At 40.2% G+C, this 288,358-nt stretch overlaps 7 protein-coding genes and 2 long non-coding RNA genes across 19 annotated transcripts; 5 read left to right on the top strand and 4 right to left on the bottom strand.

Annotated features, from left to right (window-relative positions):
* Positions 1-5,976: 5,976 nt before the first annotated feature.
* cxcl12b (chemokine (C-X-C motif) ligand 12b (stromal cell-derived factor 1)) lies at positions 5,977-18,481 on the bottom strand. Its single transcript, XM_008409253.3, has 4 exons — positions 17,932-18,481; positions 15,711-15,828; positions 10,495-10,578; positions 5,977-9,110 (listed from the first exon to the last, which is right to left on the bottom strand). Exons 1-4 carry the CDS (start codon positions 17,996-17,998, stop codon positions 9,071-9,073), a joined length of 309 nt encoding a protein of 102 aa, XP_008407475.1. The 5' UTR covers positions 17,999-18,481; the 3' UTR covers positions 5,977-9,070.
* Positions 18,482-52,225: 33,744 nt separating this feature from the next.
* Positions 52,226-60,378, top strand: LOC145551104 (uncharacterized). Its single transcript, XM_081605195.1, has 2 exons — positions 52,226-55,404; positions 55,584-60,378. The coding sequence occupies exon 1, from the start codon at positions 52,870-52,872 to the stop codon at positions 54,454-54,456; it is 1,587 nt and encodes a 528-aa protein (XP_081461321.1). The 5' UTR covers positions 52,226-52,869; the 3' UTR covers positions 54,457-55,404; positions 55,584-60,378.
* Positions 60,379-84,531: 24,153 nt separating this feature from the next.
* Positions 84,532-87,470, top strand: LOC103464924 (uncharacterized). The gene is made up of 3 exons (XM_008409376.3): positions 84,532-84,947; positions 85,028-85,124; positions 86,802-87,470. The coding sequence occupies exons 1-3, from the start codon at positions 84,551-84,553 to the stop codon at positions 87,151-87,153; spliced, it is 846 nt and encodes a 281-aa protein (XP_008407598.2). The 5' UTR covers positions 84,532-84,550; the 3' UTR covers positions 87,154-87,470.
* Positions 87,471-88,343: 873 nt separating this feature from the next.
* Positions 88,344-100,286, bottom strand: xpnpep1 (X-prolyl aminopeptidase (aminopeptidase P) 1, soluble). 2 transcript variants are annotated; one of them, XM_081605189.1, is made up of 21 exons: positions 99,762-100,286; positions 98,696-98,809; positions 98,422-98,546; positions 97,700-97,763; positions 97,197-97,301; positions 96,976-97,068; positions 95,086-95,229; positions 94,788-94,883; positions 94,374-94,455; positions 93,557-93,767; positions 92,694-92,783; positions 92,517-92,567; positions 92,233-92,291; positions 91,500-91,577; positions 91,339-91,410; positions 91,184-91,244; positions 91,015-91,084; positions 90,266-90,439; positions 89,640-89,716; positions 89,435-89,533; positions 88,344-88,710 (listed from the first exon to the last, which is right to left on the bottom strand). In XM_081605189.1, exons 2-21 carry the CDS (start codon positions 98,712-98,714, stop codon positions 88,591-88,593), a joined length of 1,890 nt encoding a protein of 629 aa, XP_081461315.1. In that variant the 5' UTR covers positions 98,715-98,809; positions 99,762-100,286; the 3' UTR covers positions 88,344-88,590. The 2 variants fall into 2 exon arrangements, with proteins under 2 accessions (XP_081461315.1, XP_008407806.2); XM_008409584.3 differs by lacking the exon at positions 98,696-98,809.
* A 123-nt stretch (positions 100,287-100,409) lies between these two features.
* Positions 100,410-115,177, bottom strand: LOC103465098 (uncharacterized). 3 transcript variants are annotated; one of them, XM_081605181.1, is made up of 12 exons: positions 115,048-115,177; positions 113,790-113,851; positions 112,328-112,639; positions 109,150-111,235; positions 108,544-108,643; positions 106,240-106,317; positions 105,608-105,712; positions 105,031-105,163; positions 104,203-104,317; positions 103,530-103,648; positions 101,464-101,544; positions 100,410-100,591 (listed from the first exon to the last, which is right to left on the bottom strand). In XM_081605181.1, exons 3-12 carry the CDS (start codon positions 112,365-112,367, stop codon positions 100,497-100,499), a joined length of 2,952 nt encoding a protein of 983 aa, XP_081461307.1. In that variant the 5' UTR covers positions 112,368-112,639; positions 113,790-113,851; positions 115,048-115,177; the 3' UTR covers positions 100,410-100,496. The 3 variants fall into 3 exon arrangements, with proteins under 3 accessions (XP_081461307.1, XP_081461309.1, XP_081461308.1); XM_081605183.1 differs by having other exon boundaries at positions 109,150-111,211; XM_081605182.1 differs by lacking the exon at positions 113,790-113,851 and having other exon boundaries at positions 115,048-115,155.
* On the top strand, positions 106,258-108,530 carry LOC145551103 (uncharacterized). Of its 2 annotated transcripts, XR_014086913.1 has the most exons (4): positions 106,258-106,339; positions 106,484-106,562; positions 107,108-107,207; positions 107,308-108,530. It is a non-coding gene; the product is annotated as an uncharacterized LOC145551103 (long non-coding RNA). The 2 variants fall into 2 exon arrangements; XR_014086912.1 differs by having other exon boundaries at positions 107,108-108,530.
* A 1,990-nt stretch (positions 115,178-117,167) lies between the features above and the next one.
* LOC103465164 (uncharacterized) lies at positions 117,168-129,025 on the bottom strand. The gene is made up of 10 exons (XM_081605187.1): positions 128,833-129,025; positions 124,884-126,954; positions 124,246-124,345; positions 123,312-123,389; positions 122,788-122,892; positions 121,666-121,798; positions 121,395-121,509; positions 119,415-119,539; positions 117,985-118,065; positions 117,168-117,618 (listed from the first exon to the last, which is right to left on the bottom strand). The coding sequence occupies exons 1-10, from the start codon at positions 128,870-128,872 to the stop codon at positions 117,524-117,526; spliced, it is 2,943 nt and encodes a 980-aa protein (XP_081461313.1). The 5' UTR covers positions 128,873-129,025; the 3' UTR covers positions 117,168-117,523.
* Positions 129,026-147,064: 18,039 nt separating this feature from the next.
* add3a (adducin 3 (gamma) a) lies at positions 147,065-268,450 on the top strand. Of its 7 annotated transcripts, XM_017305459.2 has the most exons (18): positions 147,065-147,272; positions 170,518-170,554; positions 170,683-170,726; positions 226,019-226,271; positions 241,586-241,724; positions 242,341-242,492; positions 243,334-243,414; positions 250,327-250,476; positions 250,571-250,714; positions 251,021-251,119; positions 252,390-252,566; positions 254,181-254,432; positions 254,546-254,650; positions 256,034-256,120; positions 257,227-257,250; positions 257,685-257,802; positions 261,768-261,860; positions 263,426-268,450. In XM_017305459.2, the coding sequence occupies exons 4-18, from the start codon at positions 226,077-226,079 to the stop codon at positions 263,665-263,667; spliced, it is 2,058 nt and encodes a 685-aa protein (XP_017160948.1). In that variant the 5' UTR covers positions 147,065-147,272; positions 170,518-170,554; positions 170,683-170,726; positions 226,019-226,076; the 3' UTR covers positions 263,668-268,450. The 7 variants fall into 7 exon arrangements, with proteins under 7 accessions (XP_017160948.1, XP_017160947.1, XP_008408153.1 ...); XM_017305457.2 differs by lacking the exons at positions 147,065-147,272; positions 170,518-170,554; positions 170,683-170,726 and adding exons at positions 217,248-217,377; positions 217,522-217,612; XM_017305458.2 differs by lacking the exons at positions 147,065-147,272; positions 170,518-170,554; positions 170,683-170,726 and adding an exon at positions 184,002-184,185.
* Positions 147,326-147,863, top strand: LOC145552417 (uncharacterized). Its single transcript, XR_014088527.1, has 2 exons — positions 147,326-147,692; positions 147,832-147,863. It is a non-coding gene; the product is annotated as an uncharacterized LOC145552417 (long non-coding RNA).
* Positions 268,451-288,358: the final 19,908 nt, after the last annotated feature.

The raw sequence follows: 288,358 nt of genomic DNA, 5'->3' as shown, positions 1-288,358 counted from the left end.
TGCACCAAGTCTTTAGCACAGATTTGTGCCTAAGTAAGATGAGAGTAGGAAAATATTAAACCAAACATAAAAAAATATGTTTTAATTGTCACCTCACAGTTTATATCATCTTTTAGATTACATCTGAAATGCTCAGTTTGTAACGATATGGTTTCAATATCAACTTCTTGCAGGACTCGCCTCTCTCACAAAAGGAGCGGAGAAGTGGGCTCTCCTCTGAGTAGGTGGTGCTGGTCTGCTGAATGCCTGCAGACGTCTGTGATAACCAGGCAACAGAGACACAGGCTGCCCGGTCCTGCATCACAGTGGAATGACTCCTTGCAAACCTTTTTTGTTCAGGATGTCTTACAAAATGGATCATGGACAAAAAAAAGCATTGACTTTTTTCTTTTCAGAGCTCGTATTTGCAAACAAGCGATGATATCCGTCTTTCTGGTCTCTTTTCTTCTGCTGTTCTGCTTTGTCCCCTGAGTCAGACATAAAGGATGTCTGCAAATGAAAACTACAATCAACATGTTTGTCTGTGTCTATCGTTTTTTTTCTTCTTCTAATGTTATGTTGCAAGAACACTGAAAGCCTCAGTGATCGATTTAACAACATTCCTAAGGGAGCAGGAGCTAATTTCTGTCAATTTGATGCTGAATTATTGAGGGTTGTGTGGAGTTTGTGTGACATTAGAAAGTGTGAATTGCCTCATCCTTCTTATGCTTTTCACCTATTCAAAGCCACTTTCAGTTAAATGGAGCCTTTGTTTCAGTGTGGTTTCTAAAGTCCATTAGAGGTTTTGGGTATCAATTGTTTTTATGTATGAAGAGAAGAAATCAGTTAAGAACCTTGGTAAAATTTCTATTTAATAATCCAGTTAATGGAATTGATTGCCTTTAAAAAAAAAAGGTTCCTTAGGTAAATGTGCATTTCATAAACATTTATGCAAATTTAAGAATCAGAATGAAAACACTTCACACTGCAGCACTTTACTGCAAAACAATAGATTCTATGTGAAAACCTTTTGTTGCCCCTCACCAAAATTACTAAAATTTTTTTTACAAAGAAATGTAAATATATTTGACTGAATTTCTTGTCACTACAAGATGATTTTATTTAGTTAAGATTCCATTGATAGAACTAATTACCTGGACACAAACACTATAAAAATAAAGCCTGAGCAAAGTGAGGCTTTATTTATTAAATTGACTGAGAAGAATGAAGATGCTAAGCTAAATACCGGAGAAGGGTATTAATGTTTTCTCTTTTTTTTCCAACAGGCTGACTTTAGATTTTTTTTCTAAGCTATTGAACAGTAAATATTAGTGATGCACTGATTGAAAATTTGAGCAAATATTGATATCTGATATAAAATCTGATACAGTGGCATTACTTATCAATATTTAGTGATATTATATGTATTTCCCTACACTTCTGACACTGTGTGAAAGCGACCGCACCGCCTACATTGTTCCCCTGCTTCAGTTTAACACCCATAATCCTCTGCTGCATCACTAGCACTGTCAGGGCCGACCCTCGTCTCTCTCCCTCCTGAAACACAAACAGAAACGACGTCGAGATGAACTGATCGGACAGATCCCGATATGTTAAAAAATGACCAATATCGATACTGACATATCGTGCATCGCTAGTATTTATTTACATAGTTATTTATTTCCAGATATTTTTTTTCATCCACCTGCAGTTTGTTCTTTCTAACCACACAGAGAAGGCACACTTTAAATATGTAAAGAAAAAGCTTTTTTACGAAACAGAGTATGATCAAAGTGTTTCAGGAATGGGGAAAAAAAAAAATCTAAATATGATTGCAAACCTCCTGGGTGACCCTCAGCTTAATAACATGGGAAAATAAGATGGATGTGCTCACCTTCGCATGCCTTCACTGTAGAATTTGTCTGTATTTGTAGACGGTTAATTGCTCGGCTATGTTTATGCAGGTTTGTTCTGTTAGGAATCAAAAACACACATACTTTCATTTCCCTTGGCTGTCCACTAAGACAAAAGACAGACACACATCAACACACCCACACACCTCCGTGTGGACCAGCAGCCAGCATGTTTCCCATTAAGCAGGCCTGGTATTAGGTTGTTCAAAGATGAGAGCCTTAAATCACAGGATTACACACAACCTCAAGGATCAAATCAGCTGGGCAATTGGCTGTCCTGCGTGGTTATGTTCTCTGTTTGAGGCGAGTTTAGCCGAAGGCTGCCGTTTCCTCTCTTATTTTCAGGATGTGTTTATTGAATGACATGTGTACGACTTGGCCAAAAGTTGAATATAAAACTCTGTATTAGCATGTAAAAATGATGTTTGGAAAGGTTGATGCTTAAAAATTTGTTCATTTCAAAATGAGGTTTTGGAATGAATACGTGTGCATTTCATAAACGTTTATGAAATGCACACGTATTTCATACGTGAAACTAAAACAAAGGTGGATATTTTACTTTAGTAAAAATGATAAATAATTCTGTAGTAACTTTTTTAGCAACAGAAAATTTTTTCACATCAAACATTTTTGTTTTACAATATAGGAAAAATGACAATTAGGTCATCTACTTCAAGTAGGACATAATTCAAACTTTTTAAAAACATTTGTTGTTTATCGGTGATGTTGAAATTTGGTCCCCGATTGGACCGGACTGTCCGGTGTGATGACACCCAAAGTCTCTGAAAGGCGAATCAAGGCAAAAAATAAAATATCCCTTCCTCTGGAAACAAACAGGAGTACGCCTGATTTGGAAAACGAAACCATAATAAGTATTACAACAAACAAAAAAAAGATCTGGCGAACGAAAACCTGTGGCTGTAACCTAGCAAGCAACGCTGAACTAGTTCATGTTGAGAGCAGGCAGAAGACGAAATGAAACCAGAGAACAGACAGAGGGGCGGGGGAAAGAAACCAAGAAGAAAGCAGAGATGACCATCTTTTTTTGTGGATATATTTTGTGGATATATCACACACATATCCACAAAATATAAAATATTGTAGAGAAGAGGAAGAAACATCAGCTGAAGCGTAGCAAAATCTCCTGACACAAAACTCCACTCCGTATATCATCCAGCAGAATACAATAAAACGATTGTTGTGTTTAGATGTAATGGCGTGAGCGTGCAGTAATGAAAACTACTGCTGGAGAAAAACTTTGAATGATATTGTTTTTTTTATTTTATTTCGGTCTGCATCGCAGAAAATCGCAGACTTGGGGGATGTCATTTGATCATATTTAGGAGGGGGGAAATGTAACCTGAAGGAATAAAAACCCACGGGGAACATCTATCTTACAGTAACACTGTAATAACTCTGAATTCAGGCAGCTTTCTGCATGGAATAAAACCACAAACACAGAGTCGGGGGAAGAAGAAAAAACAGCACATGGATATGTCCTTTTTCTTTTTTTTTTTCATGCAGCTTTCTTATATTTTTGGCTTTTGTCACCTGCAGGTGTAAATGAGTTGGGCGCGGTGCGGCTAGCAGGAGTTTATTTGGATTTAAAGTGACAGAGGCCCTAAAAGAGCTCAACATAGTCAGAACAGAAGAGACGAAAATCTCATATAAGATTGATTTTGTGCAAAAGATCTAATGAACATGTCTTGTACAGCCCACAGATCCATCCCAACTTATCCTTCGAAACGTGAATCAAAACTGTTCCCATTAGCTTGTTTGAAGCAAATTAGATGAACATGGGATGAAAGCTACATCACCCAGGGCTGAAGGAGGGAGAGACAAGAGGCCAAATTAACCTCTTAAAAGGAAAACCAAAGAAGTGATGCAACCCCCCCCCCAAAAAAAACCCAGAGTGGTTTCCTGGAGTACAGCTGTGACGTATAATAAATGTGTCATGTGTTACAGATTCCTCTCCAGTTTTCTGTGAGGTCCTCTTTCCACTGCACCATTTCTCTCGACATTTCCTTTGCTGCTTTGTCTGTTGGTATGTCTCCTCATCAACCTTTGCCTTTATTGTTTTTGGTTGGACAGCGTACATCTCATTCAGACTCTAATAAGCCCTCTGGAAATATTTTACATGTCCCAACTGGCCCCTAATACTTAATTTAGCTTTATTGAAACATATTTCATTTTCCTACCCTAGGCCTTATTGTGTTTGGTTTGACTTTCTTTCTTTATTTTTTTTTATAGGTTATAAAAACGCTTCATTCCTTAGCTTAGAGTGATGTGTCCCTGAAACTACATTTTAATAAACACTTCGTACCCTTGTCGGCCACCTCTGGGGCTCAGCTGAGTAAGCATGGCGCAGAAATCCCATAATCATTTCTGAACCCCAAAGGCCCAAAACATGCAACTCTGACCCCGTAAGGCACTTACTTGGTCCACGTCCAAATCGTGTCTCTGGTTCCTCGTACGCATCCGCACGCAGGTCAGAGGAGGAAGCGGTGCCGTGAAATGAATCCGCTCCATTTGGTTCCCCATTATTGGAAGTGACGGCGTCATAAAGCCACTCGGGTTCTCTGGAGCTGCGGACGAACGTACACCAGCCGAAACCTCAGGTGTTAAAATTTCAGGCTGGGTTTACGTCTGTCTTTTACTCCTTGACTCTTTAACGGAAAAGCGATTGTTAAACAAGTTTCGTTTCTGTGGCGGATAATGAAAACTGACAGTAGCTCATGAATTATTCACTCAGCCTTCAGGAGGCGAAGGCTGAGTGGCTTCAAAAGCCAAAACCTTTTGAAATTTTGGCTGGCTTTATTTTTTTTTATTTTATTTTTTTTAAATTAGGGCTTGCTTTTGTGTTGCAGGAAGCTTGGCCTCAAGAGTTTTTATTTTCCTTTGTTGTACGGTTTGTCGTTGAGTTTGTCCCGCTGCCTGACTTTTGTTATTATCAAAGTGAGTAATGCCAAGTGACAGCTCCTGATTGTAAGAGAAGGAATCCAGAACAGTTCAGAACCGCATCAAGCTGCTCTCAGGGCACATTTTTTAAAAATATATACTGTATATACTTTTCAATTGACAAAAAAATCAATGCTAGCATGTTAGCTCTCATCACATTATGTACAACAGGGGAGACTGGGGCAAGTTGAGCCAAAGGGTAAGTTGAGCCAATTCTTGTTGCTAGGAAACAGCAAAAAAAAAAAAAAAAAAAAAAAAAAGAAAATGTGACCAAACAGTCAGTGAAGACAGGAAGTGCATGGATATGGTTGTTAGACTTTTATTTCTTAAAAAAACGATTTTCACTCTTAAAAGCGAATTTCATAGGAATTGTATTTAGACCCCAACAGGTATTTTTACATTTATTTTATATATCCATTATGTCATGAATGAGCTGCAACATGCGATCATAAACCAAGGGTAAAAGTCAAACTGGAAGCTGTAAGTAGTAGTGCCATGAGACAAATCTTTTTGTTATGTTTACACTCGTTCTGAAAATATATGCAAAATATATAAGTTAGAGACCAAATTGTAGTGATCCTAAATATGAAGTCTCCCCTTTTATAACTTGTTCAATGTAATTCAAATCATGTAACCCAAACAGATAAATAAAATCGGTTAATGTTTTTTTCACCAGGACATTTTTACAGGCCTGGTCTGGACACCCTGTGAACATTTCTGAGGGCGTCACGGTTTGTAGCCATTAACAAACGTTATTGTTAGTTATTTGACTTCTAGTGGAAGTAGTTACACTTGATTTCATTTAGGGGTGTCAAATTAAAAGGGGGAGAATAAAAAAATGTGCCAATTTTTTTGCATTTTTGTTTAAAAATATCTGGAAAGCCTGTTCGTCTTTTTCTTCCGGATCAGAGTCACAACAGGCCGGTTAAACACAGTGATATTACAGGCTGTCATGCAGAAAAATTTTATTAAACAATTATGAACGGTTTTAAAAAGCTGCATGATTTCTTCAACAAATTACCAAAAAAGAAGAAGTGAATCTACTTAAGTCACAAAAACTAACCTTTAAATAGGCAAGAAATTCAAACCGAAGTTGTCTGGGATGGATGAAACACAGGTAGTGCACTTATTATTTTTTTTTAAATCTTATTATGCTTTATTGAAAAATGGGCGTAGATATAAAAATAAAAACAACAAAAATAAAAAAATACAACCTCTTGGCTTACAAGCTGTGGAAAACAGGAAGTAATCTTCTAAACCATTACAAAGGAATAAGTCAGAAGCTGCCAGGAGAAAAACATTTTCACATTGTCGTGGGCTCCGAAGTAAAACTCATTTTGATTCATTTAAAAATACAACAGTAGAGAACAAGAGTTAAGTTGAGTGTCAACTTAAAAGACATTATAAAAACATTAAAGGTAAAAGAAAGAGAAAAAACAGAGTTTAAAATGGCTTTTTGTCGATCTGATTACATTTTCTTACAGAGACATTTTGCTGAAACTCATTATCACCGTGTTTGATTTCCGTAAATTCATAGTTTCAGTGCTGGCAACCCAGCATAATCTAGTGATTGAACATGAGAAAATGTCAGAAGTTACAAAATGTTATTTTTCTTTACCAGTTTCAATGGTTGGAGTAGTTTGGTAATGAACAACAAATAATAATAAAAAACCTTATTGAAACACTTTGTTTTCTGAGCAATGTGTTCATATAATTTACTTTAACCACACAGGATTATTGGGTGTTCAGTTCTGAGAGATTAATTACAAGATTATTGCACCGTTTGCTCCCAACTGGAAAGAAAAACCACAGATAGCAACCGAAGAAAACAAACCAGCGCAAAATGAAACACATGAGCATAAAAACGATGATCACAACCACCTGGTTCTGAATTAACAGATTTGAGTAAGACTGAGGAAAGGCTTTTGGGTGCTGGCAGATTGAAAGCACATGCCGGTCGCTCTGATCTAAGCTGAGCTTTGGTTCTGTCTCGGCTCATTGGCTGCTGAAACATCGACTGAAGTAAAACGATAAAAAAGAAAAAATAATAAAATTGTTCAGTTGGTTTGACCTGAGCTCGGGAAAAGCTATGCGCTCAAAGGCAATTTCAAAAGCTTTCTTTAAAGAAAAATATGTCAGCTGTAGCAGCTCTGACATGTTAGTATCTCATTTTGGCTGGTAAAGAAACACCAAGAGAGACAAAAACAAAAAATACATTTAGCAGTCAAACAGTGATGGTTTTGTATTTCTTTGCATACAGAATTACATGCTTTTTTATTTGTGGTAAAGAAGTTTAATACTGAAAAATCCACCTTCATTTAGTAGCTCTTACCTACTTATGATAAAAAAAACAATTAGTAAGATTCCACATATAAAAAGAATAAAAATACACTAAAGGACACATCTGATAATAAAGTGGCTCAAATATATATATGTAAAAAAAAAGAAAAGTGGACAAACAAAAACTTCCCTTTCGCCAACCCTAACATTCCCTCTGTGACATTCATGACCCCACTAATTTTGACAATTTATTAGCTTTTTATTCCTAAAAAAAAGGAATGGTGTTGGTATAAAACACTAAACTTGTGATCGTAGAGCACCCACACACTCCAAAACGTGCAAAAAGCCTTAAAAGAAAATAGATTTTTTTAAATTGTACTGCAACAACAACATCCCACAAACAGTTGTCAAAACACAAACGCAACCGAAGTCTTTTTATTACTTTTATCCGACTTTTTTCCGTTTTTCCTGAAACATCAGAGATTTTCATCATGACGTTTTACTGAACGTGACAGAGGTCAGATCAGCCACATTTCAAGGTCGAAAAGACTCGTGCCATTAACGTCAGGCAGCAAAATACAGCGACTTATTCAAATCCGCCTAATTGTTCAGCCAGAGCAATAAAAACGGTTGGATCTAGTTTATCCTGCCAACAATTAACCTTTATTCAACTGCTGCAAATTAGTCAGTGTGGGATTATGTTACAGCAACATGTAATTGATGCCTTTTAGGACTTTTTGCACATCTTCAGCAAAAGTGCCAATAGAGGTGGATGGGGCTCTCTCAACTCTTTTCACTAAACCCCCCCCTAAACCTAAGATCATAGAGGAATCCATGATTTTTGAGGTGGGCGTGTTTTCTGTTGCTAAATAGTTTTAACTAAAATACTTTCTTTCCCTTGCATGGCTTCAACTTCGTCTGGCAAAAGACCCGTTGTCAGTAAATGCTTAAGACTTTATCTTATCTCCCAGTTGTTAGTAGATGCTCCCTCTTACATAAAAAAAAGTGATACACAGTCGTATAAATGGCTCTGACTCCTCTTTGTGAACATACAGCAGCACCATGAGGCTGGTGTCAACACAGTGGAGGAGGATTCCTCGAAACGAAGCGAGGCTCCATCAAACATGGACGCCCAGCTCGCCTCTGACCATCAGCGGCCGCTAGAGTTCAGCCGTCGTGTCTGGAAAACCCATATTCTGTGTCGAAGGAGGAGGAGGAGAAGATGGGAGGCCAGAGGGGAAATTTATAGGACAAGGTGATGGAGAACATGCAGGTGATTTTTGTGACAGAAGAAGAAGAAGTGTGGGAGGAGATGGAAACCTGGGAATCTTTGTTGAGAACGTGGTGTATTTTAGTAGAAAAGGGAGACACGTTTGCCTCGCATGAGTTCCCTTTGGTGTTCGCAAATTAAAAGCACTTCTTCATTTCACCAAAGCGCAACTGATGCGTCGGTGCGTGAGCGTCCTCTTTGAGACGTTGTTAGTGTTGAAGAGGTTATGAAGTCACAAAGCTTTTGTGTGAGTTGGAAAACTTGAGGTTTCTCTTTACAGAGGTGTAAAAAAACTAAATAAAAACCCTGACTATTTACAGTCACAGAAGCAGAGTTAGTTCAATTCATCCACGTTCAGAGACTAAAAAAAACAACACACTTTCTGTTTGCATCCTGCTGCTTCATCACTGCATCTGGAGCTTGTGTGGATTTCAGAAGACGACTCCTCGCCCAGTTGGGTTTGGGGGCCGGGAGGAGAGACGGCGGTGTGGTCAGTGCAGGTTTGGAGGTGAAGTGCTGCTTCTGCAAGCGGTCCACAGAGGTGGGTGGACTGGTAGGTAGCGTACAGCGTGTTTGCATACATCCAAAGCAGTGTCAGGGAGGTACGGAGGTTTGACCTGGGGGGGTTCAGACTCGGAGGCGATGCGCTCCATGCCCCTTTCTCTGCAGCTTAGACTTTCTTGGTGTTGCGTCTCTTGGATTTTTTCACCCTGGGGAGATAAGCAGAGGAATGAAAAGGTTAGGGTTTGTTTTTTGTGATGCTATTGCAGCGTGTGGACAATCTGTTTTTAATTCAGCAGGATGTAAGAGCAGGAAAACATTCTCCCATTCAGACAGCCTGGATGGGAGAATGCTGCTTGTCTAGGAAAACTTGAACCATTGATGGAAATAGCAGAAGCTACAAACAACTTCTGGTTACCGTAGAAAAAAAATGTGGCTAGCTGGAATGACATTGCCATTCTGAAGTCAAATTTAACAAGTGACATTTTTGATTCTCTACATCTGAAGGAAGATACTAACCTCTGGGAACAAGAACTGCTATTTATTATAAGTTCACACATTGTAAAAACACAAAACCTCACAGAGTATTTTTGATCCAGTTTCTAGTGCAAATATCTTAGTACACTTGAAATAAGACAAAACTAACTTACGAGTAACTTTTCAGCAAAATACCAGAGCTTGTTTTAAGTCAATGAATGTCAAATATTGAATTTTTAAAAAGTACTAGTTCCATTAGCAGATTATTTTACTGAGAAAAAGACATTATTCCAATGTTCTAATTACTTATATATATATATATATATATATATATATATATATATATAGTCACCTTTTCATCAATTAAAATAAATTATTGTCTTAAAACAGGATCCTATATCTTGATAAACAGGTTCTTGTGAGTGAGTTTTGTCTTATTTCAGGTGAACTAACATATTCGCACTATAAACTAGACCAAAAATACTTGGTAAGGTTTTGTGATTTTGCAGTGTAGGAGTTGTAAATATGCTTTTTTTTTCCAATTAATTGTTTGAATTTAAATTATGACCTATGATCTATAAGAATTTCAAGTTATAATATAGTTTGAAGCTTTCATATTTGCCTTTGTTTGCTGGTTGGGAATTGCTTTGGAAAATGTTTATAATGTTTCAGAAAACAGAAATTTGACAGTAAATCAAGGTTTAGTTGTTTTTTTTTCCGCCAGGTGACGTCAGACATTTCAAAGATGCATTTCATGCGGCTCTGATAACGCGCAGTTGGCAAAGACATAAATGTGGAAATGTGCAGGACGAAGGTAAATACTGAACATCTGCTCTCAAGTTTACATCTTATGCGAACTTTGGATTAAATGTTTAGCAGGTTCGCGGAAACAAAGGCGCGCGAATCGCAGCGGAAGATTTAAGTCTGTTCATAAATGAGTGGAAATTATTTCTCCTATAGCCCGTCTGCTGCTCGTAAACAATTTCAGAGAGTAATTGTAAGCGGGAATGAGAAAAGTTTATTTCTTTCATCTAAACTTGTGTGAGCAGAGCCGCATATTTCTTGTTTTGTGAGGGATCATTCGTCAAAGGCAAAGATTTTTTTTTTTGTTCTTACTTGTTGATGGCGTTCTTCAGGTATCCTTGCAACCACTTGGTCTCAGGGTTGATGCAAACCTCCCTGTTGTTCTTCAGTTTAGCACTACGGAAGAAGAATAAAAAAAACCCATAAATTACATACCATTTGTCTGTGATTATTACCATTCGACATGCAGATGGACATTTACTTCTCCAGTTTCTCTGCTAACACGTGTGTTTACACAAAGAGATAGAGAGGAAGTTTCTGAGTCTCATCCAAGCATGCGTCTTATAAATCAGCTTCAAGGACGTCATGGAGGCATATTTATGCTGCAGGACATTTTTTTTTTCCCACCCCCTGCATCTCGGTGACGATGCGCAGCAGAGAGGTAGTGTCTACAAATGATTATTTTAATCAAAGTTTTGCAAAAAAAAAAAAAAGAAAAAAAAAAAATTGTTGCAGGTTTATTAATTCAAGACGCTCGCTTTATGTTTTCGAAAACCTTCAGTGAGATCTTGTTGAAGTGAAACAGATACGATGAGTAACAGCAACCCCTAATGATGTGCAAAGAGTCCTAAGATGAATTTATCTTGGCAATGATTCCATTAAACATTTTGCTCTCAAATGTTTAGTTTGAATAAACTAAAGAAAACTAAGGAATCCATAAATTAAAAAAAAAAAAAAAAAACCCTCGTACCACAACTGTTTTAACCCACCAGCAACCGGAATTAAATGCAACAGAAACATTTTGTTACTGATTATTTCTGCTGTTTCAAAGTTGCTCTCATAGTCTGGAAACTTTCCCGTTGTGTTAAAACCAATTTCTTTTGGTTATAGGTCATTTTTGTTGAGGCAAAACTATTTTAGGGTCTTCATAAATCTGGAAATTGCTGCAGAAATATGCTTCTTTGCTCATGTAAGAAGCATAAACATGCCCATATCTACTTTAAAACACCTGCAACTGTGACAAAGAAAGCCCTAATGAATAATAAAGTGACGTTGACTTTATTATCTTAAATTGCTTGTCAGCTGATTGATCATTTTTCAAACCTCCCCCGTCAGAAAGGGATTACTGGTTGTTCTAACATGTTGAAGGGGAAATACTAAATTAAACCTTATCAGTGTTTCATTCAAAGAACAAGGAAGCAGAACTTTCCTTATCAGCTGATTAAAAGCTAATCTATCCAGGGTTCAAGTTTAGCTGAATAAATTGAAGGGATTTTAATACTAAATTGCACGTGAAGTGCCATAAATATGCCTCGCATGGTTTTGGTCCAAAACCCCTCGTCTCTAAAAGAATCCCAGCACGTCCTGTTTAAACGAGACGGATTGCGTTATTACAGCAGGTTTCTGTGTGTTTGGGACCGAGGATGAAAAATCGCAGCTTTCTGTTTCCACTCATATCAGCGATGACACTGAACTCTCTTTGTAAAAATGTCTCTGCAAAGCGCATTAAACGTCCTCACAGATCTGGCATCTCTGGATCACCTTGGTTTCATTTAAAACTTCCTTCTGTTTTGGTTTGGTGTGAATTTCTTACATGAAATATTCGCTTCTTACTTGTAGATATTTTTTGCCGGCTTGAATCCATATTATTTTATCTAATAGGGGAAATATGTCTCGAGCACACATGCTCTTGAAATGTAATTAAAACAACAACTCGTTCAGTTCTGATCTTTAACGACTAAACGTTTATAGTGAAACAGACACTGTAACTCAAAACGTTGACTCATTTACTTGCATAATTTGCCATTAATAAACAATTCCTCCAGACATCAAAATGCTTCTCACACTTTTCTGTCTCGCATTTCTGTGGTGTGTTCAGGTTCTTTAGGAAAAAACCCCCCAAAAAACTAAAGTCTTCTTGTAATGTTAGATCTCAGTTTGCCTCCAAAGCCAATACTGGGATTTATAGTGGGAATCATTGCTGGCCAGGTTTAAAACGTTCCATCTCTTCCTCTTTAATCACATTTCCATGCTCTTTTGTCTGCTGCTTTCACCGCCGGCGGTCTGCGGAACGATTTAACTATGAACCCGAGTTTGCAAAAATACACAGAGATGCTTTTGTATTATCCGTTTAATCCCTTACTTCCTCCCGTAACGGAAGCATCAAAGCCGACCAGCAGTCAAACACAATCGGATCTCCGCCATGTTTCACTGTAAGCGAGTCGTTCCTTTGTGTCACCTTCACACCAACAGATTCTCTGGTTGTTGTTTTTTTTATTTAGTTTCCTCATCTCATCAAATATGATGTCGCAGAGAAGCTTTTTTTAATACACGTTTTCACTTCCAGTACTTCCAGTTTCCTCGTGATATTATTACTGCGTAAAAAATATCTGCTAATGAATTTTCGCTCTGAAAATCATTCATTTAGCTGCGTAGGAGGCATCTCTCCTGTAACCATTAAAGTTAATTTATGCAGATGAAAACAGAAAACTGTTTCGCAACACGATCGATGTGTAAAAGCTGTAGGAGCAAAATATCACGCTGCAGTCTTATTTCAGGAGCTTTACAGTTTTTCTTTTAAATCATTTTTCTCACCATAAACCAATGTAGAGACACTTTACACTTTTGTTGTTCCTTAAACTACGTTTATTCATCCTGATTTCTTGGTGTTCCTGGTCTGTCGGTGAAAAGACGGTAAAGGGATTAGCTTTCTTGTCCGGTTGAGTTTCAGATCTTACTGGACAGTCAGAGTTGGCGGGTCAGGCTGTAAGGTTTCACCTCCTCTTAAAACATGTGGCTGATATCACACCCCGGTGCCGAAAGGTCGTGTTTGCGAGCTAACAGCTCAGAGGTGCAGCGCCTCTCTGCCCTGCTCTCCTCCTCCCTCCGTCTCTCTGTCACACAACTGTAAATTCAACACATTCCTCAGACTACGACCCTCTTCCCCGCTCTTCCCAATCCCTTCCACCCATTTCGATGCTCCCACACACATTAGCAGGAGGAACGCATTGCCCCTTTGCCTACAGTGCCCTCCAGGAGGGTCGGTCGTACGAGCATCAACATCAAATCCCTCAAACCAACACGCGAAGCCGGGAGGCCGAGCGGCCCAGAAACCGGATCTCTGTTTGCTTTTCCTCAGGGGATGTCTCCTCTTCTCCCCCCTTCCCTTTCTGTTACATTTCATTAGGGCTTTCCAGATCGTCCATTCAGAAGCTCTCTATGGTTTGATGTGTCTCCCTTCGTCTTGTGAGGAAGACGCTCTGAGAGGCTGAACCTTAATTGACTTGGCTGGAATTTGTGGGCCGGAGCTCCAGCAGCAGCAGGTAGTAATTACTTCACAGCAAGTTAATATCAACAGCATGCTGAGGTCCGTGAGGATGATGGCACATGGGGGGACGCATGGGGGAGGACTTTCTGTTTTTTTGGAGGTGTAGTGTTTCCAGCTTTCCTACATCTGCTCCAGTAGAGACACCCTGGACGGTGGGTTTCTGGCCTGGCCAGAGAGCAGTTTGTCCTCTGTGACATTTTTTGCCATTTGGCCACCCCTTGTTTTTTTTGTTTTTTTACCCCTCTTCCCTCTTTTTTTGTCAGAAGCCCTGAAGCTTCTGATGTCCACTCTTCTCTAGCCAGGAAGTGATGAGACTTTCTAGTTAATACGTTCCAGACCGGTGACATTACATCAATCATCGTCGCTGAGGCAGTTTGAGGCGGGAAATGAATAACAAAAAAGAGAGGATAAGGGACACAAGGGGTCAGCAATAATACAAAGGTAATCTCTTTGACCCTTAATGATTGCTTCCTTTACAAACATAAATGGTCCCCTCGAGCTCGGCCCGTCGCGGCTTTCCTCTCTCTGAGTGGATTGTGTTGTTTTAATCTCTCTTCATACAGGAAGCGAGTCAAAGGATATCAACACCAGGCCTCACATTTACCCCACACGTCAACACACGTCGGTCAAAAATAGTGAAAATGTACAAAAACAGCTTCGTAAGTCCTTTTGTGTGACTTTAGCATTGGATTAAAAATTAAAGCCCAAGTTTGCTAGGGCGGACAGGAGGAGCAGCCTCATCATTTTCTGAAACTTTACAACAAACTGACCCAAGGTTCACTGAGCAGCCACAGGAAATGGTAAGATCACAAAGTGAAGCTGTGTAATAATGTTATGTTGGTGTTTGTAGAGAAGACATTTGTTCTAAGCACAGAACGTGTTTGTTTGCCTAAGTTAGCGCAGTGTTTTCCAACCCTGGTCCTCAAGGCACACTGACCTGCATGTTTTAGATGTTCCCCTGCTTCAACACACCCCATTCAGATGATTGCAATTCAGCAAAACCCTGTTAATCAGCCAACAATTGAAATCACGTGTGCTGAAGCAGGGGAACATCTAAAACATGCAGGTTAGTGTGCCTTGAGGACCAGGGTTGGGAAACACTGAGCTAGCGTAAGCGTTTTGACCAGCTAGCACAGAGTGCTGCTAGCTTTGTTCAGCATTAACACTTTCAGTTAATATTAATATTATAATTAATATTATTATTAACAGTGCTGTTAATAATAATATTAATATCAATTTTACAGAGTTGCACTACGGAACAAGTTTGCACATTTAAGCTAACATGAGTCGTTTACTTGCTAAGTAGTTAGGGCTAAGCTAATTATAGCTATGTCACATTTTGACTAAAAATGTGGATTTAAATTAGTCATGAAATTTAGCTGAGAAGTTATACTTTTTTCCATATTAAATTTTCTTACAATGCCTTGCGTCGCCTGCAGGAGGCTGATTGCACAGAAGTAAGGTTTCCATGATAAATATGACTGACGATAGCGTATATTGTTGCACAAGTTGGTCTTTAACGTTGCTTTCATGGAAAACTTTGACTTTCTTGAACTTTAGTGAAAATTATTGTTTTAAATAATATTTGAAATGTAGGAAATAATGCAAATCCATGAAACTCTTACATCCTACCAAGACACCTTGTATGGGCCAGAACTCAGACGTGTGCAAAGCTAGATGCATATTTTACACCTTTCTTGAGAACTCAGCGTAAAACTAAAGCATCAAAATCCTCTAGAATGATTTATTACTTAAATGCATAAGCTGCTTTAACCTCTCTTCGCATTAAAAAAATAAAATTTAAACTCCATCCAAAAATGCAGTCTGGGATTTGACTATACTTCCCCCAGATTACCTGATGCTTAAGTCATTAATACATAGAAATCTGTACAAATTAGTGAGAAGATCAGACAATTAGAAAGTGGGAAAGACATTTCTCAGAGATAAGCACTCCATAACTCTTAAAGAGTCATTTACTTACATGACTTGGAAGGGGCAGTTGGGGGTGTGGAGAAACTTGAGCTCCTTGATGGAGCGCTGAGAGACGGTGTTGAGCGTGGTGCGACACCAGCAGCGCTCCACCAGACTGATGGGCTTGGCTGCAAGCAGACAACACAAACCAAAAACTCATCACAAAGCTGCAAGCAGGCAACAATCAAGTCAATAAGCAAATCAGCAGCTGGCACCAAAATTAAACTGAAATAAAATCATTTATGTTTCAAATTCAAGCATTAATGCCCCTCTTTCTTCAGTGAACATGTTTAATCTACTGTAACAAATCTTCACAAAGTATGGAGGATTTCTGAGTTTAGCTGCTATTTTTTTTCCAGGACATGTTAATTAAAAAGAGATTAGCCCTTTATGGCCACTTCTTTTCTTTCTTTCACACAACCGCAGGTGCAGAATTTTAGCCTTTCATTGCAGCGGCATTTAGCCCGGCCACTCTAAAGGGAAAAGGGCCCTCGACCTTTTCCAATATTCTTCCCTCTGCATTTCTTTTTTGTTTTTTTCTCATAATAAGTCCTCTGGAGCAGAGACGGCATCAGCAGGCTGTGTGGAAACCAGCTCAAGCGCATTCTTAAAATGATTACAAATCAGCGCTGTGGATACCTGCTGAGCACCGAGGAAAACAGACATGCAACTGTTGCTGCACGTAGTTGCTCATTTGGCTATTTTTTGTAATTTAAAGAGCTTAAAAAGGTCTTTGAGAATACACAAAATATAACAGCCAGTTTACAACAGATAATTTCACATTTTAAAAATTTGCTGTGGGATTCAACTCACAGCCACTGATTTTATATATATTATATATTATATATATATATATAAACACCTAATGTCTTTCCACAAATGACTAAATCCTCAGTAATTTCAGCCTAATGATTCACACCCGTTCAGACTTCTTTCTCATGCAAACTAAGGGATTATTATGCAGCTTGCAGCACCGGGGCCACAAGCAAGGCCCACTGCTTTCCCCACTTCACTCTTTATCCCTAATTAGAAACTAATTATAAGAAAGCAAAGAGTAAAAGACAAATATATGCTCATACATAGACCCGAGGCTTTAATATGCTGGAGGGGGCTCTCGTTGGGGCTGAAACGACAAGCTGTAGCACAAAGTAGCAGCAGCAGCGGCGGGCGACTCGGCAGCCCAGAGGTTAACCCGTAGGAGATTAATGGGGGCTCAGCGCGAAGGCAGCGCTCAAGATTTAAGATTCTAGACTTTACTGTGGAAGTGAAGGCAGGAAATCAGATTTGAAATAGTGTTTCAACCAAAAATATTGGACATATTCAATGTTTTTCTGTATTTCAGTTAGTAGGACTTTGAATTTATAGTAATAATGTTATTTATCTTCTTCCATGTTCTTATATTTTATGTTTTGCACTTTTAAGCCCCTAATTTTGTCTTATGATTTAAAAAAAGAGATCTCACAGCACTTTGTGATTCTATCTTTAAATATAAATAAATTATTTCTTCATTAATTCATTCAATTTATAAAACAAAATTCTATAAACCTAAGCGTTAATATCATAGATATGAAATAATACTGGTTGACTTTATACAACTTGGTGCTACATAAACAAATAAAGTGAGTTAAATTATCACTACAAGCTCCATCAGACCATTTTATGCACACATCACCTTTAGTTTGAGGTAAAACTTTAAGAACCACTTGATCAATTTGCCTCAGTGCTAGAGAAAACAGTTCCTGAAAAAGCATGATTATAAAACAAAGTGGTCAAAATTGATTTACTAAAGAATGAAAACAGGCAGAAAAACTAATATTTAAAACACCTTCCATCATCATGTATCACTGCAACGCGATGCAATGTTGTGGAAATATTATGACAGAGTTCTTTTAGAATAACAGTCTGCCATCTAAGAACTCAAATTTCTTGAAATTTATACAGAGCTGCAGTAATATTCTGATCCAAGTGAAAAGTAATGAAACAAACGTGTAAAATCTGGAAAACATGTCAAATTAATGCAAGTACCCCGATGGTACATGCTTCACATTAAAATGGAAACTCATTTTTCTCATGCAGATTGAAACCAGAAAATGTGAAAGTTCCTCCATTAAATCCATATGTCCACCAAATCAACATACTGGATAAGCTTTCTTTACAAAAAAAATGTCTAAAGAATGACCAAACCAGCAAAGTGACCTGAAACCTCCCCAGAGTTGCCAGTCCAGACTCACCGTTTGCAGTGGGAACCTGCATGACCACGGCCAGCAGAGTCATCAGCGCCAGCAGCTTGACGTCCATGGCTTCAGGAATGGCTTCAGGAATGGCTTGCGCTCTCTTCCTCCTTTACAATCCAGCGCACGACTGTGTCCTCCAGCTCCGCTGCAGCTGCAGTTAAAGCTGCAGTGGGAGGGAGCAGAAACGGAGAGGGGGGAGTCCCACTTTCTCAGGAGAGCGAGGCGTGGGTCCCGGGAGAGGAGGTGAGAGCAGGAGAGGAGACTTCCCTGATTGCAAGCGTGTTGGCTGGGAGTCAGTGGACAGCTCTAGGGGCGGCGTTCTCTCTTTTCATGTAATGTTTCTTTTCCAGATTTCATCTTTTTGTATCTTTATTTGATCTCTTCCATCATCTGGTGGGTTTTCCTCTCCACCACACACATAGAAACGCCACACACCAAAACCAGTACACCGGCAGTTTGCCCACCAGTCAATGCCAGCCCCATTGAGAGCTGCAGAGCTCCCTACGGCTGGGCTAATAATGCTGCACGCTTCAGCTGAGTGTTGTGTTATTGTTTGCTAGGACACAGAACTCCCCCCCCCCCCTTTTCCTCTCTTCGTCTCGCTGACTCCTCGTCCTCTGGCCCGGTTCCTGTCCTCTGGCCCGGTTCCTGTCCTCTGGCCCGGTTCCTGTCCTAGACGCCTGGTTCATGTCCTTAATAGGCTCCACGGGACTTTCATTGTCTGCTCTGTGATTAAACTATTACGAATCTGTTTAGACCTCACATCTGGACCACAATTAGGAGGAAGGAAAAGTTGTGCCGAAAGAAAAAAAAAAAGAAGAAAAAAAAAGAGGAGCTGCAGATCTTAAAATTGACTTCTGTGATTCTCCATTTCTTGTGTGCAAAGCTAGCCAAAGAAAAATCAAGAAGAAGGTGAAGTTTGGAGGTTTCTGCAATCAAGGCCCGAATGGTGTGTTGTTATGTTTCATCAGATCTAAATGCATAGTTAAGTTTGAACTAAAAAGAGCAGAAAATCGATTGTTTCTTTCAGAACACAACTGTTTCTAATGTAAAAGCTTTGCTGTCTGCCGCAGTTTGTTTCCTTTTGTTTGTGTCCACCTCAAGGACTTTGTAACTATGACAACCTGTGTTTAAAATCACTTTCTTTAATCTTTTTTTAATCCATTTTACTGTGGTTTGGTGTTTTGCTTTGACCAGAGGTTATGATAATTCTTTTTATTTTTAAGTTTTGACTTAACCGTCTCGGGTGTCTTACCATAATCAATAGTGTGCAGTTGAATTATATGTGATATTTACGTTCGTACTGTACAGTTACAAAATGGAGGCTGACAGACAGCAGATTTGTTTACATTTTTTCTAAATCAGTTTTGGGACATTTTGATTTGATTCTCAATTGTTGTAAATGTGAATCACAACTCTTAAATATGTGTTATGTAAAGTGTTATTTATTAAATTTAAAGAAGATGATAATGTTCCTTTGTTTCAGCTGAATATGATTCATAAAAGTGGAGTGGCCAGCATTTTTCCAGGGGCCTCGTCCCCCCGCCAGCCACCTTTTAGGGATGCCACGGCTTAATGAGCATTAAAACACACACTTCTTTAAGTCCATATTAATATTAAAAATGTTTCAAAATTTGACCAAAAGATTTAACTTGACTTACTTTATTCATCACAAATGGTCAAAGTAGTGCTCTGCTTTTTTTTCTTCTTTTTTTTTTGTTTTATAAGATCCATAGATGTCCGTCTATATAGTTTTAAGCATTTTATTGAATGGAGTCTGTTCTCCTAAGTGAGCAGAAATGGACAGGATGCTGCAGAATGAGGGCTGTAAACAAAGCTTGAAGGGACAGATGTGAGTCCTCACGTCCTCTGCAGCTCTCCAGGATCTGATGGAGAGCCTCCAGCTTCACATCTTGATGAGCTGAACCCAAACAGAGCGGTGCGGGTGTGGCTTTGAGACGCCGGCATGCGGGTGCATGTGTCTGATTGTACGCGGGACTCCAAACAAGCATGTAATTATGCACGTTGTTGCCACTTTTTTTTGTTTTGATGCATCAGATGTTGAAGTGGAACTGGACTTCCTGGAGGAACTGAATCCTTGGATTTGGATCCCGCTGCACTCCGTCATGGACAATGAAACCTTACGCTGCGGAAAAAAACCTGCCCATCCATCCATAGAGCCTCTGCTGTGGTTTCCAGACCCCACAACGCAGCGGCGTGCTGAGAGAGCACTCGCATGCCTCAGGCCTGCCGACGGCCGTAAAGCTGCTGTTCACCGTCAGCCAGAGATGAAAGTGAGAGAAACTCATTGCACCTGAGAGGAATCCAGTTATTGCTTCTCTAAAGAAAAATATGCTTTTCTACAAATCAGTAGAGTGGCTACAGAAAATGCAGTTTCCAGTGGCAAAGGTCTCAGTCGAGTTTATTTGTTAAACACATTTCAGCGACAAGGCAGTTCAAAGTTCAAATAAAAGCAAAATACAGCCACCAATTATGAAACAAGCAATAAACTTTACATTTCATCAACAAATACGTTGCTCAATTTTACACTTGCTACTAACTCTGTGAACAATAAAGACAAGTTTAAAGTGAAGGTAAAGTTAGGTTATAAAATAATGATGGTTTGAACAGAGCAGTGTTCGAAACATCGCCTGTCAATGCAAACCACAACACCTGGTTTCTGTAGTTCCAAACATTTTAGATCATGAAATTTAGCATGAAATTTAGCAGGAAGCTTGCCATTAATGATTTCTCCCAGGTGACTTGTAATTTGTAGCTCAATGGTTTTATCTTGGGCAGAAAAAAATCTGAGGATTTTCTCAGAGGGGAGAGATTTAAAAAAAAGTATTAGTTTGGGAGTTTTAGCATAAGTTTGAGACTGCATGAAAAGCAAATCGTAGAGATACAAATATCTGTGGGACTGAGAGTGAAAAACAGCAAACTGCAGAATTATCTGCATTAAAAGACTTAAAGCTGGGATGGAGGACAAAATAAAGTCAGAATACAATCAAATTTCATTCAGAAATCCGACTAAGAATTACAGGCAAAACTTGATAATTCATGTTCAGAAATATTCTCTGTCCGTTTTTGTTTAACCTCAAAAACACAAACTTAGTCTTTCAAACTTAAAGATCACCGAAATGTTACAAAAATTCCAATTTTATTTCAATAAACCCATTAGTTTCTATTCATAAGAAATGGATAAAACTTCAAAGATTTTCATTTTCTGAGTCATAAACATGAACGTCAAAGGTTTTTCTAGCGCCAATGACGCTAATGGGAATATGCTTGAAACTTTTTCCCCGAGCAGCGGGACAGCACAGTTACGTTAGGTCAAAGGTCAGCATGTTCGCGTCTCTGCTTTGGGTTATGGGGTTTGATCTTCCAGGTCTTTGTTCTGGACCATTCCTGATAGACGAGCACGAGCAAACGGCTGACCCGACGAGGGATATGATGGAAAACAGACGAGCGCCGGGTCCAAACAGGCAGCGCCACACAATTAGAAGAAGGCGAGCGGATACGTAAAGGCCGTTAGGTTAGTTATTTTCTCACATAGCAGATGTGACAGCTGCTTGTAAGATCTGAGGATGCGGCCGTTTGGGAAGCAATGTGAGCAAGTGAGAACACAGAAACATTTAACTGCCCCGCTCTCTCGGTTTGCTGTCTCTCGTCGTTCCTCGTAAATTAACACGGTAAAAGGCTTTTTTTTTTCTTTTAGCAGGGAAAAATCATTGAACGCAGCTTCATGTTGTTTTGTGACAGAAACCAAAACCAAACTGGATTTTATCCTAGCATGAAAGCTGAAGAGTTTCTACTTTACGGTGGCGTGACCGCTTGTTAAACAAACCAACGCCACACAAGCACGTCATTAACGTCTCCTAAAACCTTTACTTGCTAAAGTGAAACCAAATAAACCACAGAGTAATCTGTCCAGTCATCTCCTGCCTGACAGCAGAGCTCTGCTTCCTTTTGCAAGATCTTTTTCAGAAGATTGCTCAGGGTTTATTGTGCTGGTTCAGGCGTTTGAGTCTGGTGATAGGTTTTATGGTGGCTGGCCAGATGAAAGGTTTTCCTTAGATAAACAGGAGTCTGTGATCACGGCCTGGGCTGAATGAGCGGTTCAAAGCGTAAACACACTTTAGCCAACACTGGGACAAACGTAAGCCTCGGTAATAGCTTCTGGATCATTAAAAGTGTTAAATAAAATCACTATTATGTAAAAATAACATTCTGTGGAGAAAATTTCACCTGGAGCTTAATTAAAAAACAAAATGTGTATATTTCCAAGAGGTACGCACTTCCTGCCTTTGTGTGTTTTGGTTTCATAAACATAAAATTGGGGTTTAAGATGTGTGATGGGGGTTGGGTGGGGGTTAAGTGGTGTTTTCGGGGGTCGCCTTTATCAGTTAACATGCTTGGTCTCAACATCTGGCTTCTCCGGTGGGACATCACACACATGCACACACACACACACACACACTGATTACGCAGAATGTCGTTTCTGTTAAATGATTAATTACTCAAGTATCCTTAAGAGTCTGAAGTAATCTTGTGTTGATTTATTATGGATCTGTTCAGAAGATTGTGCTCACATTTCTAAACAGTCTCTTCAGTGCCCACAACTGGGTAATTACTCAGAAATAAAAGAGAGAGCGGCTGTGTAACGTTATTTTGGTAGGAAACAAAGCCATTATGTTGCACTTTGTGGTTAAGCTTAGGTGGTGCAATGCTGCTGCTGTCCGATTTCACTTTTTAGTTTTGTTTCTGTGCTGAATTTATTGCTCACTTCAGCTTTCAAACAATTGTTGTTTGAATTGTGCTCAGGGTCTTTGCTAAAAGTCCTGCATTTCTAGCTTTTGAGCCTGTCTGTTGGTTAAGTTTATGGGCCATGATGAACATTAGGCAGCGTCCATTTGCTGGTACTTTTGATCATTTCATACCAACGTCTTACAAAGCTGTGGCTTTAAAACAGCAAAAGATTTCTGTCGCGATATTCCTACTTTTCAGCCTGTTTTAACAAGACACCAGAGAAAAATAAAAGCAAAAGCAGCAGCAAGTATTATAAGCAAGCAAATTTTCAGAGTGGTATGGGACATATCCTATAAACAGATGTAGAAGGATGAAGGTCATTTTGTCTGTTCAACTTTTCTTGGTCAATTCTGACATTCTGTAGTACTACAAAAGTTGTAATTGTCTATCGTATGGAAGTTGGGTTGTGACTATGATAAATAACTACTGACCAACAAGAGGTCACTCAAAGTTAATTTAGTGTCGGGAGTCAAAGCATGTCATATTTTGAGAATCCGCTGCCCCAAACTGGGATCTGGATATAACTTAATAGAATAGAAAATAACATAATTTCGACAATACATATGACATGACAGTTGATCTTAATTCAGAAACACACAAAAGTTAAGAAACAAAGCTGTCATGAGTTGGTGGTGAGGTAGACCCTGGTGGAAGTGAGAGAAATTATGATTTAATGATGAATAACACAATCCAGGCAGCACAGGTGTGCAGAGACATGGAGCTCAAATGCTGGTAGCACACTGGTGCAAGTTTTCTGGCAGCACAGGTGAGCAACAGCAATGACTCTCACCCCTGCAGCAAAGGCAAAGACGTGTGACACGATAAATGACAAAGACCCAACAGAGAAACACAGACACAGGTGGGATTAAATACACCAGGGAGTAATCAAAGGAAACAAGAGACAGCTGGAGACAATCAAGGGGTAGACAACACAGAGACCTAAATGAACACACAGACAAACCAAATCCTCACAAAAGCTAATATGTAATAAAGGTATGAAATGGTTTGATTAGGAAAAAAATGGCTGCCAAGCAGCTTGACAAAGGTGTGACCAACTAAACGAGCTACACTTAATCAGACCCTGGATTGGTCCATTTGTATTAGTTTTCATTTAGTCCTTTTAGGCTGTAGCAGGGTACTAAACCCAAAAACCAACAAAGATTAAAGACTCGGCAAAACAAAATGCATTGAGGACTCTTCACTGAATAAAGCTCTTGACAATTAATCCCCGTTTACATGTACAGCACATACAGTCAAAAAGCTACGCAGACCCACAGGGACAGACGCTGAAGACATTTCCATTTGAATGTGCTGCTGCTTTTAGGGCAGCAACGCAATGAATGCGTTTGAAGTCTTCGGCTCTCCTTGCCTGTCATCAATGGAGAATGGCCTCTCATTGACAAATCCAGTTTACTTTGGGCCGGTCTGAGGAGGGGAGAATCTGGCATGACACCAAATGCCACTCAATAGATGCTTCCACCAAACAAAGACAAAAAGTGGCCGCCCCTCCTCTCCTGCCACTCTATCCTTGTCGCCCGCTTGACGGGCACATTGAAATCTGCCTGGTCTTTCATTAATTTGTCAAGGGCGCAGTTTGCACGTGATCCCGTTGCCATAGTTTCTGCCTCTGTATAGGGAAGGACATGTGTTTACTGTATATATTAGAGGATGCCAGAGAGAGAGAGAGGGCAGACTTGAGTGCCTGTGTCTACCGGTGCTACATTTAAGTGTGTTTTTAGGAGCTGGCAGTGGTCGGCTCTTTCTCTCAGCGAAATGCAAAGAGCGGGGAGGCCGTGTAAAGGGATAGACATCACAATGTGAACTCTAATTGGGTGGGATGCACTATGAATACTCTGCAAGAATACGTGTGTGGTTGAGACATTTGAGCAAGGCTGTATCTGTTGCCAGATATTAAGGTTGCAGGTTTTTTTTCGTAAGATCAGGGAAACGTGAGTGATAAACTCATAAAGAGACGTAAATCTGTCTGATATTTTTGTATTGTTAACTTTATTTGTGGAAAACTGAGACAGGTGTTTGTGGTCTTTTTGGTAACCAATGGAGTTGAAATACAAACCACTACAAAGGTGCACGGTTTTCCAAATCTTTTTCCTTTTGTCTAATCTTGAACTCTGACCTTAACAGAGATAAATGAGGCATCCGGTGCTTTAGTTATCACTTGCAGTTTTATTAGGTCTTCCTGGTTGATCCTTCAATGCACTTTTGGAGAAGTTTTGAAAGTCCGGTCAGTTCTGGAAAGTTCATGATTGATCCATGTTTAATCAAACTGTGGATAATAGGAGATATGTGTCAATCACTTTGTTTCTGTTTCTTATTGTATTTGATCTGGAATTACTTTAGTCTGGGGCGTTGTGGGTTGCTTCAGAGAGCTCATAACCTACTTTATGGTGGCATTTATCAGGACTAGTGAAAATAGACCCAGTTTTCTCTCCATCTCTTTTTCGAGGTTTGAAACGCTGGCCTGTTAGCGTAGGCTTCTGTTGCCTTTGATTACTCATAAAAGACACTCGAAATTCCTTTTTGGATCAAAAACAGCCCGTCGAAAAAATATGGTACAACTGGACTGCAGCTCAATCAGGTATAGGGAAGAGGAAACGGTAGACGTCAGCGCGCATGCGCACATGCACTACCCATCGCCCTCATTCAACAATGAGGGCGATTACTTTCCCCAATAGAACCAGATTAGATTTTATTAAAACTGATTATCTTAATAAATGAGTTGAGAATTGCATGTTGTATTTTCTTGTCTGTGGCTTGTAATTCATTTTAATTTCATCTGAAACATTTGGGAAAGAAAAAGAAAGTACAATTCAAAAGGTTCTTCTGTATGGCATCAAATACCTCTTCACCTATTTTCAAGATTTTGCGTTGTGCCGTTTCATGTTGTAATGAAATAGGACAGACTAATCTGAAAAAAATGACTCTGAACAATAATCTTATCGTAGATGTTATTCATCTAGTCACTTTGCCACATTTCTGTACTGTAAATTATGAGTGAATGATAGAAAAATCACTTGAAGTTATCAGTCGCCAACCTTGTTACAAGATCTATAAAACAGCACCCAAAACAGGCATTTTTCTGCTCGTGAAATATTATAAAAATCTAATCTGAATCTCCGTTTTCTTGACATAATCGCTGTCACAGAAATGAAGAAAAGACATGTAAGAAAAAAAAAATCTTGGTGCCATATCTTTGAAAGCCTCCCCTCCTCATGATATCCCACGGTGACATGGGTCACTTTAACATGGACAAGTTAAATTTCCTCTAGTTTGTGTCAAAACAGGGCCGATGGAGTCCGTGGGGGCTTGGCAGAAAACGAGGAGAGCATCTGTAAACACCAAATCACACGGCCTGGAGTCAACATGCCTCTGTTGAATGTCAGAGAGTGGTTGTTTAAATTGAAGCTGAATTAACCCACTGATGTTCCTCCAGCTACTCTTGCTCTGCTCTTGATAGCAGCCGATCTAAAAGCAGTTTGTTTTGAGTTCACGCGTCGCTCCGCTCGAGACAAACCTCCGAGCTAAAAACCTGCACAGTCATGGATGCTGTCTTTGTGATGCAAATCCCCGATGGTCTCTGAAGGCTTAATGGGTTGAATGTCTGGCGCACAAGAAACAAATGTGTTGGCTCACACACACACACACGCACGCACGCACACACACACACACACACAACTCAATTTAAACACCACACACAGACACTAAGCAGAGCAGAGCTGCTGTGAGGAGGCCAGATCTGAGCCGGGCTGCGGTGAGGTCTCTGAACTGGGACTGGGTGGAGGTCACGACCCCGGCAGATTGGACAACCAGTGTTAATGTGAGACTTAAGCGCTTCTTTCAGCCGGGCCGGCCCTCACACTGCGGCAGGTGGGAGGCAGCCAGTGGTTTCCCCTTTTACAATTGTTAAAGCAACAACGGCTGACGGCGTTAATGCTTCTACAACCCACCAGGACTGATGCACTGGTGAGTGTTTGGTCCACTTTGCATGAAAATGTTTGATGTTGTTACCATGGTACCTATAGAGTTGCTAGAATAAGTCTCTAAATAACCTCATCGACACAATATTGTTGACAACCAAACACTTATTTGAGGTTAATATAATGCAGAGCCACTTTTTGTGATACTACTGCAGTAATAAACATGATGCATTAGCATTTTGTTTGTCACAAACAGTGACATTTTTCTGTCCCAATCAATGCTCTGTGCTGTGAGACACAAGTATCTTCACCCGAATCATACCGCATCATCGTCCCACAACTGAAGGAGCATCGTTTTCACAAGACTGTCATATAAAAACAGAGAGTCTTCAGTCAGAGGCTTCTTCAAAACCGCTGTATCATAGACCTCTACAGAAGGCCATCACCATCCACAACAACTCTGAAAAACCTTGAATGATTTGAGCTACAACAACATTTAGTTTCCCTTTGGGATCAATAAAGTTCACTGACAAAAGAGACCAGGTGACCCAACACAAAAAACTCAGTTAATTTGTTATAAGTACTCAAATTAAGTTTATCCAATTAAATAGATTATGTTCTCATATTAAACAAACAAATAAATGAAGACAAATTAGTTAAAAAATGTACTTATTTTTTTAAGTTGGATTTCTATTATTATTAGGGAATTTTTGAATTTAATTGATCTGAATTGAAATGTGCAACACAAATTGGTTTTATGAGCTGCAGGCACAATAGAAACATGCCGAATGGCGTATCAAACCAGTCTGTGCAGTAATTCTCATAAGAAATTTAATATATGGAAGCAAAATACACAAACTTAAAGGATGGTCTAAAGCCACTGCATTTCTGGGTTAAAACACCAGTGACTTTCTCTTCATGTGAAGCTGTTTGACGTCTCAGATTCCCATTTGGTCAAATTGCTCCTCTTTTCACCATCGACCTCTTCAGAGGGAGTTTTGTCACATTCCTTTGCCCTCTTCTAGTGTTACCAGCCATTTACTTCACCCATCTTTAGGTCACGACCAGCTCTTTGTTTTCAGAGCATTAGAGCCTGTTCCCACTGTCAGCACCCGACTGGATCTACGAGAAGTCAGCAGTCGCTCCGTATCCAGGAGCGAACGTGTGAGTCCAACCCGACCGGCTCTTCAAACAGAAGCAAACATCTACAGATGGACCCAACACTCAGGTCACACATGAAAGTATTTACTGGCATACCATCTCTTTAGCTGCTGCGTTTCCATGATTTAGTAGATGTTCATTTCTCAAACAGTATATTTCATTACATAAAATGTCATATTTTGGCAGCAGACTACAGACACAGCACGGCGTCGAGTGTTGAAAACGAGCTTAGCAACCTCCAAGAATCAGAGTTATGTTAGACGCATCACGCATTTTTCACTTCTGGTTCTTGTCCATAAAAAAAAAAGAAGAAAAAAAAAAGGACAATGAGTAATTAGGTAGAACCAAGCAAGATGTTGTGCTTTTTGGCAAAAGTCATGAAGGTTAGATTTCCCACTTAAACGCTCATTTTTAGTTGCTTGGCTAGAGTGTAAGACAGATTGCATTTTAATTATTGCTGCTTTTTTTTAAGAGAACAAAAGGACATAATTAGAGGAAAGAAAACATTTTTGAAAGTGAAATTTATGCTTTTGTCTTCTGCGACCTTTTCTGTACCTTCACTTTGTACTTTTGTGATTATATTCAAAAAAGAAGTGCTGCTTTTTCAGTGCATTGCAAACTTATCCATAACCCTAGGATTTATCCAGGTTGATAGTTAAATGATGCTTTTTTCTTTCTTGTTTTATAAGTATTGCAATTTACAAATACCACTCTGAAGGTGGGGTTAAATGTAAAAGAAAAAAAAAAAAGCACAGATGGCAACAACCCTAAACATATAGCTGTAGCTGCAACAGATTTAGACAAAAGAATATTCAAGGCAAACTCCTTAGGAAGGAAAGTACACAGTAAGAGGCAAGACAAGATGTTGTAAAAACAAAACAAAGAAAAAGTCTTTGAAATGAAGAAAACCATGTGCGAGCTTGCCTGTAAGATAGATCGCTTAAGCCATTCACTGTATTGTCTTCAAGTATTGCAAAAAAAGACAACATGAAAGAACGCAAACGTCTGCAGCCCTCTGGGTTTCTTGCGGAGAAGCGATATTGCAGCGATGAACTGTCCAGGAGATCAGCATGCAGAGACAGCGAGCAGATGCTGCCGCCTGAACGTCGCTCCGTCCTCCACTCTGCTCTCCGCTCCGCCGTTGATTTGCAGGAAAAAAGTTTCCAAAAGGATATTACTAATGTCATCACAAATTATTTCACTTCATTCATCATCCTTCTTGTACGTCCTGGATGGTTAACGTTCTCCACTTGCACCAACTTCTCGTATATTTTCCATCGCACGTGTCAGAAGAAATGTTAGTAGAAGTGGGTACTATTTTCTCTCAAGTCCCCTTCACACCAGGCCCGGGTCCAATGTAAATGCAGAACCTTTCTTGTCAAGAAGAAAGAGGAGAGAGGAGAGAGAGCATGCAGCAGCTCATGAAGGTTATAGTAGCAATTCTGGTGTGATGAACGTAAAGTATTTAATGAAAAACTGATTTTGCAAAGCTTTTGAATTTTGTGGGTTTTTTTGTATGTGTGTCCCTGCAGAGCATGAGGGTTGATTTGTGTTGTTTCAGTTTTAAAACATGAGGACTTCTTGATGTAAAACTCTGATATTTTTGTCTTTTTGAACTTTGGTTTTGGTGAGTAGAGAAAAACAAAATCTTCAAATATCTCATATCTTGAAACTTGCATCCTTCTCTGCCTCATCTATGACTTCAATATGAAATAAATGCTCCAAACTCAAACATCTGTCTGACAATATTCTCATGAAATGCTTTGTGAAATGGTGAGATTGTTTGTTAATAATTGTTTCAAATCTACACATGTAACAGAATATATCATCAATGAAAAGGCGGACCGTTAACCAGTGAATGTTTTGTACATGTAGATGGCGGAAAGAACATGTGAGAAAACCGGCTGAGTTAAAAGAAATAGAGGTTTTATGTCACGTATATAAAGATTTCTGACCTGCCGGCGTAAACATTTCATGTTAAATTTTCCAGTGCTGCAGCATTATCTAATGCGCAGACTATTTTTACATAAAGCGTTGGGTTTCTTGTGGAGGCTAAGAAGTCTTTCTGATGGTTGCGTGCGCTCAGCTGTGGCCCATTAAATGCCCTCATAGGTCCGTAACTCTCAGCATCACCAATTTATGACCTGCCTGTGAGAACATGACAGCACTTTCTACCTCCTCCTCCTCCTGCTGCTCTGCCCCCGTGGTGAGCGGGACAACTGGAGGCGAGTTTAACCGGCTCATTGAAGCCGCATTGAGAGGTTTTCCAGACGGAGGAGGCTAAATGTAATGCGACTAATCGAAGGCTTCTCAGCGCGGCGGCGCAGGCTGGCTGTCGATTTTTGACTTGATCGTTGCGCTACATAAAAGCAACTTTCTGAATCATAAGAGGTAGGGTCAAAGGTCACAAAGCCGACTGGGCCTCTGTCAGTAAAGTGCAAAAAATGTTTGAGCTTCTTCACGGATCCTCATGCTGAAGTTCAAAGAGTTTTATTAGAATTTGTTTTTTTTTTTTCTTTTAGAAATGTCAACAAAAGTCATTGCTTTTATGTAAACTGTGAGAAAATAACATGATTTTCTTTTTCTTTCCCACATACGTCAGATATGTAATGGACCAGGTGTCAACCCGTTTCACTTCGACGTCCCGAAATAAAAAGAAATTGGCTTCAGAAGTCGTCTAATCAGGAGCCAAAGTTCAAATTAAAACTTTAAATCAGGATAATTTTCTGATTTTCAGTGACAGTAAATTTTTCGAAAACACATAATTTTATTGTACTTTTAATTTCTTCACTACTTTTAGTTGTTCTGTCTTGTAAAACCTCCCCAAAAAATACAGTTGAGCCCATAAGTTTATGTACAGTGAATCAAAAAGCTCCTTTTTTTTCTCACTGTCTAAAGTTAAATCAGACCAAACTTGTCTTGCTTTAGGTTAGTTAGAATTACAATTATTTCTGTTTCATAAATACCACCATAATAAAAGAAAGAATATGTCAGAGATTTATTTAGTTAAGTCTTCAAAAACAGAAGTTTAAACACATTTCCTCAGTATTTGGTAGCATTACGTTCCATTCATAGTCTATTATTGTAAGGAAATGTGGTTCTGAATCAGAATGAAATTAAATAAAAATAAAGAATAGCACGACATCCTCAGAAAATATTATTTGATTAAATAAAGCGGCGTGTTAGATTTGAGCATTTTTGTAATTTTTTTTTACTTCAAAATGGATAAAACAATAAAAATACTAAGAGAAAATCTGCTACACTAAGATCCAGAAACTTCACCGGCCTTTATTAGTTAATAACTTGAAAAGAAAGAAGGGAAGAAGGAAAAGAGGAAAATGGCGCCGGTCCAGAAATCAAACTGTGTTCCTGCTTCTACCACCAGAGCCATGGGACTTTCTAACTTTATGAAATACGCCGTTCGCTTCCCAAAGAATCTGCGTTTATGTACTGATGACACCTGCGGAGGATCGATATTCATCCTTACTCTGACAGTCGGTGCAGAAGTTCCCACGCTAACGAGCCTGCTGATCGAACAGCAGGGTGTAATAACAGCGTGTAATAAATCTCTTTGTGCTTTTAGCCGACGTAGCTTCTTTTAAACTAAGTGAGAGCACTTGCATAACGCCGCGCGGAGCCTTTTACCGCCTGCCATGTCAGCAGAGAATCAAGTCATAAATCCAGCTGAACTGTCCAATTCTAATGTCCCAAAACCAATATATTTTTTAAAGTATGCATCATTCTGCATTCCTCCATCCCATTAGGTTCGGTTCTCTGGATTAAAAGGTTAAGCTCTGGAAAGTGTGAAATATAAACCCTCTTAAACAAAAGAGAGACTCAGAAATAACTCAAACGAATGCTAAGAGATTTCCCGTGAACGTTTGTTTGATGCCGTTTTCTGACTTTCTGCATTTGGAGAACTTCCAACATCTCAACATGTTGCAGCTTTAATGAGCAGAACTTTGAATTTTCCTCCAAACGTCTCCCTTTTCATGTGATTTTTGTCTGATCAAAACAGTGCTCTAGTTCTGGACGGAAAGAAGCGCATTGCGAGTCCAAGAAAAACTTATGTTCGGTTGATATTCCAGTGTAAATCCTTGGACTGAGTGGTGAACAGAAGGAACGAGTGTTGAAAGGAAAACAAATCTCTCTTGATAAAACCTCTTCAAACACCTACAGATAGATATGTGGCTCCTGTTCTCAGTGGCCTTGGAAAGTGATTCTGTAAAGTGTTTCTCTATTTCTATCTGTTATTTTCAGTGTTTTCTCTCACTATTGCAATCAAAATCAAAGCCTGAACTCTGGCAACATCAGCTGGCAAATAAAGGACCAGACACATTCACCTAAAGCACATATGTCAAACTCGAGGCCCGTGGGCCAAATCTGGCCCGTCATAGCTTTTTATGTGGCCCTCTGGATTCCAGAATATTATGTTATCAAATCATTGCACTTTTTATCTGTTTACTGCCAAATTATATCAATCAATCCCTCCAGTTTCTTCAGAATTATTGTGGAAATTCATGTAAAATCAGCAAAGCACACACTTTTTTTTCGCTAATACATAATTGGGAGTTTATTACAGATTATTCTCAAAAAATTGTCAAAAATTTGCTTAATTGTACCAAACAGTTTCCTGGGCTTTAATTGCTGTATCTTACATGATCTATACAACAAGTAATAAAAAGTCGCATTTACCATCATAAATAAGTGAAAAATGTCGCAGATATTTCCGAATTAGTACCACAAACACTTTGATGTTTATTGGAAAAAATCCCAAAAAGAATCACGAAATCCTGTAGGAAGCGGAAAGATGTTCAATAATATTATTTAATTTGAAGAATTCATTGATATTTTAACAGTTTGTGAACAGGTTTTATCAATACATTCTGGCACAACCGGCCCTTTAAGTGCCTTCATGATCTTGATCTGGCCCAAAACGAAAATGAGTTCGACGCCCCCTGACCTAAAGGTCGTTGCAGCTCCGCCACCCAGATTGATCTTTCCTTTCAAATCGATGTGTAGGGACTTAAATTACTCCTGGTCGATGAGCAGATGTTAACACTTTTAATGAAGGACCGAGCGTATCGATCTGCTGCTCGTGTGTGCGTGGCGTTTAAAGATCTCCTTCTCTTGTGCGTGTGTGACTGATGGGCGTGTGAATGTGAGCGGACAAGGCTCGAGTGGGAAAGACACAAACACATCACACAGTTAAACACATCCTCCTCACTCGCCTCCCTTTGTATAGGTAACCCCCGTCTTGAAAGATGCCGATAGTCTGGTCGAGGTGTAAGGTCTCAGCAAACTGTTTGAAGTGTGTTTAGGGTGTGTGTGTGTGTGTGTGTGTGTGTGTGTGTGTGTGTGAAGGCTGTCCAGCTTGGTTATTGTCTGCTGTGACACACACACACACACATTCAGGCGGTGACCTCCAGAGCCAGGCACCGGTCCATAGACGCTGCTGAATAGAGGAGCAGATGGTCCAGAGGTGAAAACTGGATCAACTGTGTGTGTGTTTGTGGATGTGCACTGTGTGTTTTAGTTCAGGCTTTTAAGGTTTTCCCTGATTGTGCCTCCTAATCTCTGCTGAACTAGTCTTGTTATCTTTGAATCGCTCCATTCACAAAAAAAGACACTTAAACCTGAATCCCTGCAGGCACTCCCCCAAACACACCCATGCACACGCACGCACACGCACACACACACACACGCACACGCACACACCCACACACGTCGGAGGTGATTGTGCCTGAGCGACTTGTGTCTCGCTGAATTCCCAACAGTGTAAGGTGACTACCTACCTTTATGTTTGCATAACTTGTCACTTTCGTGACATTCAATTGAAGAGATTGTCTAAACAAAGAGGCAGCTCACAGCTAATCATCAGAAATCTGCAGCGACGAAACCCTTTAGCCTAGAGGACTCTGGGCAGTACGCACATAAAGTTTCATCACAATATTCTGTGGTATTATTGTGATAACGATAAAAATGACAGTAACAACTACTTATTACTTATTTTCTTAGGTAACTGTATGACTCCATAAAAACCCCAATCATAGCCCCACAAAATCAAAAGTCACTTAAAGAAGTGTGATTGATTTGTATCATTGAACTGCACACAGTAACTGTATCTAATCATATTTTTACATTTATTGATATGTATTGATATTCACATTAAACAAACAGCGGCGAAAAAGCTAAAGCTAACAATCCCGACAATACAGACAGTTTATGTAGATTTTAAACAAACTGGAATTTTCGTGACAAATCAAAGCTCTTATCGTGATAAGAAATGTATCACGACAAATAAACGATACGATAAATCCCCACCCCCACTGCAGCCTCACGGTTTTATCGATTTGTTTCTTATAAATCACATGGATTAGCATAAAACGCTACTCAGACAGCAGGGCTGCATCTCCAAACCCTTTCAAACGTTTCCTCAGCGTCGCACGTCGACAAGGACATGCGGACCTTTTCCGTCTTGCATTCAGCAGCTTCTATAAACAGAACCACAAACCAAGTTTCCACTAGATTTGTGACTGATAAGCCCCAGGGTGCAGAGCTATGCTTAAGATGATAATGCGCCTAAAATAGTGACCAGCACTGACCTTGGAGCCGCCTATTGGTACAAATTTTCCATGGCTTTGGCAAACCTCAGGGGAAATTTGCGTTCCCAGTTAACATGATTAAGTCTTCTCTGAGTTTCTGGGAATAAAACCACTGAACACGACGTGAATGTCATTTGTGATTGAAGGAAAAAAGTTTAAAATAGAGCAGGACTCAAGGTTATATGTCTTAAATCAGAATAGTAGGGCGTCCTCACAGGGGTCACAGAGTGTAAAATGTCAAAATATGCAGAAATACAAAAACTTCTTGAGATCCTGAGGACAGAGGACTAACCCAGATCTTAAGATCAAGGATTTAACCTTAAGGACGCTTTGTGCTGCTTCCCAAACATTTGACATTTTCACCAGATTTTATTCAAACATTTCTTTGAGCAAGAAAGTTTAAGCAGGTTTCTAACATACATTTCATTGTAATCTAAATGAATGCCACAAAATATTGTGCTGAAATTACAAGTCTGTATCGCCCAATCTTATTTCTGTCCAAGGCAGAATATGAATGTGTCTAAAATGAGTTAATTGGTCTTTTTTCAGTCAACAGACTCAGAGTATGCAGGAACAAGTGGGGGAGGGGGAGAACTGCTTCACAGCCTTCTGGTTTCTTCAGCACTTTATGTCTTTGTGTAAAGATTTTAAGTGATATTTATAGTAGCATGGAAAATGTTGTATTTGATCCATGAAATTTTGTTCCACTTTAATTCATATAAACTGGAATTTTATTTTATGGAAGTAAAATAAAATAAAAGTGTTTTAAAAGAAGAAACATCACCAAAGACGTCAGTGGTAACAGATAAACTTTACAAGCTCTTACAGACATGTTGATGTCTGAAAACGTGGGACTCTGGCCCAGAATGAAAATCAGGTGATATTGAAGAAACTGATACAAAAAGATCAGATTTGCAAAAAATAAAATGATCACTGCCTGTTCAAAATATTTAGTTCATGAATCAAACTCACTGTGTGCTTGATGGTTAAACCTTTCATAGAGGGGAAACGGCAACTAATTTACTGCATTTCTGTAAGACTGACTTTTTTCTGTTTGTAGCCAACCAGAAGATTTGATGAGATTCTTGACTACTTATTGGGATTAAGAGCAAACCTGAGCAGAGAGGAGAGGTAACACCTGGTTTTGTTTTCACATCTTCAACTGAATCAACAGGATCGTCCATCTGTTGACACCTCAAATCACTTTAGTGGATCTGAGGTCACTGAAGTTTGACATGGAAGAAGAAGAACGAAGGACTTGCTTTGTTTGTGTTTGTATATAAGAGTATTTTTAATTTTGTTTTTGTCTCTAATATGAAAAAAATCATCTCTCGCTGTATGAAAATATACAGAGAATGAGGTGCATATACAACATTTGGCAAGGACACCAAGCAGGTTTAGGTCCATAATTGGAATATTTGGCAAAATTCAGGAGGACTGAAGAGTTCCCTCCTGAATAAACGCACCAGAAAACACTCGCCATGTTTCGACGTCGTCGCCGTGACTTCCTTTGACCTTGGGAAGCATCCGGAAGCGTCCGTCTTCACCTCTGAGACAGAGAGACGAGGAGCCGACGTGTGGGGTTTGCTTGTGTGCTGAAACGTGTGCCTACGTGCCGATTCCTGTGTACACAGCCTGCGTATCGGAGAATCTGGGAGACATTATCGCTGCCCAGCCATGCCCACAACCGGGAGGCACTTAACCGTGTAAGACAATCACCGCGGGGTTCACGAGGTCACCGCGTCAGCCGCAGCAAGCAGCAGGAGACAAAAAAAAGAAAAGGTGTCGAAGGTTAACACTGGAGCTGAAGACGGCACTTAGGCAGATGTAATGGAAAGAGAAAATAGCCGGATTACACGGTTCAGCTGAAGGCATGTTTGTACTGCGGGTGTCAAACTATTTCGGCTTCCTGGCGTTCTGCTTGTCTTTTTGTGTCCGTCACTTTTTACCCTCACAAAAAAAAAGACCTTCTGCTTTAAGAAAAAATATAAACATGAAAAATATTGTGAAAACCAAAAAAATGAGGAGTTTTAAAATACGATGCAACGACTTCCAAACCCATCGAACTGATGGGCAATTTGAAATGTTTGTAAGATTATAAAGCGAGGACTCCATCCTAAATTATTACAACTTGCATGTTGGGAAAAATAAAGCAATGGTGAAATGTTTTCCTGCTTCTTTTCTGAACGAGAATTCGCCTCTACGTGGGAAGATCCCGCATGGGGGAATAAAAAAAAATAAAAAATTCATTTTAAAAAGGCAGCGGGTTACCTGTCCGTGTCGCACGTAGGCAGCCGCGGCGCCATGGAGGCGAAGGAGGGTTCAGCCTTTCCTTCAAAAACAGAGAGAGAGGGCAGCACGTGTCACTCCAGAACCTGTTTATGTAGTTCAGTATCACTTCAGGCATCAGACACTTTTTCAAAACATCTGTGTGTTTACACAAACGCCGGCTAGACAGTTTATCTAATCTCTAAACCTCGTTAAAAACAGTGGAATACAAAATACTTGAATTTATGTAATTATCCTCAACCAGGAATAAACTGCACAAAAAAACTGTAAAAACAGAAGACATGAAGTAAGGAAAAGAGAAAACCACAATCCTTTTAAATCTCAGAGTACTTTTTTATTTCTATTGATTTATCTTGTTTCGTCATGTGACGCACTCTAAATATGAACTTTTAAGCGCAAACTGGAGAAAATAAAAGTGTTGATATCTCACACAACAGGAAAATATGACCGACTCCCCGATGTGAACAAGGAACGTCTAGTTTTGTTTACAGAAGGAGTAACAGAGCATGTAGGAGAAGATACGGGAAATGCTCCAGAAGAGTGCTTCTATTCTCAGAGGGTGATGAGTCAATTTATACAGAACTCTATACATATATCTAGAGGAAGAGGAAAATAAATCTTTACTACTGTTTTATGTTTATTTTAGCTCCAAATTATTCATATCTCTGGCAGATTTAGCTTTACCTACATATTTCTGTGAAGGGAGCTAAAAATTAGGGTGATGACAGGGAGGCCTTCCAATGTGAAACACATAAATCGTCAAAATCCCTTTTGGAAAAATGGATCCGTTACGACAAGCGGTTGATCACTGCAATGTCAGTAAAGGTTTTGTCATCGATCGGAAAGGATTGGAATAATTTTCTACATGCTCGTTCTTAAATTTTTTTTCTTCTTTAACACAGTTTTATTATCTTCTTCCTATCAGAAACAAGCAATTTAGTTAAACGAAAACAATTTTAAATCTAGTAAATTAGCATTTGGGCTTAGTTGTAAATAATTTACGGTGTCAATGATGTTAAATGAAGGCTGCCCCCCTCAAACTTCAACCAAAATGACAAAACAGGCTCTTACTGACGAAGATGTGTGGTGAAAATTGTGTCATTTTGCTGGCGGAGAAGCGTGAGCCTCTCAGCTCCAACCGCCTGAATATGGAGCCACATTAATGTTTGTGTTTGAGCAAGAGACGCTGAACGGTTACGAGCCAAACTAAGATGTAAAAGTCCGTGCTCTGCTGTGTCCTTTTCAACACGAGCAAATAAAGCAACACCAAAAGAAAAATGCGTCAAAAATGGAGACAAACCAGAGTCTGCAGACGCCCAGCTGCTGTAAGAATCGGCGGTTTGGGATCATCCGCCGTTAGTCGACTGAAGCGACGGCAGGGAACGAAAGGAAAAAACCCAAACAAGCAAAAACTTCTTCTATGTTTGATACGTCCAGATTTGACTGCTTGAAATAAGATCATCCAAATGTAAGTAAAAGTTGAAGGAAAACAAGAACGGCAGTCAATTTGTGGTCTGCCATGCAATTCTTTTTTTCAACATTTTACTGTTGATCTCATTCCAGCTTTTGAGTCGAACATTTTCTGAGGCCCAGTTTACACTAAGGAATATGAGAAAGGCCATCAGAAAAACTTCTAATATATACTGGTTTTTTTCCCTCTTTTACTTTTTAATGAATTATAATTTCCAGTCTAATTCCCCCCCACCCATGTATGTATAATATTATTCTAATAAGGATGAAAATTTACATAATATAATGACTCTTGTTGAAAGCAAACTAGCCATTAAATGATCAAATTGTTAAACAAAAGGACGACACTGCAAAAACACATAATCTTACAGTTGTATTTGGTCCCTAGTCTCTGGTGCAAATAATTAACTCACAAGTAGCTTGTCGTTAACATAAAGGAGCCTGGTTTAAGTCAATAGTTTCTTAATAATATTGATGAAAAAGTATTTTTCCCTCTGGCAGATTATTTCACTTATAACATGGAGAAAATGTTGTGAGCGAAATGATCCTCCAGAGGGATTAGTACTTTTTTGTTGTTAAAAAGTTGCTTGTAAGTTATTTCTTTCTTATTTCAAGACGTTCGAAACTCAACCAAAAACACTAGCGAGATTTTGAGCTTTTACAGTGTCGATAAAACACAGGCTTCCTGAATCCTCATTTAGCAGTGAAATTCGTTAAGGCTCACACCTTTACTCTTCAATCGCTCGCTGGAGCACGGGCGGTTCTTAAAATAAACTCAGTGAACCTCTGAACTCCCCGCCATTCGCTCTTTACATCCAATCCATGTTTTGACGACGCTTCGTTAACTCTTGACTCTTTCGAAAGGAATCCCCTCTGAGGGAAGATTTCTTTCCCCTCAAATCTGATAACCAGGTTTAACATCCTGGCAACAACCCTCGGCTTTTTTTGTTGTTTTATTTCAGGTTGAAACAATGTGAACAGGTTGCTGCCCGACTCTCTCCATCCACAGCCGGGCCGGCTGCAGACTGAGCTATGAAAAGTGAGGGAGCTCGGCAGGGCGCCGGGACTCGCTTTGCTGTTTGTTTACGCTCCGGTTTAACGAGCTTTGTGATTCATAAGCCGGCACTAACGGCCTTTATGGGACCAAATATTTATGTAAGCCAAGACTTCTTGTCTTAAGTGAGGAAACTCTCGCAGACGCACACATTCACTGGAAGAGAAGGGCTCTGTTTCTGCCCAGCAGCGATTTCTCACTGCAAGCGCGTGGCCCCGAAACACCTCAAAGCCAGACAGCTGAGATTAGCTGCTGATAAATTGGCTGAAATGCAACAAACCCCCCTGTGGGAAATGTGTGTTAAAAAAAGGTAGACGGGGGGGGATTTTTCAAATTTTTTTTCAAAGCAGAACCAAGGCAACAAAAGAGACAGTGTTGTAAACCCCTAAGAAGGATGAGCAGCGCTTGCGGACGGGGTCGACTGGGACCGGAGCAAAGAGTGATGGAGTTACGCACCGAGAGAGCGATGGCGCTTCTGTCTTCACTGGTGGCTTCGTAATTAGCTCAGGAAGTTCTGGTTTCCATTATGGTTCCTCGGGAACGCCGATGCACCGTGAGATGACGACATGCGCAGAGGGACCCCAGAACAAAACGGGCTGACCTCCACAGTGCCCTTTTTTATTCTAATTGTTAAATATGTAAAAAAAAAAAAAAAAAAAGGTTTAAGGGAAATAAATACCTAGAACATAAAGAAAAAGAAAAATTCTGATACAAATGATGTGGAAACGTATCGGCTCGGGTCGATTGGGAACCAAACTTGAAAGTTTCTCATTACAGTGTATAAATGAACCAAACTTGTTCTGAGGCTGAAATCTTTTCTATTCTGCTTAGCAACACAGAACAGGAACATTTAGTTTATATACTTTAGATCAACATTTAGCTTTTCCTAGTTTACTCTTTCCTTTCCTTTGGTTTGTTGTTTTGTTTATATTTTCTTTTAATTAATTTAAGCACTTTGGATTGCCTTCTTGCTGAAAATGCTATATACATAAAATGACCTTACAGTCTTAGTGTCATCAGGAGTGAAGGAAACTGCAAACACGGGTAACTATGCACAGTTTACTGCAAAAGGACGTCTTTAATTGATTAGCCAGTGACGGCTGGCAACCAAACAACATATGTTTTCCAACGCTCTAAAGCTGTTTTAATAGATTCAAAGTTCAAAAACGAAATAAAGAAATCGCATCGCACCTGGCATTGATTTAAAGCTCTCGGAGTCGGGATCCCTCTTTTTTAAATCCGTCGAGCTTGAAGCGCAGTCGGTACTAAAATATTCAGAGGGAAAACGCCGAGAGCCAAAATTGCTAACACACCAGTCCAACCCTCAAATAAAACTCGGTCGGTTTTCCTACTGGAGCAAGAAAGAGGCAACAACGGGAAGGAGAGGAGGATGATGAGGAGCGCACAGATATTTCGACATCCAGATTTGCCTCCTCCAGGCTTTGAACAGAGACTGTTTAGACGTTTGGACTCAGGCTTGTCAGGTTCGCATTAGACATGTGAGGGGCTTCTTCCTCCACTGCCTCACTGTGATGAGGATGAGACCCCTCGGCTTGATCCGAAACAGAGACAAAACACCAGATTTATCTTTGCTTTACAGCTGCGGCCTGTTTTTATTTGATTTGCTGCGCTTATTCTTTTAAATATTTACACTTTGGTGTTTGTTAGATATGAAGTTTAAGGTGGGATACATAAAGCAATTCAAGTCACGACGTCAGGAGTTTGTTGGACTGTCTCAGAGATTTGTTTGAGTTCTCCGTTTTCTTTGAATAAGACCTAAAAGATTAAAAAAGAAAAAAAAATTGCCACCAAGATGGATGTGTTTTCACGTAGAGAAATAAAGTTGATTTGGGAGATAAAGAAATACTGTTAACGGTGTCTTGAGTAAGCAAAAATAGAAACTTAATGATGCCATATGTGTCCCTTTTGGTGCCTTTCAAAGGGATTTTATTGGGATTTTTTTTTCTGAGACAGAGCAATATAAAGTGGTATATAACCAGAAATGTTTGTAAAAATTCAAATCTGAATCGTCGTGTGCATTTGTGTTCAGTTCTGTTTGATAAATCGCGTTAAATCGGAAAATGTTTGGCAAAAAAAAACATTTTCTGCCAACGGCTGTCCAACTAAACTGACTAGTAAAGAGAAAAGCCCATGGTTACTCTGGAGGAGCTGCAGAGATCTCCATAAATACTTTTTTAGCAGAAGACAGGAAAGAAAGCCAGTAGAAGTCCAGTTCTGGACAAACTCTTTGACAAAGACGGCTGCTTTTTCAGCACAAAGAAACATTTTGTAAAACAAACATCAGTGAGAAGCTATAAATGTTGATCAAGATGCGTGAATCCATTTGCAAAGCAGATTGTTACTTTGGTGTTTGAACCGTCTATCGGCTCACTTTGATGACATCAGTAACCAAAACACCAAGGAATCTTTCCGGCTGAAATAATATTTTAAAATGTAACAAGCTTCTACTTTTATTTACATTTCGTGTAAAGCAGCGTTACATTTAACACGTTAAACAAACAAAAAGCAGTGATCGACTTTACAGCAACACTGAGTCGCTATCATAAGAGCGTTGAAAGCTAAAGACGATCACAAACGACAGACGTGGCATCAATTGAACCGTATCAGACCAGCTGGGTTCCACTGTATGGTTTTTATTGTAAAACATTGATCTGCTGTCGTCGCTCGTGACTTAGATTTCATTCAAACCAACAGCAGAGTTGCTTCCTGGTGAGCTAACCTGACTCCAGCTCTGTGGTGATGTGGAATGTGTTGACTTGAGTTGCAGCGTCGCCTAATCTTCTCCAGGCCTGTCGTTTATAGTCTTCCAGAGCTCTTTATAATCCTTTAATAACCCCAGAGCGAAGGCCTCTTCATGGCTTTAATCATGATGGCCCGGGTCAATCCACTTAGCGCCGTCACCCCCCGTCACTTCCTTCCTTTTTCACCTAGAATCATCAACATCGGAAAATGGTCTTGAGAGACGTCTTGAGAGAGTGTATGTGAAAAATAACAACAAAAAACTCAACAGGCATCTTCTTCTTGTTTAAATTTCCTTTTCATCAAAAGAAAGAAAAAAAATAAAAAATAAAAAATTATATATATATATATTTATATATGTTGCGTAGTTGGTTCAGGTCCGGTTTGAGCATCGATTCAGAACCAGAAAACCTACAATTGTTGACGAGGCCAACATTAACATCAATCATGCAACGCATTAAAATCTCCCAGCCAGTACTTAGAAACCCACTGTGGTGTGGATTAGTATCTTTAATCTATTTTATGCAACAAGTCACATTTTCATCATGAGGACAATGCATCTGTATTAAATAGCAAGCAGCCAACAACAAAAGGAGGGAGAAGAGCTTTTTCAATGTACAAATTTACAGAAAACGTTCGGCTTCTGTTTCGTAGCCATTTTTCTTTGAACGTCATAACAGTGGATGATGAGGCGTTTCAGCTGCTCTCTACTCAGCTCCACCCTAAACTGAAGACAGTCTGGGGAAACAGCAAGACACATGACACAGGTAGAAAACCGCAGGAGTGTCTTTTACTGCAGACATCCAGTTAAAGGGTGAACAGCTCTTAATCTGGGTTACGAAGGAAGACACGAATAAGTAAGATGAACAAATTCACATGCATGGAATATAGCAAGGTTTCACAAGCTGTGGACACAAGAATAGGCTGTAATTTAAAAGAAAATTTAAAGTAGGGATTGGAGCTCACTGCTGTGCCTAACACTAAAACCAACCCCAACTCAGAGTTTATGAAAATAATAACGTCTCTCAAGACCATTTTCCTTCGCACACATTCATGCACATCACACTTAATACCAAATAGCAGTTCTCTTTGGGTCAGTACTTTTTCCATCCGCAGCCTCAGAACCCCAGAATATTCTTGTTGGGCCAGACTTACTGCCTCTCATACATTATGTCCAGATTTCCTTTTGTTCTTTGGACGAAAATACCTGTAAACTTCACCATCACTATTCGTGGGCAGTCTTTATGCCAGGCCACAGTTTGGTGATCAAAATGTGAGGCTTACAAAATGTTCTATTTATAACTCTACCCTTTCTATCCTCATTTTAACATTTAAAAATATTCATCACCGTGTTAAAATAATTAGGCATCTGATAATTAAACCAATTAGTTTCTAAAGAGCACCATATTTTTCTCTTTAAAGACGTCCAGACCTTTGGACTTTTTCCACGTTCGGCGAACGGAGCATATCTTCAAGGTGAGCGTGTTCACTCCTTCCGAAGTGAGCTCTCAGAAACACATTCAGCCAAAGAAAACTCCCCGAGCAATAAATCCCATCCCTTTAACGGAGGAGCTGCTCCCAGAGCAGCCGACGCCGAGCGTCCAGAAAGGAAAACCCAACGCCCAAAAGCAACAACCGACTCCAAACGTCTCAATCAGGCTGTCAATCTGTTTGTGTGTTGGGACTTTCATCACGTCTCCATGTCACAGGATTATTGGGGTTTGTTGGAGTCAAGGCTGTCCAAAAAGGTTTTTATTTTATTTTATTTTTTTACACTTCAACAGAGCAGGAGCTGAAATCCCGGCCATCACGAGTTTCTTTGGCTCCTTACCTGAAATCAACGACTCTGTTTCGCTGTCGGTTTTCCCTGGCGGTTCACGGTCATCGACATTTACGGGGGAAAACCACTTAAGTCCATCTGCATTTTGTTAAGTGAGTGTTTGCTAAATGAGTAAAGTCCAAAAAGAGACTGAAAAGGAAGGCCTGTAGGGAGACATTTTAATATCCGATGGATTATATAAAGTTGTGTTGTAATAACAGGACAGTATTAAACATTGTTTTAACTCAAGACTCAAATATTTTACGTCGAACGAGAACTTCGTTTTCCCCCAGAAGGACGTTGATCTAATTACTCGCAGAGACAAAAGCGTTGGCATCGAACGAAGCTTCTCCCTCTTCAGGACGTTAGTTTTGTAAAGTCTCCAGACAAACAACAGAGCTAAACCCCCCTCCCCTCACAGATTCCCCACTCGTGTCCACGTTTTCATTTAACCCAACCAGACAGACGTCATTCAAAACCAATCTCGTTCCAGTGATCGAGCCACAAAGGCTCATGAGGAGAGAAAAAAGAGAAGAAGAAGAAGAAGAAAAAAAATATCCAAGCAGAAGCAAAGATTTCACTTGTGGAGGCCACGGCCGGCCCTCGAGCGCCAGGCGATGAATGCACCTTCAGTGATGTTCGGGCTTCGCAGGAATGTCATTAATTACATCTTGAGCTTCAGCTGAAGCCTAAAGGCTGGTGAAGTTCAACTCTACCCGCTTTTTCTTTTCACTACCAGCCTGCTGTTTTCGCTCATCCAGAGTTTCCATGGCTCATTTGTTAAAACGCTTTCAGTTTGGAAAAATGCTTCAACGAGTGATTCTTTGGTTAATTGACATTCCTTTGCAGATGCTTTCTTGCAGCATAATAGAATCATTTTGGATTTGCTTCGAAATGCAATAATAATTTTATTAAGTGAGAGTTTTGCGAAGAAAATGTTTTAAAACGTCTAGGCATTACAAACAAACAAAAAAAACTATATATCATAATTTATAAAAGTTTACATGGAATCAAAAAAAGCAGATGTACGTTTTTGTCATTCCAAATGTTACATTTTTAGATTTTTGTCATTAGAAATACAAACAAAAAAAACGTTTTTTTCTACAGCTTTGAAAAAACGTAGAAGAGATTAATAAAACTCTCTGAAATCAATCAATATTAAAATGGTTCTCACCACTTTATCATTAAAACTATACGCCTATAAAAATCTAGTTTTATTGCTTTTTCCAATCAATCTGAATGACGGCATCAGCTGAGATACGCTGCAATCGATTAAGCGTTCTTCTACTATAAATTTTTTTTTGTTATAAACACAGAAGGTACTCATCCTCCTCCTTGTCCTTCTTGTTCTTTTTGTGTCTCTGCTCCGTCTTCTCAGAACCTGCAGACGGTTGCTTGTACTGAGTCAGGTTCTGGTTCTGCTGCAGGTTTCCTCCTGTTAACGGAGAGTTTTTCCCTCCACTGTCGCTACATGCTTGTTTGGTGTGAGGGATTGCTGCAAAGTCGACAACGCAACTTTTCCGTTCTCGCTGGAGGTCAAAGACCTGAAGCAATCTGCTGGGTTTCATTAGATATGAAACTCTTTGAACCAATTTGAATAATAATCTGAGTTCAATGCAAATGCTTAATAACTAGGATCAATTGGAAAATATGTGCGACTGTGTTAAAATGACTTGTTTTGTAAAACTGAGATGACATTTGTTGACGAAATTTAAACAAACTGAATTGAATGCAATGCTAAATAAACATGAGAAAAAAATACATTTTGTATGGAAGCTACAAACGTTTTAGTCATGTAAAAATGTCGGCATGCTGAAGTCATCTTATCGTCGAGAAGTAAATGAATCTCCATTTTTAGAAAGTTTTTAGTCATAACTAAGATTTAACTGTAAAAAAAAAAATGAATTATTGGTGTAAAGTTTGTTCCTGGAGTCCTATAAACACCCAGATAAACTGCATTTACTTTTCAGTCTTTCACACTTTCAAATAAATGTTTTACAGAGATTTAAAAACAGTCGACTCTCTGCTATTCCCAATAGAAACCCAACTGTAAAGTGTAAATATGCAAATTGCATTTCCAAATCTTTCCCAGACCTGAGCTTGGCTGGTATCTGCTGGAAACTGTCATGATGTGTTTTTGTTTTGTTTTTCTTTAGTTCTGGTTTGAAGGAACTGGTTCACGTAGCTCACGTAGCACATACTCCTCAAACTGGTTAGTACTTTTTCTCTCATTCTTTCACAGTTGTTTCTCTTCTCCGGTACCTTTATTTTTTTCTTCCCCTGCGTATCGCCTCATTCCATCGGCCCTCCGACACACAGCTCTGTCTTCTTCCATCAGTGACTCCATCTGAGTCGCCCTGATCTTTTGCACACACACTGATCCCTGCAGGTACGACGGGGGGAAAAGACAGACGCCAGATTTCGCTCCTATTAATTCTAATTTTGGGGTCCTGAACGTCGCGCAATTGCTGAGGGTTTGAAAGTTGGCCAGAAAACACAAACGAACAAATGAAATGTTTTATAATCACCGCCTGGCTCTCGATCACGTTAGCAGCCTTTGTGACATCTGATCTCAATTATCACTGCAGGAAACTTTTCATAAACATTTACAGTTTCTGTTCGCCAGCTCTCCTCTGTCTGTCTCACGTCGGCTCGTCCGTTTTCGACTTGCTTCCGTCGGCTTGTCGTTCCTCTCATCTTATCAACAAATCAGCATCGCCGATAAGTGTAACAAAGCAGCTCTGATTGGAGCAGATAGCTGACGGCGCTCCGTCTTCTGACCCCGGAAAGAACATCAAATGACTTTTAGACGAGAGTTATGGTTCTCTTACAGGGAGCAAAGGGTCAGGCTGTGGGGCACACACACGCACCCCCCCCGCGCACACACACACACACACACTCTAGTACTTAGAGAAAGTGGTATGAGGAAGTTGTTTACCACAGAGTTAGTGAAGGGATGGCTGGATTATGTTCTGACAGCTGAGGTGCTGCTGCATCGGAGGCAGCTGTGCTTCATCACTGCTTTTCCTATCAGCGCCGGTTTGTTTTCTGAAGAAATGCAGCTTTGTGAGCAAAGATCAAAAGTCATTCATTAAGAACCTGAACGTTTTCTATACAGTTCATTATTTTGAAGCATCGAGGTTCTGTTGTCAGAAAACAGATTTTTTTTCTCCAATTCTGCAAACTGAGTTTAGATAAAGTCAGCTGAATGTTTTTTTTTGTAAATTCATAGTGAATGTACTTCACTGAGATGGGATTGTTGCTGTTACCTCTCTGTGTGTGTTTTGGATCATTTGCTGATAAATGTAATAACTACGTTTGATTCCTCTGTCTAACTGGAGTTAACGTCGGTGAGAAAAGCTTGTTTATGATCTTCTGCTTTGAATCATTGTGAACATAATATAATAAAAACAGGAGAAAAAAAACTTTTTTTCTCTGCCCATTTTGCTTCATATACATTTGGTAAATATCTACATTTATGTTTCTCTATGTTCAGCTATATCTCGCTATCTAAAAACAGGAAAGCTCAAATTGTATGTACAATTTAACTGATGTTCCACTTTCTGTTGCATTTGCATTAATTGGGTTCTGATCTCTATTTTAGCCTAACAGCTTTTTCAAAATATGAGAGATTATGAAATCTGATTAGATTAAAAATAACTCTGAACAACAACATTAATTGGATTATTTATTGGACTTATAACTACATAAATGCCCGTCCTAATTTCACAGAGAAGAAAATAAAAGCCGAAGTACGAAAAACAGTGAGAGAATCAGTACCCAAGTTTTCATGTGAGTTGACTCTGAATTCCTTATTTTAAATGTAGAAACGGATTTAGTTGTTAGATAATAGTTGCTTATTTAGTTGTTTTCAGGAAAACTGTGTTTCAGTTTAAACCAGCTGCATCAAGGTTGAATGAGGAAACCAGTGCTGAAAAAATGGACCAAATGGGACATAAATTTTGACATTTTAACGTCATATTTGAAGGAATATGTCACCGAATTTAAGTTTTCTCCGCCCACTCATAACTCACGAGACACATTTTTATCCTCTAAAATAAGTCTTGCAGCTGCAACTTGTAATATACTAACTGTTAGTGATATTTATTTTAATATTTTACATTTTTTTTAAAAATGTAAAAAGAAAATGTAAATTCAGTCCAGAGATTAGACTTTTATATAATGCTTAAAACATTTTTCAAATAGATAATATTTAAGTCCTTTAAGAGTTGGACTCGGTGTGTGTTCATATTTCATAAATTCAGTCATTCCTGCATTTCCTAAATACACATTTAGAACATCATCATGGCTGCATACATTCTTAATGTCAACACACTCTGTGACATCTCTGCACATCCAGGACAATCCCATTCTCATTCATCAAAAAGAAGTAATATCATTTGCAATAAATAGTCCCACAGAGGGAGCAGTTGCTTATTTTTACAGCTGCAAGAACCTTGTTTAAACACTGAGTTACTGCTGTGCTAAAAGCTCCCCAGGACAGGGTGTTTTTATATTTAGAGAGAGGAGAATTAACTCGTCCTGTCATGCAAAGAAAACAAGTGAATTGACTTCCTATTTCAACACCAACCGGGGATCGCTCAATCTCCTCAGGCCTCACACAGACACGGCGGGACTGGAGTTGACGGTGTTAGTGGTTTATCCCGCCTCTCTGGAAGGTCCTGAGGCCCGTTAATGCTAACGACACCAGGAAGCTGTCAAAATAAAATATAACGCAAAAATAAAAGCTAAACGTCTGGATACCGCCTCAGGGTACGACTTGTCGACAAAACGGGAGGAACTTCGCGTATTTTTTTTAAAGAGAGGAGAAAAAATATTTTTGTTCCATTTTTGTTTTAGAACAACACGGCGCAAAGGATCTGACGTCATTCCTGTTTTCCAACGTTACTTAAAGGAGCCAGGACTGTGTAATAAATGACATTTTTGCTCTTCTTGCTTTTCTAAAGTCGTTTTTTTACTCTAGACTTCGTCTTAGCAGCCTGCCCATTTTCAGAAGAATGTTTTCCTGGCCTGTGATTCATGTCAGCATAATGATGACTGATAGACTATAAATCAGGGGCTGGACCAATGCTTTGACTAATCATAATAGCAAAGGGGAAATTTTTTTAAGGAGGTTTTTAGAGACTTTGTGACCAGCAACAAGTGTGTGTTCTCAAACTGAGCAAGCTAGGCTGCTAGCTAACATTAGCGTGTTTGTTCTCTGCTTTAACACGACTTGCGGGTGATTTGGTTCATATTTCGGTGCAGCTACAATAATGTCTGGAAGCAGTATTTACAAAAAACACAACATAAAAAACCATTGTTTTTTTTTTTTTATTGCAATATTTCACTGGAGTCATGAAATGAACTCAGGAATCCAGGAGACGTCCCTGCAAACCGTATAAGTCGAACTCCGGTGACCTCAGACATTCTGCCCGCCATGAGGATGACTGATGGTCAGCAGGCAGCTGGAGGAGAGATCCTGAAGCAAGACAGGAGGAGCACCGTTCCAGAGATCAGACTGAGGGCAGGGCAGAGTAAGGAGGCGCTTCTGTCTTTCATGGAGGAGAGAGACATGAGAGACAGACAGACGTAACTCTGGATGCGGGGGATGTTAAACACCCGGCAAGGCCGCCTGCAGGTCGAGGTGACAGGCCGATCCACCGGAAGATAGAAACAGATTGACGAGGTCACTCAGAAGTTTTGAAGACCAAACAGTGAAAAGAAATTATTTTTAAAAAAACTTAAATTGGGACAGTTTTCATAGAAGGCCAAACAGTAGCAAGCTGCTCCACATCCAGAGCACTTGATCAAATAACCACTGGTAAGTGTGAGCATCTCTAGAATCGGCTGTTTTGACAGTTTTCCGGCCTGCAGGGTTGCAGGAGATGAAGCCGAGAAGGAAAGAAGACGCTTTGTCTTTGACAGATTACAGGACCTTTCCAAACAATTTGGAATCCGTCGTCCTCTGAGATGAAGAATGATTCACGAGAGTTAAACATTCAGCACAGCTACTTATCTTCTGAAGGCATTCATCACAAAGTCAGGCCACGAAATGCTCAGGAGAAACGGCACCAAACCCAAAGAGGCACGGCTTCTGCAGGCCTCATCACCCGGCAAGAAACACGTCTTCGAATGACCGATGAGTTTTTATCCCAAATGTTCAGCTGCAAGATAAAAACAGTAATTAACAAGGGTCCAAAAACGTACCTGGGATTCCGCCACATGCAACAAGTTTCTCAATCTCTCGTGTTTTTCTTCTGTCTGGTTAAAATGACGAGCTTTAATATTTTATAATAATTTTGTGTTTGTGGAAAGTGAATTAGAGAATGATCTTAAAATCCAAGCTATAAACCTCTGTGAGTCAACACACGTTTCCTCTCTCTTAGCCGTAGCTCCACCGTCTGTCAACGACGCCATAACCATCGATGTAAACCTCCGTCAGTGACCCACACACACTGGTTTTATGGGCAACCCTGACCACATTTAGCCGACCCGTCTGAAAATGTCATCCCCAATTTGTGGGCCTGCAGGTAGGAAAACAGCATGACCGTGTACCGTGTTCGTTTGATGGACATTATGAGCCACCAGAGGTCAATCCTCATAAATGCTGACCACAGAAAGGCATAAAATACAAGGTGAGAGGATGTAGCATAACATGTTTCTATGTCGTAAGATGCTGGCGGTGAATGTGTGCAGAGAAAGACAAAAACAAGCAGGAATTTAAAGGAACTAGGAAAACAAATAAGTAAAAAAAAATCTCATCCCTACATGTAAACAACTCTAGTTTCAGTGTTTTCCAGGCATGTAAAGTTATTTTATAACACAATCAAGAAACTATCAGCAACATAGTGTAGATGTATAAATCAAATATGACTTAAGAGAAATCTGACTGCAATTTAAAGCTTTGAAATTGGGCCACTGTCTTTTTAAGAAGCTCCTGTTCTTTTCGACAGTCAGCCTTCAGTACTTCAGCAAAACGACGTTCCTCCATCGAGTGTTTCACAGAGTTTTTGCCATATGAAAAAGATACTCATGTGAAATGAAAGGACTTCTCAAACAGGCACAACAGGATCAAGGTGACACTCCAGGTACATTGTTAACATTATAACATGACAAAACGCTCAGAAAAGTCTATTTTACATAATATTGCCCCTTTAAAATTCAGATCAGAATTTAATAGCGGCGTAAAAAAAAAAGCTAAATTGACTTGAAATCCTGTAAAGTATATAAAGTGGAATTATTCAGGAAGCTAACTCACAAACCTAAAGAGCAATTTTGAGTTTATTGAGTTGCTCTGTAATCTTTGGATACAGAGAAACCGAGCATGGGATTTGTTTTTAAATAGGGAGTTTGGAGGTTTTCTGAAGCAGGGCCGTGTTTTTACAGGACATCCATAAACCTCTGATGATCTCCCAGGCTCAGAGGTCGCCTGTAAAGTCCCATTTAAGAGCATCCAGGAATGCTCTTCACTCCTGCTCTCCAGGTAAATAGACACCGTGGAGGCCGACATGTTTACGAGACCCCCCAGAACCTACTCCTTAAAAAAAAAAAAAAAAGTCATCCCAGAGGACAGAGAGGATTCCTCTCCTGTCGATTTGAACGGGGGAATTTCAGACATTGGTGAACCAGAACAAGTGGGATCAATGGTTGTCTAAGCCGATCCACTGAGCTGGAGAGAAGGACGAAGAGTGGGGGGCTGTGGACGGAGCCGGGAAGACAGAGGGACCGAGGCTCTGTGTGTGTTTAAGTCCACACTTGGCTGCACGACTTTGTCAGCTTGTCAAGGGAGCGGTGAAAACGTCCTGCCAGTCAGAGACAGTCTGGCGTTCCCATTGTGTCGTTTTAATAAACAAAAAAACATATTCATGTTATCGCAGAGACAAAGACGAAACTCCATCTCTGTTCAATTGAGCATCTTATAAGAGAAAATAACACAATCCGTCGGTTTTGGTTGGGTTTACCTCTTTACACTTATATGTTAAGTATAATTTGCATGATAAGTGGCTGATTTACAATTATATGTCAACCAAAATTTACATGATGATTATTATTAATTGAATTGAACATGATTGTATATAATTACAAAAGGTGAAGTGAAACATATTTAAGTGTGATTTATTTGGATAGAGGAAGTCTTTTATTTTGAAGAATGCTTAACAGGATCTGGTTCTGTCTTTTGTCACTGTCTTGCTTCTGTTGATTTTAGTTGCTAGGTAACGAACAGCTGTTGCCGTTATCAGCATGGGCCGTTTTCTCCTCAATAAAAACTGAACAGAAATGTTCAGTAAAAGACATCCGAGCCCTGTCTTGATTGAAGAAGCTTTCTCTCCGTAACATAGGGACTTATAATATATATATATATATATATATATATATATATATATATATATATATATAGTGAAGATTCCTGCACACCTCAACATCCCGGAATAGCACAGTCTGACCCAAACTCTTGCCCGAGTTGTTCTTGAAATCTGCCTTTGAAATACAATCATGAAGCCCTTTTATACCCAAGACTCCTGAATGACGCAAGACAAGAACTTCTAAGTTTTGGACCTCAATAAAATGATGTATAAGTGCAGGGCTGGATCCTGTTGTTTCTTATGTTTCGTAAAATAGTCACAGCATTAAATTGTCTGCGAAAATGTATACAAATAAATATAATAAGTCACAGACTGTTCCTAGCACTGTGCAATTATTAATACATTAATAATCCTAATAAATTTCCGTAATTGTAATTAAAAATTATAGTGGAAAAAGGCTTCAGAACATTTATACCACAGCAGGTATGGAAAACCACAAAAAAAAAATTAAATCATATACAAATCCTTTAATCTCTTCATGTAAAATAAAAATTATAATGTTTTATTTAAATATTTATGCCAGCTTGAGTCATGCAGAGCTGAGCTGATCATTTCCATAGCAACGATCAGAAGCAAGGCGTTGCACCAGAAGTCCAGTGAGCTCACTGATGAGGTCATAGGTGACATTATGTACATCACAGTAGATCAAAGAAGTTCTAATGCTTGAATGCTGGAATCTCTAAGCATCAGTCAGGATCCAGACATTTCTACATTTCTTGGAGTTTCACAATTGTGTAAAGCAACAATGTTCAGTTTTGCGACAGCGCTTGTTCCCCTGATATTCCCGGTTGGTTGGGGCATCGGATATGCCGTGACGACTGGGATGAAGAAAGTGTGCGATCGTTTTTTTCCAGGTAAGGATGGCAACGAAGAAAACGATCAGAATGAAGAGGACGATCTGTTTTGGAATGGATTTCCATCCAATTCCAAAGAACGAACCGACCCGGCTGGGGAGGTTTGTTCGCTGGATGTTGGGACCTCGGACTCCATCTCGTCCTCTGAACGAGACAGTACAGAGGACGATGGTACTGTCTCTGGACAAACCGACCCGGCTGGGGAGGTTTGTTCAGAAACGATGGTACAGCGTGAGGGTGAGACTGCAGTCGCAGAAAAATCTAACCCGGCTGGGGAAGATTGGTCTGCGGCTGATCTCGCAGCCAAAGCTGTGGCTGAAGTGACAGCCAAAGCTTTGGTTTCGCTGGTCCCGTCCTTACAGGATAGTAGTCCTCTGAAGGCCACTTTCTCAGGGTCCTTTGAAATACAACGTTTCCCGGACGGGGATCGTTGTATTTCAGAACACAACAGAGTTGCTTGTTTGTCCGAAAAACCAGCTCTAAATGTAAATGTCTCTGTTGCTGTCGAGGTTTCCTGTTCCCCTGACGTTAATGCAGTGGATGGCGTTGGCTCAGATCTGCCAGATGTAGGGACGACATCTGCAGGACCAGGACAAGAGGAGGAGAACTTCAAGTTCTCCAATGAGCTCCAGAACAGCTGGGTGAACGCTGCCTTCCAGAGCGTCCTAAACTTGAGCGTCACCAAGCGGTGTCTCGCTCAGGAAAGGGTTTTTCTGGAGGCATCGTCCATCCCCTGCTGTGGGAGTCTCCTCCTCTCAGCTGTCCGCCAGCCCGGCAAGCATTTTAGTCAGGAAGACCTTTCCCCAGTTCTGATGGAGCTGAGGGAGAAGAAGCTGCCATCAGGCGGGGGAAAGGATTTCGACACAAAAAGTTTGCTGGAGTCTGTGCTGGTCTGGCTGGATTCGTTTGGTGGCGACACAGATAGAGAGTTGTATGACAACGACTCCTGCTCTAACTGTGGAGCCACTTCCCTCAGGCTCCTGAACAACGGCGCCCTCATTTCACTTCCACCAGTATTATTTTCAACCAGTATTTCTATACTGCTTGAATACTGGTTGGATTTGGCGTGCAAACGCCGTTGTTCAGGCTGCGGGTCACCCTGGCAGAAGAAACACTGTCTGACCGATAACAAGGTCCTGGTGTTTTTTCTGCATAGGTTTACCAGGGAATACCGAACAAAAGCCACTCAGACCATCGATGTGCCTGCAGAATGTGGGACGGAGACGTACCACCTGTCCTCCGTCATCTGTGGGGATCCAAAGCAGACAGACATTTACTGTTACTTAATGAAGGGAGAACGAACCGTGAAGGCAGACAACGAGCATGTCTTCACTGCAGACAGCGACTGCAGTGAAGACATGCTCAACAACGGTTTCATTTACATTTACGAAAAGAAGTGATCAGACACCAGAGGTTAGTTTCTCCAGCCCCTCCTCTGGAAGAAGACAAAGGGCCCTTTGGAAAGGAGCTACAAATATTAACATCGGAAGAAGAAAAGAATCCTAGAAGATCTAATTAGTAATCATTTTGAGCTGGAGAAATCTGACTGGGACCAAACATGTGTCTGATTTAAATTTATGGGACAAAATGTAAAAAGATTTGACAGGTTTCTCTCCGGGCACTCCGGCTTCCTGCCACAGTCTGAAATCTCCACTGAAATGATCCAGTAGGCCAGGGGTCACCAACTCCAGTCCTCAAGGGCTACCTACCATCCTGCAACCTTTAGATTCACCTCTGCTCCAAAATGTCTGAATTTCCTCACCAGCATTCATTCATCTCTGCAATAGGCTGGAAATGAGCAGCTTATTTGATCCAGGTGTGTTTGAGCAGAGACACATGTAAAAGTTGCAGGACGATAGATAGATAGATAGATAGATAGATAATAGATGTACACACACATTTTAAATGTTGCCCCCCCAGAGGTAGTCCTGGCCCCCCCAACTTTAAAAGTCTAGCTCCGCCACTGCCCTGCAGCAGAGGAGGACTGCTGCGATATTAGAAGAGCCGTAATGGATTTGTTATCTCCATGATCCATGCGCAATGCCGTGTGGGTCGGACTGGCTGTGACAAATGGCTTTTAAACTTTCAACTCCGAGTCATTTAGTACGCTAATCTGCGCTCTGCTCGTTTATCAGTCTCTCACCAAGGGCCTACGGTGAGCGCAGGGCTCCTACACAAGTCCGTGACTCGAGTTTCCAGAGTTCACTTTTAAAATATCAGATCATTATTAGCGCGGATGTTTCTGCAGAGGACAGACTTATGGTACAGGATCCACAAATCCCAGAAAGGGAAGAAAGAAGGATGGACGGACGGATGGACGGATGGACGGAAGGACGGAAGGAAGGAAGGTAATGGGGCGTACCAGATCATCACCAAGGTGAAAAGTATCCCAAATAGAAAACTATTTGAAAATTCAATTGGGCAACATTAGTCACCACTGAAAATCGAAAAAGAAATATGGTCACTAGGACACGAGCAACTTTTACTGCCCCGTAAAACGAGTTATTTCCCTCTGCTGCGCTTACAGCTGCTGAAGACGGCAGGAAACCCGATACGGAGATTAAAACAATGTCTGCTGTTATTCAGAAGGAGGCTCCTTACAGCCACCGCATTCCTGCGTCACGGATAAAGATCGGAGGCGACTCTTCACAAAGCCATAATGCACATTATTAAAAAAAAAAAACTGCCTGTCTGAGCTGAATCTTTTTTTTGTCATGGTGGGCTTTAACCTTCTGACCCACATGCAAATCAACAAGTCCGAAATAAAGGTAAGGGTTTTATTTCCTTGTAATAACAGAGAAGTAGTTCTCCTAGATCCTTCCAGGAGCGATTGAGTGGTGCGGAGGGAGCAGCGGGCAGGCAGACTTGCAGGTGATCCACACGAGAGGAGACAACAATGGAACAGATCCCGTAGGTGAATCCAGAAACTGATCTAGAAACGGAAACACAAGGACTTTAAAACCACTGGAAAAATATCGAAGAGACAGATCAAAAACTAGTACTGTGGACTACAGGAGAGGGCTAGAGAGACTACTGGTGCACGTTAATCATCCAGCACTGAGTGAAGGTTCTGCTGCTCCTTTATCCCCACCACTGATGGGGCTGATGAGATCCACCTGTGTAGGCTGCCCAGGTTCCTCACCAAGATCTTCGCTGGAAAAGATGCATCACTCACACTCAACACACACACACACACACACACAGGAACCCTGACATTTTTCTTATTATCATTTTTTCATTTTGACATACATTAACATAACAGGTCAAATTCCAACACATTATTTACCCGCACAAATCAGCACATCAGAAAACAGTAAAACAAAACAACATGAGATAAATACACCACAAATTGATTCAAATCTTTCCACGAGTATAAAAAAAAAACAGTTACACAAACCACTGAGCAGCGGCAGGTCTGTCATTGCAGAAATTTCAGTACAGGATTCTCAAACATATTGACTCTTATCTTCATTTTAATGTCTTTTGTCTTTTCAGATGCAGATCAAATATGGGCACGGAGTCTTTTCTTCCAAAATCTCAAAATCAACCTTTTAGTAATCGCCACACCAAACAAAACAGCCATTTTCTCACTTTTAGTGGCTACAAGGCACTGGAGGCCCTGATAATGGCAATAAGTGGCTTTGGGTCCCATTGTTTACCAAAAACTACTGAAAAAAAGTGAAAGATTTTCTTTCAAAATGAGTGAAGCTGAACACTTGACCGGAGCGAGTGCGTCAAATTACCAACAGCAGCCTGACAACGATTACAAATTGGAGACACAAAGAAAGAGCTCAGCTTCTCCCTCGACAAACTGAATCCTAACCGTACGTCAAAGTACGAACAAGAGCTGCGAGGCAACTGATGAACTACCAAGATTTGCAAGAGGGAACAAATCTTTCCCTCATTTTGCCGACATCTACACTCCTGTTTTTGGGGAATAACAGATGAAAGGATAAAATTCCTCCGCTTGCTTCGAATCACAAATGTTATCTTCTCCTACAATCTGCTCTTGGTTCAGGCAGCCTGCATGTTTTTCTTACAGAAAGAAAGATGTTGGAGCAGATGAGATCAAAAAGCACTGTTTGGGTAAAATCATTGTGTAAAAGTTGCATAAAATCACATTTCGATTCATATCTTGTTTGAGTTTTTACCACCACTTGTCCCTGCACAGATTGTGCTTTTAACGTTTGTCCCATTTTGGATCCCAGGTTGCTGATCCACATCAGCAGTGGCATCAATTTTGAGATGTTGATTTAATGTGGACGTTAAATCAACAGAACCACTGAGATCTGAAGTTTAGTAGATTGCACAGCACAGATAGAGAACATTACATCTGTCCTGATTTCTTGGGGTAATCCCAGATTTCCTTTTACCTCTGAACTTTGACCCCTTCCCATGCGGAGCGGCCACCGTGGCTCCGCAGCGCCACGGACAGCTGAGTGTATTTGTTGTTTCTGTGGGGTCAGAGGCCGAGTGCAGCCCACTCGATTTAAAACTCTCCCCTGCGCTGCCAATCACGTCCCGAGCCAATGACGCCGTCCCGTTATTTCCCAACTGGCACTCAAATTATTTTCAGCTTAACGTGCTTTTGGGAGCAGTAAATGGAGCGAGTGCGCTACGGAGGATGAAGTAATGCTGCGGCGCGATCAAGAAAAGGCTCTCGTGGGAATCGTAGGAAGTAACAACGGAGTCTGAGAATAGTCACTGAGATCCTGCATTTCGATTTAGAAACTGTTCAGTCAGAATTTTCATAAATATTGTGTTTGTCACATTTCTTCCCTGTAAGCCGGCAGATTCGGTTTGTTCCTGTGTGTCGAACTGTTGGTGCCGTTTATGTATTTTATTTTATTTTTTTATTTTACTTGATAAACCTACAAAAAGCAGCATATAACTGTGAAGTGGAAAGAAAAGGCCAGAGATTTACTTTATAAAACTCTCTTTTGCAGCAATAAGACATACATATTGGTGCATGTTTTTGCCAGTTCTGGAATTAAAAATGTCTCTAATTTATGGTAAAATACCGTAAATTAGAGGCAGTACTTTCTACAGTATTTTACCATAAATTAGATGTTTTTTATTGTTTTTTTTAACGGTGGAAATGAAAGATTTTACCTTTTCACTGCAAAAAAAGAAAAAAACAACAACATTCCAGCTTGCTCAAATAAGCTGGAGAGTCTCTTTTAAGCAACAGTTTTCCTGTCTTACCAAAGATTCTCCATTGGATTTGGGTCTGGACTTCGACTGAGCCATCATAAAAGTGTTTTGCAGAGTTTAAATCGGGCCACGTTCACATAAGACACATTCTTATCAGCTTCTCTTGTTAATATTTTCCTTCCCTGGCCTGTTGACGGCCAGGTGTTGGTAGCTTTACAGTCGTGTCATACTCTTTCCATTTTTAGGACGGAGCTCTGTTAGACGTTCAAAACTCTGGAAATTGCTTCATAATCTAATATTCCTTTAGGCTTCCCCACAGCCTGTCTGCTGCGCTCCCTGCTCCTCTGTTTTGTTCACTGAAGTTTGTTTACCAATTAGGTGACTCATAAAGTCAATGTGTATCTCTGGATTTTATTAAGGGGCCCTAGAGTAACAGGGATTGAAATCAAGTTGATGTCATCGTAACTCTTGGATCTCTCTGACAAACTCCATTCAGCAACACCCAAATGTAAAAACTCGTGGATCTTTTCCATCACGTTTCAATATTTCGAGCTTTTTTTTTTTTTTTTATTAATCCATTGCAAAGATCCCCCCCCAAAGAAACAGATTTGTAGTTTGAGTTTGTAAATGTGACAACATAGGGAAAAGTTCAAGAGGTCTGAATACTTTGGTAAGGCTACGTCCACCACACTGAAGCAATAATAAGTCTTGGGGGGAAACTCACAGGAGGTCTGTCTAAAAAGGATCAGCCAACATGAATTAGGCTCTAACCTAAAACACAGTATTAAGTTTCATTATAGCCATAGAGGAGCGTTGCTCTCTGTCCAGCATGTACGTACGGGAACCTGCTTGTGAACCTGCACAACTTTATCACCGCTACTAAAAGACAAGTGTCCTAATAAAACTCTGAGGATGCAGCTTTGTATGCATTAATATTGTAGCTTATTGAGAAGGCCTGCAAGAATATAATCTAATTCAAATCTGAGCCAAGTTCTCTCTTGTGTCCAGGCCAAAAGCTACGGTCGTAACGACTCGAAAAACATTTCATGCTGACTTTATTCCACTGAAAACACTCCCTCGGAAAAACCCGCTCTGCTTGGATTTAATCAAACCGAACAACGACAGACTTAACGAGCTAGAAGTGAGAAGAAAAAAGTCATTGACAGATTTAGATAGACTGTGAACTGATACTGTAATTGGGTACTAAGTGATCAGAAGGCAACGATCTGATTTGTGATAAAGTGTTTGAGAAACAGCCGTCAACTGGACGACAGCGGCCTGAACGGCGTCCAGGTCCGAGCCGAACGCTCACACCCAAACGTCGGGGGGCTGCTGGGTGTGTGTGGCTGAAGCTAATGTGTAAAAAAAAGAAAAAAAAAGGTGAACATTTTTGGTGTGTGTGTAGGTGTGTGTATTAGTTACATAGAGCATGTCATATGGAAATAATTGTCCCAGCTTGGATAATTTTCACTCCAGCAGGCAACAGTTTTGTCTATCAAGATTTATAACTTCTGACAGATGTCAAATAGATGCTATTAAGCTTCTTTTTTTTCCTTAAGTTTCTCACAGTAAAAAAATAAAACAACATTTATTTCAATTTTAGAGAAAAGACTACAGTCATTGAAATGACCATGAAAGCTACTGTCAAACATTTGCTGATACTGTATCTTAAAAACATTCTGTGTGGGTTTCACGGGTCGGTTTCATTTGTGAACTGAGGTTCTGTGAAGCTGTTATGAGTAATAGTAATAGTTCCCTTGCCTGTTCTAAGAAATCACATCAGAGAAATGCTGCATTAATCCATCTTATCAGTGGATGTTGGTGAATCAGCTGATCGGATCATTTTCAAACAATTATGACAACTGGAAAGAATGGATACATGTCAAATTTGATGCTGCTGCACATTTGATGCAAAAATCTAAAGTTTTCTCTGCTTGACAGCAATGAAGTCCATAGTTTAAATAATAAAATCCTAGCAGTGTTTCTTTTGAGGTGCGTGATGAACATTGTTTTGATATTGCATCAGGACATGTTAGGTTACTTTTCTGCTTATCTTCTTTTATTTTATTTTTTCTTTATTTAAGAAAATTTATGTTTTATCTCCTGACCAGTGCATTCCCACATTTGTTTGAAAATCATACTATAAATTGCACCCAGTGGTCAAAAAGGTTTTTGTTAATTTAAAAAAAAAAAAAAAAGAGAGGTTGTGCTGCCTTTCTGCTGGAGCCACTCCAAGAAATCACCATGCTGTGGTGAGTGAATCTTCATTATCGCAGACAGAGAACCTGCATAGCAAAGCAAATCTTATTACAGGGTCCTTGTTATGACATTTGAAAAGCGTTTTGGTCAATTCTGATGCATTTTAGTGATATGTGTTGCATCTCTTTATTGCAAGATTAACACTATCTGAATGTTTTGGCATGTCCAGAAAAATTTACGGCGACCTGGTGTTAGCTGGAGATCAGATTATGCAGGCTACTGTAGGAGAGGCATAGAAAGGCGATGATCTAATATTTTCCTTTTATTTTTAGCCTAAAGCCACATATCTTCATAAACCCATGAAATGGAAAACTGACACACAGCAATTCGATAGAGGTATTACTGACTGCAGTAACTGAGACGATCATAAATTGTTCTGGACTCAAAACTGTGTCTCATGTTGAATAATAAATAAATCATTTTTGCGTGTTCAGATAATAAAGCTGAGTAACCATTTATTTTATTTTTTTTAAAAGATGACTTCCTGAACTGTGTTATCAGCACCGATTTAAGTTCACCAAATACACAAATACGTCTCTAAGCGAAACATAAACAGTTTTGGAGGCTGAAATGATCACATTTGTTTATAAAACTGCTAACAGAGTTTAGTCGTTATCACTTCCTCATCCTGGTGCACTTACAACGCTTCCTGCCCTTTGATTGAGCAGAAAAAGCTGATGAATGATCTGCGACATGGATCCACATTAAGCGTAAAGCAAGACAAGATCGTAATCTGTGCTTTAAATTTGCTGACGCAATGATGGTAAACTAAATAATCCATAGGATTAAATCTGACTTTTACATTCAGGTTTGTGTATTTTCTCTGTGCGGACTCTGCTGCGCCCCCAGCTGACTTCATGTGTTTATTCTGATTAATGATTTCTGCCTCGTTATTATTAGCTTTTACTCAGCCGCAGCTTTCAGTCGACGTTTTCTCATTAAGGTAGGAGGGTTTGTTTTACTCCAGGTGCAAGCGAGGGCCGTCTGCAGTTTCAGGTTGAACTGTATAACTTTCAGACGCAGCGCTGTGTTTTAATTGCTTCTTCCTACCAAACGTTATAATTGTGTTTGTCGTTTATCATTTAAGGTCATTCATTTAAACATTTTTCACTCCTCGGGCTTGGAAATGAACCAAGAACAAAACGTAGAAACACATGTTCGCTTTTATCGCCGTCATCAGAGTCACAGCTGATCCTGCAGGGAAGAGGTTCCCAAAGTGGGGGGCGGGGACCCGGGGGGGTGGGGGGTGGGGGGGTCGTGAGATACTGAGTGAGGACGGGGTCGCAAAAAGGATTTTCAAAATCATGAGGAAAAAAATTAAACAAATAAGTAAATACGTAATGAAATTTAAATGTGCCATTAAATAATGCACAGTATTTTTTATATATATAAAATATATATATAAATTGTTTTTTTTTATTAAAGAAATTCATTTTAAAATACATATGGCGTTTCATTTTCATCCTCCTGTTCTCCCTTGTTCTCTGTCTCTCACAGCTGCAGCTCGTCACTAATCAGCCACTGGTTCTCCATCCAGTAATTTAACTCCTCATTGTTTATCAGTCGCTGCTGGATTCTACTGTCGAACACCGTATGTCTCTACGGAGGAACATCAGGGCCGGTGTATCCCGTGCTTTAGTTCCTCGCCTTGCACCAAACATGCCACTTTCTGGTTCTGTCTTATTAGGAATCACAGAGAAGCAACACAATCTTCTAAAACCACACTTGGATCATTTGACCAGAGAGAGGACAAACAGTGTGTTATTTCCACCTGCAGAGAAAACCGTAGAGCCCACTGTGGAAACGCGGACGCAATTGGTACGAATGTGAGCTCGCAGGGCAACCCTGACACTTTATCAAGTTCCTGTCCTTCATGTCCACCGATGTTTTCGGGACTCTCCCTCTTTGCTACATCTACTATAGCGGTGACTGCTCAAAGGGACTGACAGATTGTGTGCATCTCAAAAAATCCCCCTGGTGTCGGGACATAAGCATTCGACATCCTTAAAACGTGAGCAGATTAATTTCAATCCACAGGGTCATTTTCTTAGCATCAGAATTCAATGTGTGGGATTATCCAGTACACTTGAGGGAAGTCTGCTTAATATCAGAAACAGATGTCAAGAGAGCATTACACGCTGTTTCACACACAACTCAGAATTACAACCAGGCAGATGGGAGGGAAAGTTTTAAAGATTAAAAAAAGACGGATCTCAGACGTCGCTTTACTTTAAAACTCTTTACAGAAACCAGTAGGATTGTAGCTGGACCAGTTGGGCATAAAGCAACTTCAGAATCTCTGTCCCCTAACTCAAAGATGGGCTGTAATAAGTTTTTTTGTAAACCGAATCCTCTTCTGCTTCTGGGTGGCAATCAACAAGACGGTCTGCAGAGAAGGAAGCTGCTCCAAACAATCATCTATCATGAGGGCAGACACACCGTGACACCGTATCCCATGTTAAACAGCAGGTCTCCGGGGTTATGTTGCGCTTTCAGAGGGATTGGTGTTTGTAAGGGCTACCTTAGCAAGTTGCCTTCCTGTTCCCACAAAGAGTTGCAGTGCAGTTTTACATTCTGCCAAAGAAAAAAAAAAAAAGAGCGTGATTACAATTTCTTTCGAAGAAGCTTTCTTCCAAACCTAAAGATGCTTATCAGCTCAGTCAAAGTAATGCTTCTGCACCACTGTGGTTTGCTTTGAGTGCTTTGTTTCATTACTGCAGTCATGCATGCAGAAAAGCTTTTTTGCACAAGGGTCTGAGTGCAAAGGTGTTGATTTTAAGTGAGCCGCTTTGTGTGAGTCTGACTGGATTTCATCGAGTCCGGTCGTATGTTTTAAATCCGTAACCAGTTTTCACGAGTTCAGTTTTCAGTAAATCGCGATGCAGGCAGAGAGCAAACGCCGGCTCTGGTCTGTCTGGGTCTAACCAACGCAGGAGAGAATCTGATGCTGGCAACAGGAGAATCCCGGTGGCTCGGCTCACGTCGCCACCAATTTCCAAACGTTCACGTCAGTTTTGTTTTCGTAAAGGTGACACAAACCTAAAAAACATACATTTATCTAAAGATGCAGAACGTGACACCAAAGACAGAAAAAGCAAAGCAAAAAAAAAGAAAAATGTTTCCTTCAGTCCTTTTTACAATCAATGCAGCCATTGTCTGGATTGTTTTGCCATGTCACTGATGTGGAGGCTGATAATGTAATTGGAAGCTGATCTACCCGCACACCCCGACCTTCAGTGGACGAGATGAGCTGATGCTCAGCTCGGATATAAACTGTTTACAAACCTCCCCTGTTTTATTTACATTTGTTCAGACTAAAGTAAACTAAGGTTATTTTGAATTTTAAAACTGTCTATTACCAGCACCTGCTGAATTACCGGTAAGTTTTCAATCAATGTTTATCTGAAAACTGCGACAGAATGTGATTACCCAGTTTTGGCTCAAAATTAAATTGAACTTCTTGTAAATATGCTTTTGTATTACAGTTGTTTTTTATATATATATTCCATATTTATCCACAGCTGTATATATATATATATATATATATATATATATGTATATATATATATATATTCATGAAAGTTTTCACCGTTCTTTTCTTTAACAAGCTAATGGTTCCATAGGTTGGATTTCTTGGAAAACAAATACATTTTTATGCGTTTTTTTTCCTTGCATCCACAAAAACTCAGCTTAATATCATTAAAACAGATTTTTTTAAATCAAGGTGGAGATTTGAAAAAACTCCACATTTTGTGTGTGTATACATAAAATGAAGGTTTAGGGTCCCACCGTATTACAGTTTGACACATAAGTGTCGATATAACTATTTGTTTTGACATGATTCCCAGTTGACATTGTCTTTATTAACTTTATTTTCTAACACACAATGTAAAAGTAGTTCAGCCTGTTTCTCTCTACTCAAATGAACCTACTGGCATCGCATTTAATTCCCAGCAGGAAGTCGTGGTTGATTGAAACAATCTGATTGGATGAGACAAGCTTTAGCTTTGTGCTACACTGCCCCCTATGGGTTTGGCATGTTTACAACAACATGCAAGGTACAATTTGTGTGGGTTCATGTCGATGAAAACTTTCCTGAAACTGATCCCTTGTGTACAATATTATGTATTTTTTAAAGGATGTGGAAAAGATATCAGTTCTCATGAAAATGTGTGGACAAACCCTGAGAGTGTTGCCTTTGTAAGAGCGATGCTCATTCAGCTTCCACACCATGACTGTGTTTTTTAATTTGTCTTCATCGTCAGCGGTAGAAAGGTGTAGAAACCTCACTTTAACCACCTGACCAGCAGTGCACAGCAATACATGGAGGATCAATGCATCTTTAGAAAACAATCATCTCTATGAGGCTTCCTCTGGCATGTCATTGAAAGCAATTTAAATCATAAAAATAGATCTTTATCATCTATGAAAACGTAACATTACGTCTGACACGCAGCGGTTTCTTTACAAATACAGGTTTTCTTAAGTTTTATCATTAATTAGTGATTAATTTAGTGGCAACACCGAAGTTATTTGTACTTTTGCGAACCATCTCAGTCGGTTTCCATCTCGCTGTCGTCTTGGCCTCTCGCTTGAACCCAGTGCAGAATCAGACGTACGGTAATACATCACGACCGTATTTTACGATATGAGTAATGAGTTGAACTGCTCTGATGCGAAACGCAGTTAAAGACCTGCTGGAGATCGATTTTATACTCTTGACAGATTTTTAAAAGGTTATTTCTTCTGCGACACATTAACTACACAGTTCAAGCTTAAAGGTACAAATGTAATTATTTCTTTGGAGACGTCGTGTTTGACCGGTTCTCGGTTGTGCTTTTAAATGAAAAAAGAAAAAAGAGCCTTTAGCTCACCGATCAAGCCTCCGGTGCCGTTCCCAATTATTCTGATAGGGAAATAATTAATGAGCCACTTGTCTTCCTGTGGGTAAAATACTATTTAGGCTAAAATGGACTCTTCAGAGTATCGGGTTGAGCTCTAATCGAGAAAGAAAATAATAAACTCTCAGCAGGTTCACAAATTGAGCCAGGGGAGACGAGGAGGTGTGTGGGGCGGGGGGCTGGGGGGGACTAACACAACCTGGGTCTCCACATTGACGAGCTGATGGCCGCATTGGTGAATGCTGAAAAAATGTTTGGAGTAACACTTTGCACCTCTGAGTCAAAGCGTGAACAGAAAGCCTGTTGAAGTCCTTGTTATTGCGAAGCGAGTGAGTGGGCTTTGAGTGGAGCGCTTGGGTCTGAGGGAGGTGGCGGGAGGAAGGCCTCCAGGGTTCGGGGGTCACCTCTGCTTTGTGTTCAGGCCGCCTGTGTCGACCACGACACATGCAGAAGAGACGACACTCACCGTGATGCAGCCATTTGTATAAACGCCAAGGTAAATTTAGAAAAAAAACACAAAAAAAACCCTCTCTTTAATGTCACATTGATTCATGTTCGATTTTCGTCAAAACGCGATGTTTGTTCGGTTTGGACGTGAACTCGCGATGGAATTCAGTTTATTCAACCCCAACTTTGACCTTGGCTTCTCCAAATAAATTGTGAAAGTGCAGTAAGTAATTATTTAGGTCTGTTGAAGCTCTAAACTCCTTGTTTCAGTTACGTTTGTAAAAAGAGTTTATCTGGCCAAGTCAAACCTCTGAAGCCGAAGTTGCGAATTTATGATCGACGAGCTGCAAAATAAATCTTTTTAATGAGCGGCGGTCAAATGTTCTGCCGCCCGTAAATTTTCACCAATTTTGTAAAACTCTGACCTGCTGATTTCAACGTGACCTGATTTATCGTTCCGAGGGATGACGGCAAAATACAGTTTTTGACTTTTATCTGAAATAAATTCAAATTAATATCAAAAATGTTAATAATAAAGCAAAATTAATGTCTCAAAAAACAGCTGCGTCGTTCTGCTTCTCTGAAAATCTGCAGATACGTAAAAATCCTCCAGGTAACGAGACAGATGTATTTACACAGATAAACATGTAAGTGTAAAAAAAAAAAACTGCTTGATGTTTTATTTTTGGCTTCCAGAATGATCTCAATCATGAAGCAGCAGCCTTCCACCTGAAGTGCTTCATCAGCCTCTTTTCTCTCATCAGTACTTTATTGGATCATGTACTAACTGCTCTGCTCCTTAACTAAAAGGCTCATTATGAATAACTTCTATATCTTTCAAAGTTTCTACATTTTTTTGGCCGTTTCACATGTTTTCATCACACCAGTTCATAATGTATTGGTTATTTCTCTTGTTCCAGTCGATACAAGTACAAAAATGATTTTACGCCTTTTTTGTTTGGACCATTTTTGAGTTAAAATGTGATGAGCTTTTTGTTTTTAAAAAGTCAACAGTGGAAATCTACATACATAACTGTTTAGTGTCTGTATTTGCCAAATATTTTATTTTTTCCTCCCCTGTCCTTGCTAGTGCAAATTTCAGACTGCGGCTTGCACTAAAACGTATCGTCTTGAACGCATATAAATTAAAACTGACCACACATTTACAGGCCTGACATCCTGCATGAGGTTTATGGACGTCATCTGTAGCAGAAACGGACACGGCCGGCATGCGGTGAGGCCTGTGTGTTGTTTCCGATGAGTTATGTCTGCTTTTTAGGGGTGAGTTTCTCCACCTGGGTGTCTGAAAGCGTCCACCACCTCCCCTGGCTCTCAAGAAGCCCGAGGAGAAAACCGTTTTTCCACGCCGGCCCTCGTCAAACAAAAGGACTTTTGTCCGACTTTCTGATTTCTCCTGTGAGCTGCGTTCAGATGTGTTTGGGTGGACGCAGGCTCGATTGTGTCTGGGATTCAGATTCTCCTGCATACTTTCACTGCGGGAGATGTAGCCTCACAATGTGAAATACGAGCAAAAGGTGTAAAAGGAGGCAGCGGGGTGGGGGTGGGGGGGATTGACTGGAGTGCAGAACGTGATGCTAAAAGTTAAGCGTTAAAACTGCTGTTTTTCCTGTTTGACATGTCAGGTCTGCTGAGTGAGGCGCCCTAACGACAGTTTCTCTGTGGATATCAATACCACATGACTCATGTTCTGCGGTTTTATTTGCTTATTCACTACATTTTAGCCTCTGTTGTGTTATACAGTACTGAGGTTTTTCATTTCTGGATGCAGGATCTTACTGTAGTTTTCATGATATTTTTTAGGTGGTGGTACAGCTGAGGCTCAAATTAGAACAAGGACACATGTAAAATGACTTAAAGTTAATGATATTAATATTAAAAACATAGTTTGTAAATTATATACCAATACTCCATGATGCTACGGACTTTATTTTAATTTTCTCCTGTGTTTTGTATTTTCTCAGTTCTGTATTTTCAGTATTTTTGCTCTGTCCTATAGGTGTTTTTAATTTATTTAAGGAAGACCTTGTGTGCCCATTTTAAATCTGATTCATTATTTTTATTATTACATCGTGAGTCCAGTCTTATTTCCTCAGATTCGCTCCCCACTCAGCTTCAATTAGTTCAGTTGTTTCTCCTGGTTTCCATCAAACTTCCCACAGATTTAGCCTCCCTGGATTTTATTCCGGTTCTTCTTCCATGTTCCAGGTTTTCTTGTTGTTTTTAATGTAATATCGTCATCTGTTTATCTCTGCCTCTGTCCTGTTTAACGTTTGGATGCTCAACGATCTTTAAATTTGAAACAAAACTCCTTACTGTTTTGTAAATAGGAAGCAGGATTTAAGAAATGATCCGACCAAAACGTTCTCTTTTTTTCATGAAAAAGTGAAGGCAGGAACTTGGATTTTAAACAGTTATCATGGATTCAATCTTAAGACGCCTTGAGGCGTCAAACTCTAAAAGCATGTTAGGATTTTTAGTGACATTTTGTAAAGCGAATATGATGTGAATGAACAGCAAATAGACTTTAACTTTCAAGCGAAAAGGTAAAACGCTTTCACTTCATCCAGTCTCCCCACCTATTCAGGTTTTTTTAGAAGCCGACAATAATAATAGTTTCGGAAATAGTTTCATTTTTATTTACCCAGGAAATTACAATACTTCATATTTAACCTTAACCCCGTCATCGTCAAGCAGACATCGGCTCTTGACGGCACTAGGAAAATAAAATGATAAAATGTACTGGGTTTTTTTCTAATTTCTACTGTTATCAAACTGTTTTTTGGTCATGATTTGAATTTGTAAAGCTTGTGGGTTTTTTTAATTTTTTTATTACCACTATTTAGTTTATTTCATCACAGCACCAATTCCTGCATTCCTGTTTTCATCATGAAACTTAACCTACTTTTTTGTCCTGTTTTTTATTTTTATTTCTACCAACCCCAACGAGGAGTCATCTAAGTGGTGAATGACATATTTTCAGACAATGTTTACAATAAAACAGTGCAAGCTGCAGACTAGGGAAAGATGAAACATTTGAAATGATTCCTGAAGTTTCCAACAGCTGCCCTCGACACACGTGATTCGGATCAGCTGTAATTTTACGTCAGGACACATGCAATCCATCATCACAGGTTGTGATTGGCGAGCGGGAGTCCTCAGAGGAACAGAAACTTAAAAGTCAGGATTTAGAGGGGATTACTGTGAGAGGCTTGTTATAGCTCCTGAATGATAACGCAGGTTTAAAGCAGTGATAATGTGGATCCTCGCTGCCTCGTCAAGCCGTCTGAAAAGTAAACGTAAGAGATAATAACTCATTGAGTTGTTGTAGAGAGATTAAACGGCTCAAGTTAAATATTCCTCCCCAACAGACGTGTTGTTTTCCCTCTGTGAGAAAGTCTCCACCGGCGTCCTGACTGTGTAATTGGTCGACGCGGTCCAGATGTCTCATTGGGACGACATGCACCTGGAAGGCTAATGTAACCGCGTTTTAACAAATCAACCATCAAGCCGAACACACAGATGTTTCCACGCTGGATGCTGCGTGAGGGGACTCGAACTTTGGCCACCAGCAACTTTAGATTGGATAAACATATAATATTAGGCTGAGAAAATGAATGCATTTATGAAAGGATATATTGAAAGGCTTCCCTGTGAAGATGGATGGATGGATGGATGGCAGCATCGTTGATCCTTGACAACACATCCTTGATATACAGCTCTGAGGAAAAAAATGGAGATATCTCTGAAAATGATCAGTTTCTCTGACTTTACTTTTCATAGGTTTATGTTTGAGTAAAATTAACTTTGTTCTTTTATTCTATGAACTACTGACAGCATGTCTCTGAAATTCCAATCAAAAATGTCGTATTTATTTGCATAAAATGAGAAATGGTCAAAATAAGGAAAAAGATGCAGTGATTTCAGACCTCAAAGGATGCAAAAAAAAAAAAAAAAAACAAGTTTGTATCCATTTAGAAACAACAAAACTAAAATTTGGTAGAATAACCATGACATTTTCTATGGGGTTCAGGGCAGTCGGCTCTTCATTTTTTCCAGAACTGTATGTAAAAGAACAAAAAAGAAGAAGCCATTAAAGTCCCATTTAAAATGGACCATTTCACCCATTTTTGTACAACATGAATTTAGCAAAACGCCTTCGACTTATGAATTATACAATACGGGAACCCTGACTTTTATGAGGCATTTGACTAAAGATGAGTGTCAAGCATGTAAAAATGAAGCCGATTTAATTGCTTAATGAATGTTTTCGCCGGCCTCGGTACAAAGCGCTTCGTCGGCGGCGGCTGAGCAGCGCCGGGCCTCCATCACAGACCCCCGGTCCAGCTGGCCTCGTGAGCGCGGCACCTCCGGCGTGTCCGACCTCAGGAGAGGAGAACCTTATACCTCCTTCCCTCTCTCCATGCTTGGACGAGAGCGCTCAGCGTACCATGAGGCACAAAGTATGTGATTTCACTGTTTGACTTGGCCGCTCACACCAAAACTGTCTGCTGCACAAGGAGCAGCCGGCCGGACTCTTGAGGGGAAAACTGTTTTTTTTTTTGTTTTTTTTTAATCACTTGTTTGAAGGATGTGTGTTTTTTGTATTAGAGGCATAAAGAGGACTTTTGTTTGCAGGTGTTTCTGTTGTGTTAGTTTATCTGCAGCCTGAGATTCTGCTTACACTCATCAGGCCGGATTGGATCATGGACAGTGTTTCAGTGCAGCTGGCGCTCAACGCGTGTGCAGAGTTTGGGTTATAAAACGTTATTTGATAGTGAAGCTGGAAGCTGTTTTTTTTTTCTTTTCATATTTATTTAACACATTTATGTGTTTAGCTTGTAATGCGGGATTTTAAACATTTGAAATTCACACACATGAGAGCCAAGCCTGTTATCTCTTAGTGTTTTCACCCTTTGGACTCATTTACGCTAAAACGTCTTCATCGCAGACAGCGGCTCGTCCTTTGCTGATGTTTCTGCAGATGAACCAAAAGATAAACTTTTTCTTTTTTTTTTTAATAGCCTCACACAACTGGAAAACCATTTGAATCCTTTAGGGTTTCCCTCCTTGAATGCCTAAATGTGACACTTAAGACTTTAATCCCTGCTCAGCTGAGGGATTCCTGCAGAAGCTCGCAAAGAATCTCTTAAAAGGTTTAGTTAGTTCACAAAAAGGTTGTGGATCATAATTACTGCACCACAAGGAGTTTATTTATTTCATGCTTGAATAGATTTTTTTTCTACCTGTTGTCACTTAAGTGAACAACGATGATAAAGCTGTTTATACTAATTAAATAAATATTTGTCATCGTTGTAGACGTACCAAAGTCCTGACGTAGGCCAGTCAGTTCTGAAGTTATAGTAAATTTGCCTTTTGTTTCACATATTGAATAGCTTCTGTTCTGCTAGCAATCTCCCATATATAGTCAATAAATTAGCACATTATGATAAAGTTAATGTAATGTAGAGAAGCACATTAATTACACACAGATTGGTGCTTTCTTCAAACCTTCATTGCTGTCATGATGATTTTCCACATCCATATAGAGGAAACTGACATTTCAGATCAGAATATTAAATCAGTTCATACAAACTGTGCAACACAGAAATGTGGGTTTGATGAATTTTCCTAAAAGTTAATTTCAAAAGATACTTCTAATTTGACAAAAAAATTCCCTATTGGAACTCATGTTAAATTTAATAAAATATTCATGTATGAAGGGAATCAGAAAAACAAATCCTTGCAACAAAAAAAAAATTAAATCACAATAAATTGCTTCAAAACCTGATTTGAGCAGCATCAGCGTTCAATTTTGTTGGCATTATTAAAGAATGTTTCCACTTTGCCATATATAAAGTAGCGCTGTAGATTTCCCTGCCCTTCTCCTGACTGATACATTCGTCCTTTCGATGTCTTATAACATCCCCACAAGCTGTGGATCCTTTAGCTAAAGGATCCAGATGGCCCAGAAATCCTAAACTTTATTTTAAGGTAAATAAGATTCACTTTAATCTATGTAAACAGAAGAAGACAAATTAGTTCAGAATGCAAAGAAATATTAAAACCACCTGGTTATGAGATGATTAATAGAATAAAAACAGTTTGCTGGGTTAAATACAGTTTACTGGAAGACATGCCGTGCTGGAGTCGCTGAAGGAGCATGTTGACATTTGTGTCTTATCTTTTTATAAAATCCTACACCACATTAGCCAGCATGTTCCTAATGTATTTAAAGCTTTAATTCATCATCTAAATGTTGTCGCTGACGTGTCCCGTATTTGTCTTTTTTGAAACAAGCAGTTAATGACGAGGTCCGAATAAAATGCCAGCCTCTTCCAAAACATTACAAACGATGAGACGTAACACGGCTGGCGCGTTCGCAGGATTCCTGCTTCTTTCCCGTGTCCGTCCTGTGAAAATAATCTCATGTGGAGAGCCGCATTCCTCTGACCGTGTCCACACAAGACCACTCTATTTTTGGGCCACGGCTCCTGCATCCCACACACGCATGATTCCCCTCGGAGTGTCTGGTGACATCTTTCCCAGACATCTTTTCCCTGGGTCGTCTTTATTTGTCATGTGGGCACTCTTGAAGCCAGCGTGTGGTTTCCAGTGAGAAATCTCGCCAAGGTTCGAAAAGGAAGGAAGGGGGGCGGGGGGGAAGAAAGGAAGAACAGATAGATGGCTGAAACATAAATCGCTGGAATGCAGCGTTTGACATCTATCAGCCAGTTTCCTTCGAGGATGAGAAATGCATAAGAGAGTGTGGACTAAATGTAAGCACGCGGAAAATCATCGTATACGTTGTAGTGTAGGTCTTGGCTCATTTGAAACGTCCACTGTAGATTCCAGTGCTTGAGTCATAATGAATCATGATAATTAACACCAGGCCCAGAGCGTCCGCTCCAGAGGATGAGAGCGGACAGAGTCCCAGAAAGCATTTCAAATAAATATATGTTAAAAAAATATAATTTTATAGAACAAAATGTCAAAAATATTGCTGATCTCACTGCCCTGTTATCTCGTCTTCTAAAAAATAGAAAATAAAGTAAACGTGTTGGTGGCATCTGCTTACTTTATGGTACAACAATAAAAAGCTGTAAAGATGGTTTCCACTCTCACTGGTCTCTTCTGTTTTGGATTTTTTTTTTTTTGTCACACTTGAATCTTTCAGATCATCAAACAAAATGTGAATACCAGACAAAAAAAAACCAACTCTGCAGTTTTCAAATGATGTTTTCATGTATTAATGGAAAAAGAACTTGACAATATTTGGAAAAGGTAAATAATATCCCAGAAAACTTAATTACTGATGTTATCAACCTTTGTTGCAACAACTCCCATTGAGTTAACTGGAAATCTTTTATTTGCAAGTTTGAATGAATTTGGATTTGGAAACTTTTTCATAAATTGGTTCAAAATATTCTATAGTTCTTCAACAGCCAGGACAACAGACCAAACACCTGTCTTCAGAAACACACCTGAAGACAGATGGACACCTGTGTAGATGTAACAAACAGGCAAATTAAATATACTAAAGGCATAAAATGTAAGTCGATGGAACATTTGAATCAGTCTTTCTGCTGATGATTTCTACTTTCTCTCCAGCGTTCACAAACATCTCTCCGTCTTGTAATCGCAATCGATAAATGTGGCAGGCTCCCATATCTGCCTAATCGATTATGTTAACATTTTTTATGTAAAGAATTAATCCAAAAAATTCATTACAAAGTTTAGCTTAGCACTTAAGGCTAAAATGACTAAACTGAAGGTCATCAAAATGTTAACATTTGCGTTTGCTTGTCCTGCTCTGCTTGGGGATTTCTGTGGGAGATAAATCTACGAAGCAGAGCGCCTTCAGAAAATCAAAACCAAGATCTTAGAAAAGCATTTATTTCAAAATTTTAAAAAGCACAGACATGCATTTGGCTCCAGGTTTTTAAAAATCCAGGTATTGGTCTATGTTCAGAGAAAAGTTTTCAGAGATTTTTCATTTAATATGGGGACTAAATGGGCTTCAGACATTGATGAATCTATATGTAAGAAATGAGACTGTAGACGTTTCCAAAACCTGGTGTTGCTGACTGATAGTTTATTAACTTGCATTAGCCTGCAGCCAGTTCTCATCACACAGCAGGAGGGTGTTTTCCAAAGCCATAATTTATTGGATGTATAGGAATAGTTTTCAGATGAGTAAGGTAACGCGAAGGAAAGAATAATCACTGCGTCGTGCAGAACACTGACTGATTCCTCAGAGTATTGTAGTTCAATCTGCAATATTCACACCCCGTCATTAATCAAGCAGCGGCAACCGCTAGAAAAAGAAATGGTTTTAATGATGAAAAAATATATATATTTTCTTCCCCCTTTACCATTAATTTAGTCTAACTGTGGGACTTGTGAGAGGTTACACAAGAGCTCTCCCGCTGGAGTGTCTGGAAGGAACTCAAAGATCTTGTTAGTTTCCTATTTAAGAGCAGCTGTTTGAAACACGAAAATGAAAAAGCTCTTTGCTTTGTCCCGATCGCAAACCGCTTTTATTTCCTTCACGCTATTACATGGCTGAGCAGTCTGGGGCCTTCGCTAAAAGACGAGCTGGTGGTCCTGCTCATAAATCTCTGCACCGTTTAAGAGGACAAGGGAATAGTTAGTCTTGGAGGTATTATATAAACAGAGCTTTTCTTTCCTCTTATCACAGATGTGCAGTGAGGCGCATGCAGGTCCAGGTCTGGATGTTTGGTTCGTCACAGAAAGATGGGATTCAAGAAGTCAGTGTCTTCTTTAGCCTGACCAAATATTTTTGAAATTTGTCAAGTGTGTAGTTTAGACGACTCAAAGATTGGTGTTCAGAGGAATAGCTGAATTTGATTTTTTTTTTTTTATGTAAAAGCTCAACAAAGCAATCAAAGGTTTGCAACATTGGGTTCCAATCACGGCCCCGGGGGTCTTGATGGGTTTCTTTAAATTGTGGCAGGAAGAGTGTTTGTCGCATATGTCTCTGTGTTGCCCTGTGATGGACCTGTCCAGGTTGGACGGTAGGTCTCCAGATCAATACCTGCTGGAGATGGGCATCGGCTGAAACTAAATAGCTGAAATCTGCAAATACTCGATATCTCCTCTTATGACTTCCTATTTCAACAGCTCCAATGCCAAGCATACCTTATTTTGCATAAATACATACAGTGAAAACGACCTAAGCTGCAGTTTAGCAGCTAAAATCAACAGTGTTCTTTATATCTGTTCTTGGCTTTCAGCCAATCAACAACCAGAAGCATGAATGGTGCCGCTGGATTGGATGCTTTTGCAAACGCCATCCAATAGCGTGTCAAGCAGCTTTGTACCTGAATTGGTTTTGGGTTCTCTGTCACAAACCTTCATGGCAGGCGGATCTGGTTAGACACAGAGCCAATCAGCTGGTAGGGAGGGGAACAACATCCAGATAACCAGGAAGTGAGAAACCACAAAGACATCTTCATGAGAAAGTGTTAATCGTAAATCTCCAGCGTTGCTTAAGAAGCTGGAATCTCCCTCCAGATGCCTTTGGTGTCCTCAGACCTCCAGAAGTCGAGGTTCCTGCCTGGTAATCTAACTTTTTATTCACAGCTCCAGCATCAAAAGCTGCTTACATAAAGACAGCAGGAGTTTGCTTTTTGGGGTGCGAGGCTTTCACCTTCAGAACAACGGTCCATGTCGACGTTATGCCTTAATCAACCGCCGCATGTCTCTCTGTGCTGCAGCTTCAACGACCTACCCTGATGCTGCCAGAACTGAGATTAAACCCTCTGATTCCTGAAAACTTCTCTTACCACTGAATCTCATCCGTCTGACGGTCTGGTGGTTACAGTAATCAGATTACTCATTTATTAAAGATTCCTCACGGATGTTTAGAACATTGCTGATGGAAAAGATGGCAATTAGACGAAGTCTGAAGAGCACACCTGAATGTGGGCTTCCTGTATTTGTGTTAATATTTTATCAACTGTAGTAGCTCAAAGGTCTGTGTTTCGTTCTGTATTTGGTTTAAACTGACTGTTTCAGTGTTTGGTTATGCATGTTTTTCCCTCCTCCCGTCCATCACTGAGATTCTGGGGAACGGTGTGAAGCTCTGTTTTCCAATAAAGTCAGCTTTTCTCTGTAAGTGGAGCCACGGCGAGACGGTGGGTTTGAGGCTGAATGGAGCTTTGTCGGGTCAAGTGGCGTTGACCTCTGTTGATTGCTGACGGCTTGCAGATCCCTGAGCAAACACTTTTATTCTGCATTTCAACAGAAAAGTGGCGGAGTTTCCCCACCAAACGCAGCACAGCCAAAGATTGATTCATACGCCAGGAAAGTTGAAAAAGAAAGACGAAAAAGAGAGAACGTGCTTCTACCACAAGCGGTTTATTCAGGTGTTGTTTTAATAGAAATTAAAGAAACCATCACACACACACGCGCAAACATTGATTTTGAGATATAGATGCTTACATTCAACATAAACTGAGCAGTGAGTTCAATTAAATAAAAAACAAATCTGATGTGCAATAACACCAGGTGATTAGAGCTACAAAAACATTTTCTCAGCTAAGACTGGCATTCACTTTAAAATAATATTACTCAAGTAGAAGGAGAAAAAAATATATAGGCTGCACTAAAACTGCAAAAAAAAAAATCCTGGTCAAACCATTGCTTTGGTTTATTTTAATTAATGCTTTAGATTAAGAGAAATCCATCTTTATTTCCTACTTTTAGATCTTTTTTTTTTTTACTTCTCAAGAAAACTAATCCCAAAGAACAACGCTGCCATCGCCGTGCTTCGCTTTGGACGCAGCGGCATTTCTATGACGCACGAGTTTCTGTGCCAAACATTTTCTGTAACTGTGGCTGAAAAGTTCAAGGCTGTTTTTTTATGGTTTTTTTTATCAGACATGAACGCCATCTCTCCCAAAGCCTTCAGGGAGATTTCAACCAGGCTGGGATGTTTTCTTGGGCTTCGGGTGGGAAGACGTGGAGAACGCTGGAGGTTGTAGTTATTTGCAGAACACAACCAATACTTGGGAGAAGCTGCTCCAACTCTTTTTATTAGACAAACGTATTTCCTTGGGTTTTAGTCTCTACTCTTTTATTTGTCTGATACCTGGCTCGGTTTTGGGTTGGGTTGTTTTCCTTTAGATTAATGCCTAATATTTTTCATTTTGGGTTTATGTGAGATTAATTTATATCCCGCTAGATCCCATTGTGCTCATTTACACTTTAAGTAGTTGTTGCTATGCTGTAGAGGATTCATCTTATCCTCATGCCATCCAATCACCTCCACAGCAGCTGAAAGCCATCCAGTTCTTTACCTCCTTGTCAGATTCTTCTTTTCTCTCCCTTCATGTCGTCTCCTGCATCCTCCTTTGGAATAGTTATTGTTCCAGTCTGATGCTCTCTAGTCATTTTTATATATATTTTTCCCTTGTTTTCATTAGTTCTTACTTCAATAGATCTTGGTTTTCGTTATCTTCTTGTTGTGGTGGATCTGCATTCGAGGATCTTACACACACAAAAAAAATCCCAATAAAATCCTGAACCCGACTCATAGGGAAGGTTAAAGTATTCCTGTAAAACTGCGCGCCCCTGTGAAAACCAGGGTTTTGCACAAGACATGAGCTACGTTAAATGTGGAATAAATAGGAAGGGATTCCTCGCGGCCTCGTTAGTCACGTCGCTGATGCCTGACATTCTTCGGCTCTGTTCGACTATTAAGGGAAGCCTGAACGCTGCGGCTCCTGATCCTGATCCTGATCCTGATCCTGATCCTGCTCCGTTCTTGTCTTTGGGCCGAGGGAATTTACTGATGTCTGAAGATGTGGACTGTAAACTTAATTGCCCCTAAAGGGATACATAAAGTTTTCTGATTGAAGAGGTGTTTTCACTTCACATAAACAGCAGCTGATGTTCATGGATGTGTGTGATTTTTAGTGGATTGATTTAGAAAAAAAAAAAAAAACAGCAGCAACAATTACCTCAATAAAAGGTAAGATAGACTGTCATCTTAAGGAAAAGAAGATTTTTTTTCTCCAGTTTCATCCTCCTCTATATATATATAGAGATATATTTAACGATAATGTCATAAACCCACATTTATTTCTATATTTCCCAAAGGAAACATTTTCTGTCTCAGACGCTGAGCAGAACAAGAAGAGGTCAGACACGACAACCAGCTGAGAACTTAAAGTGCACCAGCCATTTATCTCTTCCTGTATTTCTAATAAATCACTATTAATCTTAAAACAATCTTTGCTAATGCTATTTGGGTTGCTACCTCACCGGTGTGACACGGGCCTCTAACCTTTTCCAGTTCTGCTTTTCCAGCTCTGGACTCGTTTGACTCGATGGACTGGAGATGAAAAGCACGTCGTCTGATTCAGAGGTTGATGCTGCCGCCTCTGGATTATTGCTGTCTGTGCCTGCAAACGGTTAAAGATGAAAGATTGCTTTAGCAGAAATCTATGGAAGCACCTCATGTGCATATTTGATCTTTTTTGGTACAGCAGCCGTGGCATCGTGAGACTCTCCGTCAGCATCGAGGATCGTATAGTTCAAAATCTGAATGTCTGAAAACCTCTGTGTGCATTTTTGATTTTTGATTTGATTGCCGCAAAACGGAAATTAAATCACATCCTATATTTTTTACAGTTGCATCGATCATGTTTTTTTCCAATAATACTGGAATGATTTCATGAATTGATCACGTGAGGCTGCACTAGAGGTTAAAGACAAAAAAAAACCCAGAGGCAGCAATCAGTTTTTATCATGGCAGGTGATAAAAAGGTCATGGGAACTTTCCGTTTTTCTTTTTTCCCTTTGCCAAACTGAAGTGATGAAGTCGTTGTGTTACAAACAGCGTGATGAAAAGTTAAATGTACAGTTAATCAGGTAGAATATAAATGCCTCACAGGCTTAGCGGCATGTTATTTATCTCTCAGACTCTGCAGCTTTTCTTTTTCTTTTTTTTCTTTTTTATATTATTACTATCTCATGCACAGGAGCCTTGACCTGATTAACAGTGTGGGGGGAAATCCAGCTTACTCTGCCAGCAGCTGCTCTGGAAAAAGAGCATTATCATTATCTGAATGTGTGTAGAAATGTCTCTTAAATAGGTCCAAAAATATGTTTTACAGAAATAATAAAACATGACCCCTGGATTTTAAAGATGTCCAAACAGGAGAAATAAATATAAAGAAAAAAAAAAAACAGTCTGCGATCCAAACGCAGTCACTCACACAGAAAACTATTCTAATGCCTGGTTTTTACACAGTTCACTCACTCAGAGTAGCCATGCTGCTTCTGTGCTTTAATTATGTACGTTTTATTTATTTCATGCATGGAAATGAGGAACGATCTCTCCAAACGTTAACAGTTTTCACACAGTCAAGGCAAAGGATTATTGAAAAGTTGTCAAACGCCTAAACGTTTTTTGCTCCGACGGCTGCTTTTTTTCCTTTCCACTGTTATTTGGCTTTACTTCCCCTTGTTTCTCTCGCTCTTTTGAAAAATATTTCCCTGATATGAGCTAATCTTTTCAGACTCTCAAGCCACTTCAGTGTAGAAGCTAAACTGGAAATTCTCCCGCTGTGTTTGGAGGAACCTGAATTCCTTCCTTTTCCTGGACATCCATCAGCGTTTAGCAATCCCTTTTAGACGGCTCCAGCTCTTAGTAAAGAATGTGCGTGCTGCAGATGCAGCCCGCCGTCCCATTTACCGAGCGGTACTCGCTGCTGGCGATCAGAGAGTCGAGGCCTGGGTTTCCTCATGGATGCAGCAGGCTGCTGCTTCTCCGCCAACGACGCGTCGATCTGTGGCGAGGCTGAGCGAAGAGGATGAACTGCCCTGCTCACTAACTGTGACGGATGGGAGTTCAGTTTGGGGCTCGTTCGGGATCTGAGTGGTAGAAGCCCAAAAGGAATCAGAAAACACACAGTGCTCCTGTTAAGAAGTGCCTGTGTTTAGTTATTTCATTTGAGCGCACCATTAAGTTCTTATTTTGCGTAGAGTGCATCAAAAAGCATCCACGTCCCTCAACTTCTTTTCCCCCAATTTTGTCACCATAAATTTGAATGCGTTTAATTTTTTTATTTTTTTTTTTGTCATAGAGCAACAAAACATGTAGAGCAATGTGTAGAGATTTTGATGGTGGGTCCAAGTGATGCTTGGTTTTAAACATGACTGGATAAGCAGAATCGCCATGTTTGATGGTTAGACTTTCTCAACAGGACAGATTTGACGGTGATCAGCTCTGCTTCTAAAAATCAATCTAGAAAATGTTGATATATCACAATTTATTCATTTTTAGTGGGGGGGAGTTTATTCTTTCCTATGTTTTTTCCCTCCTTTTTTTTCCTTTTATGTGAAAAAATAAGGAAGGAATAACCCCCCCCTTTAAAAATTATTAAATTAACTGTGAGATATCAAAGTTTTCTAGATTAGTTTTTAGTATCTAAGTATTTTTTAATTTGATTGACATAGAAAAGCAGAGTGTCTTCAGTCAGAGGCTACTTCAAATGCATTGTAATACAGACTGCTACAGGAGATCCTTCTTGCCCACAGTCATCACCATCTTGAGTAGCTCTTCGAAGAATCCAGAACTAAAGAAAACTTAATATTTTAAAGGAATTAAATTTTTCCATTTTGTGTCGGACTTGATAACTTTAACAACTTAAAAGAGTAACTTTTCCTCTCACACCAGTAAAACCCGTGTAGAACAGCGTTTGTTACACCACTTTTGGCAAAAAGTGGTGTAACACTTTTCTTAAAAAGGTTTTGAAAAACTCTTTTATTATTATTTTAAATAACTATCTGTAATAATGCACATTTGTTATCATTTTTAAAGAACCATCAGTTTCTTTCTATTTTTAGGATTTTTTTTTATTTATTTAAATTAAGTAACATGTTTTTTTTTTTCTTTTTTGTAGGATGGAATATTATTTTTAAAAAATTAAAAAAATAAAAAAGATAAGAAAATCATCTCTAAAGACACATTACCAGTACTTTTAGTGTCATTCTGTGTGGAAATTCAATGCAAATTTTGTAGAAATATGCTGATAAATTGTTAAAAACTCATGTCTGTTACTTTATCTAATTTTTTAGAAAAAATATTAGCTCGTTCATTTACATTTTTTTTCCAAAGTAATTAATTAAGAGTCGTCGTTGAAGGTCAAACTTGTGGCCCCGTAGCCGCAGGTTGCGCCCCCTTGGCCCAGACGACGCTCCCAAAAAGCTCCCTACTTTCTAAACACCCCATGTTATAATTAAAGCTTATATTCCATAAATCCCATAGTTATTGCACACGCATAAACACACTTTGATCAGCTGTAGCTCCTTTTATTGTCTTCACAAGCGTCACACGGTCGCTCATCCGAATAATGACTGGAGTCAGAAACTGTCAGAGAGCAGTCAGCGGTTCTCTCCCAGACCTTTAACTAGCAACGGCAATAAATCAAGGCAGGACCTTCCCGCTGAACCACGTCAGAAGAAATGGATCGCAGCAGAACCCTAATTCCTCACCAGCCTCTGGATAAACACAGAGGAGGGGGGAGCGGGGGGCGGGGGGGCGGGGGAGTGGGGGGCATCAGAATGGACCGCAGGGTGAGAAGGGGTGAAGCTGAGCGATGAGGGACGGGGCAGGAATTCTCCCCGCTGGTCTTTAAAGAGTCCGCAGGGCTTTAAGGGGAGATTATTTTAGAGATGACTGATTGGTTTTTTACAAGTTAAAGCAGAAATGAAATTCGGGATTCCGCCGATGCGTGAACATAAAAGCGACCGGCTTTGTTGTTCTTCTGCAACGTTACGTTACAGCAAACCTGGGAGAGAGGAAGGGAGGCGATGTCAGACTTTTTTTCCAAAAAAATAAAAAAAATAAATAAATCTCACAGTGGGAACGTACAGAGAAGGGGGTGGAGAGGAAGAGGAGTGATGTTTAAATCTCACTCACTTCATCTCCATAAGCCCCTCCATAAAAGAAACGTCTCAAACTCGATTCTTAATGTGTGGTGGGGGGATTTTCATACACGGGAGGCGAGAAATGATGAGGCTCTGCACGAAGAGGAAGGTGCGCTGATAAGTGAGGTGCTGCTGGTGGATCGGCTGCTGTATTAACTGCTACATTAAACATTTACTCTCCACGTCCTGAAAACTGACATTACTTTCAAAATACTCCTTACTGCTGAGTCTGAATGCAACACAGTAAAAGTGGAAAAAGTCACGGGGTGGGGGGCGGAGGGGGGGGGGTGATGGCAGATGTGAGAGTTAAACTTCTTGTGACCTTTTAAAACTTTTTCCGCAATGTTTTATGTGTGAGTTTATTGTGTTTTAGTACGTTAGAGGTCTGGACAGGGCTAACGCTCCGATATGTGATCACTGACGGGAAACAAAATTGCTTCAGTGACCGTGAAGCGATGCAACGAGTCTTTTACATCTCTGCGGAGAGGTTTTGTCCCAATTATTTACTGAATTGCTTTGGAAATGGTTCACAAATTATAGGATTTTCAAGGATAAAAGCAGCGTCACATCATTCCAAACTGGATTTTTTTTTTTGTCTGTTCAAATTTTAATGAATTTCTGACAAACAAGCTCAGATTCCAGCCTCTTTATCTCCACAAAGTTTCATCTTCCACTCACTGACACAACTCTTGTGGAAAGACTCAACTGGCAAATGCTTCAGACGCAAGTAAAGTTCATTTGGATGGTCAGCGTCTGACACCTAGTGGAGGAAACTGTCTTGAAGGTGATCAGTCAGCTGCACCTGCAGTGGTTTCCAGACTGTGAGGTCCTGGAGTTTAGTGCCAAAGAAATGAGTTTTGCACAGATTAAAAAGACAACTCACTGAAATGACGAGGATGACATCAATTATGTCATGCACTATTCTTACGCATCAAAAATGGCGCCACAAAGGCGAGTTTGTTCCAAGTGCTTCACAGAAAAATGTACCAATTTTAAAAACACACCATAAAACACCGAGACTGGTACCAGACTGCTGGTACCGGTCTGATGTGACTAGCGTGTCAACGTATAGAAAACCTTCACACAGCCCACAAACAAATATGTAAAAAATATATTTTTTGTGAAAGTTACATAATGCAGCCGAAACACTGGAAGGACGTGTAACATCCATAGTCTGAATAGCTTCAAAATGTAACTATTTAATTATTTTTAATGTGTTTCATGAACATTGAAGCTGTTGTTCAGCTAACTGCAAGCTGTTAAACCAAATATAAATAGTTATTTAGTAAGTTCATAAAAGGGGCCGACAGCAACACGCAGTACATCCAACACACACTCCTCTGTTTCCACAAGATACTTTAATGAGCTGCAAAAATACAACATTTGAAATTCAAAGTGCTTGATGAAGGCCATCGTTGTTTGCAGAAAGCTACAGTGTGAACCATTTGTCAGTCTGCAGTCACTGAGCTGGTTCTCAGTGACTTCAAAGGGTCCCTGGGGTCAACCTAACACCATGCAGAGAGGATTTGAACCTTGTTGCTGCAACGCAGCAGCGCTGACAGCTGCAGCAATGAGCTGCTTGTCCATCACGCTTTCACGCTTCATACGGTCTAGAGGAAGTATATCTTACTCTGTGGTAATGTGAGTCGTTAGTGTTGCATAATAAAAGCCTGTGGTTCTTTACAGGAGTTTGGAAAAACCGAAATACTGTTTAAAATGTCAACTTTGGCTCCAACAGTGCCACCCAGTGGATAAGACACGTAAATACCTGCAGGAGATAAAAAAGTTCTCGTTCTGGATTGATCTGAGAACTTTAAAAATGTAAACATCTCAAGAATGTATGACTTACACATTTACAAATTAAAATCATTAGCACAACAAAGAAAAGTGGTAATTTTTTTTTAGCAAAGTACATTATAATTTCTGTTAACATAAAACATAAATGGCCTTTAAATTCTAGGAATCTGATACATAGTTGATTTTTTTCTGAAACAGTCTTGTCTTCATCGTTGTTTCCGAAATAATTATCGATCGGAGTAGTAATAGATAAAATGTTAGAAATGACAGAGGTTCTACTTTCTTCAAGCCTAAATTTTGATAACTTTTTCCTGTTTTCTTCTCTTGTATCTCTATCCTGTTTAAAGTGACTCGAGATGTTTTTTTGTAAGCACACAGACTTCATACCTAAGACGCTTTCCTGGTTCATTTTGTGTGGCAGCTTCTAAAACAACACAATAAAATCAGTTTAATTAGGCACTTTGGTATATTACATAATGTCTATCCTGGTTCATCGTGACCTGAAGCAGAAAGGGAAAAAAAAACATAATAAAAGGTTGTCTTTGTTCCCTTATTGCTCACTTGTTTTGGACTGTTGGAGCTATTGAGCTTTGTTTCCTGAGAGTTTGTAAAATCATGCTGTTAGTTTAAAATAATTCACTGAGCCGCTGTCTTTGAAAAAACACACAAGGACGAGGTAAACATCAAGAAGAGTAAAAAAAAGAAGTGGGAAATGCAGTTCAGTACCACGAGTTAGGGAGCAAAATCAGATACTCTGCATAGATATGAAAATAATATTTAAAAACTGGTTGATGGTAGAATAAATAAATACAACTTCATCACTGAGGTATAAAAATTTTAAGTTAACTTTGGCTTTGTGTCACTTTTCATGCATTACAACTCCGGGCGACTTGAACGCACAAGCCGCACAAACTTTGTGTTTACTGTTTACGGCATGACTTTTTTGTTTTGGTGGATGGAAGCTTGCAAACCCACTGGTTCTAGGTCACCACTCAAATCCCATTACAGTGTAACAAGCATGGCATCTCCCTCCCCTCGCTGTGCCCCCAGAAAGCTGTGCAGAATAATGAGCAGTAAACAGGCCGGGCCAGCGGACGGGCAGCAAAGAGAGTGTCCAACTGGAACTGACAAAAGATGGGAGGGTGTCGCCATGGCAGCGGCCGAACCGCTTGAGTCACATGGTCGGGGATCTCTCTTGAATCTGGCTAGGGGAGACTCGGAGGAGTCTTTCTTCCCAGCTTTGGACGCCGATGGCAGCAAAATGAGCCGAGCCCCGATGGCGGAGAGACTCCATCTGAACAGGACGATAGGTTTCGAATCGCAGGACGGGGAGGCGGACGCCCCCGTGTTTGGTGGGTAGAGCAAACGTAGAAATGATTTCAAACAGAGGAGTTTCTGTGAGATGTTAGTTTGTTTTTCTGTGGCACCCCAGAGGTCAGAGTGTTCAACATCGTCCTCATCGGCCTGGCCTCGCTCGTTCTCGCCGTCACCGGCCTGTACTGCGTCAGCATCTGCTACAGCCGCAGCAGGTCAGCAAAGTCTCCTTCACACCTTTAAGATGTTAGAGGTCGACGTTGGCATGACACGCTGATGTACCTGGAGCTCCGTCTCTCTGATTTAAACGCTTGACGCTCAATCTTTGGCGTTTTCTCGATACGCAGGGTGTTTGTTCTGTTAAACACGACACTCGTTTTAAGTTGTCTGACTGTAAGAATGAACTTTTATAATCAGGAGGAGAATTAACCGATTCATTAGATAGCTGAAAGTTGTAAGTGATTCTAAGATGGAAAGTTTGGCCTATGTTGAAAGCAAAAAAAGACAAAAAAAGTCTAATCTTTATCCAAATTTCATTTTTACAAAGGCAGGACAATTCCATTAACTTCTTCAGAAATTTTTAAAATGAGTTTAAGAAAATTTCATACACTGTACAGAACCTTATAAAATGTTTTTCTTTTTTGTCACCTATATGATTCAGATCATCAAATACATTTTATAGACAAAGATAACTTTACTAAAGGAAAAAAAAACAGAATCACTTTTTAAATGATGATTTTATTTATTAAGGGGAAGAATCTTTCCAAACCAGCCTGGTCCAATGTGGAAAAGTGATGGTCCATTAACCGTATTAACTGGCTGTGCCAACCCTTGGTGGCAATAAGTCATTTACGTTGCTGTGTGGAGGGATTTTGACGTGCTCTGTATAACAGAATTGGTTTTTATTCTGCCAAATTGGAAACAACCTGCTTCAGGTCATGAAACGGAGTCTGAATCGGATTTAAGTCCCTTAGGTGATGAGAAAATTTTCATTTTTGTTTTGCTGATCCATTGAGAAGTTGACCGATTACGATTGTTCTGCTACATGACTCACGTGAGGTAAACCACAAGTTTACAAACCGAAGACTTCAGAAATCACACGTCATGAAGAAGCAAAGCAGGCCTCAGCCCTTTCGCATGGTGTTCTCTTTCTAAATCGCAGCCGTGGTTTTATGATAGTCATCTTTCAAAACAGTTTCGCTTCTGTCTGGACGGTCCACAGAAGACTTCCCCACAGGCATCAATCAGCTATCTAATGTTTTTAACATGTCATGTCTGTCATGCTGTGGTTTTCTGTTTGAAACTCTCCTATGGATGCCATTTACCTCAAGTTGCTTTCTTATTGTTGACAAATGAACACTAACTTTAACTGTGGCAATGAGGCCTGCAGCAAATAGCAAACACCTGGTGGAGCTGCCCGTCTGCTGAGCTAGTGGAAGCTAATTCTCAGTGCAATGCTGGTGGAAATGTTGATAAAGGCTAAATGGAGAAATGTTGTTGTGGTGAGGAGTAGAAGGAAGAGTGTCGGCAAGAGCAGGAGCTTCTTAAAGAGACAGAGACTCAGTTTCAAGACGTTAAGCTGACTGTGCTACACTCAGTGCCTGGAAATAACACTGCCGCTTTAAGATTGTGAAGCGTTATGATGCCTCCTGAAATCTAATTCTTGCCCTCAGGCAGGTTCTATGTGACTGTGCATTACTTACAGGCAATTCATGGTTTAATAAAAGAGGAAATTACTTTTTTTTTTAAAAGTAAAGGTTAGCTTCCCCTCCAATAAAGGAATCCTCATTTAAAAACCATTGCTTGTATTTACTCGGTTCACCTTTTTCACAGTGAGTTTATGAATACGAAGGGATCTGTGCTGTAAATTTAAATGTGGAATTTTCCCTCAGGCAGTCAAAGAGAGCCCTTATATACGAGAGCGCCGTGACTCGCGGCGAGCCGGAAAATCCGGTGGCGGTCAAAGCTGTGAAGCGGTCGACCAGCTTCGTCAACCCTCTGGCGTTCTTCAGGAGACCGGAGGCTGCAAAGGACAACTCCAGGGTCTACTTCATCTACAGCAACCCTCTGCCGGTGGGACTGAACGAGGAAGAGGAGGAGGAACACAAAAAAGCCACCAGCACCACCAGCGGTAGACCGCAGCAGCAGACTTTGCCGACAATGCCGCCGTCGTTACGGGAGTACGCCAGCGACCCGAGCAGCGGATTCATCCTGGACCCTCCCATGTTTTACATGCAGCTGTAGAAGAAAAGTATTGGCTATGAAGTTAATCTCGTCTGTAGCTTTGTCGGCTGTCCAGTATCAGAACCTTGTAGGTTAAAGGATTCATCTTGCGTTTAATTAACGCAGAGTAAAAACGCAAGAGCCTGGGAAAAAGTTTTAACTTTATGGTAACCCGGACTCAAAATGGTAGTCATGGTCGTATAATTCTTATATTTAAAACGGGAAAAAAAAAATCCCACAACCTATCTCCATAAGGACAAATGCATTAACTTAGCTTTTTCTTTTAGAAAAGAACATTGAAATGGATAGTTGTGGTACAATAAACATGTTTTCCTATCGTTTCCTTTTAAGTCTAGTTTTTGCTTCGCAGCCCAGTGTTTTGCCATGTTAATTTGGACTGATTAAAAGTTAGTTATTTTAGATTAATTGATTTAAAATACCTTGTTATAGAGCCTAAATACAACTCATGTGTAAACACTAATAAAACAATTATTGTAACATTTATTATGTTGTTGTTATGAAAACAGTGACACCTTGGTTCTGTCAGTGACCAACATGATGCACAGAGTCTGGAGTTATTCATGTCAGGAGGAGGACTGGCTGTGACCCTTCATCAGGTTTAGCTTGATTGGTTATAAAAGCAAAGAAATAGATTAGATTTTTAATACAGAAGCATTTTATCACAATCATGGGAAAGTCTGCTGACTGCACAGCTGTCCAGCAGGCAGATACTGACACGCTCCACAGAAGAGTAAAACACAAGAAGCTCCAGGTACACAAAGTGCTGCATTTAAGCATTCGTGGAAAGTTGTGTGAAAGGAAAAATTGGGAGAGAAATTAGCCAAAGAAAGAAAAAAAAAGCCAAAGGTTCTCAAGAGCTCGGAGGGAGATTCAAAAGACATGAACGTTGCTGGAGTCATGAATTCAATAGTTAAACATATCCAGGACGTTAGCTTCTGAACTTAGCTGGACTAAGTGGTACAAAATCCTCATTTCAGATTAAAGGAGCTGTTGCATTTTATTTGGAAATCAAGGTCAAGTGGAGGAGGAGGGGAGAGGTGCAGAATCCAGGTGACGTTTCCAGTCAGGGATGGTTTAGGGAGCCATGCCATCGGTCGGCATTGCTCCACTGCGTTTCCTCAAATTTAGAAACTAAAACTAAGCTAATAAATTCAATACGAAACAACTTACAAACACCTTTGACGACAGAGTCGATTTTGCACATTGTACCTTTAATGGAAAGGATTGGCGAAATCTTCAAAAACATCACCGTCACATTTTCCGAGACATAAAATAGAAAAAGAATCTGAAGTGACTATTAACAGGTTTTAATAAAACTGGTGGCATTGTTTAAAAAAGGCAAGCAGAGCGTGGATCACAGACAAGAGGGGAGAAGAAGTGAAACGGTTATCGCAGAGCAGCCACTGAGCGGCCGGAGGCGGAGAGGACGTGGAGTCCTCAGACGACGGGCTGCGTCTCCCTGACGAGCCACTGCAGAGCCTCCATCCTGCCCTGCCGCTCCAGCTCTGCACCAACCACCTCCCTGCACCTCCGGTGGTACTCGTTCACCCAGTCCTTCTGCGGGGACACAAGGGTGGAGAAGCCATGAGGACATGTCACATGCCGGTGCACCGGCTGCGTTTCCATTGCTAAATGTGTGCAAAACTTTGTCTATGTCCCATTAATGCCGAAAAGACAAGTGTTTCCATTACGTAGGAAACGCGAAAAAATAAATAAATAAATAAAATAAAAAAAATCACACTGGAATAAGTTGTTCACGCTATAAGACATAAAAAAACATGGCAGAACATGATCTTCTGACTACTTCCTGTCGGTTCTACTTAGTGGTTTTTGCTGGTGGCAACATGCTGTTGTTCATGTGGCGCGAAAAAAGTGTTTCCTGTGCAGTTTTGTGAAATAAACTAATTTGGATGAGCTCAAGACATTTTATAGAAATACTAGAATATATTTTATTTTTTTCAAAATTTGTGCGTTTCGGTTAAGCAAATTTATTTTGGAAATGTCAAATCGTGGAGTTGTACGGTCGACGGAAACCGCAGATACCGACAGCAAAACATTTCTGAGGAAAACGGAAACGTGTTCGAAGCGTTTGCTTAATTTAATCGTGCATCACGAACATCACCGTAAATGACTGTTAAAATCAAGAGTTGGTTTTACAAGTTTAAATTTGCTGTGAATTTTTCTGCTTGGAGTCACATCAGATTACAGTAAACTCAATGTGTCTAATATATGACGCTGACAGTTTTCTAAAATCGACGTATTCGATGTACATTTCTCTCACCTCCTTCTGGGTGAGCAGCTCTGTGTTCATCATCTTCACTTGGACAGGAACCAAAGTCAGAGGCTCAAACGTCAAACTCCCCCTGTTCCTGTAGTTGTACTTGAACCCCAGATGGAAGAAAAACAGAAAAGAAGGCAGAAATTACACCACATGATGATTGGAGGTGGTGTTTTATTGATTTTTGAGATTATATTTATGTTTTCACTTTGGGTTTAGCGGGAACAACGAGGACCACGTTTTCAATACGAATCCCAAACGATCCGTCTTCATAGTATCCAGGCTCTAGAAAAACGACACATAAACAAGGGAAGGATAAGGTTGTGTTTGGAGAACGTCCAAAAATATCTCAAATATCAACTAATGCCGAGGTTGCTCAGATCAGGCGGTTAAGATGTGATGTAAAACCCACTGTTATTTAGATTTTTTTTAACAAGGGAGCATTCAAGAGCGGGTCGTCATCAACAAACTAAAAATATATATATAAAAATCTCCAAAAATATTACAGCTTAAATGTTAAACTCTGATTATGACAAGTTAAAGTAGAAATTATAGATAATAATCAGACTTTTTTTTCTCTTTTTTAAAAAATTAGTTTGATATTCAGTTTTCATTTTTTCCAAAACTTATCTAAGACTGAAAAATTATTAATAAAACCCCGAAATGCTAAACATTTCCAAGGACTCCGAATGTAGTAACTCAAAGCCTCGCAGTTGAAGGAATAAAACCAAAAGGAATAAAACCAAAAAAATTAGAAATGTGTCATTTCTGTCCGCCGCCTCTCTGAGTTTGGTGGCGTTAATCCCGCCTCCTCCCTCTCATCCCGTGTCGTACCATCGCTGACAATCATTCCGGCCTCCAGAGGTTCGTCGGCGAAGGTTTTGTAGCTGATGCCGCAGGGCCCCTCGTGGACGTTGAGGAAGCAGCCCACGCCGTGACCCGTTCCGTGAAGGTAATCCAGTCCCGACTCCCACAGGGCAGCTCGGGCAAACGAGTCCAGCAGGTGGCCTGGACACACGGACGCAGTTAGTCACGGAGAAAAAGCTATAGATTAAAGTATGTATTTCCTACATTTTTTTTTACAAACATATTGCCTTCGTGTGAACCCCTGGAAGTGGTTATGATGTTGTGGGCAGCTCTCTGGGTCTGACCTGCAGCTTCCAGCTCAGATTTAATTACAGAGCTGTTGTAATATTGTTAAAGTAGTTATCTTAAATCTGAGGATTTCTACTTTAAAATCCAAAGTACATGCAGCGCCTATAAAACATATTCACCTCTTTGGATGTTTTATCATTTTAGTGCTTTTATAGTGCAATTATAATCAACAAAATTTTACTTTTTTGACAAAAAAAAATTACAAAACAAAATTCAATATCAAAGTGAAAGTTGTACAAAATGAGGTCAAGTGAAGTAGGGAATTTCATCTTCATTGTGCAAAAGTCAACCTTCACCAGTCCTCAGTAATATGCCAGTTTACTGATGATTTGTAGTTAAAAAGAAGAAGAAAATACCAGATAGATTTCCAGAAAGTATCATAGTTCAAAATGAGTGACTTCAATCTCTCCTAGAGAAGCAGAGCTCACCTTTAGTCCCATTGGGGAAGATGGCAGCGCTGACAGCTATGTGTCCCTTCAGCACGTAAGTAAAGCATTCCTGAGGTGGAATAAAACACAAAGTTATCCACATTTACAACGGACTGGGTCATTAGAACCAATACGTTAAACCCATTTTGACAACAATAAGCCGGTTCACCTTCTCAAAGGCGGAAGGTGTCCCAAAGTGCACGGTGCGGGTGACGTCTGTGGTTCCATCGCTGGCAAACGCACAACACAAATTGTCTTGTTCGTTCATTTCAGTAGATATAAGCATGTCATAAAACTACTGATATGTAACAGCAACATATTTACATGTACTGAGCTCCAGAGTCGATCAGATAAACTTCATTCACAGTAAGAGTTCTGTTGGTTTCAGGAAGGGGTCTGCAAGAAGGGATTGTGGGCTAGTTGGGTCAAAGGTCAAAATTATTCCACCAATATGTTTTGCCTGTTTGTTTGGTCTCCTTACTGACCGGTAATGTATGATGGCTCCATTCGGACCCACGCTGGAGATGGTGGGGAAGCTGAGGCCAACAAAGTCTTTCTGCTGACTGGAAAGAAAAACAGAGAGAAATTCATTCACTGCACACACTGCTTTAAAATATCCAAGCTTTAGGAAGCTAAACCGCGCCGAAAAATCTAAATTACAAACCACTGTCAGTGAATTATGCTGAAATAAATATGCTTATTTAAAAACTACGTTTTATGAAAATACGTGTTTTTACACCTCCAGTGGACACGTTTTTTTGTTCAAAAGTCCAGTAGAGGGCGATATTGCTCATGATCGGTGAATTTAACAAGTCCTGACACAACATCTTTTAAAGGCAGAAATCAGGGTTCCTATTCATTTTTTAATATCAAACCTTCACACTTTTCCAGAAACAAATGTACCAAAGTAGTCAGTCCTCAACAGAACAATCTTAAATTCTGAATACAAATGTTTACTATGAATGTAAGGCAGATATTACTACAGCCTTAAGCTTTTGCTAGAAAACTATAGTAAAGAAAGAAGGAAAGAGAAGGATGAAGAAATGAAAGGAAGCATGGATATTTTAGACAGCAGGGCAGAATTCTCAAACATATATTTTTCTTTCCTTTTATAGCACTTATTCAGACCTGGAACATTTCAGGTTTCTGTGGAATTAAAGGCGACACAAAGTGAACTGAACTGACGTCACAAACTGGACACGGAAAACTGAAAATCACCTGCGGAGTTCCTCGGCCTTATCGGCTGCAGAGATCTCAGTCACGTTGCCGTTGGGGATCTAGGAAACAGCCGCCGAAGCGACGACAAGTGGAGTGAAAAAACAACACTGGCACACTTATAGGTTTGAGTGGAACTAAGTGACGTAAAGGCATCTACTTGAACAAAGTGTTCCCAGTATCAAAGAACCAAAAGACCCAATCTTGATCCAGGCTTAACCCTTGCCTGTGAGTCTCCAGTTATGTAAAACTTTTTACTGACAGATTGGTTTTGTGAAAAAGAATACCTCCTTTTCCAACCAAGCAAAGAGTTCACAAAGAGCAACAGCATCCTTGATCTGTTGAGAGAAATAACAAAAAAAAAAAAAAAACATCTGACTTTTTAAACAGAACTGAATTAAAGAGGAAATCAATGGCTCAAATTTTATGTAAATTACATTTTTTTAAGGTTCAAAATCTCTTACATGGGCCATTTTCATGCCTTTGATCTCGGTGGCGTTCTTTACGGCTTTGGAGAGGCAGAGCGGAGTGTAGGGAATCGGAGTCCTATGAGCCTAAATGACAAAAGACACATTATTAAGAGACAACACAAATCAGTCTTTTGTTTTGAATCATTTTTTTCCCTTTTTGTTTTATTTAATTTAATCGACAAGTAAAAAAAAAAAAAAGAAAATACACCTTCTATCAGTCCCAGTGTTTTAATATATACACCAACTGATGTTTATTTGTGAAATGAAAAAAGAAATAAATGCTTTGATACATACCTTAATGTAAATGAAGTAAAAATGTATTAAACATAGAACGAACGTTAGCTGAGAAATAAATCATACACAATTCATAAAAAAAAACCCAAGTATCTCAGGATTTAATTCTAATAATTACAATCCAAATTGTTCTAATTTAATGATTGCACAGAAAACTAAGCTCAAAAAACGTTTTTAAATTTTTTTTAAAGTTCAGAACAATTTTAGTGCATATTTTTTTTAAGTATGCTAGTTAAATTATCAGCAAATCAACAAGTGAGCCTTTTTTGTGCAGACTGCTAGAGAAATGAGTTAACTGTTGTACATCTAAAAATAACTTCAAAACTGATATCCTGGAGATGCATGTGGGATTTTTTCCCTATAACGTCTTTGAAACCTGCAACACAAATCGCCATGAACCTGAAACAGCTGCTATGAGGATGTAAACAAACAGCTTCCCCTACTTACTAAGAACCGAGTTCAACTTCACTTATTAAGAACTGAGTTCAACTTCACTTATTAAGAACTGAGTTCAACTTCCCTTTCTGATCGTGTCCTGAACAAAGCGTCCAGTCTTCTCTCACCTTTGGGACGACCTGCGTAAGAGCGCAGCTGGCCTTGTCACAGATCCACACTTTGTCTTTGGGGCCGAGCGCGGCACAGATCGCCTGGAGCTCGGTGTAGACAGACTCGTACGGGAAGGTCTGGACACTCAGCTCGGGCCGGCTGGGGGAGTCCAGCTGCAGGTGGTCCCGCACCACCGGGTCAGACAGCCGCTTCAGGTCCACGAAAAGCCTAAAAGCAAGGATGGATGTGAGGGGGAAGAATTCATTCATAAAGAAGATTCATAAAATACTGATGCACTGCTTTAATTTTAAAGATAGGTTCTACTTTATACATTTACATATACAGTATAATAATAATGCATAAATGCTAAGAAAATATCTAGTTACTTGTGCAAAAAGTGACTGGAAAAGTGTTTACCCCTTATGTATTTATTCTATTTCTGTGTTTCTGTCATATTCAAATGTTTTAATGCAATTACAAAACTGAGGCAGTTGAGGCCTGAAGTCTAAAAAGTCATAAAAAAGATTTTGAAACCCTTTCCAGACTCCTAGATATTAATTAGTTAAGAGTGGATATTAATATAATGTAATTTTTGACAGCTTTTTAGCTACTTTATTTCACTTCAGAGGATTTATTTAGGTGAAATAAAACCTCTTCTACATACTTCCTGGTTACGTCACACTGACATATCTACTTTAGCTATGTAGCCATAATAACTCATAATTGTTGTTTCTTCTGTTATAAAAATCAAGTTTTTACAACAATAGCACTTGTAGCGCAATTCAGTAGCTTTAGAGTTGATGCCAGTTCGCGGCTGCGACGTCATGCCGTTACCTTATGGAGTTCATTCCCACGATGGCGTACGCAAAAAACACTGGGTTGTAATTAATGTCTGCACCTCGCAGGTTGAAAATCCCTGAAAAATGAAACGCACCGAATCAAGTCAACAAAACCAGAAAATAAGCAAAATTAGGTAGCAATATTTACATTTTAACCCACCATCAGAGTATGCGTAAAGGAAAATGATTTGGTTTGTTCACGACTCTTGTTATCAAACTGCCATTGTCATTGATAATAATCTTGAATAACTGACTCAAACCCGATAAAGTCGGCATTTTAGTGGGCGACTGAAATCCTCAGATCAAAGAATCTCCAGCAAGAGACTATTTGAGACAAATGTGCATCACTAGGAGCTTCGACTGTGATTAACTATTTTAAAACTGATGCATTTCTGCCAACTTAACGTACATGCGATCTCATCCAGAGCTGTAGCCACAAACCAGCTGATCTTCCTCTCCGTCATCTTGCCTCGCAGCGTCGTGATTTTGTCCTGCCAGGAGATACCTGCAGGTAGGACAGCATCCTCAACCCAGAGTACCGAGTACTACCCAGACAGTAATCGCACATGGAATGTTTTAAAACAATAAAAACAACGAGGGAAGACTTTTTTTTTTCTTATTTGTAAAACTATTTTTGAGACTCAAACATAACCTCGTTCTACTATTGTAAACTAATCCTGCGTGGAGCAGCAGTGTCGATGCCTGACCGGTGTATTCCAGTCCCAGGGTGCGGAGCTGCGTGCTCGGCCTTTCTGGCCGGTCCGTCCAGACCACGTCGATCAGATTGTCCTGCACGGCCACCAGCGAGTGGCCAGCACTGGTCAGCGCGTTGGACATGTTCTTCCACTGGTCTGAAACACAACATCACAAGTTTTTGTGCACAAGTATTTCTTAGAAAAGATGCGCTTTTATCTTTTTTTAATATAATTTTTTATTTTTCTTTAAATGACTCGATATGGTTTAAGGTCACTGTCACACCGGACTAAAACGGCAGTATGACATCACATGACATTAGAAAAAAAAAGATAAAACAAACGTAGTTGGTTTCAGCAGGGACTCATAGGGCGCGCTCCCGATTACTCGTAGTGGAGTGAGGGAGTTCCTGATGACGGTTTTAAACATACACAAAGCATCAGTGGTGAAACCGTGCTTGATGATGATGATGCTGATGGTGAAAACACCAGTCCTTCCAGAATGTTGCAATGTTTTTTGTGTGATTGTTGCAGCATAAAATCACTGATTTTGCTGCACTTTTATCAAAAAGTTGTGAATTTTATTCAAGTTTTCTTTTTGCCAGAACATTGACTTAAACAAAAGTTGAAATTGCTGCACATAACTTTTCCTTTCCTCCTCTTTATCTCATCACGTTATAATCCCTCCTTACCTGAGAAGACCCTGCCTCATCGCTCCACTGCTGGCCTCTGGTCTAATGTCTCCTCCCTGACCATTTGCTCTTTCTACTGTGACAATAAAAATTTATTTTAAATATGTGTTGAAGTGCATAAGCACAGTTTCAGCAACTCCTAACAGCACATCTAAAAATGTTTTTCTTTGCAAAAACTCAAAACGAAACAAACAAAAAAAAAACGGCAAATGTTACAGTTTCGTGCCACTCATGCTTTTGTCTCGCAGAGATGTCATAAGACAGGAAGTTAAATTAGGATCCGGCGAAAGCGACTGGTCAAAATTCAGCCGAGCTGCAGTGATCAGAATAGAATGAAATAAAGAAAGCGTTAAGGGCACTGGTCATATTTGCGGAAAAGTTGTGATGATAGTTGAGAATCGCAAGTCTGCACAAAATTTCCGAATAATGAGGGGATTTGCGTAAATAGTTGCCATTGTAACTTCCTGGAAGGACTGGAAAACGTCTGCACAGAGGAGTCTGGTGCCGTCAGTGGTTCATTATTCATGGCGTGTGTCTTGCAAACACATCTCTGGCTACAATTCATCAGATATTTTTAGGGAAGAGTGCACATGCTAGGCGAGTTTGGAGCTGGAGAAAACAGCACACACCTCCAAATTGTGCATATGAGCCAGTTGGTCAGAGACCAAGGGAAGCTGTCGGTTTTTCAGGCTGCATTTGAAATGCAGAAAGCATCTATGATGCCGTCAAAGAGAAACCATGGTGTTGTGTTTACCACCGAGAAAAGAGGAGTGGAAGGAAGAAAAACACAAGCAGTGGCTCCCGCAGCTCGACCGAGAATTCAACACCTGGTTGTGATCGTCAGATGGTATTTTCCTAATTTTTATACTCTAAGATACAGAATTGATAAGGATGTGCAGATTAGAAAATTTGGGCCAATATCTACGGCTGCCACTATGGCAGAATTTTACATTTTTGTTCGAATACTCAATTAATCATCAGAATGATCAGCAGAGAATATGATTACTAAAATAAAAACTTAAAACAGTCGTACTTTACACTGAAATTAATTTGTACCAATTTGTCTCAACAAGCAACATTCGTCTTGGAGGCCGTAGGATTAACGACGGCCCCTGAGGTGGGTCTTAATTCAGCTTCATGCATCATCTTAAATGTCACTCTGAGGTGCTACAGGAAGCCTGACAGGCAAAGGGAATAAACCAACGTCTCATACCAGCAGCGATGATCCAAGGATCTACTCCCACTTTGGAGTTTTCTGGCAAGACGCTGATCAGCCAGTCCTCCTGTGACGGTGTCTCCTTCAGTCCTGGAAGTATGTAAAAGCAGCACGGTACAACTTGAATTTTACAGCTAACTTAGGTTTTAAAGATGCTTACAATGCTGTTATTTGTTATTATTAATTCGACCCTTCTTTTTAAGAATGAGGAGGCTCACCCATCTTCATCAAAGCCCAGTTGTTGTCCATCTGCTGGCTGGCCTGGAGGAAATATCGTCCGTCTGTCCACATGGCAGCGTGCTGCTCTGTGATAATGGCTGTTCCTGAATAATGAAGCAGAACGAAAGAGCTGCTTACCTTTGTGTTTTGTTACACACAGGATCACATTCGAACTGACCGGGTCTGAGGAGCCGTGTTACACAGTTTTAAACGGTAAAATCTCTGATTACAGTAGAAGATAACCAGTGAGCTCGTCTTCGCTCCATTACGAAAGATGCTTGCTTCTGAAGCGAGGCTTGTCTCAACAAAAAATTTTTTTAAACGGACCGGTTTTTACATAATCCAACAGTAAGATCGGGTGCTGGACTCAGTGAGACGAAGATGAGAACAGATATAAACCTGGAAGTCTTTCTGAACGTATGAAAAGATTAAAAGCAGGTGATTCTCAGCAGACGCTTGGAGCGACTGCTTGCTTCTTGCTCACATCTAAGCACAGCATTACCTGCAGAACCATTGAATCCACAGATGAATTCCCGTCTGCAGTCGCATGGTGCAATGTATTCACTCTGCAAGACAAAAGCAGGCTCAGATCAGCGTTTTACAGTCAGTGCCTACACGAGTGTGGTTGACAGCGAGAAGACCCTCCTCCTGACTCTGATTGGTTGCTTCTGATCCAACTGTGTATTTCTGAAGATGGCAATAGCACCACAGCAAGGAGGGAGAGGAGCTAAATGTTTTCACAGTGTCTGTCTTATGTTACACAATCACAACACATTGACAGATTTAACAGATGTGTAAAAAAAACAACAACATATTGTTACATACTGCAGCTTTTACGTTGGGAACCAAACCACAAAATAAACTATTTTTAAGCCAATGTGGGTCTACTCTTTTATTATGTCTGTGGGTTTTGTAAGCGGAGGTTTGATCCGAGCAGAGACACATTTTGAGTGCCAGGAGGAAAGGTTTGAGAAAGCACAGTGAATATTTAAAATTGTGAGTACAAACATTACAAGTTTTGAGAAGAAAGATGTAAAGTCCTGCTTTTGAAATAAAAATGTAAGCACAAACATTAAAAGTTTTGAATAAAAAATACAAAATGCTCTCGAATTAGGCACAGCAAAAATTCCCTCCATACATTTTAGCCTAATCTCTAGGTATACATAAAATTATACTTAAATTGGGAAGTATTGTGTAAATAACGTGCATGTTTTTTTCTCATACCTGATGTGCATCTCCAGATGGGACTATGTAAGCGTGGATCGGCTCTGAGAAATATTTGCAACTCCTCATCGCCTGCCGAAGAAGCCGCAGAAGCTCCCCAGTGATCTTTGGAGACATAGCTGTGTCTGCATTCAAGAAAACAAAATCACATATTTTCTGACTGAGCAATTAAAAAAACAAATACTTTCTTAAGAGGACGTTTTACAAGTTGAAAAGTGGTAAAGATAAAAAATGTCCATCCTTTCTTGGATCTTGCTAATTAGCTGCATTTTACCTGACTTTTGAGAAGCCATGTCGACTGCAGCACTCGGCCTGACTGACTCTGTGGAGCTCAAAGTCACAGACCACACCTGGATCTTTAATCTGCCATAATGTGCCAGTTCAGCAACTATGACGGCAGTCAGGGTTAAATATTACACAGACAAACTCGTACAAATTAAAGGTGCATCTCAATGACTCAGGATGTCATCAGAAAATGTACTTATTTCGGTCATTTAATTTATAAAGTGAAATGAATGGATTATAGAGATTGCTTAGACTCTCAGCATAATATACTACTGCTGTAAATTGTTTTGACAATACACCCCCCCCCCCCCAAAAAAAAAATTTTTTTTTTATTACATTAAATACTAATTAAAAGCTTCAATTTAATACAGGATTATTATGCAGACTGCCCATAACATCCTTCACAAAAGGCGATTGCTAAGGAAACAATCGCCTTTTTTGACAAAGCTTTTGGCAGTCGCCGAAGCGATATTCGTAATTATTGCACCTGTACGTTGTTTTCACCAAGTCCACGTTAACTTATGGGGGGCACTCCACGACGTCAGAAAATACCCACAAACAGACCAATCACGTCCAATGCTCCTCATCGATGAGCTCTCCTATTGGCTAAAAGCTCTGCATGAGAATGTTGTTTACAAGTTCACAAAATAAATAAGATGAATTCTCCCATTCCCTTCATAACTTAGCAGCTATTATTCATCATGTATAGTATAAATAAATAAGTAAATATGTTGTGGCGTAGAAATGTATGTGGAGGTTTTTTTTTTTTAATTTTTATTCCTGTGCAGGCAGGATCAACAGGCCGACGATATTAGTAACTCATTTATGAATTACGTGGTGGGTGTGGCGGTGTGTGGGAGTAGTAAAGAAGCGTTGGTTTCTCCCAGTAAAAGAGACCGATTTTGACCTGCTTTAAAGCGAGTAGCAGATCCCAGACCCATGTCTGGTTATAGCCGATCTGAAAACAGCCCGCAGTTCCCCCTGTGAGGAGAAGCTCGAACCGTCTGAAGCAAGGTTAGCTAAAGCACCGCTACGACGAAACACTGAATACACACCCGCTCTTCCGCCTCTCAAAGGTGGCTCCGGTGAGAAAAATCGAAGCGTATTTTTGTTTACCAGCTCGGACCTTGTGTCAATTTACTAAACAAGGAGGCTGCCATTTCGTCGCTGACGTCACTGGTCACATGACAGTAGCTTCAGCCAGTAGACGCAGAGGGATCCAGACTCGCCTCTTTCTCAGTGAAAAGTGTTTACTGTCTGTGTGGTTCAGGGTTGGCTATTTTTGGACGTTTAAGAGAACGTAAGAGAAAATTTTGAGGACTATCTTTTAAAATTCCTAAATCAGGGAATTGCGACAGGAATAAAAAAAAAAAAAAAAAAAAAAACTAAATTCACCTGAATTTTTCCAAATTTACATTCCGAGCAACAATTAGAAAGTTTAATTGCGGAGTCAAATTTTTTTTGAAAGTGATGTCTGCTATATATATAGAATTCTTATTACAACTCAAAGTACCATAGTAAGCTGACTGTGCTGTAGCAGTACGTGCCTGGAAAATTGACGTTTTAAAAACAAACACAGACACACCAAAAACTAGTTTATAAATATAACCCCAACTGGTTCCTCAGTAAATACCTGGAAGATCTTCATTTGCACTTAAAAGTTTATACCGATTCACATTATTTGCTCGATGACCACTATAATATCTGGCTGGTGGTATTTATTATTCAAAGTTTTACAACAGGAGGATCCATGTGTCTCCAGCGATGATTCGCGGTGGTACAACCTGGTTTTATAAAGAGGCCACAGATGGCAGCAGGAAGGCAGCAGCACACATCAGACACACAGAGAAGATTTTCAGCTGCATCAGCTGTCTTGCAGAAGCTTCTGAAGAAATCAGAGCAGAACATGCAGATTATTCAACACAGGAATGAAACGCCATAATCGTGGGGCTTTGAATCATAATTTATCTTAGACACTGATTCTGTTTTTTGTTTTTTTTTTAAATCAGATCATGTACAACCAGGGTTCCTAATGTACATTTCCATAACCACTTGCTTGTTTCAGTCTCATATTGTTTAGATATTAAGATTTAATATTTCTTCTGTTTGGTTAAAAATTCTGTAAATATATACTTTTTAATATTTCTGTGTGCTCCGAACACAATGACAACCACCACACTGGAGCTCAAAAGGAAAACAAATGACTTGAAACCCATTCAAGTAATGGTTAAAACCATAATTTGAAGAGTCAAGGATGTTGTTGCTTTTAATTATTTTTATTTTAAACATGAAAAACATTTACGTCTAGAATTAAAAACACTGAATGCATGATCTGTTGTTTTTATTTATTTATTTTAAGGACTGTATATCACTGCTAGGGTTATTCTTATTTTTTAAAAAGCTCTTAATTTTTTTATTTTCAGTTTTAATAGCAACACATTTTAAAGTCCTACCAACAGCAGTTACTTGGTAAATGTACAGTTTATGTGAGGAAGCTCCAACAGCTAAAGAAAGCTGCAAATGATTGTTTTTATGCCTTTATCTAGTCACATTGTCAGAGAAAATTGCAAAATCGTCACAGTGACCCTGTAATATGTCGGCAAGTTTATTAAAACTCATAACACAGTTCTTAGTGCGCCTCTTCAGTCTATTTGTCCACAAAAATCAAAGTGTCTGACTTGAAAAGGTGACTAATTACTCTTTAAATAAAGGTAAATACAAAAGCGGAACTCAAGCGGTATTAGTGAAGGTACTTACTTCCACATAAGATAGTTTCTCTGAATGGGCCCATCAGCTTACTGCTTCTGACAGCCGCAAGCCGTTCTGTGCTGACATTTCCTTTAAAGTACACAAAGTCATACAAAATGTTACTATTACTCTAATGGTAGTCATTGAGAAAGCGCATCAACATTTTGTTTTATTGCAACTTGATGAAAGCCCACCATTTAGCTCTACTGTTGATAGTGGTGGGGGGGTCTTATTGCAAGGGTAAACTTTTCACCTTGTGGGAGACGTGTGAGGGTATAATTAGCTGTCCTGTGCTGCACTGTGTAAACCCTCTGTATAGACGCCGCTCTGTTTCCCCCCCCCGGCGAAAGAGGAATGGGCTGAAAATGAGACGCACCAGACACTCAACTCCGGCGTCGGGTTTCTGAGCGGGTTTTGGAGGATTTCTAAAGATATTCAATACCAGTAATTGTTCATTGTCCTGATTTGGGGACTTACAAGCTTCCCAGTTTTAGCATGGTAGCTTTAAGCACCAATAGGTCCATACCAGTACCTTAAATTTGAAAGTGAATACATTATCCTGAAAGCTGTCATTTTCCTAGGTACAATTTACATCTATTGTTAGTGTTACAGTCAATTTCTTTTATCTACTTTTACTGCTCGTGTTGTTGTTTTCAGTTCAGACAGGTTCCAGAGGTAAAACCCTTTGTTTTTAACAGCGACTAATTGCTTGACGAAATACCGTCACAACAACTTGAATGCAACGAGTCGGAACATGTTGACGTCGTTACATCACTAAATCAATACTAACCTGCCACAAATATGAGCTGCAATGTTTGCCACAGATGTTCACAACATCATGCTGTAAACATCTGACATGCATTTCTGAAGATACAGTGATTTGCCTTAAGCATTAATATCCCTTGATCTAGCTCTGTAGAGGCGTGGCAAAAGGTGACCCTGACAGAAAGCCTCAGGTCTGCAGTCAACAAGCCAATTAGCAAGCAGAGCAAACATGTGGAAGACAATGCTCTGGTCAGGAGACACCAAAGGGATTTTGATGTGGAGGCAAACATTCCACATCACGTCACCCTGATTGTACCCTGTCAACTGTGAAACATGGTGTTGGCAGCATCATGCTCTATGGAGGCTTTTCTTTAGCTAGTCACACGAGAAGGTGGATGGAGCAAAACACGGCGTAATCCTGGAAGTTAACCTGTTGGCGGCTGCTAAAGACCTGAAACTGGGGCACGAAAAAACCAGTGGTACAACTGAATGAAAGACCAGACCTAAATATAGAACTGGAGCTATATTTAGGTCCGTACTCAAATATAGAAGGTCTGGGCTTTGACTGCTTGGAGATAAAAGTTTATGAATGGATGGTTGATAGGGGGAAACCACCTACAACAGGTGTATAACTAGAGGTCATGAGAAGTTCCTTTTGTTTCTCTCAGAAGAGCAGAAAACGGAAATACATTAGAATCTCATATGTCAGCCTGGCTGTTAGCCAGGTGCGTTTTCTCGCTTTTATAGCTGTGATGAGTCAATCATTTTGTGGTGCTGAATGTGATCGCTTTTAGTCTATTCAGTTCAATTATGACCTACCATAATTGAACTGACCTATATCTGTGATCTTACTCAAATGTGGCTCCACAAAGTATTAACTCAGAGCACTGAACACGAATGAATCTCACACTTTCTCGATTTGTATTCGTAAGTAGTTAAAAAGTTCCACTTTTTAACTACTTAAAAAGTGGAACTTTTTAAGTAGTTCCACTTTTTAAGTAGTTAAAAAGTGGATGTCTGCTATATATATAGAATTCTTATTACAACTCAAAGTACCATAGTAAGCTGACAAAGTACCATAGTAAGCTGATAGACCACCACATTGCTTTGTGGTGGTCTATCTTCTAAAAATCCAGTTAAATTTGCAGTTGTAACTTAACAAAATGTCAAAAAGTACAAGGGGTGTTAATACTTTTACAAGGTATGACATATTTATTCAATCTAAATGGAGAAAGGGAAATTATTTCTGGTATTTTGACTTCTTTCAATGACTTCTGTCAGGGTCATTGGTGTGTCATTTTCCTCCTTACCCGACACCATGTAGCTGACCGTTTGGCACTCTCCTGAAATGAGGGGAAAGCCGGGCAAGATGGTTATGCTCACCATTTCTTCAAGCAGAACATTTGCGACTCTCCTTCGGAAATCATATCTGGGTATAAACAGAAATAAATAACTTTTAGTATTGTGAGAACAAATAACCAAATTCAGACCAAAGAAAAATCTTTTCTGAACTGTTCAGTTCTTCTCAAAACTGAAGCAAAAACATAGCAAAGGTTTAACCCATAAATGTGTGTGACACCAATTATTTTTGTTTCCAGTTCACGACTTTCTGTTTGCAATAAAAACATTAATAAAGCTGCATATTGCACAACGTCTATCACTGCATACTTCCTGGCTTAACTTGGTTCTTGTCGGTCATTAGACATGACCAACAGCAAGACGTGCAAACGTGTGTGAAGAACAAGAACAAGAGATGCAAACTGAAAATCAAGGCAATAACAAAATCTTCCAAATTATGCAATTTAGGAATAAGGTACAAAACTTGTTAAATCATTGTTAAACTTATAGCTAACCTTAATATTTACAACCCCCCATATCTAGAATGTTCCAAATGAATTTAAATAGAGAGAATGAGTGTTTTTAGAAATAATCCTGTTTTCACCAGGTGAATCCTGAGAGAAATCAGGATAGTTTGTTACTCACCGGCTGAAGGAGCTCACTATGGGAAAGATCTGCTCTGCGAACTGGGATTCTGGCAGGATGTCAGCACACCCAATGATGCTGTTATCACTCTTCAACACAAAAGACCTGTAGACAACTTGGATCAAATATAGAATATCAAGTCAGACATTTTTTGGGATTCAACAAAAATGATTGAGATCTATTACACTATAAAGCAAAGCATTATGTTTAATAAAAGATTTCAAGTGAACATAACTCAATTGTCATTTGTGCAATTGAGTTATGTTCAACATAACACAAAAGCTGTGTTCCCCAACACAGCTTTTGTGTTGGGGAAAAACAAAAGCTCTGATGACATCATGTTTCTTTATGTATGTTAACAAACATAGTGCTGCTGTTGGTGATGTAGGCCATAAAAATAAATTTGCTGAAAGTAACAATTCAGAATATTGTTTGGTCAACTAGCTTATTTGCATATATCTTATAATGTCAAGATGTCTTTGAAATTCTGTTTATGTCAAACTAAAGAAAATGTATCAAGTGATGCTTTATTAAGTTATGCTCACTGAAATTGCACAAGTTAATGTAATTATCAAGTTGTTTGAGTGGTGTAAACTTAAAATGTACAGCTTGCACATAAAACATGAATTTCTGAAAGTGAATTTTTTTTGAGGCAACGAGTTTGCAACATTTTGTATGTAAAGTCCACTCACTGCTTTTGACAGAGTGGAAGATGACATGGTGAATGGCAGAAACGGATGGTTGTACGTGAAACTGTGAAACCACCTTTGATGCTTAAGCCGTTGACATTTCCCCACTTCTACAAACCCTCATTTGCAGTCGTCTCACCTGTGTGGTCTCCTGTCAGCTGGATGTTGCTGTCAGTGTAAAGTTCTCTCTTTCTCAGGCTGACTCTGCCATGCCTTACAGAAATTTCCCCCACCACACAGCTCAACTGGTTTTGTAGCGAACAGCTGGAGCTCTGGAAGAGGAAAAGAAATTACACACACACATTCACACGCAAACACGCAGACACACACACACACAAAAGAGTCAAACAATATGGGGTAGACAGTGAGTACCTGTTATTTGAGATTAATCACCATTTTATCAAGGCAGTAAAATAACTTCCAGAAGTAATTGTTTCCACAGTTTGCTGTAAGTAATTTTTCTATTTACATATCTTCTGCAGTGGTGTTTTTGTTCCATAATGATTTTAAATTCAGTGAAAAAAAAAAACTGTGTCCTTTTAACTGAAGTATTTATAACAAGTGAGCTAACAACATCCTAAGTATGTGGCCACTTTCTGGCATGCTCTTCTAGTTTGCTGCTATTTCTTTTATGCAAAAGTGTTCCTCAAATTACCCTCAGATTATCTCTGAATGTATTTATAATATTATGGCATGTCCCCAACAGCCCGCCTCACCTCTGTTTTCATGTTGAAGGGGTTGAAAGTGTGTCCCACGCTGGTGCACAGGCCGCTCCTGGTATCCACACGGTTGCTTGCGATAAACAGGGAGGCCTCAGGAATCTGTAAGCATATTTAAAATACAAACCATGTTTCCGCTGCATTTATTTGTCGCATTGATGGACATAAGTACAAATACACACATGAATAAGAATAGCAAACAGACACCTGGATTCTCCAATCAATATCAATAAACTTGTTCTCATGAACATGCTCTCTAATCCATTTTTCCTGTTTTCTCTTCCTGTTTTGTCCGCTCTGACGGTGGCTAATAGCATTTTGTTATTGAAGGATTTTTACATTTTTTCAGCTTCTGACACTAAAGATAACAGTGGAAGAGATTTCTGACGCTGACCAATTGATTACTCATACAAGTACTACGACAAGAAGGTAAAGTAACAACACAAACTAGCCATTTTCTTTACGTTATGTAAAATTTATAGCATGAATGTGCTTTTTTTATGTTTGAAATTTACTTTGATTTTTAAAGAGGATCTCAAGACTCCACACTTGTTCATTTGGGATCCTTGACCAGCGGTGGCTAACATTGTAATGTTTTGCATTATTTAACTCTATTACCCTTTACTTACACTTTGTCTTGCAGGTGACTTAAGGTCCACAAGCAGTGTGACATCACTTCTACTCCCATCAGGAAACACCTGCTGGCGCTTGAAGGGACAGAAAACGAAGGTGCCTGACATTAGTAGACATACATATTGTCAACTGAATAAAGTGATTCATACTGATGTGTGAATATCTGTTTTTTGCTGAGGCACTTCCCAAGTTATTTGGCCAGACCAGAATAATCTCATGTTGTCGTTTCCTCCTTGATAGCTCTGTGGAGGTTTAGGTGTAAAGCAAGACTCGGTGTGGAGCCTCTGGATGGCAGCCGACAGAAACAGCTGATATCAGGGTGAGCCTCAGAGTTTAGTGAACATACATTCACAGTTAACTAGCAGAAAGATGCTAAGCTAAGCTGAAACTTTTGCCTCTGCTTAGAGCAGGGGTGTCAAACTCCAGGCCTCGAGGGCCGGTGTCCTGCAACTTTTAGAAGTGCCTCTGCTGCACCACACCTGAATAGAATAATTAGGTCATTAGCAAGGCTCTGGAGAACTGAGGAGGTAATTAAGCCATTTGATTCAGGTGTTTTGTACCTGTGGCACATCTAAACACTGCAGGACAGCGGCCCTTCAGGACTGGAGTTTGACACCCCTGGCTTAGAGTTTAGATAAAGCCTAAAAAAATTCAATCTGGCCCAAGCCCACAGGTATTGTGTCCGAGTCTGGTTAGACCCGACTAATGATGTTAAGTGAGCAGTGTAACATCTCTTGTTTTTTTTTTTTTTTTATTTAACATGTTCCAGCTCCATTGCTGGAGCAGATCCAATGCAACATTTTATTGCTTGTTGTAACTGTTGTGAGAGTCAAGTGCAAATAATCTGGGATGTGTGATTGATAGGAGTGGAGCAGGGCGGAGCTGCATGCGCATTTATTGTGCAGTGTGCTGCGCTTGTTACAGACTAGTGAACGTCTACTCCTGACTTTCTTTCCTCAACAGGGTAAGCTGGCTACTCCTCTATTTAGACTATCATAATCAGAATAACACAGATTTATAGATCACATTCTCATTTGGTTTTCTCTGTACTGTACATATTGCAGATTTATCAAATGTGCCACAGAAAGCCAACACCACACGATGTGACCCGATCATCAATTCTGGTCCTGTCTGGACCAAATTTCGAGGTCAGGTTTGGGCTTGGGCCATAATTCTAAACTCTAGCCCTGCTTCTCCCATTTCCTGCCTGTGTAATGCCTCTTTCGCTTCAAGCACTCTTTTGTCATCTGTTAACATTTTCCCAATACTATTTACTGGCAATTTTGCTTCCTGTGAATCTAAATGCACTGTATGTTTTGGATGTGTCTCTGTTCCAGCACACCAGATTCGAAGGATTGTATGACCTCCTCTGTGGCCACCAAATGCTCCAGAAGCATCCCTTCAATTAAGTCAGGTGATTGGAAACAAGGAAACACCTAAAACAGTGGACAGGGGTGCCTGCAGGGTATTATCGGAGGGCATTAAAGATCTGGTGTTACTGTATCAACCTTCCAGACCCCTCAGGTCTTCTGGATTTGATTTGCTCTGCAAAAGGGTGCAGGCTGGAGTCCCCCCCATTGTTGAAAAGGTGTGCGGGTTTAGAGTCCCCCGCCCATTGTTTGAAAAGGGCACGGGTTGGAGTCCCCCTCCCCGCTGTTCTTTTTTTTTTTCTCTGCCGATTTGAAGGGCAGAACTTCGACTCAGCAGGAAATGTAATGTTTTTGATTGTTTATTCTGGGTTCAACTCTGTGTTTTTGTGTTTAATGATGTAAAGCACTTTGAAGTGCCTTGCAGCTGAAATGTTCTATACAAATAAAATTTGATTGATTGATTGATACAATACTATCACTGCACCTGACCCACAAAAGCACAACCACATCTCCAACGTGCGTAATGTGGGTGTCACACAAAACCAGCACAAACCTAAACCATAAAAACATAACATTTAATTTCCATTTGGGATTAATAAAGTCCTTTTGGATTTGAATTTGAACTGCTTAGCCCAGTGGTGCCCAAAGTCGGCCCTTCATCTTTTTTTCATTCAAGTTCCCTAGTTTAACACACCTGGATCAAATAATGGCTCATTAGAAGGCCTAAGACATGCAGAAGAGCTTGTTACTACCACCAGGAAGAGAACTAAAACATCCAGGATGCCGGCCCTCGAGAACCGACTTTAGGCACCACTGGCTTAGCCTGTGGTTCACAAACAAAGACAATACAGAATTGTGTGAAATCAGACTATTTTTGCATCCCGCAGCAGATAAGGAACAGATCAGATTAAGGTAATTATGTTTTTTTACCAGTGTGATCGTCCCAGTCACTGTTAGATCGAATGTAGCCTTGGCAAGTGTCAAATATCCATCTTTATTTGGGCCAGGTAAGATATTTGCACACATCATTCTGTAGAGAAAACACAGATGGCTTCATGAAATGGTCTTGAAATAACCAAGTCAAGTAGCTTCAATCCTGTTGGGTTATTTCTGTTATATTCTGGTAAGTAATCTTCTCTGAAAGACAAAACACCCATGATTAAAAGATCATGGCTTGAGAATTCACACAGGTACCCTCAATGGATTGGGATGATATGATACTGTGGCCAGATTAGGGTGCATCTTGGATTTCTCTTTCATCTGTAAAGGCATCAGTGTGTTTTTATTTTACACCTTCCTGACACTTTTTCTGGCCTTTTTTATTTCATTAAATGTTTTCAGGAGGATAGGTACTTTCTGTTCTTTGGAACTTTGAACCATTGATCTTTTGCACAAGGAATTTGTGGTTAGAGTGAAAATGCTACTATCCAGTTCTTTTTAAGAAGAAGGAACCTGTGGTAATACTATGCAAAACATTTCATAACTTGTACCTTTCTGTTTCCTTATTATCAAACTTGAATGCTTGTTGGTTCTTACCGTGAGCCATCGGTGTAGTGAACTGCAACAGATCTTCCCATGATGCTGTAAGGTCCAGTAAGCGGCATGTTCGGGTCCATGTAGACAGCTTTAATCATGTTCTGGCCAGTAAGCATCCCAAACTTCCCACTGATGTCCCCTATCTCATATTGGTCCACGGTGCCCACACCGGGTGAGGGAGAGCTAGCTATTTTCCAGGCCAATGGGTTAAAGTTGCCAAGGATGTCTGTATTTGAGCAAGGATCACTGCTGCCAACAATAATGGGCAAGATATGGACATGGTAGCCTCCAGCTAAGGACTGCAGGTTTTCTAAGGACACAGTGATTTCTGTAGGGCCTTGAGGAACAGCTTGTGAGAATTTCACCTGGCCTCTGGATGATACAGGGCCAAACCATGTCCCTAACCTGGCTGTAGGGACCTGGACTTCAGTAACATTGGCACAAGCGATCCTCAGGCCTCCCCTTTCTGCTTCATGGATGACCACAGAACGACCAGTAATGCCATTTATGTCTAACCAGGAAGTCACGTCAGTGAAAAAGTGTTTGGACTTCACGTTGCCTATGTCGGTGTCAAGATTAATGGTGGTGTATTTGTTGGCGAAGTCGCCGGCCTCACAACATCGGGGCCAGGATGGTTTGCAGTGAAGGGCGTAGCTCCTATCAGTTGTGTTGATCTTAAAAGGATTCCAGTGATCACCTGTTGTGATACACCTCCCTTCATCATCATCCCTATCTGAGCTAATGGGGAATTCATGAACCTGCCAGTTATGGTTTTGAGTTGTTATTGTCGTGGGATCTCCGTACGACAGATCCATAAAGATGGACACATCTGACAAAGGATTGTTCACCAACTGAGTAAAGATAATCTTTCCCACCACAGGGGTCTGAAATGTGGCACTGGCTACTGTCACTGCACCAGGATAGCCAATGCTGGCACACGCGTACGTGTCACTACTGACCAGGTGAATCACAACTGAGCGACCTACAATGCTGTTCTGTCCAAACAGAGGAAGGTTGAAGTCAGTGAATGTCATTTGATATGTACTTCTACCAGAAAGAGACATGTGTTTGCCACTCAGGTCACCTATCTCATACTTGTCATGAGTTGATCCAGGCCCTGGTGGAGAAGTTGTGTCAACAGCAAATGGATTCCAGTGTCCACCCACATTATCATTTGAACACTGGCCTGACCTGACTGAAGGGACAGGAAAACTGTGGACGTGGTAGGGGCCAACTAATTCCCTTAAGTTTTCCAGATTCAAGCTAAGCTCTGTCACATCAAACGGTGAAGCCTGACGGAAGTTGAAATGTCCCTTGATTCCTCTCATGTTCATGACAGCTCTCACTTCTTTCTCTGGCATGTTGTATACCTGAGCACACTTGTAACCGGACCCCACCTCAAGGAGAAGATACGAGTACACTCTAAAGCTACTAAAATCCAGACGGGATTTCTGAGGACTCATAGGGTTTCCGACTTTCACACTTCCCAGATTTGCTAAAAATATTGGATTTAAGCTTCGAAGCAGTATTTTACAATTAGCTGCTGTACTTGTGGATCCAAAGATGTTGATGCTGATTTGTGGGGCATTCACCTGACCAATATTCACGAGGTCAGAAAGAAGCCTAGGGTTGCCATTATTTACATTAGCACGTATGTAAATGTTACCAGCAACAGACTCTGTGAATCTCGCCTGGCGAGTCAGTTGTGTCTGACCTCGATTTACAACTGTGCATACTTTAATGCCGTCACATGTCTCCAAAGACACTGACAGGTCATCCAAGTTTGATTTTAGTTCAAAGAGGCGTGACACACTGATGGGAGAGGTGGAGGAAGGATCAGCAGTGAAGGTGAAGATGTTGACACCAATGTGTGCCTCAGAGCAGGGTTGAGCGAAGTGGCCGTACATGACGGGGAACACAGTGAGGGAAATGCTTACAGCACTGCAGGATCCTGCACCTGTTACCAGTAAGGTGGCTGTCTTCTTTTCAGAGTCAAACTGCACTCGGCCTGTGACTCCTCCCATGTTAAAAGATGCTAGATATGCAACACATGAAATGAAATCTGAAAAAGACAAGATAAGGAGACCTATTTTTAACTTTACAAGAAGACTCTTGCCACTATAAATAATCTACCATATCTAATTATATGAGTCTTACTTGCTTCATTTTTAACAGGCATTTCTTCAAGATATGTTTAGTCAGTTTTCTAATGAGCTATGGAATCCGCTGTTATTAATTAAACATATGGAATAATAAAGTTTTTAAATGTGCACCAAAGATATAAAGAATGAGACATGCTAATTGTAAATTATTAAGATCTGGTTAATTAAAAAATATACTGTATGTAGGTTACAAGAAAATTTTCTCTTGTACCCACAATTCTTTTTTAAATTTTATACATGTTTCTGATAAAAATGTCATGAAATAAGTAACTATTAAGATTAATATGATCCATAAAAAGATATTTGCCATGACAAATTTCTTCTGTTGTTATGTTTTTGACTCACTTACATGTTACATAACAGGAATTTTTGATTAAGTTTTATTAACATAAAGCTATTCAAACTAACCTAACTAACAGTCTTTGGAATGTATCAGTCATGTATGGCTTGCAAGGGACTTCAGGGAACCACAGTGAAAATAATTTTCCACAAGAGAGGACACCCTCCCTATATTATTTCAAACTGTCATTGAATCCTCCAAGCCCACAACAACGTCTGAAGCGAAGAATTTCATTTGCTTCAGCTGAAGGGGGCAGTATTATGCATTTTTCCAGGTGCATAGTATTGTTATAGCACAATCAAGTAACCATGTTATCTTCAGTTGTTGTAAAATTCTGTATATATGGATGGGACGGATTTAGAGGATTAGTTTCCCTGTAGTATAAAGTTGAGCTGCATTACCATAGCAACGAATTTTCATCCTGAAAAATGAGAGCCAACTGCACGGCTCTCAGAAAAACGTTAAACATTACAAAATACTCATTTACAGTTTTGAACCAAAAGTCTCCGGACACGTGCCGCCTAGTGATAAGCAACCAAAATAAACGTCTCTCAGTAAACAACAGTTGTGAAATTCATGCCAGACCTTTCTCTGCATAACCCACGATTTAAAACAGTCCTGGGTGTCTTAATTACTACTGTTACCTGCTTTCAAAAGACAAAAAAAAAAAACTCACCCAGTACAGCAAACAGCAAGGCCGCTCTGAAAAGGCACATTTCGGCAGACTAGGTAAGTTGAATCAAAACCTCTCTGCAGACATGTGAGCTGGGATGTTTTAGGAGAGCAGAATGGTGCAGAATGGAGCAGAATCTGTGCGTGTGTCTATAAAAGCAGATCAACTGTGGCTGTATTTAAGCACTGTGCAGCATCCTCTTCTGTGACAGTTTGTGATCGGCCTGCTTGTTTACAATGGCTCGTGAGGTGAGGGAGAGGAGGGAGGAAGAGACACCAGCAGTCTTGTATAGTTGGAGATGGCATACATCTGCTCCTGTAAAAATAGAGGTGGAAAAAAAACAGGGAACGACTTAAAGTTTCCCACCTGAGAGATTCGTATTTTCACGAAGGCTGAATCTTGCTTCTTCATTCTGTATTCATTTGACAATTAACTGGAATTTAAATTCTTATAGAACATTAAATGTGTTGCCGAAAAAAGTTTATTTGCACGGACAAAAATAAAAAAAGCCTTGGTGAAGATTTCTCTAAACGTTACATTCTCAGTTGTTTTTATTTGTATTTAGAAATTGTATGCAAAGTAAAAAAAAAGAAAACAATTAAAACTTGAGGTGTAGTTTTTAAAGCTCGGATTCTTCATCTTGCAGAAACAACCATTTATACGGAAGAAACAACCATTTATACGGACATAATTTATAGCAAATATAATAAAAGAACAAAATAGTTCAACACATATATTTGTTCAATTTCCAACTCTGCTTATCACCTATGGCAGTGTTTCTCAAACTTTTTCATGCGAGAACCACTTACTCCATTTAGCAAACACTAACGGACATCCTAATTTAAAACTGCCCCCGCAATAGCACAACATCTTAATACATTTAATCAGAAACAAAAATATACGTTTCTTAACTCATTATCTTTGTTCATCCTTAAGTGAAAGCTGGCCTGACCCATTACTCAGGGCGTTTTGAGTCATTAAAGGTTCTGAAAGTGTGAATTTTAAGCTTTCCAATAATGGAAAACACATAGAAATCCAAAAAAAAGCTCTTTCCTACAAGTGTTGTGTGCACTAATAAGGTCTCAGGGCTTTTTGAAATTTAGAAGCATTATAAAAGAAAAATAGATTTGAGTAGTTTTGGAAAAAGCCCATATATAGCCGAAAATTATTTTATTTTAGGTGTTAAGATGCAGTTAGTCAGCGTGGGGCGCAGCGTTGTTCACCGTCTCATCACGAGGCAATCTTTTGGTAAGCTAGCTGTAGCATTCAGCTTACGTCACTGCAAATAAACTACTGCTTATATGCGGCACTTTGTGACCACTGGGGGGGGGGGTGCCTGTGGACCACAAATGGTCCGGGGACCACAGTTTGAGAAAGACTGACCTATGGGCTCCAATGAAGGAAATACAAGGAGTAAACATTTATAAGAAAATGTTGCAAGTTGTACAGAGAGCTCTGTACTTACGGTGCCATACAAAAAACTTTTCCCCATTTTGTCATGTTTGTCACATATTTCACCAGGATGTTCTGTAACACAAAGAAGTGAAAACTGTGAAGTGGGCCAAACATTAGTAATGAATTTCAAACGTTTTTGAAACAAACAACCTGAAAAACTAAGTGTGATTCAGTAGCCTGGCTCAGTACTTTGTAGAGCCATCTTTCACTGCAGTTACAGTTGCCAGTCTTTTCATTGATGTCTTTATCAGCATTTAAACATCTACAGACTAAAATTTCACTTGAAACATAAATGTTTCAAGTGAAGTTAGACGTTCATCCATCAATGACGTAGTTTCAGGCAACAAACACTGTGTTATTGAGTAAGTAAAGAAATGTTTTCTGTCATATTTGAGATTGCTTATTGTGAATCAAATTAATTTAACCAAACACCACAGGGTGGCGATTGGACTACTCCTTATCCTCTGCACTTTGTAGAGTTATGGTAGATAAAAAAGAGAAAATATAAAATACATTCTTCTTCTTGACTACATTAAGATTGTATTAATGTATTCAATCGTACACATTTAACGTTGAGAGAAATTGCATCTTGTCTTTTGTTTTAAAACGTGACACCTTTTATGTGAAAGTCTGATATTTGGGCACCCTTTGATTTTACACTTTTCAAGGGAATAAAAATGTGAGCAGATGAGAAATACACACGGATGTACAGACACAAATAAAACCAGGAGAAATAGAGCAGAGAGAATTGTCTTTGGTCCAAAGTCTATTCTCTGAACAACGAAGCTGTTATTTTGGTGTTTTTGTTATGCTTTACATAAAAATGCTTCCATGTCACATAGGCTTCGGAATTTCGGCTCACTAATGCTTGCCAACCCATCTGTGCTTTATGGAAATACAAAAATTTCAGTTTCTAGATGTGTAAAACTGGAAAAGACATGTAAATGTTGTGAAGACCGCTTCAAAAGTGTGGTCCCGGACTATAGCGCAGGGCATTCTGGGTAAATACTGTGCTGTCCTCACAACACGTGACAATTTGTAACTATAGACAGTCACTGAAAACTAATAAAAGGTCTCCAAGGCAGGCTTGCTCTTCTTAACTGATCTTTTATAATTTAGTTTTGTAACTGAAATACAACAGAAAGGAAACATACATTACTAACTGATACACTCACCTGAATGCTACACTTAAAAATTGTGAACACTGCTCCACATTTTAACGACCACACAAAATACAACAAATGTTTTCCAAACACATAAATACTTACAGAGATGAAAGTTTTCCGAGGTTCAAAGCGTGTAAAGTGCATCCAGCATGTTCACGAGCTGTTTACTTTCCCCTAACTGCCTAAATTCTCGTTGACATAGTTACAGGGTTCTGCAATCACAATGTGACAAAGATTGTTTAGAACAAAGATGTTACACTCTGATCAAATTTCAAACCCAAGTTACTTTAACCACTCTTACCATGAATTTACTCATGCAATTTCTTAACTTATTAATGTAACAAAAGTGCTAGTCCAGCACTAGAGCCAGGGTGTCAGACTCATTTTAATTTTGTGCCACATCAAGATTACAAATGTCCTCAAAGGACATTAGTAATGAACTCCTACCACCATCACCACCGTCAGCATAAAGTTAATGTACAAATGAAGTTCAGCATGACCGAAGGGATTATTTGAATCAAACATTCTGAACTCTCCTGAGTCCAGCATTAGGAAGAACAACCCTACACAGTTCAAGGCATTTCGTTTGAAAAGGTTTTGTGTTGCTCTGGCTGTCATTTGATCCCACAGATAACAGTGAGACATTCTGCTCCATAAAAACTGCCTTGTGTGTGTGTGTGTGTGTGTGTGTGTGTGTGTGTGTGTGTGTGTGTGTGTGTGTGTGTGTGTGTGTGTGTGTGTGTGTGTGTGTGTGTGTGTGTGTGTGTGTGTGTCACTAAAGGTGTACCTCAAGGTTCATTCTTAGAACCTTGTTCACAATCTACATTTCTGATCTGTGTGCAAGCTTCTCAGATCCCTTGTACCATTTTCATGCAGATGATTCTGTCATTGTCACTCAAATCCCACAGGTATTTGAATGTCTGCTATCTGCTGTTGATGCAGAGCAGTCATCTCATGCAACTAAAACTGGTTTTAAATGGTATAAAATCCATGCTAATGCATTTTTCACATTCATCCATCTGATATCAGATGGTTTTTGCTATTGGGAAAACGCTTTGGTTATTCAGCAAACTAATTGTGAGGATCACTTGAAAGCTTTGATCATATGGACTAAGGTTACTTGTACTCCCACTTGTAAATAAGGTGATGTTGTAGTCATGTCAAATGTTACAGCAAATGTTAATTACAATAAAATAAATCCTTATACTGTATAAATAATGCGGTCTGGCAGCTATGTTGCTGCTACAAGAGAAATTTGACCAAACTGTTTTGTTGTAGGTGTTTTTCACTTCATAATTGTGAAGTGGTTTTAAAACAGTTTAAGTTTAGCTGGGAGTTGTTAAATGTTTCTAGAATGAACTGGTTAAATTTCTATTATATTTGATCAGAAATTAGTTAATAATTGTTATGAACTCTACAAACATCTTTTAGTTTACAAAATATTGACTCTTATTTCAATTATTTTGATGACTGTTCCTCCTTACTGTCAGGAAATGGGATTGTTGTTGTGTCTTTCCTAACACTTCCTGCAGGTATCCACCAGAGGGCGCCAAGGAGAACCAGCTACAGGGATCAAGACTCATCTCCAGCAGGTGTGCTTTCACCAAAGATTAGATGAGAACAAAACGCAGCTAATACACAACATTGCTTTATCAGACTTTACCAGAAATAACCAACGATCTTGCGAATTTTTAATTCTGATAGTTGTAGTTGAGCAAACATGAATGATGAAATTGGAGTTCAACCTTTTCATAGTAGAATCAGATAGCACTTATCAGACAATTATCTTTATATTATGGTGTAATTTATGGTCAAGAGAGGCGATTGGTCAAAGGGTTTAACGCGATGAGGAGTCATGGGATGCAGTGTGGTAGAAATGACTGGCTGAGGTAATTTGTGTGTTGTGTTTTGATTTGACTAAAGACTTAGTTTGGTTCAATTGAATCTGCATGAATGAGTAGAAATTGATTAGTATTGAAGCTTATAGATGAGGAGTTGGAAAAAATATCCATCATTAATGGGGTAAACATCTCAAAAATGAATTCACTTTTCGTCTTAAAGAAACTAAATTTCAAACAGTGCTGCTGCTGTTTTTCTGACCATTAGCTAATTAGGAAAATAAGCATTTTGATAAAAAAAAAAAAAAAAAAAAAAAACATTACTGCCTCATTTTTGTCACTCTTCAAATTATCCTCTTTCTTTGACAGGTAGGAAGATAGAAATACAATTCTGAAAAACTTTATTTCAAAACTTTAAGCATTGGCAACATCTTAAAACGTAGTTCACAGACAACGGTACCCCTTACCCAAATGAATAATACATGTGACATTCCTACAAAAGCAGGCGTGCCAACAACTAGTTTATAAATATTTATAGCCTCAACTGGTTCTTCCAAAAAAAAAAAAAAAAAAACCTTGAAGATCTTCATTTGCACGTAACGTTTATACAGATATGCACATTCTTTGCCCAGTCACCACTGCAACATTTGATGGGTGACATTTCAAATTCACAGTTTTACAAAAGCAGGACCCGCGTGTCTCCACTGACGACGACTTGAGGCGAAAACGGGACTCCGGTTTTATAAAGAGGCCGCAGATGGCAGCAGGAAGGCAGCAGCAAACATCAGGCACAGCGAGAAGATTTCTGGCAGCACCAGCTGGCCTGCAGAAGCTCCTGTAGAAATCATACAGAAAAATGCAGATTATTCAGGAGTGAGAATCACTTAGCGTGGCTCTGCAAATTTTTATTTGTATTTTTTTGAGATAATGATTCTATCTTTTTAAAACCAGATCGTGTACAAACAGGTTTCACAGTTTGCATTTCCATGATTCCACATTTTTCTCAGACCTGTATGGTTTAGATTAACGAGCAAACACTTTGACTAAAAAATCTGTAAATTCAGCAAGTTTATTACAACTATACAGTCCTTCATTTTTTTTTTTTTTTACCACAAAAATCGAAATAGCTGACATTAGAAGATGTCTAATTTCTCTTTTCAAATAAATGTGGAACCCACGTGGTACTATTGGAGGTACTTACTTGTACATGTGGTGCTTTCTTTAAACGGGCCCATCAGCTCACTGGTTTTGACAGAACTTAGAAAAGTTGCGCTGACATCCCCTTTAAAGTACACAGAATCAGACAAAATGTTATCGAGACATTTGTTGGAAATTTTCACTGTACTGATAAATTGAATTGAATTGGAATAAATTTAATTAATTAGCTGTCCTGTGCTGCACTGTGTAAACCCTCTGTATAGACGCCGCTCTGTTTCCCCCCCGGCGAAAGAGGAATGGGCTGAAAATGAGACGCACCAGACACTCAACTCCGGCGTCGGGTTTCTGAGCGGGTTTTGGAGGATTTCTAAAGATATTCAATGCCAGTAATTGTTCATTGTCCTGATTTGGGGACTTACAAGCTTCCCAGTTTTAGCATGGTAGCTTTAAGCACCAATAGGTCCATACGGTACCTTAAATTTGAAAGTAAATACATCATCCTGAAAGCTGCCATTTTCCCAGCTACAATTTACATCTATTGTTAGTGTTACAGTCATTTTCCTTCATCTACTTTTACTGCTCGTGTTGTTGTTTTCAGTTCAGACAGGTTCCAGAGGTAAAACCCTTTTTTGTTTTCAACAGCGACTAATTGCTTGACGAAATGCCATCACAACAACTTGAATACAACGAGTCGGAACATGTTGACGTCGTTACATCACCGAATCAATACTAACCTGCAGCAAATATGAGCTGTTTACCCACAGTTAGTAATAACCGGAACAACGTCAACATGTAAACATCCGAGATGCATTTTGACTGTATTAAACGTGCAGTCTCCACACACTACAATGTATCTGATTGGGATTTTTATCTGATCAACAAGTGCTGCATGTCTACAAAGTGGAAGAAAAATGATGGTGGTGGTTGTTTTCCGATATCTTGTCAAGTAAAAAGGATAAGGTTGTGTGTGAGAAATTTACAGCAACAATCGGAAAAGCAGCCAAAATATTCATAGCAAGTCTGGATTAGTTGCAGACATCTACAGCTTAAGTGTGTTGACAAAACAACTACAAGCTATGCACTCCACAAATCTGGCTCTCTGGAAGCGCAATCCTGACAGAAAGCCTCAAGTTTGAAATCAACAAGCCAATTAGCAGACATAGCAAACAAATGGATGTCACACTTTCTTTGCATTTGTAAAGTAGCTTAAAAGCTACCAATCTTCCTTCCACTTCAGTGTCCTGCATGACTTTGTGGTGGTTTATCATATAAAATCTCAGTTAAGTTTATAGTCGTAACATAAAATCTCAAACGGTTTCAAACGGTTTAAGGGGTGTTGATACTTTTGTAGGGGGAATTATTTCTGGCCTTTTGACTTATTTAAATAGCTTGTCTGATAATCATTGGTGCGTTGCAAGTACAACACAAAGAAGACGCTGCGTTTTTGGACACTAATGTCGTTTTCCTACTTACCCGACACCATAAAGTTGACAGTTTGGCACTGGCCGTTTTCTGTAATGTTTGTAGAGCCGGGCAAGATGGTTATCCTCGCCATTTCTGCCTGCAGAACATTTGCGACTCTCCTTCGGAAATCATACCTGGGTATAAATAGAAATGAATAACTTTTAGCCTTGTGAGTAGGCCTGTCACGATAACAAATTTTGCTGAGCGATTAATTGTCTAAAAAATTATTGCAATAAACAATAATATTGTTTTAATACCTTTTGACACTGATTTAATGGAAATGACTAATAATGCACGCTATTTCCTGCCATAAATAGATGTGTGTTCTCAAAAGAACACATAACACTGGAACTGATAAACTAAATAAACAAAACAACCAAAAATAAAATGGATTCGCAGTCTCCATTAACAAAAAACGTACTTGAATAAAAAGTAAACAAGATAAAGCCAAAGCGGAAATAAATACTGCATTCAACCAAAAGAGTGCAGATTATGAAGTCTGTATACTATATTGCCCTTCAGTAATCACTAGATTTAAATAGAGAAGATGGGCACATCCGACAACCTGATGCAATAGTTCACACTACACGATTTTTTGCCCCCATTTTCCCCTTTAAGATAATCTTAGATCGATGGCCAATCTAAGATTGTCGCTGGTGATTTCGTAACCGATCATCCTGCAGTGTGATTTAGATCGTCAGATCTAAATCAGGGGTTTTCCCCGACTGGGAGCTTAACGCTGAATGTGACAGGTAGCCAATCAGAAGATGGGGATTCTCCTCTGCGCTTTCTGAGGGGAAATTACGAAGGAGAATCCCAAACAGCTGACATGGACCCCAAGTCCAGCTGGACATTGGAGATGATTTGTGGAAACATTAATATTTATTTAACATTTCGTGCAAAGAATATAGAAATGACAAGGAGAGGAGTTGGAGCCAAATTGCTACCGCAGTTGATAAACCCGGTAACTTTTCAGCTGTTCTTCGTTAACGTGACATAAATAGGTTATAATGATGTTCATTCAGTCAGGACTTTACGCTGACTCTAGTCACATGCATCACAGGTAGATTCTAATAAAGCATTGATTAATCCCTGATATTAAAATTAGTTAACTGGACTTGTAGCCATTATTTTGGGCTACAAGTCCAAAATAATGGCTGTTAGAGGCTGACAGCCATTATTTTGGACTTGTAACCCAAAATAATGGCTGTGTGGCTGGACACCACACAGCACGATCTAACCGTAATACCTAGGATTTCTGTCGGCTAATGTGTTGTCTCTCAGGTTTTGAAAATGGGCCGACAACTCGTGTGCGCTGGACATTACACTAAGGAAACGAGGAAGGGAGGGTCAGTGGAGAGCACCGGAGTTGAACCTTTTTTCATTCAGTGTCATCAACAGAAAGAAAAAAGGCAGGAAGAGACGATAAAGCCGATAATTAAAATGAGCTCGATAGGTTTAATTTATCGTGCGATTAATTGATTTATCATTTATCGCGACAGGCCTACTTGTGAGAGCAAATAACCAAATTCAGACCAAAAACAATAATTTTCTGAACTGTTCACTTTTTCTCAAAACTGAACCAAAAACTCAACCAAACATAGCAAAAGTTTAACCCATAAATGTGTGTTTGTACTAACATGACAATGATCCCTTTTGTTTCCAGATTTCCACTTTTTGCTTGCAATAAAAACATTAAAGTTGCATATTGCACAACGTCTATCTCTGCATACTTCCTGATTTAACTCGGTTCTTGTTTGAAGGAAACCTAACTCAGTCTCTACAGCTGTAACAGAACAAGAGATTCAAACTGGAACTCAAGACAATAACAAAATTTTTCAAACAATGCAATTTAGGAGTAAGGCATAAAACTAGCTATATGTTAGATAATTTCTAAATGAATTTAAATAGACAGAATGAGTGTTTTTAGAGATAATCCTGTTTTCACCAGGTGAATCCTGAGAGAAATCAGAATAGTTTGTTACTCACCGGCTAAAGGCGCTCACATTGGGAAAGGTCTGCTCTGCGAACTGGGATTCTGGGAGGATGTCGGCACATGCAAGGATGCTGTTACCACTCTTCAACACAAAAGACCTGTAGACAACTTGGATCAAAAATAGAATATCAAGTCAGACATTTTACTAAACGCAACAAAATGAATAAAAGCTAGTGGAAGATGACATGGTGAATGGCAGAAAAGGATTGCTGTACATGACATGTACATGTCTGTTGTACAGACCCTCATTTGCAGTCGTCTCACCTGTGTGGTCTCCTGACAGCTGGATGTTACTGTCAGAGTAAACTTCTCTCCCAACCAGGCTGACATTGCCTTGTCTTTCAGAAAACTCCCCCACCACACAGCTCAGCTGGTTTTGGAGTGAACAGCTGGAGCTCTGGAAGAGGAATAGAAATTATAAAGTTGAATATCCAATTACCACGAAAAAAGAGCACAATGAGTACCTGTAGTCCGAGATTACAGGTACTCACCGTACCTGTCATCAGTACTATAAAAAATACTTTATATACTTTATTTCCACAAATTGCTGTAAGTAATTTTCCTCTTTACAAAAAAAAAAGTGTCATTTGAAGTGATTGAAGTATTTCTTATAAGATATGATAAAAACTGGAATGCTCTTAGTTTGCTGCTGTTTCTGTTGGGATTTGGGTTTTTTCTGTGTTCTGTTCCCTGAGGGTCTCTCTGGTGTCCTGTCTCTTCTCCTTGATTGTTTCCCAGGTGTGTCTTGTTCCCTGATTACCCTCCCTGTATTTAAGTCCACCTGTTGCCTTTGTCTCTTGTCGGGTCCTTGTCAATAGTCGTATGTCACAGTTGTACTGGGAAGTCCTGTGTTGGCGTAAGCTCTCATTTGTCAGTTCTTAGATCAGTTGCTGCCAGTGCTGAGCCTTGCTCTCTGCTCTGTCGTGCTGCCAGTTTTGTGGACTGTTCTGAGCTAAATTCTCATCATTAAAATCACTTTTTCATCTGCATCCTGGGTCTGCCTGCGTTCTACTCACCACCAACACCACACCTCATGACAGTTTCTTTAAGCAGGGGGTCATTTTAGGCTAAAGTGTTCCTCAAATTATCCTCAGATTGAATTTATTTACATCTGATGACGTGTCCCCATTCCCAATCATACCTGCCAATTCTCCCGTTTTGGCTGGGAAACTGCCGATATTTGTCCCCTTTTCCGCCGTGCTCGTGCTCCCGTATTATTATTTTCCCATAAATATCCCGTATTATGGCGCCCCCCGCTTTTACGTTGGTGCCTCTCCCCATCGGTGTCACGTTAGTTTCAGTTATTTTCAAAGTAGCACCGGACGGCAACATTTCCCATATATTCTCAAAGTCAAAACAGGTAATGCCCCCAACAGCCCGCCTCACCTGTGGTTTCATGTTGAAGGGGTTGAAAGTGTCACCCACGCTGGCGCACAGGCCGCTGGTGGCATTCACACGGTTGCTTGCGATAAACAGGGAGGCCTCAGGAATCTGTAAGCATATTTAAATTACAAACCATGTTTCCGCAGCATTTATTTGTCGCATTGATAGACATAAATACAAATACTCAAATTATTAGGAATAGCAAACAGACACTTAGATACTCCGATCAGTAGTATCAATAACTTGCACACTATTTGGTGTCTTATATTGTCGCCCCTGAAAATGCCTAAGAAAGTTTATGTTATCATAGGATTTTGACATTTTTTGTGCTTTTCTGAAACTTTCAGTCCCCGATATTAAAGATAGTGGTAGCAGAAATTTGTCACCTTGACTAGTTGATTATCTGGGTTATACAAGCAATACTAATCCATCTAAAAGAAGGTAAAGTGACAACACAAACGGCACCAACTACCGATTTTCATTCATATATGTAAGAACTGTGTTTAACTCTATTACCCTTTACTTACACTTTGACTTGCAGGTGACTTAAGGTCCACATGCAGTGTGACATCACTGCTACTCCCATCAGGAAACATCTGCTGGCGCTTGAAGGGACAGAAACCAAAAGTGTCTGACATTAGTAGACATACAGATTATTGCCAACTGAATAAAGTGACTTATACAGAGAAACTCATGTGATGTGTGGATATCCGTTTTCTTTTTAGTAATTGCTGAGGCACTTCCCAAGTTATTTGGCCAGACCAGAATAATCTCATGTTGTCGTTTCCTCCTTGATAGCTCTGTGGAGGTTTAGGTGTAAAGCAAGACTCAGTGTGGTGCCTCTGGATGGCAGCTGACAGAAACAGCTGATATCAGGGTGAGCCTCAGAGTTTAGTGAACATAAATTCAGTTATGCTAAGCTAAGCTGAAGCCATGCTTCCATGTTTCCTGTCTGTTTACTGCCTCTTTTCCGTCAGGACGCTCTTTGAGTGCCTGTTATCGTCTTTCCCTCATTATCAGCCTTCTAAATTTTGCACCTGATGAATTTGGATACCACTGAATCGTAGTATACCCTAAAATTCCTCTGTACATAGTACAGAGGAATGTATCTCTTTGTTTTCTTCACAGAAGAGGCAGGCTAATGCAATTTACATATTACTTACATAAGATAAAACATATGCTGTAGCTTGGGATTAGAAGGTGATAAATTCAAGTGTGTATGCGCACACTTTACTGCCACAGAACATCTCTTATACCTGTTTCGGGCCTAAAACCACGTGAGCCACAGCTTGCACATTTTTTCTTTTGTGGTGCAGAAAAAAAAACTAAATGCCCGTACAATACGGTTTTGGCTGTGGTTCTCAAACCAAAGACAATACAGAATTGTCTGAAATCAGACAATTTTGGCATCCCGCAGCAGACAAGGAGCAGATCAGATAAAGGTAATTATGCGTTTTTTACCAGTGTGATTGTCCCAGTCACTACTCCATTAAATGTAGCCTTGGCAAGTGTCCATTGTCCATTTGTATTTGTGTCTGATAAGACATCTGCACACACCATCCTGTAGAGAAAACATAAACATCTTCATGAGATGAGCTTGAAATAACCAAGCCCAGCAGGTTCAATCCTGTTGGACTTTTTGTGTTACAATATTTTGGTTAGTAGTCTTCTCTAAAAGAGAAACATACAGTATCTTAGTATTATAACACAAAACACCCATGACTAAAAGATCATGGCTTGAGAATTCACACAGGTACCCTCAATGGATTGGGATGATATGATGCTGTGGCCAGATTAGGGTGCATCTTGGATTTCTCTTTCATCTGTAAAGGCATCAGTGTGTTTTTATTTTACACCTTCCTGACACTTTTTCTTGCCTTTTTCATTTCATTAAATGTTTTCAGGAGGATAGGTACTTCTTGTTCTTTGGAACTTTGAACCATTGATCTTTTGCACAAGGAATTTGTAGTTAGAGTGAAAATGCTACTACCCAGTTCTTTTTAAGAAGAAGGAACCTGTGGTAATACTATGCAAAACATTTCATAACTTGTACCTTTCTGTTTCCTTATTATCAAACTTGAATGCTTGTTGGTTCTTACCGTGATCCATTGGTGTAGTGGACTACGACAGATCTTCCCATGATGTTGTAAGGTCCAGTAAGCGGCATGTTCGGGTCCATGTAGACAGCGTTAAAGTTATTCTGGCCAGTAAGCATCCCAAACTTCCCACTGATGTCCCCTATCTCATATTGGTCCACGGTGCCCACACCGGGTGAGGGAGAGCTAGATGTGTTCCAGGCCAGTGGGTTAAAGTGGCCAAGGATATTTGCATTTGAGCAAGGATCACTGCTGCCAACAATAATGGGCAAGATGTGGACATGGTAGCCTCCAGCTAAGGACTGCAGGTTTTCTAAGGACACAGTGATTCCTGTAGGGCCTTGAGGAACAGCTTGTGAGAATTTCACCTGGCCTCTGGATGATACACGGCCAAACCATGTCCCTAAACTAGCTGTAGGGACCCGGACCTCAGTAACATTTGCACAAGCGATCCTCGGGCCTCCCCTTTCTGCTTCATGGATGACCACAGAACGACCAGTAATGCCAGATATGTCTAACCAGGAAGTCACGTCAGTAAAAAAGTGTTTGGATTTCACGCCGCCTATGTTGGTGTCAAGATTAATGGTGGTATGCTTGTTGGCGAGGTCGCCGGCCTCACAACATAGGGGGCAGGATGGTTTGCAGTGAAGGGCGTAGCTGGTATCAGTTGTGTTAATCTTAAAAGGATTCCAGTGGCCTCCTGTTGTGATACACCTCCCTTTGTCATCATCCCTCTCTGAGCTAATGGGGAATACATGAACGTGCCAGTTATGGTTTTGAGTTGTTATTGTTGTGGGATCTCCGTACGACAGATCCATAAAGATGGACACATCTGACAAAGGATTGTTCACCAACTGAGTAAAGATAATCTTTCCCACCACAGGGGTCTGAAATGTGGCACTGGCTACTGTCACTGCACCAGGATAGCCAATGCTGGCACACGCGTACCTGTCACCACCGACCAGGTGAATCACAACTGAGCGACCTACAATGCTGTTCTGTCCAAAAAGAGGAAGGTTGAAGTCAGTGAATGTCATTTGAAATGTACTTCTACCAGAAAGAGACATATGTTTGCCACTCAGGTCACCTATCTCATACTTGTCATGAGTTGATCCAGGCCCTGCAGGGTATGGTGGAGAAGTTGTGTCAACAGCAAACGGATTCCAGTGTCCACCCACATTATCATTTGAGCACTGGCCTGACCTGACTGAAGGGACGGGGAAATTGTGGACGTGGTAGGGGCCAACTAATTCCCTTAAGTTTGTCAGATTCACGCTAAGCTGTGTCACGTCAAACGGTGAAGCCTGACGGAAGTTGAAATATCCACTGATTCCTCTCATGTTCATGACAGCTCTGACTTCTTTCTCTGGTATGTTGTATACCTGAGCACACTTGTAACTGGACCCCACCTTGAGAAGAAGATACGAGTACTCTGTAAAGCTACTAAAATCCAGACGGGATTTCTGAGGACTCGTAGGGTTTCCGACTTTCACACTTCCCAGATTTGTTAAAGATGCTTCATCTAATCTATCAAGCAGTATGTTACAATTAGCTGCTGTACTTGTGGATCCAAAGATGTTGATGCTGATTTCTGGGGCATTCACCTGACCAATAGTCACGAGGTCAGCAAGAAGCCTAGGGTTGCCATTATTTACATTAGCACGTATGTAAATGTTACCAGCAACAGACTCTGTGAATCTCGCCTGGCGAGTCAGTTGTGTCTGACCTCGACTTACAACTGTGCATACTTTAATGCCGTCACATGTCTCCAAAGACACTGACAGGTCATCCAAGTTTGATTTTTGTTCAAAGAGAAGTGACACATTGATGGGAGAGGCGGAGGAAGGATTGGCAGTGAAGGTGAAGACGTTGACACCAATGTTTGCCTCAGAGCAGGGTTGAGCGAAGTGGCCGTACATGACGGGAAACACAGTGAGGGAAATGTTTACTGCAGCGCAGGATCCTGCACCTGACACGTTTAAGGTGGCTGTCTGGTTGTCAGAGTCAAACTGCACTTGGCCTGTGACTCCTCCCATGTTTAAAGGTGCTAGAAATGTGGCACAGGAAATGAAATCTGAAAAAAACAAGATAAGGAGGAGACCTATTAACAACCATTATCTAACCCTTTGAGTCTTACCATTGCTTCATTTTTAAGAGGTACCTCTTCAATATGTGATTAGTCTGTTTTTTAATAGTTATGGGATCCATTGTTATTAATAAACAATGAATGAAATCCACTGGTTTCTTTTGTCGAACTGTTTTAACATGATTAAATATGTTCAAAATTCCCTAAAAGCTTTAACATTTCTGATAAGACCATTTCACGTTTTCAGTATCCATCTAGAGAGAACTTAGTTTCTTCATATGCCTTGCAACAAACTGAGGGTTGGATTTCAACCACTGTCTGCAATGTAATTTGTTTTTCTAAGACATACTGAAAGTTTGTAGATAAAACTGAAACTATGTGAATACAGTTCCTACATTCAACAGCACAATGTGAGCGTAGGCTTAAAACACTAACTTAAGAACATTTACTCTTTAGACGTATGTCAAGGGGAAAAAAACTCTTCACATAACTGACCAAATGGTAATACTCATTTAGCTAACTGTATCTTTTTGCTGAATTTAAATGAACCCATTTAAATTTAATGGAATCCATTTCAAGTGGGATTTATAACCAATAGCTGCAATGATCCAGCAGATATAGAAACAAAGCTTTTGGTTTCATCCTAATCTTATCTGAAGCTGTATGAAGTAAAACAGTGGGGTCCGATTTCAGACAGGGGAGGGTCAAGTTCTGTATGCATTAGAGGTTTTCCTGCTTCAACGCACCTGAATTCCCTCCAAAGCATTTCGTCAAGTTCTGCTGAGGCCTGATAAGGACCCATTCATTTAAATCAGGGGTGTGGAACCAGGGGAACATCCAAAATATTCAGAATATTGACTCTTCTGGATCAAAATTTCACTTGATAATTCACCATTACACACTGACTAAACCACACATTCGCTTCATTTAGGACGGCATGCTGAGAAAATATGCTTTCGCTGCAATGTCGATATAACATAGGCCACCGAAAAATTTTGTATGGGATGGAGAAATTATTTTTTTTTTAAATCAAGTATGAGTCAGGATGTTGTCTTTATTCTAAACCCAGTTTCATTTGCTGTTTACAAAAGCCCTGTTTTTTTTGTTTTTTTTTTAGTAAATAAAAGCAACACATGATTTAACATTAAAAAAAGTTTTTAATTCAGTATGATGTCATTGCCGGGAGTGAGGTATCATAGCCTCACTCCCGCCTCCACTCCCAAACATTCAAACACATCACTCAGGAAAAAAAGAAAAGAAAAAGTTATTAACTTGTGAAATCTAAGTTCCTATTTCCAGTGAAGATGATACCTCACTAATATTTTCTCTTATTGGTTTCGGAATGAAACACAGAGATGAAGTTGTTTGCAACATGACAGATGGGCTTCTTTGTTAATACTTCAGTTTCTCTTCTACATAACATGTAGAAGCCATATTTTAAACACTGTGTCCACAATGTAACCCAGATGGTTTTGTTTGTCATTTGAAATCTAGGTGAAGGATCCTTTTCATTGATGCGGAAGGAGTTATCAATTTAGAGAGTTTCCCTGTGGCATCAAGTTGAGCTGCGTTATCACAGCAGCGAGTTTTCATCCTGAAAACTGAGGGGATGATGCAACAAATGCACGGCTCTCAGAAAAAAGTTAAACATTACAAACTACTCATTCACAGTTTTGAACCAAAAGTCTCCGGACACGTGCCGCCGAGTGATAAGCAACCAAAAAGAAAAAAAAAAAAAACGTCTCTCAGTAAATAACAGTTGTGAAATCCTCTGCATAACCCATGATTTAAAACAGTTCGGAGTGACTTAATTACTGCTATGACTCGCTTTCAAAAGACAAAAAAAAGAAGAAGAAATTGACTCACCCAGTGCAGCAAACAGCAGGGCCGCTCTGAAAAGGCACATTTTGGCAGAGACGTTACAAGCCGAATCCAAACCTCTCTGCAGACATGTGAGCTGGGATGTTCAAGGAGAGCAAAATGATGCAGAATCTGAACGTGTGACTCTATAAAAGCAGATCAACTGTGGCTGTACTGTGCAGCCTCCCCTTTGCTTTTTTTTTTTATATCTGGGACAGCCTGTGATTGGCCTGCATGGTAAAAAGCCTCCTGAGGGGAGGGAGGAAGAGGAAACCGGCGGAGATGGCATACATCTGCTTTGGTTAAAAATAGAGGTGAAGGAGGAAAAAAAAACAGCTGAAGAGTTGAAGATTCCCCCCTGAGAGATTCATGCTTTAAAATGTAATAATAATAATAATAATAATAATAATAATAATAATAAAGGCTTTCAGTTTACTCAAGGTTTGTCTTAATGTTATGTTTTTTGTATTTTAAAAATATATGCAAAGTTAAAAGAAGAACAGAAAAGGAAGCTGGTTTCAAACTTGAGGTACAGTTTTGAATTTTGCGTGAGAAGCTGCCGAAAAATGAAATCCCACGTCTGCATTTGAGTATGGTCGAAAACATCGCGGTTTTAATTTCATGAGCATATATGAAATTAAAAGCGAAGCAGAGAAGATTCTTCAAACAACAATTTGTACCCATGCTAGCACTGAACGTTCGGAGGACGTCCGCTGAACGTCCGCTGACTGCGTTTGATCGACGTCCAAATGAAACGCCATTGGTCGACCGGAAGACTTTGAGTTGAACGTCTGCTGGACGTTCGTAAGGACGTTTTCCGGACTCAAAATTGACCACCATTAGACTTTCAGCGGACTTTCAGTTGAATGTCCGCTGACAACTTTTAGCGGACATTAGCATTTTATTGGAAAATAAAATGCTATATATGGTTCTTCTAGGCCAGCGGACATTCGCAGTAGGTCAAAATAAAATGCTATATATTCCAAGAAAAAAAGTTCGCAAGGTCTTCTAAAAAATGTATTTGTTTTACAAAGCCTCGTCCTCCTCATTGGGATGGTCATTTCCCATAGCTGCTGTGGTAGCGCCATAGTCTTTCCGATTCCTTGAGTGCTTCAGCCAGTCTCACCAGAGCCTGGATTTCTATGTCCTTCAGTGATTCTGATCCCTGGCTCTTTCGTATAGCTCCTAAAAAAGGCATACAAAATAATTTTTCAAAAACCGGGAAGTGTGCATTATCAAGAAATAATATGATCATAATGAGATTGGTGTGCAAGACAAAATAGGAAAAGCACTATCACCAAGTATCTACATTTCACACAGGATGTCTTGAAAACCAATCTGGATCTAATTTTGAGGATGAAAAGTACACAGACTTATACTCACTAAATATTACAGTCAGCAACTGCTTGTGAGCAGACAAACTTCTCTTCCCCTTTCACCCCAGGAAGCTGTACTGAGACTGTTCAAGATGATTTTAGGCAATATGTTGTAAACTGTAGCTCTCAAGTCTTTCCCTCCAATTACAGCCAAGGCATTTACCTTAAAAAGTAACACAAAGAACTTAAGTCAATATTTACACAGTATTGCACTTGACAGCAGATTTACTGTGAAGAGAGACTAATTTCTTTTCTAACAGCGCCTGATTCCAGCTATTTGTTCAGGGTTTCCAGCTCCTCTGGAGCAGAGGCCGGAAGGCTGACCTCATTCAGTGACTCCCAATCTTCAGCAGGAGAAGTGGGAGCCATTCTGGTGAGAATTGCTTGCAACAGTCTCCGGTTTTCCAAAATCCTCAGCTTCAGATCCTCGTAGGCTTTGGTGTTCTGGTAGTTGTCATTTGAAAAATAATATTTTTATACAGACAGACATATATATTCAGGAAAGTAACCATGTGTTGGTATTACGCAATTAAATGAGTAAACACCTATGACATACAGGACAGTTGATGCCTCATTTGCATATAATTTTGTCTCGTTCATGCTGTCATATTAAAATCCAAAAATGCCTTGCGTCTACAAATAAATAACTAAAATATGACTATACACACACTCAAAATGTGCTCACTTTATGTGTAACGTATTAATAATTTACCTGGTAGAGGAATTCCCAGTTGCTGGAGGAACTGGATGCATTGCGCGGGCCACAGGAGTGAAAGTGGTGGAGCTGGTGGCATCATTCGAGTTGGTGAAGGTGTAGGAGATATGATGGACTTTCAGCTGGAATTTGGTAGCACTGGAGGAGCTGGGCCCTGAGGGAGGCCTTTTCTTGATTTGAGTCTTTCCTCATCCTCATTCTCAGCATCAGAATAAACCAGAGTACGCCTGTGAAAAAGTAAAGAAAAATCATAAAGGTCAACATGATGTTTTTTCTATTAAAGCAAGTTGTGTGCCTTAATACTTGCCTACCTACATTTTTGAGTGGCTTATAATTCTGTAGATGATACAAATGTTTTCTAAAACAACATACATTGAAACAACACAAAGCAGCCCAATTCAAGGACTAAAAAAGGACTAAGAAAACTTACTTTCTTTTTCTTTTCCTCCTACCCTGCTGTGCTTCTGTTTCCGCACTAGTAAGCAGGTAAAATTAAGACAACACAAAAGACTGTTCAACGCATCCATTTGTTCAATTTATAACTCTGCTTACTGCCTGTGGGTCTCTTAGGCATAAAATACAAGGAGTAAACATTTCTAAGCAAACATTTTATGAGATCTGTACTAACAGTGCCATACAGAAGGCTTTCTGCTCCCTATTTTTTCATGATGTAGCACAAAGAAGTGCGAAAACATGAAGTGGCTCAAATATTGCCAATATTGGATGGTCGAAGTTTCTCATATTGTTTCATAACCATAGCGGTAAACCTTTTCAGATCTCCGTTGCTGACATGCCTGCTGTGATCTTTGTGATGTTGTTTATTCACCGATGCTCTCCTTCTGTGGAGGGCAGAGAATGTGTTCTACATGTACAATACAAGTCTAATTTCACCGTTTTAATATTTGCAGCTCTGCGGTTTAGGGGTTATAATGAAATTGAGAACAATGTGACTGAAAGAGGAAGTGACATCCATGTTGGTGTAGTAAGCCCAGGAGGAGACCCACAGTGTTGCGTGGATCAAAAGCATGTGAAATCGTCAGTGATTCCCTCTCCTCTTTGACTAAAATGTGCTGTTTTTGCACTCAAGCAGTCTTGAAGAAATAGGTTGAATTCATTTCAGATGAGTTAAGCATTAAAAATCAAAACTGCTGATATAATTTCAGATTCATCTAATGCTATTAAATGTTTTTTTTATTGCCATCTTTGCATTTTAAATAAGTAGTATTTATCCCATGTGGTCAAGTGTCCCTTGTGCAAGTCAATGACCAGAGAAGGGAGTGTTTCTGCGTCGTGCACCAGATGCAGAAACAGTCTGCTAGAGAGATAAGAACCAGAGAGTGGGTGGTTGTCTTCTTAGAAAGGGTTGTGTTGTTTGCTCTTACCAGAAAAACCAGTCCAAAGTCTTGGTCAACCCTAATTGACTGAAGGATACAGAGTTGAACAAAGACTGTGAGCACAGTGATGAGTGTCCTCCTTCACTGATGCTCCCTTCCCAAGAATCAATATTAAAATATACATAAAAGAAGAAAGAAAAAAGTTCTCACATTTTCAGACGTTTATATGACAATATCCAGAAGATTAGTATCTGCTTTAATGGTTTTAAGATTTCAAAAAGGCAAAACTAAAAAAAAAAGAAATGTAAACTTTTTCTAAGGTGGTTTCCATCTTTAGATAAAACTGTATTTTCCTGAATCTTTTTGAGGATGTTGAACCATGCTTTCCTGTTTCAAACACAAATGTGTCAAATGAAGTTAGACTTTCATCCATTCATGACGTAGTTTTAGGCAACAATCAGTGTTATTGAGTAAGTAAAAAAATGTTTTCTGTCATATTTGGGATTTCTTATTATGAAACAATTGAAATTCCCCAAACACCATAAGGTGAAGACTGTAGACTTTTGGCCTATATTATACATGTGGAAGTAACTCTTAAGTACATATTTCAGAAACAAACAGCCAACGTTTGCCATGTTTCCACAGCTCAGGTTTTTGTTCCCGTTTTACTCACACATTCAGCAGCTTTCCTGTGACTAAGCATGTAAGGAAAATGGAGAAAAATTGTCCCCCACCCTTTCTAAGAATATCCACCTGATGTCCGACAAAATACTCATAAACCTCTTCGACAGCCGGGAATAATTTTCAACAATCCTGCTTTACCGCTATGATAAAAAGAAGAAGAAATACTGAAGAAACTCTACCAGGTTCTGAAATCTGGTAGAGTTTCTGAACCTTGTCGAAGGGAGTGTTGACCACAAGAGTTCAGAACAACACACCACGCAATCCTCCTGGGCAATATATGTTAACACAAATGGAAAAAAAAGAGAAAGAAAAACAGCTGCTATCTTTGTACTGAGTGTATTCTTGTAGAGCTTTTGAACAATTAATCTTTTCTCTTACGGAAAAATTGAAAGCCTTTATGTGAAAGTCTGAATTTTGGGGCAGCTTGTTTGTACCCCCACCCCCGTCCAGTCCTATTATCTGGGTTGGTATAACTTGTGAAATGTTTCCTAACAAGAGTTTCAGGTGAGGTGTGGAAGCGTTCGAAACCCCCTGAGGTGTGGAGATTGAAAGGTGCACTGAAGAGTTTCCTTCATTGTCCGAAGTGATAGTGTTGCCGACATGAAAAGCGCCTCTCCTGTTTGAGATGCTTGATTTAGATTAAACAGCTGGGTGTTGGTAGAAGAAGCTGCCTCTCCTGTGCTCTGCCGTGCGTTTGCTGCTGTTTTACGTCAACTACGAAGAGCTCTCCGCGCTCTTTGCTGCACTTGGCTGCACTTGGCTGCATAAAACTTGCTGCTTAGTACTTGTTTCTGTGGTTTTATCTGATTGGACCAGCAGTCGTTTAAAGGACTGCGGAAAAAAAAAAAGAAGTCAGAAATACAGGGTTAAAAATAAGAGTTAGAGAAAAAAGTGATTTTCACAATTGCCATGGGAATCGATCTGCGGGCCGATGAGAAACACACAGACCGATGTACAGACACAAACAGAAACAGGATATAGGCACAGATTATATCATGCAGAACAACTGGACAGTCAGGTAGGTGTTTCGTTTTTTTTAAATATTTCACAGATAAAAATGATCATATAAATGCTTCAGTTTCACGTAGGCTTTGAAATTTCGCCACCCAGTCTGTGCTTGATATGTTTTGGGAACATGAATAGGCAAAACCTCCCGACTCTAAATGAGCAAAACTGGAAAAGACAGTTGTGAGTGTTGATTTTGTTATGTTTGTCCAACTTCAAGGCAACATGGCAACTTTTTGTAGACTTGCTGTTGATTAAAGTAATTTAAACCCCAAACGGTTATGTTAATCTTCAGGATGTGTGACTCCACTGGACAGCAGTCTCTCCCACATCATCCAGCTGTCTCCATGGCCCGAGGAATTCGTGATCAATGTCTCACTACACCCGAGTTTTTACAGCTCAGGTGTAGAGCACATGATAGACGCGCAAAACATTCCTGAAGTTATTTTTTTATTGTTGTAAGACATGCCTGTTAAGTGAATGAGGAAGTTTGTGTCTCATACAGGAGGGAACTGTGTACTTGCCCTGTCAGTAAGTCATTAAAAATATTGACACTGAATTGTTGGCAGCGGCACTGGATACTATGGTAAATTGGAGAAAACAACAGCCCTGTTTCCATCCAACTACACAGCAAAAAAAAAAAAATGTGACTAAGGTGTGTCTCCATCTACATGTTTGGAGCGAATCAAAGCACAATTTCGTCAGATGTTGACGCTGTTAAATAAGCAGTAGAGGTTGCAAACTCACATAAAATGGAGAGATTCTTCCCCTAAAAGCTGGAGGTTTGGATTTTAAAAACATTCCGAGTTTAGTGCCAAAATGCGCACAAAAAATAAATTTATGGAAACACGTTTATAAATAGACACTGTTTGAAAGAAGTTTCTGTTGCTTATGATTTCGCCTATGAAGCAACAGCTTTAGCGCGATCCACTTCAAAATAGAGGGAAGGCATCAAACCGCAGGTGTTAGAAACTTTTCTAAAAATGCTTGTTGAAGTGAAACCCATTTCCAGTCAGCGTAGGTGATGCAGATGTCAGCCCTGCTGAATCAAAGTACGAAGGTCATGGGGCTAAGTCCCAGCTGGAGTCTTACTATGAAGAGTCTACATGTTCTTCCCATGACTGGATTGTTTTCCGTTTACTGCAGATTTTTTCCAGAGTCTAAAAATTTGCATGCATGGTTGACTTGCCACTCGAAAGGCCCTTCGTTGTAAGTGATAGAGTTCGTGTTGTGTAATTGAGATGGGCTGAGAGCCAACAGCTCGACTCTTCAACAGCTCAGAAACGCATAGAGAGAGACCAAGAAAGAAACGTTAATCTCAAACCAGTGTTTGGGTTTTAACATGACCTGCCAACTTGGGTCAGTCCATCCCTATTTTCTTTAGATCAGTTTAGATCCGTTTCCAACCTGAGATCACTTTAAACGTTTAAATGAAGGCCAGGATCCACCATCTAAGATTCTAAGAAAGGAGTTCACAACTGTTTCCACTGACTTAAATATCAAAGCACAGAACAAGATAGCAAACCCTGCCAAGGTCAACTTGTAACCAGAGATGGTCCACATTGTTTCATCCAGCACTGTATAAAACCAGTCCTGTCACTATCAGTTAGCGCTGAGTACCTGGGCTGATAGTTGGAAACATCTCGTCTCGTTCTGTCAGAACGGTGTCTGTCAGTGATCCAGGTTTGGTGTTTTTCTGTGACTATTGCCTGTATGGTAATACATGTGCACTTTCACTGCACAAGAGGAGGAGAGAGGTTTTTCTTTCTTCGCACACAAATCCTGTGTACTGTTTCGATGTCCATCTGGGGAAAAATGGATTTGTGGCACATTTGACAATCTCCTATATGACAAGCATTCCCTGCAAATGAGATTCTGCAGCTTCTTTATTCAGATCAACGCCGCCCAGAATTAGCATGGCAGACGTTGTCTTGTAGTCTTGGAAGTATGACATTCTGCCCTACATATGCATTGACAATACTTATATTTGTCATTTGTTTGTCTTTGCTCCATGGGAAGTCGTTGAAGGTGTCCTCACCTCTCACCATGAGAGAAAACCCGTCTTTGTCCGTGCATCTCCAAAGGTCATGGTGATGTGATGAGGCTTCTCTCCGTCTCGTCACACTCTGGAGAAACCAATTCAAGCATAAATCCTGGAGCATTTGTCGAGATACGTCTTCTGATTACAAAGTGCATTTAGGTGGGACGTCTTCTTTGAACTTTGGTTGGGACATATTTTTTTTTGGCCTGCTTTAATGTAAAGCAGGGAGACTGGTCTGTCATTAACCAAAGCAAATAAAACCCCTCCTGGCCACAGCAGTACTCTCAAAGAAGCAATTTTGACGTCAACTTTAATTTTTTATTTTATTTTTTGGTGTCTGCAGAAATTAATTGTGCTTGACTAACTAACTCGCCATCTATAAGTAGTCTTTTTTTGTGTTTTTCCAGAAGCTTCTTCGGATGCTTTTACTTTTTCCCGAATAAAAGCTAAATTAAAGGATTATTCAATATATGCACAAGAATGTGAATAATGAGGACGTTCTCTCTCTCTCTCTCTGCGTCAGGTCTGGGATTTCGTCGGGAGAAGGCGAGGTGGGTCAATGGCTAGGATCCAGGTGAGTATGACAGGTGATTGTTTTGAATGAGGAAGTTTGTTTCTCATGTGCGTCTCATACATGAACCTCTGTACTGCCAGTTACTAATTAGACTTGGCAACTGTGAACTGTTGGCAGCACCATCAGATACTCCGGTAAATTGATCGGAACAATGGTGGACACAGTAAAAAAAACTAAAAGTTGCCGTTTATAAAATGACAGATTTAGTGTAATCCATTTGTAAATGGAGGCAAAGTATCAAACTGTGGTTGTTTGAAACCAGCTTGAGCTCTGTGATTGGTTTGCATGCTGTTTTCTTCTGTTTACTGGAACTTCTCTCCACCGTCTAAAAACGTGCATGTGAACTCAACGTTCCACTCTACATGAGCCCAAGATATCCTGTTAGACATTCGTCTCAAAACTGACATCTCCAAACAAGCTGCGCAATGCTTTGCAGATTATTTGGTAAGTAGGACGCAACATGTGCAAGATGGTCGAAGTAAGTTCCACCGTTCTTGAGGTCACTAAAGGCGACTATCTCAGGGTTCAGTCTTAGGACCCATCTTGTTCACGATGCACATGACTGATCTGTGGGCAACTTCCTACCATTCTTATGCAGATGATTCTATAATTTACTATTGTTCACATTCAATCGCACAAGCATTTGGACAGTCTGTGTCATGATCTGTAGGTGAGGAGGTAGACGCAGGCAGACCCAGGATGTAGATGAAAAGGGTGATTTAATGATGAACAAAAGCTCAAACAGTCCAGGAAGACGGGCAGCACGGCAGTCTGCTTTTCATGCAGTGCAGATTCACCTCAAATAACTAAAATTGGTATTTTAGGAACTAAAATAAGTATTTTAGGAACTAAAGTTGGTATTAAACGCTGAAGAATCCAAAATACATCCCCTTATTAAGAACTCCCCGAGTTAAAACTCTCGAGTCGCCAGCTACAGGTGCCTGGCTTACATTATCGATGGGGAGCTTCCTTTTAAACTTCATGTTAAACATTTGATCTCCACATTATACTGGTTCTCCATTAGAGCGCAGAAGTTTCTGATATCAGATATTTTTTTTGCTTTTGCTTGATTACAGCTGGAATACCTTCCTTTGAATGTAAGACAATGTGCTCACTGGATGACTCAGGTTGGCAAAGCTCTTTTGGCTTGTTTCCAACTTATTTATACACTTTTTCCACACATGCTGCCTTTCTTTCTTACGAAAGACGTCTTGACATCATTGGGCCTTATATCTGGTTATACGAAGGCTTAATGATAAATAATAAGAAAACTGACAATGAAGCGACACTCAAAGAGTTTACAGTAGTGGTTGCCACTGCAGTGGTTTGAAATTATACTCAATGTGACTTGAAAGTGACAAAACATGTCCTAAAGATCAGCGGATGAAACTGATAACCCACTGGGTTGCAACAACTTTCAACATTCTGCCGCTAAAATGTTTAAGGTACGAAACAACAGGTGCCGACAGGAACTTTATCCGACTGAAATCTGCTCATATGATGCAGTAGAAATTAATTATGATGCCTCATTGGCAACAGGCCAACACATTTAATTAAATAGCTTACTGGAAGCACCGTCAGATAACACTGTTGAGAAACCACAGATAACACAAATAGACGTTTTGCAGAGTATTTTTGGCTCACATTTATTCCGGAGTTCTACGCTAAGTTTCCTTCCTTTCTGTTTTGATATAATTCATTAATGATTCAACGTATTTGTCTTTATGGTTCCAGTTATTTATCAGAACACAAAACCTACAGGAAGAGCTATTCTCCTGATTCATAAACAGAAGGTTCTGCTCAGAATGGGTTAATTTTTAATGAAGTGAGAACAAGGAGTGAGCTGAGTCAAGACACATTGGACATTCGGTTCCCAGAATATGCCAAATCATTTATGAAAAACGGATTATTCTGCAAGAAGAGCAAAAAAAAAAAAAAAAGTTAATAAAAATTAATCAGGATAAAATCAAAATGTTCTCTTCTTGAACAAGATGTGTGTGAATCTAGTTAATAATCTAGAATGCACATTTATTTAGACAGTAACAGTTTAAATGTGGATTTTAAGTCGAGTCAGTTTTATTTGGTGAGCACATTAGCAACAAGGCATTTCAAAGTGCACAATAATCAATTATATTTTGTCAAATGCCACCAAAAATCGTCAAGAAAAATCATCAGCAAATATACGTCAAATATATTGGTTAATTTTCCAGTAGTTTTTAATCAAAGGCAACTCTAAACAAACATGTTTTTAGTCTTGATTTGAAAGAAATCTGTGTTTTGACTGTTTTGCAGTTTTCTGGAGCCTTGATCCAGATTTGTGTTGCATAGAAGCTGAATGTTTTTCCTCCATGTTTGGCTCTGACTCTGGGGAAGCGGAGTGGACCAGAACCAGCGGACCTGAGAGGTCTGGACGGTTGATGCAGTGACACACACTCCTCCAGAAAATACAAATATCCATATGTGCTTCCTAGTTTCTGCATTCAAAGGGAAGGAAGAAGAGAACCAAACAGGACACGGTAAACCGATTATTAGGATTTTCACAGAAATATTCAGCAAAACAAAAACGTATCTTCACTTTAGCATTTAGATGATTGTAAAATAATATTCAATTAACATTTGTCACTTACCTCAACATATCAGATGACCTGCGTTGAATCATTTCCTCATTTTTCTCCTTGTGAGTCATTCTCAAAAGTGAATCAGGAAAAAATAAATAAAACTGACTGGGCGAAAAGACGCGGCTTGAGATCAGCAATTTGGAACGTCTCAGTCTTTATTTAGGGCATGTTGAGTGACGGTTCAGGCATCTTTGGCACACAGACCTCAGTGTTTCCTTCTTCCGCAGAGATTCTGATTTATTGTTTTGCTTTTGATGTGATGACTGACATTATCACTCCATTTCTTGGAAGATGATTTGTGACGCAGAGATCCGTGTCAGTTGCAAAGTGAGTCATCACAATTCGATCCCACAGAGTCCCACACTTACACTGTCGGTGTGGATTTCTTAATCCTAATCTCAGCAGTTCAATTTACAAAGTGAAGCGCATAATATTAATAAACCTCAGACTTTGTTTTGTTAATTATGATTTTTATTTTCCTCTCTGAGTTATTACAAACATGATATTTGAGAGGATAATAGTGCATCAGGCCTAATAAAAGCATCTCCAATACAGAAATGTGGGCTTAATAAAACATATTATACCTGCGTAAATGTTATTTTCAAAGTGCTAATCTGACAAATCAACCTCTTCCAGTATGTCCCTGTGTTTAGCTGTAGTTTGAAAATAGTGCATCAGTTTCTTTCTCTTTCACAGTTTCACGCACAACTTTTGGTTGTTCTGTCGAACAACAAAACACATGAATGTTTGTGGTTGGGATGTAGCAAAGGGAAAAAAAAGTTCACTTAAGCACAACACTGTTTCCTGTCTCAACAAAAAGACCTTGGATTCAAATTTGGGTACACAGATGGTAAACAACACGCACTGTTAGCAAAATGCATGTAAAGTATACTGGATGCTTTAAGTGTGATTGTAGACATGTGGGGTGGTTTTTCCTGGTCATTTGTGAAACTAAGGCTGTGTTCGTTCACACCGCAGGTCTTGATGCTAAATTGCAATAAAAAAAAATTTTTTTAATTTATTTTTTTTTTCTGAAGTCGGATTTTCTTTGCGCGGTTATTCATACTGTTGATTAAACAGTGAGATTTCTTTTTACGTCCCTAAAGCAGCCTGTATGCAAACATCGATTTCACACAGCAGCAAACTGTTGACAGAAGTAATATCGGATGGAGCCATTTATGGATTGATTTTGAAGTTTATTTAGCCATAGGAGCCGACTGTATCGTCACATAAGACCATAACAAAACAAAGGGTCTCTTAAAAAGAAAGTGCAGCTAATAGCAATCGTCTTTTGTGGAGGATTGACTGCGATTTCTGTATGGGAGTTTTGTTTAGATGTCCAGTCAGAGTCAGGAATGACACAGTGACACAGACTTCTTCCATAATTTTCAGTCATAATTTTCCGCCATTGCTTACATCCTGATATAACCGCATCTGAACAGTGTCACACATCAATGACAAAAAAACAACAACAAAACAAAACAAAAAAAAAACAGATAGGATGCAACATATAGGGGCTGCAGAAGATAGACTTCTGCAGCCCTTGAAGGCCTGATGAGGAAATGATTGCACTGATTAGAATCAGGTGTGCCAGAACAGACGTACTTCTAAAACATTACAGGACACCATAACCTGAAAACCAGGCTGGAGAGATGTTTCCCTAGAACAAACGTTCCAGGAAACAAAGATGTGAAAGTATGAAGACAAGCCTGTCTTTCACTTCTGCATCAGTAACAAACAGTCATCTAAAATTCACGTGTCACACTTTTCTCACATACTTTAACAATCTGCTGACTAAATGTAGATTTAAATATGTAAACATCCAACTTCCATTTCCTTCCAGTATTTCTAACCTAATTCAGCATCTGAATGACGACATTTAATGGTCACTGCTGTAATTTTATTTGAAACTTTTCATTCAGACTTTAATCATTGAAATGGGTTTTAATCCTTTTGTTTTTGGGATAGGAGAAAGCCCTATATATATATATATATATATATATATCTTTTTTTTTTATAAAATTTTTTTTTACAGTGCTTTTAATTTTTGGCATACAGAGATAAACACTGCATAGAAGTTGAAGTCTTAAAAAAAATGCATTCATCCACTTTGAAGCTGTTTCCAGGCAGTCTTCTCCGTCTGCGTGAGTTTTAACGTAGCCGCTTCAGCTAGCAGCTAGCAGCTAGCAGCTGACGCTCCAGGAAAAGGAATCTACTTTTTCCACTTTGTCCTTATTAGAGCACTGAACTGATACCCAGAGCCACTTTGTTAATCAGTGTTTATGAGTTATTATAAAAAAATAATCCCGTTGCAACTCTGACCAGATGCAGGTTGGAAAAACATTAAATAACCGTCATAACTTTTCATTATAATGGATCTTCTGCAAACCTAAGGAATAATACGATTGTCACTTCAGGCAAATATTTCATAAGCAAATATTCTCATAATGTGGCAACCAAGTCTTATCACGCTTTGTAACGAATCTGAAAAAGTAACGTGAGCTGGTAAATTATTTACCTTTAAATTAAGCTGTATATGATCAATAATAATAAAAAACTTAAGCCTATTAATCTGAAGGCGTTCTACTGAGAATTGAAGCTTCTGGGTAGTTTATGTATATTTGATATGTCAAATAAACATTTTTACAAGCTATTGTAAATGTAAAATGAATTCCTTTCCCAAGTGAAACTGCAGAAACTCCAGGAAAGCCGAGGGTGACATCATCACGTACACTCTGCTCCAATCGGAGAGCTGGCGTCGGCAAGAATGGACTTTCAGCTGCAATCTCAGACTGCGTACTGGCCAAGAGCTCAAGGACGTACTTGAGCATCGAGAAACGACCTTCAACTTAAGTTGTATGTGCTTAGTTGAAGCAAGGTCGATACACAGCGGAAAGACATTTAATGCAACAGGTTGTCAACAAAGAATAAACCTTTACTAGTCTGGAAAAAGACAGACACTGGAACTAAGAACAGACAGGTTGGTAATAGAAAGAAGTGAAGCAAGAAGAAAAAGAGGATCCACAAATTAGAGTGTCAAAATAGGTGTTTACAGTGCAAAATGAAACTTCCTGAAGGTCCTGATCTAACAAAAGCAGAAATGGAAGATTTCCTTTTAACTTGTAAAAATGAAAAAAACCGAGGCATCAGGTGTACAGCAATACCTGCTGAAGTGATATTATTTTATTTTATTTTTTTATGAACAGAAAGATAAATCAGATGTTTTAATTCTTTTAGCATTCAATCATTGTCTGAGGTCGGGTTGCAGGTGCAGCAGGTCCAGGAGTGGAAACCGAGACATCCCTCCTCTATCGTGACACTTTACACCTCATTCTGGGTGATCTGTGAAAGCAGAGAGCTCTGGCTCCGTCCCACGGGCCCTCCTGCTGCTGGGTGTGTCTGATCCTTTCACTGTTTGCCCTTTAGTAAGTGTATTTAGTCTCTCAAAATGTGCAACACTCAAAGAAAGCAAAATTAAGTCTTATTCATCCTATAAAAAAGGGAAATACATTTGGGCGATGGGCAGCTCTGTTGCATTGACATGGTGGATCTCGGCATAGGGAGAAAGCAAGAAGTCTTGGCATGAACTTTGTCAAGACAGAGCGGAGCATGTAGACCAAACATGAAACGAGAATCCAGTGGGGAACAAAGAGAAAGACGGGAACTTAAATAACTGGTGAGCAGCATAACTAAGATGAGGGAACACAGGTGGATTTCATGGAACTGAGGAACTGGAACCAAGAGGACCTGATAGTGATCTAAAATTAAATACAAGTACACAAGAAAACCCAAAATTAAGTGGCAACACCTAATGGAAAGAGAAGCGAACTAACTTGAGCAGAACTAGGTAAACTAACAAGGAAATAGGACAAGAAAACCAAAGCACTTCTGACAGGAATAATGTAAATAATGCACTAAATAATCAGGGCTAAACTATGAAACCAGACATGAGCCAGTGTGGTAAAACCAGATGAGCAAGGAGTAAATATGAAAAATGACTAACTAAAATGAAAGAAAAAGGGAATAAACTACCAGACACAACCTACAGAAACTATTGAGGAAGGGGAACAAAAGGAATAATTTATAAAAACAAACCTACTGGAAAGAACTAATAATGCAAAAACTATGAACCACAAATGACTTGTAACAAAATCCACAAACCAAAACCCAAACTCCCAGGAAAGGTGACAACCGTGAGCAGGAGGCTGCTGTCCTGAGTCGGGCTCCAGCCTGGGATGATTTGCAGCATGTCAAATCATCCCTTAATCCTGTCAAATCTCTGGTCATGAAAGATCACTCATGTCTAATATATATATATATATATATATATATATATATATATATATATATATATATATATATATATATATATATATATAAAATTAAAAAACGAGAAAGAAAAGCAGGAACTGGAGTAAGAGTGAGTCAGTGGTCCAAATAAGAGCCTACTTTAGCTGAGTCAGACTCTTGTGAAGAACGGTCTCCACTGCTACAGCTTTTCCAGAGACATGTGAACTATAAGGGGGTGTCCCTCTCTAACAAAGAGATTTGAATGTTAAAGTTCTTCTAATTTCTAATCTATGAACTTATGTTGTTTAAAGTATTTACAATTAGGGGTTACTCTTTTTTTTAAACATTGATCTTGTTGATAAATGTAAATAAATCTTTTTTTGTGACCCATCCCTCCTCCCATTGTCCAAATGTCCTGAAATTGAAGCCTGAATTATTTTTAAGCCGTATTTTCCTATAAGGCGCACCTAAAAACCTTCAATTTCCTCAAAAGCTGACAGTGTGCCTTATAATCCGGTGCGCCTTATATATGGACCAATATTGAGAAACAACAGGTCTAGCAACTACAGTAAGCAGCCGCCGACTTCATTTTCCCCCGTAGAAGAAGCGCGAGACAGAGACTGCGGCGGCAGCAGCGTGCCTGTTGGTCTGTGTTACCCAGAAAGCAGTTGGGCAAAATATCGCAACACCGTGAGTGAAACAATGACTGGGGCAGCCTATATAACATACTTGGGGACTAATTCTTTGTTATTACACATCCACATTTGTATAGAACGGAACAAATCACGTCCCATATAGCTTCAATACGTAACTGTAGCTCTATTCTATGCGCCTTATAAATGAAAAAAGTTTTAAAATAGGCCTTTCACTGAAGGTGCGCCTTATATTCCGGTGTTCCTTACAGTGTGGAAAATATATTTAGGTCTTTTTTTACACAAGTACTTTTTTTTTTTTTTACCTTGAACATCAATTAAATCTATGCAGACATGAAGTCCTTTCACATTTATGACATTTATTTATGTTTATTTAGGAGATAAATTGAGTGGAAACTTGGAACTAACTTGTTCTGCTATTAAACACCACACACAATAAATCCATTGTTCTCTGATGATGGGCGTTCCTGAAACAGAAAAAAAAAAAAAACTCCCTGAATGGAGATATAAAGGTATGAAGTCCGGCGTGTTTTTCTGCCAATGAAAACCTGTCTGTCGTAATTCACATAATTGTGTGATGTCTATTGTCTCATGTTTTGATAAAGACTTCCTGCTTCTTCATGGGCACCGACTTTTATTTAGCATCTCTGAGTGAATGCATTTGATGTCGTCCGCTGGCATTTCGACCACCTGACTGATGTGCATCACGGTTAATTGGATCGCTGAGTCAATTTCTCGCTCGGTCTTGCATGCGGCTAGATGACATCCATGTAGGGGAGGTAACTAATGGGGCCACCACCTCTAAATTGGCATCCGTAACCTCTATTGGTGATGATCTGACTGAGGGGTAGAGAGAGCATCACCGTGGTATGTCAATAAGTGTATTTGCCTTGGCAAAGAGTGTAATTACAGCCTTTCTAGTTTAGTCATTAGATGTGTGAGGGTTATTTATTTGTTTTTAGTTTATTTCTTTTTATGTAATTTATGTGTGTATAGTTACACGTCGTCTCAGAGTTTTTTTTTTTGTTTTTGATTACATGTAGAATTTGGAGGATTTAATTGCGGTGGAATTTCCCCCCTTTGAGCTTTTAGCCACTGGTGTCATGTGACATTTTGCTCCAAATCAGTGGAATTTATGCACATCGCAAGTATGGCTTGCTCGCAACTGTTTAAATAAAACAAATAAAAAACAAACAAACAAAAAAAAAAACTTTTGACTGTTTGTCCACACGTCACAGTCTTAGCCTAAGCTCTAGTTCTTCTTCTTCTTCTCTACATTAACATACAAATTATTATTCAGTGCCGTCCCCGGTCCCCTTCAGGGAACACTGGGCAGAACTGGAAGATAGTCCACTTCTTTGTAACACAGTTTGCAGTTTCAAGGTTGTGCATCAGTAGAAATAGCGCCCCCATATGGACCTAACAGGATACAGCACTGTTGGCACGGCATTGATTTCTTTGTCCATTGTTTAGGTGTTGTGACAAAATAAACTTTGCCTTACTTCCTGGGACAAACGGAATTGACAACAAAAGTTTTCGGAGAAGTTGTTTTTTCTTTTCCTGAATTCATCTGAACCGGTTTGTTTCAGTTGGGCTTTTTAAACTGGGACCTGAGTCCGAATTTCGTGCCATGAATTTATGATAGTGTGGCAATAAAGTTAATCGAATCCTTCATTAAAGGGCTCACTTTTTTTCTTCTGCATACAAAAGTTTTTCAAAATGTTACAAAAATGTAAAAGAAGCATTCATCTGTCCCGTTTTATTTAGACAAGTTTTTATCCATCCTAGCACTTGTTCTAAAATATAATAATAATAATAATAATAATAATAATAATAATAATAATAATAATAATAATAATAATTATTATTATTATTATTATTATTATTATTATTATTATTATTATTATTATTATTAATAAAAATTCCCTTCTCACCCTCCGCGGGTGGTCTGTTTCATCCTCTGAGCTCGGGTCCTCTACCAGAGGCCTGGGAGCTTGAGGGTTCTGCGCAGTATCTTCGCTGTGCCTAGAACTGCACATTTCTGGACTGAGATGTCTGATGTTGTTCCTGGGATCTGTTTGAGCCACTGCTCCAGTTTGGGGGTGACGACCCCGATGACCACAGGCACCACTATGGTATATATATATATATATATATATATATATATATATATATATATATATATATATATATATATATATATATATATATATATATATACTGATAAATAAAATATAATTATAATACATTGATTCTGTGTGTTTCATATCACACCCTACACAACTTTAGTTATTACAATAATCCTGACTAAAGTGCGGAACAAAAAAACACGGAATTAAAGGAAGACGGACTGAAGGTAATAAATGACTTTGACCACTAGGAGGAGCCTGTGTACTATAGCAAAATATCTTTATTTTATTCAAACATTTTAATATACATTATATATGTTTATTTAGTAATTTCAAACAGACAATAAGAAGTCAAAATAGAAAAAAACTATTAAGACAAATAGTCATGACATGCAATTTTACACAATTTGTTCGAAAAGGAGGTAGAAGATAATCTTATGATTTCCTGCTCCTTATTAATTCTTAATATTGATGATGAGACCAAATATTCCGCTGTTACATCCTGAACATATAACATTGCCCGCTGTTCTATTTGTTTAAAGTATAAACTACGTGGACAAACTCCGCCCATTTCGAGCGTTTTTATAAACGTAACGTTTAAACCACATTAAAGCACTTTACACATTTTTTTGTTTGTTTGTTTTTATACTCTCCTTGTGGCCGAGTCTGGACAAACATAAATAATAAACGCTGACGTCCCGCCTGAATCACGTGTGCTGCGTTTGAAACGAGGGATTTGCGAAAAAGTGCGCCGCCGCTTTGCGTGAAGGAAACTCTACTTCCTGCCATATTGTGAGTCAGTGATTCCGCGGCAGCTGGTGCAGCAGATCTCTACAGCATGTTAGCCGGCCGCCGAGCCCCGCTGGCGGCTGGTTCAAGCCACAGTTTTCAGTGAAAATCAGTGACAGGAAGGAGACACGAAAGCACCTGGTTTAAACTATAAACAAGACCCGAGAGAGAGCGAGAGAGAGAGAGGCGAAAAGAGAGAGCTTCTGTGTTCATCTCTGCTGCTGGTCTGCGCCTCCAGGTAATTATTAGTTTTATTAAATATCACATGACCTTGCATTTTGCCATTTTGAATGTGTGTAACCTGGTTGTAATTCTCTTTTATTATAATTACACAAAATGTCTTCTTTTGGTTATTTGTCTTGTTCCTTATCTTACTGAAACACCTCTGTCATTGTTTTAACTGTGTTATTTTAAGATCGGAAGCCCCTCCCTTTTATTTCTTCTTCTGTGGTATTGTCTTTAAATTGTTTGCGCCCTTAGCCCCTCCCCTTTTGACATGTTGTCCTGCGGGAGAGGTGTGTGCTTTTCATTTTTCCATCTAAATACATTCAGTTTATTTATAGATCTATTAAGTTAATTTTTGTTTTATACTTTTGTTTGGTGTAGGACTTGGAGCGGGCAGCCTATAACACGGTTGTTTTGTCTGTATTTTCGTCAGGTACGTTGTACAAAAATGTTTATTTAGTTTTTTTGTAAGTTGTGAGAGGTGTTCGCGGCCCTTTTGACATGTTGTCCTGCGGGAGAGGACTTGGAGCGGGCAGCCTATAACACGGTTGTTTTGTCTGTATTTTCGTCAGAAATAAACCGAGAATCATCCGCTTGAAAGAAACTGTGTCACGGTCCATTCACTCTAAAACCAGCACAACGCAGAAAAGGATCCGGTTACACTTGGTGCCGTGACCCGGATTCGAACCGGGGTTGCTGCGGAAGCTGCTGCTCCGCTGCGCCTTTCCCGCCTTTGAGGTCTTGGCTCCGCCTTCGCTGCACCGCGCGCCTTTGCCCTGCGCTTTGACTGGCAGGCGTTGGTTTGCTGTATCCTGGCAACAAAGTCAAGTTTCTGTTGCTTTGTTTTGTGTACCCTGTTTCATAAAAGGGAAATACGTGAAAACCAACATATTTTTAATTTTGTGAATTTTTTTTTTATTGTTTTGGGAAAATAAAACTAATTTTAAAACAATACATAATCATACAAAAAACTTTTTTTGAAGACGAGAAACCAGTCTGTTTATTACCCTTTGCCTGTAGATAAGTTGTGTTTTTTTTGCTGACTGATGCATTGTTCTTTTTCATGGTGTTTATCTGTTACTGTTCGATAAAATGTCTGACACTGAGGTACCTTCTAAGGGTGATGAAATGAACGGGAGGGTCACTTTTAGTCTGGGGAGGGGCCAACACTACATGTCATTTGGAAGGGGTAGGCCTATGCCTTCTAGTGCATATGAATGTTCTGTTGATAAGTCTGAGCTGAACCCCCCACCTGTCCCTGTAGCTGCTTCTACACCCGTTGGCAATGCAAGGTCTGACCTTAGCCAACTTGTTTCTACTGAGGCTCTCAGTGGGGTGATTGCTGATCTGGCTAGGCAGATTGGGGATGCCATTACAACAAACCTGAGTGGGCCAAACAAACAAAGTCAATCACAGTCTCAGGTTGCTGACAGCCAACCCAGTGACCCGACCGATCAGTCACAAATGAGGTTTGTGGTTCAGTCTGATATCAGGGCACCACCATATTTCAAAGGTGACCACACTGACACTTTCTCGATCCAGGAATGGGAGGGTTTGATGAGATCTTATCTGTCAAGAATAAGATGTGTGAACCCTGTAGAAATGTGTGAGATCATCACATCCAGACTTATTGGGAAAGCTAGAGATGTGGTTCAGGTGTCGCTTCGCTGCCAGCCTCAGTCATCTAGTGACAAGTTGGTTTCTACCGTTTTTGATATTCTGAAACGCAACTTTGGTGAGCTGATCTTCTCCAGTTTACCAATGAGAGACTTCTATAACATCCTGCCTGCTGATAGGGAGACAGCCATGGACTACTGGATTAGACTGAACAAGTCTATTGAAGCGGCTGATGAGTGTTTGCGTAGAAGAGGGAAGCAGGTGGAGGATCCAGGAGCTGAAGTTGTTACGATGTTCATCAACCACTGTCCTGATCCTGGTCTAGCTCTTTCCTTCCAGCTGAAACCTGTTGAGGAGTGGACTACTGCTGAGGTCCAGAGCCGCCTTGATAACCATGTTGTGAGTCTTAGGAGGCCAATGGTTACTATGAACAGGCCCTGTACATCTACAGGCCCTGTTCTCTCCTGTCTTCCTCAGCTTGGTGCTCAGTCACCCAGTGCTGCGTTGCCAGCCGATGCGGCACCTTTTGCTGTCCGTTTTCCCCAAGCTGCTTTAGCATCTGATCGTTCTTCAGCTTCAGGGCCCTTGTATCAGCAGCCACAGCAGCATGTTGCTCCACGACCGACTCCCTTTCAGAATGCCGATTCACCCAAGCCAACCTTTTCCTCCAGTTCAGGAGTCGAACCACCTCATCTGATGACAGAGATGTTTGATAAAGTTCTGTCTCTGTGTGCAGCTTCTCTTGCTACAAAACAACGTGGTCAACCTATGGGGAGTTACACACGTAGTTCTAAACATCCTCAGCATGCTCCATGCAGGGTTTGTTGCTCAGAGGAGCATACAACACATTCACACTGCAGACTGTTCAGACTGTGTCTCAACTGCTTCGGCTCAGGACACATTAAAAGGGATTGTCCTCAGCCTGCTCATCAAACACCGCAGCCATCCTCCCACTACCCTAGTTTAAACTAGAGAGCCTGTGTGATGAGAGGGGCAGCATGGGCAGTGTGGATAATACCCTCACTAATGCACTAGATGCACACACTATTTATACTGAGTGTTGTAACGCTTCACCTGAGAACAGTGAAGTGGTTTTCTTGGGGTCACAGAGAGTTCAGAGGGCTAGTGATTTGTTTTATGCCTCAGTTTCAGTGAGTGACCGATCTACACTGAGGGGTATGTTGGACTCTGGGAGTATGTCATGCACATTGAGCGTGGAGGCAGAGAGCAAACTAAGAGCCGCGGGTGTTGATTTGATCCCTCTTGCAGTCCCAGAGAATGTGGTGCTCATCGGGTGTGGTGGCCTTCTCACGCGGCCTCGATGCATCTATGAGTTGAACATTGAGATCTATGGCTTCAAATTTACGGTACCAACATTTTTGATACCTGGCCAACATGATGAATTCATCATTGGTAGCAATGTGCTCCGGCCCCTTATTCAAAGAATGAAAACTGATTCGAGATACTGGAAACTCATTACATCAGGCACTGTAAACCCAGAGTGTGAGGAGTTTTTGCAGCTGCTGAGTTGTGTTTCTCGGTGGTCAAACTCTACTTTACCTGACAAGATTGGAACGGTCAGGCTCAGACAGGCTGTCACCCTCCTTCCCCGTCAGGAGTATGTGGTTTGGGGGAAGCTTCCGTCCACTGCTCCACTGTCATTAGGGGGCACTGTGGTCGTCGAGCCGTCATCTGCTCGTTCCACTCCAAAAAACATTTTGGTGGGTCGTGTAGTAACACCCATGTGGGGGGATCGTTGGGTCCCTATGAAGGTTCTCAACCCAACAGACAAACCTCTGGTACTGCGCCGCAATGCTAAAATTGCTGATGTCTTCCCATGTGTTGCTGTGGAGGACTTTGCGTTTAGTCAGGGGAGATCTGAAGTGTACTGCAACCATTCTGCAGTTTCAGCAAGCTCATCACATCACAGTTCTGATCCAGTGCAGATGCTGAGAGACTGTGGTCTACATGACATCGACATAGAGAGCTGTGAGGTGTCAGGTGAGTCTAAAAGACGGCTGGCTGAACTCGTGGTTTCTTACCAGGATGTGTTCTCCAGGGGGAAACTGGACTGTGGTGAGGCTAGGGATTTTGTCCATCGCATTCACTTGACTGATGACCAGCCATTTCGCTTGCCTTATCGACGCATCCCACCAGCACATTATCAGCAGTTGAGGGAGGTCTTGTCTGAGATGGAGATGAAGGGTATCATAAGGAAGTCTATTAGTGAATATGCCTCCCCGCTTGTTATGGTGTGGAAAAAGTCTGGGGACATGAGGATATGCACTGACTTTCGCTGGCTTAATGCTAAGACCGTTAAGGATGCTCATCCATTGCCCCATCAGTCTGACTGCCTCGCTGCTCTTGGTGGGAATGCTCTTTTCAGCACCATGGACTTGACCTCTGGTTTCTACAACATCCCTCTCCATGAGTCTGATAAACATTATACCGCTTTTACCACGCCGCTTGGACTCTATGAGTACAACCGTCTCCCACAAGGGTTATGCAACAGCCCAGCTTCCTTCATGAGGATGATGCTCAACGTTTTTGGTGACTTGAACTTTTCCAGCCTCCTCTGTTATCTAGACGACCTGTTGGTGTTTGCACCTTCTGAGGATGACTCGTTAAAGAGGCTGGAGATTGTTTTCTGTCGCCTGAGAGCTAACAACTTGAAGCTGGCCCAGAAAAAATGTCACTTTCTCAGGAGGTCTGTGAGGTTCTTGGGCCATGTTGTGGAGGCTGGTGGTGTTTCTGTCGATCAGGAGAAGGTCAGGGTCATCTCTGGGTTTGACAAAAAGGACCTCATGAAGGAGGATGGCTGCACTCCGTGTCAGAAGAAGGTGAGGTCATTCCTGGGCATGGTGCTATTCTATCAGCACTTTATTCCAGCTTGTTCCCGCATCGCAAAGCCACTTTACGCCCTCACCGCAGGTCAGAAACGTAAAGTGAAGGGCAAAGGGCATGGGAAAGCTGGAACATTTCGTGTTCTAACTCCCCAGGACTGGACTCCAGCTTGTGAGAAAGCGTTTGGAGACCTTAAAGCTGCACTCCTCAACTGTGTGGTGCTGGCACATCCTGATTTTGAGAGGCCATTTATTCTCTCAACCGATGCTTCATTGGATGGGCTCGGTGCTGTTTTGTCCCAGGTCCCAGCTGATGGAGAGATTGCTAGACCTGTTGCTTTTGCCAGCAAGTCTCTCAGCCGCAGTCAGTCCAACTATCCTGCGCACAGGCTCGAGTTCCTAGCCTTAAAGTGGGCTGTGTGTGATAAGTTCAGCCACTGGCTGAAGGGTCATAGGTTTACTGTTTGGACGGATAATAATCCTCTCACATATATCCTGACCAAGCCCAAATTGGATGCCTGTGAACAGCGCTGGGTCTCTAAGCTTGCTCCATACACCTTTGAGATCAGGTATGTTCCAGGGAGACAGAATGTGGTGGCAGATGCCCTGAGCAGAGCCCCTTTTGTGAAGCCCTTGGCTGATCGCCTTCTGTCAGAGCCTTGTCAGGAACTTTTGGAGCATGTCTGTGAGGTTCCTGATCACGCTGTGCAGGACGTTTTCCGTTTGACCTGTCAGCCCCAATCAGTGGACAGCTCTTCCTCAATTGCAGCTGACGCCTCCATGACCTGCGACGAGGTCTCCTCTCTTTTGACATCTGTCTGCAGTGGAGATACTGGTCAGGCTCAGCATGCATTATCTTTAGCTGACCATCTGGACATGATAATCCCACACACCACAGGTCCATCAACAGTTCTTTGTCTAACTGACCTTGTCTCTCACCAGAAAAACGACCCTGTTGTTTCCAGAGTTGTCCTCTATGTTGAGCGGGGACGCCGTCCATCGAGGCGGGAACGCTTTGGTGAAAACCAACTGGTTTTAAAAATTCTGAAGCAGTGGGACAAACTAACATTGCTGAATGGTGTTCTTTACCGTGTCATAAAAGACCCTCTGACAAAAGGTAAACGATTCCAGTTTGTGGTCCCTGATGCTTTGAAGTCTGTGGTTTTGACTGGTGTCCATGATAATGCGGGTCATCAGGGCCAGCCACGAACACTCTCCTTGGCTCGTCATCGCTTCTTTTGGCATGACATGGAGAGAGATGTGCGAGATCATGTGAGAAAATGTCCCAGGTGTGTCCTCAGTAAAACCCCAGAGCCTGCGGTGAGAGCCCCTCTGGAGAACATCAAGACCAGTGCTCCAATGGAGCTGGTGTGCATTGATTTCTGGTCGGCTGAGGACAGCAACAACAAGTCTGTGGATGTTTTGGTGATCACTGATCACTTCACAAAGTTAGCACACGCTTTCCCTTGTCAGGATCAAACTGCTAAAAGAGTTGCAAAGAAGCTATGGGATGGGTTTTTCTGTGTTTATGGCTTTCCTCAGCGCATTCACTCGGATCAGGGCGCAAATTTTGAGAGTGAGCTGCTGGCTGAGCTTTTGGAGCTGAGTGGTGTCAGTAAATCACACACCTCGCCCTACCACCCGATGGGTAACGGGACTGCAGAGAGATTCAATCGCACCCTGGGCAACATGTTGAGATCTCTTCCTCCACGTTCAAAGCACAAATGGCCTCAGATGATCCAGTCTCTGACCTTTGTTTACAATTGCACAGTTCATGAGACCACTGGCTTTGCACCGTTCTATCTGATGTTCGGGAGGATTCCCAGGCTGCCTGTTGACCTTGTTTTTCGGAACGTTCTTCATGACGATGCCATTTGCGACTACCACTCTTACGTCAAATCACTGATTGAAGATCTGCGTGCTGCTATGCTAATGGCTGAGAAGAGCACCAGTACAGAGCAGAAACACCAATGTGACCAGTACAACAAGAGAGCCAAGGGTCACCCTCTGTCAGTTGGAGATCAGGTCCTGGTGGCGAACAAGGGAGCCAGAGGAAAGCGGAAGCTTTCTGATAAATGGGAGCCTGTGATGTACACGGTGGTTGCATCCAAATCTGCTCTCCACATTTATCGAATCAGAGACCGTCATGGCAATGAGCGTGTGGTGCATCGCAATCTCCTGCTTGATGTGAACTTTTTACCTGTGGGAATGACCATGGATGGCGATGTGAACCGCCATGCTGACAGTGTGGGTAGAGTCCCTTCGGTTTCTGATCTACATGGAACAGAATGTTTTAGCGAGGCTCCTAGTGCTGTTCCTGCTGAGCCTACCCTACCTGACTCCCTGTCCTGCAGTGATGGGGAGGACCGCACTGCTTCATGGGTTCAGGATGTGTCCTCAGCTCCATCAGTTGGAAATAGTGACCTGCCTCATGACTCTGAAAACTCCTCTATGGACACTGGAGTGTTGGCGACTGCTGGTTCCTTACCTCATCTTCCTGATGATGTTGGCTCTGTTCATCCTCCAGACAGTGTGGGAGGGGATGTTGTTCGCCGCCTAACTTCACGCTTTGGGAGGGTTATTAAACCAGTTTGTCGCCTGATAGAGTCCATGGCTGTCATTGAGGCATTTTATGATAAAGATAATGTTCAGCCTGTTATTGATGTGTGAGTCTCCAAGTTCTTGTTGTATAATTCCTGCCATTGTCTAGGATTGTCTTTTTCTTTGTTTGCCTAAGCTTCAGTACCATTTATATGTTTATTCTGTATAGGGGGGGGTGTAAAAGGCACCTCTTGTTGTCCATAGGATACCGTGAGATTTCGCTAGTTGTTGAGCGATCTCTAGTCTCCTGACCTTATTTTAGGGTAGCTTTTATGCTGATGTGTTACACTGTTGCAGGAAAGAAAACTATTTTGTACTGGTACTGAGTGTCTTTTAACTGTTTTTCATTTTGTGTAATTCTAGGGGGGTGAATGTAACCTGGTTGTAATTCTCTTTTATTATAATTACACAAAATGTCTTCTTTTGGTTATTTGTCTTGTTCCTTATCTTACTGAAACACCTCTGTCATTGTTTTAACTGTGTTATTTTAAGATCGGAAGCCCCTCCCTTTTATTTCTTCTTCTGTGGTATTGTCTTTAAATTGTTTGCGCCCTTAGCCCCTCCCCTTTTGACATGTTGTCCTGCGGGAGAGGTGTGTGCTTTTCATTTTTCCATCTAAATACATTCAGTTTATTTATAGATCTATTAAGTTAATTTTTGTTTTATACTTTTGTTTGGTGTAGGACTTGGAGCGGGCAGCCTATAACACGGTTGTTTTGTCTGTATTTTCGTCAGGTACGTTGTACAAAAATGTTTATTTAGTTTTTTTGTAAGTTGTGAGAGGTGTTCGCGGCCCTTTTGACATGTTGTCCTGCGGGAGAGGACTTGGAGCGGGCAGCCTATAACACGGTTGTTTTGTCTGTATTTTCGTCAGAAATAAACCGAGAATCATCCGCTTGAAAGAAACTGTGTCACGGTCCATTCACTCTAAAACCAGCACAACGCAGAAAAGGATCCGGTTACATGTGCATCAACTTGTTTGAATGTAGTATGTACTGAAATATCTCTGTAAAGACCATATTATCAACCTGAACATAAGTGCTGAGTGTATTTACAGTCAGTTTATTTACAGAAAGCCATTTGTAGAAAATGTAAACAATTCACAGATGCATTCTGTTACATGAAGTCCAATTTATTTATTGCTCAGGTCTGGATTCAAAGCCAGTACAGACATCCCAGATCAGTACAGTTATAATCACAGAATTAGCTTTTCCACACGTCGAGATCGTCTGGTTGAGAATGTGAATCGTGTTTTGTGACTTGAGATCTGCTTTAAAATGAGTAATAATGAAGAATGAAACTGATTAAGGCTCACCAATATTAGAGAAATCAAAAAGTTGCGATACTGTCACAATCACAATATCAATCTTTCCCATTCCCATGATGATCTCACTAACGCTCCTTGACTTGTAAGCATTTCGGTAATGAAGGTTTTGCATGAGTTCAAAAGTATTCTGTGGCAAAGCTTTCATCTTCTAAGGGTGAGGCAAAAAAATCCATTCTTAAATTCACTGATTGATATTTCAAAGGTTATCGCCATATTTTTAACATTAGTTACGAGATACTACACTTTCTAAATAATTTAAAACGCTTCCTAACAGCGTTTGTCTCTTCTAATAAAGGTTGAAACATTAGAAGATAATTGTTAAATGTTCATTTATTCAATTAATTAAACCTAAAGAGTGCTGTAGTTCAGTCAATTTAGGCAATTTATCTTGACTTGAGTATTAGAAAAATGACATATTCGGTACACGAAACGTGTAATTACAATTAATGATATCATTATGTTTCTTTTAACATGTAGCTTTCTATTTTTTTTTTTTTTTACCTGGAACAACACTATGATGTCTTGAACTGTGACCTCAGCCTAATATTCAATACCAGATTGTGATCGGGTTATTAACAACTTCAGTTTCAATCAATAAAAGTAAAAGTAAATACAAGTTAAATATATATTGAAGTAATCTAAATGTAAGGTTTATTTTACATTTAGTGCTTTGCTTTAATCAAAATGATCTGGTTAAAGCAATCAGATCATTTTGAAATATATAAAACTACTGCTGTAAAATAATCCTGTTTAACTTTACCTAATATCTTGTGGTGCAGCTTTAAGCGGAGGCTAGGTGTCGAGATTTTTACTCACAAATTAAAGTAATCCCATGAAACGCCCCGTCTCAATAGGAGCTCACAGGCCGTGCTTTTTGTCCACTGGGTATCTGCAAAACAAATCAAGATGTGGGGAACGAAAGCCGTGTCAGTGGAATCAGAGGGAATTGGCTGTGCTACACGAAGCTGCAGGAACTAAAAAGATTTATTTTTAGCTGGAGGATGATGACTGAAACAAAAGCTGGGAGCCGCGGCCAAACTAGTGACAAAGACAAGCGAGAAGTTTTTTCTGTGCTGTGTTTTTGAATATTTCAACTTTTGAAAATCTCAGCAAACTCTGGCCTTGTCCGATACTCTGGAGGCGTTAAAGGCTTCATGCAATTAATCACGTTTTGACACATTTACAGAGTTGCTTTCCATGTGGAAAAGAGAGAAAAACAGCTTTGTGTTGGGTTTTCGTCTTAATTGTCTCAGTTTATTGTATTTTAAATTGATCTTTGTGTGTTATTCTTGCAGATCACTGTGTACTCTGAATTTTGTTATTCAGTCGTTGTAACTGTCTTTGCCTCTAGGTGTCCTTAGTCATCAGGCCAGCTGTTTCCACTTTTCACTCCTCTCAGTATATTTATGTTTTTGTTCTTTAGTCTAATCTTAAATCATCACATTCTCTGCTCACCCTCCTCGCCTTTTCTCCGTTTTCTAATTTGCTTTAGTTTGAGGGTTCTTGAGTTGTTTTGAAGTTTGCTTGGTTTCTTATTTTCATTAGATCAGTCTTGTTTCTGAAGAGTCAAAGCGGTTGGTCATTAGCATTAGCAAGGTTAACATAATTTCAGATTCTCATACGAACCCATGCTTAAATTATGTAAATCAATATCCAATGATCTGGGCTCAAAACTCTTGGTGAAAACAAACGGTACTTTGGGAGTTACCTTAGTAATGCTCTCTGTTTTCACTAAATGTGAATAACGCTGTGAATGGTTGTCAAAAAGTAAAGTGAGGCTTATAGAAAAAAAAAAATCGGAATATGGAAAATCCTATATGTAACTCATGTAAAACCCTTTTGACAATGTAAGAATTTTCCCATTTGGAAAAATATTGCTATGTACGTATCGTGTGTCAGCATCAATCAACTGATCTGATTGGTTGAAGCTAACAACGCAACCCAACACATAATCTATCCAATCAGCTGGAATGTAAAGGAGCTCATGTCGATGACCCTTTTTTTGGGGGGGGTTTTTAGACTGGTTTCCATTATGTAAAATTCCACAGAAAAGGCATGTGTGCCTGAAAGTATTTAACATACGCCCAGTGCCGTGAATTTGAACCTGTCCAGAGGACAGAGATGACTTCATCATTACCTCACCCTGCTCTGTTAGAGGACTTATCAAAAACATGTGGCTCCTTTCTCCCTGCACACAGCAATTTGATGAAGCCTTGGACTCTGCTTTCTTTGTTTGAGGACACAAGTTCACAAAACTAGTGGAGTTGTGTAATCTTGCCTTTCTCAATATTCTCGGCTCACTACGCGTATTTTCTCACGTGCCGTATAGCTTGTGTTAATTGCCCTTTCACCGATGCTCTGTATCTGAAATAGGATTCAGTCTTATTTCGTCGATTCTTCTAGATTCGACGTTTTGGTTCCTTTGGAAATCTAACAGATATCCTGACATAGTATCATTTTTATGGCGACAAAATCTGCATTTATAAGACACCCAAAAAACATTTTGTGCTCCAGAAGCTCACAGGTTCAAAGATTACCTGTGAAGGTTTTCTGGCAGTGACAATTTAATAACGGCAATCTGTCCTGCAGGGAAAGGATCAAAGTGCAATTTTTGTTACTTTCTATGTTGCTTAGAATATTGAGTGGACTGGTGTGAGATTATCACAGTACGACAACCTTCAGTCAGAATAACGCGGTTTAAGACAGAAAAGCAGTTATTAATCCTTCTGACAAGAGACGAAGTCTTGCTCAGTGGACGGATGAAGGTGAGAGCAGGGCGCCTTAGACATGCTGACTTGGGGTGACACAACTTTCAGCTACAACCCAATAAAAGCCAGCAGAAGGCAGAGAAAGGCAAAGGAGGATAACGAGGGCTTTTTGAAGATGGTTTTGTCTTCGGTGCATGCAGAAGAAGAAAACCGTGTGGTAGATCAGCTAAGAGTGGTGGACATTTTGTGACGAAGGGGGAAAAAAATGTCTGTCATTGCAGTATTCAACAAATATATTTCAATGTTTTGGTTTTCGTAGTTGTGAATTGCTGCTGCGTAACTGAACTGAATTGAAACTAAATACTTGCCAATGTCAAAAACCTTTAGATCGTTTGATAAAGGAATTACTTGAGCCGTCTCCCGTCTCGTCCGGAGAACGTTGGATCGCTGTCCTGTGCATAAGTAAAAATGTAAACATTTGGTTGTTTTCACGTTCAGCATGAATTCACACAAGCCTTAGTCTGTAACCATGTGTCAGCAGTCGATCTTCCCATGCAGCTTAGTCGCTTTTGCATAGATATTGGAGTGCAGAGGCCACGGTAACGGGGTCAACCTCCGATTATGCTAGGACGAGAGGCGAAAGATTTTTGGCCAAAGGAGCTTTTTGGACAAACATCGGTTCTTTTCATCTCCCAGCCCTTCTCCTGTTGTCCTCTTATTAAAACGTCTTTGTGACTCGAATGTTCTTGGGAACGTCGACTCGACCAGGCTGTATTTTCCTTAATCTTCTGGAGTGATTGATTGCATCTTATCCATAATTACAGTTATTATCAAGTCGGCATACTTTATTAACTAGAGCTATTATGAGCTGAAAGTCAGGAGTTTTTTCTTGTCCTAACTCCAATAGTCTGTTTTTTTTGTTAGCTTTTTTGTTTTTTCTTTTTTCTAAAAGCGCTGGTGGTTGGGATTATATAACCATCTAATAATTCTTTATAAGGTTAGATCCGTAACAGCTTGAGTCTTTAATCAGCTGAATTAGTATGAGAAATACCCCGGATGAGCAGAGAATGGTGCTGACTTGGTGTGTGGCTTTGTCTGGGCTGCTTGCCAGTCGCGTTGGTTAGAGTCCATCCCTGTTACTGTCCCCCGAGGGCCTGCATTAATATGCATATAAGATGAAAACTTCCAGGTCACTAAATCTGTTCATTTCCCTGTCATTTCACATATTTACTGACTGAGCTTAATTACTTGCATGTCAAGTCTACGAAACGGGAGACTCATTAGTCGAGAGCATGTTCTTGAGGGCGTGTTCGTGCGAGCCGAATGCGTGTTTGTGTGCATTTCTGAACCTGTGAGGAGATTTTGATGGATGTCTGCGTAGTGGGTGTTGATCCCCTCACTGTGTGGGAATGAATGGAGGGCTTCTATCTTTGCAGGTGATGAAAACATCCTACTGAGTGCATGTAGACACGTGATGTTAGAATACTCTTGTCTCATTTCTCCTTTCTGAAGTTCCTGGAGAAGCTAGCTGGTTGACCATAACGACCTTAGAGTTGCAATATGCAACTTTGACAAAAATGTGTTTGTTCCAGATTTATTTTCCATGTAGTGACAGCAAGGTGTGAGACAGATAATCTGGGAAGAGATCGATCTCCTCCACGTCATCCCTGAGCTACTATTGCCATCTGAAGAAATTCAAAAATAACTGTTCAATCAGTGCCAGGAGGAGGGTCTTAGCGCTGTCAATCAACGTCCTGTATGCTGCTTAATGCTCAAACTTACCGTTACAGGGAATCGTTTAACTGCCGTCATTGCTGGCCATGCTAATTAGCCTTAGCATTGGTAGCAGGCTATGTTGTGGTAAACCAGCTATAGCCTAGCAAAGGGCAAGTGGGAGGGGATGAGCATAAGAGTGATTGAGAGCGCTAAGAACCTCCTCTTGGCTCTGATTGGTTATTGTTGACTGAGTGATGTATTAGGGTGGAAAACACATGAAAAGTTTTTAAAATAAAATTATAGACTAGCTTTAAAGTATTCAAAGTAAGTAAAGTGAAAAACACTTTGTTTGGTACATTTTTTATTTTTTGTTTTGTTTTTTGCCTATAAAGTCAGCGACATCCACATCTTAAAAGATGCACGAAAAATGTTGGCATTAAACATTTTATATATTTAATGCCAACATGTAAAACTAAGCACAATAAAACCAGTTTAGTTCCTTTTGCCATTAGTTTCCAAAATTACATTTTTATATTCTTTTTATTTTGTCTTAATAAGGATACTCTATCAGTGTGTTTTTAATTGTTTATATGGTTTTTAATATTTTAAAGTATTGACCACTTGGTCACTTTTAGTCAGTTTGAAGTTTTTCCTGTCTCACTTTAGTTTATATTTTAGTGCATTTTCACTGTCTGAGTTGTTAGTTAAAGCAGTTTTTTTTACGGTTACATTTATTTATTTTTTAAAAGATTTTTGTGGCCTTTGGTCACTAGTAACTCAACGGAAAGAAGAGCAGAGAGAAACTGGAGGCCATGTAGTAAATGACCTGCGTGTGGGAATCAAACCCAGGCCGTTTACCGCGTGTCCTTCCCTGCTCTCTGCGTCAAGGCCTCTCTCTGCTTATGGTGCACTTGCTCTCCCAAAGAGCCACCTGGTGCCCCACACAGAGTTTTTACCATCGACTCTGGAAACATCACAATGAAATGCTTATGAAAGAGGAAATGAGAATCTCTGTGTGCTTATTTATGAACTCTTTTTCACCTCTCGTGTGTCCAGGAAACACTCTCCGCTGCCTCTATGACCAAACGCCTCCATTTACCAAATCATCTGGTGGGCACACCCATGTATCTGTCCCGGCTTGTGCACGCGCGCGCACACGCACGCACGCATGCACACACACACACACACACACACACACACCAAGCTATTGTTAAATCACTTACTCCGTAACAAATCCCAGCTGGCATCGCTGAGCTCAGCTAGCTGCTAAATTCTAATGTCAGTATGGTTATCTGTCTTCTGTAACTACGTTAGCTTGTTTATAAAAAAGAAAAATCATCATACTCGCCACCAAGATGAGGTGCTGGGTCAGCACTGCTGAGCCTTCATGTTTTGACATTTATCTGTTGTGCTGAGTGACTCAGTCAAGGGTCTCATCAATTCAGTGAGCTGGATTTACATTTGGGACCGGACAGGATGTGAATTTGAATGTCATCTTTTAAATTGGTGCTGACATTTAGGCTGCGATGAACGTTGTGATTTCATCCTGAATCATCATTGCGCTGTTGATGCTCTTTTGATTTTCAGACGCCACTTTTTCCATTCATTTGTGTTGGTGTTTGTTATTCTGGGAAATATGTCTTTAAAATGGACATATCATGCAATATCCTTTTGTTTTAGTGTTTGATGTGTATTTGGAGTCTTTTGAAGTGCCGAGACGTTGAATTTTGTCTCTCCCTGTGCTATGTAAATATCTATGTATTACGTTTGGGTCATATTTTTCAGTCCTTTCAGTTTCTTTATTCCATATTATGTTTTTTTTAAAACTATTTTAGTATTTACTGCTAATTCAGGTTATGGACTTCCAGCTAACCATTTTTGCAAATCCACCGTTTTATTCTCCAATAATAAATAAAATGGATATATTATGGCAAAACGTTCACTACTTTGCTATAATAGTGAAGGGTTTGAAGTGTTTTAGATCACTTCAAACCCTAATCTTATTATTTTTCTCTTCTCTTAAACCAATCTTATGAAAAATGAATCGGACAATATATTTTTTTGCCATTGCCTTGACAAGATTTTGGTTGTATATCTTTCACATTAATCTTTCCACTTTAGACTGTTTTCTCGCCAGAAACGGCTCTACAATTCAGCCAAGGAAGATGAACCATTAAAGCAGTGCAGAAGAAGAAGATGAGTTATGGGAGCTAGAATGTTGTGGGATTTATGCTTATGTTCTCTTGAATGAAGTAGGTTAAAAAAGGATTACATGGGTTCTGTGCCTTGGACAGTCGGCCACTGACCAAATGCTGCTGGTGTGGGTTGTTTCATAGAAAATAACACGGCTCTGGTGCTCTTAAGTGTGTTTTCTCAGCAGAGTTGACATATCCTTATGAGAGGCTTTCAAAAAGCTATATGCATTTTGCAAAATCCATCTTGTTCCAGCGCAGATAAAGCTGTACTTGCATAAAGGACAGAACATCTCTGGTGCGTTATGTTCAGATTTCTACTATCTGCTGTCATCTCCCTCCCTTTTGTAAACTATCTGAATGAACACTTTGCATACTTATGTAGAAAGCATCTTCCTTTTTTGAATCTTCCTCTACCTGTTGACTTCATTTGTAAACGTGTATACAGAAAGTTGCTGAGCCCATTCCTAATCTCCACTCTCTCAACAATGCAATTTCCCTCAAGTGTCCACACAATGATTTTGCTGAATTTCTCTGGAAACAAAGCCAGCCCTCTTGCCATGTCACCACTTCTAACATTTGACCTGTCGGAGTAACTGAGTCTTCATGGATGCCGATGGAGCTTCTGCACAGCATAGCATGAAATTAGATTATGTCATTACAGATGATGGTAGAAAGGCAGTTATTTACCTGAAAGCATCTTTTTTTTTGCACAGCATTAAAATACAAGGCATAGACATAATAGCGTTAAAATCTCAACAGGTTAACTTCCATATAATAAAAGGCCTATACAGAGTAGCACGACCCTTTCCCCACTAGCCTAATATATGTGCCATCTGCCTTTACAATCTTCTTGTACTTCTTTTTCTCTGCTGGAGGCTTTTTTTTCATTAGTGACGCATGTTGCATTTGGTTCAGAATCCCCCTTCCTCCTAACCCTCGCACTGCAAAACAATCTCTACATACGTCTGTGGTGTGTGTTTTCCTTAACGTGTGCATGTTAAGTACATTTACGTCTTTATTTAATTAGACCGCTAACATTTGATTGGGCCCAAGTGGTTTTGCCTTGTGGTTGTTTAAAATTTTACACGTTGTTTCCAATGAGCTGGTTCTTTTCCTGCAGTAGGTTGTTACATTGTCGTTAGAAACCAAAGCAGCAGTATTGCATATATTATTGTGCACATTTTACGTAACAGATTTTTCTCAATGATCTGAAACGTACGAATTAAAATGTTAGTTACAGTATACTGAGGGCACATACAGCACCACCATCTGCCACAGGTCACCTCTCGCGCTTCTCTGCTCGACGCCACCATCGTTACTTTTTCATTGCAAATGGGAACCTGGTGAGCCTGAGCAGAAATAAACAAGCAGAAGCACATTTCAAGCTGTCACACCCAGTGTTCCCAATGTGTTACAAGTTTCAGTTACTCAAGGAGCAACATTGCATTACATCCTGTGCATTCAGATCGCAACAGTGTAGTTTTGTGAAAGACAGATCCACCCTATAACTGTTTGGCTAAAAACAAAAGTGCAGTTTATCGGTTAGTGTATTGATTTCAGCTGGTCGTTCTCTCAATAGCTTTAGAGTTTGGGGTTATTTCTCATTGCAGTAATATTTCATCACTTTTCTAAAATCATGGACTATTGGCAAAAATTACATTATTTTAGTAAGGCAACAATTTCAAACATCGATCAGGAGATAAAAGTTGTTCAAGAATGCTCTTCATCCCATCTGACGGAGCCATTTTGAAAATAGAAATAAGGAAACTGTACAAAACTGGCAGAGCGAAGCACCAAAAGACTTTCAGCTGTAACTGAAGCTAAAGATGGTTTTAAAACACAACACTTTTTATGTGTTTATTGGAAAAAACAAAACATCTTCTTCACAAGTATGCTCTTCTTTGTTTTTCTATCCTATATAACAAACACCTACATTGGAGCTTGTTGAAGAAGTTCAAGGTATGTATTAAGCATAATTGCACCAATCTTCCAGGTAGATATTAGTTTTAAAGTTTGCGATTTGTTTCTGTCAGGCATAATAGATTGTTCAGATATAGTTGTGACAGAGTTATATGTCCATCAACATTTATGTTGATGGACAACATTTATGTTGATGGACATATAACTTCATTGAGGCAAGGAGTCACCCAACAAACATACTGCTTACATGAAAAGGTCACTGTCCTGAGGGTTCTGACATGCGCATGTGTGCACACACACACACACACACACACACTCACACACATTGTTTCCACTGAGGATGTGTCTGGTTGGAGCCATGCAGAGATACCCTATCAGATGTGCTTGATGATGTGTCACATGTCTTGGACTGTTGTCGTGGATGGGAAGTATGTGGAGGCAGAATTTCCTTTACCTCAGCAGAGGAAATCACGGGATGCGACCCAACTTTTGTTTTCTGTCTTCTCAGGATGGTCACGGATACATTTTGGGTTGGAGGTTAGAGGGGGAGTGGGGGGGAATGAAAAAGCACAAACATGAGGCTGCTTACTCTGTTTCTGCATGGACTCATGTGTTGGTATAGTATTTATCTAATGGTTGTTTTCAGCTTTAAGTGATGTCATCCATCTTGGGATCAGGAAGGCTTTGCTACCGTAGCCTAGAGTTGATGTTTTGAGTTCTGGCCAAATTCTGATGCTATGCCCTGGAAAATCTGCTTCATGGCCTTGGGACTTAACAGAGAGTGGAAAGTAGAAGAAACAGGCTTGTTGTTGAAGCGTGGGTTAAAGTTCTTAACATGAAAGATTTCCATAATGGATCTATCTATAGTTTTGCAGTCCTCTTGAACCCTTTCTTCAGCAAGGCTTTCTTGTTAAAACAGCTGTTTGGTGCATTGAGGGGTTTAGCAACATCTGGCTAAAAACGCAGTACAGTAAGCAACAACATGTTTTAATATCAGCCACGAGATTAAATTCATGCTATTGTCTGACGGTAAAATGACTCTTGGCTCCACCAAGTCTGAAACTTAGAAACCTTGAAGGTCTCGGTGTTTATGAACCCATTTGTTCATAATTTGGATAATTATATTGTTGGTCTAGGATGGAGAGGGTTTAGTGGCTCGGAGGTCTGCTTTCGAGTATTTATGCTTCTTCTTCTACGGATTAGATTTTAATCCAGACTTATTTAATAGCAGAGACTAGGGAGTGTTTGCTTCCTGATCGTTCACTCTCAGACAAAGGATTCATTAATTATATTTGAACTATTTCAGCATTTTTGTGCCTTGATCAAAGTGTGTTTTACGTTGGCGAATTCAAAAGAACGTCAAGTCTCAATGGCTGATTCGAGCAATAAACTGATCGCGAATTTGCATTTCTGAGAATGTGCTGCTAAATGTTTCCATCTATAAAAAATAATGTAGCATAGCCACCTTTAACAAAAAAGTAAGAGAACAATGTTGTGCTATAAATGAAGAGAAAATAAAGGAATTGTTTTTGAGTTTGTAATATTATGCAACTTGAATCACATAAAGAACACTGGCTGATTGTTGCCTTTATCACTTTTTGTGTTGCCAGTGTACATGTTGTGCCTCTTTAATAGATTCGGCTAATAGATAATGAGAGTCCTTCTTAATAAGAACAGTTTCAAATTGATTTAGATTTGCTGACGCAGTGAAACAAATACTACAATGAGGCTGTGATGTTCTCAACGCAGCTCCTTTGGGGGTAGATGAGTGGCTGCACAAACACTCACAGACCCGAGCTGCCGACTTTGTCAACCTTTTAATATAACTGATTCACCTGTGATTGTTTCTCTGGGGAAATCAGTTTCCGCAAAACAGCCGAACTGTGATTATTCAGATTTATTCATTTATTTTGTTAATAAAATGCACTGTTCTGTTTCCTGCTGAATAAGCACAGCCTGCCAGTGAGTCTTATCTCCCAGCTGTTTTGCAGCTGGTTCTTCAGAGGAACAGTGGTCCACTCTGGTTCGTTGCAGCAATTCGCAGCCTGGGTTCCCTCTACGTTGGAGTTTGCATGTGTGGTTTCTGTTCTAGATTCCTACCACTTTCCAAAACATTAGACCGTTGAGTTAATTGGTTACTGAGTGTGTGAGAGTGCAGTTGTTTGTCCTGTGTCTCTTTATTACCCTGTGATGGACAGGCGACCTTTCCAGAGTGTCCTCCCTCTCGCCCAGAGAGAGAGAGGCACCAGTCTCCCCGACAGCAAGCGGGTATAGACGACTGGATGTACTGGAACCCAGAATCTATAAAATAAAACTGACATTTATTACATTTACTTTATTCGTAGCTTTTTAACATTCAAAATCTGCCTGGCAGTTTTACAGCCTGTTGTGTCTTTTCAAATTGCTCACCTCTCTTCTGTAAAATATTGGGTTTTTATTTGTGTTTTTGTTTCGTTCATTTTTATATTGCTTATTTACCTTTCTTCCGACTGGCCATATTCAGCTCAGTTTCTACATTCATCATTGTTCAACAGGTTTTGGCGTGTTTAGCTTTACTAGTTTAGTGTTTCAGAATAAGTTCATCCTTTTGTACTTAGAAATACAAGTAATAAACTAGGTAACTATTTGGATCTGGTTTTTATTCCCCCCCCCACTTGTTTCTGAACCAAGGTTCTTCTGTTTCCCTGTAACTCTGCCTGTGTGTCATGGCCAGCGGTTTTATAAGCCTCCTTTTCATTTTTTAAATTTTGACGCCCTGTTTTTGCCACAAGTGATCGCTGCATCTTTTACAAAACCTCAAACCAGACTCTTATTGCAAAATGCAACAGAGCATTATCAGAGAACGACAGCGTCTTAAGACAGAGATCAATGAGGAGTTGCGTGATAAAACATCACAAAACGTCTCATCTGTGGGATTTAATGCTACCAATTTATATTCATTTATTGTAAATCTGATCCATATGGAGTGATGTCACTGACCTAATAATGAGTTAATAAAGTAGAAGTTCTCAGAACGTGTCTGGGTTTTACGTAACGAGGCTGCAGAGGGTCGTCCTGTGTTGCTGGACAGTCACGTCTGCCAGATCACCAAGGCCACGGCAGCGGTCAGCAGAAACACTCGTTATGTAACTGTGCTGGTTTCTCTCGTCTCCCTGCGTCTCCCCTCCAGGACGACATGATCTGTCTGACAACTCCAGAGCTTTGCTAATGCAGTCGTATTCAACAAATTAGAGTTTTATTGAAAAAAGTTCATATTAGTGACTCGGTTCATTAACTGAAATGCATATAGATTAATTACACACAGAAGGCTTTCAAGCCTTCATTTCTGTTAACACCTCATGGAAACGCGACATTTACGATAAGGGTTTTACTGTATATATACATATTTTAATATAGAAATTTAATAAAAAGTATGTTTGATATTAAGGTTATTTTCAATTTGATGCTTTTCAACCCCTTCAGCACTAAATGGACATTTAGTGCAAAAATACTTTTTTTTCCTTTTTTTTTAACTCTGGGGATTATTCAGCAACTTTTCAAATTCACATTATTTCACGCACAACTTGTACTACTTTTCTAATCTAGGAGAAGAGTTATATGACATAAAACACCTCATCATTTTAGTAGGAAAATCGCCAAATAATGACTCCGTTCACCAGCTGTCAATATAAAAACATTGCTCTTGGAGAATACTTCCAGGGTATTTAGTTGAAAAAACTAACAAACAAAAATAATAATTTTATGTGTTTCAATGTAGCCTTGTAAAATATTTACACTGCAGGAGAGGATATGTTTTTACCACTAAAATACTTTTTTATTACTGTCATACAACTTCTTTTATATGACTAATTTTTGCAGTCCAACTTTCAATTATCTAAATAAGCATAAATCTGCTGTTATGGCCACAATTATTCATTTAATGAGTTCATTTTACCAAAGAAAAAGAAAAGGCAGATAAATTATCCATACTTGATCTGCATTACACCAGTCAATCCCTTTTTGTAATTGCTGACGAGGTTTGAGTGGATTTTAATGAGCTGCTATTTGAAGAGCTTCAAGACCTTTAGGGTGGAAGACCTCCTTGCCATCAGCCTAATATTTAGGTCCACCTACAGAGTCAATAGGATCTGTGGATGAATCAGATTTAAGTCTGAACTATAGCTGGACCAGTCCAAAATTACTACATTCTGGTAAAACAAACAAACATACAATAATAATAATAATCTGACCAACATCTACGTCAGCTCAAAAATCTTCGGCCTAACTGCATTTCTATGACCATCAACTTGAAATGTGTTTGTTGGCCTCCTATTTTCAACTCCCTGGAATTGTTCCAAATATTTTCGAAGTGTTATTTGGGACCGGTCCCAAAACTCCCCGCTGGCTGGTTATCATCATCATCATCGTCTTCATGGAAGTCAGGCTCAGTGACCTCAACAAAAACACAGCTCACATGTCATCAGTCAGCTCTTGTTCTCCCATGGCGAGCCATGCTGCTTGGTGTTGACACAGTTGGTGTTTTTGTGGATGACACAGATGATCACTGAGGGAAAACCGACTCCTCTGGGCTTCCTGCAGTGTGATGGTACAGGCGGTGCAGAGCGTAAACTACGGTGGAATGGAACGGAAAATGATGTTGGACCTCAGTGGAGAAATTCAGGCGTGCCAGCAGCAAAGTGACGGACAGTCCAAGCATGTAGACATTACACAAATATAACATTTTCAAAAGGGAATAACAACAGTCTGTACTTTACAACATGAGCAAATAGATGATCAAATATAGCATAGTCTGTTTTTTTTTTTTTTTAAAGTGCAACAGAGTAGGATTACTTTTAAAAATGGTACAAAATGTGCATCAATATTTGTGTGTCAAAAAAATATTTATAAAGATGGAGAAAAAACAAGGCTGTGCAAAAAACAGCAGCAATGTTGTTGGATTGAGGAAAAACTTCAAGCTTTGATCTAAACAGTTATTGAGTTTGTGGGTAAGCAGCAGTGACGTTTATAAAGTTGAACAGCTGCAGAAAGGAAGGATCTACGTTGACGCTTTTTTGTGCCCCTAAGATGCAACAGCTTATCACCGAAGGAGCTCTGCTGTTCAATTAATCCACTTTTATCAAAATTCTTTAAAAAAAAACAAAAAAAAACTGGTTAAGGCGTCAAAGGAAACTGGAGAATTTAATGGTGTAAAATAGTATCGTAATTTTTTTTGCTAGATCTGTCAAGAATACGATCCTTGAACCTCGTAACTGAGGTGAAGCTCTTCTGAATCTAAACTTCTGTTTACATCGCTTGAACTTCAAGTCTTCTCACATTATATCAGCAGAATTTAATGTATTTCATTGGCAGTTTATGTGATAAACCAAATGCCAAAGTGGCAAATATCTGTGCGGTAAAAAGATCTTGTGGATAAAATTCTAAAAGTGTGACATTCATTTTACTTCAGCTTCTGATAATTGAAATCAAGTGCGGCCAATTGCCCACAGAGGCCCCCTTTATTTGAAAACTGAGTTCACCTGTACGTAATTGAATCTCAATGCTGCTTAGGGGAGGCCTCAGATGTAGTAGAGAACATTACTTAACAAACAGCATCACGAAAGCAAAATAATAAAATGAGAAAACACAGCAGACAGACCAGGGAGAAGGTTGTGGAGAAAGTAAAACCAGAGTTGGGTTATAAAACAATACCCCAAACCGAGATATTTGACAATATTCTTCAGTTCAGAATCTGTGGCCAGAATCCGTCCAGACTTGTGGCGATCCAGTCATCCAATGACTGATCTGGAGCTATTTTGCAGAGAATAGGTAAATATGTAATTTATAGGTTTGCAAGGAGGCCAGAGATGTTGCCCAACATACTCGCAAGGTATTTCTAAAAAAAGCATGGGCTCATTGGGGATGAATACAATGTTTCTTTTCTAACCAGAATATTAAAAGCCATGTATTATTCTCCTTACACTTCCCAATCCTGTACAGCTTTGTGTGTGTGTGTGTGTGTGTGTGTGTGTGTGTGTGTGTGTGTGTGTGTGTGTGTATGTTTTTCCTAATTCCATAAAATCCATGTAACATACATCAAAGTTTGTGACTGCAGTGTGATAAAATGCAGAAATGTTCATGAGGTATGAATACTTTTACACAGATCTGAGTGAAGTCCAGATAATCTCATACAACTTGTAAGTTGTACCTCTGGTCTTTACTTACACTTTGTTGAATTACAAAGTATGCTGATATTTCAAGACCACAGAAATCTCTTTACAGCACATAAAGATGTTTTTCCTTGCATGAAAGCAAAAGATTTCTTCATTTGTGTTTTTGTTCCTCTCCATTTCAGGACTGAGAAAACTCGCGGCGGATGAACGGCGTTCAAAGTAAATGCTTATTTCTGCCTCAAGCTGTTTCAGATTTCTTAACTTTTAGATACCTACTGTGGTTTTTCTGGTTGCAAAAGTCCTTGAAGACTGAAACACATGACATTTTTTCTTCTTCTTTTTTGTAGCTTACAAGACGTGATTAAGTTGAGAGAGCAATCCTTTCTAAGAGGTAAGAATTTCATGCGTCTCATTCCAGCTACTGAACTTTCACACCTGTGGATTAGAGGGACAGCACTGCTCTGTTTAGAGTATTTCTTCACACATAGCAAGTACAGGAGGTTTGAAATAAAGTAAAAAAGGGAAATGTTTAAGTGAAGTGCTCCATGAGGCCATTCTTCCCTCAGCTTCCCATCTTTCCTCCTCTGTGGTTTCTGTCAAGGACACAGCAGCCACGAGGAGGGGAGTTTTGGGCTCTTTTTGGAAAGCCTTGAACAAATGACAACGCTTTGGTTTGTGGCTAAAGGGATCCACGATAGACTTTATTTGACAAATATTTCATTTAGATGTGAAAGCAGTACAGAACTTATACTGTAGGCTGCTTAGTTTTGTATACATTTTAATAAAACATTGTCACACGTCACCATGTATCGTCACACGAATGTGCGTAGTCTCTCATCAGTGTCCGTCACTATCTGTTCTCCTGAGAATATGCTCAAACTGTCACATATTGCTTCATCGTCCTGATCTGTTTCCCTGCTTTGGTTTTCCCCTTCTTGTTATTTTCAGCTCAGATATTAAAACACCACTCGCACACCTGGCAGCTGATAAAATCAACTTTGTTGCTACTTTTGATGGTTAAATTGAATCTCCTCCTTCGTCTTTTATCATCTTCTGAGTTTTTGCGTTTTCTTCAAGCGTCATCGTTCAGTTTACTTGCACTTACACAAGGACGGTGTCCTTCATTTTCTGTCCAGTCTGAGTGTCCAAATTGTGCCTTTGTTTGGTTTTGGTATTAATGAATATTATGTTGTGAATATAAGGAAGAAAAACATACTACAGACATTATCGAGCTAATCAAACAGCAAGCATGTTCAATTTTACCAGATTTAACAAAATGTAAATCCTATGTTTAACTTCCAAGATACGAGCTGGTCATTTCTAAACGTAGACTTTTTAGTGCAAGTATGAAGCAGGTAAGTAGAATCTTTTATTATTATTAATATTTTATTTCTCATGAGGTTCCCATCAGACAGCTACCTCTCCTCAACTGGGTTTGGTTTCCTTAGCAAACTTCCTTCTTGCTCCTGCCAACGATGTGGAAGGGTTAGCTGAATCGCTACGCTAGTATTAGCGTCATTTCTCTCTGTTTCAACATGACTTGCGGATTATTCGACTGGCAGCATTTTGAAACGCTGTTCCAGCTAATTGTGTGTGGAAGAAAGGCATCACTGCTTTATAAAGTTAGCACTTAGCTATCATAACTTTTTAATGACTGCTCTCTGTGCTCTGTGCTTCCAACGCAGCAAGTTTCTGTCTGAAGGAGACCTGGAACAAATACAGACACAAAGAGAGATGTGTCGCCCTTTGCTGTGCTTTTAGCTGTGTTGCTGTTAATCTTTTACAAGCCTCCTTCGTGAATAAACCCAGTGGGTTTTATTCATGTGGTATCATAGCAAGCTGGCTAATGCTACACTAAGCAAGGATAAAACTTGCCTCACTTGTAGAAGTGAGGATGGATGTTAAGACATCTTATATTGACATTTGCTACTGTTGTAATGAATTAGCTCTTCAGTCCTTTTACCCTGACCTTGCCCCATGCTTCCCATTGAAGCTGATGTCTTTGTGATTTTGGACGTGTTCCCCATATTAAATGACAACCACAGCTAAGCTTTATGGCTAAGCTCCTAATGCTCCAATTTATAAATTACTCTACAATAGAAAGGAGATTAGCAGCTGTTGATGTAATCCCGTAATGAGTTTCATTGTGATTTCTATGTTCAGTTTATCCTGGGCTGATGGCTAAAATTTCGATGCAATGAATAACTTAATCAGCTTTGATTGCGACATGCTCCCGGTTGGACTTTTTTAATGTCGCCAAGTCTTTGTTTTTGTTTACTCGTTTCTAAAATAGCATAATAAAACTCTGAACTTCATTCTTAAGCTCCAATATACTCACCAGTTAATTGTACTTAATTCCTGTCTGTTTTTATTTAACTGGCTCTACTGTGATTTGTGAGACGAACTCCCAGTTTCTTCAGGATAATCTTTTTTCTTCTTCACTGGGTCATTCTTGTAAGCTGGTCTGATGTGACTCACGTTTGTGAAAACATGAAAGTGAAAGAGAGGGAAGGACGTTCCATCCTTTAAAGAAGCTAATGGATGCAAAACTGTTAATATAAAGGTTGAGAAAAAGCCGCGTACACAAAGGAAGAAAACTGAGACGGGCAATAACTTTACTCGTAAACCGTTTATACAAATGAGTCTCAGACTTTCCGTCTGTCTTTTTCTGTCTGCTGGCTTTTTTATTTTCACTGCTTCTTCTCTCCAGTCTCTCTTAGCCGTCCCTCCACATTTAATTTCTCCTAATTTCTGCAGTTGTTCTCGACTCAGCGGTGGTGCAGACGTGCTGATATTGTGCGTGTTAATACTGGTCTGCTTTGTGTTTGTTGCCATCCTAAACTCCAGATAGTGAGTAGCTTGGAATCTAAATAATTAGATAATATTTTAGGCATTTAATGTAAGAATGAAATCAAGTAATCTGCTAAAATGAACTTATGTTTTGATCCCATGAAACACGCCCCAAAGTAATACAATTGATACTCATATTTACTCATCTGTAGTAAAGAAATATTTCAAATCTATGTGAATATTTTTTTTTTTTATAGAATTTATTCATTTCATTTAAAACAAAACAGATGCTATACATACAAAAAAGAATATACAAAACAAATAAAATGAAAGGTAGCAGAAGAAGAATAAAATTCTTATTTATATCTGCCCCTTTTTTCCAAAATAAACAAATTCAAACAATGATAATTTTCAATTAATAAAACATAACAAAAGAAAAAAAAGAAAACATCAATATCATCATCAACATCAATATTTGCTGTGATATTTTTAAATACTATGTTTTACATTTAATTATTTTTTACAGTTTACTTCCAGTAACCACCAGGACACAGAAAGTGAGACTGCATTGACTGCTGCAGCCTCCTGTGACGGAGAAAGGATGCAGAAAAACTAAAACTCTCCAAAAACAAACTATTAAACTATAAAGAATAAAACAGGAAGGATGATCGGACAACAACTGAGAAACTGGTCACGTGATGAAGTTCACATGACTTGGTACTGATTGCGGATGAAGTAGCTACAAATTATGAAAACTTCTAGTGTTTTAAATGTACAAAAAAACACCTCTACAAAATAACATAAAACTACTTAAGTCAGGAAAACAACTTAAAAAAAATCAAAATCAAACAGAGTAACTTCAACATCATCATAACCAGATCTGTCTACAATTCACCAGACAGGTAGATTTAAATCATATTTCCTGAGAAAAGGTTAATTACAGCAAATTTATCTGGCAGGGATAAACTGACTAAATTGAACTTGCTTATTCCTCTTTCTCTCGACTGACTTGCACTGATCCCAGTCAGCTGATTATTTATCACTCAAGTGTCCTTTCCAAGAACTGACACACTCCTGATTCTCAGATACAAATGGTTTTAATTACACTCCAAGTGGGAGTTTTCCTGATAAATAACAGCTGTCTCCTTTGTGCCTGGCTGACGAAAAACAGATTTTGTTGGTTTGTGCGCGCTTGTGTCTGTGCTAATTGTTTAATGTGCTGGTTTTGGTTGGAGCCTTTGGGCCACATTTGGTATGATTTGTCATATCCTGATTGCTGTTGTGTTAGGATGGGGAAAAAAACACCAGCGACGGCTCTGATCTTACCGATGCGACTCTGGATCTTCTGGTTTGTGGATACGTTGAGTGTTTGCTCACTGATTGGTGTGGCTGAGGAACGTTAAGAAGCGAATATTGAATTTCAGTGCCTTCATGATGTCATTCAAAGTAGGAACTCTAAAAAGTCTGCAGTCACCGATTGGAGCACAAATGAGCAAAACGCAGCGCATTTCACCGTTCTTGTAGGAGTGCGAACACGAAGGCGCACATTTTAACTCACTCATGGAAATTTCACTTTCAGCTCTCTTGGCCTGTGGAGCTTTTGCCGAGCAGAGAGGCAACAAATGACAGCTTTGTATTTTAGGAGGCTGGGAAAGTGGGGCAACACTGACACACACGCATACACACACACACACACACACACACGCACACAATCTGACAGAGTCAAAGCCAGTGCCCAGTTCTGTTTTGCTCAATAGGCTGATTCATTGAGGCCTCCTCATGACTCTGGAAGAGAAAATGGAGTTGTGGTGAAGGGGAGGATGAGCAGTGAGGAGTGCTGCAGCTCAGCACTGAGGCTGACATGACCTGGCAGTGGTCAGTGTGTGTTAAATAGGAACCAGTAATGACCCGACACACCGTCTATACGAAAACAAACTCACCTTATCAGAATCCTTGTTTGCATGGACTAGTAATAGTTTTACTTGTGTAAATGTTACAAGGAAGTAGAAATTTTCCACTGAAAATTTTAACCCTTTTATGCATAGTGGTCACTACAGTGGACAGCTGTCTACAAGCCATTTTCTTGTTTCTTGTGGATTTTTATGTTATAAATGCGCACAGACCACTGAAGTGGACACTGGTGCATCATACTAGACACTTCCAACTACTGGCCTTCCACTGCAAGTACAAAGTTTTTTGTTAAATCCAATATGGCCGACAGACTGACCCAGTCCCTCCTTGTACTGTAGTGTAGACGACTCTTACAGGTATAAAAAAAAAAAAAAAAATTGTGACATCAAGTAGCCCCTAAAGACCAATACTACTGATGTATTTTCCAAATAATAACTTTGTATTTGGAGAAAATTGCAACTGATCACCTAGAAAAAAAAAAAATCTAGAAAAACTTTTTTTTAATTTATAAAAGAAATTTCCCACCTTTTTTTATATACCTTAAGAAAATCTAAAACACTTTGGAAAACGAAATCCTGACCTAAAGGATCACACTTCATGCATGAAAGGGTTAAAAATTTAAATATTTCCATAAGCCTTATAGGAATTGTGTGAATCAGTTAGTAATTGGTGACTATTTGAGCAAACCTTGCCACACACTTAGATATAAGGGTAACACTTTATTTGAAGGGGGTGATATAAATTTGTTATAAAAGTATTACTGATTACACTTTAAAAATTAGGTAACGTTATGTTATTAAATGTAAAGTTTAAACAGTAATGATTTCTTGGTTAATGTCAAGTTGTCATAACAAAGACATTTTGAATAATGTCAACTTTGTATTAAAAGTGTCATAATTTACCGAATGACTCTTTATGACAACAGTCATAAATATTCATGAAGGCTTATTCATGTTCATGACAGATGTTATGTCATGTTTATGAAAGTGTCATGACAGTCTTATTCACCCCCTTCAAATAAAGTGTTACCGATATAAGCCATTTGTTTTGTAACAAATGTTCAACATTTCTGTTGAAGGTATTAATTTTTAAATTTGTTTTTTTCCCCTTTAATCCCCAAGGAAATTTTCTCTCCATTTAAACTTTCCCTCAATAACCTCAAATAACCAGAATAAGGAAATGTCAACAGTCCATAACAAATATTTCATAGATTTTAAAATTATTATTATGTTTTTTTGTGTGTTTCTTTCGTGGGGACAGTGAGCTCTTTCCTCTTATGAGAATTTTTATTTCGTGGTTTCTGAGCGACTTCTGAAATAGTCTTCAACAGGTTAACTCTGCATGCTTCTCTGACTCCCATTTCCAGTTTGTGTTAGTCTCCGACTCTCCGGAAGAAAACCAGAATGGTATGCACGCCCACAACATGCTGGCTGGTAATCTGAAACCTCAAATATGTTTTGAACTTACACTGTGGCTTAGCTGTCGTGTCTTCATAAATAATGTATAGTTCTTTCTTTTGTATTTCCTTTGTTGATAGCAAAAATAGCCATCCTAATTTTATTTACCAATTGCCTCAACATTTAGGGGGATACTTAAGAGTATTTTTCTATCGAGCCACTCAAGTACTTGACAACGTCCAAGTCCTTGTTTACTCAGCCTCAGTAGAATCTGAGCATGTATACATTTATTTCACCACCTTTATATTTAATTCACGTAAACTCTGTAAGATTGGCAGCAGAAAGTTGTTCTCGTGAGGATTGTTCTAAACAGAAACGCTGGACGCTGAAGCGTGTTTGTCTGGGTTTCTCTTTGACTGAATCTTTCAGTCTTGCTTTATGACTTAATGTCTCCCTCCGGATTGCGCTGAGATGAAACTGAATGTCGATCACTTTTACATCCTGTATTTAATTACATGAGCCTTTTTGTTTAACGCGATATCGGCAACATGAAGTTTATTTGGTCTTTTCTCTTTGGTTTTCATTCAGACGAAAAGAAATCCATTAAATTATAGCTAAAGTAAAAGACCTAGATCTGAGGATTTTGCTGTGGAGTCTAATTTTATATCATAATAATAAGCACCTCCCAGCCTTTTTCCTAATTTGAACTCATTAGGGGACGCTGTTATGTTTTTGCTGTCGCAATGCATCGGAGTCAACACGAACAGATGAAGCAGACCTCCCTGCATCCTACCACACTTGGTCCGAAATGTTCCGCCTCACCACCTGAGACTTGGATGAGGCAAAAAAAAAAAAAAATTGTTCTGTATAATTATCAAAGCCAGATGCTTGGGGCCATTTGTCATGTTAAATTATTACAACAGTCCACATTTGCTCATGAATATTGCATTAGGGACAGGATTGTTGACACCTTAGAGGGGAAAAAAGCCTCCTGAGTTCATGAGGTGGCTCCATGAATACTGTAAAATATAAAAAACATTACATTTCAAGCTTTTCTCTAAAACTATCACTAAGTTGTTGTTGTTTTTAACCAGATTTGTATATTTTCTAACTTGTACAAAGAGGCAAAACTCAAACATTAGAGAATAAATCACCTTTTTATTGTGAAACATTCCCTTTATTTTCAATTTCAAAGTGCTAGCAAAGTCTACAGGTCAAATTCGGGTTTATGACGTCAAGATTTATATGAAGAGGCAGGTGTTGTAGAGGGATCTTCACAGGAACTTTGCTCTTTAGGGAACTGCGCTCGGCAGGACTGAGACCTCCGGCGTTTCTTCAGGTATTTATGTATCGAACCAAATTCTCCAGCGTGGGCTCACTGTCCGAATTTTTCCAAAGCTTCATAAAGTTTCCAGGGAATACTCTCTGTAATGTTGACCTTGTATAGCTTCAGGCGTTCTCGTATCCGTGTGTGTGGCATTGATTCATAGACTTCCATGTAATCAGTTACAGCAGTTCACAGGTTGGTTTGTCTGGTTTTTCGATCTGGGGCGACTGTTCTGTCAACCAGCAGCTGTTATTCAACTGTATGTTGGGTCTAAACCGTTTCTCAGGCGTTTTCTGGGTTTTGGGTGAATGTTAAGGCTCTTATGTAGAGAGGTCAGTTTCTGCCACAGTGCACACACCTTAGCTGATGTGATGGAGAGCAAACAGTTTGTTGGTCTCTCGTGTAACTTTGGCTGGTCAGCCAATCCTTGTAGTCTTTAGCAGTTTTCAGAGCCTGTTGTTAAATATTTTTCTGTTTCTTGGGTATTCCCTTTAAGTTCTGATAATTGGCTTCCAACCTTGTCCTCCATGGTGGACATTGTCCATTGTGCTCATCCTCAGTGTTAACTTTACCAAGTGTTTCAAGTATAAATGTTGCAGTACTGAATAAGAACTAGTGGATTTCTGTGATGTTGTACTTAGTTCTGCTTTCACATGGTCTCCTAGATAACCAGATATGACCAGATAAACGTCTGCATTATATCCAATGTAGAAGTTTGACTCTGCATTGGATATAATGCAGAGTCAAACTTCAACCACAAAACTACCAGATTTATTGGTATAAATCTGTTAGTGCCTGTCTTACAGTCACAAGCTCTGGGTATCTTACTGTCATTGAATTTATTATAACTCCTCTGTATGGCAGAGTACTGAAGAGTTAATGTGAAGCTTTTGGTGGAACATCCTGAGTTAAAGAATAATTATGAGATGCAGCAGAAAGGGTTTATTTCTTAGCATTGCGCAACTTTAATTGTTTTTTGATACATCCAACACATGGTTGGTATCAGACGCAATAAAAGATGCAAACTGAAATGAGTTTTTAAGTATTTTTCTATTAGTAGTTGGTGTTTTAGCACAGTTTTCTTTAAAACGAGAGTTAAAGCGACATTAATTTGAGTTTTTTCTAGAGCATCTGTTCTCAATGTTAGATGTCAAATGTGGGTGTAATTTACTTTTATTTCTTAGCCAGCAGTGAGAGGTAGATTTCATTACGTCCTCTGCTCTGGCTGCTTTATCTTTGTAGTCTGACCACATGTGGGGTTTTTTTTTTTTTTTTTTTAAGCTGTAAAACAAACACAATGATTTAACATAATAAACCAACTGCTTTAACAGACACTGCTGTTCTTTTTTTTGCCAAGTCATGTTTTGTTTCCAGAACTGGACACTATCCAGCAGGCCAATGCAGGCGGCTGCAGGTGAATCCTAGCAGTAGCTCTGGGGGTTTTTAGGGGATTTTAGCTTACGTCAGCATTTGCAAGCTTAGTGAATAGGATTGATTCAGTCTGCATGCAGATCGTTTCTACGTGGAGAACGTGGGTGTGTGTGTGTGCGTGTGTGTGTGTGTGTGTGTGTGTGTGTATCTATGTGTTGTGTGAAGGGGTACCGATGTATGTATTCATGCATGTTTTGTTCTTGTTAAATAGAAACAGATCCTGAGGAATAAATGTTCTGTACTTTGATGCTGCAGCTTGGTGTGTGAATGTGTGTGTGTATTTCTCTTGGCACTACTCTTTATGTTTTTGATTAAGCAATGCTGAAAATTACTCACATGCACCAGTGGAAAGAACCGCTGATTATGTCCAAGAAACTTTCAGGGCTGTTTTTTGGTCCTATGTGGAGAACCGCACCAAATTAAAACCCGATCAAGTGTAAGACATAATAATGTAAACAAGCTTTTCTTGAATTGATTTATCAAATCAAATACAGCTGTCTTACATTCAAAGATTTGTCAAAAGTGGAAATCAAATTGAACATCCTATTTTCTGTCGCTCACAAACCATCAAGGACTCCCCAATGAAATTACGTCATAGTGACTCGCCTTCTTTTATAAGAAGTAAAATTGGAATGAAACGATAGTCTTCAGGAGCGCGGTGCTACAGACAGAGACAAATATGAACTAAAAACTAAGCCTGAATCTAAAATTAGAGCTAAGCTCAGAATGCAAACTTAATGCTGATGCATCATAACAGTAAAACAACAAAATATGCAACTGACTGCCGCTGCGCTCGGAGATGAACAGTAAAGAGGAAAATGTGTGATTTGCAAAAGTGACCGAGTGCCGTGCAAATGTATGCACAGAGTCTTACTGATAAATAAATATAAATATTCTCAGTTATTTGATAAGTTTGATAAGTGAATTAGGTTTTCTCCAGCTTACCAACTGGTGAAAGGTTCCCCTCTTTAGTTCTGTCAACATTTAGAGACGTTGGGTTTATACCAGTCGGTTAAGTGTTGCACCTCCTCTTTGATCGCTATGTCATCTTTACTGCTGACGAGAGCCACAGCAGTTGATTCATCAGCAAATGTGATGATGCGGTTGGAGGCGTGGACCACTGCACAGTCGGTGGTCGTCAGCTTGAACAGCAGTGTGCCGAGTGCACAGACCTGAGAGGTTCCAGCACGCCGTCTGATGGAGTTGAAAGTGTTTTTACCATTACTGAGCAGGACCCGATTGCAGGGGCAGGTGTTCAGGTCTGACAGAGTTAGATTCCCCGTCAGATGGTGGGGAATGACGGTTTGAAATTCTGAGTTGAAGTCTGAGTAGCAGTCGCTCGTCACCAGATCTCACAGGGCCGTGGTTCGACGGGTGGTTCGGACGATGACTGCAGAGGCTCCAGTGAGGGTGAACGCTTTGACTTTATGTTCCTCTTGACGAGTCGCTTGAAGCATTTCATAAGTATGGGCAACAGGACGATGGTCAACGTGGAAAAACTGTCGTGACAGTGGTGTTCAGGGACATATTAAAAATGTCTGGGAGAACCGTGACCAGCTGTTCATCACATCTTAACCCAAACTGGGCAGAGAAGATGTTCAGCACATCTGGGAAGGAGGCAGCGGTATCACAGACAGACAGGCATGGTCTGTAATTGGTAATTGGCTTCCTCACATACTGCTTGCGATGAGTCCTACCTCAGCCAGCTGATGTGGATTATGTCGACGTTTGGTGGCCTGGGGTTTGCAGCAAGCCAAGGTCACAAATTGTGGCAAGCTGCTTCTCTGAAAGAGTTGTGTTTTCTGGGTTTCTTGTATCTACAAGAAATTGGCAGTTAAGCACCGTGTCACTTTGACGCTCAGATGGAAAATATTGATCCAGTCAAGCCAATACAGATAACCATGTTGCCATGAAAGTATGTGTATGCAGATTTTGAAGCATCACATTAGAAAAGGTTGACAGAGAAATTCAAAATAACTTCCTCAGTTTTACAACGAAAGTTTTTTTTTTTTCCGTTCGCTTGAGTTAGTTTTTAGCTTTACCCCCCCGAAAAAAAGTTTATTCACTAAAGGACAATAAAAAATCCAAACCTCCAGCACATATACCAGGACTCTATTTTTTTGGAGATGCCTGATTCATGATAGTTTGCAACTTCTACATCTTATTTATTTCAGTGTCAACATGTGACAAAATTGCAAGGTGTTGATGCAAATAACCCTAGTTTGCCTTTTTTTTTTTTTTTTTCTTCCCCATTTTGTGACATTTTAAAAATCCGCTCAAACTTCACATGACAGTTGGATGGAAACATAGCTATCAACACCAATGTGAATCCTATGTGGCTGTCATATTTTGGTCAGAAAAATTAATAGAAACGTCATAAATTACAGACCTCAACACAACCAAAAAGAAAAACAGAAAAAAAAGTGGAGTGTGTCATTTAAGTTTAGATTTTGAATTTTGAAAAGATCTCATTTGCCTTTTCTAATGGGACTTACTTTACGTCTTTCTCTTCTTAATGGAATTATTGCGAAAAATTTACAACAGGCAATCCCAGTATTAAATAATAGACATGTACATCCCTTCATAACCCACAGAGGCTGCCGAGCCTCTGCATAATTTCACAAAAATATGTGCTAAAGTTAGACTAGGCATCCAGCTCCAGCTATGCTGCAGAAGGCCAGATGGTGAGGTTTATTCTGGGACAGGTATGCTCCGTCTTACGGGCCTGGTTAGACGCTCTGAGAAAATATCTGCAAGGCTTGTTTTTGTGTCCATATGCCATTTAATAGATTTATGTGTCTTGCATTAAAAACGGCTTTCTGGGGATATTTATTTTTTCTTTTTTTTTTTTTTGCGAACCTAAACTGTTACTTGCTAACTACAAATTACTTATGACAAGGCATTCATTCTGGTTGAGCTTCAACACACCGCAGCTCCTCGCAAATAGTTTCCAGCGTGGGAGATTCACTTGCTTTCAGGGTTGATGAAAGATTGATCCTCTTCTCCCAGACGCAGCTTGACAAACATAAAACCACATTTACCTCACGGACAAACCGAGCTAGCAGGGAATCCCTGCCTCTAAGACGCTAACAGCCGGTTATGCAGCACACCAGTGATGGCGTGTCTTCAGTAATCCCCACTTTTTCTTCCTGATTGAGTGATTGTGAACTGATACAGGCTCAGATCGCTGAATTTCTTGGAGCTGCTCTTCGTTACGGGCAGTGGGGATATTGTTTTGGTTCTAATTGTTGCCCGTGTTGGTCACCTATAAATTCATGGTTCGACTCCCTAGATGAAAACGTTTGCACAAGAATCGGCAATTAAAGATTCAGAGAGGATTTACTTCAATTTTAGCCTGTAGGTCAGATTCCAGTTCATTTCTTCACTGACCTTTTTAATAATTGCATGTCTCATCTTGCGTAAACAATTAAATCCTTGGCTTCAGTCCATTGCATTCAGTTGAAGTCTCAGTGATGAAAGACCGCATAAATCGGAGGGAGTGCACAAGCTCAGTGGGTAGAAGTGGAATTTGGTTGGACCTCTGCAGTTAAACACCAAATCTGTTACATTTGATGTAATGTCAGCTTTCAGCAACAGACTTTGGATTTCATTTTTATCCTCTTTGACAGACAAAGAAGTAGGACAAAGCATAAAAAACAACAGTGGAAACAAGCAAAAAAACAAAACAAAAAAAACTGTATTGCAGTTATAAGAAGTTTTCAAATGTTTTATTCACTGATTATTTAACAAAGAACTAACCATTTATATTAATATAAAAAATAATAATCAGTCTGTACAGGAAGTTGCAATCCTGATTATTAAAGCAAATTCACTTGTCATTCGCACAATTTGCGCAGACTTCTCGAGTCATTGCAGCTTTTACGCAAATCTGACCAATCACGTTAATATTTTCTTCAGTTCCAATCATTGGTACTCAACTGAATTTTGACCAATCCTCTTAGCCTCCTCCTTATTTAACTTCCTGTCTCACAACTCTTGAAAGCCAAATCTGCAAGATGAAAGAATGTGTGACGCTAAATGATAACATTTACCTTTTTAATTTTTTTTTTAGATGTATAACTAGATTTGATAATTACTGTGTATACAGTTCATGTTAACTTGAATGACCAATATGGATTTCTTCTTTTGCACTCTAATAAACTCGTCAGGACATCATCTTATTTGCAGTAAGGGTGTTAAGTGCAGATAACATTTTCAAGTACCTTCTTGAAATATCAGCTATGCTAATATACCATATTTTTTTGGGGGGGGGGTTCAGTTTTTTTGGAATGCCACAAATGAAGCTTGAAAAATCCACAACATTGACAGCAACTTTTTGAAAAAGTGCTGCAAAACCAGTAACATTATGACTGCAACAACAAAAAGACATCAACACCCACCCTGACTGAACTGGGAATTTGAAGTTAACTCTGCAAGAGGAGGATGATAAACTACAGGAAAACATTTCTAATTTACTCTAATTATTCTCATCTTTTTCTGCCACCATGAACCTCTTTGCTCATAGTTGAAGAACCTCAAGGAGCACAGAGGTTTTAAACAACAACAAAAAAAGAGCCACACTTGACACCTTCATCAGGCCAGTCTAAACAAAAAAAGAAAAGGGGAGAAAAAAGCCCTGTCACCTCACACTGTGTGATGCATGTGTGAATTTAAATCACCCCTCCCCCCTTTTTCCCTCTCAATTGTCCCCCTTCTCTCCCCCCAGCGTGCTGACCAGTCCATTGCAGTGCCTGCTGCAGATACCGTCGTGACATACCAACGGAGGCTGCCGGTGTTTAGAGGGAGGAGAAAGAGAGAGAGCGCTAAAAGGAGGGTTAAAAAAAAACAGTGGGAGGAGCGCAAAAAGGGAAAGAGGGCAGCAACAGTTTTGCACAGAGTTCTGGCTGAATGGGAGAGGCGTGTTAGAACGAGGACTCGCTGCACTGCAGGTGGATCACAGCTGAGGAGGAACACTCTGTTTGGCCGTCCTGCAGGTTTGTTCGGCAAATTCCCCCACTTTTAACAGCTGCTGGGAACATGGACGGCGCCCTTTTCTCTGCCATAGTCTGAATGAATGGATGGATGAATGAATGAATGCTGTTGTTGTTCGTCATCTGTCAGGGCTGCCGTAGCTCAACTTTCCACGCTCGTCGTGGTTATCTTCTAGACAGGCAGTGTTAAAGATGAGCTCATTGATTTTTATCTCTGAAATGAAGCCTCCTCGGTCACTATGGTAACTTTATAGGAGTTTCTGCTGTGTGTGTGTGTGTGTGTTTTTTTTTAAGTTCAGTTTTCTTCAGTGCAGCAGAGGCCATTTTTCTCTCCTTTCAGATTGAGTTCTTTTACTGTGGAGAAGAATAGCGCTGGGAGCTTTGAATGGCTTTCGCTCTGCATATGAGAGGTGCCGCCTTCTCAAGTGTCAGCATGCTTCTGGGAAGGTGGCGGGGGGTTGCAGAGAATTGTGTGTGTGTGTGTGTGTGTATGTGTGTGTGTGTGTGTGTGTGTGTGTGTGTGTGTGTGTGTGTGTGTGGTGGCTGGTGCTTTATCCCTCTATCCCTCACCCATAAGAGATGAGTTGTTACCTGTGTTCTGTCTTGTACATGTCATAAAATATGCGTTTATCGTCAGAGATAACTGGAGCTGCTTGGCTGCTGTCCCAACTTTTAACTGCTGGCACAGAAAGGGAAGTGCTGCATAGAAGAAGTGCCTCATTTCCAAAGCTGTTGTTTGCCGCTGACAGAGTAGGGATAAGGAGACTTTTATGAGGTGCCAGTTTATTTTTGACTGTTGTTTTCTCCTCCTCCCCCCCATAAAAGATCCCCTTTAATGGCAGTCTAATCATCTGACCGATGCGGAGGTTTGTGGTTTTATTTATTTCCATGACCCCCATTATGCCTTCTCATAATTACCCTTTTTTTGTTGCAGTGTATTGCTTGGAGTGTTTTTCATAACAATTTCAGTGCTGCTTGAAGGCCCCTCTTTAGAATGTAAAGAAATCACTGGAACCGTTTCAGATCAAGCATTTCTGACTTCAACACTCAGCCTTAACTCTCTGCTGCGGTGATCTGACTCGAAGCTGTAACAATCTGCAGATTCTGGGGCCCAGTTGAATCTTGTTTGTGCCGGAGCTGTTTTTTAAGGTGTGGAGTAAGATTTCTGCTTGCGCCGAAGCTCTCTGCACATCCTGTGGCGGGTCGGTTCTGATTCATACCCAAATTCAAACTTAACAATGTTTATCTGTTGAATCCGGAAGGTGCATCTTGATGGCTTGAAATATCATAGAAAAGTGAATTGTTTCATTAGTTTTTATTGTAACATTATGTAATTTTATTGCACAGTTTGTTTGTTTTTTAGGTTTTTGTCGTACTGGTGTCCTTTATTTCCAGTTTTAGACAGAAATTTGGCATCAAGAAAAGGGGGTAGGACCCTGAATGGCTGCGTTGAGGATTAATATCAGCAACGCCTCACATTGTGTTTTTGGGCTTTTACCAGCTCTTAGCTTTCGTGACCAAAATTTAGCACAAACAAATTCTTGAAATATATCACAAACTTATTTGAAGGGCTCCCAAAAAACCTATATATTCTAACTTTTTGGTGATATACCAATTTGTTGTGATGTCCGTGGATTCGGTTGGCTACAATAGTGTAAGTTGTATTAACTTTCAATTTTGTTTTGATTCACGTCTGATTTGAATCTTCTATAAAGCTTTGATTCGGAGGCAAGGTTCATCGTGTTAATTGCTAATAAGTGAGGGAAATGTGGGTTAATTGCAAAGCAGGTTTTAATTTTCGACACTATTATTGCAATATTGTGTTTTCCTAATGGATTCGGTTTATAAACTTGTATGTTACCTCTTATCTTTTGGTTGTTGTTTTTTCTCCTAGTTAGCACAGCTGGCGTTCTTCCCTGGCTGCTTTCAAATAAAGTCTGACATCTGCTCTGATAAGTCAGTGGCTCATGTCAGTGACACAACCTCATACATCTTTTAGTCAAAATTAACTTCAAGATTCACCCTGAATCTTGCACTCGTCGGCATGGTGACGGCCTCGCGCTTTCACAAATTTCAGCTCGTTTAATCAAATATTTGTGCAGCTCGTTTTTTTCTTCCAGAGAAGCAATAAAAGCAGGACCCTTGCTGCAGGCTTTGTTTGCTCTCCTCTGAGGGTTCCACATTGTTTCATGAATGACTTTGCGTGCTGAGCTCTTGAAAAAGTAAAAAAAAAAGAAAAGAAAAGACGCTGCTGCTTCGGGCTAAATGATTTGCAGTCGCGCTGGTCTCGATTTCATCTCCCGAGGTTCTGCGCTATCCCCACAAATCTTAACTCCACATGCCTGCTCTCGGGTCAGGAGGTTTGAGATGAGAATTCAGACACGTTTTCTCTCCGACTTATTTCACTCCAGCTCTTATCATTTTGATAACGTCCTTAAAGTCAGAATGTGCTCTCTCCCGGCTGAGGGGCCAAGCAAATATTTCATATTTTTTGTGAAATACGGTCGTGTCTAAATCAACTTTAGTGCCTCTCCGGTTTCTTTTCTTCATGTTTCCAATTATTAGTGCTTACGGTTTAGTTTGTGCAAAAATTTTAAATCAGTTCCTTTCAAGTTTTTCATTTCAAGAAGTCAGGATTACTTGGTATCTTTTAAAGAGATGTTGCCTAAACACTTTTTTTTCCTTTTCTCCAGAGTTGTACTTATTAGGCCTGGTTATAAGCACTGAGGCTGTGGTTATTTGTATGTTGCGTCGTTTCCTGGCTTGCCATCCCATCATTATGTAATCGCCATGGTTTCCAGCTGTCTGCACCAGCTGGACTTGATTTTGCTTTCTATAGCGTCATCTCCAACCACCGGCTCTGTGTGCATGTATCCAATGTACACAGAGGTGACGGTGAACACATAAATCACACCTTCATAAACCTGGGATTTGTCATTCAAAACTACCAACACAGCAGAGAGTCACCTGGTGGGTCGTTTCACTTCATGGGATGGGTGATTTGGTTTGATGACTTTGATTAGCATCTGATTAAACTGCTGATCTTGGTGTTGAGTTAAACCAAACGGGTCCTAAATGGAGAGAGAGACTGGAACAAGAGTTCAGATTTTTTCAACTTTTAGATCATTAAACAAAACAACTTTCAAAAGGGTGAACATTGGATCTGAAGTGTGTGTGCGTGCGACTTTCTTCAGTCAGATTTTATGGGGGGTTTTTAGTGCTTTGCGTACTGCAAAAACAAATGTGATGAATTGACCTCAACAAACCTCATCCTCCTGTAGGAGTCTGCTCAGAGTGAATTTATTTAGATATAGTCATCATTGGCCCAAACGCTGATCAAAACAATAATCAGCAATGTTGATGTAAACATTGTAAAAAAAAAAAAAAAAAAGGGAATAATGAAAATTGTGAAGATTACCTGAGTAATCTTTATAATTTCCCAGGTTACTGTATGCAGTGTTGCTATTCAAATAATTTTTCAGGGTTTTTATTGGCATGAATGAATGAATTGGAAAAAAGTTATATTTGAACAAATCCTCCCCATAGCAATTGCTGTCTCATACTCTTCCAAGGTTTATTCAAACCAGTTGGCTAATGTTATACTTCAAACATCGACATTAGTTTAATTTTGTATTTATGTAATTTATTGCGTTTCGTCACACAGTAAGTGCTGCATAAACTTCTACATAATAAGATGAGGTAATTGTCTGGCTTCCTACTTCTGCAGCAATGAATTTAAGCTTCTTGATGAAAATCCAGGGATATGTGCAGCTTTTCCAGGCTCCTGGGATCAAACTTTTGGTTTCTAAAAACAGATTCCAGCAAATGAACTCATCAGCTGATGGGGAAAGAATTCAACAATACATTTCATTTTTAGAGGTTCGATCAACCACAGATTTTTTTTTAAAACTTCCTGTGTATGTACTAATAACTCTAAAGATGTAAACAAAATACTCTGTGCTTTGGGAGCTTGAAAGTGGCAGTGAATCCAGACCAAGCTGCTAGTTTTAGTCATAGGATATATATTTAGATTTTGAAAACGGCTGCAGAGAGAGGATATAAACTAAGAGCACGTAGCAAAAATATTTTTAGAATTTCATCTCTAACCCTGTGATATTTGCACGAGCGAGTACATTTAGCTACATTTCTGTTAAGTTCTACATTTATGCAGTGTTTTCAGCTTTACTTGTTGAGTTGAATCACTGGGACTGTCATTAGACCAGATAAGCTCTTTAAAGGGTCCAAATTTCAAACCTTTTTTTAAAAAGTGAGCCAGGATTTAGTTCTGCTGTATCACTCAGCATCAAAGCGATGCCATTCCTGTTCCACTCTGTCTGCGGTTGGCGCTAAAACGGGAACGAACAGTTTGAAAGGTGTTTTATGAGCATTTTTATGTTTAACAGCTCATTGACTTTTACTATAATTTATTTCAAATGCCCTGAATGAGTGCTAATTTCTCAATTCCCTCCAGGCACTCGATAAAAAAGGGGGTTTGGAGACGAACGCATCTAAACAGTGATGGTTCATCTACTGTAAGGTATTTAAGCTTGTATCCTTGGAGAAAAATATTTAAAAACGATCATCTCAAGACTACTTGTATGGCGTATTCATGCAAAAACTTGCCGAAATCTAATAATAGTTACTGAACAAACTTTAAAGTGTGATTACTGCAAAAAAAAAAAAAAAAAAAAAAAGAGAAAAAAGTTAGCAGTAACATCCGGTTACAAAACCCTGCAAAAATATAGAATTTTTATCACACAGCTTTATTTTAATAATTTTATTCTTTGTCAGATTTTTTATTTTTGTCATATCAGCAACTTCTCCCACTTGAGCTGTTAATCTCTGCAGCTCCTCCAAAGTCACCCCTGGCCTTTCTATTTGATTCTAATCTCTCTTCACTGCTACGCCTGGATTTCCTCCCATTGAAATGGATTACTCCACTAGAATTTCAACCAGGCTAATCAGCAAACAGAAGAAAAAGTAGTTGTGAACGGTGTATGCGAAGCAAAGCGTTGAGCAAAGAGCTGGTTTTTACCAGGCTGTATGTGCATCTAACATAATATTCAGATTTTCTTATTAAAAATCATGTTATCTCCCCAATTCAAAAGGATGGACTGCTTTGTGTTGGTCTTTCACATAAAATCTTACTTGGGTCAGACATTGTGGCTGTAATGTAGATAAACGTGAAAACCTTGAAGCACTATGAATACTTTTGCAAGGCGCTACCGCAACAAATTACACATTACGGTTGTATTCCTGGGATCAGCCACAATTTTTCCTCCCAAACCAGTATCTTCATCAATCAGCATAAGAGCTTTTGTCTCTTGTCAGATGTTAAGTCTGATTTATAGAGTTTTCTTTATAGTATCTCCTTTTCTACTTAACTAAAGCCTGGAAGTCATTTACAAAGTCAGAGCTGGGGTTTAAACTGTCCAGAAGAGATAAATAAGTAGGCCTCAGTGCGTAGATACTTTGGTTTGACGTCCCTGTTCCATCGGGGGAATTACATCAGTGGTGAAGAAGAGCTCATCTCTGAACCATCTGCGGTTGACGTTTGGCTTAAACCAAACCTAGTTACAAAAGTGGAGAAAATTTCCACCACTGCTGTTTTATTTAATTTATTTATTTTAAGAGTCATTCCATGAGAGCAAAACAGCTGGTAGAAAAATAGACGAAATATGAGCTCATGGTTCACATTTTATTTGTTTTGTCTCTTTTTTTATTGCAGCTCACGTCATTCAGGAAAGGTCGGTTCAGAATGTTCATTCTGAAAATGAAACCTAAATTAAATGTTGCATTGTGAGAAGAAACTGGAGTACTGGGGTGAAAAATGTGAAGGCTTTGTGTATGTGTTTGGAAGCAGAGGGGTTGGCCAAGTGATATTTGTTTGTTTACTGCACTGATAGAGATGTAGCATAAGATTGTCATGGAAGGACTATTTCAGCTTCTATATTCTGGTTTATGTAGTTTTCTGTCAGACATAAGTTTAAGTCGCGCACAGACATCTTCACTGCGTTCTGTGACTCGACGAGGTTAAGGCTATCTGTAACTAGTTGCTATCCTTGCTAGCCTAGCTAGCTGCCTTTTCGGCAAAGGCAGCTTTCTTGCCAGTTGGCTGGACGTTGTTAGTTTTCACCCCTGGCTCACTTCTGTTACCAACCCATGCTAGGTGCATTCTGTGTGAAAAGGGCAGAGCAGAGAGAAACACAAAGCCACTACCAAGAGCCACAAAACAAACCCCAGAAGTTTCATGCTATGATTGATTGTAAATATAGCAGAATCTCCCAACCAATTCGTATGTTTGTATTTTTTTTCATCCTGTCTTAGCTTTATTTCAAGGTGGCATTGAAACGCTCTGAAAAAATCTTAAATGTGACTTGATTTAACATGTATCACATTGGTAAATATCAGTTATTGACCCAAACAGCAATAATATCAGATATAAAGATCGGCCCAAATTTTCATATCAGTTTTTTTTTATTATTATTTTTTATTAGTGAATGAGTTTTCTTTGATTTATAGATGTGTGGATTAGTGGATTGTTGTAAACTCAGGAAAATATTGTGTTCAATACTCATTTACCCATTGTAACATAAAACATCTGTTTATATGGAATTTACCTTGTATTTTAATGTGGAAATGTGCATTTTTTCAGCTCCAAGTCTAAACTTCCACAATAAAATCAGCCAAAATATTACCTGCAGCAACACGGGACCAATAAGTCCAGATCGGATTTATAGACCCACCAGCCAAACATCTGATCCAAGAATGAAGTTGACATTGGGACTGTTGCCAAATCTCAGTCCGACCTCTAATCTCTCCATCTTCCCCACAACCACAAGATGACATGACAGATGTGCATCCATGTGCTTTCTGATCTGGGTTTTCGTTACTAATTGACTACTAATTGGCATCAATACTGTCCCAACATTTGATTATTTTTGCCTGCTATAGTACAACTAGAGCTTTTGATTGCTTTTCAGGCATAAAATCAATTTTTTTTTATTTATTTATTTTTTTTATACAAATTTAATGTGGTCCCCACGCCCCAAATCTCCACAAATCATTCTGAGTCCCTTTGAAGAGGCCACATCCGCGACTCTTCTAGCAGAAGAGAAAATTGGGTCCAGAGAAGGAAAAGCGTGATGAAACCAAACCCGCACGAGTGTGTCAGAAAACCGAACAACGTATAAATTTCACGGGTCAAGGGTTACGACGTTCAGACGAACCAAAGAGAAGTGTGGATTTAGACGTTTTCGTGGGTTGGGAGGTGAGTGGGTTTATGGAGACGTTGCACATGGAAAAAAAATATATAAATTTTTCATAGATGAGGGGAAGAAACGAGCGAGAGGGAGTTGGATTTTTAGTGGGAGGAGATGTTATGAATGTCTTTTTTTTTTTTTTTCCCCCCCTCTTCCATTGTCATTTCCTCTGCAGCTGGTGCTGGGTTGAGGGGGGAAAATAAAACATTACAGAGGAGATCTTAAATCTAAACACTGGTCCCGCCAGTGGGCTGGGTGCTCCCAACCACTGACACGCCCGCAATAAAACACAACGTCTGATTTTTGTTATGTGCTGCTAATGATTGCAATGAGCTGCCAGGCAAAGGGTAAAATACATGGAAGCGGCACAATCTTACTGCTAGATGAATAGTTCTTATAATCAAGCAGGTGTATATAGACAGGTGTATACATACATTATGGAGTGATTTATATGTTGTTGGGTAAGTTGTTTGGCACTCTCTTTCATATATGTGTCTGTATTTAGTCTGACAGAAGTAATTCCCCCTGATTTATGACCTCGCATGAGGTCCTGACAGAAACCTCCATCAACCTCCTGTGTCTTCCCCAGGTCAGGTCTCCCTGGTGGGGCCTGGCAGCCTGCAGGTCATGACCTTATTAAAATACGCTCTCGGTTGGGATTTTATTACTAGCATCTGCTGGACACCAGAGTTTATAGAGCGTCAGTCTTTCATATAGATTGTTATTTGTAACCAAGTCAAATACAGACAGATATGTACATATTTTATGTCAAATTACTGTATCCTTACTTACAGTCTTATATGTTGAAAATATAGTTCTTAAAAAGCTTTAAATTAGTGATAATATTTTGAAGGACCCAATCTGAGTTTTAGTTCTGAACTCTGATTTCCTGTTTTTGCTCAACTTTGACCTGCCGATGCAGAGTTGCGTCAAGTTTGATTTTTCTTTATGAACGATAATGAAGGAAAATGTAATTAAAACAATTTTATAATTAGAGACAATACTTTTTATTGTTTAGATGTAGCAGCTGATGTGTGAGAAAGAAGTTTCAGCAAAACGGCTCTTTAGCGACTTGTATCGGTGATTAACCTGGTTAGTGCAGCATTGCTAGGAATTAGTATTCCAGAAAGAATTTGGAAATGGCTGCCAGTATTTCCTACATTTTCCATTACAGATGGAGATGGAACTCTCTGAAGGATAAAACAACCTGGTTGTTCTCAGGTTGGTCTTACTGCAGTCTGCTGACAGTCTCTAAAGTAAATCACAGACATATCCCCACATCTTAGTTATATTTTTAAATATCTTCTTATCTTGCCTTCCTGTGCCTCTTCATTTTAAGCATTTCAGTGACTATGTACATTATAACAGCTTATACTGGAGCTTGGGAAGAGTTGTCAGCTCAGTCTGCTGTCACTTCTTCACTTCCGTGTGACGAATTCACAGATCTGAAAGAAAAAAAAATTTTTTTTACATTCCACTCAGCTTGAAGCGAACTCTGGACCGCCTATAAACCAAGATCTCGGTTTGGTTGAAGTGAACTCTTGTGAGGTTCAAACGCGTATGTGAATGTGAGCAGACCAGTGACCACTCCAAAAGCAGGAAGCGGACTATAGCGGAGAGCATTCTGGGTAAATACAACCAAATAAACGCACAAGTCTATTGCTAGAAGAAGAAATGCTTCGTGGTCTTTTACCAACGACGAGAGAAATCCTAAAATCTGCTTCTACTTCAGTTTTGTTTACATTTTGCAAAGAAGGAAGTTGTGGTCAGGCCTTTCTAAGTTTCCCTCTGTAGTCCTTGGTGCAGTTCCTCCACAGGCGATTAGGGGAGACAGGTTTTCCAAATGGTTTGGGTCATTTGACACGGTGCGGTGTGAAAGCGAACCTCGGGAGCTGAAAATGTAACAAATGATCTCTGACCATTTTTATCTCTGATCAAATCGAGTCTACCGGACTATCGGGTGTGAAAACACTCTTGGAAAGCTGCTTGGAGCCCCGAGGGAGACGTTTTGGCTCAGGTTCACAAAGGTGGTCACGAGTGCCGCTGCGCCGCCTCATTGAGAGTCCGCCGTTTCACTCGTGCTGCCTGGGGTTTTGGCAGGTAATGAAGCCAGAGATATGGAAGTCATTAAAATTCCTCAGGAACATGTGCACACTTTGTTTATTTTTCCTCCCAAGCAGGAGGGTGGACAGCTGCCAGGAGACCGCTCTGTCCTTCGCTCAGCAAGAAAGTGCGAGTCCTGAGGAGAACTGAGGAGGTGAAAGATGGATTAGTGGACGGGAAGGAGGAGAGTGACAGGATGAAGCTGAAACTGTGTTGGAAGGTGGGGTTCTGGATGGGGCGTGCAGGTCCGGGTTGGGGGGAGGAGAGGGAGACACCCTCTACTGGACCACAAACAAAGAATTGGACAAATGAACGCTGAGGTTTTCATTCACCCGTACAGGATAGGGATTAGAAACGGATGGGTTCACACAGACTGCAGGGAAAAATAACAGAGCGTGGGGACAAAGACGGATAGAAGGCCAAGGGAGACCAGATCAGAACAGGCAAAAAAATAAATAACACAGCTGGAAAACGCCAGACTTAAACAATCAAACAGTAGATATAACCCCAAATTTAGTCCTTTTTTAACATTCCAGTTATGCTTTTAAAGAGCAGATTGGATCATCAGATCCTTTTTTTTTCCCCCCTGGAAATCTAGGATGGGTCATTTCTGCCATTGCGTTCTGGTAAAGACATAAGCGATGTGGGTTGTTAATAAGATTCACATGTTGTCTCATTTTCTGTGACGAGTTATTTCCTCCGAGTGCTTTATGTTGTTCGACTCTATCCACTTACTGGCCATAAATCTGCAGCTCTTTCCTTATAAACGTGGAAATATCCCTCTGCGCTCATTTTTAAACAGCGGATTTGAGACGAGCCTGCTGTGAAGGAGGGAAGGATTTGTGATTGGTTAAACAGAGAGGGGGACTTGAAAGCCTTACCGGGGCAGAGCGCGAAACCCGACGACCCACAACTGGATTCTGCTGTGATCTAAGAGCTGAAGTAGGAGTGGGCGATATGGACTTATAGGTTTATCATGATATTTTGTGGTACTGCTGTGAAAACAATAAAACTGACAAGGAGAATTATTTCTTATTTTTTTAGGTTAATATATGGCTGTTACTGTGTGTCACAGCAATCATAGCCCCACAAACACAAATGGTGCGTTCACACCAAACGCATTACACGTGTTAAAAACTTGTCCGACGCTTCAAGTTCGACGCATGTGCACTTTGAATGCAGATGCTTGATGGTGCGTTCACACCAAAAGCGTTTTGAGTGTCAAGCACATCTGGTTTACATTCAAAGTTCATGTAGAGTCGCGGTAGATGCGTTAAAATTGCTTTTGACGTTTTCCGTTGCCAGCCTATTTGGCGGACGTGCTTGATGGGTCAGACCCTTCAAATTGCGCTGCGCTAGATGCTCGAAATGAGCCATTACGGGCACTCGACGCACCTCCAAATACATAGACTTTGAATGTAAACCAGACACACAAAACCCATTTGGTGTGAACGCACCAAAACACTGCTCTTGAAAAACATTCCCATTTGTAACATGCTTCTTCAGGTCACCAGTCTTATAAAGAAATTAGGTTTTTGTCACTAAACTGCGCACACCAACTTCATTTAATCATATTTTCAAATGTTTTCACATTTATCGATACTTTCATTGAACAAACAGTGGAGAAAATGGTAAAGCTAATTATCCTGACAATATGGACATGCTTGGGGGGGTTTCAAGCATCAGTTGGAATTCATTACAACAATGCATCAAAATTCTTATCACGATAAATGATCATTGATACGATAATAGCCATTCCGTAACGTTGAAGTGACAGGCCTGCTCGCTCCAGCAGACAGCCAGTAGATCGGCAAACCTCCCAGCCCATTCTTCTTCCCAGAGATGATACTCTAACAGGTCAGTGGCTGATACCAACCTCCCTTCTATCTGTACATTTCGTAAACAAAGATAACTCGTGAGGAGAACTAGAGGATGTGGCAGGAGGAGGTAAAGGAGTCAATGTCCTGCTGTCAGACGAAGGAACATTAACTCAGAGAGTGGGAATGAAAGGATTTGGGGGAATGTCACGACGCATAGTTGTGGTATCGTTGTGCAAAGCTAGTAAAATACATCTACACGATCCGTTCCACTCCAGGAGACGGGAGGCTCACATACCAGCCTGCTTTCCTGTGCTTGATCCATTTTGTTTTGTTTGTTTGTTTCAGTCTTACTCCGCAGCGTGTAGCCTCCAGGTGATCCTCACCGCTTTCAGCCTGTATGACTAATTGGAGGATAATTACAGTGAAGCCTGAGTCTGATTCTCTGATCAAAAGTTGTTTCCAAGACAGCAGTGGGCTTTCAAATAAATCAGACAGTGAAATTTTAATTTAATGATTTACATCAGCACCTGGTTGTTTAAGGTATTCGCTGTATCGTCCATCTCCCATGTTTCCCAGTTAACACGATGGCAGGAGACATGGGTTTGGAGGCCAAGATATCACTCTCTCTCACAATGGCTGCTTCATTGCACAAATGTGGCCACCTTGAAAGGTGTACTTGCGAAAAGGTGGAGGTAGCTTATCGAAGGATTTGTCTCTGGAGCCATAAGTACCGTTGTTGACGGTGATAGATCTGTTGCGAATGTTTTTCGTGTCCTGAAATGAACTAAATTGGAATGAATATTTCAACTATTTAAAAAATATTTTACGCAAATTACTTCCTCTGTAGCACATTAGTGGAAAAAAACAACGTTTTATCTCGCTATTGTAAAATGAGGATTTTTCCCGATTTGTTTTAAATCTCCTGCATTTATAAGCTTATATGGATAAGGTCGCTCTTTTGTCTGTGAAGGTGACGTGAGGGGGAGGTTGAGGTAACATTTCAGGGCAAGAAATCTAAGTTTGTTCATGCTGATTCACAGTGACATACTTTAATTCCAGGTAGCCATTAGCTGGCAAGTTTTTTTTTTTCAAAATTACCATCTAAGTAATCCTCATCCTCGCAGGAAAACGATCAGACGTCTAAGTCTGAAGGCTTTAGAGATAATCCTTCATTCTTTATGATCTGCCATCGGTTGTGTAATCCTGTCTTTCCTGCTGCTTTGTGGCTCTTGTTCTGCCTTTTTAAGGCTCCCCTCCTCATTAGCTGTGGCGTTATTAGAGCCGTCTTCAGCTCTAATGGTATGCTTTCTGACTTTAAACTGACAGTGACACATGCGGTGGCCAGGCAGGCATCCTGTGAATCTGCTATGTGGAACGTACAGATTCTCGTGTGAAGATGCCAAGACGGAAAAGCTGCCCGAATGCGGCGCGTAAGCACAAACGGGCTGGCGAACCTCCAGCTGCTGCCACAGCTAAGCTTTGAACTCAGTGATATCTTGAGATGCACAGAGGCCAAGAAGTAAAACTTTAGAAAAATAACTGATTTTAAGAATGAGCTGAACTTCTTTTTCTAAAGCTGGAGATTTTTGCATTCGGTAAAATTGTGTGATTACACTGTATTTGTTTTTGACACTCGCGCCATTTATTTATTGCCATTTGAATTTTCCTGTGTCAGCCTGATAAATATCTGCTAAATTTAGAAGTAGGTTGTTTAACTCTGAACAGGCTAACCATGTTGATTGTGCAGAATGTTATGTAGCAAGTTCGTTTTAGGTGATTAGTGAGTCAGCCTGGCTGCCGGGGTAACTAGCCTGCAGTCGGCTGCTTAATCCTTCTTTAATAAGAATGATTGGTGTTGCTGCTAGTATTTGAATAATGTAAGTCTGCATGTTTTCCATGACTTGGAATTAGAGATGTGCCGATCAGGTTTTTTCCTGCCGATACCGATCACCCATGAGGGCCGATCACCGATACCGATCACCGATACCGATCACATAATTATTATTATTATTATTATTATTATTATTATTATTATTATTATTATTATTATTTTATCATAAACACTACCGGTTACATTATGTGGAAAAAGGAACCATGAATTCACTTTAATTTAGACAAAAACTTGTTTTTAATAACTTTTTCCAAGAAGAAAACTAAACAAAACAGGCATTCTGCAAATTTTACTGCTATCGGTAATACTATCTTTAACAGACTGATAACATATGAAGGCTCTGAAGAGGTTAAATAATGCAAAGAGCCAAAATAAAACCTCTCAACATTGCCAAAAAAATTCAAGTATAAAACTTAACATTCAAAGGCAAATACAGGTTCCATTACAATAAACAATCCAGAGTTATTGAATGAAAACTTACTGATAGCATGGCGGCTAGCTGATTACTGCTAGTTCTGATTGGCTGTTTCTGACTAAGCGGAGTAATTATGCAGAGCAGGGAGGAGATCGATTATGTTTTCAGAGATTATCTGTCTCATATTAGGACAACGAAAGTTTTAATACGTATGTAAAATGTATTTTTTTAGGTTAGATGCTGCAGCTTTAAGCAGAGGTTCGGTGTGAGAGTCACTACCAGGTGGAGCAGAAGCGGCGCTTCGTCTGTGAAATATTCCTACCTGTAGCGCGTAGCAGCGGTTCAACAGCGAGAACAGAACCAGCGTCTTACACCGCTGCTCGAAGACTTAAATAATTTTGCGGGTTATTTGTTTAGCTTTCTGACCGTCATGCTAATCCGGGTGAGTGTTTGTAGCTGTGCGCTGCTTTACCTGCTATCTGATCCTCCATATGTCTTTTTTACTGCAGTGAGCCTCGATGTAGCCAAACTCCGTCAAGTAGTTTTTATGCCATATTAGCTTTGTTGTGTTGATGCATTTTGACGTGCTTCAATTTTCCGCCGCAACACACAAACTTCCCCATTCACTCAGTGCGTTATAGTTCCACATCGCTTAGAATTTGTTGCTGCGCGTTTGCGCAGAGTGAAGGAAAGAGGAGACCAGCTGCACAGGCAGGCTGCGAAATGAGATGCAGGTGATTGGTATCGGCAACAAGAGCCAATGATCGCCGATCACCGATCATGCACTTTTTCACGAAAATCGTCCGATTATGATCGGTGACCGATCGATCGGCACACCTCTACTGGAAATATTTCCAAACGACTGAACTGATGTAAATGAACGAAAGGTGTAGGAGCCTTCTTTCAGCCAGCTGAAAGAAGTGCACAGCAACAAGTCTGGAGAGGGCCACTGATCGGTTCACAGCTGAAAATGACCGTTTCTGCCATTGAAAGCCTCCTGAAACATTGGACTGTACTTAATTCATAAAGACTCTTTCATGTTTATGACAGTGTCATGTCAGTCTTATGAGCACCCCCTCAAATAAAGTGTTACGTTTTTTGTTGTTGTTTTTTTTTAACCAACAATGCGGTTTTCAAAGTGTCTTTCATAGAGTCAGTTCCTTTGAAAGCAACACATTTCTTTGTATTTTGTTGGCAAATGACGGGAAGCTCCCTTCCGAACACAGCTGTGGCGGATGTTGCAAGGTTCATCCTCGATTCAAAGTTTTCCTTCCTGGTTGCATCATTTGGTTTTGGTCTTCACTGAGTCATGTACCACACGGTGTGTCAGGAACAATAAGAGTCCAAAAGAAAAACACGGCTTTTCCTTTGACATCCTTCAAGCTCTTCCTGATAAAGACAGATTGTAGTTTGTACAGATTGTTGTATTTATGGGAATGTCACTGGGAATAGTTTTTAGGGGAAACAGATGGATCTACTTGTTTGAACTCACTTTCATTCATAGTTTATATAAACTCTGAGGTCATTCACCGTACCTTGGAAAAATGGCAATACTACTTACGCATCATTAAAAAAATCTTAAATTCATGCATCTCAAATTAGAGCCTTAAAATGTCTTGATTCATTTAAAAAATGTATGTTGGTCTTAAATACGTTAACCGCAGGTCTTTAAATTTGTTTTGTCAGGACTAATCTCGTACATTCATATATGTAGTTTTGTTTTCTAGCAGGACTTCTGCCAGGCAAAAGTTTGAGTCGTGCGTCGACGTCTTCGTAACGTTCCGCATCTTGAGGCAGTTGAGGCTACTGGTAGCCAGTCAGCTAGGTCTGGCCTTTCAGGACAAAAGCTAAGGAGAAAAATATTGCTGAAAATAAACTGGTATAAGCCGTTTTTCTTTTTTTCCCCCAGTTTATCACAAATAATGTTGGAGACCTCAGTGAAGTATAAACGTTTGTGCAGCAAAAGTTTCCGTTTGTGCCGCTATCATTTTTGAAGATATTAAGAAATTTTTCCAGAGGTCATTAAAGGTCAACCAGCCCTTTCCTCCTCCCCACTTCTTCAAATCAGACAAAATTTTTGTTTGTGTTGCTTTGGCTTTAAAGATATTAATAAAATTTTAAAGGTCCTTTTAAAGGGGGGGGGTAGTGCTGGTTGATCTTTTGACCTTTAAACTTTCATTAACGTCTTCAAAGCCAAAGCAGCACAAACAAAAAATGTTGCTTCACAAACCTTTGACACCATTTTTGTCTGATTTGAAGAAGGTTGGGAGGCCAACTTCACACAGGTCAATTATGCATATTTTGCGTTTATGATTACATTTTTTTGACATATTTTTATTGTTTTGAGCCTACGACGTCTGACGTCTTGTTGTCCGGCCGTTCTGCTGTGTGTACCTAGAAACAAAATGGTAAAACTATAAAAACATCATATGAAAACGCTTGAGGCCTCATGTGATGGTAGGGAGGTTGCGATTTTCCTTACTTTACAAGTTAATTCTTGTTTTCGCCATTGGAAATTGTGAACAATGTTTCTTTTAGCGAGCTGAAGGCAGGGAAATATCGGGGAGTGGAAATGAGGCTGAAGAGGCGGATGAAGAGTATTGGAGGCCTGATGTTGGGAATTTGTTTTGAACTCTAAAAGCTAAGTTGCAAATACAAACACTGAATTTATTGAATGTGTGGTATTAATCATTTCTCTGACCAATCGGGCCATGGATACTTTAATGCATCACGCAGCGCCAGTGGACTCGCATTACCTCACATACAAACCCTGAAATGGTCGATTCCAGCAGAAACTTGTGACTTCTGGTCATGATCCGTTGCTCCCCTGCTAGACCACACATCCCGACAGGAAGTGGTCTTGCTGGCTCACATAAACACAAGACTCTGTGACTGTAAGAGGAAGGAGAGGAGACGCACTGAAGCGCTGCAGGCTACACATGTGGGGAGCCTGAAAATCACAGCGACAAGGAGGCACATATAAAAACAAAACAACAAAAAAACAGTAAAAACAGACGATGGAACTGCAATAATTACCCAAACTGGAAGCTTAAGAGTCACAGATCTTTAAAATGTGGCCTTTTCAGAGTAAACCTGAAAATAATGAGTGAATAAACTTGAAATTTGTCCTCAGTTCTTTCATTTTTATGTTATTTCAGGCAAAAGATTAAATTAAGCTGACCTTAAAGATTGTTCATGTTTGATTTCACTCAGTTTGATATTTCTGAGTTATTCCATCAACTGTAGTTACTTCAGCCTTTGGCTTCAAACAAGAGAACAGTGTAGCAGCTGGTGAGAAGATGAAGAACAGTTCCCTCTCCCCCAAGGCCAGCTCTCCAAGATTCCTGACCTTTTGAGTCCCATCGGCATCCTTTCCTGACACTTCCTTTTCTGTGATGACTGCTTTGTATGAATTTGTGTCGGAACCCCAGAGGCTCGAGTCTGACAGGCCCGGAAACACAGAGGGACTAACTGGATCAGACAAACTCTCCCCCTCCAGAGGCTCTTTTCTCCCTCCTCCCCTCAGACAGCTTGTTATGGATCACTGAAATGGGATGGGCAGAAGTCACAGCATGTGACGGCGATTGATAAAAACAATGCATGTGGATTTGCTTAAAAATCTGATTTACAAGGAGTTAGTGAGCCGACTTTTCATAATATAGACCGATGCAAGTCACTGTTAGGACTCACAATATCTGTACTTTACGTTGATGGGGAGAAAACTAGGAAGCCGCAAACACATGCTAAGGGGTATTTTTGTTTGCGACTCTAATAATCAAACACAACCACTCACAATTAATGCCACTCTTTTTTTTTTTTTTTACTGTGTTTACGTTCAAATACACAAATGAAGCACCTAACCTTTCTGGAAACATTAATGGAACATTTAAATTTAATAGAAATTGGTGAATGCTACAAATTTTGACCGAAAAAAAAAACTGATTTTCATTCCAGTTTCAGACTGCAAATGCTGTAAAATAGTAATGCTGAACTGAGCATCCTTCTTAAGGTTGCACTGGAATTATTTTAAAATAAGAAGAAAGTGGCACATCATCAAGCATGATGGTGGGAGCATTATGCTGTGTGGCTGCTTTTTTGTTTTTCCAGCAAAGTTAAAGTTAAAACACAAACAAGAAATGGTTATGGAAATGAAAATTCTCTGTAAAATAAAAGGCACATTTTGATGACAGGAACATTTTCCAGGGCTTTTATCTATTTCACAAACGAATAACATTTTCCAGGGCTTTTATCTATTTCACGAACGAATAACGCGACTAAAGACTGGGGTAGAAATATGACTTGAAATTGGTGAGGTGGAAGTGCATCTGCATTTCCTTTTATTTTTTTGTGTGTATATTTTAAAAAAGAGAGGAGGGACCCAAATGTGCAGAAATTGTAGCCGTTAAAGTTTTATGCCCACTAGTGAAAACGCACAGCTGATGATCAAGTTTAAAATAAAAGGCAGAAAACATTTTATTAGAATTTAGGGGGAAGAAATGTTTTGGATATCATTGTCACAATCTACCTTAACTCAGAGCTTTGCTTTGGTTAAAAATGGCTGAAAAAGACTAACCTTTTCTATATTTCTCACAGATAATTGATTAATGGACCAGAAATAATCTTAAAAAAGCAATCTCTACAGAGTGTCTAAAACATAGTATTGTTCTAACATTTTTATTGTAAATAATCTACCGTCTTAATTCTAGTTAAATCGTGCTGCTTCACAGTGACTATTTTCTCTCACGTTTCTCTGGCAACAGCAAAGGCACATTTGATGTTGACAAAATGGCCAAAGTCCAAGTGGGCAAAGGTTCTTTTTCATCCATCACCACATCTAAACATCGGTGCCTCTATTTTAATCTGCGGATGTGGGCGTCTTTAACCTTGACTGAACTGAGAAGTCGCTAACCCTCCATAAGCGGCCTTGACTTTGATGCAAAGCTGTGCCTCCATTGTTAAAGTGCTCCCTTGTCTGTTCCTGGACCGCGAAATTGAATGAAGCTGTCTGTTGGGAGGGCGGTTCATGTGCGGTCCTCTCTCTCTGTGTGTGTGTGTGTGTGTGTGTGTGTGTGTGTGTGTGTGTGTGTGTGTGTGTGTGTGTGTGTGTGTGTGTGTGTGTGTGCGCTCCGTGTGTGTGCCTTGACCTGCGAGGTGGAATAACATCAGAGGGACACTGGTGGGATGAGGAAGTTTCATAATTTCTTGCCCTTCTTGTGAAATGAAGACTTTCCACTTGGCTAAACAAAAGCTTTCACGGAAAGTTTTGAAGTTACAAAATATAAGGATGGATATAAGATTTAAAAGGTTTGTTGTTTTTTTTTTTGTTGTTTTTTTTTCCTCCCAAGTGTCTCACTAAAAAACTCTGTAGGATGAGTAAGCTGAAGCACATTCAGCAGCAACACAATCCCATCTGGTTTCACTGCTACTTTCATCTGCGCTCTCACTTTCTACGTTTTATTCCTGGTTCTGCTTCTCTGTCTCGATTCTTCTCTTTTTTTTTAATGGGGCGGGGTCGCTGCTCGAGTGCACTGTTTGTTTGGAGTTTCCATGGAAACTTGTGAGCGTCCGGTTGTTTGTGCCTTCATATGTGTGCAGAAATGGGACTGTAGTTCTGTTTCATGCATAATGATCTCATTCAGACACAAACTCTGACATCCCATATCCGTCTGTTTCCCCGGATTGTGTAATGGATAGTCCCAAGACACATGGCTCACTCACATACACACACACACTTAGACATCTCCATGGGTGACACCCTTTACTGTTTTGTCTCTTTTTTTCTGACCACAGACGAGTTGTGTAGCTTTCCCGCCTCCATTTGGAATCAGGACTGATTTATAATTGTTTCATAATTTGATTTCTTCATCTTGGCAAAGCTGGACTGGAACTACATAAAGTATTTGGTAAGAAAAGAGACGACAAACTCATGAGCTCCACATGAACTGTTGAACTTCACAGTTTTTCATATACTTTGATGTATAATAATGTTGTTACAATATCTTTGTTGCTCCTACATTATCACCTGGAATCTCCTGGGATCTTATTACCAAATGTTGTGACTGTATTTCTGCAGATGACGACAATCTGACTTGTGGTGGAAATCTGAAGTGTACCGAGTGAAAAGGAATGGTGAGAGTATGGTGCCCTGTGGTGCTCCTGTGCTTCTGACTACAAAGGCCTTTGGTCACTCAAACCTTGGTCTGTTTGTCAGACTAGATCCAGGCGATTGTTGAGGCCTCCACCTGTGTCTTCTGGAGTTTCTGACAAAGCAAATCATGCTGAACTTTTCTAAATGCACTGGAGAAATCAAAGAACATGATCCTCACAGTGCTGCCTGCTTTGACTGGATGAGTTTTCTTTGGTACCGGACTTCGACAGGAGCAAAAAATCATTTTTGAAAAATTGGTGGAGTAAAGCAAACTGACAACTAATGAAAATGTTGGGAATGCCATAAAAGTTTGGCTATTTCCTCTAATTTGGAGACAAAATAGTAAAATCAAAGGCCATCACCGACAGTTTGAATTTGCAGTAGTAAACCTTCGTCGCCGTCTCTGGTCTTTCTCTACTTCTTTTAACCCTTTGAGTTCAAATCTCCGCCTGGACATTTTTTGCTTATTTTAATTGTACAAAGTTCTTTAAATGTCCTGTGTGTAAATATATTTGCCCTTTTATCCATAACAACTGGAAATTTCATTATATAGCGAGTTATTTTCGTAATTTACCATCTATTAAAAGAGAACCCTCAGATTGATTTCACTCCCTGCTACAGCGGGAGAGAAATTATCACAATAACCTGATATCAGCTGGAAAGCTCAACGTCTCCCCTTTCCGAAACCGTTGGATTTTTTCAGATGGCGCAAAGTGTGGCGGAATTACGATACTGCAAATTTGTCTGTGTCGTCGCCGATCCGTTTGGTCTGGAAGGGTTAATTATGTTGGTTTATCATTTAACTGCGGTCAGAGTAAGTTTTCAAATAAATTAAAAGAAAAGTATTGGCAGAGTTTTTGTTGCCTCGTATAAAATCATGACATGGTGATAATAGTTTATTTCATTGTGAAGAAACCAATTGCAAAAACTGATCAATTGCGAGAACAGCTGGTGAGCGTTGGGAAAGTGTTAAATACGGAGTCCATAAAAGTGTGTGTGAGAGAAACCAGTAAGACATCTGTTTGCAGGAACCACCAGATAAGCACCATAAACCGTATATAAATTGCGCCTCTGCGATGTGATCCTCTACCGAACGGAGGAACGATCAAACATTTACTTGGGTGGCGTTTTATGTGCAATAATGACTTGGAACAAACTCATTCTTTGCTCCCTTCATCTTTCATTTGTTCCGTCAAACCCAGTAGGCTCTGGTATCGGCTCCTGCCATAGGGCTTGACCTCTTTGCCTGTTAGTGATGTCGTGTGACAGCGACTTTGCCTGTAAACAGATTTCTTTATCTAAAGACTCATTCAGCATCATCGCCTCAGAGCAATCATGAAACGATGGATAATAGCTGCTTATTGCAGTTTGATTATGAGCTTCTGACTTATTAATTTCACATAATAGTGCTTTGTGAAACAACAATAACAAAAAGAAATGGATCAGAATACTTTAATACTTTTCAGTACCACCCGTTACAGTGGAACCCGGTAGGCCTGTCGCCATAAAAAATTTTGCTGGACAATAAGTTGTTCCAGAAGTTATTGCGATAAACGATAATATTGTTTTGAGACAATTTTTAAGTATTGTAATGGCAATGGCACAATAATAACGCAAGGACACATTCTAAAATATTAGTAAACTTTACATCCTAATGAACATTTAACACTGGAATACGTCTTAAATATTCATAATAAATAAATAAAACAACAAATAAAATGAATTTTAAAGTCTTTGTAAACAAAATTGTCCTGCAAAATAAGGGCTAGTTGAGACCAAAGCACCAGACCGAAAACTTTTATCATCCAGGTAGAAAGAGAAAAAAAAAAGAAATAAACGATAAATCACGTCAATGGAAATTATTGCGTTTGTTTTAATTTATCATGCGATTAATTGATTTATTGATTATTGTGACAGGTCTAGTCCCCGGAGATTTACAGGGGTAAATGTCTGTTGGCTGTGAATGGTTAAAATCAGCAAATACTTGAGAGCCCTTCTAAAACTGCTTATTGTAATTGTTCAAACACCAAATGTACCTTCATGTGCATAAATACACACAGTGGAAACCATATTGGCAGACGCTAACATTAATGGTCTTCCTCATCTCCTCTGTAGTGGCCAATCGGCACCAATGAAAGTGAACGGTGTTCCTGGATTGGCTGCTTTGCAGACCCCAGCCGAGCAAATATGTGAAATTTTCCGTGAATAGTTTAGAGCAGCGTTTCACTGAAAATTAATGCCAATAAGGAATAATGAACCGTGAACTGGCCCACTGCACTGCAGTTCCAGCCGCAAGTCGATTGAGATACGCCTCAACCAGCTTTACACATCGAGATACTTCATTTGTTCACCTTTATTGTTTGCAAACCATCTCAAGCTCAGTCAGATTAGATGAAGAGGTTCTGCCAATTTTTGAAGACGGGCCACAGATTCTCAGCTGGGATGGTCTGAACTTTCTTCAGCATCAAGACATTTTTGCTGGCCAGGTGTTTGCAGTGCAGTAGCAGTTAGGAATAAAAATTATTTTTTTTAGAGTTTTTTTTTTTTTCAGAAACAACATCCCTCCTGATACTCTGCTAAATCCAAAATAGGTTACATGGATGGGTTTTAATTGCGAAAGTGTGGTTTTGGTTTGCAATGAATCAGGCTTGATTACACGGCTCCAATTGATGTGAAAGGTTGATTATGTATGAATGAAATGACAAACAGAGGAATTTCAAATTGAAGCTTTACTCGCGCACCCTTGTTTAGAGCAGTTTGTCATCCAGTCAAACAAACATTTTTACCATCGTGTCTGGGATCAAGTTTATTTATTATTTTATTTTTTTTTGTAAGTTGGAAGTTTTTCAAAAAACAAAAACAAAAAACCCTACAGACACTATCGAGTTTACTTTTAGACCACCAGGAAAGCCATTGGAGTTTCGCTGAGAAGAGAAGCAGCTCTCCGTCCTGGAGCAAAACGCTCGGTTGTGCATCGGAGGAGTTTATGCTTTTATTACAAACAAAAACCGCAGAACAAAAGCTTGTAATTTGATGCGGCCACCGCAAGAGTCTTTCTAAAGTGGAGCACGCCGAACTAAGCTGTGACGCCTCGAGGAGTCCGCGCACAGGATCCTGCGGGGAGGCTTTGATTCGAGTCGCGGCAGGGTTCCGGGTCGCCGGGCGTCCGGCTCCGAGGACATACAGCGACAGTTAGCAGCTGAGCTACCCGGGCAGGAACTGTTTTTGTTTGCGTGGTTGAAGCAAACGGGGACTTTTTCAACTGTGTCTGCCACTCTGTCATTACCAGCTGTAATTACAGGGTGATTATCCTCAGCAGCCGGCAGTGTGTTTGGGCTTGTGCTTGTTTGTGTGCAGAAGCTTTATTCTTGTCTCATTTGTTTGCGATTATTTTAAAATAGTCGCTAACTGCTGAAACGTCGGCCTCAAAATGTGACCTAAAAGAATAAACGGATTTTATTGACATGACAAAATAGTTGGATACTGTAAAGCTCTGGTGACGAACCATGGGTCAGTACAGATTGTTCCTGCATATGAAACTCAATAAATTATTTAATTTTTTTTATGTTGTGCTGTTGACACAAGTAATTAAAGCAAAAATAAGTGACATCATCTAATTTACTTCATCTCGAACCAAAAGGCAATACTCATTCCTGGTTTCCAGCTGACTTTTTTTATTTTATTTTATTAATAAAGGCTACTTATTTCCTCTTAGTTTAAGATATATCTGTGTTTTTATTGCATTTTAGTTTATCTTCATATAATTTTAAGTAATTGTGTACATTTAGTTATCTCTTTTTATTGTTGTGATATTTTTTACAAGAAGTTTTGTTTTTTTTGTCCCATTCGTTTGTCTTGTTTTACTGTTTCATTAACTCCTGGTTTCGCCGTGTGATTTTTCTATGAGATTTCTTTTCCCCTTTCTAAATTAAATGAGATAACCCAAATAAAGACATAATATTCATTTTAACTCTCTGCTGTTTGAGGGATTAAAGATATATTGGACTTAATAAAATCGTGAAATGTGCTTGGAGGTTTACCCGGCAATAGAAATGCTGAGTTTAATTGTGTGTACCTCTAATTAGAGACAAAGCAGAAATCAATGTGTTTAACTATCTTGCTAACTTTCTTGGCTGCCTAAGAAAGAGGAAAACAATTATTTTGGCTAAAATTCATACCTTTACCTTTTGCTTTTACTTGACAGGATCACCTTCATTTGTGAACACCCTTTGGTAGGAATACAAACATGTTATTGTCCAGGACCTTTCAGGCGAATTGGTAGACAAGAAACCAAGCCAACGCTGAAGGTTTGGTTGCCTGAGTTACCGCGCTTACGCACACGTGGCCAGACGGCCTGAGGTGTTTGTTGAGGTCCGGTTGTGGAATATTTCATGCGAGTGGTACAAAGTGGCAGAAATGCGTCACACAGCTTTGATCCAGAGGAATTGTGGGATGTGAAGCTTCAAAGCGTCGTTTTTGTCTCCAAGCTCGCTTTCATTGTAGCGGCTTCCATGTTACATTTCCTCTACCGTCTCTTGTTATCATGCAAATAACTGCAACCCGATACCCTACGTGCTTCTAATCACTGCTTCTTTTCCCGATTGAGCTCAGGTTTGATGTCCGTTTAGCCATTTGTTTGATTATCGTAGAAATCAGATCAAAGGAAACAATAAAATATGAAAGGAAATGCATGACGACCTGCGTTTGTGGCAACAAACGACTCTGTTCCAAATATTTACTCTGCGTTTCCCTGGCGTTTAGGAAAAGGAGTGTGAAAGCTCTCGTCTGATTGGCTGTTGCTGGTGTGAAGACAGCCGTATGCAGGTGCAGCGGACTATTTGGATCAGGTTTTGAGCTTCCAAGTGCGATCGTGAGTGCTGATAAACATGTGAGAAAGCACCAAGAGAACATCAGCTGGAAAAACAACTTTTCCAGTACTATAAGCAGAGTATTATCAGCCCTCATAAATACTTCAGATCATTTTAATAAGATATCAGGGAAAGTGCTGGAGGGAAATGCGTCAGACTTGTAAAACTCAACGTCCTCCGTCAGTTGCTTTGTAAAAAAAAGTGTAATACTGTCGTCCAAGAATGGGGAAAAATTTAGCTTTTGCAATATTGCAGATCATGCAAAGTATACAGCCGCGATACAGATCATATGAAATACAAAGTAGCACAATAACGCCACCTCCCTATTTGATGCTGTGCATTGCTGGTCAGCTTGCTGAAGCATGGCTGCTGCACTTTGCCGTCACTTACAAGAATGAAGTCTGAAAGTTGGGAAATAATTCTTGTGGTAGATTGTTTGGTAGATTGTGGTTATTGTTTATGTGTATCTTAATGTCACCAATGTTTTATTTTTTTACAGCACTTAAGCCGTCGTGACACTGTAAAAAAATCAAAAACAAAAGAAAAACATGAAAAGTGAAAAGGATTTAGTGGAACATCTAATCACATCTTCACATTGTCCTTAGTGGTATTTCACCCTAAATAAATGTGTTTGTTCTTGACAGTGTTCTGCTCCGTCTGCAACTGGTGTGTCACTTTTTTTCTTTACGACACTATCTCATTTTATTCTGTTATTTTTTTAAGGAGTTCTTTTAAGAAGTCAGATGGTTTTTAGCCAAATGAATCAGAAAGTAGGTCATGTTGTCAGGTTTACTTTCAGTTTCAAGCTTTCAAGCATGGATGTGCTGAAACTGGTTTATCCATTCTGCAACTAAGCAAAAATCGTCATTCCATGTGTTGACATAGTTGTCAATATTTCAGTTTTAAACCCTATTTAATGTCATTTCATGATTTTTGAGTTGAGATTTTCTTTGTATTTGCTGATTCAATTGGTCAGTTGAGGATAAAAGTCGTCTGCGCAGCATGGTCAGAGTCAGTGCTCAGAAGTAATGGGTGTCCATTTGAATGAGCTGGAAGGGACCTGAAGACATCATTAGTAGGCAAGACCATGCTCAGTTTGCCCTGATGCCCTCTGGGCAGAATTACTACTCACCCTCAAGGAAAACAAACTGCTCTACGTTTGTGTTTAAAATGTTCTCTTAAACCAATGGATTTATTTACATCTTGATCTTGTCAATTTTAAACTTGATTGGTTGTTTTTTTTGTTTTTTTTACTTTTGAAAAAGTTCACGACCTTTGCATTTAAATTCAGTTTGTGGAAGAAGAAGAAGAAGAAGAAGAAGAAGAAGAAGAAGAAGAAGAAGAAGAAGAAGAAGAAGAAGAAAAGCAAAATAATGGGAAACATTCTTGTTGTTTTTTTTTCTGACCTGAGATCTCATTTCACCAAGGTGGGGTACTGGGTGGAAACTTCCCACTGTCACTTCCAGGCCCTATTCAATCTTACTTAAAGGAGGATGCAATCTCTATTAAAAATACACCCGGAGACGTATTGCTTCCTTACTCACCCACCGCCTCTTATTCTTTAGAAGTTTATTATTAGCACCTGAACCTTACGGCACAGACGGACCTTCGTAATCACACTGGCGGTCCTTGTGTCGGTGTGCTCCTCATCCTCCCTGCGTTTACTCGAACAGCGACCGCATTGTTCCTCTGCCGGTCGACGAACATGGACCTGAATCTATACCGGTGCGTTAAACATTAGCTGCTCTCTAAATACCTCTTTGCCACTCAGATGTGATTAGTGACTACTTAGGATCCCTCCCGAACAAACGGAAAGCTAGATGGGCTGCTAAGAGCCGGATTAATGGTGGAGTGTGTCGGCCTTGAAGGTTTCCGACTCTTTACCTGGAGAAATGTTATTTTAATTTATCCCTGTAGATTAAAACTGTCGACACTCAACAAATAAAGATCACTGCTGTGTTGATTCTTTGGTAAAGACATAAAGGTTAGCATTTATTGCAGGTAAATTTTGAATTTATAAGCAAAAATAATAAAACAAAGTGCAAAAATTGCAGGTTGCAGATGACAAATTACTGTGCTCCTCATCAATTTGTTCCAGTTTTTCCCTTGTGACGTTGCATTTGAGGTGAACACCAGCAACAAGCAATCCTGGGACCCAACATGTAGCTTTATTTTGCATCCGAGGGGCCAGCTTGGCCTCTCTGTTATGTGGGAAAAGAGAATCCGAAGTTAAATTAGTCAAAACAAGCTTGCTTTGTCTCACGACCCTTCACAAAGCAAATTGTAATCTCTTATAAAAAATACCACAACTGTCGCATTTCTCCCTGTGGGGTCTGCCGGGGCAATTTTTTTGTTTTTGGACGTAGCCAAGAAGCCTCAAAGTGAACCGAAGTGTTTATAGATTCCTAAATCTCTGGCGTCACTGCACATGCCCCCCTCGCTGCTCTCGTGTTACCGCCTGGCATTTGATGTAACACTGTCTGCTGTCGGTACTTTGGCAGTAAAAAGCCGTCGGCCTCTCACAGGCCAGCCCTTCTCTCCGCTGCGCGCTTTTCTGTTTTTGTCCGCAGCTTATCGCAGAGCTCGAGGAGCGAATGACTCCCAACAGTTGGATCGTATTATTTTGAAAGTGCTGTGGTGTGCAAAGGCCTCATTAATCATTTGACTTGATAATAGTTGAGCAGTAATGGTAGAGCGTGCAGCAAACAAACCCGGCTGCGGCTGAGATTAGCCTGACCATGTCTGCGTTATGTCACACGAGTCGAGCTGAAGTAAAAACAGTTGTTTTTGTCCCTGCTGGGCTGTAATTACTCCATGTTCAGAGACGTGCTGGCTGTTTTCAAGCAGGAGGACGTGAGCGCAGGGGCGGCATCTTGACGTTGGCCCTGCTGGATTTGCATCGGGCCGCATCGACGCTGAACTTGTTTTGTGAAGAAAATAGAGGCTTAAGTTTTCAAAGTAAAAATACATTTCTGTAGTTTGAGATGATCCAAGAATTTTCATTAAATAGGGAAACAAAATCAAATCTGTATGTAAAGACGTCATTTAGATTTGTTTTTTAATTTACCATCGTGAGCAGTCACAACTTGTTTAAATTAAGGCATAAATTGCGTCACTTCATTCAAAGTATATAGTCTTGGTTATATTCGTTACCATTGCTTATTTTGTTATATTTTCATCATGTAAAGCCTTTTGAACTGCCGTGTTGCTAAAATATGCTACAGAAATGACTCGACTTTAAAATTATGACTCTAATTAAAAAAAACAACAACAACAAAAATAACATCTTTATCTGCTTCACTTCATGTCAAGCTGCTGGGTACAAATAAAGTTACCTCCTTTGCAATTTTCTTGTAATTTAATTTTGTAGAGCAGCTGCGTAAGCAGTTCCTCTGAGCAGAATATTGTTCCTTGCTGTGAAGAGGTCACAGTTGGATGGAGAAGTAAAGTAATCATGTGGTGTTCCTTCGGTTCATAGTTCTTGTTTATTGATATTGTAGCCCCTCCAGCGTCGCCCTGCTGATTTCTCCGCATGCATGTGACGCCAGTCGAAGAAATCTGCTTCCTTTACGTTGTTAGCAGGTCCCAAATATTGGGAATTAAGACATGTTCATGATATGTTGGCGTGTAAATGTGTTGGTTTTATTACCTCTCCAGGTCCTTCATTGCAAACATGTGGCTGACGTCTTAGTTTAGCTATGGGAGCAAGGTGGGGTTGGGTCAAGTTACAGTTTGGGCTTAGCTGTACCCAGTGCGTAGTGTGTGATGTCTTTATATAAATAGCTGTACAAGTTTGTTGTGTAGGTTTCTTTTTTTTAAGCGGAGGCCTTCTTTAGGAGAAAACCAGTGCTACACTGGGAGGTGTGGTTTGGAAAAGGGAAGAACTCTGACTTGACTGAACTGCAAAACAAGCCAGTATGTTGTCGTCTTTTCACACAAAGCAGCACCTCTAAGTGGCAGCCCATCCATCTCGTCTCCTACACACTATAGATGAGCGACAAACTGAAAAGCCCAGAAGGTTTTAGTACTTCTGTCTCCTGGACCAAGTAAGTTGCTCGCTAAATGGCAAGGCCCATACATCTAGAAAACCAGTGACGGATGAAATCACCTGTCCAGACAAACATAAGTTAAAGCAACTGCTCTATTAAACCTGAGAGTACAATGGGAGAACAGGAACAGGTGTGAAGCAGATCCTGATGGTGGAGTAGTGAGAGAAGAACATTTTGCTTTTTAACAACCAATGATCCCATAATATCCAGTTTATACCAGAAAGCAAGAATATCTGTAATAATTCAAGGTTTCCCCCAGAAAACTTGCTAAGCCTGGTGAAGGGGTTCTGGGGCGGTCATTCATCTTGTTTCTGAGTTAAAAAATGTTTAAAGTTGACTGGAAATTTGAAAATATCTCTTAATAATTATGTGCTATTGAAAGATTGGAATATTGATGCCTGAACACCAACAGTCATCATAACTAAATAATGGCATGTGAAGCCAACTGGCAGATACAGGATCAACTACAAAAGTAGCTTAATTGGTTTCTACTGTCACTGCTATTGGTGTATAAAAATAAATGAACAAAGCTCAGCCTGGTGGGATGGCGAGTAAAGTCTGGTTGCCCGCCAGGCTTATAACACACTGAGGGAATCAATGACTTTGGTGTTTAAACCTAATTAACCAGCTAAAATGAGCTTGTGACCAGTTAAACATAAAGAAAGGAATAACATTTTCATGCTGTCATTTTTCTTTTTCATGCACTGAAATCATATTCAAGATTTCCAAGCTGTGCAGAAACACAGACCTCTGACATCACGGTGATTATCCTAGGATACCTTTAAGTAATGAACCAAAATCCATCTTAAAGCATATAAAACCAAACCAGGATGAAATTCTGTTATTGTCACAAGTTTTCATCCCCAAAACTGAGTAAAACAAAACCAGAGTTCATTCATCTGAACTGAATCAGAGACGGACCTCACCTCCAAAAACGCTGCTTTCCTATCTTCGTTCTGTTTCTTCTTCTTCTTGTGATTTATTTCTTGCATGAGGAATGACACATTCTCACCACTTAGCATGAGGTATGGCAAACGGTGCACTCTGAGGCAGGTTTGAACTGATAACAGAAGTCCAAACAGAGATGTCACAAAACAATGTTAGGTTGTGTGTTGGCAGGTTTTCAGGCTCGGCGTGAATCACCCGGTGGGGCTTATTGCCGTGACGTCTCCTGATGTGTTGATGCAGTTTATCTTGCAGGAGCGAATACAAAAAAAACAACCCTTTATCATTTACGTTATCAGGTGATGCGGTCAGAATGGACTGCGGATATTTATTACCGAAGGCATGCGAACCAAAAAGTTTTTGGCATGAAACCCGACACCTGCTCAAACGTTTGCATAAGTTGGATGGTTTATTCCGTCAAAGCAATGATGATTTCCAAGACAGTTGGAGCTTAAGTATCAGTTTAGTCAGGGGAGCAGTTGATAAATCACTCAACGTGAGTCTTTTTTGAACGTGAGCCAAAGAATATGGGTCATGCTTTTCTAACGGCTTCAGCAGGATTTTTGTTCATCTGCTACTTTCAGTGCTGCTATGTGTTGTTTTTAATGCGTCAAATTGCACTTAAGTCCAAAAATTGCTTCATGATACTTGAGTCTTTTGGTCTCTTTTGGCAACTATTTTTTTCTTATCAACTTGAGTTCATGTGTAGTACAGTTCACGATAAACCTCAAACACAGTTATAGACACATCCTTTCAAAAGATAAAAGGTGAAAATCCCAGATCTTTCCAGATGGTGTGGAAAAGTATTTGCCTCAATACAAATTTTTTCTCTATTCTTTTGCTTTTTTTCCCAATAAGGTTTTAGATAAACGTTCAGACTGAATCCCGTAAATATCAAAAGGCAATTCTCAATTTTCAAGGGTAAAAAGTTTTTCAAGTCAACCTGACCGTGTTTAATAAACAAAATTAAAGTTATTGCCTCCCTTTTATATGAACGACTGAGGCACAGTGTGAGGAGTGGTCCTCTTGCAGTCCAATTCCATCTTCCTCCTGTCCTACAGTGAGAGTCATTATCCTCAATGAGAAAAAAAAACTATAAAAGTATAAAACTCCATTTTATACTTCTCTCAAGTCGTCTTTGGCTTCGTAATCTAAAATAGGTGTGAAGAAATCTGCAAGAGAGCAAGCGCTTTTTATTAGCGCTGTAAAAGTTACTAAATGTAAATTTATCTAAACATGGCCGCCGATGGCTCATAAACTTACAGCCGAACTTTTCTTTGCGCAGCTTTACATAAACGTGAAATGGTGTATGTCCGAGATAGATATTCAAATCAGAGAGCTGTTGAGGTGAATGAGTCAGTGAGTCTGTTTCAAGCAAACAGCAGCACAGTAATTCAGGCCTTGGCTGACAGATTGCTGACAGGTTTTGATTGTTTGGCTCCTCGCACGTACGCGACTTGTGAACTGGATTACAGTCGGTTATTACAAGAGGAAATGCAGACGCCGTGTTTGTCCCACCAGCATGCTGAGCATCGAGCTTCTCCACCGCCGATGGCGATCTGTGCTGCATGATCCACACCTGGGGAGTTCAGCTACTTCTACAGGTTAAGTTCTTCATTTGATTTTTATGAAAAAAGTTTGTAGTTTGTATATAATATTATATCTTGCCACCTCAGTCTAGGTGCTAGTTGGAATTTTTCTAATTATTTTGCACATATTTATGTCACATTTGGAGCTTCGTTGTATTTCACCAACAATGGAATGGTAGATAATATCTCTTGTCACCCTCTTGTGCAGGTTTGACCTACGATACCAATTTTAGAGCATCATTTTAAATATTTATTTATAAATGTTGGCAGTCAGTGATTGTTTATATTGACAGCAGAGGCGATGTCACACGGTGTGTGTATGAGTCAGAGAACGACATACGCAGAACGGAATCTTGCAAACTTAAGACAAAAATGATTACCGAAAGGATATTTTTACCTGTACCTAATAGTCTATGTTAGCAATTAGCACAGTTGGCAAGCAAAAGTCAACCACAGATGCCAGTTGTATTTCCTAAGAAATGTATTTCTTCACCTTAACTCAGATTGCTGAGGTTGAATGTTCAAAAGGTTAAAAAAAAAAAAAGCAGCTTTGCTCTCTCGTCGTTTAGCTCTCTGATTATCTACTGGATGCCTTGTGGTCTCTTGAATAATGAAGAAACCACAGACAGAAATGCAGCTTCTATGCCATAAATTAACCTGTTTAAGGCTTTTCGGCCAGAAATGTGAACTGAGAGTTTTGTGCTCTGCTGAGCAAAGTGCAAGTGGAGCCCCTTGGGTTCCCACCTCGGCTTTGAACTACCATTAGCTGAAGTCAGTGTTGACATACATTTACGTTGACTGCGGTGTGCATTGAGGCATAATCATGCAGCGGATACACAGGATAGCCATCAAACTGCTACTGAACAATTAAAAGTCTGTATCACAGCCTTTCATAGTTTTCTGCTGCACTTCGTTGTGTTGTTTTTACTCAGGAAAATCAGAGATGGCACCAGAGTGTTTTTTTTAGGGGTGTGCCAATAAATCAGCCCTGATTTCCCTGCATTTCTGAAAACTCCATCTGAGTTATGCTGCATGTACAATATCCTGGTTAGTGTTAAATAGTTTACAGATGATTAGCAACTGCTTCTGATAACTTGTCTAAACCTCTTATTCTTCCATTCTGATACCAAAAAACCTGATAACTTTGAGGCCCGTTTCAGGCTGATCCAACTTAAAATCAACTTAAAAACGTCGGATTTCGTTTCTTTTTAGGGTTTTTTTTTAACATGTTTATTTTTAATAACGGTTGCTTCGGCCCTCTTTATGCTTTCCCATGCGATAACATAAACTAAACTTAACTTCAGGTGTTCAGCTGATAAGTGTAGGGTTGTGTATAACTTGTAAGGGTAAGTGGCAATTTGTGACATTAACAAAAATTAACAGGCTAATCATGCATTTGATGTCTGACCTTCAAGCTGATGCTCACAAGGTTTTTGACCTTTGACTGTGAACGTGTGTCATCTCGTTTAGAACAGCCAAGCGGCTCTGAATGTGTGTCTATCGGCGAGTCGGATAAACCTGCTTTAGAGTAGCAGACGCAGCAGTAAAAGGCATCCAGTTGCTTCTGCTGCAGCAGGTTGTGTGGCTCGTAAACACTGACCTTTAGTACAGTTGCCCAGAAGGGGGGCGGAGGGGCCAAATGGGGGTGTGGGAGAGGGATGTGAAGACGGAGACCGACAGCAGCGATTGTGGAATGTGGGAGACGAATCAGAGCGGGAATAGATCAACAGGGGAAAAAAGTGTTGAAAAAATCCAGTGTAGTAGAGAGAGAGAGAGAGAGAGAGAGGGAGAGCAGGCAGCAGAGGAGGAGGGGTGATTAGTGTGTGAGCTTGAGCTCTGATTGGTCTGTATATGTGTGTGTTAGAGCTCTGTGTGTGTGTGTGTGTGTACCTCTAGGCCAGTGGGCGGGGGATTAAGCCCGCATCACGTGGTTCCTTTAGCTTCTTTTCCACACACAAAACACGCACACACTCAGACAGACCTCTCTCTCTCTCTCTCACACACTCACAGCTGTTTATACTTCTCTTTCCGATGAGCAGCGGAGCCGTCGGAGAGCACAGGCTGCAGGAGTCCGGAGGAATCGGCGGCTCCACCGGAGAGCATCTGTACGGGAAAAATCTGGACGACTAGTTTTGATTTTTTAACATTTTTTCTGATCAACTACACGGCTTTCGCTCTCTTTATCATCCCGCTCTTCCTTCTTCTTGTGTATGTCCGTCCCGGCTGCTCCGTTGGAATCTGGAGTACAGGCGCGGGATCAGCAGCAGCAGAGTGAAAACAGAGACATGAGTTTCTGCTGCCCGCTTTCTCCCGTTCACTGACAGAAGAGGGAAACGCAAGGTTGGTCGGGCTCCGGGTTACAAGTTTAAACGTCTCTCTTTCTGTGTCAGTGCACCTGATTTAACCTTTGTACTTCCTTTTGTGTTGTGATCACACAATCAGCACTCCTCCATGCCCGTTGCGTTTTGCAGAAAGTCCATCTCTCCGTCTGCCAGCTGCCCGGCCGGCGACTTGAACCGACCTCTGGTTGTAGTTTTGGGGTGAATTCCATGTTGCCATCACGTTCTCGGAGAGAAACACTCCTGCTCCATAAACGCGCTTAGCAGTCACAGTGCAGTGAGTGTGAGCGCCAGTGGAGATTAGCCCTGATTATTATCTCTCATGTGAAGCTCTGGAGGTTGTCTGGAAGGAAGATGGAGCTGCTGCACTGAGAGTTTGGTCATCATTTAAAACAGAAAAACAAAAATAGATGGAACGCTGCTTAAATGAAACATTTGTACGAGAACCAGATGCAGCTCCGCAACCCCTAACCAAATGTTTCATTGCACCAGAGGAAAACAAACTTTCGTCACGTTACGTTGACGCCGCCGCATCGCGTAAGCTCGAGTGTTTGGCGCGCTCGCTTCCCTCGCAGTTTTCCCGCTTGGATCCGTCATGCAGGCATGTTTAGGCAGGGAGATCAACCTTACTTCCCCCTTGAATTTCAATCGGCTTCAGTTCACGTCAGTCCTGCTTTCTGCGTGGATTTAACTAGCAAAGTAAAGATTTGTTTCCAGCTGGTGACAGAACCCAAAAGGGTGGCTTCGTCTATTTATAGGGAGACACAGGCAGGCCGGCTTTGAAGATACGAGGGTTGCGTGTGTGTGCGTGTGTGTGTGTGTGCACGTGTGTGTGTGTGTGCGCGCGTGTGCGTGTGTGTGTGTGTGTGTGTGTGTGTGTGTCAGTGATGGAGAGATGGAGGGTGTTGGTTGATGCCTTTCTCAGTGGCGTTTGCAGCTACCTGAAATGTCATCATGGGTTCTAGTTGTTTGTGCATTTCTTACAGCACAGTCAGAAACGCCACAGATGTTGATTTAAAAAGGAAAAAGTGACCCAGTGGTGCAGCAGATGGTGCCGTACAGCGGTAACTTTCCAGATGAGGAGGTTATCTTGCGATGAATGTAAATAGCTAGTGTGTGGGTCCAAATCAGCGGATCGTATCTTCTGGTTCCTGTCCTGTCAGTACAGCGCAATGGTTGAGAGACACACAACAGGAGTGTGAGGTAGATAGAGATTGAGGGCAGAACTATTTCTGTCAGCTGAAATGACGACGGAAAATTGGTAGCAGCCATGCATCAACTGGGTGTAACTTCTCTGCTTTTGTTTAGTTCATCTGCACCACCCCAGTGAGATTAAAAAAAACACAAAAAAAAACATGAAAAAATGATTTAATTTGTTTAAAAAGAGTGAAGTGCTCTAAAACAACCAAAGGTTTTGGTAAAGTAAGAATCACCGTCTCTGTTGGTGAAGCCGTTCATCTTGCAGGTTTGATTGATGTCGCACTACAAAAACAGAAAATCTTACCAAGTTTGTTTTGGTCTGGTTTCTGCTGCAAATATCTTGGTTTCATTTTATTTCAAGTACAACTTACAAGAGACTTACAAGAGTTCTTGATCTATTGGCAGATTATTACACTTATAACAAGACATTTTTCAGAGCTTATAAATTAATCTCTGCCTATTGACCAAGAACTTTTTCATCCATATTGAGGTATTATTTACTTGAAACAGGCCTCTATATCGTGCAGTGAGAGTGAGACAACTGTGAATGTGGTATTTAGATTCAAATATAACATCTACTTGTGTTTTAGCAAAAGAGAAAAGCAACAGTTAAAACTACTGCCTCATCAATAATCAAACATATTTATTACAGTACGATATATAGTTTCAGTGGAACCAAAATGAAGTTTGAAGTTGTTGGCTAATAGTTTTCTAAGAGTTGTTAAGTTGTATTTTTCATGCTTATGCAATATTTAGCCAGTAGGTCAGAGTCTCACACCACTCACAAATGACAATACCAAAAATGCTAAAGGTCACACAGACGGTGAAGAACAGCTTAGAAAGAGAGGACAGAAGAAAATGGGCATAAATCGAACCTGATATCGCCATGGTGAGGTTTTCTGACATAGTGCAGCTCTGGTTAAGACGGTGCAAATTGAATCGGCAAGATACGGCTCTGTTGTTTAATTGAATGTGCTTCTAATGTAATAATGTATAACGTGTGTAGTGAAGCAGAGTTGGACATCATAAGCACCCATGTTTGTGACTGGCTGACCGCAAATATCTCAATTCAAAGAAATATGCCTTTGTTGCAACCGTGGGAAAAAGGGGAAAAATAAAATCTCTGCCATCTTTCATCCAGCTGTCTGGCAGTGCACAGCCACATGTGGAGGAGGGGCAGCTCTCTATGCTCCACATAGGGGAGAAAACTCTGGCCGGAGTTCAGGAAAGCAGAATGTACTTATCAGAGAGTTGAATAAACGGATATATGGAAGTAAAACGCATTAGTCAAAGTGAAACGTTAATAATTTCTGGCCGTCAGTGAAGGTTCCTCTGAATGAATCACTTCTGTTTATTTGCACTGAAGTAGTGGCTGATGCACCAGACTGGAAGACTCGGTCTGCATGGGGCGACTGTCGTCCAGATATGTGCAGGCTGCCCCTGTAACACAGAACGTTGCCCCCTTGAGGCAAAGCCTGATGATGACAGCTGATGTGTCCTGATCATGAGGAATAACAGGCCAGGTGTTTCCCTGTTCTACTTTAGTTCTACTTTATTTTAACAACATATTTTGCCTTAGTTGTGTATTTTCATATATTGTGAATCTTTTGCCATACTTCCTAGGAGTTACCCCATGTTTTTTTGTTTTGTTTTTACTGAGTGTGCAGGACAGTCACATCTTGAAGAACTCTGTTTTTAGGGCCCTTTTTCTTTCCCTGTTTCCATCCCAGCATAAACGCATTCCCAGAAGAAATGAAGCATGTGTTGCGTAATTGTTCAGCGATTGGTGCGAATGACATTAGTGTTTCTTGATCTAGTGTTGCACATCTGTGGAGAGACATGCTAACATTGGCTCCAACAGTTCAGCCATATTTGTCCAATAAGACGAAGAGGAAACATGAGGCAGGTTGGGCAATTTGCACTAAGTAAAAGTTGATTTTCTTTTAAAGTAGCAGTGAAGGCACAAAATAGCATCATAGACATTGACAAGAAAATAGAGATTAGCTCTTGTTATTAACTCTAATGTGCAGCTTTGGAGGTTGTTTGGAAGTAAATGGTTATGGTCAACAACAGCATCAAGGTGTCTGCTTTGTGATGTAATCTGTATTGTTGTCTGGTTTTAATGTCACCTCAGAATTTACGTAACCTCTGCGAATGGAAACAGATCAACCTTTATGGCTAGGAAGGCATAAAGTTACATTGGCTCTCCATTTTTTCCATACATCTGTTTGGTCCATCAATGCATTTTAGTGGAAAGATTGTCTAAAAGATCAAGTCACTAATACAAACCGTATGGAGTAAAAACACATCCTTTAAATTAAACAAAAAAGCTTTTTTCACATTCACACGATAGAATGTCACGTGCTAGATTAAATCCGACATTTATATTGGAAATTGGTTTTTAGATGATCGATTTTCGCTTAAAAGATAATTTAATGAATCACTCAATTGTGAAGGAAAATTACTCTTAGCTGTCTTACATTAACACTTGTTTTTTGTTTAAACTGGTAATGAAAAACCTTGAATTTTCACCCAACGACAGAAACTAGTCATGCTGGGTTTTTTATTTTTTATTTGAATCCATCTGTGGTTCAAAGTAAATGTGGAAGACGAGGAGGTCTTGTTTTGTTTGCGTCACTCTCATGGTGTGTTCAGCAGAAAGGGTTACTGAGGGTCACGGGGTGAGAGGTGGGGGGTAACCTTGCCTGGGGCTCCAGTCGCTCTCCAGCGCCCTTCAGTAAACACGGCCTGCCTCATCTATCAGCCGCACATCTGCGAAGTTCAGATCGATTCCCGTCCAGTAATGTCCGCCAGTGTCAACGGGCCGTTGTGTCTGTAGCTCCCAGTAGGTTACAGAGTTTATTTTGATCGAGAGAGAACAGTCTTTGTGTGCTTTGTGCAAATGAACCAAACACCTGCGGTGGTGTGGGAAACACAAACAAAACCAAAATGCAGCAAAGAACTTTCCACCTCAACTCAGAGACATTCAATATTTCCTGGATTTGGAAATACAATTATCTATTGACTGGCACATTGGGAGGTGGGAGTTTATACGTGCGTGTGCGTGCATTTGTTTGTAATACCTTGTGGGGACCATTTTCCTGACACTACATTGTGGGGGCCACTGCCCCTTGTCAGGGGTCAGATTTAGGACTAAGGTGTGAATTGAGTTTTGGTTAGTGTTAGGGTTCGGCATGTAATGGTTAAGGTTAGGATAAGGTTATGGTTTAGACTGTCGAAAAGAACGGAAGTCAATAGAAAGTCCCCACAAAGATAGCGACGTAAATGTGTGTGCGTGTGTGTGTGGGTGGGTGGGTGGGAGTTGAGTGTGAGTCGGGGATGTTACTTTATTTTGGTGAGGCTCCAACTGTTGCATTCAGCCATGCAAGAATCCCACTCATGCAGCAAATTTAAAGCCTGGGCTTTTCCTGTCAGACGTTTTACAAAGTATTCTGAGTACATTTTACTTTTACCTTTTTAAAAAGTTTTTTTTTTTTTTCTTTTTTTTTTTTGCTCACTTTTGGCTTTGATTTATCTTAAGATGACACCAGCAGATCAAAAAAAATCCCAGATATACTCTCTTAAATCACCCACTTCAGGTTGTATTTTTTGTTGCTTTGGTTTAGTTTTTTTGTTTTTACTGTATTATATTCTGTTCATGTGAGTCCTCTGTTAGCAGAGCGCTGCTGGAAGGACGATGAATTCTGCATCGGGTTACATAACCCCATTCTCCCCAGCTGCCTTCGATTACAGAGGGATTTCTTGTGAGGTCTTTTATTCATTTCTGTGGTATAAGTCAGTAGAAGAAGGTTAAAAAGTACAATGTTTCCCATTTTCCTAGTTTATGTTTAGAAGTAAAAACCACTTAGGTCGCAATGGGTGTTGAACAAGTTGTGGCTCAAGGCCCCTTGTGTGTGCAGATTCTACATCCATGAGTGAGAGGACGGTAGATATTTTTCTATTTGTGTGTTACGTCAGTATGTACTAAGTCCACCTAGAAGGTTTTAGCTGGGTTTCTTTTTTGCTAAACAAAGGTTTTGTCACCTTTTTGTTGAAAAGTTTTTTTTTGAAGCTTCCACATTTTGACAGATGTGAAGTTTGTGAATAACTTTTGAAGTTTTACATTTTCTCCAAAAGAAAAGTACAGTGAGATGTGTTGACCTTCAAACTCTGAGTCAGTTCTCTGTTGAGGCATCTTTCATGGTCTTTTATGGTTTGTTGTTTTGGTAGAGATATTCCACAAAGGTTTTCCACATATATCTGAATGTTTGACCATTCTTCTTTGCAAAATAATTAAAGCTTTGTCAGACCGGATGGGGAGAGCCTGCAAACGATACTTGAAAATTCATTTGTCACAATAACACATTTTGCTGGACGATAAATTGTTCCAGAAATTATTGCGATAAACAATAATATTGTTGTTTTAAGATCATTTTCAAATATTATATAGATAATGGCATAACAACGCAAGTTCACCCTCTTGAAGACCAGCAAACTTTAATTTAGTAAATAACACTTAAGACTGGAAGAGGAATATGTTTTAATGATCCAAAATAACACAACAACCAAGAATAATAAATAAAACTGTCATCCTACTGGAAGGTGAACATCCACCCCAGTTTCATTTTGTCTTTTTGCAGCTTTCCTGTCCCTACTGAAGAAAGGCGTCCCCACAGCATGATGCTGCCACCACTATGGGTCTTTGGAGGTTTGAGTTATTTGGATAATCATCAGTTTTCCTTCACGCACATGAAACTTCAATTTTAGTCTTGCCTGATTTCTTTAAATGGGACAAAATGGCAGCAAAAAACAAAACAAAAAAAACTGATTGATTTAAAGTTGTCATGTTAAAATATTTGGTCATAAATATGTTGAATATTATCACAGACTCTTATCGGTTATGCAAATAAAGTCTTGTAAAAACATAGCCTGGGAGAGTCGACGTTTCTCCACGTGGGAGGGTTTATTTTGTGTCAGAGCGAAGCCTCTGCTCCACTGGCTGAGCTGCGTGTTGCTTGGCTAATCCTGACCGTCTCTGTAAGTGGCATTTGACCGGAATGAGCAGCTTAGTGGCATCTGTCAAACCGAATAACTCCCCCCTTTTACCTTCCTCCCACCTACTGAGGTGACAGCAGTGAGGCTGTAGACCAGTGAAGGAGTCACTTGTGGAAGAGCGAGGACCAAATTGCGACCACGTCGGGTTTCTAAGGAGAGGAATCAGTGGGATCTGCTTCTTTAATTCTTTCCTGCTTTCCTTCTTCTACAAACCATCTGGCAGCGTTCTTCTTAGCTCCACCTCTTCCTAATTCACTACCTGATTACTAACAGAAGCCATCGACTCCTGGACAACCCTTTTTTTTTTTTTTTTTTTTTTTTAGATTTTCTATTCTCTTTGTTATTTTCCTTTTGGCAAAGCTACAAAGCCTTTCTCTTTTTTTTTAACTAACTTGCAGCAACTCGTGCATCCTGCAGAGTACTTGTTGTTATGCCAGCTGACCTGAGAATGAACGGTGGGAGTAGACCAGCTCCCAAACTGGTCAAGGCCTGCACGTTCTCCCCTCTGAATGACCTGCACGTACCGGTGACGTGTGTGTGCGTGTCCATGTGTGTGCGCGGAACAAAACCTCCGCTGTCGGGACGCAGCATCGACACAATGAAACGTACCTCTCTGAGGGCCGATAAAAGGGCCTGTCCCCTTCCTGTTTGACGAGCGCACAGCGATGCTGTTTGTCTCATCTGCCAATGACAGACGAGTCATTATCTTGTTGGCTGTTAAATCTGATTCTCCTATGCCTGGAGTTTTCCATTACTCTGGGCAGGGCTGGGCTGCAGCACTGCAAAACTACAAAATCTGAAAAAGTATTTTTGGTCTGCTTTCTATTGCAAATATCTTAACACACTTGACATAAGACAAAACTAACCAACACCTTTTCAGGAAGGTGTAGGAGCTTGTTTTAAGTAGATAATTCCTTAATATCGATGAAAAAGTATTAGTTCCACTGGCAGATTAATTCACTTATAACTGTGCATATTTCCTGTGCTATAAGTATTTCACTTGTAAGTATTTCATGAATAACATGGGAAAAATGTCTTGTTACAAGTGAAATAATCCGACAGTGGAACCAACACTAGAATTATTTACTTGAAAAGTTTCTATATCTTGCCGAAAAGTTCCTTGTAAGTTAGTTATGTCCTATTGTAAGTGTAATAAGATATTTATGCTAGAAAATAGGCGAAAATACTTAGTATTTTTACAGTGAACGTTTTATTTGAAAGCATTATAGAGGTAAGATGAGGCATCTGGAATTATAGTTGGTTGTAAATGTTTGGTCAATTTGGGAAACAAAGTGTTGCTTTATGATTTATAGAAATGTAATACCTTCATTCATTCCTGAAACATTTGTGTTTTGTTTTGATTGCATGTTACAGATCAACACAAAGTTGCTGAAAAGTTGGGGTTCGCCGATTGCTGTTTTCTGGCCGACCACTGATATTTGAAAATCCTGACTTGTCAATTCTGATTTTGGCCAATACGTTTTTTTTTTCTTTTTCTTTTGTCTGAAAAGTCCCTTAAAATAGTGACAAAGTCTTTAATTTGGCAACAACAGGATGACAGATGGAAGAACCTGTAAACAGCAAAAGTGCCAGTCATGCATTCACCAAATCTGTACTTTGTAGAGGAACGTGATGAGAAAAACCTGCTGCAAACACTAGAAAATCCCCAAAAAGTTGTACAGCTGCAGTTACAGGAAAAGCTCATTCTAAGTAATGGTACAGGCGACTACATTTATGTAAGCTGTAAATTTGTGAATTCTGTGTACTGTTAGCAATTTGGAAAATTCACAGAAAAGCTCCTCAAAAATGCACAGAATTTTCAGATTTTAACTTGACGAAATGTGGAAAGGTTCAAGGGCCTGAAAAATGTTTGTCGATCACTCTCAGTTGCTCGCCACTATGAAGTCTTTGCACTAGAAATAAAGAAGCAAAGAAATGAACTTAGGAAAATACACTCTGGCACATTTTCTCCTTTGCATTTTACTCCCAGCAAACAAATCTCTGAACCGTTCCGACGGCAGGATTTGCAATCCAACATTGCTGTAGTTCTGTTCTTCTCACCTCGGCTGCTTTGCTCCGACAGAACCGACAGCTTGTCATCTTTGAGGTAAACGAAAGCATCTTCTTAAATGTCCCTCCCTTTGGCTTTCAGGTAAACGGGTCGAAGCGGCAGCCATAGACGAAGAGGCGAAGGCGAAGGCGAAGCAGTCATGAGCGCGGACGGCCATCAGGCGGTGGTGACCACTCCTCCGCCGCCCAGCGGGGGCACCAAGGAGCGCTACTTTGACCGGATCAACGTCAACGACCCAGAGTACATCAGAGCCAGGAACATGTCGCCGGACCTCCGGCAGGACTTTAACGTTCTGGAGCAGAAGAAACGCGTCACACAGATACTACAGAGCCCAGTAAGTGCAAAGCAGGAAACACGGACAAGTCCGTCCAATGTATTTTATAGCGATTATATAATCAGACAAAGACAAATGTTAGGGTGGCACCAATAAATTGGACCCAAATTCCTTATTTTTGGGAGATCAGAACAACATCAGCTAAGTGGTTGTTTGCTGGGTCAGACCCCCATGGCTTGTTTTGGCTTTACAACCAAAGCCGTCGGGCTTAAAGGCCTCTGATGCGTCGCGTCATGTAGTTCAGAAAGCTGTGATAAAAACACTTCTAATGTGATGCCTGCTCATTAAAAGCCTTATGTCGTCATGTCGGCCCCACGTGAATTTTATTGTGGCGGGGAAACATGGAAGCTCACGCTGAAGCTGTGATTAATTATTAAGGAAATGGACTGGAATGATTCGGCTGCCACAGATGTTTTACTTGGTGGGATTTGTGTTCCCTGCCCGTGTCTGTGTGCTTCAAAGTCCTCCGTTGAGCCAACTACTAGCCTTCAGGAATAAACATTAGGGTGAAAGTATTTATTTAATACTGGCTGAAGGTTATTCAGAGCATTGTGAAATCTGAAATACAGTCTGTGAAATGTAGTTGAGCTAAGCTAAAATTGCAACGAAATGTTTTTTAGTGCTTTCCCACTTTCTTTACCAGTTTAACCTCCAAACTGCAGGCGGAGGCGACTTTTAAGTTGTCAGAAAATAAAACCGTTCGCCCCGCCCGCTAATACTCCAGTAATCACTTCTCATTTTCTCCCACTGTTCGGTTACTCTGCCCCAATCAAGACATGTCTCAATCAGTCCCAGCAGCGACTGCATCACTAGCGCCTGTGTGCAACTGCGTGTGTTGATGTTGAGAAACTGGCAGCAGAATCACAGCAGTCAGTGGTTCGCTGAAGCCACATTGCAACCACCAGCCGAGGCGGCACGCCCTCGCTCAGCCTCGCTGTCGAAGCTCTGACTGCTCAAGTCTGGTCGTGTTTTCTCATAATTATTTCACTTTCTGATTGGAAGTATGAGCAAACACAATGAATGTTGTTTTCTTTAGCCTCTGGCGTGGCATTAGTCAGGCTACTGCCTTCCTACGCATTTGTGATCCATTCTAATATCTCTTCAATGCTGATGAAGTGTAGTCAGATCAAAACCAGACCCCTTTTCTAGGCTTTGCTTCATTTAGAGGGTCTGGACCCTCGGCTGTTGAGAAATGATTGCTCACTGGAGACGTCTACTCTGTTGAACTTTTAAGTTTTACCCAATCGCTAACGTTTAGCTGTGACGTTTGTAATGCGCCAGTTTGACGCTATGAAGCTTACCGGAAAACGTCTGGGTTGTAAGCAACTGTCCTCCGATGCAAAGAGATAAGTGCTGAGCCGAATAAAGATGGCGGTTAATGTTAATTCAGTGTTTGAAAGCGTGGCCAAAACAGACTGAACGGCTTTGTTCACTTCCACTGCCATTCAAAAAACTAAAACGGCGCAGAAAGTTCACCGTTCACAACTTCCTCTGTTCACCCATTGGCCGGGTAATCCAAGCAAGTGGGAGAAAGGCCAGATGAAGCAGCGAAGGGAAATTTTAATCAAGTGGAATTGCGCATGAAGGCAATGGCCGGGCTAATTGAAGAGGATTTCTTCAGTAGATTTTCTATCAGCCAACACAAGTTGTGAACGATGATGTTGATGTCCTGCACTGCTCTAGAATGGTAGTCTGCCTGCAGTTTTAGTAGGAAGTGAACAAAGCCGTTCAATCCATGTTCCAAATATTAAATTAACTTTAACAGCAATCTGGTTCAGCTCAGCACATCCCTCTTCGTAGTGGAGGATGGATGTTTACAGTACAAGCAACTTCCACAAAGCTTCATAGTGTCGAACTGGCGCATCACGGTCAAATGTTACCCAATGGATATGGAAGAAGTCGTTTCTCAACAGCTAATAGTCCAGACCCCCTGTATGAAGCGAAGCATAGAACAATTTGCCGGTTTTCACCAGGCTGGCGTGGAATCATTAAGACATAACGTTGTTTTCCAAACTAAATTATGGTTTTGCGGGTAGAGACTTACAGCTGTTGTCACAACTGACAAACGTTCGTCGAACTTTTGAAATCTGCTTCCCTTTCATTTGCCTTTTTGAATTTCTTAATCCTTGCATCTCATCACTCTTAAATCAGCCCATTTGTCCTTATGTATTGTGACATGTTCTCATAAACACAGCAGACCATTATACTGCTCTGTGCGGCGCCCTTTGAACAGGTGCTTGGACATTTTACAACACACCCACCATCCTGGATATTTGCTCTGCAGTATTGACTTAAGGCTCGTCTCTCACTGACGAGCGCGTAACCCTGCAGAGCTGGACAGAGGTGGAAGGTGTGTTTGTTTGTATGCATAGTTCTAGTGATGTACTTTGAATAGCGCCAGGGACAGATTTACGGCTGTGAGATAAGAACTGCCGCTGAATGTGGAGTGCTGCACGTCATAAAAAGCACAAACAAAGATGCGGTGTCTTGCTAAAGTATTCACAACCCTTGCACACTTTATACGCTTTATTTTGATACATTTAAATTTGAGAAGTGTGGCACGCATTTGCAAGTCAATAATTAGTAGAAATATCTCTCGCTGACGTTGCTCTTTCGTTTCACCTTTTTCCATTTTCCATTGCGATGCAGCTGAGGCGCATTCATCTTTAACGTGGATCATCTTTATACATCAATTGTCAAAGCTTAACACAGATTTATTAGTTGAATTTAGATTCTGACTTTGACTAGGCCATTCTAGCGTATGAATATAATTTGATCTGAGCCATTCCGGTGTAGATCTGGTTGAATGTTTAGCGTTGTTGTCCATCTGGAGGGAAAACCTCTATGTAGCCCCAAGTCTTTTGGCCTGACTGGATGTTTGCGTTTACCCGTTCTTGCTCTGACTTTAAAACGTAATTGCCTCTCTGCACATGCTCAGTGTGGTTTCCTTGGCATTCACTGTCTGCCTTCGCAGTCTTAAAGGGAAAGAGCACCTTCCCCCACTGCAGGTTTTCCCCCTTCACTCCCTGCTGATGCACCTGGCATGCAGCAGAGCGAGCAGCCGGGTTCATGCAAGGGCGCCGCCCTGAGCAGACAGTTTGCTGCAGGACGCTGCTGTGAAGTTATTGATTACCTGTCTGGTCGACCGTCAATAAAATGTCTAGCAAAGCAACCGCCTTCCATCCTTTATCAGTAGCAGAATGGAGTAGGAATCTCCCTTATCGTGCCACGGTGGGGAAATTCAGGTGCGACATGAGGCATGTAGATTTACACAAAAATAAATATATATATATATAAACAAAGTTAAGAACTGTATACTGTACAGAAAGGGCTAAATTACACCATAAAATATTGTGCTGCTATTAAAAATGGCGTGCTTCAATCCATAATTCTGACTTCTTTTTTTTTAGGCAGAGCTACTCTGCTGGTGATTTATGTGAATCTTTGATTCCTAAAGATGCTGCAGAAATGAAAATCAAACCTACGCAGCACAGCCGTGTTTCACTATCTTTAATGTCGACAGCTTCATAGTTAGATATGAAGTAAACATATTACAGCATAAGTCTGTTTCAGTGTAGATTTACAAACATCATTACTTCCATATGAGTGATGTGTGAAGCTTTTAGTTTCCATGAGGGTTTCCTTTATGTTTTCAGTTGTCTTGTCTTGGCAGCTCAAATCAGGGGTCTGCAACCTGTGGCTCTTAGAAACCAAAAGGGAAATGTTTTTGATTATAGATGCAACAAGAAATTGACATTTTAGGAGTTTTTAATGGGAGTTTTAATGCAAAATCAGCATTAAACATCTACAAGAAGCTTTTTAAAAGTAACTAGCTTCAACTGGTGCTACCTGTTTGTTGTCATTTTCCATATTTATAGAACATAAGCTACAAAATGATTAATAGAAGAATCTGTCTTAGCTTGGATTCTATACAAGCTAATGATTTTACAAGGGTGAATGAATACTTATAGCAGTATATTGTATGCTGGGGCTGCAGACTGTGAGCAGTATGCTAATAAAGAAACAATGAAAAGTTATGTTTTATATTTTTCCTCTGTTTTTTATTTTTTCTCCCCAGAATTTGCCTTTTGGTCTCATCAGCTCTAACTCAGCCATTTGATGGTTAGCTGCCGTCATTATCCACAGCTGCAGCTCAGCGGGTTCCTGTTTGTTGTTTTGCCTGCGTGGTCACACACTGCTTTGTGCGTTTCTTTTTTTTTCGTCTTTTTTCTGCTCCGTGTGGTTTTGGACGTGATTCAAACCGATATCAGACACCAGTGAACAGGTGGCTCCCTGCAGTGGCTTCGCAGAAAGACCCTCTGGTCTCTTTTTCAATATTCAGACACAACAGTGACTTGTGTGACACCGGCTGGACGCGGCTTTATGTCTGTTCCTCCATGTTTCCTGTGTTGTAGGAAGAGCAGTGCGTCATCGGCCAGATTTCCTCTCCTTTCGTTTTCCACCCGTCCTTTTCTCTGTTTGTTTCCGCTGTCGTTTTATGCTTCTGCTGGCGGTCGCAGATTACACGTTGCGACCGATCAGACGCCGGGTTTTATTTTGAGCCCAACCAGTTGTAGCTCAGGCGGGACTGGCTGAATTCTGAAGACTTCATTCACTCCTCTCCTATTTGCACCTGTGTTTACTTTTTAGAAATCACAGGCTAGAGATAAACTCTGAGTTTCTTTTGTTGGGGAAATTATTTGGTGTGTGTTCAGCAGCAACACCTCAAACTGCCGTGGAGTTTAAGGTGAAAGAAAATCCGTCTCTGATTGCAAGAAACACACAGAGCCTTGGAAAGGTATTCACATGTCCTGAGCTTCAAACTTCATTGTGTTTTAATTGTGTTTTTTTGTGACGGACCAATACAGAGTTATGTATAATTGTGAAGTCAAATTGGTATTTATTTTCATTTCACAAATGAACTGAGCATCATTTTTCAAGTTTTGCCACAGATTTTTAATTGGTTTTTGGTTTGGGCTTTGACTGGACCATTCCAACACATTAACACGACTCAGCCAATTGTAGCTCTATCTGAAACGGCTGTCTAAATTACACACAGGGGAATTTTATTCACTAATTTAGTGACTTCTGAAGGACAATAGACTGGACTGCCGTATCTAAAGGAATTTGGGTGATCGTGGCTCAGTGGGTGGAATATCTGAACTGCAACAGAAAGTTGAGGGCCTTGATTCCTGCCGCATGTCGATGTGCCTCTGGGCAAGGCGCTCAACCTACGTTTACTTATCTGCTTGAATGTGTGCGTGCTTGAGTGTGAATGGACGAGTGTGGCTGCAGCGTACAGCATTTTCCATGGCAAGTATAACTGGAAAAGCTGGTCATACATGCCATACTAATTCAGTCCATTTACCACTTCACTTTCCATCATTCTCCTCTTTGTGTTGGTCTGTTTACCACATTGATATGCGATCAAATGCATTCTCATGCATCCTTAAAACGTTTTAGATTTGCGTCTAGAATAAGGCCTTAAAAATCTTATATTTTTTGTTAAAAAGGAAGTTGACCCCACAAGTTTCAACTCAGCTGGGTCACTCTGAGGTTTTTTGTTGTTTCGGGAACTGACGGTCTGACGACGGGACACTTCCCCGCTGTCCGACCGTGACATTTGATCATCGCACTAAGACTGCAGCAGGGTTATGTGCGTTACTCACAGGCCTTAAATTTTGTCGTGTCAAGACTATTTAAAAGTTTTGGGGGTTTTTATAGGGACTTTCTTTCAGGCATAAGGTTGTGGCGTATTGTGACTCGAGTCAGTTGAAGCTCCCACTAATTAGCTGCTATTTTACCCTAGCTAGCTAGCCTTTTTGTGTCTCTCATGGGTAGGAGCAAATTTATCACCAGTTGGTGGCACCTTCCTCTTTATACGGTGGAAGGTGGACAAGTTGAATTTACTGGAAGTAACGTCTTACATTGCTTAGGAACTTTTAAAGATATGTGATCAATAAAGTTTAGATGCATTAACGCCTTTTGTTTTACTTTGTGAAATGATAAACAAGTCATTTTTCTTCTGCACTTCCACATTATCAATATTCTGGTAATCATTCTGTTATTTAATCTTACTTCCTGCTAAACACGAAACATTTCTGGCATCAAGGTAAAAGTCAGAAAGTGGTCTCTCCAGATTGCATCTGTAAGCAACTGGTCTGAATGACATACACATAATGAAATGTGCCTGGAGGTCTTTTATGAGGCTCTCTTACGTGGTGATCTGTTACACAAAAGATTTTCATGCACACGAGTTCATAAAAACAGACTTTATTTGGTGCAGAGACGTATGATGTCACCGTTGCTAAATCAGGGTATTAATGTGTTTTTGTTTTGTTCTGCAGAAAGCCTCTCTCTGCGTTTGTCTTCAGTGGCTTGAGTTTACCATAACTGGGACCGGGGAGGGTAAAAGCCCATCACGAGCACCAGATTAAATTTAGATGAAATTGAATTGGACTTGTTCCTCCACATGCTGCTTCTATTTTAAGCACCCTCGCTCATCCTGCTTTTATTTCTCTCTCTGTCTCTCTCTCTCGTTCCTTTTCTTTGTCTTTACATCCAAAGCTCACGGTGCAGTTTGTTCTTTGTCCAGTGAAAGTGATTTAGTGATTTCCCCCGCATTTGCACTTGTTACTGCGGTACCCCACATGTTCCACGGATCACAAGCGGATAATTTATGGCACTTGGATGATCTCCGCTGAGGATCCCCACGTGTGAAGGAAATGTCTCAAGTGTGGTTCGCTGTGTTTTCCCATGTTCTCTGTTGAGTCCTAAAGTTCTAGTTTGATAGAACTTCAGTGGTTGAAGTTACTGCAGAGGGTCTCTTTAAGCATTTCCACATTTCCTCTCTGAGCCAAGCTTTGGCAGTCGGGTCTCCCTCTGGGAATTTCAGGCTGTTGAAATTCCAACAGAGGAGCAATTCCTTCACTGTCAAGAGTCTCCAAAGTCCTTCAGGAGAGCTTAAGATGCGGAAAAGCATTTGTTTTTTGGCGAATTTCACTATAGTTGACTTATCTGATCATTCTGTTGGATTGCTTTTATCATTTGTTTATATTCTTGTTCCCAAAGAGGATATGAGTTGTATATGCTCAGGTCCCCCTTCAAAATGAGATCTGGATCTCAATGGGGTTTACCTGGTTAAATAAAGGAAAATAAAAAAAATATGCATCAGTGCTTTTATTTTTCATGTTCTTTTGCGTATTTGGAAAGCAGCAAATGTATCTCCCCTCAAGGGTAGTAAACGTGCCATTGACCTTTGACACTATTTGGGGGGGTTTACTGGAAGTTGTAAAGTTTTAGTTCAAAGCCAACTTTTCTGAGATCAGGTAAAGTTTAGAGACATAAGCTTGGATTAGACACTTTGGGAGTCGAGTTACTGACGGTTCAGAAGGTAAAAATGTGACAGATCTGTTGGTTTCATAACTACGTTTTCTTGAAAAACACTGCCAGTGTTAGCTTGGGTTTATTGCTTAAATATGTCAAAAAAAAATTAAAAATGCAGTGAATAAAAGTAACTGACATTATCAAAGCTGTTATAGTCGGTAGATAAAATTATTATTGCAGTGTTACAAATAAGTGCTTTAATTAGAAGCAATTTGAACATTTTATATGTTTTCAAACTTTTGTGTGACGCTGTGGTATTTTTAGTAAGGATTATCATACTGGAAGAAGGAGAACTAGTTTTTTTGTATCAGTCTGTTGCTTTCATTTTGTCAAACATACTTTTTTATTTTAAAGCTTGATATAAATCTATCCCACCTTGCCCCCTGTGATTTCTGCGCTCTTCTTGTAAAGCGGAGAGCAGAGAGTCGTTGCGGATTCCTGAGCCACAGCAGCTTCAGCCTGTGAGCATTTTCACCGACGCACTTTGAAATGAAACGGGGACGATCGATACCATTGGCAGGTCTGCGGGTCGGCTCCTCTCCACTTCCTAAAAGTCACGTTGAAGTAGCAGCCTTGTGCTTATATAACTGGGGAGACTGTGTCTGAAATTACAGGCCCAGTCTGCCCTCTGACTGCTTGCCTTTCAGGACCGAGTCGGAGTGTGTGTCCTTGTCCGAGGCGTATTTGTCTTTTGCGTTTCGGTGCTTTCATGTGGAGTCTGCAGTTCCCCCTCATCCGTTTTACTTTGGATGTCAGATAATGGAAGTTCGGGTCAGTGTGCTCTTGCAGGTGAACTGTGGGGCATGTTTGTGGGAGTGAGAATGAAATGAAAGTCTGCTTCAGATGTTTTCCAGGTCTGGATAAGTCTGGAAAAATGTTACAATAAAGTTGGGCCTTTATTGTTTGTGGGACCAATTAGCGCTAATATAATATATTTTAAGCTACTGGATTGGCTGCATTTCAAATCCAGTCAATAGCTTGTCATGTAGCATGTATGCATTTCACCTTCCAAAGCTGCAGGTTTTCTAAAAATATTTTAGATATGACTTAGAAAAACATTCTGTGGTTAGCTTAGTCCCCAAATGCTGAACTGGTATAAAGTTGTCCACTTTACACCAGCGTTTTAAAAACGCTACCATTTCAAAACAAAAATTAGATTACCGAGAAAGTGTTGGAGATCCAGCATGACTGAAGTGTTTTTTTTCCAGATGTTTGGTTTGCGGATTAGCACATTATTATGATAACAGTACTCAACATGAAGACACAAATGTGTGTGTGGGTGATGTAATGGTGAAGCTATCTAAACTGACACAACCTTCATGGAAGAAGCAAGCAAAGACGCGTCCGACTGGCTTCAGTTCAGGAAACGTAATAAAAGTAACAAGTTTCTTCCCCGAAGGACGACGTGCAACAGTTTTACTGTCAACTGCATCCGCAGGAGTGCGAAGGAAAAAAAGGAAGAGATTAGCAGGACAGGAGAGCGCAGAGAACATGCAAAAATAAATGATTTGGTCATACTTGGAGGAAAACATGAACAGACTAAAACTGTTTTTAAAAAGCCGCATCTCCATTTCCTTATTGATCTGATTTAACAGGAGTGAACAAACCTGCTTACTGTTGTGTCTCAGCCAATAATTTGACTCTAGCAGAGGAACGGATATTATTTCTGCTGTAATGACGTAACTTCATCTCTTATCTGATTTTCTGGTTTTGGTTTTTAAAGGCGCAGATGTGATGAAAGGCTTCTACCAAAACGCCACAGCAGCTAAAAAAAAAAAAAAAAAAAAGAATCACAGCTGACTTGTGATGTTGTTTTCACCGCTACAGATGTGTATCCATGTGTGTGTGCATGTGTGTGTGTGTGTGTGTGTGAGTGAGATGATGTTGGGGGAGGTTGGAGGGATTCTCTGAATTATTAACTATACGATCCACTTTATGTTCCCGTATTAATCTGTTTCGATGAGAGGAATCAAATCCCCGCTGTCATAATCTCTCTGAGAACGCGCACGCACATATCAGGAACCAGATGCCTGCTAGCTTAAACGGTTCTTGATGGTGCCTGGCGTGGTTTCTGATTGGTGTCATTGCAAGCTGATGCAAGTTGGACAGGTTTTGTATCAAAGTGTAAAAAAAAACCCCCAAAAAACATGGATTTTCTCTATGACATTGCACATTGTAAAGTTTAGTTGTTCATGAATTAGAATATCTTCAAAAAGTCTATTAATATCTCATGGCCTCATTTCATGCAGAGCTTATTGCTCTGAAGTCTTAGCTTATACTGTAGGTACTCATCATTTCAGTTCAGAGTAGGGCTGAAACGATTCCTCGAGTGATTCGAGTACCTCGATTATTAAAATTCCTCGAGGAAAATTGACCTGCCTCGAAGCTTCGTTAATTTATGTTTTGTCATTTAGCGCACCGTGTTTCAGCCTGAACATTATTTGCGTTGAGCGGAGCTCTGACTTCCACCTCTGAGTTGTTGACGGAAGCTACGTGTTAGCGGCATAACGTCCAATCTTCAAGTTTGGCCCGCGGGGATTTTATTGATTGGTGATAATTCTGGGTTTTTATCGTTTTTGTGGGACCAATAAACATCCTTAAAATGACCGGCGCGATGCCGGGAGTTCGGCAGCCTTTCTGCTCCGGAGCTGCTGGTTGAACGGCGGGAAGAAACCGAGGAGGATTTATACAGGTGAGCGGAGAGACTGAACACGGCGGGCGGCTGAGGGTTGATGCTTACAGGGTAAGAGCAGCTTTACGGACGAACCGCACAATAAACTTATATCATCCCGGTCTGAACAAATGGGAGGCGGAACATGGCTGGTAGATGAGTTTCTGAACGGAGGAGCCGTAAATATCCCGTATTGCTCCCCCGGTCTACAAAAAAGTAACTGGTAGGGAAGCACAAATGTGGAATAAATAGACTGATGTTGATATCCGATAGTAACACTGGTGTTATGGAAGATTTACCAATATTTTATTTCATAATTGTTTTTATCCGATTACTCGATTAATCGTAAGAAAAATCTATAGATTACTCGATTACTAAAATAATCGTTTACAACAGTCCTAGTTCAGAGTATCAAAGTGTATTAAAGAAAGGTTGAGTGGAAGAAACCTTCACAGAACCAGAGGTGATGTCACAAACATCTTTGTTGGACTGAAAGAGGGACTAGGCTCCGTGGTCCAGAGTTATCTTTTCTGATATAAGTGAACAGCAGTGAGGCGCAGAATTCAAATGATCACCTGAGCTGCCATGTCACCTGCTGGTGTTTTATCATCAACACCTCACCAGAACCACAGGCTGATCTCCTCCTTTCAAAACGCTCTTGCTATTTTTAGGTAGTTCTTTGCTAAAACCAAAATCTTTCCTTCTGTTCTTCGTGAAGACCCAATGCTGCAAAAAAAAAAAAAAAACATTTATTCCAGAATCTTCTGGTGTTTTTGCACCTTCTAGTCCGGTAGACTCGATTCAATTGGGGACCAACATTGTGACATTTCTTACATTTTCAGCCGGTGCGGTTCGCTTTCACACTGCACTGTGTCAAACAATCCAAACCCTGTGAAAGACCTGTTCCCCTCCCAGACATGTGGTGGCGCTGGACCAAAAACCATTGAACATCTCTGGAGAAGATGCTGAGAGCAACTTCCTTCTGCACAAAATATAAATAAAAAAGGAATAGCATGATATTTTAGCGGTTGCGGGATTTCTCTTTTGTCTTTGGTATTTTTCTGGCCGATGCCAGACTCTCATTAGCTTTGGTCGTATTTTCTCAGAATGCCCTGCGCTGCAATCTGCTTGGTGCTTTTGGAGCACTTGAATCCAATATGATTTCAAACTGCACCAGAGTTTGCTTTTTTTTTTGTCCGCATCAGAGTTTGATTGCACATTCACACCTCCCCAAAGGAACCAGACTTTATAGGCAAACAAACCAGAGTTTGATTAAAGCGGACTAAACGGGGCTGGTGTGAATTCACCCTATACACCAAACTAGGCGTGTATTTGTGTGTCAGTTGTAAGTTGTTGGCATGTAATTATCACAAAACCTTGTGTACAACTTAATGGTTGAAAGTTTTCCCCTTTCCAGAAGCAACCAGTCAAATCTCTCATGTACACAAAAACCTTTTTTTTCGTTGAGTCACAGACTTTCTTTGCAAACTTTTCAAGTTCTGCTGGCAAAATAGTTTCCTAAACTCTCACTCGGCAACAAAAACTGCATTCGCAACCAACTGGGCTACCAAGGCAACCTCACCACCAGGGACCAAGGAATGTCTGGCTGGCGTTCAGGACCAGCAGTGATGTGTGGACTGTATGTGTCCCGTCACGCTTGGGCTGCTCTGCTTTTAACAAAAACAGAATAAAACCAGAAAGCTGTTTCTGTCGGTGCTGATGGGGCTTTCTAGTGAGGTTACTGGAGGGATGAGTGGGCAGAGGAAAGGCGACGTTAACGGGTTAGACATGTTTCTGCACCCGCATGCAGCTCTAACTGGGAGCATGTCGTCTTTTGCGTTAGCGCTGAGATGAAATGATGGCATGAATATTTAATGTTACCATAGGTGTTGGCACATAAAACCGCCATGACCTGTTTTCTTGTATTTTCTTTCTTCCACCTGCGCCTTTCAGCAATTTGGAAAACCTGGAATGATGACGTCTTGGTTTGTAAGCTTCTGATTGGTTAGTTCACACTTGTGATCATGTTCATTGTTGATCAAGCTGAAAATTGAAGGATTATTTGGTTCATGTTTTCTTATTATGAGTTGAAGGTGTAGAAATTAAGCGTCTCTTTTCTGTTTAGCCTCTTTAAATTCTCTATTCATCCTGCAACAGTTTTACCGTTTAATTTATACCACTTGGTACTTGCATGCTAAGTTTTATTTTTATAAATAAAAGTCATTATGCCCCAAGTGAACATTTATGATAGTTGGAACTACTTATTATTAAATAATGTGATTGCCATTCATCATGTTGTCATACTTAAGTGCTCTTAAATGTAGCAGCAAGGAACCTTTTTGTAGTTGGGGTGTTTCCAAATTATAGCCTGGAATTTTAATGGCTAGGTGGAGGCGCAGCTGGTGAAAACCTCAATAAATGTAGAGCCAAATTTAGTCCGCATTAAACAGCAGCTCAAACAAACTGATTTCTGCCCAAGATTATGTCTACAGACCAGGAAATGGCAAAAAAGGGGTGTGAAAAACATTCCAGTTGCAGTGAAATAAAATGGAAAGTGTGATTTGCTGTAAAATAAATCTGTTTTTACTTATAAGTCAGTAGTAAAGTATCTTTTCAACTTTTTTGGTTTTTAATGGTATTTATGAACGATCAGGAGATGATCTGGACCGTGAATATTAGTTTGAAGAATCTGAATGGAGTTATCCAAACACAGTGTGTAAAACCTTAAAATGTTGTTATAGTGAATTTTAGTAGCATAACTTCCCTGAGAAGTCTTTTTAAAATCTAGCCTTTGAAAAGTTGTCAGGATTATTTACCCCTTACACATTCAAAGCAAAACATTTAATCTGTGATTTTCTGTTTCCTTAGGGAACAAATATGACGTGACACAAAGGTCCATCTCTGATATCCAGTAAAAAGAGGGGCATCATGGGAGACATCAGGCATTTTAGGAGAAAATATCCAGCTGTTCTACGGTTACAAATGTAAATGTGTGAAGTTTTCTAACCTCAGCTGGAACTTTAATGTGAACCGTGCACTTTGGTCAGATGAAACTAGGATTGAGGTTTTCATCAGAAAAACACTCCAAGTGGCTTTGAATGAAACATGAAATGAATATGATAAAATTCAATCACTTTCATGCATGTCCCAAATTTGTTTGTACACACATTTCAAAACCAGTTTGTTCTTGTGAGTGAGGAGAAACCAAATCCTCACATCTCAAACTCACAGACTGACAGACTTTAACTGAATGCGTATGCGTTTGTCCATCTGGGTAATCCTTGGCATTGGTCACAGCTTTAATGACATCAGCAGGTAAACAAAGGCTGTTGCTCCTTCCTGAAAGTCACATACAGCAGATACCTGCTGTAATGTTTTATGTTGTTACCTTCTGGTCTTGCTTTGATTTTCGTATTCCTCGGCAAGTCTCATAATTGCTCTATTTTTTCCATACTTAGCAAAAGAAATGAGCAGAAAACCTGCTCTGAAACGTAAAATCCGTCAGAACTGAATGGTCATTGAGCCAGCTGTTTGTTTTTGCTCTTACATAAGACGCTGCCAACATGAAATGCATTAAACGGAGTCCCTGAACTCAGCAGATAACTCTGTCCTGAACATGAGGATTAGCAACAAAGACACACACACACACACACATTCACACGCATAAGCCAATCACAACATAGAAGAGTGGCCACTCAGCCAATCCCGACACGTCTTGTTGTGTCTCCAGCCAATGCTGATCCTTTAAGGAGGAGTCCGACTGACACCCATGGAGGATTTCTAATCTACGATTAACACATCAGTCGTCCTGTTGGACGTTCCTCCTGATGACATGGTCTCTTTTTGAATGTTTCTACTTTTTACCGGCAGTGTGGCGCCGTCTGCTAGGCTCCGCCCCCATCACGTGTTTCACCGTCCTGTCCGTGTTTGTGTTTCCAGTTTGTAGCTTTCTGCACCAAACAGACTTTCTTAAATTAAAAGAGAGAAATGCTAATTAGGTCCCAATCAGTATTTCCATGTACTGACAGATATCAAGTCGCAGATGAAAGGTAAACAGTGGATCCTCGGAATCCAAGCTTCATTTTAAACAAGTGATGTTTTACCAGAGCTGGAACAATTAATCAGATCAATCATAATCAATCGATTGTTGAAACAAGTGAACTAATTTAGAAATTCATTAGTCTCAAGAGGTAAATGTAAAACTGCACAATGTGCCACTTTTTTTTATCGGTTGTTAGAATAGTTGTTAGTTTCACAAGTGACCATTTAGGTAAAAAAAAAAAAAAAGAAATTACAATATTTGTTTCAACCTCCCATCCACAAGTCTGTTAACATTAAAATAGCAGTAATTTCAAGTAAACAGTCATTAATCATGTACGTAAACATGGGTAAAATCAACGCCTTGTGAAATATTAATGAAATAATAACTAAACAGCACTGTTTCTATGGGTGTGTTGTCCTGTTTGGCATAATGTGCCCATAAGCCAGCATAATACCCACAATGCTTAGCAGCACTGCCACCATGTACATCACTGTCTGCAGAAGAGTTTGCAGCGATTTAATCACTTTTTTCAGTCTTGCAATTAAAATGAAATCAGCCTATAAACTGTCTGTGCCGCTTTAGTCTGGAAAACTAGGATTTGTTGTTTCACGTCTTCCCAAGTCTGGAAATGTGTGGGAAAAAACTTTGACTTACATTTGACTTACATTTTCATCTTCAATTTTCTAACTGGACAAAAATCTAATAATGCTTAATATATGATGTGGTTTTAACATTGTTTCGTTTTCAACAAAATGCACACTCATTCTAAAAAAACATCTAAATCTTTAGCTTTTCTGCTTTGAGACTTTAGACAAGTTCAAACTCAGGTTGGACTGGACTTTTTAAAACAGAACAAATGATAAAAAGTACTTTTTTCTTTTCTTTTCTTTTTTTACTTTTACATGTAAAATAAAGGTAGCAAAATATGCCAAAAAAAGAGTAAAAGTTGCATTTATTCAAAAGCACCATAATTTGTATTTGTTCAGTTTGACAGCTCCAGGTTGTTGAGGTAATCCTGGTGTACTTTCTTTGTGCTCATATTTATGTCCAAAATCCCATCTTAAAACAAAGTGATTGTAAAATGGAAAAAGATGTGTGGAAATTTTGTAATTGTAGCCAAATCTGTGAAAGAGTAGCCCAGTTTCACTGACTTGTCGGCGTTTAAAACAGATCTGAGGGAACATGAGTTTCACTCTTGTCTCTTTTTGTCTCCAGGCCTTCAAAGAGGAGCTGGAGTGCCTGATCCAGGAGCAGCAGCGGAAAGGGAACAACCCGACCGGACTGCTGGCCCTCCGGCAGATCGCCGACTTCTTCATGGCCAGCTCGGTGGCCGGCTTCAACACTTCCCCTCTCAGTAAGTGCTTGCTGTGCTCTGGCCCGTCACCCACGGTAACCAGACACAAGACTTCATGAGAGCGAGCTGTCATTGCCCACAGAGCAACCACTTTGGATCGGCCTCAAGGAAAAGATCAAAAGCGAAACGTCACGGTATCGGGAGAAAACGGCTCCATCCCCAAACGCGGGCTTTGCACGCCCGAGGGAAGGGCTTTAACGCTCTTAGTCATCCCAACTCCAGACTCCGGAAGAGCCGGGAATACTTCGCCGCGTTTTGATCCTCCTCCGAGTTTCGTCCATATGCGAAGTCTGCTTCCAATCAGAGTGCAGGAATGCACAGCTAATGCCGAATTAGACGTCGAAGGCAATGTAGCAGTTCATTTCAGATCGTCCTTCACAGATATTCAGGCTGACGGCCGAGGAGGGGTCGGGGTTGAATAACATCGCTGAGTAATTTAGGGTTCCAGCGAGGAGCCAGATGGATCAGAAGATAAAAATCCAGATGTGTTTAGAAGGGTTAGTTCCTGAGTGAAGTTCATTTTTCTTTCTAAGACCTCCTCATCTGTACAAACAGCATTCATAACCTGGGTTTCTTTTGTTTTCTCTCCCTCTGTGATTCAACTGGGCTCATTTAGGTCTAGGGATGGTGACTCCCATCAACGACTTGTTCGGGGTGGAGTTCGCCTCCATGGTGAAAGGCGAGAAGTTGACGCGCTGCAAACTGGCCAGCCTCTACAGACTGGTGGACCTGTTCAGCTGGGCCCACTTTGCCAACTCCTACATTACAGTAAGACCAGCTCCAAACGGAAGAAGGGGAAATAAACAAAAAAAAAAACGCCACAGCGCCTGCCGTATGTGGTGAAGATGAGTAAAAAGCCTTAAAATAAATGAATTTGTAATAGGAGTAGCAGAATCTCAGTGGAAATAAACAGATTTTATTTGAGTAAGTTTAACCAGTGGGGGAAGAAATACATGTTAAACGTGTTAGGGTTTTTTTTAACAAAAGTCACCTGTGAATTTAATTGCATTTCCTGTTTAATAGAGAAACTGCAAATGTGACATTGTGTTTATTTGACATTAGCAAAATATCAAAGTTGTGTGCATATTTGTAATGGAAACGCAGCTACTGTCACATTAACGCTGTAGTCCAGGGAAAAATGTACAGTACAAATAAAAATTAAAAATTCCCCATTTATATATTAAGATTTGTGGAGAAACCATTAATGGTGGCCACCAACAATGGTTTCTCCACAAATCCACATGAGATCTTTTCCCCAATTGAATTATTGTTCTGAATTTTTCTTTTCACATTTTTCACTTAAAGGTTATGGTAATGCACTAAAATATTTATTTATTTTCAGGCTTTTTACTCATTTTTACCAAGGTCTGAATAAGAGACTGATATGCCCACAGAGCAAATGGAAATGGTGATTTAATGCTTACAAATATACCACCAAATATAGCTAGAAATGTGAATCCATGGCTCTTTCTCAAATCTGTAAATCATGCTAAAACCCCAGTATTTTTATTTCTAGTGCTTAATTGGAAATTCAAATGCATTGTTTTTGTTTAAGTTGACATTTTTTTCAAAAAAGGCTAACATTTGACCTCCTCGTTTCCCCTTTCAGGGCCGAGTGAGTAAAGAACAGGACCACATACTCATCATCCCCAGAGGTCTGTCGTTCGCTGAAGCTTCTGCATCAAACCTGGTAAGAATCGTTCAGGCTGCTGCAGCGTGATCCTGTTGTTACTGCTGCTTTCCTGCTGATGGCTTGAGAAATGTGAGAAATGTCAAGTACACCTGATATGAATCTTTCATTTACCGAAAGTTTCCTCTGGGTTTGTCTGTATTTGTCATGTTCAGAGTCACTGGCTCCTCTCGTGTTGACACAAGGTGTTGCCGCATCCTTAAAAAGTCTTAAATTCGTGCATTTTAAAATGAAGGCATTAAAAAGTCTTAAATTTGTGTATTTAGAATGAAGGTCTTAAAAAGTCTGAAATTCATGTTTTTAGAATGAAGGCCTTAAAACAGGGGTGTCAAACTAAATTTCACCGAGAGCCACTTCAGCGTATTGGCCAACCTCAACGGGATACATTGACGGTACAAATCAGGAGTTTCCAGCTCCAGTCTTCCAGACTGCAACTTTTAGATGCATCCCTGCTAAAACACACCCCAGACAAAAAGTTGACTTCCCTCATCAGCAGCAACTCAGTTCTGTAGAGGCTTATAATGAGTCAATGATCCAGGTGTGTTAGAGAAGGAACGCATCTAAAATTGCAGATGGTAGCTCTGGAAAACTAGACTTGGGCAGCCCTAGCATAATTGTATGAAAATACAATGTTAAAAGTAAATTAAACACCTCATACTGTTGAATAACGCTTTGGAGCGTCTGGTTAGGAAGCGCATTCAAAACTTTTGATTGAAATGGCGCGTTAAATTCAAGTCTCCATTACAGACCAGAGAAAACTAAAGAGAATGCAACGTTGTGGTAATCCATTTGAGGAGCCGGAAGTTTATCTTGAGGAAATAAATGACGACGCAGAAGTTAATCAGACTGTAACATGCGCAGTCCGCTGCTCAACCACTGCGGACGCGGCTTTGCCGCTGCAAAGAATTAAAAACCGCTGGAAGTAATTCATCCAGCGGATTTAACAAATGGAGCCTTCTGAGTGCACATTACCCAGGAGAGCGGCGTTCTGGAGGAGCTGCAGACGTAACATTTGTCCATTTCGGAGAAGCGAAACCACACAAAAATAAAAAATAAAAAAATCCTGGTAAAAGCGCACACCGGACCACGCACAGGGTAAAACACTCACAGAGTTCAGTTGATCTGTTTGGTTCAGACAGATCCAACTGAATGATGAATTAGCGCAGATTTTTCTGCCGGGGAACAGGAGGAAGTGCATTCAGACCCCAGCGTGTGAAGTCCTGGTAATTTAAGTGAAGTCGCTTAATTTAATTAAAAGTTATTGAGGCCACAGTCAGTGGTTTTTGTCACTACGGAGAAAAATGTAGATGCATTTATCTGGTTAATTTGTGATGGGATCTGGATTCACGGTGAATATTAACTAAACCGCATAAAATGCGACTAAATAGCCGATGTTAATATGATTGTAATTTCACGAATAAAAATAGTACATGACCGATTTTTTTTTCTTTTTTGTTGTCGGTCAAGATGACGGATAACAAAAAAAGTCTAGCGCGACCTGCCGCCCTGACACCAACTCACTCACATCTTCATTCACAGTCTTACTTGTAAATCTATTTTTCTTTTCTTGGACATTTTGATGTTAGCTTGTTGATGTCTCAGTTTTGTTTGCACATGTGGCCCACGGGCCTTGAGTTTGACACATGTGCCTTAAAAAGTCTGAAATTCACAAAATGAGGACGTTGGCTAATCACAGGTCCTAAATGTAATTTATTTTTCTTGCGGGTTTTTCTGTCAGGCAAAAGCTTGAGTCACACGCAAACAACTGTGTTGCATTCTGACTTGAGGCGGTTTAGGCTAACGCTAACTAGCTGCTAATGAACCCTTGCTAGCTAGCTAGCGTTTCGGCATCTATCATTGGTAAGTATAAATTAGCTCCAGTTCATCTTTGCTACTAGCTCACTTCTGTTGCCAACGATGGCAACATTCATTCTGTGCTAAAAAGTGTGGACTACTATATAAAATATGCCATTTTTCTAATGTTTCTTATGTCTTGATTTGGGCCTTAAATTCCATTCGTAAAGGTCTTGAGAAAATTCTTAAAATGTCGTAAATTTGAGTCGGTGAAAACTGCAGAAACCTTGTGACACTTGAAAATGTAGCTTGTTTTCTTCTCTGTCATCAGATACAACAAACAGGAAGAGGATAGTTTACCTCTGGTTTCGGTTCAAAAAATGCTCGGTGCCAATGTTTTATCTTAAACATCAGAGTAAACAGTCGGGTGTTTATTTGTTGGCTTCTGCTGCTGTTATTCTGGATTTCTTGGACTTTTAAGTTTCATTTATTCTTTCAGTTTTACATTTGAGCTTCAAATGAGCCAATCTTGGGAAAAGAAGTGCCTTTCTCGTCTTGGTAACAAAGGTCTGTTGTTGCCCTCACCCTTGAACTTTAATTCCTCCATCTGACCTGCATAACGGGTTGGAACAGTGATTGTGATCTGTGTTGGCGTTTCTTCTGGACAGTCAAACTTTGTCACGTTCCTTCTTTTCTAGATGATATGCAAAATTTCTACTCAGCAAATTGTGTGGAATTTGATATATAGAGAAACGTTTGTATGTCTAGTCAATCTTCTCTGTTCCATTGCCGTAATGTTGTCCTTTCTTTCTTATAATTTCTATATTAATTTCTTTCATATTTCCTTCTTCCCTTTCCTTATTTCTTTCTTATTCCTCTTTCTATTACTTCTTTTATTTCAGTGTTTCCTTGGTTCTCTTCCTTCCATGATGTGTCTTCACTTCCTTCGTACTGTCTCTCCTTCACTCATTGCTTCCTTTCTTGTTTCTTCCTTCCTTCTGTCCTCTTGATGTTTTTAGGAATGTTATCACATTTAAATATTTTCCAGATATCCTGAAGCTCTAGTAGGAACGATGAGTATTTAGAAAATATTGAAAGTCTGATCATTGTTCTTAGGATTGTGCATAAAAGTCAGGGGAAGCTGTTGACGTGTAGCTCTGGTCACATGTGTCATTCTCTGCGTGTTTTGTTTCTGTCTTTGTATGCTTCTCTAATCTCCTCCCTCCTTCCTTTCCTTCTCCTCTTTCAACCTGTGTTGATGCTTTGAGGTCTCTAGTTACATGGTTGACTTGGAGAAGCATGGAGATTGATTAAGAGGAAGTCATCCGGAATAAAGACTCCGGAGGTTGCATCGGAGTCAGATGGGTGTAGTGAAAGAGAGACAGAGAGAGAGAGAAGGCTGCAGGGTGCTGAACTTTGGTCAGTTTCTGTCCGATCTCAGTAAAGATTTCAAAAATACAAAATATAATTGTTTTTATTTGAACGTTTGAATGTAGTCATTGGCTCTGACTTGGCTGATGTTTACTTAGATTTTGCAGCAGAATTTTCTTTCATGTTTCCCAAGTAGAAAATAGGGACTGATTACTGAGGCAGAACTAGACGTTCCTCCTCCTGTACAAGATGTGTAGCAAACTCTCGGTCAGCTGCCTGATAAAATGACCTCAACACTTTTTCCTTGCTTACAAAACAGGCGATTTGGCTCTTTGGAAATGTTTCTACTGGCGCTGTTTATTATTATTATTTTCTTTCCCAGGCTGGCAGATTTTAAAGAAGCATCCTTTTGGGTAATTCTGGTGTGTTTGCAGCGATAATAATAATGTGCAAAGTCCATGTCAAATAAATCTTTTCTATTCAATGTCTTACAGCTACAGTGGTAAAACTATTACTTATAAAAAAAACTACTACTATTTTATTAGTCAAAATTAGAAATTTTTCAACCAAATTACCCTTGGATGTTATTTGACTTTTTTATTATAAACTTTCACAGTTTTTGTATTCTGAAAAAAGGCCTCATTACTGAGTGCTGAAAACATTAAATATTAAGCATTGAGATTGGAAATAAACCGTAAAAAGACTGTAGTTCAGTCTTCAGTGCAACTCCAAGGAAAAATAAACAAAATGACAATAAATACATGTAGTAGCACTAGGTCGTTATTTGGTATTTTCAGCACTAATTATAATTTTGTTTTTATTTAAATAATCGCAATTAAGGGAAGTTTATTTGCATAGTACTTTTAATCATCAAGACAATTCAAAGTTCTTTACGCCTTAAAACATAATAAAGTAATCAATTATAAAACAGCAATAAACATTATATTTTGTCAAATAAGCATCAGATTTAATGATCAGTGTTTCACCTACTACAAATCAGGGTGGGTTTTTAGCCATGATTTAGAAGGAACTCAGTGTTTCAGCAGTTTTGCAGTTTTCTCGAAGTTTGTTCCAGATCTGTGGTGCACAGAAGCTGAATGCTGCTTCTCCATGTTTGGTTCTGGTTCTGTAGAGCAGCACCAGAACCAGAAGACCTGAGAGGTCTGGAAGGTTGATGCAACAGAGCTTTAATTCAATCATGTTAAACATTTTCCTGTTATGTGAATGAAAGCACAATAACCGCAGCATTATTTAATGTTGTTATGACAACCACATTCCTGCCGACCCATTCTCAAACTCCGAGCTCTACCATTTATCTTTGTCTACATGTTTTAAAGAATTTTACGTTCAGGTTTAACCTGTTTTATCCACCTCTCTGCACTGAGCTGCATCACCTTTATTGTTGTTTTTGAAGTTTAGAAGTGCAGCTTTTCTCTGTGATGATTTTGTCTGACAGGACGCAATTTAAAAGGCATGACAGACGGAGCAGAGCAATATTTTGGACATGTGACGTAACCAAATCAATGCTCGTCTGTGTCTGTGCAGACGTGACTGTGATGGTTATTTATGCTCAACTGGTACCGTTCGCCTCCATCTGGGTGGGTGACGAATCAATAAAACGTCATCTGGTGAAACACCCACGTAGAAGTGGAAAGGTCGAGCTTCGACTGGGGCGTACACGTCTGGTCAACCCAACAATCCTCTCCGAACGGCAAAATCTATGGATTTTTACTGCTGCTTAGACACACGTTACGTTTGGATTTCTTTACCCAATTAGCAGCAGGGCGTCGCTTGAAGTTGAAAAAGAAGAATGAAGGTTTTTAAGGTCCAAAATGTTCTTACAACTAAAAACAACCGTAAAGAAAGTGATGAGTGAACAGCGTATTTTAAGTCCGGGATTTGCTGTGCCTCGAGATATTATGACGTCGAGATTTTTTCAGTCGCTGTTCTGATAAACCTGGTGTTTGAAATTTATTCTCCTCTCCTAAAGCATAGCCAGTTGAAAAACGTAACTTTTTTTTTTTCCCTCCTCTCGATAAACTAAACCCTGCGTGTAAATATTCTCATCTCATCACCTCTGCTGTGGTTTTCCTCACTTCGTCAAAGCTCTGCCTGGTTTTGGTTTGGCGCCTCGTCATTCGGTTTTGTGTTCCAGCTGTGATCCCATCAGCACTTTTTCACTCAGATTGATTTGACGTGAAAATCACTGTCAGATCGGAAAATATTGGATTAATACTGGATTCTGACTCATTTCCCCCCCCCAGGTTGTCTAGCTCCATGTCCCTTTAAGGTTCCTCTGTGAGGTAATACAATAACTACTAATTGACCGGTAATGAAGTTGTCCATGCAAAGCACATCATGTCCATTCCCTGAATGTATTAGCGTTCCCACTGGTGTTCCAGTGTCTTTCCTCTGGAGGAGCAGATAATGTAATTTTTCGTTATAATATTGACTTATGCCAGGGAGTTGGTCTAATTCCTTTGTTAAAGGGAGAGTATCCGGTTTTGTATCCGACGCTGCATGGGCATATTTCATTTCACTTTACTGGGTCTGCTTTTATTCCTTTAGCCTCTCTGTTTTCCTCTCAGAAGAGCTGTCAAGATGTTTATTTGCTCCACTTTTTCTTAAACCAACTCAGTGAAAAATTTGCAGTGAAAATATCTGGAAATAGACTAACATACCACAGATATGTAAATGTAACATCAATACAAAACGTATTGATGCTAATATAATGTTATGCTAGGTTAAAGAAAACTACCACAAAAACACATCCTCTGTGACGGATAATACTTCAGCTGGCCCTTTTTAGAACTGCTTTCAGATTGCCTATCTGGTTTAGTGTTAAATAGTGATACGGTTGTTATAGTGAGAGATTTTAACATTCATGTTGACACTGAAAGCGACAGCCCAGCGGTGGACTTTAACGACCTTTCTCAAGGTATCCGCAGACCTACCCACTTTTGTTTTCATGCTTTCATCCCTGTGTTGCCGTGGCATCGAGGGCAGACAGATAAAAGTCCATCCTGTCCGAGTTTAATGACGTTCGCCAAACCTGAGAGAAAACGTCATTACTGAAGCTCTTCAGCAATCAGCTGCTACTGTCGTTAACTTGTTAGTTTTCTTTAGCACAGAAGCTGTTCTTGGATCAGTGCTCTGTATTCTCAATCACCAGCTGCTCATAAAAGACAGGAGGCCTGGTAACGCTGCAGGTTTCTTCCTGTTAACACAGAGTTTTTCCTCTCCACTGTCGCTGCACGCACGCTCACTTACTACAAGAGATTGCAAGAACGTCAGTGACTCAACGCAATCTGCTGGGTTTCATTAGCCTTAAACTGTTTTTTTTGTTGTTGTTGTTTTTTTAGCTAGTTTGAATAATAAACTGAACTTGACTGCATGGTTTGATGTCTAGGATCAGTTGATGTATATCTATGTCTGAATGGACTTAATTGGCATTTTTGTAAAGTCTAGTTTATTTGTGTAGCACATTTCTGCAACAAGGAAGGCAGTTCAAGGCGATGTACATTTTAAAAATATAATACAATAAAAAAATATTTCAAAAGACATTACTCTGGCAGAACAAAGAGAAGTAAAGACAAAGTGTATTTAGATGACATGTTGTGGATTGCTGCTACATAAATGAACTGAATTGAATTAAAAATGTTGGACGTCCTCAACATCCAGCCAAAACAAATGAGCTGACGGTCTGTCTGTCTGTCCGTCTGTCTGTCCTGGTCCTCGTCCTCTCAGGTGAAGGTGAACATCATCGGGGACGTGATCGAGCAGGGCTCCACCACCCTGCGGATCGACTCGGCCGGCTTCAGCCCGCACGCCGCCATCTACTCCATGCGTCCGGACATCCGCTGCATCATACACGTTCACACTCCCGCCACGGCGGCTGTAAGCGCACGCCACGCTGCGCATTGCAAGAGCTCGATTTGACGAGATGGCGTGAGGAACAATCTGTCTTTTCCTCTCTTTTATTCCCATTTAGGTGTCATCGATGAAGTGCGGCCTCCTGCCAATCTCCCAGGAAGCGTTGATCTTGGGAGACGTCGCCTACTACAACTACCAGGGCAGCCTGGACGACCAGGAGGAGCGCAGGGAGCTGCAGAAAGCCCTCGGCCCAACAGCGAAGGTCGGCTTCCCCTCGGCCTTTTTATATGATCTTTCACCAAACATTTTCTGCAGGAGTTTTAAAAATATCTAAGCCAGAGGAAGTTCTATATCTGGAAGTTCGAGTTAAGAAAATAAAGACGTAATTATCAGGGCGGGGTGCGTTTTGAAATAGGAAGTAGCAGCGCATCCTGTGGGAGTTTCCTCTGTTTTTTTTTAATTTATCATTTTTGTGTTTCTGAGCTGTAGCACGCGAAACAAACAAACCTCCCCGTTTGACCTACAGTTATTTTTTGTGTGTGTGTGTGTGTGTGTGGTTTGTGTGCAGATTTTGGTGCTGAGAAATCACGGCGTGGTCGCTCTCGGGGAAACCGTCGAAGAGGCCTTTCACTACATCTACAACGCCCAGTACGCCTGCGAAATCCAGGTACTGCCGCACATACCCGGCTCCGTTCAGCCCACCGTCAGATTTCCCAGCAAACCTAATCTCCCACCAGCTGCTGTCATGTTGCTCCACGCAGACCGTTTTCAAAACAATCCGCACACTTTTAATCTCTCGCCATGTGGACAGTGTTGGCAAAACACGGCGTAATAATTGGAATATTAGGAGTTTCGTGAAGAGGGGAACAGTCTAATTAGGTTTTTTCCCCCCACATTTTGTCAAGTTGAAACCACAAACTTTACTGAGCTTTTTCTGTATATGGTCCAGATAAATTAATGTCATTTTGAGCCACAAAAGTCTCATGACGCATTGAGTAAAAAACAACTTGGTTTTTGAGAACTGTCCACTTGTTTTTTGTTGTTTTTAAGAAACCCCTATAAGCTATTTTTGAGTTTTTAAAATAATATAATTATTTATCTTTTGCCAAAAGAATATGGACACATTTTATTTACTTTTCTTTTTTCTTTTTTTTTTGTCTAGTGCCAAGAATCTAAAATTACTCTTGGGACTTTTAGTGTCAGCGAACTAAAAGTCGCTAATTCAGCGCAATTATTTCTTGAAACGACAACAAAAAGATAAATAAATAAATAAAACCTGAATTAGCGTTTATGTTTAAAAACATTAGTTCTCTTAGTTATTTGTTGTATGTGATAGGCCAACACAAGGTAATGCACAATTGTAAAACAAAAGAAAAACGATGCAAGGTTGTCAACAAAGTGCCTTCAGGTTTGTCATAATGTCACAAAATGTGAAAATGTTAAAAGTTTCTGAACATTAAGCTACTGTTGTGGTTTTATTTATCCTAATGCAGGATGGGAAGTCCCACCTAGACGATAACTGGGCGTGAATTACTAACTCAAATAAAATTTCATCCTCAAATTACGCAAGTCCAGATTGTCTCATGCGTTTCGTGGGCGCTTGTAAACACGGTGGATTTGAGCCGACAGCTCGCCCCTCCTCCTCCCCGTCTCCTGTAATACGGCACACCAAATCTCCCAAATGACTGTCACCCTGTCAACCAAAAGAAAAACATTAATCCATCTTGCAAAGCCCGGCTTAAATTCTACAAATAAATCCCCCCGGGGCGTGTTCGCTGTGTGTCCAGCTCCGCATGTTCTGAGCTGATTTACTCTCAGACTCCCTGGTTTTGTTAAATCACCTTCCTTCCATTTTGTGCGGAAATAAGTTGGAAGTGTTTGATCTGAAATCACAGATGACAACAGAAGCTCTAAGCACTTTTGTTTTTCTTTTTCAGGTCAATGCTATCTCGTGTGCTGGAGGAGTGGACAACCTCATAATGCTGGACCCTGAGAAGTACAAATCCCGCGTGTTCGCCGTGGCGTCGGCAGCGGACGTCAACATGGCCGGCCAGTACAAGTGGAAGGTCGGAGAGCTGGAGTTTGAGTCTCTGATGAGGATGCTGGATAATCTGGTGAGTCTATCGACTCGCCTGGCATCTGGCCGATTAAAACTCTGCGTCGTCTTCCGCATCCGTTGGTGGAGGACGAAGCTTTCCCATTGAGCAGCAGCGTCTCTGCTGACTCGATCAAGAATTGTGGGAAGAATTGTACACCGATAGCAGTTTTCTGGCCGATCACATCCGTTGCTCTCCTTTATCCCTCTGACTCCGACATTTTCTGTAAGTCGTTGCTCTTGACTCAGGAGGCCGAGACAGCGATGAGAACGGGGGGCGACAGCAGCGTTGTTGTTCCCTTCAAGCTTCCAGCTGTGAGCTTGTCGAAGCGTCTGCACGGAAAGCAGGATGTTGCCGGAAAAAGTTCCCTGCCAGCTCAGCTGGAGCGATGAAGCCGAGCCGAAAGGTCAGCTCTGACGGCGGGATGCAGATGAGAAGAAAAGCTGCGTGTGGAAAGTTGACGGAACAACAGCGGCGACACAACTGAGGGAGAGGAAATGGGAATGTATAAAGGAAAATTGGAGAAATGAAGAGGGACAAGGAGGAGGAGGAGGGGTGAAGATGCAGATGGGCGTGAGAGGAAATGGCTCGCAGTTTTTGCTCTGTGGCGTTTGAAACCCTGCAGCTACTTTGCTGTTTTGTTTTTGTTTTGTCGTCCGACTGAAGTTACTTTCACGCAGCAGGAACATGCAACCCGTATCCGACTTGGTTTCCCTGTGGGGATGGGTTGGTCCAGGGTGCATGTAGTTGTTCCCACCACATGGCCTCGTTGCAAACTGAAGGTTTTAGTTCATCTACCCTTTCATCCAGTCATGGATGAAAGGGTAGAAGTCCAGATTTTTCGCGACAGACTACCATGTAGTCGTCTTTTCTCTTCTCAAAAAATCTGGACTTCACAAAACCAACGTGAGTTCTCAAAGGCCGGCATCCTGCATGTTTTAGTTCTCTCCCTGTTGGTAGTAACAACCTTTTCAGCAGGTCCATGTTCTTCTTAGGCCTCTAATGAGCCACCATTTGATCCAGGTGCGTTAAACCAGGAAGTGAACTACAACATGCAGGATGCTGACCCTCCAGGACCCACTTTGGACACCACTGATATAAAAACTTTTAACCTTTTCTCCCAGTTGTTTCCCACCCAGAAATTTCCTTTTGGAATATGTTGCCTTCTGTAATTACATTGATGGCTGATCATGTAAATAAAAAAATAAAATAAAATCTTTAATATTGACTTGATGGAAAGTTTACATTTATACTTAAAGTTTGTTATTGTTGTATTCATCTTCACTTTTAGTTTAGTTCTGATATTGTTGAAATGGTTTGTGCGGTAATGTGTTTTATTATCTCCTTATTGAAGAAGTTGAATTTTGCGTTTTAATTGAATTTTGTTTGCGTCTGAAGGAACACCGTTATGTCTTGTTTTGTGATGTTTGAAAATGATTTTCGTTTGTTGTGGACCCCATTAGGAAAAGCCTCTACTGCGGTAGAGCCTAGAAATGGAGATCCTTAAATACACAAATATCAAACTGCAAATATTTCACTAATGGCGTGACGTCCGAAGGCGACCGGTTGGTGCTGTATTTTTGCTTTGGGGTGTCGGAGGAAAAGGAGTCTGAGACTGTGCTTTCTTTTCAGGGCTACAGAACGGGCTATGCCTACCGACACCCCATCGTTCGGGAGAAGCCGAGGCACAAGAGCGAAGTGGAGATCCCCGCCACCGTCACGGCCTTCACGTTCGAGGAGGACGTCGAGGCCCTGCGGCTGCCCTTCAAGTTCCTCCAGCAGCGGCAGCAGAGGGAGAAGACACGCTGGCTCAACTCCCCCAACAGCTACACCAAGGTCAGCGTGGAGGCCGGAGAGGAGCGCTGCAACAGCCGGACGACCACGGTGAGAACTGAAGCCGGCCTCGGCTCAAACAGCGCGGTGCTAGAGCGCCATCTGGTGGCGGAGCGGCAAACAAGCAGCCTGATTCAGCTGCAGTCTCGTCTACCTGTTTGCAGTGGATGAGGGCGGATGAAACGGGAACTCCGATCCGGATTGAAGACCCAAATCAGTTCGTCCCTCTAAACACAGACCCCAGCGAGGTGCAGCAGAAGAGGAACAAAGTGAGTCCAGTTGTTTATGTTGGCTGCTTTGTAAAGACTTCTACTTAAAATTACCGACGTTAGGAGATAGTTTCTACAAACAAAACAAAAGCGTCTGTTGTGAGTCCAGAAGGAAAGGAAGGACTGTGTAACATTTTCACTCCTTTATTTTGAAGCAGCCGATTCAGTACAAAATACCAAATGGACATCTGGTTTCAAAAAAATGACAGTCCTTCTAGAAACGGTAAGCGGGACGTCAAAAAGACGGATGTTTATGCAGCCGAAGGCTTTCGGAGACGGGCTGAGCGAAGCAGAGTTTACACGGGTGACGGAGCGGCCGCAGCACGCGGAGAGAACGACTCGGTACGGATGAGTAGAACGAACTAACCATGCAGAAATCTCATGGTTAGTTCATGACGACTCCATGGTCTTTGGAAAAGAATCCATCTCAAACGATGCATCACGGATCCTGTGTCGTTCTTTCCAGCAGGCGCTTTTCCACATATCTGTCTTTTGCTTTACGCCCGACATTCTCAGAGCTTTAGTTCCTGAAAAGTCGATCTGATTCTCAAGGTTCCTGCACTTCTCCAAGCTTGAGTATCCAGAGCTGCCAGTCACTTCAGCGCTATTCTAACATATAAAACCCTAAAGTTTTATATGTGAAGTTTTGTAAAAATTACTAGATAAGGAAAGGAGGACACTTGTTCCATACTTGTGTGTCAGATGTGCCACTGTGGGTAATGGCAACATAAACTTTGTTGTCAATCTGCTGGACTTGGTTCCAATGTTTTCCTATTTTGAAGACCAGCTCAGAGAACTGAGTCTGTTTTAACACAATCTAAACAACTTGAAAAAGTAAATTAGAAAACACATTAGATTTCCATTACAGGCATCGTTTGGGGTGTTGAAAGTTGTGGCTCCGATTGTTTCTATAAAAGTCGCATCATGTTTGTTTGTGTAGCGCATTTCAGCAAAAAGGCAGTTCAAAGCACTTTAAAACAAAAACGTCATACAGTCAGTGGTTATGAAACGAGCAATAAGCATTACATTTTGTCAAAAATCATCGAAATCTTGGTAAGATTTTGAAGACCCCACAATCAGAAAACATTTGTTCTATGACGTCTGCTTCAGTGAGTGAAACATCAATCAAACATATCGATTGATGTTTCACTCACTACTAATCAAAGGCAACTCTGAACAAATGGGTTTCTGGCCTCGATTTAAAGGAACTCAGTGTTTCGGCAGCTTTGCAGTTTTTTTGTGGATCATAGACAAATGAAAACTTTGCCATGAATATATGTATATATTTTTTTCTGAATTTTGCTTCCAAACACGACAGCGGCCTTGAACCCTTCATAGTCCTGCTGACCTCTTGGTGGTGTGTTTCCGTCTGTCCCGTTCCAGATCCGAGAGCAGAACCGGTTAGATGTGATGACGTCAGGTCCGCGCTCTCAGCACCTCGCCGGCATTCCTGTCGATCAGCCACGACAGGTGAGAAACGTCTTCCGGTTCTTCACGGCTCCACTAACAGACTTTTGTGCAGCTCTGGGCACTTGTTGCCTTTTGGCATGATTAGAAAAATGCATGTTGTCACAACAATATGTGACTTTGTTGGAGAGGCAGCAGTTCACCACTGTGCTCTTTCCTTACAGTATTAATTGATTGTCTCTTTTTTTTATTTTAAATAAACAAACTAATAATAATAATTTTAAAAACGAGTGAGTTATGTGTATATTAACAAAACCAAAGCTGATGTTCCGATGTTGGAGCGACGATGTTTCTTTTCAGAGCTTCAGAGTAGGACCTTGTTTATTTTTAAGATTCAAGGTTAAACTCATATTATTTGGATTCATTACACACAGTAATAAATCCAAACCATTTTGATTGATGATTTAATGATTAGGGATTGCAGTTGATTAAAGCCCCCAAAATCAGTTGGAATATGACCAAGATTGAAAAGAAAAATACAGAAATGTTGGTCTGCTTAAAAGTATTTCCAAATACTGTGGTTTTTATGAGCCAATATTTTTATCACGACATTTTTTCCATGAACTACTGCATCAGTGCAGCGTGACACACGGTTCTTCGGAACTTATGAATTTCCCCCTGAGCTTTTGAATGGGCTTTGCTTTACAATCCTCCCGAGGCTGCAATTGGAAACTTTCAAACCACACTTTTTCCTTCTACTAAACTTTCCATTTGTGTGCTTGGGCACATTACTCTGAAAGTCATATTTGGCATCAATTCATGTGACGGGAGATGATGTTTAAATCCACAGTCTTCTCCAAGGTTTGAGTGTTTCCTAAATGGCCGCCACATAGCATTTCTGTATTAAAAATGCCTCATTTTATATTCTAATCTACTTAGATTCACAGGGATCAACACTCGAAGCTTCAAGTCTCATTGCGAGTCTCTTGCCTTTTATCTATTATTCAATTTGGCCACTAGGGGGAGACAAGCATGCATGGAAAGCAGGATCCTCTCTAAAGCTTCACTCAAAACTACAGCAATAACACAAAACACGCACTTCAAAAGTCTCATCCCGACACGTCTGAGCTGATTCTTTGTGTTTTCTTCGTTGCTGTTTTGTCTCGAAGGATCTGGGGCAGATAGACATGCTGGTAAATATTCTCAAGCATCGTGCTTGTTGGTTCCCCGTTTACAGTGGGTTTTATTTCACCCTCCACACATTTCATTTCATTTGATTTGGTTTTGTTTTGAAACGCCGCATGACGCTGTGCCTGGAGACCAAACTACTCTTTAATCAGTTTGCACCAGTTTTCCATTTATTTGGGACACGTCTCATGTACTGTTAATTTATGGTGTCTTATTCGGAGCATGATGAGTGTTCTCGACTTGTTTATGCATCTAAATCTCAGCAGGAGTTCGTACTGTGACTTGTCATTTGTGTGTATGGGATTGACTGGAGGATATGTGTTGGATTATTAGACGTAATCTGATTTATTTTGGTTATAAACGGTGTTTGTGTCGACGCTCCTGTACTCACCCTTTACTCTCCTTGTCCTCCCCTCCTCTTCCTCCTCCTCCACCTCAGCCATACGTGCCCACAGAGGAGGAGCAGATGGCTCCTCTTCCTCCCAACCCGTTCAGCGAGCTGTTGGAAAAGGAGCAGCACCACAAAAACGTGGAGAGAAGGCAACTTGGCCTCAGCGGTACGACACACACTCTGTTTGATCAATGTTTAAACTCTCTCTCATACACACACACACACACACACGCACGCGCGCACACACACACACTCACTCACACTCCTCGTGGTCAGTGGAAATCTGTGATGGTTCATCGTACAGCACAAGTATTGTCAGCCTTAAAAAAAAAACAACCACTAGCTCAACAATTCGTATGCAACTTTCAAATTAAGAGCATTAAAAGAGAGATGAGTTTGAAGAAGAGAAGTTAGCTTCATGGTGTAAATGTCCCTTTAATGAACTCTTGGTGCAACATTAAGAGTCCAAGTGTTGCTTTTAAGATATTTTTTTTATGTTTCTGATCAGCCCAGAGGTTTTTTTTCTGCTTCAGAGGCTGAAAACTAAACTGAATGCCAACACTACAAAAATCTTACCAAGTGTTTATTTTTACTTGATCTTGTAGTGTAAATATCTTGGCACAACTTAAATGAGACAAAACTAACTTACAAGCAACTTTTCAACAACATACAGGAGTTTGTTTTAGTAAATAATTCATGAATAATATTCATGAAAAAGTTCTGGTTCCACTGGCTATTTCAATTATAACATGGAAAAAATGTCTTGGTAAGATTTTATGTTTTTGCAGTGAACCTTTTCCTTAAAGCCTGAAGAAATGTTATTTCACCCGACGCTGCAAAAACAACCCAAAAACCACTAAGAGGTTCTCTCCCTCTGCAGCGCAGCGACATCATACGTCTCTGAAACAAAAGTGAAAAGTCCTGTTATATTTCTAGATTTTTGAAACTAAATGTTCTTGTTTTTAATAAATACAAATCTATTGCAAAAAAAACCCACATCTGCTAGATGTTGGCATCTTCCAGATGAACGTTAAAAGTTTCAAGTGCATTTCTTTCAGCTCGTTTAAAATCCAATTATGTCAACTGCTTGTTGAGCGGCAGATCAGAGCAAAACATTTGGAGCAGCTTTCCAGTTGATGTTGAACCAAATCTGGATTAAACTCTCCACTTGCAGATTGATTCCTCTCATCTCGAGTCGGATTCGTTCCCTCTGATCCGCTTGCAGCCGGTGGTTCAAAACTCTATCCGTCTCCGGTCAGAGGCGCTGCGTCTCGTTAGCGGCGCCGTCAAACAAGCGGACGGCGTCAAAACTCGGGAGATCACATCCGAATACGTCGCTGCTTCCTTTAGCTCCGCTCGGAGTCGGTGCTAATCACATTATCTCTCTCTCTCTCTGTTTAGAAAGACAATCAGAAAGTCAACAGTGAGCAGGCAGCGGTGAAAGGGTTCACTCGCAGCTCTGCAGAGCTCTGGGCTCGCTGGACCACGTTTTGGATGCGGCTGTTTAATGCGGCCGTGTTTACGGGCCATGTGTTCACGCATGTGTGCGGTACACGTCCAAATGTTCTGCGCCGTTGCGTGCATATGAAAGCGCCTGCGTGACAGGCCAGCGTGACTAAGACAGCAGACTGAACCGACAGCAGGTCTTCACACCCTCCACACGAGCGCAGCCCGTTGCTATGACACTGTTGCCCCCACAGCCCCATGAATCCCCGGTGACCCATCTGGATGCAAGCTGAAGTCCGTCTGGAGAGGCCCGAGACATGCTGCACACACACGCACGCACAAACACACACACACACACACACACACACACACACACACACACACACATGTGTAATTGGTTGCAGGTTGAGTTCTGATCGTCTCCTGTACGTTGTGGATGCTCATCGTTTGAAATCCAACAAAACTTGGTATAAAATATAAAAGTGCAGACCCATGCAGCTATGAAAAGTACTTTTTATGAGATTATTATTTATGGATGAGCTTCTTCAGATCTTGCTGAGACATTAGTCTTTTAATCCTGGAGATGTTCTTCAGGTGATAGAAGGCCGACTTTGTAACTGTCTTCATGTGGCTCTGAACGTTCAGGTCAGAGTTCATCACTGCACCCAGATTTCAGGCCTAATTGCTGGTTTCTGTCTGTAATCACTGAAGCTGGGCGCTGACTCAGTGACTTCGGTTTTGTGTCTGTTCAGCCTGAGAAAATGATGACACGTCCACACTTTGATTTGTTCGAAGCGCCCGATCTGTGATTGGGTGGTTTTCTGATTCACCAAGTGACATCGTAACATAGAGCTGCATACAATCTGTATGGACATGGTAGCTAATCTCATTTCTGGTTGTAGCCGGAGCTGGTGGGACCACGTAGATTTTAAATGGGAGGGGTCCCAGGAATGGACCTTGGGGTACTCCACATGTGACTTCTGTCTGCAGCAATGAGAAGTTAAATATCGATATAAAAAAAGTCCCTAATCCTGTCAGAAATAACCCTTCAAGCCAAGCTGATGCTTCAAATCTCCACATTGCTCATGTGAGCGGTTTCCACCTTCATGTCCCACATGGAGGAAACGGGATGAGACATTTGAACAGCACTAGGCAGGTTGCTGCCCGTCCTCTCTGTAAAAGGTTTAGAGGAGCCATACAGCTGAAAGTGGAGTCTGGAAGGTTGTCTCTTACTCACACCTAACTCATGTTTGAGACTAATGAAGCTGCTAATGCCAGGCTTGGCTTTGAACCAAGAAACTTGTCAAAGCTGCAGCACTAATGTTGTTCACTGGGAAACCTCAGTGAAGGTGTGTTAGTTTAAAAAAAATAATAAAGCTGCCATTTGTGAGAAAATGTAACGTTTATTTTATGTCATGATGACATCGGTGTCCTCGCAGACCCACTGACTAACATGAGCATTTTGAAGGAGACAGTCGAGGAGATAAGTACGTTCATTCTGTGGTAGAAAAAAAACCTGCCTATAATTAAAATCTCTTTAAAAAAAGAAAACAAATTAAAATACATTACTAAATCTTCTTTTCAGTTCTACAGTAACTTGATCAGACTCTTTGGGAAGTTGTAGTTTGTGTTTTTTGTTTATTTTTATGAAGTTATGCTATATGACGTATTGCATGTCACAGGCTCCTTTTTCAGTAGCTCATTGTCGAAATGGGTATAAAATAAGTCGGAAAATGGTACAAAAACACATGAACTTGCCTGCATTTATGGATGAAAACCTAGATTTATCTTTCCACTGTAGTCAGCAGGGCGGTGAGGGAGGTAGAAAAAAATCTGCAAGGTTCACTAACCTTGCAGATTAGTTAATATGCAGAAAGTCTGCATATTAACTATTACACTTACTCTAGTATCTGCATCAGTTATTTGTAATGCATGCCAGAAAAAAAAGCAAAAAACCTTTCTATCCTACCAACACTAACATTAAAATCATCAAATGCTACTAGAATCACACACATCGATCAGTTGAGGCTGTGATTGGACTTTTGTACAAATTCAGACGCATCCAGCTTGAAATTAAAAAAAAAAAATGAACCTAATCCTCTGTTGTTCTACATGGTGGAGAGTATGTCATGCTCTGTGCTGCTTTATCTTTTAAGAGAATTGGGATTCTTGTTAGATTGCTTGTCATCATGAACCACCATGTTGAACTCACTACGTCTGTGTAGCCACAGTTTATTTCCAGGCCTTTTTTAACGGCTTTACGTGAGGATCAAAGTTGACGCTTAGGTTTTGTAGTGTCGTAAAAGCGTCACCATGGGGGGGAGCGGTAGCTGCTTCTTGTGGCCAGCGAGCCGCCGCTCGGAGCATCTGCCTCCTCACCGGGATATTGAGTCCTAGCCTGTTGCAAAGCGAGCTGAGCCACCCACAGAGAGAGAGAGAGCCTGATGATCAGCAGACAAGGATTTTCTTTTTCAAGTTTTGTGGGAAACCAGCTGTGCATGGCCTGATTCTAACATGTGTCTGTGTGTGCTGTCGCTAATCTCTTCCTCCCCTCCCTCTCAAATCCCTCCAACCTCTCATCCCACTCACTCCCTCTGTCGTCCCTCTGCTTTAACCCACCCACCCCCACTCTGACGCCGTGCTGCAATCCTCTCACCCGTTCCTCGCCGACCGACCTCCCTGCAGATGGCGAGCACGAGCTAACCTCCGACGACGGCTCCACGCTCTCTCAGTCTCTGTCTGTCACCCAGTCTCCGCAAAGCACTCCGGCTAAAGAAGGTATCGCTCACACAGAGGGAGACTGGCTGCACTGCTGTCTGTCTCTTAAGTCTGATGCTCGCTAACATTTGAGCATGCCACTGAGATGCTAACTTAAATTAACAGATTTGAGTTTGCTTTTTCTGCTCATTTGTTTGAACTTGATTGTGAATTAATCATATTTGAACAAGCCAAAGCTTTTAAGATGAAGTTGTTTGATGTTTTGTCCTAGTCAACATATTTTTTTTTACTTCCATATTTAAATACATATATATAAACAAAAAATGTAATTCTAAAGTGTTTTCTTTCATCAAGTTACGAGCACTTTTAATTCACTTGGGTGCAGCATGAAACATTATGAAACTGGGTCTTTTAATTAGAAAAGCCATCATGCTAACAAATGTAAAATCACTATTAGGATGCTGCGTTGTGTCTTTAGTGATGTAAGATAAAATGTCTGAAATTAACATTTGATATCAGACTTGCGTCATCCGAAATATTTCATAAAAACGGAAGATATCCGTATGGATCGCTGCATCTCGGTTAGCAGCATGCCAAGCTATCTGCGTCCTTTGAATAATTCACTGTTCAACAAAAGCAGCTCTATGCAAACAGGTAAATAATTAAAGTTAATATTCCATAGTGTGTTTATTTCAGCTGAAAACGAGCATAAAGTGTCCTCAATAAAGCGAGTAACTCACCTTAGGGACAAACTCTTTATTTTTTTTCTCTCTCTCTGTCTTCCACTGGTTTAAAATATCACAAGCCCTCCCGGTCGAGTCGAATAAATACTCCGGGATGACAAGGCGACATGATTTGCCGTGTTGACCTACAGTATTTTCCCCTTTAATGCGAAGCTTCTCACATCTGACACTTGAAACTGGTTAATGCACCTCAAAGAGACACAAAGATCACACTCGACCCATTAGCGCTCGTAAATAACGGCACGCGGGGATCGAGTTCCTGTCAACTTCCTCTCGCCGCAAACACGAGAAAACCCCACCCAACAGCGATTAACCCTGTGGCATCGCCCCAGCTCACGTATTCTGACGCCACCGTTACGGGGTCAGACGAAACCAGGTCACTGCTCCGTTAAGTTTTGCAATTGCGGTGTTTCTGTTTAAATACGAAATGAAATTAAAATCACTGATGGGTGGACATCAAACTGAGGTGATATCGTGCATTCCTGGTATAAGTACATGGGTAGAAAATATGTTTTTTTTTTAGAGGTTGAATGAGAAATGAGAAGGTATGACAAGGTGATAGAAAATAGCTCAGGAGGAGTGTGGAAAACGTCTGACAGCTGTTGTCCCGTCAGACCGTCAGTTCCCAAAACCCCACACAAAAAAACCACACACAAAAAAAGTGGACACACGAGCGTGTTCACTTTTACAAGCGTGTTTACACCTGAGAACAAGCACAGATCTGTGCGTGATCCCGCCGGACCACGCATTAGCTACGATTAGCTTGTTGGATCTAATCATAAGACTGTGAGAGGGTTAAAAAAAGTAAAAAGTGATTAATCTGTGGCATGTTTTTTCCTAATTAGTCGCCAGCGTCACACTGCCTTCCTCTCCTCCCTCCAGAGAACCACACGGGCCTGATGAACGGCAAGGACAACCACGACGACGAGCTCTCCAAGCGCGTCAGTCAACTGACCACCAGCGTGGAGAGCGTGGAGATCACCGTGCGCCCCGGCGAGAAGATCGAGGAGCCGCTGTCCCCCGAGAGCTCCCCCTCCAAGTCGCCCAACACCAAGAAGAAGAAGAAGTTCCGCACGCCGTCGTTCCTGAAGAAAAACAAAAAGAAAGAGAAGACGGAGGCCTGAGAGGAGCGAGCGGGCGAAGTTGGGAAGAGCGCGCCCGCGGAAAGAGGGTGTCGAATTCCCCCCACCCCACCTTTTTTTGTCAGTCTGTTTGTTTTTTTTGTTTTGTTTTTAATTATATTTGATTTGTTTTTTAACCAGAGGTTTTATGTACAAAAGGCAGAGGAAAGATTTAACAAGAAAAAAAACACACAAAAAAACCCAGCAGTTTGGGATTTTTATGAAAACGTCATTTTGCAAAGAAAGAATGTTTGTGAGATTTTGGGGCAGGTGGGTGTGTGAGCTGCAGCAGATGGGAGCGATATAAATTTAAAAAAAGGACAGGCGTGGGTGTGTCTACGTACCTGATATCTCATGCAGTACTCTAACTCGGCTCCTTGGAAGCGTCACTTGTAGATCCTGAATAACTGGCTCCTCTCCCCCGTGTTTCTAACCTCGGCTCAATACTAAACTGGAAGCCTCTTTGTCCTTCACATATTCCTTAATATTCCACCTCGCTCTTATTTTGTCTCGCTTGTCTGCACAGAAAACATAAAAATTTAACATCTCACTGGAAAAACTAGTTTTGGGGAATAAAGGCAGTCGGAGGATTTGAGCTGATGTATTTGCCGTGGCTCCCAAATGACTCTTGGTGACTTCTTTCTCCGAAGGAGGATTGTGTTTTCTAGATACGGTTAAAGCTCGTCAGAGTAGATAAGAGAGGATGAATTCTGGCTGCTTCCAACTGCATTATCTCATATTTATGTAGCATTTTGATATGGCGTCCTCTTCATCTCTCTCCGCTGTTGTTTTTGTTTGCCAAGATGACTGGGAGAAAATCTTGTTTTATTGAAGAAACCGCTGTTTGTTTCATGAAATGTGATTTTTTTATTTTTTTTACTGAATGCAGCTTTACGTTCGTCAGCTCCATCTTGCACTAGGCTTGGGCCAATTACCAGCTTCGGTCTTACACAGGTGCTTCTCAATAAATTATAAGATCATGTATTTCAGAACTGAGACTACACCTGGCTGTCACAACAGCACATTTTTCTGGATAATAAATTGTCCCAGAAATGATTGCGATAAATGATAATATTGTCATTTTGAGATCATTTACAAGCGATATATTGCGAGTGTGCTCTCTCAAAGACTAATAAAAGTTAATTTTGTTCAGAACACTCCATACTGGACCTGGAGGATATTTTAAATAGCCAAAATAAAACACAACCACCAAAGACGGAAACAAACATTCCGATGATGATTCTAATTAAAAAAAACATTTTGCACTTCAGTAATTAAATATCCAGCTAATGCATCTAAAGTTTCCAACTTTAAAAACAATTCCCTGAATTTTGCAACGCTGATGTAACACCTCCCAGACTTTTCAACCCTCACAAACGTAGTTTTGGCCTTTCTCTTCAACTAGACACACTCTGCTGATACAACTTTTGCATTTACATTGATCCAAACACACACATTCAGTCCAGGTGCTAAAACTAAAGGAGCGCCCCCTATCACTCGTTGTAAGTACTGCAGGGATTTACAAACTTCTACAAAACCTAGCAGGTGTTAATTCCTCACATTTCATTTGGTCTTCTTCTCAAAATAATAGACTGGTACAGCTAACATAACTGTAATAATGTTATATAATGTGTCAAATAATTGTTGCTTTTTTTAAAATTCGAAATGGTATCAATTATGTTACAGATTTTTGAGTGAATACCATGAGACTGTGGTGTTTTCACTGTTATTGTGTAGTTAAAATCTCACACTGCCGAGTGCTGGCACACTTCTGAACTGGAGTCCCGGCGTAGCGCCGGTTTTAGCGAGAGCCGGATATCCTGGCTAGCGTCGTAATCCCGAGGAACACTCTGTTCCTACTCAGCACAATAATGTTAAAACTGGATATGCCGGCTGTCGACTTGCAAGTTTGAGCTTCTATTCTGTCATAGTGCAGCACTTTTCTTGCAGAATATATAATGTGGGGGTATTTTTGTTTCTGTTTTGTTCTTTCACCGGCGAAGGAGATTATGAAGTATTCGGTAGAATTCGTGCAAGTGGCAAGCGAGGAATGGTGTTCGAGAAAAGTCAGGGCCAAGAAAGTGAGCGGAAAGAAAAGAGAGGGATAATCTCGGGTGAAATAAAAAAAAAGGTTTTGATCGGATCCCGTTCGTGTCTTTGTTGTTGTTCAGAACTGATCGGCCCCAGGCGCGTTGCTCTGTAATGTTGTTAAACAGATACTTTCTTGATCCATTTCTGATTTTATCCTTGCTGCACAATCTTATTCGGAGTCCAATCAAAAGTCCTGTAGTAGCTGTGCACCGACAGCAGGTGGCGACATTATCAATAATAAATGCATCAAAATGGAAAAGAAAGCATCCCCGGTTTATTGTGAATGCTTATACATTATTTTACTCTCCATTTAAAAACTAATTATTTCACAAAGACCTCCAATGTCACAGTTATTAAGTCCCTGGCACATTGTTGTTGGTTTTCTAGCTGTAGGGGTCACGTCAGGGCTTTGTGGTGTCCACAGTCCTCCCACCACCATGTGGCGCTGTAGGAGTCGGTGTTCTTTGGGTCACGGACCTCTCCCTTCGTCCTCCAAGCAAGAGTTATGTCTCCCTGGCCAAAGAGATGTAGCTTTGTCCAGTCTGACCAGAGGACACACTTTTTTTAGACTACTTATTTTCTTTCTTGCTTTCTTTACCTTTACGCGAGCCGTACCTTCTTCTGATTCGTGGCTCTCTTTGAATCCATTAACGATTCTTGACACTTAAAAATGCTGCTTTATCAGCGTCAACAACTCTTTTTCTCAAATCTAATCTTTTGTTATTTTCTCTTTTTTAGTGTTGAGCCTTTCTCAAGCGGCAGCTTCTAAAGTCTCTATACTCTGTGTAAACCGAGATAAATTTCTTAGTTTTAAGTAGGGATACACCGATATGAAAATGTAGGCTGATATTGATATCCGATGCTATTGTAGCCAAAACCTGATATTCATCGATTTATCGTATGTATATACTTTCATACACCGTTTGAAAGCGACCACAGTCTGCGCCGCCTCTCTGCTTCAGTTAAACATCCCACAATTCTGTGCTGCATCACTACCACATGACCAAATAAACACCACATGACCAACTCCATCCAAAACACACACTCACACAAACGGCAACAAGATGGAAATAAATATCAGGTAGTAATATCTGCTCAGTTTTACTAATCGGACCGGTACCGGTGTTGTTGTTGTTCTGTTCATCCCTAGTTTTAACTTGATTTACTGGCTAAATAAGAAAGTGAGTTCTTAAAGTGGCAATTAAAAAGTTGTGTAATGAGCTGGTAAGTTTTGTTTTGCTTTCTGAAATGCTTGCCATCGAGTGGAAACACAAAATGATGTAAACTTTGAAAGGTAGTTTGGAAAATTGCTAATCTGAATCTGCCCTACTCTCTTAGAAAAAACACTCAGGAAATATTTGGCAAAATGTAAAACTTAGCAAGGAAATAGTCTCGGTTTACACTCGATCTTTTTGTCTATTTGCTTTTTTCTTTCTTTTTCTCTTAATCTCCACTTTTAAAAGCATTTCCAAAAAAAAAAAAAAAATCTCAGTGTTTGTTACCTGTAAGCGGAGTGGAAAATCTCAGTTTTCCTAAAAGCATCTAGGCTGTGTCTGGATGGGGCCTGAGAAAAGGGAGCCTGGTGTGTTGGTGTGTTCTTCTTAAAGCCATGCTGTAATGTTTTTTCTTTTCTTTTCCAGCTTTATTAAGACAAAGGTTATGATTCTCATCTGCCTGCTCAGGCTTCACGGTTCCTCTCTGTGAAACATTTACAAAATCCCCGGCGACTGCACTGACTCTCCTCAGGGCTCCAGAATCTCCCATCTCATAACCACATACTTGATTTGTCCTAATTTCCTCTAAGAACTGGAACAGGACATGATGGATGCTTTTATTTTCATTTGATCCAACTCTGAGCCCAGTTATGCATTTCTCAAAACAGTCTCACTGCAACAGTCAGATGACCCTCAGCTGAACTCTGTTCAGCCCAAACCGGTGATGTCTTGCTGCGCTTGCCCCTTTTCCCTCCCTTCCCCCCGTTGCCAATTAAATAAATGTACCAATATCCCAGCTAGCAATGTGAAGTATTGGATTTGGAGGGCGGGAGCGTCTTTAGCTGCGTTAAACACCGGCTTCCTGGGGTCTGGGAGAGGGTGGGTGTGGGGCGGAGTCGCGCAACTGGAAGGTGGAAGGAAGCGAGGCGTGGCGTGGCGTGGTGTTGGAACTGGAGTTTGTGTGTTGTAGCTAGAGACAGGAATGGACGAGCTGAAACTAACACACCATGTTTTTTTTTTTGTTGTATCACTCAGATTGTCTTTTTTTTCTTCCTCCTTCCATAACATCTCTCCTTTTGAAAATGTCTTTTTTTCCCCTCCATCCATTTGTACCAGAGTACGCTATCTTTCCTTTTAGTTTGCAGAGAGCTCCAGGCCTCCTAAGTATTTCATGAGCTGATCCTGCTCTCAGATGAACTGAATGTGCATTTCATTCATTCTTTCTTTTTTCTCTCTCTCTCTTCTTGTGTTTTTAACAGTTTGCACCTTGCTTTACTAATGCCTCTCTATCCATTTTTTTTTGTTTTTCTGTCAAAAAGAAAAAGAATGCATTTTTATTTTTTTTGCTTTGGCATGTCAGAATGAGCCAAGCTACTTTGTGACCTGTGAAAATCCTATATAAATGATTATCTAATGGAGTTGCTTTTAGATGTGTTGCTAATCTGTGTAAATTCACAAATAAAAACTGTATTTTAAGAAAAGGAAGCTCATTTATTTTTTTTAATTCCATGTTTTGTGCATCTCCAACCCATTTTCATTCACGTTGAGTTCGGCATCGATCGTCATGCTCCTGTCTGGTTTGCCATCTTGATAACTTTTAGGTCACAGCCTCACCAGCAAATCCAGAACAAGAACAGATGATGTTGAATGAACATTTAAACCGGTGCCTTTTAAACTTTTACGTACGGCGTTGGCATTAAATTGCATAAGATTTGTGCGATTAGACTGACTTTTAAAATTGTATCTGTCTTTACAGTTTGGAAAAAAAAAAGCATAAAAAAATGAATAAACTAGAGAGAAGATATTTCAAAATTTCTACTAAGCAGCAGCAAATTTCTACCTTATTTCTGATTTGTTTGTAGCTTAAATCTCTTGTATTCAGTTACTGTTTTTTTTTTTACATTTTGACTCATTAAGGGCTACTTACTGACCCACAGGTGCTGAGGTTTGGTAATAAAGTATTGGTCCATTCAGCAGGTACACCAAGTGACTATTTTTACACAAAGGGCAGCATTTTTTTCCATAAAGAAAAATAGAAGTTGCACAGAGGTAGATGAGGACAAAAAGAATCGACGTTGAACGGTGCCACAGATTTTCACGTTGTAGCACCGTTGGCTTCTACAGGAAGTTGGAAAAGTTAAACTGTAAAACTTACATGGGATCTTTTTAAAATCAGTTTTTTTTCTCAGTGTAGTAGCAGATCTTTGTCTTGCGTAACAATTTGAACCACTGAACTTTTTAGATTTACAAATGACAAATTTAATATAATTTACGTTCTTGTGATTTTTCAACACAAGGTAGCTTTTTATTCTTAAAAACAAAAGGGCTAGGTGTTTTTCAAAAACTTTTACTTATAAAAATGAGAAAACTACAGTGTCCACATGTACTCATATTACCTTTACTCTGATACCCCTCAATAAATGGTTGGTGGGAAAATGGACGGAGCTGAAAACGGGACAAACCTGAAAGAAACCCTGCAGTTACGGCAACCAGAGTACCTCTAAAATCCAGGTTTAAAGCCTACGGACTAGTCAAAGTCTAGACCTAAGACTGATTGTAAAATTGTGGCAAGACTTGAACATTTCATTTTACAGATGCTCCCCATAAAATCTGACTGAGCCTTAGTTATTTTTTAAAGGACACAGACCAAACAGTCTAGTCTAGATATTTGTTAAGTTGGTAGAAACAAATAATAAAAAGTTCACAAATACAAATGTACACCACTGTTTATATATTTTCATTTTTAATAACCTTAAAACCATGTATCTCTTTGCTGCCACCTTTTATTCCCTACCTTGTGTTGAACTATCACAGCAACAAAAAAACCCAATAAAACACAGTGAATCTTTTAGCTTTAATGTGAAAAAAACTCAAACGGTATGAATATTTAAAGCACCAATTTGCGTGTTGGCCTTTTTATTAACGATGCTGTTTATGTAGCTTTCATGTCAGTGATTCATAGCCTCCACAATAAAAGCTCCTCCAGCCGTGAGTCACTGGTACCAGCGTTCATGTCGTCGTCGCTCTGCTGTTGACCTACGCGCAGAACACATTGTTAGCTAAACTTTAAACGTCCAGCAGTGGAGTCAAAGTAACACCAGGAAGCTAATCTAACAGCTGTGATGTTACCCCGTTCTCTGGCTCACACTGGACAGAAAGTCAACACATAATGTAAAACCACAGTGATGATCTTTAGAGATCTGATTATCTGAGTCATTTCCAAAGCCAGAGCGACCCAACGCCTAGCAGAGCCGGAGCCACATTTACATGCTGCAACCTTTGCTTTAACAGTTGTTTGAAGAACCCGTCAAAACGTAAGGAGAAAAAATACACTTATAAATTATTTATTTATTTTTTTTCTGCTGACACGACCTACAAAATGTCCACATAACAAAGGTTCTCCCTGTGTGTGCTGCATTGAAGCCTGACACGTTCCTGGAAACTGCAGATGTGGCGTTTCCAAGAACTCCCCTTTCTGTCAGCCCAGAAAGGGGCTGGGTGCCGCGCCTTCCTCAACTGTACTCATTTCCAAGGAATGTCAAGAACTTTGAAAGACCCATGCGAAGATCTTTTTGATCTTAATGGACTCTGTTATGAACTTCATTATTAAAAAGGCAGTGGCGAACGAGTGGGGTGGAGGGAAACTGTGGTCATTTACAATAACCTTGGTGTCCAGAAAGCATAACTCTGGTCTCGTGTGTTTGCTGTAACAGTCTGACTGATTTGTGTGCTTTTCTCCTTTGCAGAGGTACCGATGAGATGTGTTTGTGCAGTGACTTTTAAATGCGTGTGAAATTGGTGGAGTTGCTCCTTAAAGACTCGAAAGCCGTCAAAGGACTTGCCTGCTTCCAGTTCCTTTAGCTACAGCTGCATCCTCTGGTCTTGTTAGGCATCATGTGTCTTCTGTACGCTGCAGAATCCAGGCTTTCAAGCGGCAGAAGGCCTTTTAAAAGCCTTTGTGCCTTTTCCCCCTCCCCCACTTCTTATGCTGTAAGATTAACTTAAAAATATGCAACAAAAAGGGGGAAAAAGTACCATCTCCACAGTTTGCTCGATGCTGATGTTTAAATGGGTATTTAAAGTTGGTGTATGTGATGCTGTTTGCACAATTTATCCTTCATAAATGTAGTTGTTTTTGTGTGGTAAATGAGGAATCATTTTCTTGGAGTCTGATTTTATTTAGACTGTTAGAAATCAAACGATTCATTCCCCCAATGGGATCACGTGGGCTCCAGTCGATTCCCATTGGACGAAATAAATTGCTATACCTGCTTTGTTTGGCACTTTAACGAGTACTTTTGATGTTTACATGTTTACAAAGACTTGAGGTTTATCAACATAGCAGCTGAGATTAACCCGAGCACTTTAAATGAATATTTAAACCACATGAACATTTTTGTTGTGTACATGTCAAAAGAAACTGATTGCGTCCCATTTTTTTTCCTCCCCCTTTGTGTAATCGCATTTGTGTTTTAAATACGGCAAGTTTATCTATATAAACTCTATAATCTTGTCCCAGCATAAATGAATGTGATATCTGCATACTGCACTTTATATGCCACCTGTTATACAATAAAACAGTATGAACTATTCTAGGACTGAGCATTTTGTTTGACATGAAATGCAGAGAGCTGCAGTTTGGAGTTCAGATCAAATCACAGATGTTAAGGACATTCACTGTAATTTACAAACACTCCCGTAAAAAATATTTATCTGCCCTATTTCATCTTTTTTTTTTACTAAGGGGTGAAGAGGAGTTTTTCTCCAGACTGTGGCGTGCTGCGGGTGTCAAAACAATAAATCCACAAATGTCCAGATGGATGCGCTCCGAGGGGAGTGTTGAAACCGTGATACACACTCCCTGACGCACACACACACGCACGCATGCACACACGCACACATACACACACCCTCTTCACTTCACCCCCACCCCGGCCAAGCAACCCACGACTCCGATCCTCACACTTAACCAAAGGCGGCAGAGATGCCCAGATGCCACTGGGATGAATTACAGAACGATAACATAAGGGGTCAGTTAGGTCCGAGGACAAATACTCACCTCCTCCCCTACCCCACTGTGGGACCACCCACACACATACACACACAAATATGCAAAGTCATAAAACCGCTGCAAACACGAGGCCATGTATAAACACCCTTGTTCCAAGTCAGACCACATGGTCATCTGGGAATCTGGAGAATCTCTTTCTTGTAGTTGGTCAAGGACGCTCACCACCACGTCCTTTTCTCTAAGACCTCATCTGTCTTTATCGTACTGAAACTGAAAAGATTATTTGGCTGCTGCTTGGCTTCGTTCTCTTCATAGTGACAACCTAAACCGGAAGAAAATCAGTGAGCACTAGAGTCGTAGAGTTTAGGTTTACGGCCTGAGCCTGAAACGAAACTCACTCCGGGTCAGCCCAGAATTCTTAGCTTGATGATCTGATTGGCTCAAGCTTCTGTGCAGCGTTTGATAAGTCTGCAATTCTCGTTTTGCGTTTGCAGCAGTGGAGATGGGATCCATTCAGTCACACGCCCCAGAAGATTTGCACCTGACTCACCCTTCATTTACAGCAAGCGACAAGATGGAGCCGGAAGATGTTAAACAAAAGCTAAAAGCAGGAGACGTTACACTGCTTTCTTAAAAGGTGGTCTCAAAACAAAAGTAGTAACATTGTATTTAAAATACAACTTGGAGCTCAGTCCTTCATCCATTGCAGGACAACCATGTATGCACACACTCAGTTTAGAAAGACCAAATAATCTAACATTCCTGCTATTGGACTCTGGGATGAAGCCAGAGTACCTGGAAAGAAGCACATATGCACAGGGGGAACGTTCAAGCTCCGTGCAGGAAGAGCCCAGATCTGAAACAGCCCCTTCCTGTAATTTCCGCTTGATTTATTTTCAACATCAAGAGATCTGTGTCACAAATTTGGCAATTGATAGGGAGGAATTAGTGGCAAAGATTGCATTTAGCCACAGTTTCATTTGTTCCCCCTGCTATCGACTGCCAGCTAAAGGTTATATATAATCCACCCTGTTATCTTCTCCTGCTATCGTACACCGAGACCGGGATCCTCTCCCAGCTGGAAATCCAATCCTCCACCAGAGATCAATAGCATCCTATTTCTTTTGCACTAGTCAATGACTCAATAGTAGCATGAAATGGACTTCGGCTCGGTTTTTAGTAAAATTCAGCATATACTCGATACTAAGCACAGTCTGACCTCTGCATGTATTGACGAGTGTCAGAGCCACGGCCTCACCCTGACCTGATCATTTTGTTGGTCTTGTGGTTGAACTGCTCCGAGAATCGATGTTCTCTTATACAAAGAAGATGACAGAAGCTGGTGCTTGTGCACTCTCAGCAGAAAAGGGAAGAATTGGAGCTACTTATTGTGATCTATACTGCCTTGTCGACAACAAGCGCACTCCATAACCCTCCTTATCACCACAGACCAGGGATCGCAGGAAGGAAGAGACGGAGAGGTGGCTGAAGAAACGCTGACCCGACCCTGGTTCGGCTCGGTGATGGTTGAGAAAGATGAACCGAGACGAATACTTTACGGAGTATAAATTTCACTGGATTGGGCTGAAGTGGGATGAAGTAGGCTTCTCTGGGCCTGATTGCCCAGGGCATGACTCCCGGTCAATGAAGCTGACCTGAGGGGAAGGACATTGAACTGAATGAAGCTGAACTGGGTTTTTTGCACCGCACTTGACAGGGATTATCGGCAAGCGTTGGAATTTCAATTACTTGGAAAAACAAACAATATTTCAAAGGAGCTGTACAGATTGAGGACGACATTACCTCAATCTGTAAAAGTCCTGCTCAATTTGGGAGTAAGTCTTGGGGTGAACCAACAGATTTTGGAGTCTTTTCATGAGCAAAGTCGCAACACAGCATCCTATGCACAAAAAGTCAACACTGCCACATTTTTCCAAGTTGAGGAAAACGATAGTTCACTTGTAAAACTTACATATCTGGACTCCAGAGCTGCCAGACGGTGATTATGTATTAAATGATTGTAAACTTAACCTACACACAGTCACACCAAGCGGCAAAGAAAAATTTGCCGCCTTCTATTTTTGAGAAGGAAAAAAAAACAGCAGGATTGTAAATTTTAAGTTGTTCATTTTTTTTTCAAACCTATAAATCAACATCTTGAAGGTTGAAGTTGCTGGTTGACCTTTCATGACCTCTGAAAACATTTCTTAATATCTTTATAATTATAGCAGCACGAACAAAAAATGTTGCTGCACAAACGCAGCACAAATGACACCGATTCTATCTGATATGAAGAAGGTGGTGGGGGGAGGTGGGAGCCGGTTGACCTCTCATGACCTCTGGAAGTGTTTTTTTAATATCTTTAAAATGATAGCGGCACAAACGAACATTTTTGCTGCACAAACCTTTGACACTAAGAAGGTGTGGGGGGCCAGCTTCACTCAGGTCTTTCAGTCGTATATCTAATAACTAAAACCTACAGATCCAAAGAGCTCAACAAAAAACAACTGGATTTTCTTCTGTCGCCGCGTTGACCTTCATTTCGAACCTCTCGGGCGTCCTCACATCTAGAAACTTCAAACCGCCGTGCAGCATATAATGCATCCATCCTTTCAGCGATCCAGGGAGGGTCAAAGGACATCTCAGATAGAGAATATAAATTGTCTTAATGGAAATGCTGCATTGTTGACTTTTCCTTCCATTTTGCTTATGTTTTCTTTTCTTCCTTCCTTTCTGTCAAAACTCGCAGCAAAAAGCGATGAGAATGGGGGAGGAGAGGTGAACACCCCCAACAGCAGCCTGGTCCCTTCACAAAAGGGGTGCATCTGCCATAAAAGGGTGGAGGGGTGGGGGGGTCAACAGGAGCAACCCGGCTGCTGGGAGTCGTATCTTGCGGCCCGATCCTCCTTTGTGTCAGCCATTATCTCTACAATGGAACGCTAATGGGAGGCTTGGTTTTCCAAGTGACACTGATTAATGGTTGGGAATGTTGGCTAAGATCCTGCTCCCCATTATCAGGAGGAGCCTATACTTATCTGGCCTTGAAGTTTCAAGTGAGGCTGGGACTTCAAAGGAATGTTTAGATTTTTTTGGGAAGCAGAATTAAAGTTTGACTAAGCTTGCACGGTATCTCGGTAAATTACAGTTACTGCAATTGTCCCCCTCCCCCCTCCCTCCTCCGCTGGCCCCCTTTATTTTGAGAACACAACAAAATCACGACTGATGACAACGACTGGAATGTATATCAGCAGTAGCATTGTGTGTCGTTTTAGCCTTCAGTAGCGTCCCGACCCACAGAGCTGATCCCTGATGTTAAAAGAAGATAACCTACCAAAGTCCATAAAAACTGCGCAGTGATGCTCACCTGAACATTTGGGATAATATGACGAAAACACTTATTTCCTAATCCTCTGAAGGTGACGCAGAGGGTCTACTTAAGAATTTAAACAAAGATTCAATAAGCAAAGCAGTCATTCTTCAAACCTTATGGCTTCATCACGGAGGAATTGTGAAGTCATTAAACTTAGAGGTAGCACAATGCCTACACCCCTTCCAGTTTAATCCCACACTTCACTATAAAAGCATCTTATAGTGGAGTCCTCACGCTCTTTTCTCTTCTCCTCCCCTTTCACCTCCAATTAGCCTGGGTTTTTTTTTTTTTTTACGACACAAAGGGAAGTTTGATCTCATTCTGCTTTCTTGGATGGACCCTCTGAACGCCAGCAAAAGATCTGAGTCACTCCCTGCATCCTCTTTTCCCTTATTATTACCGGCCGTCTAATATTTCTTTGCATTGAACTGTTACTACAGTTCAGGCAACGTTTTGAAAAAGAATTTGACGAAACCCCACTAATTTACAGACTGCAAACTGGAAATGATGATCCACAAGACAATGAAGCCATGATGGAGCCTCCAGAGATAAGCCACTGACTGTAACGCTTCACTTTGCACCAATGCATAATGCGTTGTTGAGAGTTTTTTTTTTATTAATTGGTAGGTAAATGGAAAGAAAACCCTCATCTTCTTTACTTATGTAAACCACGCAAACTCTCTACGTCCTAAGCTTGTTTGTTCCAAGACTTGGACTTATTATAGCTGTGAAGCTGGACTGTCTGGATGAAGTCGGCCATTTGACGGAAATCATCTAGTGGCCCCCCGCGGGGCTTTCTTTGCCCAGCAGCGTGATGTGAAATCCCTGCAGTTTGTCCGTCTGTTAGGCTGCAGCACAGCGTTACGACGGGGCAGAGAGTCCTGCCACTACACTACACTGCTTTTGGACTGAGAGTCAAGCTTTTATTTATTTATTTCATCAATCTCTTATTGTTCACTCTAAATAAGAAACGTCCATCTGCCTAACAGCGAAACATTTTTTTAACAGTTGGTCATTGTAAATACAAACATATTCAGATAATACTCCCTGTGTTACAGAGCAAATGAAGAAATGGCAGCTTTCTCTGAGTAAATCACAAATCATTAACTATGCAGCTTATTCAGTTGGTTATATGACAAAGTATCGAGAAAAATTCATTTAGTAGTTATATGAATTAGTGACAGAACCACATTGGCCTCCATCTCACTCGAAGCCCTTCATCTCTACATGTATGTTTATTGATTTCATTTTATTTTAATACAATTTCTGGCGCATGCTGTTACCCAACCTCTGCTTTTAAAAGTATTTAAAAGACATCCATGATACATTTATATTGTTTGTACTAAACAGCCTTGTTAATAAGCACAAATATTAGCATTTCCCTCTGGTGCGTGTGTGTGTGTGTGTGTGTGTGTGTGTGTGTGTGTGTGTGTGTGTGTGTGTGTGTGTGTGTGTGTGTGTGTGTGTGTGTGTGTGTGTGTGTGTGCCTTTCTGACACATTAATGGAAAGTCTTGGGCCGACTCACTGCCCAGATCTTAATGTTACAGTTGTTTCAGGGGTGACCTGAAACAGGCTGTAAATTAAAGCATCTTAATGTTTCTTATTTCACAGAATGTAAGTGGCATTATTCAGCAGCAGCATCCTGCTGTACAAGAAGCATGACGTTAATCTTCCAAAGCATTTCAGAGTTTATTATCAAACACCAAAACGTCATCCTGGAAGCCACCTGCAGTTTCGTCTGGTCTGTATTCCACTTTTGTTTTTTTATTTCTCTCTTGATTCTTATTCTCTCAAACCCCTCTGCCCTCTGAGCACCATGCCAAAACCCGATATTAAAAAAGATTACCTAAAATCGACACGGGGAACTTCCTGTCCCCCGCCTGCTTCTCATCTACACTCTGCCAGGAGAGATTTGGAGGCGTGACAACAATAATTGGAGTGAGGGTGGAGCGGATTTACCATGGGAGGGACAAGTTTCGCTTCTGTCTGTCCTACTCAAACTCTTTATCTTCTGCCAACTAGATGTTGAAGGGAATGACAACAACTCAAAACAGAGCAGCTGAAAAACCTTTAATAGAAAAGTAACCACAAAATGAACTCTAAGTCTGTCAACTCATCAAATTTTCACTCAAAACTGTAGTTTTTTAATACTCTTTATCTTCTTTTTCTGGTATTCACCGTTTTTTTTTTTCTTTGCTAAGAGCTTTGGTCTTTAGGATTTTTTGTTTTTCTTGTGATGTTTGGTTTGTGTTATGATATGGTAGTTTGACATCACTGTTCAACTTAAATTCATTTAGTCCTTTTATTTCTCTATATGTGACATTGTTTTTTTATTGTTGTTTATCGTCAGATCCTTGTTTTCCATTGTCACAGTGGTGTTGGTCATGCTTTTCTTCATCGGTTGCCATATGTTTTTGGTTTGACCGTTTCTTACATTGTTCTCTGCTGGGTTGCTCTTAGACATCCTAACCAATTTGATTTCATTTGAAGGTGAAATAAACAGGATTTTTCCAGAGCCGAAACTCTTTGGCTTTCAGATCCACCATGTTTTTTTTAGTTTTTTTATTTGACCTTTATTTAACCAGGAAACAATCACATCATTCCACCCTGCCAGCAAATTTCATGTCTTAAAAAAATGTGGCTGTTGGTTTGGAATGCAAACCAGCTGGAGAGAAGAACGCCTGGGCAAGAGGAGCTGAAGATTCGTCTCCTCTTGCTGTCATGTTTTCCTGCCGCTACGATTCTGTTCAGGAGTCGCACGAGTCACACTGACCTCAATTCGCCGGTTACCACCGAGGGCGCCAGCACCACTAACTGTAACGCTCTGGGACTTACACACACACACACGCACGCACGCGCACACACACACACGCACTTCATTACACAACTGGAAAAGAAAATCTTTTCTCCCTTGCTTCTGCTTTAGCATACGCTACAAGTTACACAGTGCTTTCAAGCACCGAGCCACTTACACAATCTCCTTCTTTTATCTCTCGTGTAACTACAATATGGCTCACTCATGCGCCGAAGTGCATGTCAGCCCACCAAGAATGTGTAGCACGCTCTCAGAATTGCAGATTATCCTGATGAATGTTTCATGCGTATGTCTGAGATCTTTTTTTTTCCTTTTGCATCGAACATGTAGGCGCTGACATATAGATAACTTTCTATTCCCGAGAGGGCACTCGCTGAGGCATAACATCCTGCGACTTAAACTTACTTCTTATCTGCTTCCAAATATCAAATAGCCTCAGGGTTTCATAAATGCACCCTTACATCCACAAACAAACTATTACACTGTATATTCTGCGTAACACATGCCTCCTTGTGCGGACAGTGTGTCATTTTGCCTTCTCCTCTCTTTCTTGCCGCCTTTGTCTCTGCTAGTTATCTCTACTTTCTGTACAGTTTGAGACGGTTGCCAAGGCTCTTGCATACATTTCACTGTCCCTGATAATGCACACAGTGTGGTGAAATCCCCCCCCCCCACCCACCTCCCAGATGAGGAGTGGGCTGAAAAGCATCTCACTGTGCCTGAGGTCCCACCAGATAAGCCATTGTAAGCCTTTCAGTATGACAATACAGACTCTGCGAGGCAGGATATGGGTCATTGGGTCAAAGGGACAAAGTGTTGCGTATTAGATAGGAATTATGAATGTGGCTCCCCTCTCCTCGTCCCTATCTACCATAGATAATCACCTGCAGATTATCCCTCTTTGGATCCTGGCCTTAATCAAACTCCTCTTAGGGAAAGTAAATGGTGCGTGTTGACATGTTTTTGGGTGTGGCTAAAACAGCAGAACGCTGCTAATCAGCGGGAGACGTAGAGATGCAGGAAGAGCTATCAGATGAGGTTAAAGTGACAAAAGCAAGGTAGTCTACTTTGGGTGAGTTATGTAGGGGGTGACAGTGACATAACAATGATTACGCACACAAGTGGCCTCCCTCAAGATAAAACCAAAGGATAAGCAAAAATGACTGAAAGCGTTTTTTTGGTGTGTTTTTTTTGGCATATTGTCTTTTCCTCTTGCTCTGTATCTTTTCATTTTCTTGCCTTCATCTTAAGGTTTGTCAACTTATCAACTAAGGGTTTGAGAAATAAATAGGTCAACATGTTGGTTGTTAATTTATTATTAATATTATTTACTAGCTGGTTGTGAAGTTAGCACATGTTCACCAATCAAGCTAAGTCCAGCTCAGCTTATCTGAGCATGATGAGTGGAATCAGGGCAGAACATCGAGCCCGGCCACGTCTAAAGCTCCATAATATGTTTTATCTCATTTGTTTAATCCCGCACAAAGAACATCTACATGGAAATCCATGGTTATTTAAATTTACATGCTATAAGTCAGACAAGCCACGGCAAGCTAACACGCGGCTAAGTGTCGAGCTAAGATGCTAAAATCGTATTATCCACTAGCCTAGCTAAATCACAGGTTCAGCCCAATTCTGTGTATTTACATAACATCACTTCACAACATTTGTCAAAGACAAAAAAAAAAAAAAACAAGTTACACATTGGAGTAAGAGTTAGAATTAAATCTAACTCCACACATTTACATGCAATTCTCTTAGCTAGGCTACATTTTGGATAAACTAAACCCTTTTTCAATGAATGTTTGGGGGGAAATGATGACTTACTAGTTTTTATTCATCAATCTGGGGCACAATATTTCTTTACCAATATTGCACAACATGTACATGTTTAATGAGAGACTGAAATATAATGTCTTGTCCAAAGATTACCTACGCTCTTTAGTATCACTAACGACCAAGAGTAGTGACTGACAAAGCAGGTTGTTTTTGAAAAATTTTTAGTCCAGAGATGACAACATCCCGCTGAAATTGTTACATGAATGTGAAAGTGGCTTTGCAGTAAGGAGGAATCAAAAATATTAAAAGCATATATCATCATCTTTGTAACTTTTCAGGAGAAGTCTTAACCCACAAGAGGAACTTCGAGACCCATAAAATCATGAAGTGGCTGGGCCCGTCTGTCTGTAATTCCCCAGAGTGATGAAAGATTGCCCGCGGCAGAATTTTGTCATCCTAAAATCTAAAACTCTGTCAGCAGTCAGATAGAAACTGTAGCATCAGCTCCAGTCTCCCTGCATTGTGAACCCAATGTGCTGCTTTATCTCTGTGCAACTTGCAACAGTTGTATAACATATAGCAACAGTAAAGGGAAGCAGCTGAAAGTCTCAATTTCATAATAAATGTGGCTTTTACTCTTGGTTTAGGTGTCAAAACATCATTCTGCCATTTGACTCAAACTAAAATTGTTAATTTTCAAACAACGGCATGATGTTTCATCCTCACTTCATAGCTACTTCTATAGCTATACCAGCTATAGCTATACTGGTAAAAAATAAAATTATAATATCATGAGAAAGACTGACATATTTCACATTTTTTTATCTTTTAATGTTGGTGATTATAACTCACAACTAATGAAAACAACAAATTCAGCATCTAATAATTTTTCTTTTTGAATGGAATTACTGATTTAAATCAACTTTTTCATGATATTCTAATTTTTTTTACCAGCACCTGTACGTTTGGTTGTAAATGACAAAAACAAAGTACTGATAGACAATCTCTTCTTTCATTGGCTCAGACACAGAGAAAACTAAGTACTTGATACCACCAATATTTGTGGGCAAACATGGGAAAGAATCACTTGGAAACATCAATTATGTTAATAATGCAGTCTTCCAATGGTATTGTGATCTAACAGATTACATAGACATTTTTACTTTTTATGTAATCATAACAGATTGCATAAAAAGTAAAAGTAGCAAAAGTAAAATAGCTCATTTTCTTATTTAATAAACATTATCGATATTTCTATGTCACGGTGGCATCAATGGGCTGGCCGCTGAATCTGTTAGAACTATGTGTTGTCGTTGTGCCACATCATTATCCCTCAGATACGGATAACTGTCTTAAAGCAAAGCTGCCCTTTGTTTGCCAGTAGTTTTTCAAACTGGGAGATTTGTGAGGATATAAACTTTTAATTTTCTCAAATTTAACTAATTTATCCTGCATAGCAGGAACTTTTTAAGAAAGCAGAACTCATTTTATTGTTTTCTGTTTTGCCAATTGGCCACTATGAATCCACTCAACATATTCCCATCGCAATGCATTTTTTCCTCATAAAAGCAACATTTTCCCTATTTCAAAAAAATCCCTATATCGGAAAAAGAAGTCATAGTTGTCTATGTGTTTATGTATATGTAGCAAAGAGGAAAAGCACTTTATGCATGACAGACCTAATAACCTCCCAGTGGCTTACAGAGATAAAAACATCTGGTCCGTGGCTGGATTCGGTCCAGATCTGCAGCTCAATCTGGACATCAACATGTCCTCCGGTTCACATGTTCCAAAGCCACTTTGCTCTGTTCAGAGCTGCGAGAGGACTGGTTCCCCTTCCAGCTGTCATCAGATGAAAAGAGGGAACATTTTAGACAAATCATTGGCCAAGAAGGACAAGACAATCATGTCAACATGTTTGGCCATATAAAAAAGGAACATCGTAAAGTCAAGGCAAATAGTGAAACTACTTTTTGCATTTCTTTTTTTTTTTTGTCACGTTTTGTGGTCATCAAGCAAATAAATTCAAACAGACAAAAATAACTGAAAAAATACAAAATACATTTTTTTTAATGCTTGAAAAGAAAAAAATCCTGTTCCAAACCGAACCAGCCCAACGTGGAAAGTAACTGCCAAACAACTGATTGTGTCAAATTTAGTGTCATCAGCGGCCAGAAAGAGTTTACACTAAATGGCAACAAGTCTTTTACATCATCATGGGGAGTTTTAGCCTACTCTTTTTTGCAGGATTTAAAAAAACACTGAGCGTTTTAGCTGCATGTCGGATGCTACAGAAAGCATCCAAACAGTTGCACTGATGTCTGGTTAGTAACCCATGTAGAGTATTTTTTTTGTTTCCAAATATCTTAAGATGTTTCTGGCAAATGTACGACAAATTTATTTGTTCTTTTGGGTGGTTTCACCAAAGCCTTACAGATGCCTGTGTCACTTTTTTCCCAGACTGATAAATGTCCCAGGTGTTGTTTCTCATCTGTTTCAAAGTTTCAGTCAATCAGTGAATTGTGTTGCCTTATCGTACTTCATGTTGCGAGACAGGTTCTGTGCCAGTAATTTCTTGATACTACAGCTCAGGCCGTAATAAAGCCACAATTCTGCGAAAAAGCCAAAGAATCTGGGTTAATCCCTGTTACTTTGTGATTTAGTAGTCCTTTGCAGGATAGCGTTTGTACTTTCTCAGGTTATCTTTGTCTTAGAATGCCTTTGATGATCTGAGGCATGTGTGTAGTGCACAAAAACAAGATAAAAAAAAAACACTTGTGCTTTTAAGTTAAATGGTTCTCATATCCTGGTTGTGCTTTACTTTGGCATTCTTCCCACTTTCATATCTGCGCATGCTGACCTGGTCAGTTGCAAAAGGTCGTGGCCCAGTAGCGCGAGGGTGTTGGGTTGTTGAAGCCGGGGCGAGTTCAGGATGTCTGAGCCCCTCTTGTTATAAGCAGCGCCCCCACCACGCCTCCCTCCTCGTCTGCCGTCTCTTTTAGTGGGGTACTGAAATGAACTCCGTAGGAGGGCGCGGCGCTCCGTTGCAGGCGTCTGCTTGCAGCACCCCACCCCAAAGCCGAGGAGGGCCAGCTAGCCATCTGCGCCCTTTGTCTGAGTAGTGGGGGATAGCGGGGCTGTTTCTTTTCCAGACACCCCTTCTGCACACAAGTATACGCAAAACGGGACGGCCCGCAAGAGAGGGGCAAACGAAAAGATTAACTACAAGGTGGAGGAGGTGGAGAAGATCCGGCCTCGTTCTGTTTATCGATTATTCACGTCCCTTTTCACTAGAAAGACCGAAAGAAAGAACAACTTTTTCCCCTCTCCCCCAAGTCTCTCACTCAATCAGAAGAATATATCAGCACTTGGCTCTTCTTTCTTCCACTTAGTTTCTCCCATCACTGTGGCACACAATGGCAGCCTCTGTCTGGCTGGGAGTAACCAATGGACTCTCCAAAACGGTTCACATAGCTCATTGTCTTTGTCCAGACATTTTAGAGCAAGAAAGAAAAAAAAATCCTTCATCGTTTCTTCCTCGCTCGCTCACTCTCTGAGTTGTTCAGAGAGTGAGAAACACAACTTCTCAAAAGTTGTGTTTTGAATTTGCCAAACAACGGATCAGGATTTGTGTTGATGCATTATATAAAAAAGTAATAATGATAAAAGAGAGTTAGTGTATCTTTGGTGACTTGACTTATAATCAATTTCCATGTCCAGTTTGGTAAACCTCCCTGGGAATAAGGCATCCCAGAGCAACCTGAGGATTGGACAGGACACATCAAATCACCACTCAAAACCTGTGAGAACAGTTTGGTTCTGATAAAGCTTTAGACAACAGATGTAGATCCACTCCATGAAAAGAATAAAACACAACTTGATTACATGGCAAAGCCATGAGGGATTCCCTCTGTGTGTATGTGTGCTTACCATGAAGGCTTGACCTCATCTGTGAATTTTTATTATTTTTTTTGCATGCACTTGTCTGGCGCAAATCATCTCAACAGTAAAGTTCCCACTCCTGCACTCGCTCACCCCATCCAGCCTCATTGTGTGCAGAGAATGAAAGACCTAGTTTTTGGCTGTGGAGGTTGGAGGACCCTCTCTGCTGCTCTATCCCTTTGGCCCTTATTGTTTGGCCGGGCCTCTGCCTTGCTCGAGGCCCATCCTGGACCTATTTACCCAGAAACAACCAACTGCTGAGGTCATCCTGTTTTCACCAGTGGTCACCAATAGGAGAAGATGGTCTTAACATAGCAAGGTTATGACAAGAGAAGCACTCTTTTAGTTGTGTAAAATGGGGCGTCTTCCCTACTATATTTTTGTACTTTTATGGTTTTGGTTGTTTCCTATCAGACTTTTTCTGGTACCAAATGGAGTTTTTTGGCAAGCGAAGTTTTGTATCGCCCATGAATCAATTACTGCCTCGCACAGGGATATTTCTTACCCTCTTTAACAAATGACAATGTCAAGAGTATTTCTACAATCTGTTCATAGTCTACTGTACAAAATCACTAATATATGACTAAGTTGGTCAGAATTATTTGGCTTGCTCAAGAATCAAACTCAAGATCCAAGCAGGCATCAGAAGATTGCTGATGAGTTCACCCAACTCTCATTTTGCACCACTTTAGAGGTTTTGGTTGTTTCGTTCTTCATGTTGTTCTTTTTTCAAGTGCAAACAGTCTGACGCAAGACGTTTCATATCAACATTGCATGAGTTTTTACCTGCTTTGACCAATATATATGCAAAATATAATAATATTCTGCTGTTATTTAGGTAATAATGAATAACAGATTCAAAGAAAAAGTGGTTTCTAGTTGTTTTGGTTTGATCAAGAGTCATAATCTGTTATATTTGGAGTTAGTTTGATCCAATGGGTCCAGAACTTCAATCAGTGGAAACAAAGTAGATGAGAACTGTAGATTATGTAATGTATTGAATATACAATTAAACTTTTCTTTCACTAATAAGGCCTATTGACCTTTAATTTACCTTTTGGTACTTATTTATGCAAGCAGAAGATTTTGAAACAAAGGTTAACTAAAGAAAGTTAACCCGTGAACCTGTATTTGGGTGACCAAATACAGGTTTCATTTTGTAAATAGGCCTTGCTTCTGACATAGCCAGAGGATTGTTTTGAAAAAGTGATTTCCAAGCAAAAAACCCCCCAAAATATCAGGCTATTGTATAGAAAATCTGTTCCAATGGGTAACTCTCACCATTCACAATTCTTCTGTGCAAAGTGAAGAGTCTGGTCTGGTCCAGAGCTTCTGTTTATGACACACAGAAAGAAAAGTTCACAGAGTTAAACAGCAGCAGTAGCTTCGGCTAAACACTGGAGCTCTGAGCTCTGAGTCCAGTTACTAAAAAACACTAAGTAAATGGCCAAAATAGTCATGGAGAATAAACAAAACCTTGAGTTTATCATGGAAAAAATGACATCTCAGATTAAATAAGCAGAAACAATTAGCTCTTCTAGTAATCTCTACATATCTTGTGCGCTGGAAAAACTAGGCCACCTAGATATGAAACCAAATAAGTTTTTTTTTGTTTTTTACAAACTTTCTTCAAAAAGAGTGATGCGTTGGATAAATGTTGTGTTCCTCCTTTGCAAGAACCTTTGTGAATTTTCTGTGTTCTTTGGGGGAATCACCCTCTAAAGGTCACCTTTCATGTAACGGCTTCGCAGCTGGTTGTGGATTCATTATTAATCGCAAATTAGATTAACAGGTCAGATATCAAACAGATAGTTGAATATCAGGGCATTTCATCTCCATCCAACTGGAGCTTTAGTGCTGCTGTCACAAACCACCATTTTAAAGATTCAAATGACCTTATTTAGGCAACTCATTGGCAGCCTCCCATCCCATACATTCACTCTACTAGGCATTTATTCATTTTTAAGGATCTATAATCCATTTTTTAGTGATCTCATTTTGTTAAGAGAGCTCTTTGAATTATTTGAGCCAATTTACATACCGTCTTTTCTGGACTATAGAGCGCACCTCACTATAAGCCGCATCTATAAAGGTTAATTTAAAAGACTGGAAACTTACATCTATAATTCGCACCAGGCTATAAGCAGCTGGCATCTCCGCCGCTCTCGGTTTACCACAAGAATCCAGCAGAGGGCAGCAGAACGCTGCGTCCTTAGTAAATCTTCTGGATTTATTAAGGACGCAGCCCTCCGTCTCCACCAAACCATGGATTCCTTCACTCCGCGTTTACGTGCAGCGGCTCTATTTCCCTCCTGTACTACCAGATTGACAGCCTTCAACTTAAAAGCTGAATCATATGAACTTCTTCGTGTTGTTTCCATGATGAGGGGGTATGAGCTTGAAGAAATTTCTTCAAGCTCATCCGTCGTGCCTGCTGCTAGCATGTGCTTGTTCTAAAGGAAAATCAGGACTTCTTCGATTTCCAATTTTGACTTCCAATGATTCACTTCGTGCTAAAGAGCCCCCTGGTGGTTGAAGAAAAATCCACAGAAAAGCCGCACCGGGCTATGAGCAGCATGGTTCAAAGTGTGGGGAAAAAGAAACAGCTTTTTACTTTACTTTTTATTTATTTACTTATTTTTTATTTATTTACTTATTTTATTCTCTCTTTTTTTTAATTATTTTTACCGAAAAATACGGTAACTTCACCTCGAGAGAAAAAGAAGTGTGGATCGCCATGAGGAACAATTCATGCACTTAGTGATGATATTCGATCTTAATCGCCCTTGTTTCCATGGATCACAAACAGGCATGCTCCATTATTAAGTCTAATTCAATAACTGGGCTTTTATCTGCATAGCTGCAGTTCATCCTGCTTATAAACTGCATAAAAACAAAATCTTACCAAGTCTTTTTGGTTTAGTTGCAATACTTGAAATAAGACAAAATTAGCTTCCTAGTAACTTCACAGTAAGATATGGGACTTTGTTTTAAGTCTATAATTCCTTAATGCTTAAGAAAAAGTCTCATTTCCACTGGCATTCTATTTGACTTGTAACATGGGGAAAACATCTTGTTATAAGTAAAATAATCTACCAGTGGAACTAGGACTATTTCATTGACAAAAAGGAATAATCGACTTGAAACAAGCTCCTATGTCCTCTTGAATACATATAAGTTAGTTTCAAGTGTACTACTTGTGTTATATTTGCACCAGGAACTAGAACAAAATAACTTGGTAAAATCTTTTGTTTGTTTCATTGTGGAGATTAATCATGCAGTGTGTGCTCTGTTTACTTCGCTGCTGATCTCAACTTGCACAACCCGAGCATCCCGTGATAACCGATTCGGGGTGAGAAAGTGTTTTGAAGTATTAGACTTATAAGGATTTGGCTTCTTCAGTCAAGCATTCAGGGGTGTATTTGTCCAGGGTCTGGGCCTGTGTGTGTGTGTGCGTGTGTGTGTGTGTGTGTGCGTGCGCATGTGTGCATGTATGTGTGTGTGTCTCCGTATAAGTCTGAGGCGCTGTTGCTAGGTTTCATGATAAAATGTCTGGTGTGTATAAACGTATCCACCACACTTCCCTTTAGGTTTAAATGAGGCTCTTTAGCCATTAGCCTGCTCCCACTCCCACTCGCCCCCCCCCTCCTACGTTTTCACCCACACAAACATACACAAAAGGGTGCTAAATGGGGCATTTAAGCTGTCACATTGACGAGCGCTTGGCGGGAGTCCGGCTCCACATGATGATGTTGTAGGGGAGGCCTCTGAGGTCCCCATCTCCTCACTTCCACCCTGATTCATTTGCTATAATGTTCCGTTTCTCCCACTGATGCTCGTCGGGGGAGCCCACAGACATGTGACTGTAAATTATCAATGTTTGTCTGAAAATGGGTCATAAATGTCACACCCACGTACCTCGGTATGATGCAGTTGTTTGATTAAACACAGTGCACGGTTTTTGGCTTTCTTTGTTGAACTGCACAAGTATATACTTTGAGAAAAAGGGTGACAACAAAAATAGTTAAATGAAGATTACCTAACAAAATAATAGCCATGTAGTTGAAAAATATAATCTCTGACATTCAGACTGGTCTTATCTACCTAAATATGTAGTTCTTATGGGTATTTTTAAGGGTTTTCAAAAGACCTTCGTCTATGTGAAATATGAGCAGTGATGTCACAAGGTGAAGCAGATACTTTGCTAGCAAAGGGTGATTTGTGGAGGGTTTGCCATATGTCAAATTTGTACCACAAATTATTTGTTTGCTTTATTTTTTTCCAAAATGTCCTACACACATTTGTCGAAACTATACGTATGGACAAGTTCAGATGAGGATACATATTTTAAAACTATTTCTGCAGCATTTTGTACTGCACATTTATCACATGCTAAAAATTCTCACCCTTACTATATACTCATAATTATGTAACAGTGGGAAGTGTGGAGGGTTTCACTTTCTGAGAAACT

Source organism: Poecilia reticulata, chromosome 1, assembly GCF_904066995.2.
Source record: "Poecilia reticulata chromosome 1, P_reticulata-male-v2, whole genome shotgun sequence".
Classification (NCBI taxonomy): domain Eukaryota; kingdom Metazoa; phylum Chordata; class Actinopteri; order Cyprinodontiformes; family Poeciliidae; genus Poecilia; species Poecilia reticulata.
This window is presented reverse-complemented; position numbering and strand designations above follow the sequence as displayed.

Bases quoted from the DNA above. Each gene is read 5' to 3' on its own strand.
- cxcl12b (XM_008409253.3), bottom strand. From the start codon at position 17,998: ATGGACGTCAAGCTGCTGGCGCTGATGACTCTGCTGGCCGTGGTCATG. The intron at 10,579-15,710 runs GTAAGTAAATGA...CTTCTTCCGTAG, and splicing joins AACTGCCCCTTCCAAGTCAT to TGCTAAACTGAAGAACAACA. The intron at 9,111-10,494 runs GTAAGAACAAAA...TTATCTCCCCAG, and splicing joins CTGAAGAACGCCATCAACAA to GGTGAAAAAATCCAAGAGAC.
- LOC145551104 (XM_081605195.1), top strand. From the start codon at position 52,870: ATGCTGGAATCTCTAAGCATCAGTCAGGATCCAGACATTTCTACATTT.
- LOC103464924 (XM_008409376.3), top strand. From the start codon at position 84,551: ATGGAAGCTTGCAAACCCACTGGTTCTAGGTCACCACTCAAATCCCAT. The intron at 84,948-85,027 runs GTGGGTAGAGCA...GTGGCACCCCAG, and splicing joins GGCGGACGCCCCCGTGTTTG to AGGTCAGAGTGTTCAACATC. The intron at 85,125-86,801 runs GTCAGCAAAGTC...ATTTTCCCTCAG, and splicing joins ATCTGCTACAGCCGCAGCAG to GCAGTCAAAGAGAGCCCTTA.
- xpnpep1 (XM_081605189.1), bottom strand. The intron at 91,411-91,499 runs GTCAGTAAGGAG...CCCTTCTTGCAG, and splicing joins GGAGCCATCATACATTACCG to ACCCCTTCCTGAAACCAACA. The intron at 91,085-91,183 runs GTGAACCGGCTT...ATTCCACCTCAG, and splicing joins CACCTTCCGCCTTTGAGAAG to GAATGCTTTACTTACGTGCT.
- LOC103465098 (XM_081605181.1), bottom strand. From the start codon at position 112,367: ATGTGCCTTTTCAGAGCGGCCTTGCTGTTTGCTGTACTGG. The intron at 111,236-112,327 runs GTGAGTTTTTTT...AGTTAAAAATAG, and splicing joins CTTGCTGTTTGCTGTACTGG to GTCTCCTTATCTTGTCTTTT. The intron at 105,164-105,607 runs GTGAGGCGGGCT...TTCCTCTTCCAG, and splicing joins CCTTCAACATGAAAACAGAG to AGCTCCAGCTGTTCGCTACA.
- LOC103465164 (XM_081605187.1), bottom strand. From the start codon at position 128,872: ATGTGCCTTTTCAGAGCGGCCCTGCTGTTTGCTGCACTGG. The intron at 126,955-128,832 runs GTGAGTCAATTT...TGTTTTTTTCAG, and splicing joins CCTGCTGTTTGCTGCACTGG to ATTTCATTTCCTGTGCCACA. The intron at 117,619-117,984 runs GTAAGTACCTCC...TGATTTCTACAG, and splicing joins AGAAAGCACCACATGTACAA to GAGCTTCTGCAGGCCAGCTG.
- add3a (XM_017305459.2), top strand. From the start codon at position 226,077: ATGAGCGCGGACGGCCATCAGGCGGTGGTGACCACTCCTCCGCCGCCC. The intron at 250,715-251,020 runs GTCGGCTTCCCC...GTTTGTGTGCAG, and splicing joins CCCTCGGCCCAACAGCGAAG to ATTTTGGTGCTGAGAAATCA. The intron at 256,121-257,226 runs GTGAGAAACGTC...TTTGTCTCGAAG, and splicing joins CTGTCGATCAGCCACGACAG to GATCTGGGGCAGATAGACAT.